Source organism: Pipistrellus kuhlii, unplaced genomic scaffold (assembly GCF_014108245.1).
Source record: "Pipistrellus kuhlii isolate mPipKuh1 unplaced genomic scaffold, mPipKuh1.p scaffold_m20_p_1, whole genome shotgun sequence".
NCBI classification, from domain to species: domain Eukaryota; kingdom Metazoa; phylum Chordata; class Mammalia; order Chiroptera; family Vespertilionidae; genus Pipistrellus; species Pipistrellus kuhlii.
In genome coordinates, this window is record NW_023425404.1 from 103,726,023 (window position 1) to 104,005,165 (window position 279,143).

Below are 279,143 nucleotides of genomic sequence, written 5' to 3' on the forward strand. Positions count from 1 at the left end.
CCAGAGGCTCCACCAAGGAGGGAAATTGCTCCCACTGGTTCATCCATGTTGTTTTTTTTAGAAAGTAACAAGAATTGTAGCAATGGTGTGTGAAGATATGTGAATAATCTTTATGAGAAAGTTGTTAAAATAATGAACAATAAAGAGCAGTGGAAACTTCATCTTCCTGCTTGTAAACATTTTTAAGCAAAAGAGTTTACTAGTATATTTAAAACTGGAGGCATAGAATTGTCCCAAAAGATAAAGAATGTATTTATTAGGAATTTTACTAATTTGGGATTCTTTATTATATATATACTGTTCAGAAGGAGTAAACTCCTTGCCTTTAATAGGTTTTAGTGGTGATTTCTCTTTAAAATGGAAGGCTCTCTCACTGATACGGTTGTGAACTTGGCAGGGATGTGTGTTTGTATTACATTGTGACAAGCCCTCACACTCTGTTCTCTTGGAGTCAGAGAAGTATACTAAATTGGTAAGATGGACCGAAATTTTTATTTCAAAAAGACCAAATCACTCATGTAAGGATTTATAGTATAAAGCCCCATCACCAAACAGAGACCTAGTACCTAACCTATTTGCAGCTTCGGCCTCTCCCGGGAATGTAAAGGTAGCCAGTCAGTCTGGAATCCCTGGTGAGCAGGTGAGGAAGTCACCGGACAGAGCCCTGCTTCCCCCACCCTCTGCTGGAAGCTTCCTTTTCTCACCCCTTCTGATTATAAAAGCCTCCATTTGTACAGCTCAGCAACAGAAATTAAGAGGAGGAAGATTTCAGCCTTGTACGCGATTAAGTTTTGAAACAATTCAGAAATGTACTTGAGTTACTATTCGTGACTAAAAAGCATTTTCCTAGATGATTCCGCAGTCATGGGGGCAGGTCACCAGATGCTAGGAGAGAAAGCTTACTCAGACAGGGAAACAGAATTTAAGAGAAATGGAATGCTTCTGCCTTGTGGTCAACATGGACGAAGGAATCTTGGCCCATGATTGTATTTAAAACTGGAGGCATGGAGTCCTGCAGGAGACAGTTGGCAGCATTGTGGGCTTCCTACATGGAATTACTGAACTGCCATTCAGAGACACTGATAAAGCAAGAATTTGGACTATTTCATTCTCATGTGATAAATTCTAAAACTTGAATAGAACCGAAAATAATTAAGTTTTGCCACCGTGAAGATGCTTTTGGAATATTGATTTTAAGCTGTTTGTTAAGAAACAAAAGGCTCAGATGTTCTGACTCTAATCCCCACTCCCCTCCTACTCAAGAGATTCAGAGAAACCTGTTTCAGGAAGATCTTAGGATGTTGCCTTAGCCTAATTTGAATTCAGTATGGAAGGATGAGAGGGTTTCAGCTAGGTGCCCGTTAGCTAGATACCCTAGGTCCACTGTTTCTGAGTCACCCAGCAGGGCTATTCCTGCCATGTGAGTGCAGCTCTTCCTTAACGGCATGGAAATGGGCTATTCTCACTTCTAAAATCTAATACTCCATTCTCCTTTGTCCAAATGTCTGACATACAGCAATATTTCTTGTCTTTGGAATTTTCATGCCTATGTGAGCTCACCATGCTTATGTATTAAACTTTTATTTTTTCCTGTTAAAAGAAAAAGAATGCTCAGAAAAGCACTACTTTTAATAGCCCCAGAATGGAAGCAACTTAAATATCATTCATCAATTAAGTAGATAAAATTGTTGTTTACTCAAAAAATAAATTATGCTAACAATGATGAAAGAACCGCTACGTGCAAGAACATTCATCAATTCACAGTTATTGAGAAAAAGAAGCCAGGCACAGAAATGTACTTAGAATATTATTCTATCTCTATTATAAAAAGCCAGTGGCCAGAATGCCAGAACGACCAAATGACCGGTCACCAGGAGGTGCACTGACGGGTCCTGCGATGGCGGCGGGCGGAACTCGGGGTCCTGCGGTGCCAGTGGCAGGACCTCTGGGTCCCGCACAATTTCTCACGCTGGGCCTCTAGTTTACATACATTTCAAGAAACAGGCAAAACTCATCTGAGGCAACAGGAGTCAGAGGTGGGTCTAATGGCTGGGAGTGGGCACAGAGCAGGATTCCTAGGTGCTAGGTGTTTTTTTACAGGGGTTTGTTCATTTTGTGAAAATTTGTCAAGCCTGAACATTTATTATTTTGCAGTTTCCTGTATGTATATTCTGCTTCAATAAAACATTTACTTAAAAAATGGTCATGCGGGCCCCACACATAATGGACTGCATCTGGGAACAAAAGCTAATCTAGCCAGATGCTGGACTGGACTGGACTTTAATATGGAACAGAAATTCTGGGCAGTGGCATTAACTCTGGTACTACCGAAGACAAAAGTGAACTTCTTCCACAGTGAGATGGACAGAGCTGGGACTATGGAGGGGAACTCCCTTGATTTTACATCAGGAATAAAGCTTTCCACATAACCTCATCCTCCTGAGGGGCTCAGAAAATTATTTTCCTTGTGGCACCCCAAGAACTCCACTTCCAACGATAACAGAATGATGAATATTGTGACAGAGCCTTGATGGATTTTAGTAATAGAATATCAGTATTTCTAGCAGGTATGTGGGGAAAATAAATTCTATGTTTAAATTATTTTTAAAAAATTAACTTACACTTCTCTTACATTTTACATTATTAATCATTGCTTGTTGGTTTGTAATTTCTACAATCAATAAAAAGCTAAATAGCATGTTACCGCTTTCTAGAATCAATTTCTGAACCAAGATAATTACCCAAGAATATTTGAAAACATTGAAAGAGCCTATTATACTTGAATGTCCCTTTATTTCACCTGCTAATTTCTCAAAGGACAACCTAAAGAGCATGTTTTTACAATGTGTTTATACTCATCAGCTAATATCATGCAAGAACAACTTCAAAGGATTAAACTAAGTCATCCTGCCTATTACTAAGACGTTCGTTCGTTCCACTAGGAAGATTTCAAATAAGAATTTTGATTATTGTTGTTAAAAATTCAAACTACTCCTTATCTTCCTCAGAAAGCTGTTAGGTTACTGTCGTAGGCTGATAATGACTCCCTCCCCCCTCCCAAAGATATCAGATCCAATTCCAGAAACCTGTAAATGTTATCCTGTAGGGTCCAAAAGTTATTTGCACAAGTGATAATGTAAAAGATCTTGAGATAGAGAGATCATTCTGGATTATTCAGGTGGGCCCTAAATGCAATCGCATGTATCCTTATAAGAAAGAGACTTGACTACACACAGAACAGCAGGTGACACAAAGACAGAGAGTAGCCCTGTGTGTGGCTCAGTGGTTGAGCATAGACCTATGTACCAAGAAGTCACAGACTGGATTCCTGTCAGAGCACATGCACGGGTTGCGGGTTCATTCCTAGGTTGCGGGGCGGGGGGGGGGGGGGGGGGGGGGGGGAGCATGCAAGAAGCAGCCCAGTGATGTTTCTCTCTCATCGATGTCTTCATCTCTCCTTTCTCCCTTTCTCTCCCTCTAAAGTCAATAAAAATATATCAATAAAAATATATTTTTTAAAAAGACAGAGCAAAGACCTGGCAGGCATGGTTCAGTCGATAGAATGTTAGCCTGTGAACTGAAGCATCCTGGGTTTGATTCTGGTCAAGGGCACGTACTTGGGTTGCAGATTTCCTATTCCAGTTGGGGCATGTACAGTTCTTTCACGTCGATGTGTCTCTCCTCTCTCCCTTCCCTTCTCCCTTCCACTCTTTCTAAAATCAATAGAAAAAAAGATCCTCCAGTGAGAATTAACAACAAAAAAGTCATGGTTTAATTCCTAATCAGGGCACATGCCTGCGTTGCAGGCTTGATCCCTAGTGTGAGGTATGCAGGCGGTAGCCAATCAATGATTCTCCCTCATCATTGATTTTTTCTATCTCTCTCTTCCTCTCTCTTTCTCTCTAAAATCAATAAAAACATATTTTTTTAAAAAAAAGAAGCAAGAAGAGAGAAAAATCCCCTCAAAACCTGCTACACTATGTGATGTGATAGGGGGGCCTCGTGGTCACCCTGCCTATTTGAATGGTGGAAGGTAATCTGGAGAGACCACAAAAGGAGCCCCTCACTGCAGGAAGCAAAGCCTGGTCAGCTGGAAAAGGAAGGCCTGAATTCGCTCCACTTTTCAAATTCTCAAGTTAGACACCATTTTCTTTTATTAGAACTAATTTGAGGTGTGGGGACATCATTTGCTGCCAAAAGTTTCCCAATATTCATCTGATACTTAGAAGTAAGGTGTTACATCTGACAGCCAGAATGACATTTTGATGTCACTAGGTAGATGTGAATATTCCTTCACTAACAAGCAGGTATTTGGCAATCTTTATTTGATAGTAAAGCAGCTGGTTAAATGATCTCAACCTGGCATTATTTCCACTAAGAGAGCTGAAAAGGGCATTCAGGGTTCCATTGTTAACTGGAAGGGGCCATTGTTAACAGACATGTTAGGTTAACTGTTACTCAATTTCTCTGTTTGATCACTGTGAGACTGATAATTGGATAATAATCTTCCATTGTTATTATGTCTAGACTGACCTATACATCTAAAGCTCTGACCACTTCTTACTCTATACATTGCTACTAACCTGAATCACCACCATTTCTCAGCTAGATCATTATAATAGATAGTGTCCTGGTGCATGAAATTTGTGCATGGGGGTGGAGGGTTGTTCCTCACCCGGGCTGCACCCTCTCCAATCTGGGACCACTTGTAGATGTCCAACTGCCGGTTTATTGGGATCAGACCTAAACCGGCAGTCAGACTTCCCTCTCACAATCTGGGACTGCTGGCTCCAGCCACTCACCTGCCTGCCTGATTGCCCCTAACCACTCTGCCTGCCAGCCTGCTTACCCCCAATTGCCCCCGCTGCTGGCCTGCTCACCCTCCAATGCCCCTCTGCCAACCTGATCACTCCCAAATGCCCCATGCCAGCCTGCTCACCCCCAACTGCCCCCCCTGCTGGCCTGCTTACTCCAAACTCCACCTCCCACACACACTCACTGTCCTGATCACCTCCAACTGATCCCCACTGACAGCCTGCTCACCCCCAACTGGCCCTCTGCTGGTCTGCTTATCCCTAACAGCCTCTGCTGGTCCATTTTGGCCTGGTCACCCCCTGGCGACCCAAGGTCCCAGCCCCTCCTTTTTTTATTTTTATTTATTTTATTTTTTTTCAGCACCTCCTTGAGCAGAGGCCAGGGCCAGCTGAAGCAAGTATCTAGAATTCATTTATCTTCTATAATTGAAACTTTGTAACCTTGAGCGGAGGCCAGAGCCAGCCAGGGCAGGCGGGAAGCTTGGCTTCCTCCATCGCTGGAGGCAACCCAAGCCTCCTGCTCTCTCCAGCTCCATGGCTGGCAGCCATCTTGGTTAGGTTAATTTGAATACTCCCTCCTAATTGACTGGTGAGAGTGGTTTGTGGGCATAGCAGAGTGATGATTAATTTGCATGTTTCTCTTTTGTTAGTGTAGATTCCTAACTGGACTTTCTTTGCATTTCTGATGTCCATTCTCTACTCTAAAACCAGAGTTAGCCTTTAAATTTTTATTTAAATCATCTCATTTTATTTATTTATTTTTTTTTAATCATCATCCAAGGATATTTTTTTTTTCCATTAATTTTTTTTCAAGAAAGGGAAAGACAGAGAGAAATATCAATGTGAGAAAAACACATTGATTGGTTACCTCCTGCACATGCCTGGACCAGGGCCCAGGCCAGGGCAGGTGGGGTGGGGGGGGTGAGATATGTATCCTTAACTGGAATCAAACCGGGGACCGTTTGATCTGCAGGCCAACACTCTATCCACTGAGCCAAACTGGCTAGGGCTAAATCATCTTACTTTATTGTTCAAAGCCATTCAGTGACTCTCCATGTCACTCAAAGCAAAAGGAAGAATTTTCACAGTGGTCTGCATGATCCTCCAATATCTCTAATTCTCAGTAATGGTTTCCTCCTTTAGCAAGATCAAAAGAATTAAGTCAACACAATTCTACAGTCTGATACTTTTCTACTAAGTTATCTAAACTTCCAAACCACTGTAGACATGATATATGCCCTTCCCCAACAGAGAGAGAGAGAGAGAGAGAGAGAGAGAGAGAGAGAGAGAGAGAATAAGAGAGAGAGAGAGAGAGAATCAAAGCAGCATAAAGCTCCTACCACCATTTGAACTCCAAGCCAGCCATCGAGCAGAGGCTTTAGGCCTGGGAAGGGGCCAAGCCTGGGATCGGAGGTAAGGGGAAAAGAATCAATGGAAACATATCCTCAGGTGAGGATAAAAAGAAAAAAATGTCATATCTTATGAAAGACACATCTTGAAAATGCCTAAAGAAAGTTGTCATTTTTTTCATGGTGAAGGGACTGGAGTCCATGTTGATGAAAACACCTTGGTGGCTGTGGTGACTGGCAGTGGCTGCAGCAGCAGGGTGATGGGGCTGGTGCCTTGCCCTGATCAGCCGGTCGCCTCTCACAAAGGGAGGCCAGACTGCGGCTTATGGAGAACGGGCCTAAGCTGTCAGTAGGACATCCCCTGAGGACTCCCAGTATATGAGAAGGGGCAGGCTGGGCTGAGGGGCCCCTCCTCAGTGCACGAATTTTGTGCATCAAGCCCCTAGTGTTAAATAAGAGTGGTAAGAGTAAACATTCTTGTCTTGTTTCTCTTTTTCGCCATTGATTGTGATATTATCTAAGGGTTTATCATATATGGCCTTTATTATGTTGAGGTATTTTCCTTCTTTTCCTATTTTATTATTTTAATTATAAATGAATATGTTATCAACTGCTTACTCTGCATCAATTAAAAAGATCTTATTATTTTTATCTGTGTTTCTTAGTTGTTAATGTGATGTATTAAAAGGCTTGATTTGCATATGTTGTGCCCTTGGAATGAACCCAACTTGATCATTATTATTATTTATTATTTTTTGTATGGTCTGTTGTATTTGATTTGCCAGTATTTTGTTTAGGATTTTTGGATCTGTATTCAGAGATATTGGTCTGTAGTTTTCTTTTTTTGTGTTACTTTTGCCAGGTTTTGGTATCAGGGTTATATTGTCCTCGTAGAATATGTTAGGAAGTATTGCCTCTTCAATTTTTTGGAAGAATTTGAGAAGGATAGGTTTTAAATCTTCTTTTAACATTTGGTAGAATTCACTGGTGGGGATATCTGGTCATGGGCTTTTTTTTTTTTTTTTGCTTTTTTTTTTTGGCAGGTTTTTGATGGTTGTTCAATTTCTTCACTGCTGATTTGTCTTTTTTGATAATCCAATTCTTTATTATTTAGTCTAGGAAGATTATATTTTTCTAGAAACTTATCCATTTCTTCTAGGTTATTGAATTTGGTGGCATGTACTCTTTCATAATATTCTAGTATGATTCTTTGTATATCTGTGATGTCTGTGATGACTTCTCTCTCATTTCTGATTTTTTTTATGTAGGTCTCTTCCCTTTTTTCCTTAGTGAGTCTAGCCAGGGTCTTGTTAGTTTTATTAATCTGTTCAAAGAACCAGCTCCTTGTTTTATTGATTTTTTTAATATTCTTTTTGTTCTTTATTTCATTTAATTCTGCTCTTATTTTATTATTTCCTTTCTTCTGTTGCCTTTGGGTTGCTTTTGTTCTTTTTCTAGTACTTTAATATGTGGTGTTATGTTGTTTACTTGGGATTTCTCTTGTTTCTTGAGATCGGCCTGTAATGATATAGACTTCCCTCTTATTACTATTTCCACTGCATCCCAGAGGTTTTGGTATGTTGTAGTATTATGTTCACTTGTCTCTATTTATCTTTTGATCTCATATTTTATCTCTTCTTTGACCCAAACATTTTTAGTAGTATTTAATCTCCATGTATTTGTGGTTTCCTTTATTTCATTTTCGCAATTGATTTCTAATTTGAAGACATCGTGCTTAGAGAATATGCTTGGTATAATTTCAGTTTTCTTGAATTTGCTGATGCTAGTTTTGTGACCCAACATTTAGACTATCCTTGAGAACGTTCTATGTGCACTGGAGAAGAATGTATAATCAGATGTTCTGGGATGAAAGGTTCTGCAATGTCAATTATGTCCATTTGGTCTAGTGTGTCATTTAAGGCTGATATTTATTTATTGATTTTCTGTTTGGTTGATCTACCAAGAGCTGTCAGTGGGGTATAAAGGTCCCCAACCATGATTGTGTTTTGATCTGTTTCTCCTTTTTGTTCTGTGAGTAGTTGTTTTATATATTTGGTGCTCCATGGCTGGGTGCATATATATTAAGAAGTGTTATATGTCCTTGATATAATGTTCCCTTTATCATTATAAAGTGTCCATATTCATCTCTTGTTATTGTTGCTATCTTGATATCTATTTAGTCAGACATAAGTATAGCTATACCTGCTTTTTTGTGGATTTTATTTCCTTAGAGAATCATTTTCCAACCTTTTACTTTGAATATAACTTTGTCTTTGCAGCTTAGATGTGTCTGTTGTAGGCAGCAGATGATTGGCTTTTGTTTTTTGAACTACTTTGCTACTCTGTGCCTCTTTATTGGTGAATTCAGAACATTTAAATTTAGGGTAATTATTGGTGTATGAGGATTCCCTATAGCCATTTTATCTCTGTACCTCCATTTAGTTCTTTTCCTTTATGTTTCTGTCTGCTATTTTTGTTTGGTGATATTCCATACATCTCTCCTCTGTTTCCTCTTTTTGTTTAAACTAAATGTCCTGGTTTAGAGATTTTTGTGTGTGGTTACTATTAGGTGTATAAAAAATGAAGTTCCATGTACCATTATTTTTTCCCCTTTTTAGTTCATCTTGTCTTCACCTTTTTTTGCCAGTTCAGACCTTTCCGCTTTCCCCTTTTATGTTTTTGTTGTTACAAATTATCCCCATTTGTGTTATAAGTTTTTAGTGATCTTACTCATAATGTTGTGACCTTATATTCTTTGTTAAAGACAGAATAAGTCCCTTGAGTATTTCCTTCAATGGAGGTTTTCTGGCAATAAAATCCCTCAATTTCTTTATGTCTGAGAATGTCTTTATTACAGTTTCATATTTAATAGATAATTTTGCTGGATATATTATTGGGTCGGCAACTAAGTAATTGCGGGTTTCACACATATATGGCTTCAGTTGAATTTTTAGGTTTGCAGACGTAGTACAAATGTAAAACACATTTTGTTATTTGATAGTTGGCTATTCAGCTGTTAATCAGTAAAAGAAGTTTTTTGATCTGTTTTATAGTTTTCGTTTGGCGTTCGTTGAAAAATGGAAAATCAAAAGGAACATTTTCGTCATATTTTGCTTTTTTATTTCCGCAAAGGGAAAAACGCATTGCAAGCTCATAAAAAATTATGTGCTGTTTATGGTGACGAAGCCTTAAAAGAACGGCAGTGTCAAAATTGGTTTGCCAAATTTCGTTCTGGTGATTTTTCACTCAAAGATGAAAAACGCTCTGGTCGTCCAGTTGAAGTTGATGACGCCCTAATCAAAGCAATAATCAATTCGGACTGTCACAGTACAACACGTGAGATTGCAGAGAAGCTTCATGTATCACATACATGCATTGAAAATCACTTAAAACAACTTGGCTATGTTCAAAAACTCGATACATGGGTTCCTCACGAACTGAAAGAATCACAGTTAACGCAACGCATTAGCAGCTGCGATTTGCTAAAGAAACGTAATGAAAATGATCCATTTTTAAAACGACTGATAACTGGCGATGAAAAATGGGTTGTTTACAACAATATCAAGTGGAAAAGATCGTGGAGCAGGCCAGGTGAACCAACTCAAACAACATCAAAACTGATATTCATCAAAAGAAGGTTTTGTTATCAGTTTGGTGGGATTACAAAGGAATTGTCTACTTTGAACTCTTACCACCCAACCGAACGATCAATTCTGATGTCTACATTGAACAACTAACGAAATTAAACAATGCAGTTGAAGAAAAGCGGCCCGAATTGACAAATCGAAAAGGTGTTGTATTCCATCATGACAATGCAAGGCCACACACATCTTTGGTCACTCGGCAAAAATTAATGGAGCTTGGTTGGGATGTTTTGCCACATCCACCATATAGTCCTGACCTTGCACCATCTGATTACTTTTTGTTTCGATCTTTACAAAACTCCTTGAATGGTAAAAATTTCAATAATGATGATGATGTCAAATCGTACCTGATTCAGTTTTTTGCTAATAAAAACCAGAAGTTTTTTGAACGTGGGATTATGATGCTGCCTGAAAGATGGCAAAAGGTCATTGATCAAAATGGGCAATACATTACAGAATAAAGTTATTTAGTTCCATGAAAAAATTGTCTTTGATTTTCTTTAAAAAATCCGCAATTACCTAGTTGCCGACCCAATATTTGTAGCTAGTAATTCCTCTCTTGGATGTTTGAATATTTGTTTCCACTCTCTTCTGGCTTATGGAGTTCCTGCTGAGATGTCGGATGAAATTCTGATGGAATTTCCTTCTTTTCCCTGATTGCTTTGAGAATTTTTTCTTTGTCATTAATTTTTGACAGCTTCAATACAAGTGCCTTGGAGAGGGCCTCTTTATATTGAGGTAACTAGATATTCTGTTTGCTTCTTGGATTCAAGGTACTAGTTCTTTCCATAGATTCAGGAAATTCTCACCCATTATTTGTTTTAATAGATTCTCCATTCCATGTTCCCTCTCTTCCTCTTCCACAATGCTTATAAATTTAATATTACCTTTTCTTATGGAATCAGAGAGATCTCATAGTGCTCTTTCATTTTTCTTTATCCTCATGTCTTTCCCTTCTTCCCTTTATGTCATTTCTTAATTCCTATTTTTGATATCACTAGTTCTTACCTCTAACTGGTTGGCTCTATTTTCTAAGCTCAGTTGCTCACTCTAAATATCCTTAATTGCAAACTTCATTTCCAGGATTTTTATTGATTCTTTCTCAAATTTTCAATTTCCTTGGTAAAATACTTATTTTGTTCAAAGATTTGTTTTCTGGGTGCACTGAATAGACTGTCAGTATTTTCTTGTATCTTGATGAGTATTTTCAGAACTGCAATCTTGCAATCTGCCTTGAAATATTTATTTCACATATTTTCATGTGATCTAGCCTACTTTCTGGGGATTTTCCATTTTCTTTCTGGTTATCATTGTTACTGAGGTTCTTCATGATATTTACCGTCCTTTATTTTCGCATTTCTCTCTGAAGAGGTTTTTCCACTATATTCCAGTAGATGGCACTGAATCACAAGATTTTTACCTCTGTAGTTTCCCAGTCTTGAACCTCTGTGGCTTCCTTAGGACAGTACAGACACATTGCTTGGTGGAGGGGTTTGTTTTGCCCTCGCTATAATGGTAACCTCTGACCTCTGCAGGGTGTCACCCCAAACACCCCTCTTGGGGATCAGTCACAGAAGGAAACAGCAATTCTATTACAACAGCTCTTGGATTACAGATGATATGCTCCTAGACCCAATTCCAAAGGCAACAGGAGGTGAGACTTCAGAGTTCAAACTATGGCAGGGCTCTGTGGCTCTGTTTCTCTGTCTCACACACCTCTGTCCAGCCCAACAGTGGGGAGCTGCATGGCAGAACCCTGAGCTGTGTCAGGAGCCTACAGACTCAGACACTGTTTGTTCTTTCACTGCTCGCAGCTCACTCTGCTCTTTGTACGTCCTCCCTAGCCAAGGGAAGCCCCTGCTACCTCCACCTTTCTCCCCTTTCCTGGCCTGCTGAGCCGTGAGCTCCAGGCTGCAGGGCTGCATGTGCAGGCCTTCTGTGCTTTCCTTCTTTCTGGTTTCCCTGTTTATTCCCAGATTCCCACCTTTATGTATTTCACTGCATGGGTCTCTCAGGCATGCATCTGTGCTGAGCAGAGATTTCTTTGTTGAGTTATAGGTGTTTAACTTGTTGAAATGTTGGGGGGAGAGGAAAAGTTGCGCCCTTACACTGCCACTCTTCTGACTTCACTTCATTCTGTGTTTATCATGTTATGCATAGGGGAATAAATGTAAGTGTAATTTTTGTGATAACAATTAATAGTGTGCGTGTGTTTTTTTTTCTATTGCCCCAACATGTCAGCTGTCTTCATCCAATATTTTACTGTATTACACCATGGTAGTGGCAAATGTAGCTCCAAATAAAGAAGTTCCCAGTTTTTCATGTTCTTTTATATTCTTTACCCCTGAGTAATACTACAGTGGCTGGCCCCCAACTACAAGAAAATGTTCTCCCAAAACTCAATTGCCCCTGTATTTTGATTTTTTCTCCTTTGTCTTTCTTCTATGTGTTTACAAAACTATTATGGTGGATGGTAGAAGGTGGCTCTTTCTCACTCAAAGGCCTTTTAATTTCTAATCAAGTTTTCCAGGATTACTTTAAGCAATATTATGATGCTATTTTAGAAATGAGAATTTCTAGTTGTCCATCATTTAATTAATTCCTTGTATTTATTTCTGGTTATCTTAGGAGATTGTCGCCATTGTTTAGTTTCAGCAGGTATTTAAGTTTCTAAAAGTCAAATATTTTGTCTATTTTGTCAAGTGTCAGCAGGTAAGGGAGGAGGGAAAGGAGTTAGCACTTGGTCACATGCTGCCATTTCTCTAGATTTGGGGTATTCTCTCTTTTGATAAAATTATTCAGAAAAAAACTTTCAAATCTTCCTTTAACGCCTTTCTTAGTATTTAATGTTTAACACTATGAAAAGTTTTTGTAAATATTCTTTGTAAAATGTCCTACTTTCACATGTATTTTTTGACATATAAATATTTTTCTATATACCATATTTCCCCAAAAATAAGACATTCCCTGAAAATAAGACCTATCGCATCTTTGGGAGAAAAAGTTAGTTCAAGACATTATCTTATTTTCAGGGAACAGGGCATTTTACTGTTATTTCTCCAGCCTTAGTCATAATGAAATATTATTTATGTGAATCAATTTTTTTTATAAATCACTTATATTTTTAACAGCGTTTCCCAATACTAACATTAGAAAAAGTTTCAGAAAAGTTATTTAGTAATGTCTTTTAAGTGAATTCATACATTCTAAAGTCATCATATAAAGAAATAATTATTGTATAACAGGTATTATTCTCCAATTACATGGTTCTTAATTTATGTAATATTTAACAAAATTTAATGAGAATATATTATTTACATAACTCACATTTGATTATGGTATTGTTACAGGGTTTTTAGGAATGTGTTGTCTTTGCTTTTTTTCTTTTAATCTTTATTGTTGAAAGTATTATAGATGTCCCTCTTTTTTCCCTCTTAACCCTTTTGTAGCCCATACCCACCCACTCCCATCCCAGGGCTTCATCACACTATTGTCTGTGTCCATGGGTTATCTACATTAATAAAAGAGAAAGATGCAAATTGACCATACCTTCATAAATCCCACCAGCCAATCAGGAGTGGGTATGCAAATTAACTCAACAAAGGTGGTGAGTTAATTTGCATACTCAGGTGCCAAGCAGCCAGGGCAGGATGCAGGCAGTATGTGAAGGCAGAAAGGCAGCTCTGGCCAGAGCAAAGGCAGTGCGGGCAGCCAGGGGAAGGAAGGCCCATTCTTGCACAAATTTTCATGCATCAGGCCTCTAGTGCATATGTAAATACAAGTTCTTTAGTTACTATCTTCCCAACAACCCATCCCCCCTCACCTTCTCTCCAAAGTTCAACAGTCTGTCCCATGTGGTCTTGTCTCTGTATCTATTTTATCCATCAGTTTATTCTGTTCTCTAGATTCCATATATGAGTAAGATCATGTGATATTTGTCTTTCTCTGACTGGCTTATTTTGTTTAGCATAATACTCTCCAGTTCTTTCCATGCTGTCTAAAAGGGTAAGTGATATTTCTTTTTTACTGCTGCATAGTATTCCATGGTATAAATATACCAGAAGACCTTTGCTTATTTATTAAGAATTCACTAGAAAAACGTTTTGAAACATGATCTTCACCTGTAAAATTATTGACATTGAGGATAGACTACATCCTTTTGTTCCTATGCAAAAATGTTATTTTGTTTAAATATTAATAATCTGACTTTCTGTGAAATGCAATGATAACCTAATTAATTTTATGTGATGACCTTAACATATTATTGTGCTATGATAATCATCAGAACAATGCACTCATTACCTAACATATTTTATTAATTAAACGTGGACTCCAAGCTTATCCAAAACATAACATTAAGCAATTCCCAAATATGTTTGAAATGTGACTATTTGAGAAAGCATATCTAAATTACTCAATGGATATTTGTTAGAGCATTAAAATATTATATTGAGCCAAAGGCTACAAGCTTCTTTCTTATGCTGTGCCTGAGACATAGTAGAAACTTAGTAAATATTTGATGTAGTGACCTTATGGTATTCAAGAGCATCAGAATATAAATCTAAAATAGGGCATGTAACACCTGTAGTTTGTATGAACTGGGATGAAAAGTCATGTCTCTTTCATAAACTCTCTGGTTTCTCTTACCTCAGTTTTTTCTGGGTTCAAGTAGCAGTATTCTCTAAGGAAGCCACTGTGCCCATAGGGAGCAGTTTGTCCCACCAACATAACATCTGTACATTGTTATTAGGATGAAAAGAACTAGTTAACTCTTCCAAGAACAAAATATTTTTTTTTAATTGAGTATAGCTGTTAATCTGCTTTTGGCCAAAAGCAAACTGGATGTCTTAGATGAAATGCCATTTCTCTTTTTATATGATTTCCTGGATTGTTTCAGAATTGCCTCTTTCATCTTCCCCAAATTACTTCTCTGTTATAACTTTCTTGTTATTTTAGTAAGAATTTTTTAAATAAAATTTTTTTAAATTCCAATATTAGTAATATGTGAACTGGTATTTCATTGTAGTTGACTTTGGGTGGTGGGCACACTTCTATCATAGAAACATACACTTGAAGCCTAATAATCTTATTAACCAATGTTACCTCACAATAAATATAATAAAAAATTCCAAATGTGATTTTTCTCATCAAAAACTATACTTGTCATATGTACTATCACAAAATAATCTGCCTCACAAAAATATATTCACTATGCTTTTCAATTTTTGAAAGTTTATATTAAGTAACATTCTTAAATTACATAGAAATCTTTTAAGTACTACAGCATTGAAATGTTGAATTGATATTGGAAAATTTATAATTTAGTGTTCATTTTGAGAACTTCATATGATCTATTTAATTTATAATTTGGAAATATTTGCACCAGTTTTGTTTTGCCAGTAAATGTTCTGACATATAAATGATCTATAAAATTTGGGAAGATTAGTGGTGTTTATCTTTAATTTCCTTTATGGTTAACAATAACTTTGAATGTCAATGGTCTAAATGCACCAACTAGAAGACAAATTGCCATCCTGGCTCAAAAGAAACTCAACTAAATGTTGTTTATAAGAAACTCCATTTAATATAGACATATAGGTTAAGGTTAAGAGATAAAAAACATATATTAAGCTAACAACCAATAGAAAGCAGGAGTAGCTATATTAATTTTAGATAGAACAGATCTCAAAGCAAGGAAATATATATGAGATACTAAAGTGCATTACATAACGATAAAGCAGCCAATTGTCCAAGAAAACAATCCTTAACGTGTATACACCCAATAACAGAGTGACAAACTTCATGAGGCAAAATAAATAAACTGCAAGGAAAAATAGACAAATTTACTATCATAACTGGAGACCTCTGTTGAAAGCAAATTCCAGCAGGTCATAATTATGCAAGAACTTGATCAGAAGGCTGGTGAATCTTCTGGCTTCAGCAGGGCTGAAAAATCTGCATGTTATTACCTGCTGCTAGAACAGCCCAAAGCATTTCCCTTAACCTGATAATCCTTGACTGTTTACCAAACCTTACCTTTGATATGTATATCTGCTTTGCTAAAGGAAAAAATGTGTGAATAAAAAGCTGAGGGTCTGGACATTCAGGGAGCCCACTTCACTAAAAAGTGGAGCCTCCCATTGCTCCACCATGCCTCCCAAATTTATATTTCTTGTCTAGTCCAATTTATTTACATCGCAGCTCCTTCTCCAGATTTCTGAACCCTAGCTTCAGAAAGACCCTAGCAGACCTCAGTACCCCTCTATTATAAATGGGCAGATTTAGCAGGCAGAAAATCAATAAAAACAATGAACTGAATATAATTGACATCTAACCACTACAACAGAATACAGTTATCATATTCAACTAATGTATGGGTCCCAAATTTAAATAGTACAGGGGCAGCAAACTGCCACCCATGGGATAAATCTGGCCTAGCATCTATTTTTGACCAGCCTGCAAAACTAGGAATGGTTTTACAACTTCTTAATCGTGAAAAAAAAATCAAACAGATCATATTTTGTGATGTAAAAATAAAAGTTTGATTTCACTGTTCATGAATAAACTTTCATTGAATCACAGTCACATGCATCTGTTATTTTGTTTGGAGCTTCTTCTGTGTGACAAAGGCACAATGGAATAATTTTGACAGAGGCCATATGCTGTGCAGTCTAGCCCTTCACATGAAAACTTAGCCAACTTCTGTTGTAGCACAACACAAACAGGGTCAACACACCAAGCACTCACACTAAAGCTACATGGATTTAAAGGCATTGTTCTGGCTCAATAGCTCGATGTCTGTTATGTCTAGAAATTTCAGCTGCAACAGTTTTTTACCAGTTAATGTACTTTTTTTCAATTCAATCTATGAGAGTTTTAGCATATTTCTTACTAGGTTAGCCAAACATGTATAAAGTTTTATTTAACACGTGACATTTATTTCATATGTTAATTTACATGTGGGACTTCGGGGCAGTATTGGGGAAAATGGAGAGATGTGAAATTGGAAGAAAGATAACTCTTGAAATACTCAATAGTATCCCTCAAGTTAAATGAGGGTATAATTTTCTTCTGGCAGAGAGGAAAGGCTATTCCCAGCTCAACTGGAAAATGTAATTTCCTCTTTGTGGGTATGCATACCAACATACTGGCTGGAGATCGACCAGCCCACAGTAACCATTGCGCACAGCCAGGCATAAGCAACCAGATCCATGTCCCTTATCCATGATAGAGCTGATTTTAGTTCCTGTTCCTAAAACTTGTGTGTGGCAAAGGACTCTCTCAACAGGTGCACTTAATGGGTTTTTGTTAGAGATATAAAATGTGAGAGCCATCTGTCTCCCCACTGAAGCAGATTCCCTCGGTAGTCCCTTCCTTGTCCATTCTCTCCCTGTCCCTCTAGAAGCGGCCTACTTTGTGAAAGATGACATTACTACCGAGAAAGGATTTCATTTCATCCGTGAAAAAGTATTCTTATCCTCTGTCACCTCAATAATATAAATTAGATCATTTATAATCTATTTCTTCAAAAGAGGTGGATTTGAGGTAACCAATATCTAAAATGTCTCCTTGAAACTGTTTTTGCTATTTAATGAGAAAGTGAACAGTTGAAGAGTAAGAAATGCATGTAGTTACTGAAGTGATTTCTGAAGCACGACATTGTGTCATTGTCTCAATGAGCTGATAGATGGACTAGTTCAGTCAGCAAGCACATCATTAGTCTATCTATACTTATATATCTACATTCAGAACCAGGTGCCCTGGGAAACACAAATGTTACAATACTATGGGTGATTAAGACAGTGGGAAGTTGTAGTGTGTCGGTCTGCGGACTGAAAGGTCCCAGGTTCGATTCCAGTCAAGGGCATGTACACTGGTTGCAGGCACATTCCCGGTAGGGGGTGTGCAGGAGGCAGCTGGTCAATGTTTCTCTCTCATCGACCTTTCTAACTCTCTCTCCCTCTCCCTTCCTCTCTGTAAAAAATCAATAAAATATATTTAAAAAAAAAAAAAAAAAAAAAGACAGTGGGAAGTATGTAATTAGTGTATCAAGAATGACCCTGGCCAGTGTGGTTTAGCTGGTTGGAGTGTTATTCCGTACACCAAAAGGAGGCAGGTTTGATTGCTGGTCAGCGCACATACCTAGGTTGTGGGTTCGATCCCCAGTGGGGCACGTACAGGAGGCAACTGATCAATGTTTCTCTCTCATATCAATGTTTCTTTCTTTCTCTCTCTCTTCCTTCCTCTCTTAGGATCAATTCAAAATAAAGAAATAAAACAACAGTGGGCTTTGAATATATAAAAAATGAGGAACAATTACACAAAGTACTATAAGGATTCAAAGGAGAGGGATATTTTAGTTACATTTATTATGAATACTTCATGGAGTGTATTTACAGTGGAGCTTAAATGATTGTAGGATTTGGACAGATGCTCAGTGAGCACATCAGTCCAGGCTGAGAAAATTGGAAGCGAGGCACATAGAAGTATGAAAGGAAATTTGTGTTTTAGAAATGGTCAGTAGTCCCATTTGATTGGACAATGAAATTGAGTGCTTATCATGGGCTAGGACATTTAAATATTTGATAGGAATAATTTAGGAGTATTACCTTTGTCTTCAAATGATGGAACTGTGGCTTAGAGAGGTTATTTGTCCAAGCTATTTACCTGGTTAGAAAATGGTAAAGCAGCACTTGGACTTCAATGTTTTGGGTCAAGAGTCTATGTATATATATCTCCTAGATCATAGCTGCCTTCTTGAAGAAGATATGTGTAATAAATTAAAAAGTTAAATTTGGTGTGGACTCTAGACCATGATGAATGTAATGAATGGTTAGTTGTATAAGAAATCTGAGCCTCATCTAAGAGGTAATGGGGATCTTTACATTCTGGAACCAGGAAAATAAATAATCAAGAGAATTTAAAGTATCATTATGTAGCAGTTTAAAAAATGGGTTTGAAGTAGGTTAAATTAAGAGCCAGTGGAGACTAGTTAGTAATTTACTGGAGTGGCATAGGTAGGTTCTCACCTAGAAACAGGACTAGTGGGACAGATAGGATGGATGGATGCTTTGAGGATGACTGCATGGAAGATGATTATGTTTTCCTGATACCACATAGTCATAGATAATTAAATCAAGTCTATATTTTTTGCATTTTGGCAATAAAATTTTAATTAATATTATTAATTAAATTGATTTTATAAAGATATATATATATATATATATATATATATATATATATATATATTCCCAGCAACTGGAAAGGCAGAACAAACAGTGGCTATGATGTGCACTGCGCCAGCCAACCAGCCTGATCCAGGCCCCTATTACACCCCCTAGTCCAGGCGTCTTCAAACTACGGCCCGCGGGCCACATGCGGCCCGCAGAGGAGTCTGATCCGGCCCGCCAGGTTTTTTGGGCAGTGAGCGCAGCAGAGGTGTTACAGTAGGAATTAGTAGTTCATATAGTCCGGCCCTCCAGCTCTCTGAGGGACCGTGATCTGGCCCCCACTTTAAAAAGTTTGAGGACCCCTGCTAGTCGATCCAGCCCCTGATAGGCCCCACCACCCCAATCAGGGGCAGGGCCAGCCACCAGCCACCATTGGCCCCTCCCCCCGCCAAGGGCCCAGCCAAATGGGCTCCCATCAAGGTGGGACAGCTGGATCCCACCCGTGCACAAATTCATGCACTGGGCCTCTAGTATATTTATAATATTATAAATAAAAGGCAGCTGGTAGAGATCAAGCATAGCAAAGCCAAGGCCTGATGTTCTTCCTTTAAACTTCCTTCATTTCCTTCTTTTTTTCCTTCAATTCTTTCTTACATTCCTTCCTTCTCTAACTCCTCCCTTCTTTCTTCCCTTTGTTTTTCTCTGGTATTGTCTATTCTTTCTGCTGGCAACATAGCAGAAAACTATATTGGTATATAATAGCCATTATCTTACATGCAACTTTTTCAAGTTTCAATAGCAAACACATTATTTTAAGTATAGGGAAATTGGATAGACAAGTTTGACCATGAAACCACTTGGTAAGATTATTTTATTTCTTTTTTATGTATATGTCTACTTTTCACCTTGAACTATAATAGGGAAATGCCTATAACTGTGCCTGGTACAAAGCAAGCAGAGCAAGTGTAAGCAAAGTTTTACAAAATAATTTTAATGTAAATACATGGAAAAGAGCTTTCTACAGAACCACATCACCTTAAATGTTCTCGCATTCACACTGTATTCCATCTTTTCCTTTGTCATCAGATAGATTTTTTCCCATATCCTTTCTTTTGAAGCCATTTTCTTGCTTTTTTGGTAAGTGATAAGCCATTTTTTTCTCTAAAAGGGCTTTTTTCTAAAACATTAAATAAAATATATTGTTTAGCATCAGCTTGTTATTTAAAATGCAAAACAAATCCTAAATAATAAGAGTGTAGCATGCAAATTATCTCCTCAACAGGGAGTTTGACCAGGGGGCGGGCCAACCAGGGGAAGGCAGGGATGCCCTGGAGAAGGAGGGCCTGAGGAGGAGGCCCTGGCTGGCAGCATTGGCAGTGGTGGCAGGTGGCTGGGGGAAGGGAGAAAGTACTGGCCAGCAGCCACTATGGACCCTACCAGAGTGTGAATTTCATGCACTGGGCCACTAGTATTTATATGATAATATAACTAGGGCCCAGTGCATGAAATTCATGCATGGGAGGGGGGGAGGCGTTTCTCCTCAGCCCAGCCTGCACCCTCTCCAATCCAGGAACCCTCGGGGAATATCCTGGGAATCAGGCTTAAACTGGTAGTCAGACAACCCTCTCTCAATCTGGGACCACTGGTTACTAACTCTCACCTGCCTGCTGCCTGATCTCCCCTAACTACCCCCATTTGAGCCTGATCACCCCAAACTGCCTCTGCCTGCTGGCCTGAGTGCTCCCAACTGCCCCCCCACCAGCCTGGTCACCCCTAACTGATTCCCTTTGCCAGCCTGGTTGTCTCCAACTGCCCCCCTCTGCCAACCTGGTCATCCCTAACTGCCCCCCCACTGGCCTGGTCACCCCTAACTGCCCTCCTGCTGACCTGGTTCCCCCTTAATGTCCCTCTGTCAGCCTGGTTGCCCCCACCTGCCTCCCTACCAGCCTGGTTGCCCCCAATTGCCCCCCCACAAGCCTGGTGAACCCTTACTGTCCCCAAGCTGGCCTGGTTGCCCCTTACAGTCCCCCTGCCAGCCCGATTGCCCCACCACCACCACCACCAGCCTGGTGAACCCTTACTGTCCCCATGTTGACCTGGTTGCCCCTGGTTGCCCCTCACTTCCTCCCTACCAGCCTGGTCACCCCAAACTGCCCCTTGCCATCCTAGTCACCCCTAACTGCTCCCTTCTGCTGGCCTGGTTGCCCATAACTGCCTCACCACCAGCCTGGTCAGCTTTTGCTGCCCCATGCTGACCTAGTTGCCCCCAATACTCCCCCTGCTGGCCTGATCACCACCAACTTCCCCCCTCTGCCAGCCTGGTTGCCTCTAACTGTCCCCATTGCCAAACTGGTTGCCCCTTACTAACCCCCCCCCCCCCCCGCCGGCCTGGTTGCTCCCAACTGCCCCTCCTTGCTGGCCTGGTGGCCCCCAACTTCCCCCCATACTGGCCTGGTCACTACTAAGTGTTCCCCCTTCTGGCCTGGTCACCCCACGCAGCCTGCTGTTCAGTCATCTGTCTGGCTGTTTCTGTCATGATGGCCCCTGGCTTTTTATATATTAGGATAGTATAAGATTAAAAATGGCACCAGAGTACATGGCTGCTGCACAGATATAATATGATAGTATATTGGAAATGAATGGTCTTTCAGGACTTGTAAGGTTATGCTGAGTACAAATCTGAGAGGGGTGTATATGAAGGGTTAAATTTCCATTTGTGGTCAAACATGATGAGCATATATTTAATAAGTAGATGCAATTTACTTCACTACACATATTCAGAGAACTAGTCCAGTTTCATATATGAAAAGGTTGCTTAATCCATAGCTGTTCTGGGAAGCTGAGGGAATTTCTAAATCATCTTCAATTGGAGGATGTCTGAGTGACTTAACCACAGTCTGCAAGCTGACCATAGGTAAATATGTCATAATACATGAAATGTGACTTCCCTTTGTGAATCTCGGGCCTAATATTGATCCTGGATATATCAGAAAGGATAGGATTGCACAGAGAAAGAACCCCAAATCTCCTCTGAGAGTTCCCTAACTTATTCAGCAATAGAATGGATCAGTACTTGCATGTGAAAAACTAAGGTCTCAGAAAGGCCCACCCTACAGAATTAGAGAGAAAAGCGCTCCCTAGAGGACTTTAAGGAAGAAATTGACAACAATACAATCGTAATAGGGGGCATTAAAATACTACTGATATCACTGGATAGATCTTCTAGACAAAAACATATCAATAAGGAAACAGTGATCCCAAATGATGCACTAGATCAAATAGAAATAACTTATATTTTCATAACATTTTACTTCAAAGCTACAGAATATACATTTTAAAAGATAGACCACATGTTAGGACAAAAAAATAAATCTCTAAAAGTTCAAGAAGATTGAAATCATATCAAGCATCTTTTAAATGGCAATAAATTAGAAATCAACTACAATAAGAAAATTCAAACACATGGAGGCTAAATATTATGTTATTAAATAATAAACAAGTTACCAATTAAATCAAGGAAGAAATAAAAAACATCCTGGAAACAAATCAAAATTAACCACAAAACCCATAATCTATGGGACATAGTGAAAGCAGTCATGATAGGGACATTCATAGCACTTCAGGCCTACCTCAGAAAAACAAGATAAAGTAATGTTATCTAACTCTACAACTTAAAGAATTAGAGAGAAAACAACAAGAAAATCCCAGAATAAGTAAAAGGAAATAATAAAGATTACAACAGAAATAAATGACATACAGACTACAAAACAACAATACAAAAGATCAATGAAAACAAGACCTAGTTCTTTTGAATTGATAAACCAAATTAATGAAGCATTAGATTCATCAAAAAAACAAAGAGGGAGGATCCAAATAAATAAAATCAGAAATGAAAGTTGTGAAGTAACAACTAACCCCACAGAAATACAAAAAAATTGTAAATAAATAAATAAAATACTAAGAACAACTATATTCCAATGAACTGGACAACCTGGATGAAATATACACATTCCTAGAAAAATAGAATCTTCTAAAACTCAATCAGTAAGAATCAGAAAACCCGAATAGGCCAATAACAACTGGTTAAACAGAAACAGTGATTATAAAATGACCAGCAAACAGTGATTATAAAAAGCCCAGGTCTGGACTGCTTCACAGGGGAGTTTTACCAAACATTCAAAGAAGAACTAACACCTATACTCCTCAAACTATTTCAAGAAACCCAAGAGGAAGGAACACTTTCAAATTCTTTTTATCTGGCCAGCATTATCTTAATTCCCAAACCAGATAAAGATACGACAAATAGCCGGGACCGGTTTGGCTCAGTGGATAGAGCGTCGGCCTGCGGACTGAAAGGTCCCGGGTTCCATTCCGGTCAAGGGCATGTACCTTAGTTGCAGGCACATTCCCAGTGGGGGGTGTGCAAGAGGCAGCTGGTCGATGTTTCTCTCTCATCGACGTTTCTAACTCTCTGTCCCTCTCAATTCCTCTCTGTGTAAAATCAATAAAAATATATTTAAAAAAAAAAAAGATACGACAAAGTAAAAGAATTTCCGGGCCAATATCCCCTATGAGCATACATGCTAAATTTCTCAACAAAATATTACTAAATCAGATTCAGCAATATATTAAAAAGACCATACATCATGACCAAGTGAAGTTTATTACAGGAATGCAAAGCTGTTATGATTATTTACAAATCAATAGACATGATACATCGCATGAGCAAACTGAAAAACAAAAACAAAAAATCACATAATACCAATATATGCAGAAAAAGCATTTGACAAAAATCCAAAACCCTAAAAACTCTCAGCAAAGTGAAAATAGAGGTAGCATATCTTAATGTAATAAAGGCCATAAATGACAAATGTACAGCAAACATCATATTCAAGGTGAAAAAACTAAAACAATTTTCCCTAACAACAGGAAAAAGACAGGGATGACCACTTTCAACACTCTTATATAAAATAATACTGGCAGTCCTAGGCACAGAGATCAACAAAGAAGAAGAAATAAAAGGCATCCAAATTGATAAGGAGGCAGTAAAACTCTCATTATTCACAGATGACATTATATTGTGCATAGAAAAACCTAGACTTCACCAAAGAACTACTAAATTTAATAAATTAATTTGGCAGTGTAGCAGAGTACAAAAGCAACACCCAAAAATCAATGACTTTTTTATACATCAACTAGCGGCCTGGGGCACAAAATTTGCACATGGGGTAGAGAGGAGGGCAGTACAGGGATGTCCCTCAGCCAGGCATGCAACCTCTCCAATCTGGGACCTAAAATGGCAGTCAGACATCCCTCTTATAATCCAGGACTGCTGGCTCCTAACTGCTCACCTGCCTGATTGCCCCTAACTGCTTCTGCCTATCAGCCTGATAGCCCCCTAACCACTCCCCTACTGGCTGATTTACGCCTAACTGCTCCCCTGCCAACCTGATTGTCCCCAACTGCCCTCCCCTGCACGACCCACCTCCTCTGCTGGGCCCTGCCTCCATTGTGCATATGGCCATCTTGTGATGACATTAAGGCATGATGCGTGACAGCATGACCACCACCTAGACTATTATTAGTATGATAATGAAGATAATGAATTCTCAGAAATAGAAACTAAACAACCAATCCCATTTACCATTTCAACAAAAAAAATTAAAGTACTTAGGCAAAAATTTAACCAAGGACGTAAAAGACTTGTACTTGGAAAACTAACGGATGTTGAAAAAAGAGATAGAGGAAGATGTGAACAAGTGAAATAATATTTGATGTTCATGGATTGGTGAATTAACATCATTAAAATGTCCATACTATTCAAAGCAATCTACAGATTCAACTTACTACCTTATTAAAACACCAATAGTATACTTCACAGATCTAGAACAAGTACTCCAAAGATTTATATAGAGCCAAAAAAGATCTTGAATAGCCTCAGCAATTATGAGAAAGAAGACTAAAGTTGGAGGAATTACACTACCAAATATCAAGTTATACTACAAATCCACTGTACTGGCACAAGAACAGGCACATAGAGCAATGGAACAAAACAGAGATTCCAAAAATGAGCCCAAGCCATTACACTCAATTAATATTTGACAAAGGAGGCAAAACCATAAAATGGACTCAAGACAATCTCTTCAATAAATGGTGTCAGGAAAATTGGACACATACATGCAAAAAAAATAAAAGTAGACCACCAACTTACACCATATACAAGAATAAACTGAAAAGGGATAAAACGTTTAATTATAAGACATAAAGCCATAAAAATACTAGAGGAAACCATAGGCAGCAAAATCTCAGACATCTCTCGTAGCCATATGTTTATGGATACATCTCTAAGTGCAAAGGAAACTAAGGAGAAGATAAACAAACGGGACTACATCAAAATAAAAAACTTCTGCACAGCAAAAGAAACCATCAACAAAACAAAAAGGGAGTCCACTTAATGGGAGAACATATTTGGCAATGAGACATTTGATAAAGGGTTAATATCCCAAATATAACTGGCCAGTGTTACTCAGTGGTTAAATATCTACCTATGAATCAGGAGGTCATGGTTCGATTTCCATTCAGGGCACATGCCTGGGTTGCAGGCTCAGTCCCTAGTAGGGGGTATTGCAGGAGGCAGCTGATCAATGATTCTCTCCTATCACTGATATTTCTATCTGTCCCTACTTCTCTGTAATAAATAAAAATATTTTTAAAAAATATATATATAATTTATACAACTTAACAAAAGACAATCCAAATTTTAAAAAATGGGCAAAGGACCTAAATAGACACATCTCCAAATAGACACTTCTTCATGAAAAAAAAATGCTTAAAGTTACTGATCCTCAGAGAGATCCAAATTAAAACAACAATAAGGTATTATCCCATATCTGTCAGAATGGCTGTCATCAACAAATTAATAAATGACAAGTGCTGGCTAGATTTGGAAAAAAGGGAACCCTAGCATACTGCTGGTGAGAATTCAGACTGATGCAGCCATTCTGGAATACAGTATAGAATTTTCTCAAAATATTAAATACAGAATTCCCATTTCACCCATTGATCACACATTTAGGAATATATACTAAGAAACCAAAAACATCCATCAGAAAAAAATATAGGCACCCATATGTTCATCTATACTAATAAAAGGGTAATATGCTAATTAGGCCAGATGTCTTCTGGATGTCCATCAGTACATCCATCTGGACAAAGCCATAGCAGCTCTGAGGCCCGGAGCTCACTGCAGCTGTGGACTCAGGCAGCAATGAGCCCTGGTGGCTGCAAACCCAGGGCTCAGGCTTTGCAGCCACCGAGGCTGGCAGTGGCAGCAGCAGTGGGGTGATGAGGGTGGTGCCTTCCCCTAATCAGCCCAGTCGCCTCCCACAGAGGGAAGCCAGACTGCAGCTTAGGCCTAAGCCATCAGTAGGACATCCCCTAAGGGCTCCCAGAATGTGAGAGGGGGCAGACAGGACTGAGGTACCTCTCCCTCAGTGCACAAATTTTTATGCACTGGGCCTCTAATAGTAGCATAATTTATAATAGCTAAGAATTAGAAACAGCCCAAGTGTCCATCAGATTATAAGTGGATAAAAAGCTGTGGTATACTTACCATGGAATACTATGCAGCTGTAAAAAAAGAACTCTTACCATTTTCTACAGCATAGATGGACCTTGAAAGTATTATACTAAGGAAAATAAGCCAGTCAGAGAAAGATTAGTATCACGTGATCTCACTCATATATTGAATCTAATGAATAAAATAAACTGAACAAAATAGATCCAGAGCATAGAAACATGAAACAAACTTATGGATTTCAGAGGGAATACAGGGTACAGGGTGGGTGGAAAGTAATTAATGGGGGAACTTATATGCATATGTTAATAGCCCATGGACACAAACAATAGTATGGTGTAGGCCTGAAAGGGGTGAGAACAGTGTGGAGAGGATCAACATGGGGTGTGGGGGGTGAGTAGGAGGACACCTGTAATACTTATAAAGATTTTTTTTAAAAAGACAAAAAAGTTGTATACACTGCCAACTCATAACATTGATAAGAAAAGTTAAGGATACCTAAATAAATGGAAACATATTTGTTTCATGAGTTGTAAAACTTATTATCAAGAGATCAATTGACCCAAAATGATCTATTGACTCAACACCATTCCAATAAAAATCTCAGCCAGATTTCTTGATAGAAATTAACAAACTAGATTCTAAAATTTATGTGGATATGTTAAAGAACATAATATATTAAAATAGTCAAAATAACTCTAAAAATGAAGAACAAGCTTGAAAGGCTAGTACATCATATTTAAAGAATTACAATAATCAAGACAATAAATTAGACAAATAAGTCAAAGAGCAAAAAAGAGTTTAAAAGTAGACTGGTCCAACTTATTTTGTACAAAGATGCAAAGGCAAAAATCTTTTAAAGATTTTTTTAAATATGTTTTTATTGTTGACCGTTTTAGAAATATCTCCCACATTCCCTCTTTCCTCCCTTCTTTCCAGCCCTGACCCCCTCTAAGTCTTCATTACCCTATTGCTCATGTCTATGGGCTATGTAATTCCTATATAATAAAGAGGTTATATGCAAATTGACCATCACGCCCTCGCACAAGATGGCTGCCCCCATGTGGTCATAAGATGGCTTCTCTGATGTGGTCACAAGATGGCAGAAGGCAGTTGCGAGCAATCAGGCCTGCAGAGGAGCAGTTAGGTATTGATCAGGCTTGCAGGGAAGTGGTTAGGGGGCTATCAGGCAGGCAGGCAGGCAGGTGAGCAGTTGGGAGCCAGCAGTCCTGGATTGTGATAGGACTGTCCAATTGGAGAGGGTGCAGGTTGGGCTGAGGGACATCCTCTCCCCAGTGCACAAATTTTGTACACCTGGCCTCAAGTATATATATAAGTTCTTTGGTTTATCTCTTTTTGTTCTCCCAACCCCACATTGAGGTATGTCAGTCTATTCCATGCCTCCCTGATTTAGGTCTTCTTATTTGGTCAATTCATTTTGTTCATTAGATCCCACTTTTTTCTTTATCCACTCATCTACTGATGGGCTTTTGGGCTAGTTCCAAAGCTTAGCTATTGTAAATAATGCTGCTATGAACATAAGGATGCATTTCTGATTGGTGTTTTGGGGTTTTTAGTATATATTTCTAGAAGTGGGATTGCTAGGTCAAACAGATGTTCCCTTTTTAATTTTTTGAGGAAACTCCATACTCTTTTTATAGTGGCTGAGCCAACTTATATTCCCACCAGCAGTGAACTAGGGTTCCCTTTTCTCCACATACTCACAAGCACTTGTTGTTTATTGATTTTTTAATGATGGCCATTCTGACAGGTATGAGGTGATATTATAACCAAAACACCTGATACTGGCACAAGAACAGGCATGTAGACCAATGGATCAGAACAGAGACCCCAGAAACTGACCCATAGCATTATGGTGAATAAATATTTGACAAAAGAGGCAAGAGCATACAATGGAGTAAAGACAGTGTCTTCAATAAATGGTACTGGGAAAACTAGACAGACACTTGCGAAAAGATTAAATTAGACCACCAATTTACACCATACATAAGAAGAAACTCAACGTGGATAAAATACTTAAATGTAAGGCATGACCATAAAAATCTGTGAAGAAAACATAGGCAGGAAACTCTCAGACATCTCAGGTAACAATATATTGTATTTGTGGATACATCTACTAGGGCAAAGGATACTAAGGAGAACATAAACAAATGGGACTATGTCCAAATAAAAAGCTTCTGCACAGAAAAATAAACCACCATCAAACTGAAAAGGGAACCTACTGAATGGAGAACATTTTCCAATGATGCATCTGATAAGGGGTTAGTATCCAAAATATATAAAGTACTCGTACAACTCAACAAAAAGAATTAAAACATATACAGGATTTAAAATGGCAGCAGAGTAAGAGAATGCTACATGGACACACTCCCAGGAACAAACTGTAATTACTACTAAAATACAGAAAAACTTCCTGAATAATCAAAGGAAGACTCACTGGAGAGAACCCTGATACCCAAGGATCAAAAGTGGAGCCACATATAGACTGTAGAAGGGGCAGAGGGGCAAAAGGGCTGGCCAGGGACCCACAGACAGCAACTGAAATTCTGGAGAGATATCTCAGCTGGAGGGGGGGTGGGCACTGAGAACTCTGGGATCTAATCCCCAAGCGGGGGGGGCCCCAGAAGAAAGCACCAGAACTGAGAAGGGTGCCCCGTAATACCTTTTTATTAAAAGCAGCAAGGTTGCTGTATACCTGAAAGACACAGTTGGAAATTCAGGCACCCTCTTAAAGGGCCAATGCAAAAATTCCCTGGGTAGCCACCCACCTTGTACTCCAGCAGAGGGGAGGGCAGAATGGACTGGAGTTGTGGGAGCAGAAACCAGGATTGGGGGTTCAGGGTTTAGAGCTCAGAAGGCAGACACCCCCAGTTTTCTGGGATGAGTCATTTCTTCATGAAGCAGAGGACATCTTCCCCCACACAGACATTTGCCTTGCCTGGGGGAATACAGTTAACCCAACCTATTGGAAAACACCTTTCCCAAGGTGCAGTGTTCCTAAAGCCACTTAAGAGACTAAAAATAATAATTAGCCTCCAGGCAAAAGCAATTGCCCCACCTTGTTAAAAAAAAAAAAAAAAAATATATATATATATATATATATATATATATATATATATATATATATATATATATAAATTAATTAATTAATTAATTAAAAAAATTTTTAAACTCTTTTCACATCTGTGGACAATCACCTGAGGGTAATTCAATTTGGTATCCTATCAGTCTGTAGGCAGAAACAGTCTCTGGAGACTTTTAATCTTTTCCTGATCTAATTAGTCAGAAACAGCATTTGACAGTGTCCTACACTAGAGATTGAGAGGTAAAGCAGATCTACCTAATACATAGTCACAAACCCAAACAGGAAGCCAAAATGAAGAAACAAAGAAACATATCTCATGTCCCCCAAATGTAAGAACAAGAGAATTCTACAGAAGAAGAAATAAATGAAATGGAGATAGGAAATTTATCTGAAACAGAGTTCAGAATAATGATGGTAAAGATGCTCAGCAATGTGAGAAAATACGTAGTAACTATGAAAATAAATTTAAAAATTGCATAGCACAAATGAAAAATACATTGATACGAATACACAGAAGATTAGGGGGAAATGAGGATAGAATCAGTGAATTAGAAGGCAAGGTTGAAAATAATCATTCAATCAGAGAACCAAAATTAAAAAAAAAAAAACAATTAAAAAAACAGGAGGACAACTTAAGGGAACTGTGGGACAACATGAAACGTAACTATTAGAATAGCAGGGTGTGCCAGAAAAGGCATAAAGGGAGGAAGGGATAAAGAACATGTTTGAAGAAATAATGGCAGAAAACTTGCTTAACCTGGTATAGGAAAAACTCACATAATTACAGGAGACACAGAGAACCCCAATTAAGAAGAACCTCAACAGGACCAAACCCAGATACAACATAATTAAAGTGGCAAAAATTAAAGACAATGAGAGAATCTTAAAGGCAGCAAAAGAAAAGCAAACTGTTACCTACAAAGAATCTCCCATAAAAATAAAATAAATAAATAAAATAAAAAATAAAAAACGCCCAAGCACAGTAGCAACTGGAAAGAACTTAAAAAGTAGGAGAACTGCCAGGACCGGTTTGGCTCAATGGATAGAGCGTCGGCTTGGGGACTAAAGGGCCCTGGGTTTGATTCTGGTCAAGGGCATGTACCTTGGTTGTGGGCATATCCCCAGTAGGGGGTGTGCAAGAGGCAGCTGATCGATGACACTCTCTCATTGATGTTTCGAACTCTCTATCTCTCTCCCTTCCACTCTGTAAAAAAATCAATAAAATATATTTAAAAAAAAAAAAAGTAGGAGAACCTACGGGAACTTTGGGACAACACAAAATGAAACAACATCCATATAATAGGAGTTCCAGAAGGAGAGTAAGATGAGCAAGGAATATAAAAGCTGTTTGAAGAAATAATGAAAACTTCCCTGATGTTGGGAAGAAAAAAGCCACACAATTACAAGAAGCACAGAGTCCTAAACAAGATGAATGTAAAAAGACCCACACCAAGGCACATCATAATTAAAAGGGGAAACATCAATAGCAAAGTAAGAATCTTAAAGACTGCCGGAGAGAAACAAAGTTACCTACAAGGGATTTCCCATTAGAATAGCAATTTATTTCTCAACAGAAACACATCAAGCAAGAAGAGAATGGAATGAAATATATACAATGATGTAAAGCAAGGGACTGACTCCAAGAATACTATACCCAGCAAGGCTATCATTCAAAATTGAAGGTGAAATCAGGAGCTTCACAGACAAAAGGGGACTAAAGGAGTTTATTACCACCAAGCAAGAAATGCTACCGGGACTGCTGTAAAAAGAAGAAATAGAAAGGGAAGTAGGAACACAGGCATAAAGAATAAAAATGGCGACTAACCTATCAATGATAACCTTAAACATAAATGGATTGAGTGCTCCAATCAAAAGATAGGGATGCTGAAATGGATAAGAAAATATGACCCATATATTTGCTATCTACAAGAGACCCACCTCAGAACAAAGAACTCACACAAACTGATAATGAAGGTGCAGCCGGCCAGGGAGGTACCGTGGGAGGTTCAGGGTGTGCCCAGCCCATCTGGCCCAGTCCCGCCGGCCACTTTCTAATTATTTTCCTCTCAATGTGCACAAATCCCTGCACTGGGGCAGTAGTATCAAATAATAAGGCAGGACTTTTTATATTATAGTCAAATTGTAACATAAATCATTGAGGGCAGTGGACGGCAAACTCATTAGTTAACAGAGCCAAATATCAGCAGTACAACGATTGAAATTTCTTTTGAGAGCCAAATTTTTTAAACTTAAACTTCTTCTAATGCCACTTCCTCAAAATATACTCTCCCAGGCCATGGTGTTTTGTGGAAGAGCCACACTCAAGGGGCCAAAGATCCACATGTGGCTCGTGAGCCGCAGTTTGCCGACCACTAATTTAGGGGACCCAATCCACTGTCATCTTGTATAGTGTACTTTCAAAAATCCAAGCTAACAAAAGCTTCTCCTCTAACAACCCAGATTAGGAAGTTAAATCTACCTTTTTGTAATTTTCTCCTCTATTTCTGCGCCGTTGTTCCTCTATCCCAACTTCTCTCCGAACACTTTCTGCAGACTTTGTCAGAAGCAACATCTGTTTTCTCTTCCATTCCTGGAAAGCAGTGTTACTATGGTTAATGTTTACAGTAACCCTTTGTATTTTTCCAACAACAACAAGCAAATTAGTAGAAGTCAAGAGCCTAACAGAAACCAGGTCAAGTGTAGTGAAAGTCATACAGGGCTTTTGAATGGACTTCTTTCCTTCCTGCACTCCTACTAGGAATGCAGGCATAGTTATTTTTCACTAAATTTTAAAAGGTATCCCCCTCACACTGAGGGTGATCAGGGAGTTAAATGGTGCCTGGGAACTTCCAAAATCCACTCTTTAAGAACAGTTATAACTTATGGTGTCAGCCTCATTATTTTATGTAACAACTTGTATATCATAGTTTGAAGAAAGATTAATGTGGGTAAATTACTTAGACTTGAAATGACTTCAAGAAATATTATAGACAGCTAAAATTATTTTCAGATAAAACACTAGGCACAATTTTTCTCCTAATATTTTAAATGTATCTCTCACCTCTTCAAATTTTTTACGAAGAATATGTTTTCGTCTTGTTTGTTCCTGCTGTTTTCTTTTTTCTCTTTCCAACCAGAGGAGTTGTTGCTCTTCTCTTGTACGTCCATGTTGGTCTAACTTCCTACTTATCATATCCAAATAACTAAATAAAAGTGCAAATGCAAATGAAGGTGAATTGCATGTTTCCCTTATAGTGGCATTAGCTGCTTTGATACACTCAGACAACCTCCTTACTCAGTCTTGTTTCTTACACTATAAGAATGTTCAGTTTTTCTCTCAGTTCTATTCATGGATTTGTAAGCCAGCTCTCACCATGCTTTGTCATACAGATCTCTCTATCACATCAGTATCTGTTCTTATGGCCAAGACAATGGTAAAATGTGGAGCGGGTTCCTTCAAAATATTTTTGTACAGTCTTAGCCATTTTGGCTCTGTGGATAGAGTGTCAACTTGCAGACTGAAGGGTCGTAGGTTCTATTTCAGTCAAGAGCAGGTGCCTTGGTTGCAGGCTCAATCCCTGGCTCTCATATGGGAGTCAACCAATCAATGTCTCTCACATAGATGTTTCTCTCCGTCTTTCCCCCCTTACTTCCACTCTCTGAAAATTAATAAAGAAAATATCCTTGGTTGCGGATTAACAACAACAAAAAAAAAAACATTTTGCACAGTAATTATTCATAACTCAGTGGGCTTGTGCATATAAGTTTGTAAAGAGGACTAGAATAACTGAAAATTTAATTTCAAATCTATAAAAAAAAAAAAAAAGTTGAATTTCTGAAGAAAACGATGTGTCCTGGTCCCCTGTGACTTACAGAGCCTTCAACAAACCTTCCATTTATAATCTGGGTCTCGGGTATGTCAATATGCTATGGAACTACAAAAAAAATGGACCCAAAAAATGTAAAAGTCAGGCTATGTAGCCAAATCCCTCACCTTAATAAAGGCTGAAAGAGGAGGAGGAAAAACCAATGATATCCCTAAGACATGGGCTTGACCATGAAATGTAATGGTTGAGCATGAGCAGGTAATATCTGAAGAGCTTAACATTTTCTTTTGGGGACAATGAAGCTCTATATTGGCATTAGATATAGTTTAGTCAAACCTCTATTTTTGACTTTGCATGAACTTCCTTAAATTTAATGTTGTCAGCCCTTAAAGATGATTCATAAAAAGCTCCTGCTAAAGACTGGTGCTAAAAGATTGTTTTCCTCCATTTGCAACTACAGAAAGACTTTTGGGTCACATTTGTCCTTTAGTTATCAGTCTGGATTACCTCTTGTACTCACAGAAATCCTGCTCTTCCTTCCCTTGACAATCAAGTTCCCAATTTCTATACCTTTTGGTCTCCCTTCCTCTCTATACTTAGATCAATAGTGGAATTAAATGGTGTCTAGTACATTTTTAAAAATTCCTAGCTTCAATTCTTTCTAGCATTTTTCCAACTTATTTGAGCCACAATCTATACATAAACTATGCATTCACTTCCATCTTACCTGGGCACTTCTCCTGGCTCATGATCCTTAAAAGATTCCTCCCATAACAACCAATTTTGGAACAGTGCATCATCAGGAAGTCCCCGTAGTTGATTGTCTTCTTGTAGTTTATTTATTTGTTTTGCAAGCATTCCCTATTTTAAAAACTGTATCATATAAATGCATATATCTGTATGTGTGTGTATTTATAAATATATAATGTTTTTTAAATTTACAGAAATGAATTGTCCTTTGACATACCTTTTTATACTTACTGTTTAGTAAACTTCTTGTACTTTCTAAATAACTAAGTATGTTTACCTGCATTTAAATCTATTTGAATCCATTACAGACATGAGTAACTGAACCAAAGTAAAAATGTCTCTCTCTAAAACTGAAAAGTAAATATCTCATTATACATTTCCATCAATTCTGAAAAAAAATTAAATGAAAGTATGGAAGAAGGACAAGAGAAACTCTAGACACTTAAAGGTAAAGTAAGTTATTCTCATTTCTAAATCACTGTCTCAACTGTAAAACATAAAATTGTAAAAGTATTCTTACACATACCTTTCTTGACCCTAAAATCCAAATTCACTCATGGGCATGTGTTTGCATAAGACACACACACACACACACACACACACACACACACACTAATTTTGAGTCAAATATTGAAAGGAGCCTGGCCAGTGTTGCTCAATTGTTTGACTGTTGTCCCATGCACCGAGAGGTTGTTGATTCCATTCTGGTCGAAGCATTCCGCTCATGTCACATGTCTGGGTTTCAGTCTCAGTTCCCATAGCGGACAGACCAGAGGCAGCCACTCCATGTTGAGCCCTCATATCAATGCTTCTCTCTTCTCTCTCTCTCTAAAAAAATCAATAAAACTATTCTTTTTTTTTTAATAAAAATTTTAAAATTGAAAAGAAATCACTATTCATACCCACCATCTCTACTCCTAATCATTTCACTTTACCTTTAATATAATTTTTTACTGGATGAACACAGCTGCATGTGCATAAGTACATACACACAGTGCACAAGTTCTTGAGTCACCTGAAGGACATTATAATTATTCACACTGTTCCTCTCCTGTTACTCTTGCTACTTTGGTTCCAGTTTAAAAATCTTGCTGCCACAATAGATTATTCCTATTGGCCCCAACTCAGAAGAAACACTTGGATTAGCAAGTTAGTTACTAAATTATACCCAACTACCACTGGCATATTAATAGATGGACTGGTACCTTTCCATTCTTGGCCCAATAAATCAACCTCAAATTCTTCTTTATTCCTGCTCTAAATTTTCATTTGGAAAAAATATTTAATTAGTCAGTCATCATAAAACGTAAAAGTATTATAAGAAAACACTTTTTATACAAGTAAACCTTTTTTCCAAACCTTATGTAAGAAAACAAATTTAACTATTTAACTTACTTGTTCTTTTAAGTAGTGCCTTTCAAAGTCTAATTTCAGACTTGTAAGATATTGCCTATACTTGTTAAACTCAGCCAAGTTACATACAATCTAAAAAACAAAACAATAACAAAAAATATAAGTTTAAACATTTAAAAATTACAGCAATCACTTTCTGAAGGAAAAATGTTAATAATATACAATTTGATAGCATTTTGGTATCAAGAGTAATAAATTGCTAACAATTTTATAAGTAGTATCTCTCTACAATTGTTAAACAACAAGACATTTCTAAGTCTCGTTATTTTTTAAATGATTTATGAATTTAGTACACATAATTGGAGTTAGTAGAATAAAATACCAATCTATGTATATAAAAACCTAATATGCTAAGTGTCTGACCAATTGGTTGACCACTTGATCAGTTGCTATTACACACACTGACCAACAGAGGGAAGACACTCCCACCAGTCAGTTAGCTTGCTGCTGGAGTCTCACCAATCAGGACTTGGCAAGATGGGCCACCATGCCCTGGAGCCAAACTCCCATGGTCCCTCCTCAGCCTCTAAAATATTTCTTCTAATTAATGTCCTTTCAATGTGCATGAATTCCTGCACTGGGCTTCTAGTGTAATAATAATTACATATTCAATACATATCTACACTAATAAAAGAGAAATATGCAAATTGACTGTACCTTTGTGACACCCACCAGCCAATCAGGAGTAAGTATGCAAAACGACCCAACAAATATGGTGGGTTAATTTGCATATACAGGCACATTGTATATGCCTGGAGGTGGGGGTGGGGCGGGATGCGTGTGTCATCGCCATGGCAATGACAAAGGCATTCTGCACTGCCCCAGCAGCTCCAGGCCTCTGGGCAGCATGGAAAGGCAGAAAAGGCAGCTCTGGCCAGAGCAAATGCAGTGCCAGCAGCCAGGGAAAGGTAGGCCCATTCTTGCATAAATCTTTGTGCAACAGGCCTCTACTTAGAATACAAAATTATTCTTATGTTTTATCAAGATTGTATCAGGCTAATATTGCTATGTTCCTAATTTTTTTTTCTTTTTAAAAAATACGGAAGGCATCATGGATTTGCATGTCATCCTTACTCTGTATCATTCCTATCTTAGTATATGTGCTGCCAAAGTAAGCACCCATGTTCCTATTTTGTCTCGAGTTTTTAAAAATTTGATAAGACATAATCCTTGACAAGCATACAAAATCATTGGAGACAGAGAAAGAGAACTATGATACAGTCAGAAAATTAAATTTACAATATATCCTCAAATTATTTAGTTATCATATTTTGATATTATAAATAAAAAAGTTGGAAGAAGTAGTATCATTTAGAAACACAACTGTTGTTTGATTTCCCTTGACCCAAAATACTAAGTAATTTATATAATTCTCATTATCTCCCATGACCAAGTTAAAAGTGAAACCCCTCTCCCACCCCCACTTCAGGGAGGTATAGAAGCCAGTTTATATCAAGTCTTGGAAGTCTTCAATGATTAAAAAGAAGTAATCTTCAACCCACTTCATCATTGCTGGTGATGTAGCCACCTTTCTTTAATTTCCTTCGGACATCTTCACGTGAATGGTATGCTCTTAAATGTGGGTCATGGAGACTATTATATTGGGTGTCCAAAAGTCGACAATAAGGATCAGTCAGATTAAAACCATAAGAAGGTTGAAAAAGCTGCAAACACAGATTTAAAAAGATGACAAATGTAAAGTTTGAAAATGACTGGAATGTTTGTTCAAAATAAAGCATGCAAGAAGAATTTGACACGGGGAAAACCAGCAACAGAAAGATTTGGATTGTGAAATGCTAATTGCTTATTCCTACCCCTCCCCACACCCAAACATACACACACACCTGATCTGAATTATTCTAAAAATCCACCCTCACTCAATTCCTCCACTCACCTCCATCAGTCTCTGCCCCTGAGCCAGAAAAGAAAGGAAGAGAGGAAATGAAAAAGACTAGGATAAAATATGTTTTAATGGATAAAGCTAATGCTAAGTTCTCCATTTCCTCCTTTTCTTTTCCAGGTCAAGGCACAAGGCACTGTATTCAAAGTATAAAGAAATAATATTAAACTATGACTATTATATCTCAATAATCTAAAATGAAGAGATTGGAAAATCTTTTTTCAAGATGCATGGAAACAAGTTTACCAAATAATAATAGAAGTAAAGATGACGGATTAGCCGAAACCGGTTTGGCTCAATGGATAGAGCGTTGGCCTGCAAACTGAAGAGTCCCAGGTTCGATTCCGGTCAAGGGCATGTACCTTGGTTGCAGGCACATCCCCAGTAGGGGGTGTACAAGAGGCAGCTGGTCGATGTTTCTCTCTCATCAGTGTTTCTAACTATCTCTCTCCCTTCCTCTCTGTAAAAAATCAATAAAATATTTTAAAAAGAACACTTAGTTCAAAAATAAAAGATGATGGATTAAAGAGTTATTGTTTCTTGGGATCTTATCTAATAAAAGAAATCAAACAATCTCAAGTGCTACAGTCAGGAAAAAAATCAAGATACAAATTTTAAAATTCAATATGTGAGAGGAGGTATGAAAGACTCCAACCAGAGGAAGCTGAGATTCTGGATGGGAGTAAGACTGGATAGGAAGGTTGGGGGAAATCATGGAGTGTCTTCTGGGAGGCAGAGCCTTCTTCCATTAAAGTGAAGCATAACCAATGGACACAAAACACTGGGGGGTGAGGGCATGTATGGGAGTTGGAGAGGGGGCAATGGTAAGATATTTACACATATAATACCTTAATTTAAAAAATGGAGAAAAAATAAAGTGAAGATAAAGTACTGAAGCAGGTCAACTCATTTCAATTTCATTTTATCCTCACTGCTGTGTATAAGATGGAATTTCTCTCAAAACATAACTATAGTGAAGGTTGTGTAAACAGTTATAATTTGTTAAGATCACAACATAATTAAATGCCAGTCAGCACCAACAACTTTGCACCTTTGAACCAAATATATTTATTTCCAAGTAAATAAAATCTCACTAAGTAAGTATATCTTGTATTGCTACAAATGAAAATTCATATGCTTCTAAAACTTAACAGAGAAATAAGAATAAAACCCACGATTCTGTGCAAGCTGGTATAAATGAAATTGCTTGGCATGAATCCTAAATAATACCTTGGTTTACAGCTGGGTTTGATATTTTTTTTCTGTTAATGTTAATGTGAATTGTCTTAATAGACTTTGTATAATGTAACGCCTCACTCTAAAAGTCTTTGTAGTCCATGCCAAGTAGACATGGGCAAGACAACCAACATGAAGGCGAAAATTACCTTTTCACTTAACTTCGTCGTATGGTATAAATTATTGCTCCTGGGATCATGGACAGCTTGACCAAAAGGGGCAGATCAAACAGTTCAGCCACTCCACTGCCTGGAAAGTGTGCTGTGTGCTCATCCTGTTGGGAACAAAGGAGAGTTTTGTCTTTCCTTTGAGGCTTTATTTCCTTAGTGCAGGCCTATCTAACCCTACTGTAACCAAAGAAGCAAAGGGTCATACAGTCGGGGTTGAAGGGGCCCGGCCTGAAGACCTCCTGGTCTTCACTAGCCAGTTGCTGCTCCCCGCTGCGCTGCACCAGGGCACCCCAAGCACCACAGTTACACCCATGGGACCTGTCTGTGGCTCACCTGCCTGGCCCCATGGAAGACAGGGCCTCCTGCCACTCGCATCTCCATATAGCTGGCTGTCTTCCTGACCTTGGCAAAGCAGCTGGTGGCCTTCTTGGTGGGAGCAAAGGCAGAAGCCTTACAGTAGGTTTTGAGGTATCTCTCCGTGGAAGGCCTGGGCCCCTGCTCTCCTACTCCCTTGCCCAGACCGCACCTGGAATGGCCAGGACCACCTTGTCCCCAAAGCTCCCCTGTCTCGGAGTTCCAGGTTGGAATAGAGGCCGCACAGGGCAGAGCCCTCAGAGGCTAGCTCCTCTTGCTTGTTGGCTTGAGCTTCCAGAATTGGGCAAATCAGTCCATGGGGCCTATTCAAAAAATAATTTCTCTATGAAACTAACATAAAATCAACAGTCAATCCAAACCCCAAATCAGAACTCACAATGCTTTGCTAGCGCATAGCTGGCTAATGTCTTTTGGCCTCCAAGGAGCTATGATTGCAGAAAAAGAAAACTCCAGGATTGACTGTGCCAACCATTCTAGAGTCAGAGGCCTGGCGTTCTACCTGTCTCCTCTTAAACACTATGACTATACCCTGTCCCAGGCTCCTGCAACCACTTCCCACTCCAGGTCTCAATGACCTTACTTTTGACCCTTGTTTCTCATCCAGTTAATCTGATTTCTACCTTTTATCCTTCCTGATCCTCTGCTGTCCACTGTTAGCTCTCTTACTTTAAGCTCTCCAAAAGCTTTAAAATGAAAAGTTAAAGTAATGTAATATTCAAAGGGCTCAACAACATATATTCATTCATGTTATCGAATAAAAACAGGCAACACTTAAGCGTTAAGGACTGTTTCTACCTTGCTTTACTCACAATTACTGCTCTCAGCTCCAGAGCTCAGGCCCTCTCTGCCCTGCACAGATACTTCCTCCAAAGGCTGATCTACCAAGCATGCCCAACTCCTTTCCTGGGTCTCAAATTAAGATTAAATGGTAGGTTGTTAATATTATAATCATGGTTTTAATTTTCTTATCCGCATGCATGCTTTCTAATGTTTTTATGGTACTGGTTTAGCATAAAATCAGTGAATGTTAACTTCTAATCAAAGCTAACTCTGCTATTCTTTTCCAGGATAATGTCCTTATAGGGAAATTCAATTTGATTATTCTACTTCACAGTATTGTCTTCCTAGCCAGTATCCCACATGAGAAATATTTGCATTCATTTATTCAATAAACATATTATAAGATTGCTTCCCTCACTCAATTTTCAGCTCTTCTCCCTCCCCCCTACAAAGGACAATAAAGCATTGAACCTTGGTAAAATGAAGTGAAACAGACAGTGTTTTGAATCCTAACTCTGCTATAGTAGTTCATTTTTCAAGAAAATTTATCCAAAGATATGTATATGGAACAGATCTTACTGATTGACGGGTAAGAGATCTTCAATGAGAGTAACTATTCATCTTAAAAGCCAATACTATTGCCCCAAATTGCTACTAACATCTAGCACCACCATTTCCACCAGTCATATTTTAGAAATTATGCATAAAATAATGTGGACTTATTTTTTTTAACTTTTAATTACATTTTGACAATTATATGTAAAATAATACTAAACGGTCTTAAAACCCAAGTTTGGTCATCTGTCTTCTCTAATTTTTCAACAAGCCCCCATTCCAGCTAATAGAAAATGTAATTCTTATCACCATGGCATTAAAAAGGGCGACAGAATCTGGTTCCTGCCTGTCTACAACCCTACCTCACATCACACTCCCTCTAACTCAGGAAGCTCTGGCCACATTGCTCAGTATGTTGAACATCCATGTTCTTTCCCACATTAAATACTTTGCATTTGCTTTCCCCTCTACCTGCAAATGTACTCCACACCTACTATTCTGTCTCATGGCCAGCTTCATCTCATCCTTCCTGTTTCGACCAGCTGTCGTTTCTACAGAAACCTGCTCTGACAACCATTCCTGTAAAGGTCCTAGTCTCCTAATATGCCTTTTATGTGCTCTTCCCAGGAGTTCACTTTCTGTTTCTTTTTAAATACCTATCTTACTCACTGGAAGGCTAACTACAAAAGAGTATTTAAATGACCCAAGTTTTGTTTTTGTTTTTTGGTTTTTTTTAATTTTTTTTATTAAATTATTATCTGTGTACATATTTTTTTTATTTTTTTATTAAATTATTATCTGTGTACATATCTTAACATTGCCCCCACCTCCCATACATACCCTCCCTCCCGAGTTTTATGTCCATTGGTTGTACTTATATGCATGTATACAAGTCCTTCAGTTGATCTATTATCTCCCCCAGATCTCCCTACCCTACCTGCTGTAATTTGACAGTCTGCTTGTTGCTTTACTGTCTCTATATCTATCTTTTGGTTCGGCAGTTTATAATGTTCTTTATTATCCATAAATGGGTGAGGTCATGTGGTGTTTCTCTTTCATTGATTGGCTTATTTCACTCAGCATGATGTTCTCCAATTCCATCCAGGTTGCTGCAAATGATGAGAATTCCTTCTTTTTTTATGGCAGCAAAGTATTCCATTGTGTAGATCTAATCATCTGCTGATGGGCACCTCTAGACTGTTTCCAAATTCTGGCTATTGTAGATTGTGCTGCTATGAACATAGGGGTGCATATATCCTTTCTGACTGGTGTTTCTCGTTTCTTGGGATATATTCCTAGGAGTGGGATTACTGGGTCAAATGGGAGTTCCATTTTCAGTTTTTTGAGGAAACTCTACACTGTTCTCCACAGTGGTTGCACCAGTCTGCATTCCCAACAGCAGTGCACGAGGGTTCCTTTTTCTCCACAACCTCGCCAACGCTTGTCATTTGTTGATTTGTTGATGTTGGCCGTTCTGACAGGTGTGAGATGGTACCGCATTGTTGTTTTGATTTGCATCTCTCTAAATGACCCAGGTTTAACATCAAAATTACAACTATACTACAGAACAACCATCATTCAGAACCACTTGAAATCGAGCTAAATGTAATTCCCACAAGAACCAATTAGAAATAAAAGCTAATTAACTGAAATAAAGAATAATTTACAGAGAATCAACAGTAGAGTCAATAAAACTGAAAATCAAACCAGTAATTTGGAATATAAGGAAACAAAAAACACCCAATCAGAAGAGCAAAAAGAAAAGGGAATCCAAAACAATAGAGATAATATAAGGAGCCTTTTGGACAACTTCAAGCATACTAATATTTGCATTATGAGGGTGCCAAAAGATGAAGAGAGACAGCAATAAATTGAAAACTTTTTTGAAAAAATAATGACAAAAAACATCCCTAACTTGGTGAGAAAAAAAAAAGAAAAGAAAAACAAACACATAAGCCCAGGAAGCACAGAGAGTCCTAAGCAAGATGAACTCAAAAGGTTCACACTAAGAGAGAGAGAGACAGAGAGAAAGAGAGAGAGGTATTATGCAAATTAGCCGGGATGCCTTAAGGTGTCACAACCAACTCAGGAGGCGGTTGCCTCATGGTCAGCTCATAGAAACTATGTGCACAGATGGGCGAGAGGGGACTGCATGCTACCCCCAGTCCCAGCGACCATTACGAGGCTGAGGCTGCGAGTGGGCCGGAGCAGAGACACAACACACAGGGGTTCCTGCTCCAAGCCTTCACTGCACAGCTGGGAGCACACCCCCACCCCAGCTGACACACACCGGAGCAGGGGGTCCTCTGCGCATGAGTACAAAGAAAACATCTTTTCTGCCCACTCATTGGCTAAGCTCCCTGTACACCACCACTCACGGTGCTCTTGGTCACTTGGGTAATAAGAATCCAAGAAGGTGATCTAGGGTTTTTCCACCTCACTCCCGGAGGAAAAAAAAAAAGGTCAGCTGCTGGAGGGGCTAAGTGTCATATCCTGCCCTAGCCAGTTTGGCTCAGTGGATAGAGCCTTGGCCTGTGGACCACAGAGTCTGAGTTCAATTCTGGTCAAGGGAATGTACCTAGGTTTCAGGCTCCTCCCTGGCTGGGGTCCAGGTCAGGGCTGATGCAGGAGGCAACCAATCAAAGTGTCCTTCTCACACTGATGTTTCTTGCTGTCTTTCCCTCTCTCTAAAAATTAATGGAAACATATCCTCATGTTAAAAGAAAGAAAGAAAGAAAGAAAGAAAGAAAGAAAGAAAGAAAGAAAGAAAGAAAGAAAGAAAGAAAGAAAGAAAGGAAGGAAGGAAGGAAGGAAGGAAGGAAGGAAGGAAGGAAGGAAGGAAGGAAGGAAGGAAGGAAGGACGGAAGGAAGAAAGGAAGAAAGAAAGAAAGAAAGAAAGAAAGAAGGAAAGAAATGTCATATCCTATGAAAGACACATCATGAGAATGCCTAAAGAAAGTTGTCATTTTTTCTTGGTGAAGGGACTGAAGTCTGTGTTGATTAAAACACCTTGACGGCTACAATAGCCAGCAGTGGCAGCAATAGTGTGTGTGTGTGTGTGGGTGGGGGGGGGGGGGGGGGGTGCCTTGCCCTGATCAGCCCAGTCACCTCCAGCAGAGAGAGGCCAGACTGTGGTTTAGGCCTGCTTACAGCCTAAGCTGTAAGTAGGACATCCCCTGAGGGCTCCCAAAATATGAGAGGGGGCAGGCTGGGCTGAGGGACCTCCACCCCCAGTGCATGAATTTAGTGTGCTAGATATATATTAGAGGCCCTGTGCACAAAATTTGTGCACAAGGAGGAGCGGGGTGTTCCTCAGCCCAGCCTGCACCCTCTCCATTCTGGGACCCCTCAGGGGATATCCAACTTTCCATTTAGGCCGAACACAGTAGGATCTGGCCTAAATGAGAAGTCGGACATCCCTCTCACAATCCAGGACTGCTGGCTCCCAACAACTAGTCTGCCTGCCTTCCTGATTGCTCCTAACTGCTTTTGCCTGCTAGCCTGATCATTCCCTAACCACTCCCCTTCCAGCCTGATTGATGCCTAACTGCTCCCCTGCCAGCCTGTTTGCCCATAACTGCCCTTCCCTGCATGCCTGGTACTCCCCCCCTCCCCCAACTGCCTTCCCTGCAGGCCTGGTCTCTCCCAACTTCTCTCCTCTGCCAGTTTGGTCATCCCTAACTGCTCTCCCCTGCAGGCTTGATCGCCCTCTACTGCCCTCCCTTGCAGGCCTGGTCCCTCCCAACTGCCCTCCCCTGCTGGCCTGATTGCCCACAATTGCTCTCCCTTGAAGGCCTGGTTCCTTCCAACTCCCCTCCCTGCTGGCTATGTTGTGGTGGCCATCTTGTGTCCACATGAGGGCAGCCATCTTGTGTGTTGGAGTGGTGGTCAATTTGCATATTATTCTTTTATTAGATAGGATAGAGGTCTGGTGCATGGGTGAGGGCCAGCTGGTTTGCACCCGTATCAGGGTGGGGATTCCTTGGGGCATGGGGTGGCCTGGGTGAGGAGCTAGTGGTGGTTTTCAGGCCAGCCATGCCCCCTGGCAACCCAAGCGGAGGCCCTGGTATCTGGGATTTATTTATCTTCTATAATTGAAACTTTGTAGCCTTCTGCGGAGGCCTGGGCACACCAGGGCAGGCAGAAAACTTGGCTTCCTCCATCTCCAGGGGCAACTCAATCCTCATACTCTCTTCAGCTCTGTGGCTGCCGTCATTTTTGATGGGATTTATTTATCTTCTATCATTGAAACTTTGTAGCACTGAGTGGAAGCCTGGGCCGGCAAGGGCAGATGGAAAGCTTGGCTTCCTCCACTGCCAGGGAAACCCAAGCCTCCCTCCTGCTGCAGCCATCTTGTTTGGCTTTATTTGCATATTTGCTCCTGATTGGCTGGTGGACATGGCTTGTGGATGTAGCAGAGGTACGGTCAATTTGCATATTATTCTTTTTTGTTATATAGAATACATATGTATATACATATACACAATATATATATATCATATTTAATAAATAGGGAATATGCTAATTGACCCCCACACTGTCACAAAGATGGAGGTGCCCACAGCCAATATGGAGGATATATGCTAATTGACTGCCTCACCCTCAAAGATGATGGTGCCCACAACCAATAAGGAGATAATATGCTAATTGACTGTCACACCCTCAAAGATGGCAGTGCCCACAGCTACAAGATGGCAGTGCCCAGGCCCCTCAGCCCTACTGGGGCGGCAGGCACATGGCATGGCTGGTCCAGCCCCCAGGTGGGTCCAGCTGCTCCACATGTCTGCCTCCAGAGTCCCCCAGTTCCCTCAGCTCCCTAGCCACCCAGGGAAAGCCTGAGGTGCAGGCAAGCCTCAGATGGCAGCTGCCCACCCACCCAGGGCTGGCCCAAGGGATGACCAAACGACTGAACAAGCAGGATGCATGGGGCAACCAGGCCGGCAGGAGGATTAGTGAGGGACGAACAAACAACTGAACAGCAGGCTGCTTGGGACAACCAGGTCAGCAGGGGGGGCTGGGGTGGGGGGGAGTTGTGATGAATTACAAGGTTTGCAGGGGTGGCAGTTAGGGGAGACCAGACTGGCAGGGAGGGCAGTTAGGGACGACCAGGCAGGCAGGCAGGTGAGTGATTAGGAGCCAGCAGTCCAGGAATGCGAGAGGGATGTTAGACTGCCGCTCTAGACATCCCCTGAGTGATCCTGGATTGGAGAGGATGCAGGCTGGGCTGAGGGGATTCCCCATGCACAAATTTTGTGCTCCAGGCTTCTAGTGTTATAAATAAAAGGCAAAAAAGTAAATAAAAACAAATAATCATAAAAGCAGCAAGAGAAAAGCAGTTTGTGACCTACAAGGGAGTGTCCATATGACTGTCAGCTTATTTATCAATAGAAACTTTGCAGGCCAAAAGGGAGTGGCAAGAAATATTCAAAGTGATTAAAAGTAAAAACTTACAACCAAGATTACTCTACCTTGCAGAGCTATCATTTAGAATCAAAAGAGAGATAAAGAGCTTCACAGATAAGAAAAAGGTAAAAGAGTTCATCACCACTAAACCAGTATTATATGAAATGTTAAAGGGTCTTATTTAAGAAGAAGAAAAGAAAAAATATGAACAATAAATACATATCTATTAACAATTGAATGTACAAACAAATGAACAAGCAGAACTGTAACAGACTCATAGATACAAAGAGATTTTTGTTGGTTGACAGATGGGAGGGCAAAAAAGGTGAAAGGATTAAGATCAGTGATTGAACATTGACCTATGAACCAGAAGGACATGGCACATGCCTGGGTTGTGGGCTCGGTCCCCAGTGTGTGGGGCAGGAGTCAGTCAATCAATGATTCTCTCTCATCATTGATATTTCTCTCTCACTCCCTCTCCCTTCCTCTCTGAAATCAATAAAAATCTTTTTTTTAAAAAAAAAAAAAAAAGGACAAATTGGTTGTTACAGAAAAGTCATGGTGATGGAAAGTAAAACATAGGGATGTAGTTAATAATCCTATATAATAAAAGGCTAATATGCAGATAGATGGAATGATCATTTGCTATTATGTGCACTGACCACCAGGCACTCAATGCAGGAGCTGCCCCCTGGTGGTCAGTGTGATCCTGCAGGGGAAATGCTGCTCAGCCAGAAGCTCTGAGCTGGGCTCATGGCTGGTGAGCACAGTGGTGTTGGTGGGAGTCTCTCCTGCCTCTGCTGCAGAGCTAAGCTGGCAGTCAGACATCCCCTGAGGGCTCCCAGACTGCAAGAGGGTGCAGGCAGGGCTGAGGGACCCCACCCCCAAGTGCTGAATGGGTACAGGATTTATTGGGATAATCACATAATAAGTTATAATGTCTGAGCCAAAACCAGTTTGGCTCAGTGGTAGAGCGTCGGTCTGCATACTGAAAGTTATAATGTCTGGTCACTGGCATGAACAACAAAACAAATATATACATATACATATACATATACATATACATATCATCCGTAACAACCAAAATGACCTATGACTGGTCGCTATGATGCACACTGTGGCCAGCAAACTGGCCTGATCAGGGGTTGGGGCTGGACAGCCAACCTACTGTGACCCCTCCCCCTGGTCAACCTGCTGCTGAATGGCCTGCCTGACCACAATAGGCTCACAGCCCCTCCCCAGGTTGGCCCCATCCCCTATGTGTCCCCACCACCCTTATTGGCCCACAGCCCCTCCCCCTGGCTGACCCCACTTCTGATTACCCCCCCCCCACCCTGATCAGGTTCAGGGTCAGCTGGCCAACCATCCATGATCCCTCTCCTAGCTGATCAACACCCCCGACCCCATTCAGGGGTGGGGCCAGCTGGCCCACTGCCCACAGCCCTCTCCATGGCCAGCCCCTCCCCTAGACAGCCCCCTAACACCAATTGGGGGTGGGGCCCACTGGCCAATTCCCCATGGTCCCTCCCCCCAGCCAGCCAGGCCCTGATTGGACCCCAATCAGGGCAGGACATCTGGTCAACCTTCTGCCATCTCCTCCTCCCAACAGACCCAGCCCTGACCTGCCCTGATTGGGGCTGGGCCAGCTGAACCCCACCCATGCATGCATTCGGGCAGTGGCCTCTAATATCTATATAATAAAGAAGTAATATACAAACTAACCATCTCTCCAACACAAAAGATGGCCGCCCACATGTGGTCAAAGATGGACACAAGATGGCCACCACAAGATGGCCTGCAGGGGAGGCTTGTTGTGAGCAATCAGTCCAGGAGGGGAGGACAGTTGGGAGGGGATCCAAGCCAACAGGAGAGAGCAGTTGGGGGCAACCAGGCCAGCAAAGGAGGGCAGATGGTGGTGGCCAGGACTGAAGGGGAGAACAGTTAGGGGCAACCAGGCTAGCAGTAGAGGGCATTTAAGGGTAATCGTTTTAACAGGAGAGCAGTTAGATATCGATCAGACTAGCAGGGGAGTGGTTAGGGAGTGATCGGACTGGTAGGCAGAAGCAGGTTTGTCTCAGTGGACAAAAGCATCAGCCTGCAGACTAAAAGGTCCCGGGTTCAATTCTGGTTAAGGGCACACGCCTGAATTGCGGGCTCCATCCCAAATAGGGAAAGCATGCAGGAGGCAGCCAGTCAGTGATTCTCTTTTACCACTGATATTTCTATCTCTCTTTCCTCGTCCCTTACTCTTTGAAATAAATAAAAATGTCCTATATAATAAAGAGGTAATTTACAAATTGACCATCATGCCCTCACAAGATGGCTGCCTATGACCAGGCCATCAAGGGGGTTAATGAGGGACGACCAAATAACTGAACAAGCAGGCTACATGGGGCAACCAGGCTGGCAGGGGGATTAGTGAGGGACGACCAAATGACTGAACAGCAGGCAGTGTGGGGTGACCAGGCCAGCAGGGGGAGAGTGAGGGGCAACCAGACTGGCAGAGGGGGACAGTTGGGGGCTATTAGGCTGGTGCAGGGGGGCAGTAATGGGTAACCAGGCTGGCAGGGATGATCAGGTTGGCACGCAGAGGCCCTGAGGGGCGATCAGGCTAGAAAGGGGGGCAGTTAGGAACAACCAGGCAGGCAGGCAGGTTAGCAATTAGGAGACAGTGGCCCAGGATTGTGAGAAGGATATCCAACTGCCCTTTTAGGTCTGATCCCAGCAGTCAGACATCCCCTGAGGAGTCCCAGATTAGAGAGAATGCAGGCTGGGCTGAGGGGGCCCCCCTCCCTTGCACTAATTTTGTGCACTGGGCCTCTAGTTAAATAAATTAAATAAGTAAATAAATAAATAAAGTAAGTCATTACTTATCTGCATGCTCCTGCAGGCCCTGGAACACTGGAGCACAGGACTGAAACTCCTATCAGGAACATAAGAGAACTCAGAATCAATGTCTCTTTACTGCTAGAACATCAACGCTGTTCTGCCTGAATCCTGCTGCCATTCTTTCTTCACCTCTGTGCCCTTGAGAAGCTCTCAGTATCATATTGTCTACCTTAAAGCCTACTGTAAGTAGTAACTGATGAAGAGCTGAGAAAGATGACTGATGTTCTCCATGGCTTTGAATTCTATGACCCCATCGTTGTTTTCTAGGTGAACAAGCAATGATCATAACATAGAACCAGTAAATTCTAGTGCCAGCCTATCTAGTGACAAGAAATATTTATTGAATGCCAAAGGTATAAAACATTTCAAAGATACATATCAAAAAATAGACCTACTTCCTGCTTTTAATACACACACTGGCCATTTCCCTTCTGAGTGTTTCTGCTTACTTGTCACAGAGATGAAATTGAAGAAAACAAAAAGCACAGATGCAGACCCTAATCTGAAAAGTGTTTCTGCACCTATAAAATAAAACTCTCCTATAATCCCTATACCAGTGGTTGGCAAACTCGTTAGTCAACAGAGTCAAATATCAACAGTACAATGATTGAAATTCCTTTTGAGAGCCAAATTTTTTAAATTTAAACTTCTTCTAACGCCACTTCTTCAAAATAGACTCGCCTAGGCCGTGGTATTTTGTGGAAGAGCCACACTCTAGAGGCCATAGAACCACATGTGGCTCACGAGCCGCAGTTTGTAGACCTCAGCCTTCTACTATAGTAATTTTATTCCATCAGTTTACTCAAGCTTGGAAAAGTCCAGAATTTAAACATTTTCTACTCTCTGTATATAAAAAACAAACCTCCATATATATCCTCTATATCTTGATAGAGGTAGGATATTCATGCTAAAATCTCTAGAAGTATGCCTGCAATTTGCCTTGAAAAAAAAACACCCAGGCTTTTGCATGTGTCAAAACTTATCTAATGATTTAGATTTCACCTAAGATTTAGATTTCACTATTATATAAATTTTACCTTTAAAAAAATGAACTGAGAAATATTAAACCCAATTAATTATAAACATGATAAAATGTCTGGGAATGAAGTACACTTACGTCTGCAACTTATTTTATTTTCAATTAGTAATAATCATGCTTCGGACAAACTTCATTGGCTATGATACTGCCACTGTGCAAAGCTGCCTGCAACTTATTTTGAAATCCATCAAAAAATAAAATGAAAGGATGTAAAGCAAGCACGATGTTAACAAGCATAGAGCCTAGGTAACACACACTTTCAACAACCTTCCAAATTTTTTTATATTAAATTTTTTCATAATAAAAGTTTAAGAAGGAGAATGGTCCCCTATTGGTGGTTAATCGCAATTTGCAAATGGCACTAATCCTGAAACCACACTAAGACACACAGATAAAAAAATACTAAGAAGGGGCAGGGCAGGGAGGAGCATAAGTAGCAAATAAGATAAATCGCGGGAGATTTATTTTTTAGGCACAGGGAAAATGGAGGAAGGAGTAAAGAACATTAAGAACCTCATTAATAACAACCTGGTAAGAAAAATCCTGCAATCAGCAGGTAAAAAAAATGTGATTACAATTTTTTAAATGTCTTCAGGGCACATAATAAAATATTTTTATTACAACGAAAAGCAAAAGATTGTTTTGCTTTCTATTTCAGGTTAATCAGCTGCTATCAATATCTTCTGGGGAGAGGAATCACACTTAATGAAGAGACCCCTACCGTAGAGCAGCTTGGTGGTTTGGGGGAAGTAGGGAGAGACAGAAAATGATGGAGAGGAAGTGGAAAAGAGAAGCAGGGAGCTAGAAGGAGATGGGGGGAGGGGGGGCTCGCCAGCTAGGAGGGTGTATCTGAAGTTACAGGACTAAGGTAAAAGAGGAGCCAACCAGAAAAAGAAAAAGAAAAACTGAAATAAAGTAATTCAGTAAAACTCCATGGTGGTGGGCAGCCAAAGAACATCATGAAACCTGGGAAGCTGACTGACTCACTCTAGGTTATTTATGTAACTACTATGTAAACTTTGCTGCTATCCTTTCTCCAAATCTTCACTAAAGGCTCTTAAACTCATGAGCGTTTTATGGGAATGGGCTTTTAGTGAGCATCATACAGGGAGCTCAGGTGTGGTTGTTTATTCTGGGTCAGTATAGTGCAGAAATCTCAAGAAGCACCTCAGACTCCCACAGGCCTTTGCAATGAGAGGTATCCAAGTCAAGTTTTTTATTGGAGATCTCTGTGGCTCAGGATGAATGAAGCGGGTGGGGATTTCTATGACATTTGGCTTATTCAAAGAAAAGCTGGCCTGCATAGAAAAAAAATAATAATAATCAAACCTACTTTTTCTTATCCATTTTTAACCCAGAACATTATCATTACCAGGTTTGGAAATTCAGGTTAAGACATTTTCAACTTTTATTAATGTCTTTTTTCATGGGGTAACACTGCCACCTATTGGTATGGTATATGTAAAAAAATAACTTTTATAATAGTTTTAAACTTGAAATTGTTTGCCAACCTTAGAGAGTCTTTCATTTACTGACAAATTCTTTCTTTGTGCTGTGACACAAAAGTAGGTGAGATTCTTTGTTCTCAAAGATTTTATATTATCTAACTAGAGGCCTGATGCAAAAATTTGTGTACTCGGGAGTCCCTCAGCCCAGCCTGTGCCCTCTCACAGTCGGGAGCCCTCGAGGGATGTCCGACTGATGGCTTAGGCCCACTCCCACAGACATCCTTAGCGCTGCCATGGAGGCAGAAGAGGCTTCTGCCACCATCGTTGCACTCACAAGCCGTGAGCCTACCTTCTGGCTGAATGGTACTTCCCCTGAGAGAGCACACTGACCACCAGGGAACAGCTCCTGCATTAAGCATCTGCTCCCTGGTGGTCAGTGCACGTCATAGCGACTGGTCATTCCACCATTTGGTTGATTTGCAATTAGCCTTTTAATAAATAGGACTAGAGGCCCAACACACAAAATTCATGCACTGGTATAGTCCCTAGGTCAGGCCTGTGATCAGGGCCATCTTCCCCGGCTACCCACAGCTGGCCCCACCCCCCTCTGCCACCAACCTCCCAGTCCCCGTTCACCATCAGGTAATCAGTGCCTGACAGCCAGGGGAAGGGACCGAGAAGTCTGCTGTTCCCACCCGCTTGCTAGCCCCACCCCCACCATGGGTCACCCTCTGTATGTGGGGTGACTGGTATGGCAGGAGCTTTGGCCTGGCACCACTCACATCCCCTGTCACTCATCCTCAGTTCCCCATTCACCATCAGGCAATCGGAGCCTGCCAGCCGGGAAAAGAGACCAAGAGGTGGTCAGTGTGCCTCATAGTGACTGGTCCAGCAGTCATTCTGGTTGTTCTGCCATTAGAGTCAATTTGCATATTACCCTTTTATTATATAGGATGATAACTTAACAAAATACCATCTTACCTTTTAGGATTTAGGCACCGTTTCATTAGTAAACCATTCTTGACAGCCATTCCCCATCCTTCTGAGGCAGAAACTGACTACTTCCTACCTTGAACTCTACTCCACCCTGTATATATTTCCTTCTTAGCACATACAATATACTACTATATTGTCATACCTCTTATATGACAATATCTGCCTCCCATAACCAGACAATATGCTCCTTAAAATTCAAGAACTATATCATTTCTACATTTATTCTCTCAGGAGCTGGAACAGAATCTGTATATTAAGGCTAATAAGCATATAATAAGTAAGAAAATGACAATAAAAAAGCATAAGCAAGGCAAATATCACTCTATACAAACGTTTATTAATTCAGAACAGTGTTTAAAAATTTTAACTCCAAAAATAGTTTTTTAACTGCAGATATGCAAACTCTGTACCTACTTGTATATATGGTATCTTTTACCTCATTGCAAAAAAACAAAACACTATATTTTACAAAATGTATATACCTGAAAACAGTAGAATAACAAATATAAAGGCAACATAGGCCCTAACTGTTTTTGGCTCAGTAGATAGAGAATTCACTCATGGACTGAAGGGTCCTGGGTTCGATTCCAGTCAAGTTTTAAGTACCTATCAATTTCAAACTCAATTCCCAGCCCTAGTTCAGGCATGTGCAATGGCAACCAATCGATGTGTCTCTCTCACATCAGTGTTTCTCTCTGTCTTTCTCCCTCCCTTCCATTCTCTCTAAAATCAATACAAGGAAAAGAACTTTTTCACTGATACTGCTCCTACGGCAATGGAATATAAAGAGAAAATTAACAAATGGGACTACATCAAAATAAAAAGCTTCTTTACAGCAAAAGAAACCTTCAATAAAACAAGAAAGTCCACTGTATGGGAGAACATATTTGCAAATGTTATCATTGATAAAGGTTTAATCTTTAACATCTACAGGCAACTTAATAAAAGGAAGATAAATGATCCAATTTTAAAAAAATGGGCAACAGACCTAAATAAGATTTTTTCAAAAGACGAGAGAAGGAAGTCCAAGAGATACATGAAAACATGCTCAAAGTCACTACTTATCTGAGAGATGCAAATAAAAACAACAATGGGGTACCATCTCACACCTGTCAGAATGGCCAACATCAACAAATCAACAAACAACAAGTGTTGGCGAGGTTGTGGACAAAAAGGGACGCTCATGCACTGCTGGTGGGAATGCAGACTGGTGCAGCCACTGTGGGGAACAGTATGGAGTTTCCTCAAAAAACTGAAAATGGAACTCCCATTTGACCCAGTAATCCCACTCCTAGGAATATATCCTAAGAAACTGGAAACACCAATCAGAAAGGATTTATGTACCCCTATGTTCATAGCAGGACAATTTATAATAGTTAAGATTAAACAGCCTAGGTGCTCGACAGCAGATGACTGGATCAGAAAACTATGGAACATCTACACAGTGGAATACTATGCTGCCATAAAAAAGAATGAATTCTTACCATTTGCAGCAACCTGGATGAAACTGGAGATTATGCTAAGTGAAATAAGCCAGTCAATGAAAGAAAAATACCACATGATCTCATTCATTTGTGGATAATAAAGAACATTATAAACTGATGAACAAAAAGATAGATACAGAGGCAATAAAGCATTAGACAGACTGTCAAATTACAGTAGGAAGGTTAGGGAGAGGTGGGGGAGATAAGAAATCAACCAAAAGACTTGTATGCATACATGTAATAAGCATAACCAGAGAGAAACCAAGATGGCGGCATAGGGTAGACACCCGAATGCAGCCTACCACAACAAATTTGAATTTAGAACTGAAAAACAGGGGAGGCATTGCCCTAAAGCGCCAGACGGCTGGCTGAGAGGAGGCTCTGCCATCTGGGAAGGAGAGAGAAGGCACACTGAACCTCAGGAACTGTGAAGGTACGGAGAACTGTGTGTGCGAAAAGGCGCTGGCTTAATCCCGGTGCAGAGAGGAGGGGCCGGACCGAGATTGCTGCTGGCTTACTCCCTGCACGCAGAGAGGGCGGGCCGAGCTGAGTTCACTACTGGCTTACTCCTGGCGCGGAGAGGGCGAACAGCTAACGCGGCTGGCTTTCTTGTCCGAGAGGAAAACAGAATCACCCTATTGCTCTGATAAACGGCCCCAGACAGGGAGAGGCCAGACTGTCAGGCAGTGGGCAGAGATCTCTTGGAGGTGTGTGAAGCCAGAGGCCATTACTGCGGGTCTTGGGGAGGAGCCGAAGGGAAAACAAAGTTTGTCTGCACCAACCCGAGACTCCGCCCTACCTGTGGCTGACCACAGAAGCTCTCCCAGAGGCTGGCTTTCTCTAAGAAGGGACTTGCAGGAATCCAAAGCTTATCTGCGCCTTTACCAAAGAGGTGTGCGCGCACCTGCAACCAATCTTCCAAAACAGGACTTTTCTAAGGCGAGACTGACAGGGAACCAAAGATTGTCTGCGCCACCCCGAGACCCCGCCCTATTCAAGCAGAGTACGGAAACCCTCCTAGCTGAGACACTGCTGATCCTCACAGCCAATTGGCTTGGAGATCAACGCTTCCCAGTGATACCAACAATAAGCAAGGCTTAACAACAAGACTGCACACACAGCCCACAAAGGGCTACACCAAGACTGTCCACTGCAGGTAACTGGGAAGGCTGTGCTACTGGGCTCTACCAGAACACCTAGCACACAAAGCTATTCCATCAAATCAGGGAAACAACTAAAATGCAGACAAGAAGAAGGATACAAAGGAAGGAGATGGAGGAAAAGAAAAGATTGGACATTGAGTTCAAAACTACAGTTATAAGGTTATTCAACAAAATCCTAAAAAAGGCCGATAAAATAAATGAGACCTATGAGGATATGAAAAGGGAGCAACTAGAAATAATAAGGGATCAACAAGAAATGAAGAAAACATTGTCTGAAATAAAAAATATTATACAAAGTCCTAAAAACAGACTGGAAGATCGCAAGAATCAAGACAAAGATTTAGAACACAAAGAGCCAGAGGACACTCCTCTGCAGAAGGGAGAAGATAAGAGAATCCAGAAAGTTGAAGATAGTGTAAGAAACCTCTGGGACAATTTCAAGCGAACCAACATCAGAATTATGGGGATTCCAGAAGAGCGAGAGCAAGATACCGAAAGAATACTAGAAGAAATAGTGACAGAAAACTTCCCCCACCTGGGGAAAGAAATAGACTTACAAGTCCAGGAAGCCCGCAGAACCCCAAACAAAAGGAATCCAAGGAGGACCATACCAAGACATATCATAATTAAAATTCCAAGAGCAAAAGACAAAGAGAGAATATTAAAGCAGCAAGAGAAAAGCAGGTAGTGACCTATAAAGGAGCACCCATAAGATTGTCAGCTGATTTCTCAACAGAAACCATGCAGGCCAGAGGGGAATGGCAAGAAATATTCAAGGTGATGAATAACAAGAACCTACAGCCAAAAATAATCTACCCAGCAAAGCTATCACTCAGAATCAAAGGACAGATAAAGAGCTTCACAAATAATAAAAAGCTAAAAGAGTTCATCACCACCAAACCAGAATTATATGAATTGCTGAAGGAGGTTATTTAGGAAGAGGAAGAAGATAAAGATAAAAATTATGATCAACAAATACGTAGCTATCAACAAGTGAATCTAAAAACCAAAGGAATTTTAAAATCTGATGAACAATATTAACTGGTGAATATAATAGAATCAGAGGTATGGAAGGGGAGTGGACTGACGATTCTCAGGGAAAAGGGGAGTGGGGGTGCGGGAAGAGACTGAACAAAAACTGTGCACCTATGGATGAGGACAATGGGGGATGGGGAAAGGACAGAGGGTGGGGTGGAAACCTGGTGAAGGGGAACAATTGAGGGGGGGAAGAGGATCACATTTGTAATAATCTGAACAATAAAGATGTATTTTTTTTAAAAAAAGCATAACCAACGGACACAAAAACTGGGGGGTAAGGGCATGTATAGGAGTGTGGGGGGGAGGGTAATGGTAAGATACACATATAATACCTTAATTTAAAAAATGGTCCTAGCTGGTTTGGCTCAGTGGATAGAGCATTGGCATGTGGACTTAAGAGTCCCAAGTTCGATTCCAGTCAAGGATATATGCCTGGGTTGCAGGCTCAGTCCCCAGTGGGGGGTCATGCAGGTGGCAGCCAATCAATGATTCTCTCTCATCATTGATGTTTCTGTCTCTCTCTCCATCTCCCCTCCTCTCTGAAATCAATTTAAGGAAATGGGAAGGGAAAAATAGTTAACCTACCAAAGTTCACTAAATATTCAGTCTTTTATCATATTTGTGCCATAAAACACTCCAAGGGGAAAAAAATCTTTTATATATAATTATTTTATATTTATAATTCAGATAATATACATTTCTTATTATTGGAGAAAATATGAATTTAAATTTGCTCTGCATAAAAAGGTCAGTATACTATTTTAAATTAAAACTTACCCAAAACATTGAAAAAAAATGATTCTAACATTTTTGCTTCAACACCACCTTCTCTGGGCATTAATGTTCACATTTCAAAACGTAGACGTTGACCCAGAAACCAGTTTCAGACCAGACAGACCATTGTCGGAGGATCGGGTGAGGCCTCCGGCTGCGATCAGACGTGGCGTGAGGACCCTGTCCCTCTCCTTAGCCTCCCGGGGAGAGGCGAGGAAGAGCTGAGCGCCTCCTTGCCAACCAGTCCATCTGAGAGCCCCATGTGGGCGGGCACTGGGCCTCACTCACCACATCCTGAGCATCTGCCGCCTCGCCCCGCTGCTCCTGTCTGCCTCGGTCTGTGTCTGAGCCTGAGGGTCGGTGCCCAGAACCAAACCTTCTCAGAGCCCCTCACGTGGGCCAACCCCCATTTCATGGTTCCAAACGGGCCGTCGGTGTCCGTCCGGTGCCAGGGGACTCGCCGGGCCATGGTGCACCAGCTGCGTTTTGAGGGGCTCCCCTCCGCCTCGGCGAGACCGGAGCCCCCGGACTGTGGAGCCAAGTCAAGTTCTCCCTCCGGCCCAGGACCTCCTGCCCTGCAGGGCGGCACACGTGCTCCTACCGAACCGAACCGGGAGCTGCGGTCAGAGCCTAGTGGCCCCTGAACCTGGTGGTAACAGGGAGGCATGGCACCCGCCCTCTCCGCTCACCCTGGGCCGCGGGGCTCCCGAGAGAACGTGGCCTCCTCCGGCACCTGGAGCCGCGCCCACGTTCTTTCTGCACCAGGAGGGCAGGCCGGCCGAGCGCAGAGTAGCCACGTTCGGGCAGAGTTCTCCCTGGGCCCCAGGACCCCGGCCCACAGGGGGACCAGAGGGGGACCGGCACCCCGGCCCACAGGGGGACGTAAAGGGGTTTCCGTTCTTATAACGAGCACTTATGGTCTGTCCCCAGTGAGCCTGTGATGCTCCTGGCCTTGCACCTACAGGACAGCCCTCTTCCCCAGACGATGGGGAACCCCACTTGTCCACCACAAGGAAGGGACTCCAGAAAGATCTGGCCTCCTGGGATTACACTGCGGAGAACCTCTTTCGGATCGGCCTGGGCGTCCTGGGCCTGGTGGCCCTTGTGTGCCTCCTGGCCCACGACCGGCTTCCAAGGAAGAAGACAAAAAGGGGACCCAAAATGGCCTCGAGTCAGGAACACAGGAGAAGGTTCAGATGGCAAGGAGCTCCAGAGGAACCGGAGAAATGCGTTGGCCATAGGTGAAGCTGAACGCTGACCTTGACTTTGAGCTGGGCGATCTCTGTGTTGGAAGGAAACCAGGGGACAACTGATGAACCAAGGCAGGAGGAGGGATCAAGAGGCTAAATGTCTCCTACAGGAAGACCTCACTGTCTCTTGCACGTTCTATCAATAAGTGTTTTGTTGTTGTTGAATGTATTGGGGTGACATTGGTTAATAAAATTGCACGGGTTTCAGGGGTTAAAATAAAATAAAATCAATCAATGGGAAAATGTCCTCAGGTGAGGATTAACAAAAAAATAAATAAAAGTCAAGTCATCTTAGCAGGTAATTTGTCCATCAGCATCTGATTCATTAATTCTTAATTACAATATTATAGTATAATATAATACAAGATATTGATAAATTGTCATTAGCTCTTCGTAGGCAATGAAGTTAGCAAAAGTTAACTTTATTTGAAAAGTCAGCATTGCTAGAGTACAAAGAAATATGAAACATATTCTTTGAATTCTCCATATTAGTTACATAATCCAAATCACAAAGTTAAATTTGAGATCTATCAAGATCCTTGTATCAATTCTGGTAACTCCTGAGCCCCAGACCTCTCTGTTAAATCTAATGTCCCTTTAGGGAAAAGATACTTGGCCCTTGACCAAGTTTCCATCTGAGTTGAACAGACTGAACTAAGGAGTCTTCTCCCAGATCCAAGATGGTGACCAACTAGGTGGATATTATATTCACCTCCTCCAAGGGCAATCTGGAATTATAACTAAAATATAGAACAATCAACCTGAATAACTAACTAAAGGTTAGCTGAGCTGAAGTTTTATAACCAAGAATTTACAGAAGCCACATTAAGACTGGTAGGAAGGGCAGACACGTGAAGAGGGCTGGCCCCATTCCCATGGGCAGCAGCTGAAATTCCAGAGGGATATATCAGCTCTAAACCCCAAACCAGGCTCCCCAGTCCAGAGCACCAGAACTGGGAAGAGGCACTCACATAACATCTGACTGAAAAACAGCAGGGATTCTATCTACCAGGGAGATAGGAGTCTGCTAGAAAGACAGGGGACCTTTTTTATATTTTTTAATTGATTTTATAGAGAGGAAAGGAGAGGAATAGAGAGTTATAAACATCGATGAGAGAGAACCATCAATCAGCTGCCTCCTGCATGCCCCTAATGGGGATCAAGCCAGCAACCAAAGTACATGTCCTTGGCCAGAATCAAACCCGGGACTCTTTAGTCCAAAGGCCAATATTCTATCCACTGAGCCAAAATGGTCAGGGCGACAGGCGACCTCTTAAAGGGCCAAAGAACAAAATCTTGCTCGCAGCCACTCATCCTAGGCTTTGGTGGGGAAGAGGGTGGAGCTGATTGGAGTTGTGTGAGGAGAGATTGGGGTTGGTGACTCTGGAAAGAGGGCTGAGAACCATGACCCCTGTTCAGAGTCACTCTACATCGCAGACATCACCTTTCTTGGGAAGAGCACTCCCTTCCTTATGGAATCAGCTTGGGGGAATGAAATAGTCCCAAACCCTGGACTACCTGTCCCCCCACCCTGAGGAGTCAGCAGCCTCGACAAGGCATAGAGGTCTGGGCAGACCAGGAAGTATCAGTGACTGAGTGGTGTAACTTAGAAGCAGAGGCCATTACCCCCACTTTCATGTGAACTTGACTGGTGCCTCCTCCTTAAGGGGATAGAAATACACTAACCCCACACTCCCAACTCCAGGAATCCCCGCCCTATTGAGCTCGGGCTCCTGGCAGAATTTTGGACAGTTGTGTGGCTCTAGAATGGGGGCCATTTTTCCCACACACAATAGAACAGTGCAGAGCTGTTCCTTCAGGCAACCAAATCTTGGTCTGTTTGGGTCTCATTAACTCTGCTGGCCTCACCCTAACAACTCTCTGAAATCCCACCTTACCATGAAGGTATGCAGGCACCCAACAGGGGCAGCAAGACTTTTCATACATGGGATATTTTCTGAGTGGCCTAAGGCCCAGCATTTGCACTAACTTTATACCTAGATCAATCTGGTGACAGACCACTAATCATCCCTACCTGATGACTCACTGAGAACCTATCTCATACAACTCGAGTACCACCAGAGCTCTTTCAGTGACTGAGCCTATCAGGCAGCTAAAAGATGGACAGAAGCAAAGGCAGATTTCAGGGTGTCTTGGGACTTTTGCTGATTTGAACCCTGGGCCTGGTGCTGCTAAAAGACAGCCTTGGTGGACATGCAGCTTGATCCTTCCCATGCACACCCAGGTCCAGCAGAGGCAACCACAAACTGTGCACTTCCTGAACTTGTAAGTCTATTTCTTTCACCAGGCGGGGGAAGTTTTCAGTCATTATTTCTTCAAATAGGTTTTCAATATCTTGCTCTCTTTCTTCTTCTGGCACCCCTATAATCCAGATGTTGGTATGCTTGAAGTTGTCCCAGAGGCTTCTTACGCTATCTTCATATTTTTTATTCCTTTTTCTTTTTTTCTGGTTGGATTTTTTTGCTTCTTTGTATTTAAAATATTTGACTTAATTCTTATGTTTTTCTAGTCTGCTGTTGGGTCTCTGTATAAGATTTTTTATTTCAGTCAGTGTATGTTTAATTTCTAGTTGGTCTTTTTTCATATCCTCAAGGGTCTCGTTAAATTTATTGGCCTTTTCTAGGAAATTCTTGAAAAAACTTATAACTGTGGTTTTGAACCCTATATCCAGTCATTTGTTTTCCTCCATTTCTTTCATTTGTGATCTGTTTCTTTGTCTCCACATTTTCACTGCTTCCCTGAGTTGGTAGGGAGGCTTTGTGTGCTAGGTGTCCTATGTAGCCCAATAGGTCAGCCTCCCAGTTACCTGAGGTGGACACTCCTGGTACACCCCTTTGTGGACTATGTGTACAGCCTTGTTGTAATTAAGTCTTGATTGTTGTTGGTGTCACTAGCAGGAATTGGCCTCCAGGCCAATTGGCTGTGAGGACTCGCTGTGTCTATAATGGAAGAACTGCCGCACTGGAAACACACTTATGGGGCAGAACTTGTTTCAGTGGGATTTTGGTGATCACTGAGTCTGCCTCTTGGATGTGTCACTTATGGATGTGAGTAGTTGAAATCTGGTGTCATCTCACACTGACCACTAGATACACTAGCTTCTGGATTTCCAATGGGGTGCAGGTCAGCTACTGTATGAAGCCACCCAGCAGGAGCTATAGCAAGAACTACAGTTTTCTCATCTTTGCTTGGGGTTTGGAAGTTTTGGAGCTGTCTGATCAGAGCTGCAGTTTGTTAGGTTAAGTTTTGATAGGGCAGGCTATTTATATGCAAAAGCCGCTGTGTGAAGCTTGGATGGGTTTGTAGATTGTGCAGGGTGGGGTCTCAGAGTATCACTAAACTAGGGTGTGGCAAACAGTGATGGTGGCCAGTCAGCCATCTCTGCGTCTCCACATTTCCAAGTCCCTGCATCCTGAGCCCCGCACAGTAAACAATGATTGCTGCACACACCTCTGCAAGAAAGTCACCTCACTTTCCAACCTGATGGCAGACAGTCCAGCTTCTCCCTGTAGGAGTTTGGGTCCCTTGAGTCTCCCAAGAAACTGAATTTCAGAGTAATCAGGAGCTTGTCTCCCTTCGGGTTGAAAAAAACAGGGCGCCCAGTCACCTGCCACCAGCCCGATTTGCATGCCTCTGTAACTCAGCTTTTCAGCGCTTGTTCATGTCTCAATGCTCTTTTCTCTTTCCTTGTAGTTGTAGAACTGCCACTCAGCCAGCTTTCCTGTGATTCAGGGTGATAGTTTTGTCTTTTAGTTGTAGTTTTGAAATTGCTGTGCAAGGCAGCAGTTTAGGTGTTTACCTAAGTGGCCATCTTCTTATTGATTTTTTGATGGTGGCCATTCTGACAGATGTGAGATGATACCTCATTATTGTTTTAATTTGCATGTTTTTGATTGTTAGTAACTTTGACATTTTTTCATATGTCTCTTGGCTATGTGTATGTCCACTTTGGTGAGTTATCTATTTAGGTCCTTTGCTCATTTTTTAATTGTATTATTTGTCTTCCTTTTATTAAGTTGTATGAGTTCTTTATATTATATATTTTGAATATTATTGGCAAATATGTTTGTTCATGGTTTCTTTTGCTGTGCAGAAGCTTTTTATTTTAAGATGCAGGTTAATTTACGTACACAGGCACCAAGCTGTGGAGAATGGGGCAGTACACTTGTGTCGTCGCCATGGCAACAATGCAGCCGTTCTGCACCACCCCAGCTGCTCAGGACCTCTGGGCAGTGTGGGAAGGCAGAAAGGTGGCTCCAGCCAGGATGGAGCAGAAAGGCTGCTCTGGCCAGAGCAAAGGCAGTCCAACAGCCAGGGAACGAAGGCCCATTCTTGCATGAATATTCATTTGTGCATCGGGCCACTAGTCAATAATAACCTTAACTATAAATGGATCAATTGCTCCAATTAAAAGACATAGGGTAAATGAATGGATAAGAAAGCATGGTCCATATATATGTTGTCTATAAGAGACCCACCTCAGAACAAAAGATTTGAACAGGCTGAAAGTGAAAGAGTGAAAAAAATATCCCATGCAAATGCAAATGCAAAAGAACTTGGGGTAGCAATACTTATATATGACAAAACAGACTTCCAAACATCTATACTAATAAAAGTCTAGATGGTCCTCGTGCCTTGTGCAATGCCCTCACATCATCACAAGATGATGGTCACAAGATGGCCACCCTCACATTGTCACAAGATGGCCACCGCAAGATGGCCAGCAGGGGAGGGCAGTTGTGAGGAATCAGGCTGGCAGTGCATGGCAGTTGGGGGAAAACAGCCAGCAGAGGGAGGGCAGTTGGGGAAAACTAGGCCTGCAGTTAGGGGGCAACCAGGCCAGCAGGGGAGGCCAGCTGTGGGTGACCAAGCCTGCAGGGGAGGGCAGTTAGGAGCAACCAGGCCTGCAGAGGAGGGAAGTTGGGGTCAGGGGAGGGGAATTTGGGGTCACCAGGCCTGAAGGGGAGGGAAGCTGGCGGCAACCAGGCATGCAAGAGAAGGCATTTTGGGGCAATTAAGCAAGCAGGAGAGCAATTAGGTATCAATCAGGCTGGTAGGAAGAAGCGGTTATTCCTGCAGGATTGGGCCTAAATGAGCAGTTGGACATTCCCCAAGGGGTCCTGGATGAGTAGGCTGGGCGGAGGGACATCTCCCTCTCCCATGCACAAATTTTGTGCACCAGGCTTTTAGTAGTTTTTAAAAGAGACAAAGAAGCTCAGCCAGAGTGGCACAGTGGTTGAGCATCAACCCATGAACGAGGAGGTCACAGTTCAATTCTGAGTTGGAACAAATTCCCAGTATCCCAGCTCAATCTCCAATGATGGGCATGATTTTCTCTCATCCACTGATATTTTTATCTTTCTCTCCCTCTCCCTTTCTCTCTCTGAAATCAATGAAATCATATTTTTTTAAAAAGAGGTTATATCCTCTTGTTGGATTGATCCCTTTGGTATAATGTAGTGACCTTTGTCTCAATAGGCCACCCACCCCAATTGGGGGTGGGGCCCGCTGGCCAATCGTCCTCAGATCCTCCTCCAGACCCAGCCATGATTGGGCCCAATAGGAGTGGGCTACTGGCCAACCTCCCACCATCTCCTTCCAATAGGTCCAGCCCTGATCTGCCCCAATTGGAGCTGGGCCGGCTGGACCTCACCCAAGCACAAATTCGTGCACTGGACCTCTAGTAAAAGTATATTTTTATAACGGTTGTTTGTCAACCTGCCAAACAATGATGATAATGAAGAGAAAGCTACAGTAAAAATATATTTAACAACCTAATTGGAAAAAGCACTAAGTTTAACATGTTAGAAAAGGAAAATTATAAGAGTACTGAATGTTTAATTTCTCTCCAAATACATTAGAATTAAGACATCTCTAAAACAGAATCAATCATAATTTTTAAAAATGAGAAAAACAGAACAAACCTCTTACTATCAATAGACACATATCCAAACCACCAGAGCACAAACCACCATCTTGATGTTATAGTCTTATGCACCATTTGTTGCCTGTGTTTCAAATCCAAATAAGCATGGGCAGTTGCTATAGTGACAATATGCCTCTTTTGGCACTAGGAGCTTAGTACTATTAAGTACTTATGAGCTTCATAATGTCAGTACTTCCTCCCACACTTTGAATTATTGTGACTTCACACAGTGTGATTTGATTCTGTCCTTTAGAAGTCAATTCTGCTACTTTATAAAAAATAGTTTACACTTTATCAAGTGTAGTATACATAAGTGTCATGAAATATAAATTAATTCCACATAACATGCTACAAGAATACAAATTCAAAAATACTTAAATTTTAAAGATGTTTATTTAATAAATAAATTGTATGACATCACTGGAATTTACTGTTTTATTATATGTAACTGGACAAAAGCATATCTTACTCATGTCTTACTTAACTCATTGTGTTCCTACCAATCCTTAATTTGAAAGTGAAAGTTAAAAATTCAAAAAACTAATTTTTATTTTATAGCAGATGAGTACGTTTTTATTTCCTTTGGGAACTATTCCTAATTACTGAAGACTAATCATTAATGATATCCAAAAAGAACTTCATTTTATTGCTAATAAAATGCTAAGAATAAGAAAAAAATATCAGCTGAAACTGGTTTGGCTCAGTGGTAGAGCGTCAGTCTGTGGACTGAAAGGTCCCAGGTTCGATTCCGGTCAAGGGTGTGTGCATTGGTTGGGGGCACATCCCCTGTAGGGAGTGTGCAAGAGGCAGTTGGTCGATGTTTTTCTCTCTCATGGACGTTTCTAGCTCTCTGTCTCTCTCCCTTCCTCTCTGTAAAAAATCAATAAAATATATTTTTAAAAAAAGAAAAAAATATCAATCTAAAATCAACCAAAGAATATTTTCAGATCATCAAAAGTCAGAGACTGGAAACCCTTATTCATTGCTCATAGGAATAGAAAATGGTACAGTGTCTTTGGAAAATAGTTTGGCAGTTTCTCAAAAAGTTGTACATAGAATGACCAACCTATATCTTTTCATTCCTACCTAAGAGAAATATCCATATTTTATACATGAATGTTCATAGACATCCTATAAAATAAAAGACTAACATGCAAATAGACTGAATGGCAGAACAGAACAACTGAACAACCAGTAGCTATGACTATGCTGACCACCAGGAGCGCATATGGAGCATGGCAGGTGTCAGCAGCAGGCAGCAGAGCATGGAACATGGCAGGCTTTGGCCATGACAGGATGGTGGAGCAGGTGATTGGAGGCACCAGACCAGGGCAGGGCACCTGGCTCATCATAGGGGTGAGCCTCTAGTGGTTACTGAAAATTCTTTGCTCCCATGTATCACAGTCCCACCGGGCACTCACTCATACCTGCTGCCAACACCACTCATACCTGCAGCCAGTGCCATAGTGGCCACTTGCACCCACTCTTAGCACCCAGTGCTGGTCTTGATTGCTTGGCACCGCCAGCAGGTACAAGCAGCAGCTTAAGGCCCCAATTGCTCCCGAGGGCTTCTCCACTTCCCCCTACTCCTGAGGAGTTATCGGGGCAGCAGCCGCTGCTCACACCAGGCTGCTGGCCTGGTAGAAATACAATGAGTTCACTCCAGGCCATCAGTGGGAGCGAGCAGGGCCTGTGCAATCAGCACATGGGAGCGGCGGTGGTGGAAGCAGGGGTGCTGACATACAGAGAACCAGGAGCAGCAGTGGGAGGGGTCAGGTGGGGGCATGGAGAATGGGCCGAGATCCATCCCTATGCCCATCACAGCCTCAGGACCACAGTGGTGCACAAATTCCTGCACTGGGCCCCTAGTGTTATTCATAATAACTAAAGACTGGAAAACTAATGAATGAGTTGGCAAACACACACACACACCGAAACATACCATGGAATACTAGTCAAAAATAAAAAGGAATGGAATACTGGCAAATGCTACATCAGGAATGAAGCTCAAAAACAAGAACTCAGCCCCTAGCAGGTTTGGCTCGGTGGGTAGAGTGTCCATCCAAGACTGAAGGGTCCTGGGTTTGATTCTGTTACAAGATCATCCCAACACTGGGCTGGAGGCAACAAAATCAATGTATCCCTTTCACATCAATCATCTCTCTCTCCCCCCCTCCCCTTCTACTTAAAAATCAATGGAAAAATATTCTCAGATGAGAATTAACCAAAAGCTAACAAAAACAAAAAACAAAAAACAAAAACAAACACAAAGTCAGACACAAGAGATCATATATTATACTAGAAGCCTGGTATACACAGATTCATACATAGGTGGGGTCCCTCGGCCTGGCCTACAGGGATTGAGCTGAAACTGGCTCCCTGACATCCCTCAGGTGATTCTCAGGTGACACACCCGGAATCAGGCACTCTCCTCTCTGTTTCCAGGTGCATCACCAGAGAACCACAGCTGCCAAGTTATCAGCTTGTGGATTGAACGTCTGCCCCCTGGTGGTCAGTGCACATCATAACTATCGGTCAGACAGTAAAATGGTCAGCCAGTCACTTAGGATTAGATAGATAGATAGATAGATAGATAGATAGCTAGATTAGAGGCCCAATATGTGAAATTGCACGAGACCCAAACCCAGAGCACCGTGGGACCCAGCATCAAGTCCCACCAGCAACACGGGACCCATCAATCACCTCCTGGTGACCGGTCTTTGGTCGTTACAGTATTACGACCATTGGGTTTTTATTATATAAACTAGTGGCTCAGTGCACAAAATTCGTGCATGAAGGTGGGGGTCCCTTAGCCCAGCCTGCACCCTCTCCAATTGGGGATCTCTTGGGGGCAGTCGGACATCCCTCTTGCAATCTGGGACCACTGGCTCCTGTTTACCTGCCTGCCTGATCGCCCCTATCCACTCTGCCTGCCTGTCTGATCACCCCTAACAACTCAGCTGCCTGCTTGATCGCCCCTAACCACTTGCCTGCTTCCCTGATTGCCCCTGTCTTCCTGGGCCAGCCTGATCTTTCCCCCAATGGCCCTCCCCTGCCGACCTGATCTATCTCCTAACTGCTCTCCCCTACAAGCCTGATCACCCTTAACTGCCCTCCCCTGAAGGCATGATCTAGCCTCCAACTACCCTTCCCTGCCAACCTGATCTCACCCCCAACTGCCATCACCTGCCAGCCTGATTACCCCTAACTGCCTCTGCCATAGCCCCCACTACCATGGCTTTGTCCTGAAGGAAGTCGGACATCTGGAAGATGGCTGGTTGACCTAGTCTAATTAGCATATTACCCTTTTAATAGTATAGATGATTCCCTTTAAATGAACTGTTGAAAAAAGGCAAATTTATAAAGACAGAAAGAGTATAAGTAATTGCCTGGGGAAAAGAATGGGGATTAGCTATCAATGGGCATGTGGAATCTTATTAAAAAGATGAAAATAGCCGAACCAGTTTGGCTCAGTGGATAGAGAGTCGGCCTGTGGACTGAAAAGTCCTGGGTTGGATTCCGGTCAAGGGCATGTACCTTGATTGCAGGCACATCCCCAATAGGGGGTGTGCAAGAGGCAGCTGAATGATGATTCTCTCTCATCGATGTTTCTAACTCTCTATCCCTCTCTCTTCCTCTCTGTAAAAAATCAATAAAATATACTTTTTAAAAAAAGATGAAAATATTCTAAAACTGATTTAAAGTGATGGTTGTACCATTTAGTAAAATTACTAAAAATCACTGACATTTAGTTGAAATGGGTGGATTTTATGATATGCAAAATATCCTGTATAATAAAAGCCTAATATGCAAATTGTCCCCTTGGGCAGTTGTTTGACTGGGAGTTCAACCAGGAGACCAGGAGTTCAACTGCTCACTATGACATGCGCTGACCACCAGGAAGTGGCACGGAACATGGTGGGTATTGGTGATGCAGTGCTGGCAGCGGGCAACAGTGCTCTTGCTGCTGACCCTAATGGGCTCTGACAAGAGTGGGAACATACACGATGGTGGAACAGGTGAGGGGTGGGGGCACCAGGCCAAGGCAGGTGTGAGCAGGGGCCCAATCGCTTGGTTGATCACACCACAGTCAGTGACCAGCAGCAGTAGGGAGGTGGGGGAGGAGGCAGGGCTGCTGGCCAGTTCCCAGGCACTGAGTGGGGGGCCTGGCCCTGACTGACTGTCCCACAGGTGGGATGGTGGCTAATGGGAATCCAAGACTGTCGGCTCAGCCCTGAGACTCTGCCCCATCCAAGCTGAGCACAGAGGCTTTTGCAATTTTGCAAGTCTGATCCTATTAGGCTGTCTCCAGCACAGGACTCCTGGCGTCGACACAGCTGATACACATAGCCAATTGGCCTGGAGATCAATTCCTCCCAGTCATACAAACAAAAATCAAGACTTAACTACAACAAGGCTGTACACACAGTCCACAAAGGGGAGCACCAAGAGTGTCCACCTCAGATAACTGGGGAGGCTGACCCACTGGGGAGGCTGAGCCCCCTAGCACACAAAGCTACCCTACCAACTCAGGGAAGCAGCAAAAATGAAGAGGCAAAAAAAAACCCAGACCACAAATGAAAGAAATGGAGAAAAACAAACAACTGGATGTAGAATTCAAAACCACAGTTATAAGGTTTTTCAAGAATTTCCTAGAAAAGGCCAATAAATTTAGTGAGACCCTCGAGGATATGAAAAAGGACCAACTAGAAAATAAACATTCACTGACTGCAATAAAAAATATTATACAGAGACCCAACAGCAGACCAGAGGAACACAAGAATCAAGTCAAAGATTTGAAATACAAAAAACAACTGGGAAAGAAAAAAGAAAAAAGAATCCAAAAAGTTGGATATAGTATAAGAAACCTATGGGACAACTTCAAGCGTACCAACATCAGAATTATGGGGGTGCCAGAAGAAGAGAGAGAGCAATATATTGAAAACCTATTTGAAGAAATAATGTCAGAAAACTTCCCCACCTGGTGAAAGAAATAGACTTACAAGTCCAGGAAACACACAGAACCCCAAACAAAAGGAATCCAAAGAGGACCACACCAAGATACATCATTATTAAAATGCCAAGAGCAAAAGACAAAGAGAGAATATTAAAAGCAGCAAGAGAAAAGCAGGTAGTGACCTATAAAGGAGCACCCATATGATTGTCAGCTGATTTCTCAACAGAAACCATGCAGGCTAGATGGGAGTGGAAGGAAATATTCAAAGTGATGAATAGCAAGAACCTACAACCAAGATTACTCTACCCAGCAAAGTTATCATTCAGAACTGAAAGTCAGATAAAAAGCTTCACAGGTAAGAAAAAGCTAAAGGAGTTCATCACCACCAAATCAGTATTATATGAATTGCTGAAATGTATTATTTAAGAAGAGGAAGAATAAAAAAGTAGATAAAAATTATGAACAACAAATACATATCTATCAGCAAGTGAATCTAAAAATCAAGTGAATTAAAAATCTGAGTAACAGAATAAACTGGTGAATATAATAGAATCAGGGGCATAGAAAGGGAGTGGACTGATAATTCTCAGGGGGAAAGGGTTATGGGGGATGCAGGAAGAGACCAGACAAAAACCGTACACCTATGAATATGGACAGTGGGGGGAGGTAAGGACAGAGGATGGGGTGGGAACCAGGTGGAGGGAGCTATGGGGAGGGAAAGGAGAAACAATTGTAATAATCTGAACAATAAAGATTTATTAAATTAAAAAAATAAAAATAAAAAAAGTTCAGGGACCAGAGCAGTAAGCTAAACACCAAAAGAAAGTAATCAAACATTTAAAAGTGAGATATTCTACTGGGATAAAAGCCTGGACTCTTTAGCTAATCAGAGAAAGAAAAACAAACAGGGTGGACTATTTTATATTTTAAAAGACTTGATGTACATAAACCAAAAACAAATTTGGCCCTTAACTGGATCCTGGAATAATTAAACAGCTGAACAAAGGACATCTGGGAGATACTTTGATAAATTTAAAATGGAATATTAGATAACATTAAGAAGTTATTTATTTTAAATGTGATTATTTTTGTTTTATAGTAATATGCTTTTTTAGATGTGCATGCTGAAGTAGGCAGAAGTGGCAGATTTAGATGTCTATGATTCACTTCAAAATACATCAATGAGTATAAGATATAAAAAATTAAAATGCAAGTCAACTTCCTAGCTCACAGCTGTTTCCATAAATGCTCATTAATTTATGCAGAATGTATAATAATTACAGAGGAATAACTCTGGCCCAGCGGTGTGCCTCAGTGGTTGAGCACCACCTATGACCAGGAGGTCATGGGTTGGATTCCCCCTCAGCGCACATGCCCCAGTTGCAGGCTGGATCCCCAGAAGGGGCAAGCATGAACAGCTGATCAAAGATTCTCTCCCATCATTGACGTTTCTCTCACCCTCACCCTTCCTCTCTGAAATCAATTAAACAAACAAAAGAACTCTTCCAGTCAGAGGTTCAGAGAAGTGACTTACCATGAATGTTACCTTTTTTGTTTGTAAAACAGGTACTGAACCAAAGAGAACCCAAAGGTTAACACCACAATAGTGTTGGCAACGTGGTGTTGGCTCATGGTACCAAAATGCATCAAAGCAGCATGAACAGAGCTTGGTTCTCCAAGAACTAAAAATGCCTAACGGAAGGAGTTCTTGGTGTGTACCCCGAGAGCACAAGGCCGGTCCAAGATCACAGAGAAGGCTCTGAAGCGGCCGCCTCGCTAAAACAATCCTCAATTGTTACATGAAGTTATAGCCTCTCTGACTTCACCGCCCATTACAACCAGCTAACCACCTCTCCCAAGCTGTGATGACGTTAGGGGCCCTCTCTGGAAAAATCCTTTCCTCAAGCTAAAGAACACCCTTACTTATTATAACCACCAGTTCCATTTCAACCGGGGCCCTCTGAGTCTCAGAAGTGGGACCGCGCAGCCTCCTTCAAACCCCGGGAAACCAACAGCCCAGCGGCCCCTTCCTTCGCGGGCCGCGCCTCCCGCCCTCGGCGCACAGGGCGGCGCCCGGGCCGGCCCTCGCACCAGGTGCGCTGTGCTTAGGGGTTTGCACGCAAGTGCGTCCGGCCCGCCTCGTTAGTGGCTCTCTCTCGGGGAAACTTAAAAGTGAGCCGACCGAAAAAGACCCTGCATGCTGGCCCTGTAGCTTGGACTTTCCGGCCCAGCAACGGAGAAACGAGTGAGAAATACCGCCCGACCCTCCCATTAACAACCCGAGCTCCGCGACTTCCGCCGCCTGAACGCCCCAGTGGACGAGAGCCGCATCCGCCCTCGGACGGCAGGGGGCGCGCTGAGCGCTCGCTTCCCGCCCCGCCTCCACCCCCCGCCGCCAGCGTGCGTCAGGGGTCACGTGCCGCGTCTCCGTCCCTACCGGCTGCGGGCTCTTCCTCCTTCCGGAAGTCGCTCCCACTAGCGTCGGGCTCCTCCCACCACCGACGACGTCAAACTGAGCTCCTACCACTGCTCTGCCTCCGCCTCCAGGCGCGGGGAGGGCCGCGGTTTCCTTACAATAAGCCCTGCCGCTTCCGGGCCCTGAGACCGGCCAGTCGACGGTTTTGGAGTCCCTGAGCCTGCAGGCCTCGGAGGCTGTGAGTAAAGGGTGAGAGGCCAGCGGCGGGTTCTCGGGGGCCGCCCCCGCGAAGGCCTGTCCCCCTCTCCGCCACTCCAGCCGCACTTGGTTCCGCCGAGACCCACGACGGTTCCGCCCCCTTCTTCCTTGTCATTGATGTTGTTGTTCTTGTCAGTGCCGCAGCCCCGACCGCCGGGAGCTCGAACCCGAGCCGGGGCCGCCCGGGCGGCGCGGTGGCGGCGGCGGCAGTGGCTGCGGCTGCAGCAGCTGCGGCGGCTGCGGAGGCTGCTGCGGGGCCTGCGGGGGCGGCCGGGGGCCGGCGGCCGGCGGCGCGGCCGGATGGCTCTGTGCGGGCAGGCGGCGGGGGCCGCGTCGCTGCCCAGCGAGCTCATCGTGCACATCTTCTCCTTCCTGCCCGCGCCCGACCGCCTGCGGGCCTCGGCCTCCTGCTCGCACTGGCGCGAGTGCCTCTTCTACCCGGCGCTCTGGCCGCAGCTCCGCGTCTGCCTCCGGGTCTCCCCGGCGGAGCAGCCTCGGCTCGAGTTCCTCATGCGCAAGTGCGGCTGGTTCGTGCGGGAGCTGCGCGTCGAGTTCGCCGCCGAGAATTACCTGAGCGGAGGCGGCGGGCCGGGCGACGGCGGCGGCGCGGACCCCGGGACCGGCGGGGAGGAGGTCGAGGCCGTGCAGCTGTCCTCCCGCTGGCTGGAGGTGCTGCGCACCTACTTGGAGCTGGTGCTGTGCGTGCTGGTCAGCATCCGGAACAACAGGTAGGCTCGTCCCGGCCCCTCCATCTCCGCCGCCCCCCCCGGGGCTCCGAGCTGCCTCCTTCCTCTCACCCAGACGTAGGTTCCCTGAGGATGTGCTTGGCCCACTTCGGGTTTTATTGAGGCAGGAAGGCAGAGTGGGAGTCATCATTACTACTTTATAAACGGGGATGTACTCGGTGTTTATCGGGCACCACTCCTGGCGCCTTCCAGGCCGTGGGGGTCTCATTCATCTTCTCCTCGGTGGTGCGATGGAGCTGACGGGCGCCGGCATTACTCGTTTTACAGATAGGAAAGTTTGGAGAATGAGACGTGTGAGTTTGGGAAGAAATAAAAACAAAACTCTGGTTTTTTCTGGCTCTGTATCTGTCCATTCAAAGCAGATAGTCTGGGGTGGGGAGGGGGAGGAGGCAATATGCTACTGGTGTCATAATTATAAGACTCTGCCTAAAAGAAATCTCTGACAGCAGCCACTTTCTGGCTGGGAGTAGTTTTGATTAACTGGGCCAGGCACAGAGCGTAGTGGAAGAAGTGCTTGTTAGACCTAGGGATTGGGGAAGAGCCAGGTCATCAGGATTGGAAGTCCTTCCCCTTACACCTCCGCACTCAGCTTGTCCCGAAACGGTTCACCTGCAAGCACAGCCCAGCATGGTGGTCGCCTGGGTTAAGCGAATCGGCCGATGTCTGCAGAGGTTCAGCCCGTATGTAACTGTCCTCGTTTTACAGTAGGATTTTACTGTAATTCTGGGACTAACTTTTTGTGTTCTGTGTTCTAACTGATTTTCCTAATAAGTATTACTATTTCTGTTCTCTATTGCCCTCTCCATAATCCCATTAATTTTTATTTTCTGTATTTGGATATTCTCACCTTACAGTTACTAAACTATGAGTTGGAAAAAAGTTCAAAAATCAAAGGAGCAACATACATAGTAATAATAGTTGAGCAGGTCCCAGCTACTTTCACATTCACTATCTTAGTTGATCCTTTCCGTGAAGCTGTGCATTAGGCAGGAGGGCTACTACTATTAGAAAGAAAACTGACACTTGACTGTGTCAAGCAGTGCCTTTACTGTTGCAATGTAGTATGTTGAACAGGATTGAGAAGGTCCTGGTTTAATGCTAAACCAATATATATATATGCCAATCCCTTCACCTTTTTTATCCAGTCACCCCACTCCCTCACCTCAGGCACCCACCAGTCTGTTCCATGTATCCATGCTTTTATCTGAACCAAAAGTGGGCAAGTTAAGCATATCGCTCCAAGTTGTATCTGAGCATGGCTCCAATATCCCTAGCTTTTCACAAACGATTCCATTTCCTTACTTTCATTTTATGTGGCAAGAAAGGCTTTTAGAGGCCTTGATCAGATTGGGAATTCTGACAGTCAAATGCATGGCTAGAGGAACAACTGACCCTGAAGTTGAAAGGATTCAATCTGTGAGCATTTAACTACTGATGAGATCAACAGTGGGGGTGAATTCAGCCAAAACCAATTAGATTTTCATGTTCGGAGATACGATAGCACTTCTGAGCGACCATCCAAAAAAGTGTGCCTTTGGTCTAAGAACAAGTCTTGCACAGTGCCCAGTTTCTCTTAAGTGTTTTAAGAACTGGTTTGTTAGTTGGATGGGTGGATACCATTACATAGACATTTTCTTCCCTTTGGTGTTTAATTTTTCTCTCTCTCTCTCTCTCCCTCCCCCATCACTTTTTTTTCCAGCCTTATTAAGGTATAATTGACAAGTAAACGTATACTTTCCACTTTTATTAGCATCCCAATCTACCTGTCTGAGACATCCCTATACCTGTCCTTTTGGGTTAGCTATCATTTCTATATATTGTCATTCCTGATTTTTTTTTTAAATATATTTTATTGATTTTTTACAGAGAGGAAGGGAGAGAGAGAGAGAGAGCTAGAAACATCGACCAGCTGCCTCTTGCACACCCCCTACCGGGGATGTGCGGGCAACCAATGTACATGCCCTTGACCAAAATCGAACCTGGGACCTTTCAGTCCGCAGACCGACGCTCTACCACTGAGCCAAACCAGCTTCAGCTCATTCCTGATTTTAAGGCTTTGTCATTTACTTTAGAGGTGGTGCTATGTTGTGTATCCAAACTTAAAAGTGTAGTGTCATTACATGTATTACAACTAATACTATTTCAAAAGTTTTTAAATTTATGTTTGAAGTAAGTTAATCCCATCTTTATTTTTGAAAATTGTCTTGAAGTACTCTAGTAATATTGGCAGTATTAATATGAATGTTAAAAACATAAATGGGACTAGTTTTCTTTAAATACTTATAAATTTGAAAATGTTTTAACCAAGTTTTTTAGTTTTTTAGTTTTTTACTCTGGTGAAGCCTCTTCTTATTTTCTTCCGTAATCACTTAAACCAGCGTTTTTCAATCGCTGTTCCGCGGCACACTGTTGCCTGGTGTGCCGTAGGTGCAGACAAGACAAGAATTTTATAATTTTTCACTATTTTGTTTACTTAATATTTCATAATAAAGTAATTATAAAATACTTTCTTTGTGTTTATATGATTCCTATTCAAGAGAATTACTTTATATATAGTCAATATAGGACAGAGTTAAATTTTTTAACATTTTCTAATGGTGGTGTGCCTCGTGATTTTTTTCATGAAACAAGTGTGCCTTTGCCCAAAAAAGGTTGAAAAACACTGACTTAAACTATATACTGAGGCTCAATGAGACCCAAAACAAATTCATTTATTGTCTTTTGGTTCTCTAAAAACCAAGGATGAACATTTGACATTATTCTTTACATTTCTGAGTTAAATTTACAGTGCTTTTGTTTTAGGATTTCTGCCATTTATTAGTAGAAAAGGGGGATATAAACCTACCAGGTCATACCCTGGCCATTTTGTTAAGTGGTTACAGTGCCAGCCCTCAGCCTTGAGCAGAGGGTTTGATTTCCGTCAAGGTCACATACCTGGATTTTAGGTTTGATCCCTGCCCCCCCCCCCACTCCTTCAGAAGGCAAGCAATCAGTGTTTATCTCTCTCACCTCTCTTTCTCTTTCTCTTTTTCCCTCTCTCTCTCTGTTTTTTCTCTCTCTGTCTCCCTCTCCTTTCTTCTCTATCCCTCTCCCTCCCTTCAACTCTCTCTAAAAATTAATGGGAAAAATATCCTTAGGTGAGAATGAATAAAAGAAAAAACCTACCAGGTCACAAGTTTTATGCTTCTAGGCTGTGCTGAGTTTACCCAAGATCAGTTTACGTATATAGGACCTAAGATAATAGTTATTTTTTTAAAATCTGTTTTTCATCCTCCAAATATTGAGAGCTTACTATATGCCAAGCAGTGAAGAGACCCTTCTTGTTCCCATAGAGTCGATATTTTACAGGAGAAAGGCTGATAGAAACAAGTAAATGAAAGAAAATTTATTTCAGTTGTGGAAATCTGAAAATAAAAGAGTGGCATGCTAATTGACTACCTTTGTGATGCCCACCAGCCAATCAGGAGTGAGTATGCAAATTGACCCAACAAATATGGCGGGATAATTTGCATATGCAGGTGCCTAGCGACCAGGGAGGGTTTTGGGCAGTATGAGAAGGCAGAAAGGCAGCTCTGGGCTGGAGTGGAAAGGCAGCAGAAGGCAATGCCAGCAGCAAGGGAAAGGAAGGCCCATTCTTGTACAAATCTTGCATTGGGCCTCTAGTCTGAAAACAAAAGACTACATATGTAATAGTGACTAGGTAGCAACATTAGATAGAGTGGTGAGGGAAAACTTTTTTGAACTGCAACTCGAGTGATAAAAGTCACCCATCTGAAGACCTAAGCAAAAAGCATTCCAAGCTGGGGGGAAAAATAGCACCAAGGCCTTAGGCCAGACAAATTTTTGGCCTATTGGAAAGTACCATGCAAATGGGGGTAAGACTATATTCTTAGGATAGAAGAATTAATTGATTGAAAAATATTAAGGACAGAAAAATTGTGATCTAATTTGCATTTTAAGACAATCACAGTTTGCTGTGTAATGAATTATTTATAAGAAGAGGGCACAAGAGCCCAGCTGGCGTGGCTCAGTGGTTGAGCATCAACCTATGAACCAGGAGGTCAGAGTTCGATTCCCCGTCAGGGATCATGCCCAGGTTGTGGGCTTGATCCCCAGTGTGAACCATGCAGGGAGCAGCTGATCAGTGATTCTCTTTCATCATTGATGTTTCTATCTATTCTTCTCCCTTCCTCTTTGAATTCAATTTTTAAAAATTGTTTGTTTCTTTTTAATGGCACAAGAGAGGAAATAGGAAGTCTAGTTGGAAAGTTGTTGCAATAATCTACTCAGGAGATGATGGAGACAGTTGAAATGAAGAAAACGTGGATAGATTTGGAATATATTTTGGAAGTAGAGTCAAGAGGACTTGCTGCTTGGATGTAGATTTTTAAAGAAAGGAAGGGCTCTGGACAGGTGGCTCAGTTGGTTGGAGCATTATCCTGTATGCCAGAAGGGAGAGTTCAATTCTGGTCAGGGTATATACATAGGTTGTGGGTTCATTCTCCAACAGGAGGCATATGGGAGGCAACCAATGAATGTTTCTCTTTCACTTTAGTATTTCTCTTCCCCTTCCTCTGTGTCTAAAATCAATTTTTTAAAAAAAACAACATATCCTCAGGTGAGGATTTAAAAAAAGAAAGAATCATATGGTGTGTTTTTTTAATTATTTCTCTGTAAGATTCCTTTTTTTTCTTAGCACCGTTAAAATTATCGTTTAGCCCTAACTGGTTTGGCTCAGTGGATAGAGCATCGGCCTGTGGACTGAAAGGTCTAGTCAAGGGCATGTATCTTGGTTGCGGGCACATCCCCAGTATGGAGTGTGCATGAAGCAGCTGATCAATGTTTCTAACTCTATCCTTCTCTCTTCCTCTCCGTAAAAAGTCAAAATATATATATATATTTTTTTAAATTAACTTTCAATAGCATGTTGTCTAGCAATTTTATATGTCTATCTTATTTTTTAAAATTTTGTATGTCAACTTTATTTTTTTAATCTTTTTTGTATAATCTCTGGGATTTGAGGATGATAGTAATTGAGATGGTAATTAGGTAAATGAATTTGTAAAGCAAATTCTGAGAAATTATGTTTAATGGATCATTAAAAAGCTAGTAAGGTATGCTATTATAGGCTGGTAGCTTATTTCTGGTCTCTATAAAGTTGTGCTATCTAATATGGTAGCCACTTGCAACATATAGATTTTTATTTTTTATTTTATTTTTTATTTTTTTTAGAGAGAAGAAGGGTGAGGGAGAACTAGAAACATGGAGCAGCTGCCTCTAGCACACCCCCTCCTGGGGATCAAGTCTGCAACCCAGGCATGGACCCTGACTGGGAATTGAATCAGTGATCTTTTGGTGCATGGGACGATACTGAGACACACTAGCCGAGCATAGCCACATATAGCTATTTAATTGGTTGAGTAAGTAAAGATTTAGTTAGTCACACTAGCTACATTTCAAGTGCAATAGTCATATGTGGATAGTGGCTTACCATATTCGACAGCATAGAATAGAGCGTTTCCATTATGATAGAAAGGTTTATTGACAACATTTCTGTAAATAGTTTGACTTGGTTGTGGTTATTTATTAGTATCTGAGAGGAGGAAATATGTTTGTTTTTTGTTTTTTAATGTATATTTTTATTTCAGAGAGAGGAAGGGGGAGGGAATGAGAAACATCAGTGATAAGAGGGAATCGTTGATCAGCTGCCTCCTGCTCGCCCCACACTGGGGATGAGACCACACCCCGCATGTGCCCTGATTGGGAATCGAACCATAACCTCCTGATTCATAAGTCGGTGCCCAACCACTGAGCCATGCTGGCCTGGCGAGGAGGAAATATGTTATCAAATTATTATGTGGATATAAACACACTTGATGTTAAATATAAACTAAAAAGAATAGAATTGACCTGAAAAAATTTCATACAGTGATGTAGTCTAGTCTAGCTTTTATCTATTTAAAAAAAGGAAAACATTGCATTTTATGAGCTACTTTATAACATTGTAAAACGTCTCAACTTTTTTTAAAAGCATCACTTTAAAGTATCAAGTTCTTAGGGATTTTCCTTTTCCATAGTTAATTAGTCTTAGCTGTATTAACTCCTATTTAAGGTGGCTGTTTTTGGCATTTTGGCACTGGTACTACATTATTACATGAAATAATTTTGGATCCTCTGAAATGAAAGAAAACATACTGAAGTTGCTGCCACAGATAAAGTTCCCCAATTTTGAACCACACAGATATTTTGATCAAGAATCCTCAGTTGTACAAAACAGTCCAACAGAAATACCATAAAAAGATAAAAGGTTTTTAGCCCTCTGCAATTATAACTTAAGGATTAATTCTTAGGTTCATATGTAGTTAAGATTGGTTTTGAGCCAAGGTCGGTTTGGCTCAGTGGATGGAGCGTCGACCTGCGGACTGAGGGGTCCCAGGTTCGATCCCAGTCAAGGGCATGTGCTTTGGTTGCGGGCACATCCCCCATGGGGGGAAGAGGGCGTGCAAGAGGCAGCTGATCGATGTCTCTCTCTCATCGATGTTTCTAACTCACTCACTCTCTTCCTCTCTGTAAGAAATCAATAAAATATATTTAAAAGAAAAAAAGATTGGTTTTGAGAAATTGCTCAAAGCCACTAAATCTATATATGTAGATTTTTATAAAAGGTTCAAAAATTATGATGGTGGTTTATTTCATAAGGAAATTTTAGATCTCTCTTTTTAGTGGAAATTTAATATACATATTTAAGTTTTACGTTTTTTATATGCATATCAAAACTGATTGAAAGATAAGTACAAATCATAGGTTTTGAGGAAATAATTTTATTTTTCTGGGCAATTGTTATTTTTAGAGGAATTCCAAGTGTATAATGTACCTGAAAACTGGTCTACACCCTAAATTTGTGATATGTGAGATATAGCTAAACAGACCCTAGTTTTTGTCATGCACTAAGGTAAATACAACATTCAACAATTATTTACTGAATGCCAGGCCCTCTTCTAGCAGCTGGGGATACAGCAGTAATCAAAAAGCCTTGTCATCATAGAGCTTGTTCTAATGGGGAAAATGACAAAAATATGTAGTATCACAGTTGGTAAAACATGCATGAAGCAAAAGGAAGCACTGAGGGGAGATAGGAATGGTGGCGGTGCAAAAGAGTGTTGTGTAAAATAGGGAACTTAAGGAAAGTAGTAGTATTTGAAGGAAAGGGAGTATAAGCCAGGTGTCTCTTTGGAGAGTGATTCCTGGAGGGAGGAGCAGTATTGGTATTATAGTGGGACTATGCATACTTAGGTATATCACAGAGAGCAGTGAAATGTACAAGCAAGAGGTCAACTACTAAGAAGGAAAAGTGATGTGGAAATCAGTAAGACCTTACTGAGCTCTTATAAGAATTTGACTTTTACTCTCAATGAGGTGAAGGGGCCATGAAAAGGTTTTGAGTTGAGAAATAACATGATCTAGTATTTCTAAAGGAATGTTCTAACTGCTATGTTGGGACTAGTTTGTAGCAAAACAAGGGTAGGAGCAACAAGCCAAGTTGGAGGCTGTTGGAGTAATCCAGGCAAAGGACTTTGGATGAGAGCAATGAAAGTGATGAATGCATTAATCTGATTCTGTATTTTTATCTGGAGGCCTTTTAGAAGTGGAATCCTATATAATAAAACCCTAATATGCAAATTGACCGAATGGTGGAATGACCCGTTCCTATGGCATGCACTGGCCACCAGGATGCAGATATTCAATGCAGGAGCTGCCCCCAGGCAATCAGTGTGCGGCTCAGCCAGCAGCCTCACGGCTGAAAGCTTCTCCCACCTCCAAGCGGCAGCACTAAGGACCTTTTGGGGGATGTTCGACTGTTGGTTTAGGCCCGCTCCCCTCAGGAGCCTAAGCTGGCAGGCAAATATCCCCGAGGGGTCCTGGACTGCAAAAGGGCTGGGCTGAGGGGCCCCTCCCCAAGTGCACCAATGTTGAGCACCAGGCCTCTAGTGTGAGCATAAAAGAATAGATGTTATTGTTCAGCTAACATTACAGTGCCCTTTTAATGACTACTCCCTAAATATGTCTAAAAATATTTTTCCTTTAGCTGTTTTTATTCACTTGGTTTTCATTTTGTGTTAATGATTCGCCTACTCTTTAAGAAAAATAGATACCTAGGATTTGTATACAGTTTATTTTCTGCAAACATGCCTTGTGTTTGTTATTTAGCTCCTTTACCAGCAAGTACTTTCAAGCAATGCCCTATTCATATAGGCCTTACATAAATTTGAATCAGTCTGTTGAATTGCCCCATAAACTTCCCGGTCTTTGCTGCAGTTACTTGGAATTCCCCTTTCTCTGTTTTCTCCTTTTTCACTTTTCTTCTTCATGTAAATCCATTACTACTTGGAATTTGCCTAAGTCTGGCCCTAACATAAGCTATAGGTTCAAGATGATGAGACTAAGTGAAAGGAAGAAGCAAATGGTAGCCTGCACAAAGATTCTTCCTTCTTTTTGCCCCCATAACACTGGTTTCATCACCTGTACAACTAGGCCTAGATAAATCTGTTTTTTCTGCCCACTCAAAATTTGTACTATTCTATTAGCTCTCTTAAGTGGACAGGGAAAGGAGAGGAAGTGAAGGACAAGATTAAACTGCCTTTTAACTTGATTTGTTATTCATATGTGGCTAGTAATTTCAAAAAAAAAGACTCTCTCAGAAACTTCAAAAGGACACTTTTAGAATCAAGATAAAGAAGAAAGATGGTCACCTGAGGTAAAAGATTTAAATGTTCTGTAGCTTAGACCCACCTTCTTAAGCCATGTACCCTCTCCACGCAAGAATCCTATTAGAGTCATCACCAGGGTCATGGGACTGGGTAAGGTCTGTTCCCATTGCAGTACTGAAGGGATTGGAGTAGGTGTGTAATTGACAGCCCTTAAAATCCTAAGCTAGGCCCTGGTTGGAGTGGCTCAGTAGGTTGAGTAGGTGGAGCATTGTCCCATGTACCAAAAGGTTACTCCAGTTAGGTTCCCGGATCACAAGGCAACTAATTGATGTTTCTCTTTTTGTCTCTTTCCATCTGTCTCTTTCTCCCTCCTCTCCCTCCCCTTCTCTCTCTAAAATCAATAAAAACATCTAAAAAATATCTTTTTTAAATAAATGAAATCCTAAGCTAATTTTTGTGGAGAAACAGCAGCATTCAACAACTGTATAATGTAGGCACTATTATTTTACAGATAGTGAAACTGAGGCACAGAGTAGTTAAATTAACTTACACAATTAGAGAAATAACTGCTTTTTTTCCTACATTTTTTAATGCAATTTTCAAACACACACAAATACTAGATACAATAACCCTATTTCCTAATTTCAATCATTTAAGGATTTTTTCATATTTAGCTTTCTTTTCTCAAGTATTTTAAAACAAATCCAAGATATTTGTTTTTAAATTGCATACTTCAGGGTAAGACTTTGAAAGTTATAGGCATTTTTTTATGTAGCAACAATGCCATTCGTACACTTAACACAGTTATCACTAATTCCTTAGTCTCACCTGATTTTTTTTAAAAATGAGGTTTTTTTAAAAAACTTTATTTCCACTCCAAGAGTATAAACTCATGTGCACTTGAAATATAACCAACATAATTTTTCACATCATTAGCACACAGTGCTTATTTTAATATTCAGATGTATAAAGAATAGGAGAGCAAGCAGCCTGCAGGCTAAGTTATAAGTATTTAATGATCTGATTAGCTCTGTATCTGAAACTAATGATTTTTAAAATAGGGTTAAAGAAGAATGCAATTAAATTGAAGAATTCATTATTTTCTGGCAATACTGTGGCCTTTTGCATGTTTTAGAAGGAATGATTATTAAAAACATTTTAGGATTTGCAAAGGGACTAATAAGTAGGTTGTATCCTGTTAATGTTACCATAGGAACGGGGCTAAATTAATTTGAAGAATTAAAATGAGAGAAAAACGGATTAACCACCTGTAATGTTTCCCAGTATGTGTTTGTTCATGCTTTTTGAACAGTTGCATGGTGGGCATTGTGCAGGAAAGAACCATGTTTGCTTCTTTAGTTCACTTGCTGACTCAACAATAAACAAATGAATGAATAAACTCCCTAAATAACTAAAACTCACATCACAGATATCTTTATTTTTTTTTAATATATTTTATTGATTTTTTTTTTTTTTTTTTTTTACAGAGAAGAAGGGAAGAGGGATAGAGAGTTAGAAACATCAATGAGAGAAACATCGATCAGCTGCCTTCTGCACACCCTCTACTGGGGATGTGCCAGCAACTAAGGTACATGCCCTTGATGGGAATCGAACCTGGGACCTTTCAGTCCAAAGGCCGATGCTCTATCCACTGAGCCAAACCGGTTAGGACGCAGATATCATCTTTAAATAAAAGGATTATGTGGCATAATTCCCTTGTTGTGCATATAGTCTCCTGGCCTCAAAATGAGACATCTATTTATTGCCATGGTTCAGTAGATTCTATTCTAGTGTTGTTGCCTCAGTGTTCTTTTCAGTCCATTTTTATCATCTGAAACAATAATGAGCCCTCTGGGGGCTATATGCAGTCTCCCTAGCTTCACTAAGATCTAAAATCTAATTTCAACATAATATATTTGAAAGTTGCCCTTGAGTTGCCAGGTTTTTTCCCCTACATTTTATAAGAATTACTATTTTTTATATCACTTCAAAAGTAAAATTTAATTTTGAATGGAAAAATAAGTAACTGAAATTTTTCCACAAATGTCTCCCAGATACTACTCTAAAATATTATTGCCACTTTTAATTTTTTTAATAACTTCCAATAAGACCATTGTATTCTATGATACAGTTTAATTACCGTATTTTTCGGACCATAAGACGCTCCGGACCATAAGACGCACCAGTTTTTAAAGAAGGGAAATGAAGAAAAAAAGATTCTGAAACAAATAGTGTCCTAAAATATTTTATGTGCATTAAAACCCAACATCTCAGTCATAAACACATGTAATTAACCCTGTAAAGTAAACAGCAGCATTTAGAATCATTTTAAAGCCGGGCAAGCACACAGAGACCACACAGAGCCGGGCAAGTAAAAAAACTTTTTTTTTAAAGTATATGTGTAGGCTATATTTGGACCATAAGACGCAGGGACTTTTTCCCCCCACTTCTGGGGAGAAAAAAGTGCGTCTTATGGTCCGAAAAAATACGGTATAAGAAACAGCATGAACTGAGTGGGAGTTAGAATCCTCTACATAGTCCTATGCTAATGATATTGCAGTCTTACACAAGTCACTTCAATTTCTTATGTATAAAGAGATAGTTGGGCCGAAACGAGTTTGGCTCAGTGGATGGAGCATTGGCCTGCAGACTGAAGGGTCCCAGGTTCGATTCCAGTCCAAGGGCATGTACGTTGGTTGTGGGCACATCCCCAGTGGAAGGTGTACAGGAGGCATCTGATCAGTGTTTCTCATCGATGTTTCTAGCTCTTTAGCCCTCTCAATTGCTCTCTGTAAAGAATCAATAATACATTTTTTTTAAAAAAAATATGGTTGGATTGAATGATCCCACAAATCATTCTAGCTTCAAAAGTATGTCCATGATTACATCTGTAAAGAAAGTTCCTGCTGTATTACTGGTTATTTTGTAATAAGATTACTATTCTATTGCTTCAAATAAAAAGAATTTTTGTTAAATTGTCCTTGAGTAGCATGTTTCTAACATTGCTAGGACATTAAAGATATTATATAGTTGGAACTAAAACAAATCTCTCAGGGATTCTCCTTATATAAACTTGTTAAATTTTAATAATATGCAGGTGGTTAATTTTTAAATGATTTTCATGTAAATTAAGTTCTTAATAAAGGTGAGAAGTTATGTAAAGGTAACTTAAATTTATTATCTGAATTTCTTAGTATGTATTTGTAAAAATAGAATATTTGAAAATACAGAAGAGAGTAAAAAATTCACCAGAGATAATTGCTGGTAAAATGTGATACATCCTTTTGCAAAATAGGAAAAACAATCTATGTATGATTGTCTATAATATTATATCTTGTGCATTTTTCACATCAAAAATCCATTCACCTACTTAAAAGGACAAAATCCAGAACACTGACAACAACAAATGCTGCCAAAATGTGAAACAACAGGAACCCTCATTAATTGCTGGAAGGAATGCAAAGTAGTGCAGTCACTATGAAAGATAATTTAGCAATTTCCTACAAAACTAAACATAACTCTTACAATACAATGTAGCATTTTTTCTTCTTGGTATTTGAAAACATATGTCCTAACAAAAACCTGATATAGATATTTATAGCAACTTTATTCATAGTTGCCAGAATTGGAAACAACCAAGATGTCCTTCAGTAGGTAAATGGATATATTAACTTTGATACATTCAGACAGTGGAATTATTTATTATTCATAGCTAAAAAGAAGTGAGCTATCAAGAAATAAAAAATACATGAAGGAACCTTAAATGCATATTTCTACTTGAAAGAAGACAATCTGAAAAGGCTAAATACTGAATAATTCCAATTATATGAGATTCTAAAAAGAGCAAAACTGTGGAAACAATAAAAAGATAAGTGGCACCCTAGCCAGTTTGGCTCAGTGGGTAGAACATTGACCTACTGGGGTCCAGGGTTCAGTTCTGGTCAAGGGCTCAATCCCTGGCCCAGTTGAGGCATGTGTAGGAGGCAATCAATTGATGTATCTCTCTCATGTCAATGTTTCTCTTTCCTCTCCCTTCCACTCTCTCTAAAAATCAATGGAAAAATATTGGACTGCCAGTGAGGACTTTTAAAAAAAGAAAGAAAAATGATTGCCAGGGATGGGGAGGGGAGATCTGAGTAGGCGAAGCACAAGAGGATTTTTAGGCCAGTGAAAAACTTTGTATGATATTATAATGATGACTGTATGTATTTTACATTGGTCTAAACCCACAGAATATACAACACCAGGGGTGAATTCTGAGGTAAACTATGTACTTTGGATGATTATGATCTGTCAGTACTTTGGATGATTATGATCTGTCAGTGTAAGTTCATCCTTGATTAAAAAAAAAAAAAGGATCATTCTGCTGAGTGATGTTGATAATAGGGAAAGGTAAGCATGGGGGGAGGGGTAATAGGGTAAATAGTTCTCTCAATTTTGTTGTAAACTTAAAACTACTCTTTTTAAAAAAGAAGCAATTTTGCCCTGGCCAGGTGTCTTGGTTGATATACCAAATGTTTTGTGGGGTCGATTCCCAGTTATGGTACATACCTGGGTTGCAGCTTCAATCCCTTGTCAGGACTCATAGAGGAGGCAATCCATCATTGTTTTTCTCTTTCTCAAAAAAAAAAAAAAAAAAAAAAAAAAAAAAAAGTCATTTTATGGGGGAAATAGGGAACATGTGCAATACTTTCAACAATAATTATATTTTTGAAGTCATTTTAACATTGTATCATGAGGTAAATTATTTTTTTACACTTTTTTAGCCATCCAGTTACATAGAACATTTTAAGCCCCCTACAAATTCAAAGTATATGTGATTTATTCTTTTTTTCTTTTTTTTAAGAAATTTTTTAAAGAAATCTGTTTGGGGGATTTTTTAGTTGTATTTTTGTAAGTTTTTTTTTAATTGAGGTATAATTGACATAATATATTAGTTTCATATATACAAGATAATGATTTCATACAGGTGTATGTTGCAAAATGATCACAATAAGTCTATTTAATCTCCTCTCCCCATTTTAAACCCAGTGTGCATTTAGTGTTTCATTTCTGTGGTCTCTGTAAATCTCAATTGGGAAGCACATCTCCCACACTTCCCCCAATTTATGCTTAAAATCATTTGTAAAGGAAAGTATTAGACAGAAATGGGTTGTACATGTAAACAGTAAAGAAAAAATTTTAAAGGCTATGTGTATATGTGACCACTGATTCTAAGAGAGCCCAGAAATAGACCCACATAAGTATAATCATCTGACACTTGACAACAGAGCAAAGGCAATACAATGAAAAAATAATAGACTTTTCCACCCTGGGGCAGCAGGGCATCCACATAGGAAAGAAAATTAATCTAGACACAGACCTTATACCCTTCAAAAATTAACTCAAACTGGATCACAAACCTAAATGTAAAACACAAAGCTGTAAAACTCCTAGAAGATAACATAGGAAAAAATCTAAATGATCTGTGGATTGACAATGATTTTTTAGATACAACACCAAAGGCAGTCCTTGAGAAGAAGAATTGATAAGCTGGACTTCATTATAATTAAAATTTTCAGCTTCGTGAAGGACACTGTCAAGAAATAAAAAGAAGCCACAGACAGGGAGAAAATATTGCAAAAGACATACATGATTAAAGGACTGTTAACCAAAAGACACAAAAATCTAAAATTCAACAATAAGAAAGCAAACAACCCTATTAAAAAGTGGGTCAAAGACCTTAACAAACATCTTTATATCTTCATCGAAGTAGATATATAGGTGGCAAACATGCATTTGAAAAGATGCTCCACAAGTTATGTCATAGGGAAATGCAAATTAAAACAACAAACATCACTGACATCTAGTAGAATGGCCAAAATACTGGCAAAGATATGGAACAACAGGAACTCGCATTCGTTGCTGGTGTGAATGCAAAATGATAGTCATTTTGTAAGACAGTTTGTCAGCTTCTTACAAAACTAAACCTACTCCATATAATCCAAAAATCATGCTCCTTGATATTTTCCCAAAAGAGTTGAAAAAATTATTTGTCCACACAAAACCCTGCACATGTTTACAGCAGCTTTATTCTTAACTGAGAAAATTGGGAACAACTGAGATGTTTTTCAGTAGGTGAGTGGATAAATAACCAGACAATGGAATAGGCATGGAGGAAACTTAAAAGCATATTTAATGAAAGAAGCTAGTCTGAAAAGGCTACACACTGGTTTCATATTGTCTGTACTAAATAACATTCCCAGCAACATGTATAAGAGTTCTAAGTACTCTATATATTTATAACACGTAGTATTATCAGACTTAAATTTTAGACATTCTAGTATATATGAGTAGTATCTCATTGAGGTTTAAATTTTCATTTCCCTAATAATGAGGGTGTGAACATTTTTTCATGTATAATTTGCCTTTTGTATATCTTCCTTGGTACAGTGTCTATTCATATCTTTAGCCCATATTTTTAATGGTTGTTTTGTCTTATTAAGTTGTAAGAGTTAACTGTATTTTCAATACAGTTTTTAAAACTAGATCTATGTCCTACATATGTGTATTTCCTCTAGTCTTTTGCTTGTCTTATTTTCTCTTGTTGTTGGTATTGTTATACTCACCAGAGGATATTTTTCCATTAATTTTTAGAGAGTGTGGAAGGGAGGGGAAGAGATAGAGAAAGAAAAACATCGAGACATTGATTGGCTGCCTCCCACACAGAACTGAACCCCTGGGCCTTCAGTCTTCAGGCTAGTGTTCTTTCCACTGAGCTAACCAATTTTTCATCTTCGTTTCTTTCAAAAGCATAGGTGTTAAATCAATTTTTTAAATTTATGCTTTTTATGTCTTATCTAAAAAAATATTTGCCTAATCCAAAGTCAAAAGATTTTTCCTGTGTTCTTTTTTTAAAAAACGTATTTTTTTTTTATTGATTTTTTTACAGAGAGGAAAAGAGAGGGACAGAGAGCCAGAAACATCGATGAGAGAGAATCATCAATCAGCTGCCTCTTGCACACTCCCCACTGGGGATGCACCCGCAACCAAGGTACGTGCCCTTGATTGGAATTGAACCCGGGATCCCCCAGTCCGCAAGCCGATGCTCTATCCACTGAGCCAAACCAGTTTCGGCTCCTCTGTGTTCTTAATCAGTATGTATTATAGTTTAGCTGTTAGATTTAGGTGTATAATCAATTTCAAGTAGATTGTGTGAGCTAAGGATTCAGTTGTCCTAGCACCACTATCCTTTTTAACATTGAATTGACTTTCCAAATTTGTCACAGTTGCTGATTTTCATTATATATATCATTGTCTTATATAAAAATAAACATTATGTGAATACAATGACCATATACGCATGTATGTAGTCTCTGTTCCATTGATCCCTGAATCTTTGCTTAAGCCACTACAAAACTGTCTATAATCTGTTTCTTAATTGTTTTGGCTATTCTAACTCTTTTCTTTTTTCTTTTCTTTTTTTCTGTTTTATTCCCCCCCTGCTTTTTCTTATAAATTTTAGAAATAGCCTGCTGGATTTTTATCAGGATTGCGTTGAATCTATTGATAGTTTGGGAAAAACCACCATGTTAACAATGTTCCAGCATGTTAGTAGTCTTCCGATGAACAATTAGCATATTTCTCCATTTATTTAGGTCTTTGATTTCCCTGAGCAGTGTTTAATAGTTTCCAGTGTACTGTTATACAATTTTATATTTTTGATGCTATTATAAATAGTACTGTTTTTTTTCTTTAAATATATTTGTATTGATTTCAGAGATAAATGGAGAGGGAGAGTTAGAAACATCAATAATGAGAGATGATCATTGATTGGCTGCCTCCTGCATGCAACCCAGGAATGTGCCCTGAATGGAAATCGAACCTTGACCTCTTGATTTTTTTTAATAGATGTGGTTGGGTTTTTTTTTGTTTTGTTTTGTTTTTACAGAGAGGAAGGGAAAAGGATAGAGAGCTAGAAACATCGATGAGAGAGAAACACCAATCAGCTGCCTTTTGCACACCTCCTACTGGGGTTGTGCCCGTAACCAAGGTACAAGCCCTTGACCAGAATCGAACCTGGGACCTCTCAGTCCACAGGCTAATGCTCCATCCACTGAGCCAAACCAGTTAGAGCTTGACCTCTTGGTTTATAGGTTAACATTCAACCATAAGTCACATCAGCCAGGCAATAATACTGTTTTTTGAATTTCAGTTTTCCCAGATGTTCATTGCTGGTGTATAGAAGACAATTGGTTTTTTATATATTTATCTTGTATCCTGTGACCTTACTATTAGGTCTAGTAATAATTAATGTCGTTTTCTAATACTTTTTTAAATCGAATTTATTTAAACAATACAACAAAATTTAATCAATATAGTTGCCGTTGTTTTCTACTACTTGTGCCCAACGCTCAAGAAGCATTTTAATCCCTCTGTTGTAAAATTCTTGTGATTTTGATGCAAAAAATTCAGTCAATGCATTTTTGAGGCATTCTTCATTATTAAATTTTTTTCCAAGAAGAAAGTTTTGCAAAGAACGAAACAAATGGTAATCGGAAGGGGCAATATCAGGAGAATATGCAGGTTGAGGGAGAACTTCCCATTCCAACTGGCGCAGTTTTTCAGCAGTGATTCTTGCAGTATGCGGTCGTGCGTTATCGTGGTGAAGAATTACGCCCTTCCGATTAATCAGCGCGGGTTCTTTTTCTCTTAAAGCTTGGGCTAACCTTTCCAATTGGGCACTATACACTGCACTTGTAATGGTTTGGGTAGATGGTAAAAGTTCATAATGAAGAATTCCTTTAAAATTCCACCAAACACACAACATCACTTTTTTTGCATGCAAGTCAGGTTTTGGCGTGGGCTGCGGAGCCTCATTTTTGTCCAACCATTGAGGCCGCCTTTTCAAATTAACATACAGCACCTATTCTTCATCTCCGGTAACAATTTGCTCTAAAAACGGCAAATGGTTTTGACGAGAGAGGAGCGAACTGCAAATTGTGACTCTTTGATTACGGTTGTTGTCGGTCAACTCATGAGGAACCCAGTTTCCAAACTTTTGGACTTTGCCAAGTGCACGCAATTGATTGGAAATTGTTTTTTGTGAACAATTTAAAGTTGTCGCAAGCTCTTGTTGGGTAATTTGAGGATTTTGCACCAAAAGAGCTTGAAGAGCTTCTTGATCAAAATTGGACACACGGCCTCGACCACTCTTGTCATCTAACGAAAAATTTCCCTCGAGAAACTTCTCAAACCAACGCTGGCATTTTCTGGCGCTAACTGCATCTTGACCAAGAGCACTACAGATGTTTTTTGCAGCCTCACTTGCTTTTCTTCCTAATTGGAACTTGTAAAGCATGCAGTGCCGAATATGCTCTTCATCCGCCATCTTCTTAGCCCTAGTTTTGCAACAAAAACCAAACCAAACACAAACTTTTTCAAGCAAAACTTGTTAATTGCACTTCACACGTTCTGTAGATACCACGTGTTTGAAGGTTATGTCAATACAAGTCAACGCCAAGCAAGATTTTAAACGAATGTTAAAAACGACATTATTATTAGACCCGATAATTAATAAACTAACTTACTAATCTGACAGCTTTTTTAAAGATTCCTTAGAATTTTTGGGGTAGATGATCAAATAATTGGCAAAGACCATTTTACTTTTTTCCATTTCAATCCACATATGCATTTTTATTGATGGGTGATATTATGGAGTATCTTATATAATAAAGAGTTAATATGCAAATGACCCTCTCGTGCTGGGCCGGGAGATCTGAGACTGCGTCCCGCCCCTGCCCAGGGGGGCTTGATAGAGGACTTGAGGCTGTGCCCTCCCTCCCCCCCTACCCTGTGAGGCTTGACAAGGGTGGGGCCGACCGGGTCTGGATTTTGCAAGATTTTGAGGCACAGGTGGGCAGGGACTTGTCTCTGGTCTCGTGGCACGCCCCGTACTCTGATAGGAGAGAGATTTTCATATATATTTTGCTGGTTTTCTTTCATCTCTGACACTTCTATTATAGAGAAAGGGCAAATAACAATATTAAAATATTTCCTCTAATTCCCTTTTAATGTGCACGAATTTCATGTACCAGGACACTAGTATTTTTAATAGTTGGTTTAAGTTCCTTACGTGCTATTTCTTCATCTGTGATTTCTAGATACTTAACATTGATGCATTTTTTTTCTAGTTAGTCATTTTTCTTTTTCCTTTGGTAATTTTGGATGCCAGTCATTGTTATTTTTTACATTGTTGAGCCCTCTGTTTTTTAATTGTTTTTATTCCTTTAAAAGAGAGTTGGGCTTTGATCTGCCATATAATTAACTTATGTGAAATTAGTTTAATCCTTTGGAACTTTGCTTTTAAGCTTTATCAGGGCAGACCCAAAATACTTTTATCTACGGCTAACTAATCTCCACTACTAAGACTTGGCTTTTCTGGGAACCCCACCCAATGTCCCTATATTAGGGGTGTCGAACTCAATCAGAGAAGGGGCCAAAATCTAAAATCCAGCCTAAATCGCGGGCCGAATGGTTTACTGAACAGTCATAAACTGTCATTGTGATGGAAATGCAGCGGAGTGCAGTGATGACAGCGCAGTGCGGGCCACATTGCAAGGCCTGGCGGGACGGATTTGGCCCGCGGGCCTTGTGTTTGACACATGTGCCCTATATTATAATACCTGTTAAGTTTGGCGGTGGGAACATAAACTCTTCCCACCACTGTGTGAGCACTATTATTTTCCATGGTACTTTCTCCAGCCTTGTGCAGTTTCACCTCTACATGTGCAGATTGTTACTCCGCCAAAGACTTGGGTAATGTCTTGGCAATTCCCTATGCAAGTTTGTGGCACACACTCTATGTAGCTTCCTTATTTCTGGTATTTTGCCTTGCAAATTCCACCCACTATGGGCTCCCCAAAATATGTTGCTTCAACTCAGGGAACTACTGAACTCTTTTTTTGGTTCCCCCACCCTGTGATGCAGCCTGGAAACTCTCCAGGCCATTTTCTGAGGCAATTATAGTTTTTCCCCTCTTTCAGGGATCACAGAATATGTTGTTTATTGAAGTGTTTGAAAACAGTTGTGTCATAGTTTTTGTGTGGTTTTCTAGTTATGGGAAGGTAATCTCATGGCTGTTTGATCCTCTATGGAAGAGATAAAAGTTTCTCACATATCTGTTTAATACTACAACGACAGTGTTACAGATATACAGTAGTAATCAGTGGAAGCTGGGTTGAAGGGAGAAAAATATTGAGATTGTATGAACTTGGACAGAACTCTCTGAATACTCTTATTAGAAATTGAATGTGATATCTTTTTTCTATATTACATAAAAACTAATATTCTCCCGAAATAGTGATTTTTTTAAGAAGTCTTTAAGTTTATTTTTCTTTCTAGAAGAGGTTATGAGAAGCCAATTAATAACCTATTTGTAATTCATAGATGTAGTGGGAACTTTAGAATAAAGGGTAAAATGGAAAATATTTTAAAGGTAGTCATAATTATATATTATAGTAAAGTATCCTTTAGAGTCTGATATGGTAGCTATCCTCTCAAAAACAATTATATATCCTTTTTTAAAAAATGGGGGGAATGCCGGGACCGGTTTGGCTCAATGGATAGAGTGTTGGCTTGGGGACTGAAGGGTCCTGGGTTCGAATCCGGTCAAGGGCATGTACCTTGGTTGCGGGCATATCCCCAGTAGGGGGTGTGCAAGAGGCAGCTGATCAATGACTCTCTCTCATCGTTGTTTCTAACTCTCTCCCTTCCTCTCTGTACAAAATCAATAAAATATATTTTAAAAAATGGGGGGAAAACTTTTTATGTTAATGTCTCCCTTTGAAATATTTTTAAAAATACAGTTTTTCTGATTACTATATGGAAGATTGATTAGATCTACTGTTGACTAATTAAAAATTTTTAGAAGTCAAGTAAAAACATAAGATTATACCATTAGTAATCCTTCTAATACTTTCCTTGACATCGTTTACTTGGCTGTTTTATAACCTTCCCCCATTTACCAATTGGATTCTTAATGTTTTGGGCTTTTATTTATGTGGAGTTCTTTTATATATATAAAAAAATTATTTGTTACAAATATTTTTCTCACTGTGTTAGTTTTTCCTTTTTAGTGGAATGTGCTATTAAATATCAAGCTTTTCATTTTTATATAGTCAAATTTTTCTCTTTCTAATTTATTCTGTTATTTCTAGGCTTAGAAAGATTTATCGCTCACAAGGTAGATAAATATTTATTGCATTTTCATACCACTTTTACCCTGATTTGATGTTTTAATATGTAATGATACCTTTATTGATTATTTTGGTCTTCTATCCTTTTCAGTGATTTTTTTTAAGATTTATCTTTTTTACTCTCTTTCCTCACATCCAGTGATTCTCACCACACCTCATAAAATGACTTACAATCTGATCACCATGTTGCTAAAACAAATGAAGGGTTAGCCCTTATCTTATACTAGAGGCCCAGTGCACAAAATTTGTGCACTTGTGGGGGGGGGGGGTGTTCCCCCTCAACCCAGCCTGCACCCTCTCCAATCCAGTATGTCAAGACTGCTGGGAATAGGGCCTAAACCGGACATCCCTCACAATCCAGGACCGCTGGTTCCTAACTCTTACCCGCCTGTCTGATTGCCCCTATATGCCACCACCATCCCCTTCCCCCCCCCCCCCCGTCAGCCTGATTACCCCTAACCACCTCTGCCTGCCAGCCTAATCACCCCTAACTGCCCCCCCCCCCACTGGCCTGGTTATCCCCACTGCCCCCCTACTCAGCCTGGTTGCCCCACACAGCCTACTGTTCAGTTGTTCAGTCATCTCTCACCCCCCTGCTGGCCTGGCCGCCTCACACAGCCTGTTGTTCAGTCATTACTGTGACGGCATCCTGGACAATTTGCATATTTCTCTCATTAGTATAGAAGACCTCAGGTCAGTATTTGACACATTGATCACTGTATTTTTTTAAAATCTTTATTCAGATTATTACAGATGTTTCTTCCCCCCCCCCCCCCCCCATAGCTCCCTTCCACCTGATTCCCAGCCCCATGCTCTTATCCCGTCACTTTCCTCGTCTGTAGGTGTAAGATTTTTTGTCCAATCTCTTCCCATACCCCTCACGTCCCCTTCCCCCTGACAATTGTCAGTCCACTCCCTTTCTGTGCCCCTGATTCTATTATATTCATCAGTTTATTCTGTTCATCAGATTTTTATTCACTTGATTTTTAGGTTCCCTTGTTGATTGATATGCATTTGTTGTCGTTTTGTTCATAATTTTCATCTTCACCTTTTTTTTCTTTTTCCTCTTAAAGAATACTCTTCAGCATTTCATATAATACTGGTTTGGTAGTGATGAATTCCTTTAGCTTTTTCTTGTCTGTGAAGCTCTTTATCTGACCTTCAGTTCTGAAAGATAGCTTTGTGGGTAGAGTAATCTTAGTTGTAGGTTTTTGCTATTCATCACTTTGAATATTTCTTGCCACTCCCTTCTGGCCTGCATAGTTTCTGTTGAGAAATCAGCTGATAGTCTCAATGACAATAGTATGGGTGCTCCCTTGTAGGTAACTAACTTTTTCTCTTGCTGCTTTTAAGATTCTCTCATTGTCTTTTGCTCTTGATATTTTCATTATGATGTATCTTGGTGTAGTCCTCTTTGGATTCCTTTTGTTTGGGGTTCTCTGTGCTTTCTGGACTTGTCTTTTTCTTTCACCAGGTGGGGGAGATTTTCTGTCATTATTTCTTCAAATAGGTTTTCAATATCTTGCTCTCTCTTCTTCTGGCACCCCTATAATTCAGATGTTGGTACGCTTGAAGTTGTCCCAGAGGCTCCTTACACTATCCTCATATTTTTTTATTCCTTTTTCTTTTTGTTTTTCTGGTTGGGTGTTTTTTGCTTCCTCATATTTCAAATCTTTGGTTTTATTCTTGGGGTCCTCTAGTCTAGTGTTGAATTTCTTATATTATTTATTTCAGACAGTATATGCTTAATTTCTGACTGGTCTTTTTCCTTTTTTTTTTTTTTTTTTTTTTTACATTCTCATTAAGGTCCTTGAAAGTCTCATTAAGTTCTTCAGAGGTCTCACCAAATTTCTCGGCAGTTTCTAGAAGATTCTTGAGTAACCATATAAATGTGGTTTTGAACTCTATATCCAGTAGTTTGTTTTCCTCCATTTCTTTCATTCGTGACATGTTTCTTTGTCTCCACATTTTGGCTGCCTCCTTGTGTTGAAGGTGACCTATAGGGCCCAGTGCCTCAGCCTCCCCAGTCACCTGGGTTGGACACTCTTGGTGCTTCCCTTTGTGGGCTGAGTGCACAGTCTTGTTGTAGTTAAGCCTTGATTGCTGTTGGTACACTGGGAGGAACTGACCTCCAGGCCAATTGGCTGTGAGGATCAGCTGTGTCTTTAATGGAAGAACTGCTGTGCTGGAGATACCCTTATGGGGCAGGACTTGCTTCAGTGGGGCTTTGGTGCTCACTGAAATCTGCCTCTTGAGTGTATCACTTATGGATGAGAAGAGTTGAAATCTGATGTTTGTCTCACACTGACCACTAGGTACACTGGCTCCTGGATCTTCAAGGAGGTGAGATCAGCTACTGTCGTAGGCCTCTCAGCAGGAACTACAGCAGGATCTGCAAATTTCTCCTCTTTGTTTGGGGTTTGGAAGTTTTGGAGCTGTTTGACCCAGTGTAAATTTCTTAGGTTAAGCTGCAAAAGGGCAAGCCACTCATATTCAAAAGCCACTACACACAATTCCAGTGGGTTTATAAATTGGGCAGGGCAGGGTCTCAGGGAATTACTAGGGCTTGGCAATCAGCTATGACTGCCAGTCAGCCCTCTCTGTCTCTCCCTGTTTCCATGTTCCAGTGTCCCGTGCACCAGTGTAGTAAGCAATGATTGCTGCCGAAACCGGTTTGGTTCAGTGGTAGAGCGTTGGTCTGTGGACTGAAAGGTCCCAGGTTCGATTCCAGTCAGGGGCATGTACGTTGGTTGTGGGCATATCCCCGGTAGGGGGTGTGCAAGAGGCAGCTGGTCGATGCTTCTCTCTCATCGACGTTTCTGGCTCTCTATCTCTCTCCCTACCTCTCTGTAAAAAATCAATAAAATATATTAAACTGTGGGGGGGGGGGGGGGGGGGACCATTGCTGCGTGCACCACTTTGAGAAAGCCACCCTCAGTTTCCAAGCCGATGGCAGACAGTCCCACTTCTCCCTGTAGGAGTCTGGGTCTTGCCAGAAACTAGAGTTCAGAGCAGTCACTACTTATGTCTTCCCTGAAAAAGACAACCACGTCCTCAGTTGCCAGATCTCTCCACACGCGCCTCTGTACCTCTGCTTTTCCATGGCTCTGCACATCCTACACAGTCTCAATGCACTTTTTTCTTTCCTTCTAGTTGTAAAACTTCCACTCAACCAGCTTTGCTGTGGTTCTGTGTGTTGGTCCTTTTGTCTTTTATAGTTTTGGTGTGGTTGTGAGAGGCAGCATGTACAGGTGTATACCTTATGCCGCCATCTTAGTTTCCATCACTGTTCTTTGTAATAGAGCCATCCATTGGCCTCTGTGATTTCCACACTCCTGACTTTTCTCCAACTTCTCACCTCAGCTTTGCAGGCTCATCCTATTCTATTTTAATTATTGAAGTTCCTCACAACAAATTTTTACTTGCTTTTCTTCTCATTTATACTCTTACCCTAATTAAGCCTCACTGTTCCCATTCTTTTCTTTTTTTTAATATATATTTTATTGATTTTTTTACAGAGAGGAAGGGAGAGAGAAAGCTAGAAACGTCGATGAGAGAGAAACATTGACCAGCTGCCTCTTGCACACCCCCTACTGGGGATGTGCCCGCAACCAACATACATGCCCCTGACCAGAATCAAACCTGGGACCTTTCAGTCCGCAGACCGATGCTCTACCACTGAGCCAAACTGGTTTCGGCCCCATTCTTGACTTCAGTTATCATTCAGATAACTGCTTGGCTCCAGACCTAGAATTGCCTACTTGACATCTTAACTTGACCCTGTTAAAGAACCTCAAGCTAAACAAATGCAAAATAGTTATATAATCTAACACTTCACCTCTATCCTCTAGCCCCCCCAAAAAAAAAAACAAAAAAAAAACTAATTTCTGATTGGTTTTCTTCAGAATCCCAGTGTCAGTGAAAAGCTCTATCTATGTAGTTCCATAACCCAGAAAATTTACAAGTTATTCTTGACTACTCTGTCACCTCCAATAGAAAATCCAGCACCACTTTCTATCCAATTTAGCTCCTAAATATAGCTTTGAGACTGTCCATTTTCTTCATCTCTACCACCAAAAAACCCAATTCAAGCTATCGTTATCTATCATCTCTATTACTAAAAATTCTCTTAACTAGTCTCCCCACTTTGACTCTACCTCCTTACAGGTTGTTCTAACACTGCAGTATTATTTTCCAAACACAAATTTAATCATGTTATTCCCTGCTTAAAGTCATTTTGGGGCATCAAACCAGAATGTTTATTTGACATAGAACTTTATCTCTACGGGTTCCTTTCATGTTCACTCTCTATTCTGGATTGCTTTCAGTATCTAAAGCTCACTCTGCTACCCTTAACTTTAGGGATTCCACACATGCTTTTTTCCTGTAACACCTTTTCCTTGCCCTTTTCTTGGTTAACTACCAAGTATCCCTAAGATTCCCTTTTAATCAATTTATTTAGAGAAGACTTCTCTGACTTACACAATATCAGATATATCCAGATATGTGACACCATATGTTTGTCCTTCACAATACTTGGATCACTGTCTTTTCTCCAATGGAATGCACAGTGCCAGGCACTAATAGGCCCTCAGCATTCATTGGTTAAATGAATAAATTCATGATTATATTTCAGCCTAAATTATAGAATCATCAGGCTTTTTAATCAAACTAAGGTTGTTTGATTGGGAAAATGGGACATACTATCAAATTTCTTATTAAAAGTTTTCCTAAGTTTTTTTTTATCTTTTTTAAATTTATTGTGTAAAGTTTTACATATATCTCCTTTTTCCCTGATTGACACTCCCCTTCCCCCACCCACAGCCATCCCCATCCCAGGCAAGCCACCACCGCCCATGTCTGTGTTCATTGGTTATGCTAATATACATGCATATAAGTCTCTAAGTTTTGTGTTATAAGTGGAATCTCTAGTTGCTTATTGTTGGCATTTAAGCTTTTTTATCTAGATCCAGTTATTAGTTTTTTTCCTACTTTAAAATCTTACTACTAGAAATGTATATGTTTTTTAGCTAAAACTACCTAAAACTGATTTTTAAATAGTTTTTATCTCTTTTGATCATAGGCTATACTTTAGATCATAAAATTGGGGAGAGGTTCTCTAGATTTTATTCAAAGAATATTCTTACTGAGAAGATAGCCGTGCCCCACCCCTGAGAATTTAAGACACTGATTAAGTTAACTATTATAGTTTGGGAAATTTTTATAATTAACATCTATATAAAACTTAGAGCTCGTACAGTTCTTTGATATGTTATTTTTATATTTATTCACCTATCCTTAAATCTTTTAAGGTAGGTATTATTATTACTGATAAATAATTGAGTCTCAGGGAAATTAAGAGACTTTTCCATGGTCATTAAAATATTGAGTTCCTGAACTGATGTTATACCCCAGTACTCATTCTTGAGAGCTCATGCTGTTTCTTCTGTATCACATTTCTTTTCATTGTGTGTACAAAACAATCTGAAAGTCCTTAATTGTATTCTAAGTGAGTAATAAGCTAGAAACTTTTCTAGAATAACCCTTCTGAGAATTTTTAATATTTATATTTTTATATATATTAATCATTTAGACTATTATTTTAAATTATTTTCCTTATAGGAACCTCCAGAAGTTTAGCCTTTTTGGAGACATAAGTGTTCTACAACAGCAAGGAAATTTGTCAAATACATACCTCAGCAAGGTGGACCCTGATGGCAAAAAAATCAAGCAGTAAGTTATTTAGTTAGTAGAAAGGGGCTTATTTAATAATAATTTTAGTTTTTCTGAGAAATTGTAAGGTATGATACAATCAAAAGAGTAATGATTATTTCTCTTAAAAGAACATATATCCTGGAAATGTTTTAACTATGAAATACAGTATCCATTATATGCTATTTCATGTCATAAGTTTTAAGACAAATCAAGGGATTTTCTGGGTAATTATTGCTTTGTGAAACTTATTTCTCTGCTTGCTTTTGCTATAACACAAATTGTATGTCATCAGTCTTTCTTGCTGTACTGAAATAAAATGCTGCTTTTCTTGAACATATTTCTATATGTTTAATACATCTTATTCCTTACATTTTTAATGGCATTTGTGATAATACTTGTGAGTCGGATAGAAATTAACTGAGAGAAAATGGATCTCAAAATTGCATGCCATTTCATTGCCTATTTAAAAAAAAAAAAAAAAAAAAAAAAGACGTAAAAGATTAGTGCCAAATGGGATCTTTAGTGCAAACAGGATTGTTATGGCATGTGCTTTTCTTACAGGATTCAGCAGCTGTTTGAAGAAATACTGAGTAATAGTAGGCAACTGAAATGGCTGTCCTGTGGGTTTATGCTGGAAATAGTAACCCCAACATCACTGTCATCTCTCTCAAACTCTATTGCCAACACCATGGAGCACCTGAGTTTACTGGACAACAATATTCCTGGTAACAGCACCCTTATCACTGCAGTGGAACTAGAGCGATTTGTGAATCTGCGCTCACTCGCCCTGGGTTTCTGCGACTTTACAGCTGAGATGGCAAGAGTCTTGAGTGAAAGCAACCATGTGCCTTTGCAGCGACTGTCTCTCCTGGCCCACAATGTTTCTGTGATGCACAAGTCTCTGGACAGCATGCCAAATGATGAGCACTGGAAAGCCTTGTCACGTAGGAGCCCCAGCCTCCGGGTCTACATAATGGCTTTTGATATTAAGAGTGATGATATGTTAAAGATTCTGAAACCCAGTATACCACTAGAGAGGATTCATTTTGACAGCTACATCACTTGTGTTTCGGGAGCTATTGTTGATCTTATATCTAGGCAGTATGACAAGTTCCTCACTCATTTCATATTAATGAATGATGTGATTGATACATCTGGTTTTCCAGATCTTAGTGATAATCGAAACGAAGATCCATTGGTATTATTAGCATGGAGGTGCACAAAGCTCTCTCTTCTGGCAATTCATGGTAGGTGATTTTCGATTCATTTGATACCAATATTACATTTGAAATGTTTTATGCTATGAAACATAACATTGGCATTTAGTGTTAAGAAATTTTATAACAAATTGATATGCAGATTTTCATACTTTAAAGTTTTTAAATTATATCACTTAGAAGTAGGAAGTCACAACTCTACCCTAAGGTTTCTTATCCAAGTTTCCTATTACTTTTTCTTCTATCATGTCATTAATGGCATTTCATCAAAATGGTATCTGAAATCATTTTATCTAAGAAAACATACATATTAACTGACAGTAAAAGTATTTCCTCTAATCATAGATCTCTTAAAAAGATAACATGGAAGGAAGAGAAAGTATGATTTTTTTTTTTCATTCCCATTGCCCCATCTTCTAGATTCTAGGGATTACCATATTAATTTATATCACTTTGTTTTTTATTTGGTAGTTCCACTGATTGGGCATATTTTTATTTTATACTGGAGCCTTTCATCTTAATGTAAACTGTTCTCATTTGGAGAGTTTCATTCTGATAAATTAGAAAAACATTTTGTTTCCTTTTTAATACTTATAAGACATTTACAGGATACGAATTAGGAAGTCTCTGCAAACATCTTACACTACCTTTATTACCTCTGTTTCTTTTCTTTTCAGCAACATTTGTGTCTTGCTTTTCAAGTTTTGTTTTGTAATTTGGTCAGCCAGCAGAAATAGTAGCAAAGAATAGACCAGTGTTGAAGGTAAAAAATAAAATGAGGATTTGTATGGGATAAAGAAATGTTAGGTTATTCAGAGTTAATTTAACCTCTTTTTAAAGCTTTTTTCTCTTCTTTTAATAAGTAAGATGTTGGATATAGCTAAAGCCCCCATCCATTCCCATTTCATTCCTTCCCGGAGGTAATTATTCTGAAGCTAGTGTATATCATTCCCATGACTGTTCTGCACTTTACATATTTGCTACTGACAATTAACAATTTATGTTTAAAGTGTCATTTCATAACTTTGGACTATCATTTTCACTAATGAAAACATTAGTTTATGTATTATTAATGGATACATATATATGAAGTAAAAAAAATTTCTTTATGCTACAGCATTATCTAGTTAAAAATTATATTTTAAACATCTATGATTTTACTAAATGTGGTATCAGAATAGGATTATAACACCTTCCATTTCACCACTCACAGTAAATTCTTGGAGACAATATAAAACGAGTCTCTCAGTCTCTCTCTCTTTCTCTCTCTCTCTCTCTCTTTTTTCTTGCTAAACAATCATACTTCCTTCTCAAATATCTGTAATATTTTTTAAAGGAAAAGGACCAAAGTAGTCATTGTGATACTCATTTGTGGAGAAGATTAACTGATCATATAGACAAAATAAAATGCAAGGAAATTATAGTGCTTGTGTTTTGCTTTTTTTTTTTTTTTTTTTTTTTTAAGGTTACACAGTGTGGGCACACAACCTCATTGCCATTGCTCGTCTTCGTGGCTCTAATCTAAAAGTACTTGAAGTCACTGAAGAAAGCATTGATTTTGACCAAGGAGAACTGGCCGACCAGGATGTGGATCCAGTGCATAACCTTATTGAGCAGGTATCCCTGGGCCTGGGTCAACCTTGGCACGCAGTCATGGACATCGAATCACTCAGTGTCTTCACTGAACCAAATCGTCATTTTTACAGAGAGATGCAAAGCTTTAGTGAAGACATTTAGCTTTTTTTAAAATGTACAATTCCTGTGGTTACATATGCAAGTAGGGTCCTATTATGTGTTGTTTTTTTTCAGTAGTGTGAATTAATCCCTTTGTGCTGTGTTTAATCAGTATTAGCTTCATAGAATTACATATGTATATTCTACTTCTTGATCAAAGAACGTAGTCGGGTATTGGATTAGAAGTTCAAAGTGACAATGTGTAGGGCTTTCACGGTTAATAGACTTGTTACCAAATCTTAAAGATACACAACCGAAGGTTGTCTGAGGTTGCTGGCTAACTTTATTTTTCACTGAGTTACTCAGCCTTTGACTATTTTATTCTTTGTGTGTCAGAGCTGAACTCGGGAGCCAAAATATTTTTATACATATATAGATACCCATAGCCTGGTGGATTTGTATGCAATATTCTGCATTCACGCATTCTAATAGCATTTCATTAGTTCTTATTTGAAATGGAAGGGAGGATAATGTCCCAAATGAGTTATCTTTAACAGAAAAGCCAAGATTTTAACTTTCATTATATATATAAAATTGATTATCACCAATTACCATTCTGAATTTTGTATAATACTAGGTTAGAATCTTGCTTAACCCTTTTTTTAAAAATGCATTTACATAAACAAGTATTCAAATTGTTAGATTTTTAGAAACTATATCTGACATGATTTTATTCATCAATTATATTACACACTCAAGTTAGCTTTTAAGCCCAGATTTCAAGTAATAGAGGAAGAAAGAAACTATATTCCAGGTAACACCTAAAAGAAAATAAAAAAACAGAATTGTAAACACCCATGCTTGCAAGCAAACATTAGTCGTGAAATCCCTATCAACAAGTCACTGGATTTTTCTCTGTCAGCGCGCGTGTCAGCTGCCAAAGAATAGACTTAACTGAAGAAGTGCCCACATGCTGGCAGGGGCCGGCCCACTCTGGCCAGCCAGATTCTGCTAGATTGTAATATTTAAGGTCGAATTTCGACCTATGGTACACAGCTGTGCTGTGGCTCAGTCAGCAACCTCAGAACTCTGAAAAACAAAACACAAAAAAATAAAAAAATAAAAAAACATGCACCTGTTTCACTGTGAATAGTGAATGTAAAGGAAGAGGAAAAACTGAAAACTTGTTCTATCACAGGTATGAGCTGCTATAATACATGAAGAACATTCCATGAAGTATGTTTTAAAACCTTGTTATATCTGAGAGGCTTTAAAAGCCGACTTAACTGTTTCAGGGCAACCGCGGTACAGACGTGGTCTCTGTGAGACTTCCACCTGACCCCAGTTTTAAGTGGTACGAATGTTGTGCATTTAATGTTAAAGGACAGTCTGCAATAATAAAGTAGCCAACATGGGTGCCCAGCAGTGCTGAGACCTGGCTGCTCTATTGTAAGCTTTGGAAACACAATTTATGCAACAGATGTCCAGATATGATTCTATTTATGGAAAAAGTTTATATGTGTTTTACAAATGGTTTTACCATCTTATATTAAAATGACCTTTTGACAGGTGTGCACTGTTTTGTCTCCAGTGGGCACATACCATGCGGATTTTATATGTACATCAGTAGTGTGAATCCACTGGCACAGTGTGTGTAAATGCCAGATGTGGTGAGATTTTATCTTATAAATGTGATCAGATAAAATAACTCCTGACAGAAACTGTAAGGAAACCAGCTGAATGTTTGACCTGATGACTGATGTTATATGGTTTATGTTAAATGTATATTCTTTTAATCAATGAATAAAGCATTAAAAAGTGGTCGTTGATATATATAGCTTGTTTATGAAGCATGAAAACTTTTAGTATTAAAAAACTAATACTTCTTATATTGTGTATAATTATATGTTAGCTCCTATTATAATCTGAGCAATGAAGTTCAAATTTGAGAATATATCATGAATTTTAATCTGAATAGTTGGGAAGAATTTAAAATTTTACCTCACCTTGGCTATATATAAACTTAAAAGCAAACAATAGACTGGTTAGCACACAAAAAAGCAACTTACTTCATTATGCCAGTATTAAATATATAGTTTATAAACCCATATATTGCTTTAATTTGGCTTTGCAGTATTCATTCTTGGATGTTGAGGCAAACAGCTATCATTGATGAAGAAAATGGCTCTTTTCCTTCCATCCTTACTCATTCCAGAGACAGTTTCTTCTAGGCACTGCCTCGCTTTGGAACCGTCATCATCCTTCTGCGTTCTTGTTAGACACATTTAACGCCTCTGAATAAATGGTGGGGGCCTGAGTTGGCGGGGATCTCCCTTCTCTGCAGCCAGCGCCGGAAGAGAGATGAAACAGGTTCTTGTAAGAGGCAGCCGGGGATTGAGAAATATATGAAATAAAGAGAAATAGATTCAAAGGTGGGTCACTGCCCTTTCTGTGGAGAGAGGACAACCTGAGCCATGCAGCACATTTATTTTATTTCCAAAAGAAGAAGGGGGGTTTCCCTGAAAAGCTTAGGATCAAAGGAGTTTTGGGTGTGCCCAGGTCCTATTCAATCCCTCATTCCCAGCACAGGGGTAAAGATAAGAAGTCAGTACTGGTAAGTCTCCACCATTTGGGAGAGGCCTTTTCCGGGGAACGGCCATGCCAGTCACCTCGGACTCAGCTGACATCAATTTAAAGAATATCCATATGCATTCCCAGGGGGTCCTCCACATAAACCACCATGTTTATGTATTTAAAGAACCAAATAGTACTCAAAAATGTATAAAAAGGAAAGCATATTTATATATGAGTAATATATAAGTGTAGGTTGGTATAGTGAGGCACAAAACTAGGAGACTTGCTATCTGTTTTCTACTCTAAGCTCTGACTCTAATGCTACTTGAGCCCAGACTCTAATGCTACTTGAGCTTTAGTTTCCTCATCTGTGAAATGAGGGATTGGACTTGGTTATCTAAAATTCTTGATTCTTCATCCAAAGTTTCAACCCTTGTTAGCCAAAAGCTTAAAGATATCTTTGAACAAATGTATTAAATAAAATACTATCAAAACATAGCTTACTATGAAGTTTACATATTGAAAATTACGTTCACACTTCCACCATCACCCTAGGAATTAAGAAAGGGATTCAGTGGAGCCGGGCTTGGAAAGATAGTGTGCTTATAGTTGAACACACGGTTTCAAAACCAATTGCTTGGGGCCTATAGCATGAATTAGATTGGATTTCTATGAAGCCACCTCCCAAGTATATAAAACGGTTCTAATGGAGTTAACACTGGAAGGTATGAAAACCCAGTAACTCCCCTACATTGCCTATATCAAGGTTTCCCAACCTTTTCATGGCCTGACACAATTAGAAAATACTGTACAGCTAAATTGGAAGGAATTGGAGCAAAAAAATAATTGTTTTTTTAAACCTCACCTGAGGATATGTCTTTTTTGTTTGTTTTTATTTATTTTAGAGAGAGAGAAGGGAGAGATTGGGTGCTTTCACATGCACCCTGACTGGGAATCAGTCCCGCAACCTGGGTTTTTGCCATAACCAGGAATCAAGCATGACCTTTCAGTATACCAGGATAGCACTCCAACCAACTAAGCCATACTAGCCAGGGGTCATTTTCTTTATTCTATAATTGATGAGAAGAATAAAATGAGGATTTGGGAATCATGAATTTGTATAAAATTTTCAAATAAAATCTTGTCATGTTTTAACTGATAACCTCTTAAAAATTTTAATATTGCCGAAACCGGTTTGGCTCAGTGGATAGAGTGTCTGTCTTCGGACTAGGGGGTCCCAGGTTCGATTCCAGTCAGAGGCATGTGCCTTGGTTGCAAGCACATCCCCAGTGGGGGATGTGCAGGAGGCAGCTGGTCGATGTTTCTCATCAATGTTTCTCACTCTATTTCTCTCTCTTCCTCTCTGTAAAAAATCAATAAAATATAATTTAAAAAATTTTTTAATATTGCCACCAATGAGAATCCCCCCACAAATAAGTGATTTTTAAACCTTTTTCTTTTCACAAGCATTCAAAACTTATGAAGCTGAATTAAACTTAAAAAATTTAACCGTTTTTCCCTAGCGAGTTTAGCTCAGTGGATAAAGCCTTGCCCTGCAGACCAAAAGGTCTCAGGTTCAGTTCTAGTCAAGGGCATGTACCTTAGTTGCAGGAGGCAACCAATCGATGTGTTTCTCTCACATTGATGTTTCTCTCAGTCTTCCCTCTCTCTTCCACTCTAAAAAAATGAATGGAAAAATATCCTTTGGTGAGGATAAACAACAACGAAATTTATTCTGATGTAATAGTAAATGTGATATTGAGATACGTTAATTTCAAATTCGTGATTTTTTTCATTATAAGTGTCTTAAAATAACATTTATAGTCTCCTACCTTTACTGTGCCACCACTGAGAACCTCACTGCTCAGCTTCCAGTAGACATACTTGTAAGTCAACTAGAGGCCTGTGGAGCCCCCTCCTCTCATCTCCACCTCCCAGTCCCCTCATACATCTAGGGCTTCACACAGCTGGTCTTCCCTACCTTCTCTTAGGATACCTGGAACATACTTCTCTCAGCCTCACAGCCCCCCTGTCCACAATGAACAGTGGAGCACTCTGCATCTGGCAGGGACACAGCAACTGCTCTTCAAAAAGAGATTGAAAGCATCTCTAAGGAGCCAGTCGGGGCTCCCAGCCACCCAGAACTCGGGTAGCCTGGAGGGACATCACTCTGGTTCAACCTCCAACTTGACTTCCTGGTTTTGGGAAGAATTTGGAAGGTGTATTTGAGTAAGTTTTCAGGACACTTGAATCATCCTTTCTATAAGATTAAGAAATTAGCCTTGGCCAATGTGGCTCGGTTGGTTGGAGCATTGTCCCATGCACCAGAAGGTCACAGGTTCAATTCTGGCCAGGGCACATACCTAGGTTGCAGATCCAATTCAGGTCAGGGTGCTTATGGGGGAGGGAACTGACTGATGTGTCTTTCTCACACTGGTGATCTCTCTCTCTCTCTCTCTCTCTCTCTCTCTCTCTATATATATATATATATATATATATATATATATACACATATATATACATATATACACACACACACACACACATATATATATATATAATCTTCCCCCCCACTCCCTCTCTAAAATCAATTTTTTTCTCCCCCCCCTAAAATCAATTTTTAGAAGAAACTTTAAACATTTAAAAATTATCAATGAGGTCAAGATAATAAATACCAAGTGTTGGCAATGATTGGATAAGCACCAACAGTTGAAATTTGAATTGATATAACCCCTTTGGAGAGCAAAATTATAGTATCTTATAAAGCTGGAGTTACCCAGCAATTTCACTTCTAGATGTATTCTCTTAGCACAAAGTCTTTGATCATTTTTGTTCTCATAGTCCCTAAAAATCCTAAAGGAATTTTGAAAAGCCATGTACTTCTTTGCAGTTTAAGTTAGATATATAACATTGGCCAAAATTTTAACATAATAGTTTTCAGTGTACTTTAGTAAATATCACTTAGCTTAGTGGATAAAGCATTGGCCTGTGGACCAAAATGTATTTAACTGGATCTAAATGTCTTAGTAATTCAGTACCTCCAACCATCATTAATTTTAAAAATATAATAAACTTGCCCTGACCAGTTTGGCTCAGTGGATAGAGCGTCGGCCTGTGGACTGAAGAGTACAAGGTTCAATTCCGGTCGAAGGCATGTACCTTGGTTGCGGGCACATTCCCAGTAGGGAGTGTGCAGGAGGCAGCTGATCAATGTTTCTCTCTCATCGATGTTTCTAACTCTCTATCCCTCTTCCTTCCTCTCTGTAAAAAAAAAATCAATAAAACATGCAATAAACTTGATGATTTGGAAGTTTTACATCATTCATTTTCCTCCTAAACTCATATTTTTGTCAGTTATCAATTTATTGCCTCACCTCTGAAGGCACCCTTCTATAGATGCTCTCCAATAATGGAACTCCTTTAAGTAGTGCACCTTTAAAGTCACCACAACGTTAAGTTTTCTCAGTAAAAGGCATGCAGGTCACAGTAGGAGGAGTAGATAGGCAACCTGGGTGTGAAGACTTGCAGCGGAGCCCTCCCCAGCCGTGGCCCAGACACTGTCCTTCTGTGACCTAGCAGCCTCAGCCTGACCTTAAGCTCTTTTCACCAAGAAACGAGCTGCTGGTTAGACCACATGCTTGCCACTGCCTGGCCTACTCACTGGCTCTGAAGGTCTCCACATCCCCAGCACCAGACTCCCACTGCACACCCAGGCCACTGGTTGCTGGTTGCCTGCTCCCCGTGAAATGAGTCGGGCCAAGAATAAATTCTATTCCTGTTTTTCATTTCTATAAACACAAGTGTTAAAAAAATCTTTTTCACATAAGTAGACAAGAAGAGAGTTTTTGTTATAATGATTGCCTTCATTCTTTGAACTTCTGAGCTTATAAGACCAAATAATAAACTGATCTATCAAAAAATTAATTTTGGTTATTTGGTTGATGCAAATAGTTATTCACTTTCTTGGCACTGACACCAATATTTCAAATTGTCTCTTGGGCTCCTGAGGTTAGGACATCTGAGGATATGATGCATTATAGTACAATCAGAAGTAGGCAAAAGTTATGTGCTCCTTTTATAACATGGGAATAGAGTAACTGCGAAATTAACATAGGAAAGAAAACCTCACCTCCTTAAGTTCATCCTGAGGCAGAACGGCTGTGGAAGATACACACGGAAGGTGAAGGTCTGTGAAGTTCCCTAACAGCACACCTGCAAACTACATGGAAATTCTTTGTGTACTCACAGGGCATGTACCCCAAATTTCAAAACTAGCTCCAGAGATACTGCTTATATGCTAAAAGAAACAAATACTAAAATGCTTATTTCCACATTATAATGAAAAAGCAGCAGCAGCCTAATGTCCATTAATAACAGAACGAATTTGTCACATATCCATACAGTCAAAATTAACTAGACCACATTTATTAAAATGGATGAATCTCAAACAATGTTGTGAAAAAAGCCAACTTCTAAGAGCTATATACTTAATGATGCTATTATTATACATTTTCAAAAGGCAGACAAACTAAACTTACATATACTGTACATAAACATTTAACTGGGAAAACAAAACGAAACAATGGTGTTTACCTCTAGGGCAAGCATGTTATACTCATGGGCAGCGCGCTGCCAATAAATGCATGCTTATGGGCTGACTTGTTAATGATTGTGGCTGAGTCTGAAATTGACCAAGGCAGGATAGAATATTGCCTTCTGCCTCACAAAGGAGTGCAGCGTAGTAAGCTGAGGAGGCTCAAAGGTCTACTGAGGGTTTAAAGACTAGATTCATTGTATGTAGGGAAGTTCTAAATAATTTTTTATTGATTGATTTTTAGAGAGGAATGGAGAGGGAAACATGGATTTGTTGTTCAATTTACTTATGCATTCAATGATTGATTCTTGTGTGTGACCTGACCAGGGATTGAACCCAAGATCATGGCATATCAGGATGACACTCTAACCAAGTAAGAATCCTGCCTAGAGCCTAAATATTTTTTCAGAATTATTTCAGAGAGAGGAAAGGTGAAGGAGAGAGAAATAGAAACATCAATGATTAGAGAGAATCATTGATTGGCTGTCTCCTGCACAATTCCTACTGGGGATCGAACCCACAATCCATGTTTGATTCCTGACCAGGAATCAAGCTGTGACCACCTGGTTCACAGGTCAGCACTCAACCACTGAGCCACACAGGCCAAGCCTAAATGATTTTTTAATAGATATTGCAGTTGACTCTATATAGTTCAATTTAAAGCACTAGTGTCAGTAGAGTATTATTTTATTACTAGAGGCCCAGGGCACGAATTCTGGGCTGATCAGAGGCCATCTCCCCCAGTCCTGATTGGGGCCGGCTGGCAGGGGGCTGGGGGAGAAGTACCACGGAGATTGGCTGGCCATGGAGGCTGGCTGTGGGAGTGCACTGACCACCAGGGGGCAGCCCCTATGTTGAGCATGTCCCCTAGTCGTTAGTCAACTGGTCGTAACAGTTGTTTAGGCTTTTATACAATATATATAATATACTAGTAGCCCAATGCACAAAGATTAATCAAGAATGGGCCTTCCTTTCCCTGGCTGCCAGCACTGCCTTTCTGCTTCGGCTTCTGGAGCTGCCTCTCTCTGCTCTGTCCCCGCCATCCCATGCTGCCCAGAAGCCCTGAGTGGCTGGGGCGGTGCAGAACGCCTGCATCGTAGCCATGGCAAAGATGCATCACGCCCCCAGCCGCTTTGCATCTGCATATGCAAATTAACCCACCATCTTTGGTTAATTTGCATACTCACTCCTGCTTGGCTGGTGGGTGTCGCAAAGGTACTGCCAATTTGCATCTTCCTCTTTTATTAGTGTAGATATTAGTAGCCCTGTGCACAAATCTCTGTGCCAGTAGCTTGCCAATAGCTCACTGCCGCCCTCCAATAGCTCTCCACCCACTGGCCCGCCCTCCTGTAGCTACCCTGGCCCGCCCTGCCACCTTCTGTAGCTCTCTGCTGCCTGCTTATAGCCAGTAGCTTGCTGCCGCCCTCCTGAAGCTCCCTGTGTCCCCCACCCCCCATAGCTTGCTGCTCTTCCCCCTCCTGTAGCTTTTGGCCACCCACTTGTAACTCACTGCCCCACCCTCCTGCTAATCCATGATCCAGTCATTACACTTCATGGTGTAACAACCATTTGCATATTACATCCTTATTATATAGAACTAGAGGCCTAGTGCATGAAAATTCATGCACTGCAGGGGTGTCCCTCAGCCTGGCCTGCCTCCAATCACAGTCCTGGAGCCCTCAGGGGTAGAAGGCAACTGGCGATCAAGGGAAGGCAATGCCCCCATCACACCTCTGCTGCTGCCACTGCCGGCAGCACAAGCCTCAGCTGACCCTGGTTACCTGCACCTCAGGCCATCCCTGGGTTGAGGAGACTGGGGGATTCTGGGGCATGTGTGTGGCAAGGCTGGGCTGAGGGGATTGGGTGCCGCCATCTTTGAGGGCAGAGCAGTCAATTAGCACTTTCCCTCCTAAGTGGCTGTGGGCGTCGCCATCTTTGTAATGGTGTGAAGGTCAATTAGCATATTCTCTCTTTATTAAATAAGATATATATATAAACATTATATTAAAAAACCACAGCTAGCAGTATTTTCAGTGTAGCCAAGGATCCAGAAGTACGTATAAAAGATTTGTGGGCCGAAACCGGTTTGGCTCAATGGATAGAGCGTCAGACTGTGAACTGAAAGGTCCCGGGTTTGATTCCAGTCAAGGGCATGGACCTTGGTTGCAGGCACATCCCCAGTGGGGGGTGTGCAAGAGGCAGCTGATCAATGATTCTCTCTCACCGATGTTTCTAATTCTCTATCCCTCTCTCTTCTCTCTGTAAAAAATCATTAAAAAAAAAAAAAGATTTGTGGGACACAAAAGCCCCTTGAGAAAGAACAACAAAGTTGCAGGTACAAAAAAAATCTATTGTATTTCTAAACACTAACAACCATCTATCCAAAAAGAAAATTTTTTTTAAAAATCCCTTTACAACAACATCAAATTAGAATAAAATATTTAGAAATAAACTTAACCAAGGAGGTGAAAGATCCATACACTGAAAATTATAAGAAATCAATGAAAGAAACTGAAGAAGATAACAGTCCCACAGGGTACTGGTTTGGAAATGGAACTTTATTCCAAACTGGAAGTAAGAGCCATCCCCAGGAATTTTTCTGGACTTTTTGAAATAATGGCTCTTTTCCCTCCTGAGATTGTAAACACTAAATATTATACCAAGTAAGTCTAGAAATGCTACAACTACTTGGAGAGATAATATACCCGGGAGTGAAACTAACAGAGAGGAAAGAGCAAACAGAAGAGAAAGACCATATTTTAATGATATAATTGAAACTATCTATACTAATAAAAGGGTAATATGCTAATTAGACCAGATATCCCTCCAGACTAGGGGTGTTGAACTCAATCAGAGAAGGGGCCAAAATCTAAAATCCAGCCTAAATCGCGGGCCGAATGGTTTACTGAACAGTCATAAACTGTCGTTGTGATGGAAACGCAGCGGAGTGCAGTGATGACAGCGCGGTGCGGGCCACATTGCAAGGCCTGGCGGGACGGATTTGGCCCGCGGGCCTTGTGTTTGACACATGTGCTCCAGACAAAGCCACGGTGGTGGGAGCTGAGGCAGAAGCGGTTAGGGGCAACCAGGCCAGCAGGGGAGGGTGGTTAGAGATAATCAGACTGGCAGGCAGAGGCAGTTTAGGGCAACTAGGCAGGCAGGGGAGCAGTTTGGAGCAACAAGCAGGCAGGCAGGCAGGTGAGTGGTTAGGAGCCAGCAGTCCCAGCAGTCAGACATCCCCCAAGGGGTCCAGGATTGGAGAGGGTGGAGGCCGTGCTAAGAGCCCCCCCCATCACATGCACGAATCTCATGCACCAGGCCCCTAGTCTCTCTCTATAAAACTATAATATGCAAATAGACCAAATGGCAGAACAACCAATCAGTCAGTCACTATGTGTGCTGACCACCAAGGGGCGTATGCGGAACATGGCGGGCACCAGCTGTGGCAGGATGGTGGAGCAGGTGAGCAGGGATTCCAGACGGAGATGTGTGCTGGGAACTGTCATCAGGGTGAGCCTCTAGTGGTTACTGAAAATTCTTTGCTCCCACGTGTCACGGTCCAGCTAGACACTTGTTCCTGTGCCAGCCATGATCGCTCGGCGCCATCAGTGGGTGCAAGCAGCAGCTACCAGCCCCGATCATCCCTCAGGGTTCTCCACCTCCCCATGGTTCCTGAGGGATGATCGGGGTTGGTAGCCACTGCTCACACCTCCTGCTGGTGCCGGCTCCAATCTCTCTCTGCCATCAGAGGGTGCAAGCGGGGCCGGTGCCGTCAAGCGTGTGGGAATGGCAGCGGCAGGAGCAGGTTGCCATCAGAGAGGGGGGCCACAGCAGGAGGGACTGGGTGGGGCATGGAGGATGGGCTGAGACCCACCCCTATTCCTGCCACAGCCTCATGGCCCGCAGTGCCTTTAAAGTGCACGAATTCGTGCACTGGGTCCCTAGTTGAATATAACTGAGAAACCCTGAAAGCCTTAGTTGCACAAACTGATATTACATGTATTTTTTCAAACTGGTTTGAGCTCATTTTTGTCTTGCAAGCAAGAAACCTAATACAATATAATAAACTTAATTACTCTTTATGTACAATTATCAGAAAGCTCTCACATACCACCAAAAAGCCCACCATTTCTTTTGTACCACTCATATAAAATTCTATCAAAGTTAGCTGCTACTCTGAAAGGAAAAGGCTTAGTTTGCAAAGATTATAAGGCTAGATGCTTTTCTAAATAGACACATGGTGAAACCTGAACCACACCTGCAGAAGCAGACTAAATATTACCAACCATACTCACAAAACAGTTTCATAGCATCTAAGCATGTCTGCAAATTGACTGGGTTGTCCAGCAGGTTCCAAAAAATCTGATCTCCTTTCCTCTTAACAACCCTCTCTCCTCTGCTCCAAATTCTAGCCCCAGAATATATTTTAGGTATAGATCCCTAAAAAATTAATCTCAAACCCAATGGGAGAAAAATATATGCAGAGATATTATACTATCATATATAACTAGAGGCCTAGTGCACAAAATTCATGCACAGATAGGTCTCTAGGCCTGGCTGGTAATCAGAGCTGATTGGGATCTTCTGGCTGCCAGCCAGTCCTTCCTTAATTCTGCACCTCCTAATTGTCAGGATATGTCATCTTGAGTGATCAAACTCCTGGTTTCCCAGTCAAACTTGCATATTAGGCTTTTATCAATATATAGATTCTTTAAAATTTCTTAAAAAAGGGAAACAGCTTAAGTGTTCAGCATAAAAACATGCTCAAAGTCACTAATTAGCTGAGAGATGCAAATCAAAATGACAATGTGGCACCATCTCACACCTGTCAGAATGTCTATCATCAACAAATCAACAAACAACAAGTGTTGGCAAGGATGTGGACAAAAAGGAACCCTCGTGCACTGCTGGTGGGAATGCAGACTGGTGAAGCCACTGTGAAGAACAGTATGGAGTTTCCTCAAAAAACTGAAAATGGAACTCCAATTTGACCCAGTAATCCCACTCCTAGGAATATATCCCAAGAAACTAGAAACACCAATAAGAAAGAATATATGCACCCCTATGTTCATACCAGCACAATTTACAATAGCTAAGATTTGGAAACAGCCTAGGTGTCTATCAGCAGATAACTGGATCAGAAAATGACAGTACATCTACACAATGGAATACTATGCTGTCATAAAAAAGAAGGAATTCTTACCATTTGCAGCACCATGGATGGAATCGGAGAACATAATGCTGAGTGAAATAAGCCAGACAATGAAAGAAAAATACCACATGATTTCACTCATTTATGGATAATAAAGAACATTATAAACTGATGAACAAAAACATAGATACAGAGGCAGTAAAGCATCAAACTGTCAAATTACAGTGGGAAGTTTAGGGAGAGGTGGTAGAGATAAGAGATCAACAGGAAGACTTGTATACATGCATGTAAGCATAACCAATGGACGTAAAACACTAGGGGCTGAGGGCATGTATGGTAGTGGGGTGTGGGGGGGGGCAATGGTAAGATATATATATATATATATATATATATATATATATATATACACACACCTTAATAAAAAGTGGAAAATAATAAGTAAAATTTAAAAAAATTTGGTCTGATTATATTAAGTACTTTCACAGTTTTCTATAACCAAAGTAAATATAGTAATTAGCATAAAGATATAGCCTTTGGAGTTTAAAACATCCCCAATTGTGTAGCTGGCCAGTTAGCTCAGTTGGTTAGAGCATGGTTCTAATAAACATCCCCAATTGCAAGATTACATAAAGGGAATAACATTAAAATAATGATAATGATGCAAATGCTATTCAATGGATTTTAAATTTTAGATCAACTATGGATCAAGTATAGAAGAGAGGTTATGCTATAGGCATAATATATTAGCAACCTTGAAGGTATAAATATATAGCTAGGAGAATATATAGCTAGGAGAAACTAGGAATTTTGGTCAAGGTAGGGAAAGAAGAGAGGCGGAATAAAGGGAAGGAGTACTAATTGAGGTTTAAATATATTAAAATTACAAAGTAACAACAGAAAACGTTAATTTGGATAAATATCAAACATGAAGAGGTAAGAAAAATAGGGATGTAAACAGTATAGGTGTAGTAAGTCTCAATTTTTCATCTTAAGGAATTAATACACAAATTAATAAATTTAATAAATCAAGTTGATAAATCAGAGATTAGAGATATAAGCATATCTTCTAAAATCCTAAAATAATCAGAATTAAATAGTGAAAAAGAGTTAATAGAGAAACTAACCAGGAAATATAATGAAGGATAAGGAATAAATGGGGCAAACTTGCTAGTTATCCTAAAATACTATTATTTTATATTTTCCCATTTGGTTACATCCTATCTAATTAAAGAGTAATATGCAAATTGACGATCACTCCAACACACAAGATGGCTGCCTCCAAATGGTCAAAGATGGCTGCCCCTAAGGAACCAAGGTGGCGGCATAGGGTAGACACCCAAATGCAGCCTACCACAACAAATTTGAATTTACGACTGGAAAACAGGGGAGGCATTGCCCTGAAGCACCAGACAGCTAGCTGACAGGAGGCTCTGTCATCTGGGAAGGAGAGAGAAGGCACGCTGACCCTCAGAAACTATGAAGGTACGGAGAACTGTGTGCGCAAAAAGGCACTGGCTTACTCCCGGTGCGGTAGAGGGCTGGCCGGGCCAGGCCGGGATCGCTGCTGGCTTACTCCCGGCGCACAGAGAGGGTGGACAGCTAACGCGCAGCTGGCTTTCTTGTTCTGGAGGAAAACAGAATCAACCTATTGCTCTGATAAATGGCCCCAGACAGGGAGAGGCCAGACTGTCAGGCAGCAGGCAGAGATCTCTCGGAGGTGTGTGAAGCCAGCGGCCATTACTGCGGGACTTGGGGAGGAGCCCACGGGAAAACAAAGCTTGTCTGCACCACCCCAAGACTCCACCCAGGCAAGGGTGCACAGAAGCTCTCCCAGCGGCTGGCTTTCTCTAAGGAGGGACTGGCCGGAATCCAAAGCTTGTCTGCGCCTTTACCAAAGAGGTGAGCGCACGTTGCTAGACTCACCGCAAACAGGACTTTTCTAAGGTGAGACTGACAGGGAACCAAAAATTGTCTGTGCCACCCCGAGACCCCGCCCTATCCAAGCGGAGTACAGAAGCCCTCCTAGCTGAGACACTGCTGATCCTCACAGCCAGTTGGCTTAGAGATCAATGCTTCCCAGTAATACCAACAATAAGCAAGGCTTAACAACAAGACTGCACACACAGCACACAAAGGGCTACACCAAGACTGTCCACTGCAGGTAACTGGGAAGGCTGTGCTACAGGGCTCTACCAGAACACCTAGCACACAAAACTATTCCATCAAATCAGGGAAACAACTAAAATGCAGACAAGAGGCAGGACACAAAGGAAGGAGATGGAGGAAAAGAAAAGAATGGACATTGAGTTCAAAACTAGTTATAAGGCTTTTCAAGAATATCCTTAAAAAAGCCGATAAAATAAATGAGACCTATGAGGATATGAAAAAGGATCATCTGGAAATAATAAAAGATCAACTAGAAATAAAGAATACATTGTTTGAAATAAAAATTATTACACAGAGTCCTAAAAACAGACTGGAAGATCGCAAGAATCAAGACAAAGATTTAGAACACAAAGAGCCAGAAGGCACTCCTCTGCAGAAACAAGAAGACAAAGAGAATCCAGAAAGTTGAAGATAATGTAAGAAACCTCTGGGACAACTTCAAACGAACCAACATCAGAATTATGGGGGTCCCAGAAGAAGAGAGAGAGAGCAAGATACCGAAAGGATACTGGAAGAAATAGTGACAGAAAACTTCCCCCACCTGTGGAAATAGACTTACAAGTCCAGGAAGAACACAAAACCCCAAACAAAAGGAATCCAAAGAGGACCAAGACAGATCATAATTAAAATTCCAAGAGCAAAAGACAAAGAGAGAATATTAAAAGCAGCAGCAAGAGAAAAGCAGGTAGTTACCTATAAAGGAGCAGCCATACGATTGTCAGCTGATTTGTCAACAAACCATGCAGGCCAGACGGGAATGGCAAGAAATATTCAAAGTGATGAATAGGAAGAACCTACAGCCAAAAATACTTTACCCAGCAAAGCTATCACTCAGAATCGAAGGCCAGATAAAGAGCTTCACAAATAAAAAAAAGCTAAAGGAGTTCATCACTGCCAAACCAGAATTACCGTATATGAATTGCTGAAGGGGGTTATTTAGGAAGAGGAAGAAGATATAGATAAATATTATGAACAACAAATATGTAACTATCAACAAGTGAATCTAAAAACCAAGGGAATTAAAAAACCTGATGAACGATTTTTTAAATTTAGATGGAATCCAAGATGGCTGCTCAGGTAGACACCTAGCCGCAGCCGCAAACAATTTCAATAAAATACAACTAAAATATAAAATGGACATTACCCAGAACTACAGGAAAGTCGACTGACTGGAAATTCTACAACGAGAAGCAAGGAAAAAACCAGAAGGAAGTGCAGCGGAGCTGGAAAAGCCTGAGGTATGGAGAAACGTGCGGCACACGGAGAGGACGGAGCCAGAGAGGAGGGAGGACGAGTGCCTGGCTGGCGTTCCCTAGCAGGAAGGAGATAAAACTCCGACTGTGCTGGGCCCCACTTCCGACTGCTCTGAAGCCCAGTTCTAGGCCAGACCCCGGGACCCAGGCTCATCCACAGGGAGCTGGGCTGCAAGGCGGGAACCCTGGGTAAGCGGCGAAAGGAGGTCCCTGAGGCGCACACATTGCACGCAGAAAAGGCATGGTCGGCTGTGCCACTGGATTGCCCCGGTGGGAAGGAGACAGGGGCTCCAGTCTGTTCTGAACGCCACCTCCAACTCCACATCCAACTGAACTGAACCCCAATACCGGGCTCATTGGGGGAGAGCATAGACTGTTTGGCAGCAGGCGAAAATAGAGGGCACCTTTCTCTCAGAGGCGCTTTGCAGCAAGTACTGAAGGACCCTGAGACGCAGGAGCCGCATAGGGCGGGGCTGACGGAAGCCAAGGCTGTAGACTCCACCCTGAAACCCCGCCCCATCTGTAGCTGCGAAATGCAACAATGAAATAGATCACAAACGAAAGAAATGGAGGACAAAAAGCGACTGGATATAGAGTTCAAATCTACGCTTATAAAGTTTTTCAAGAATTTCCTAGAAAAGATGGATAAGACCTATGAGGATATGAAAAGAGATCAACTAGAATTAATAAGGGCTCAACAAGAAATGATAAGGGATCAACAAGAAATGATAAGGGATCAACAAGAAGTAAAGAATACATTGTCTGAAATAAAAAATATTATACAGAGTCCTAAAAACAGAATGGAAGATTGCAAGAATCAAGTCAAAGAGTTGGTACATAAAGAGCCAGAAGACACTCCTCCACAGAAGCTAGAAGGCAAGAGAATCCAGAAAATTGAAGATAATGTAAGAAACCTCTGGGACAACTTCAAGCAAACCAACATCAGAATTATGGGGGTCCCAGAAGATGAGAGAGAGCAAGATATCGAAAACATACTGAAAGAAATAGTGACAGAAAACTTCCCCCACCTGGTGAAAGAATTAGACTTACAAGTCCAGGAAGCACACAGAACTCCAAACAAAAGAAATCCAAAGAGGACCACACCAAGACAAATCAAAATTAAAATTCCAAGAGCAAAAGACAAAGAGAGAATATTGAAAGCAGCAAGAGCAAAGAAGGTAGTTACCTATAAAGGAGCACCTATACGATTGTCAGCTGATTTCTCAACAGAAACCATGCAGGCCAGACGAGAATGGCAAGAAATATTCAAGGTGATGAATAGTAAGAACCTACAGCTAAAGATAATCTATCCAGCAAAGCTATCACTCAGAATCGAAGGTCAGATAAAGAGCTTTACTAATAAAAAAAAAAGCTAAAGGAGTTCATCACCACCAAACCAGAATTATATGAATTGCTGAAGGGGGTTCTTTCAGAAGAGAAAGTAAATAAAGATAAAAATTATGAACAACAAATACGTAACTATCAATATGTGAATCTAAAAACCAAGGAAATTAAAAAAAAATCTGATGAACAATATTAACTGGTGAATATAATAGAATCAGAATATGGAAGGGGAGTGGACTGAAGATTCTCGGGGGGAAAAGGGAGTGGGGGTGCGGGAAGAGACTGAACATAAACTGTACACCTATAATGAGGAAAATGGGGGGTGGGGAAAGGGCAGAGGGTGGAGTGGGAACCTGGTGGAGGGGAGCAATTGAAGGGGAAGGGGGGGAAGAACACATTTGTAATAATCTGAACAATAAAGATTTATTTAAATAAAATAAAAGATGGCTGCTCGTCATGTGGACACAAGATGGCCACCACAAGATGGCCAGCAGGGGAGGGCAGTTGGGAGGGACCAGGCCAGCAGAGGAGGAAGTTGAGGGCGACCAGGCCTGCAGGGGAATGCAGTTGGTGGGGACCAGGACTGCAGGGGAAGGTAGTTAGGGGTGACCAGGCCTGCATGAGAGGGAAGTTAGGGGCAATCAGGCTGGCAGGGAAGCAGTTAGACATCAATCAGGCTGGCAGGGGAGTGGTTAGGGGTGATCAGGCTAGCAGGCAGAAGTGGTTAGGAGCAATCAGGAAGGCAGGCAGGTGAACAGTTGGGAGCCAGCAGTCCTGGATGTCAGATTGGAGAGGGTGCAGGCTGGGCTGAGGAACACCATCACCACCACCTCCTAATGCACAAATTTCATGCACTGAGCCTCTAGTTACTTTAATAAAAATATATTTTAAAGCTAAATATATTCATTCATTCTGGAATTCCAAAGTATTTTAAACTATTCAACCCATGTCAAGTCTTTTTGCCTTCCACCATGCTTTCATCCAATGTTCTCCCTGACTCCTCTATGCTTTGCTTCCTCAGTTTATTACTACTCTCTCTACTATGTTTGATATGCCTTCTCCTTTCCTCTTCTGACATAAGCCAAAACTGGTCTTCCCTATCCTAGAGCAAACAAAAAATGTTCACTTGCCTGCAGTGGTCTGCATTATTCCTCTTCTGTTTCTCTTCTTTTCACTTTACCATTTTAAAAAGTAGTTTCTATTTCCCCCTGAAATCTGGCTTTTAAAGTGCAATAATGCTTTTACAGTCCTCATTCTACTTAATATTTTATTCAAGCATTTCACACAGAGCCTTTCTTTTTACTCTTTTTTTCCCCCCGAAGACAGGATGAGAATGGAGAGAGAGTGAAATATCTCACAAGAACACTGTTCCAAAGAACCCCTGGGCTGGCATCTAGTTCCAATTACAAATGCATCATTGCTTTGCTCAATAATATTTAATCTCTGTCTTTTGGCACCAAAAAAAATCCAAGTAAACAACTAGAAACAACCAGTCTCTCAATATGAGGATTGTAATATTTATTACCATTTCATAATCATAGTAATGTGCAAGAAGACTAACAGAATACAAACCTGAGTTAGGGAAACATTTTCAAGATAATTGAGCCTAAGGCTCAATATGATGACACATTGCCTTAGTATAGTTATCCTATAATAAACTCAACATTCCCCACTGGAAACAGTAAAATATCTTACAAATGAAGAAATAAAATAAGGAAACCAATGAAGTTTACCATTAGACAATATCCTGGTTTTCTTTAAAATATAATAAATTTTGACTGTTAAAAGTATATTAATTTGTTGCATCAAGTCATTCACATCTATTTGTGAGATATAGGGCACACTTTTGGTAAGATTACTGAATGAAAAAGATCCATAATAAAGCATTAATTGTGAGCCTCAAAGCTACTGGGAGAAAGAAAAAAAAAAAAAACCACACTAATGTAACCATATTTATGAAAAAACTAGCTGACTTTATTATCAATGTCAAACAAATCTTTAAATCAATTAAAATTTATTTAATGAAGTATAAGCTACTTTCACATTTGTCTATAACCATAGTAAATGCAGTTCTTGGCATAAAGACACAGCCTTTGGAGTTTAAAACATCCCCAATTGCAAGATTACATAAAAGAAACTCCCATTATTGTTTATGTGATAGTGGATTCGTTAATCAAATTAAAATAATTATACTATGTAGAATAAAATAAAATGGAAATAATTTACTCATAAAATTCATATTTAAATCATCTTTATTTACAAAATACTATCCTGAGAATGTAGTTCCATTAAGCTCCAATTTGAGCGTAAATATAGTCACTTAAGTAACAGCTGTTACTTAAACTGTAAATGAGAGAAGTCAAAATTACTTTTGATACAGATCATGTCTCAGAGAAATGTACACTTGAAACCTATATAATCTTATGTCACCCCAATTGTTTTAATTAAAAAAATAAAATAAAGTAAAAATAATTGCTTTTGAAGAGAGACCAAAAATAGTCAAGTTTCTTGTGGTTCTGGATGTTCACTCAGTAGTAGGCTCATTTGAAGGTGGACTCAACCCTGATGGGACCTCACTTCTACTTTCTGGATGTGAGGGAGGGGGTGGGGGGAAAAATCCAGCTCTTGGGGGAAGATAATGAGGAAAAGCTCTCGGTGAGTAGACATTTCTCACTGTTCAAAGAGATTAATAAAAGACATTTTTAACTTTAAACACCTGTACTGAAGCCCTAATAAATCATTAGTTTATAATTTCCAATCTTTACATTAAAAAATTGACAGCAGAATTATTATTTGATCTAACAAATAAATCTTTACACCATTGAGAAAAATATACTTTCTTCAACTACACATGATTAAAGGGAATACCATAAATTTTAGACCCAAATTTTGTCCTATGAAAATCTAACATCTTAACACTTTTAAAAAAGAATTACTTCAAACTATACAAACTTACTTTTAAAAAGTTTCCATGCAATACAATTTTCATTAGACTGAAAATTCAGATTAGTAATTCCCATTTGATGTTATCATAAAACATTTACAGCTATATCAGAGACTGTCTTAAAATTCACCAAAAGAGCCGAGACCGGTTTGGCTCAATGGATAGAGCGTTGGCTTGGGGACTGAAGGGTCCCGGGTTCGATTCCGGTCAAGTGCATGTACCTTGGTTGCGGGCATATCCCCAGTAGGGGGTGTGCAAGAGGCAGCTGATCGATGATTCTCTCTCATCAATGTTTCTAACTCTCTATTCCTCTCTTCCTCTCTGTGAAAAATTTAAAAAAAAAATTTTTTTTAAAGATACAAATAATTTCAGTCTTAACATAACACTGAAACAAAAGTCAATGATTTTCTTGACAAGTAAAATACAAAAATTCTTCCCCAGTACTGAGATGAATCAATCTGAATCTCATTACAGTCTACCAATGGTTGGCTGCCTTCCCAATACTGAAAAGTAATGGTATATTCACAGAATGTGAGAAAGGTTTTCCTCCACTGTATTACCACATGAACAGGAAGTAGACTTAATATATCTTATTACTCTATAAAACACACATTAGTTTTTTTAAAGCATACTTGCAAATGGAGGAGGTGGTGGGCCGGGAAAGTCCCCTGGAGGAAAGTAATCATGGGAAGCGGCGTACATGCTCCCCGGAGGTGGGGGGAAGGGAGGGCCTCTTCTCAGGTACAGGCCCCTCGCATCCACTGGGAACAATGGGCCTCTGACCGGAGGAACAAAGCCAGGGCCAGCTGCTTCACTTTTGGTGGGGAGAGATGCATCAGGCACATTTAAATTCTATAACAAATTGACATATGGCAATCACTAAAAATAAGAGCAAAATTTGTAATCACTTTCCTAAAAATCTTAGGCTTAGAAAGCCTGAAGCACCTAGGCAGAAAGCACTTCATGATAATCTTAAAAATGCTCCAGAAAAAAGACTGTTTTCTATATGATGAATTTTTGCCATCGCAAATATTTTATTAACTCGATTGAACCAACAAAGTAATATTCTGACTAAAGACATGACAGAATAGACCAAAAGTACAAAAATATACATTTTTATCAAGTACATACTGAAAAAAGATGCCTATGTTTATAATTACAACATAAGATAAGGTGAACAAAACCAAAATTATAAACATAGTAACAAAAATGTATTTTAAAACATTTAGATAAAAGTCCAAGAGGGAAAATCCAAATTCTCATTTAACTATAGTACAATAACTCAAGCCTCTTTTTTGTAGACACATTATAGTCTATAACAGTGTTTTTCAACCTTTTTTGGGCAAAGGCACACTTGTTTCATGAAAAAAATCACGAGGCACACCACCATTAGAAAATGTTAAAAAATTTAACTCTGTGCCTATATTGACTATATATAAAGTAATTCTCTTGAATAGGAATCAAATAAACACAAAGAAAGTATTTTATAATTACTTTATTATGAAATATTAAGTAAACAAAATAGTGAAAAATTATAAAATTCTTGTCTTGTCTGCACCTACGGCACACCAGGCAACATCTCGCGGCACACTAACAGCGGTTGAAAAACGCTGGTCTATAAGTTGTATTTTCTCACCATCAGGTACATTTCAGAAAAGAAACAGCTATAATGCTAAGTAAGAAGTCCATATATTTGTCAAAAATGAATGAAACAGCTTTATATTAAAAAATAGATTGCTAGCTAAATTTCTATTCTAGTAAACCAAGAGATTAGAAGGCTTCTAAATAATGAATAAAATTCCACTTTCAGTACTTACACCACGATCATCTTTGCTATCATTTCCACTGGATTCCATTTCTGAAGACTTTGGCCCATCTAGACATAAAAGTTAAACTATGAAAAATGCATGCCTAGAATAGCTCCAGATCACAAAGGATGTTGACACTTCCCACTCCCCTCATCAGCACATAAACTAGCTTGATACTAGCACCCTGTATTAGGGCCACAAGAGCAGCTTGAGGTCCCTGGGAATTTCGGTAGACTCAGCGTTCTACAAAGGCATATGGCAGCTTGTCCGGAGGCAATCTTGTCACAAGCAGTATCATGAGGAGACTTCTAGGAAGTAGCATTTCTATCCCTCCATTCTTTCTTTCCTTCCTTCATTTATCTCCAGCCTTACTTCCTTTTTTACCTCTCTCTCCCCTTTGCTCCTTCTTTTCTTTCCTCTTACCCTTCCTTCCTTATTCCTCCATCAAGAAGCACAGACTAGTGCCCAGTCCAGTTTGGCTCAGAGCATCAGCCTGTGGACTGAAGGGACCCAGGTTCAATTCCAGTCAAGGGCATGTACCTCGGCTGCAGGCTCAATCCCCCATAACTTTAGCCACTGTTTCTAAATAAATGTTCGAACTTTGTTATCAAGAACTACTTAGTCTCTGAGAACATTCCAGCCTAGATTAATCCAATTCTGATTCCACTCTTCTTATACCTGAGCTACTTAGCACTTCTGGGGGTGAAATAAACCAAAGCCAAGTACACTGGCATCACTCCAGGCTGATAATCTCCAGCCATAAGTCTAGTCACTTAGAAACTTCCTTAACTTTTTGTAATCAAACATATAAATATAACAGCAACTATATTCCTATGATCTTTCCTATTATAATGGAAAAGGATCTCTCTGAACAATCTATAAAAGTGATTCTGTGCTCAGAATCCTCCCCCTCCAGCTTCCTCAGGGATTTTCCTTTCTCTGTTGCTTTGCTCATCCCTTTTTGCAAGTCTGTCCCAATTATTATCTAAAAATGAGACAGCAGTCCAGCCAGCACAGCTCAGTTGTTGAGAATCAAGATTTACTAAATTTGAAAGAAAAAAAATCTTTTTAAGTTCTTAATGTTATATATACTTCTGATGTATATATTGGATATATACTATATTTCCTAACTTCAGTGGGTTGCTTTGAGGTGGTTTAAGGAAAAGAATTCCTGAGAAACAATAGATTCCTCATTAAATGTTAGTTACATCTAAGTACAAAATGTCTAAATAAGATAATTGATCAGACCAGCAATAGAGCATGTACTCAAATTATTTTTCTGGTGAATTTTCACACATCCATTTACATAAGCCTAATTTTCCTGATTGCTAAAACAGATATATGTAAGTGTACTGAAAAAATTAGAGAATTAATCATGATCAGAGTAAAATTTTCTTTCATAAGTTCAAACCTATGGTGCCCAAACCAATAACCAAATATATGCAGATGCCACAGATGTGTATAAATTAACAAGAAACATAAAAACAGGAAAATTTCAGTAAAGAAATTTTGGCCTTAAGGCTACCACAGATAGCAATGATATGATCCTTTATTCAGCTTCTAGTTCTTTAATTTGCCACCATTACTAAAAAGTATTTTTTAAAATATATTTTATTGATTTTTTTACAGAGAGGAAGAGAGAGGAATAGAGAGCTAGAAACATCGATGAGAGAGAAACATCAATCAGCTGCCTCTTGCACACCCTCTACTGGGTATGCGCCTGCAACCAATGTACATGCCCTTGACCGGAATCAAACCTGGGACCCTTCAGTCCACAGACTGACGCTCTATCCACTGAGCCAAACCGGTTTCAGCCTAAAAAGTATTTTTAATACATACACACAAGTATTTCTTACCTGCTGGCATATTAAAACTTCTGAGTTCTGCGGGTCCAGAGAGTCTACCAGTATTAGAATAAAATCTGTCTTGCCTTTGTGAAGGAAGAGCTGGATCAGAATAAGGTTGGCCTACAAAACAAGTTTTGAAACATTTTCTTTAGAAAAAAATAAATCAAGTTTACTTAAGTTTAATATATTGAATGTAGAGACTTCTCTTGCTTCCTAAAAGATAATATGGTAGACAAATAGTAAAGAATTTTAGGAAAATTACATATTACACTAAAAGCAGTAACTATTTGCTTTTGTAGTAAACACAATTATGATATTCTGCACTGAATCTTAAAAGTTCATTTATAATGTTTAAATTAAAATACAGGGTAGGCCAAAAGTATGTTTTTAATTGTGAATACATGAAACAGAGTTTATATATATATATATATATATATATATATATATATATATATATATATATATTTATTTATTTATATATATAACTATTATTATTATTATTATTATTATTATTATTTTAGAAAAGCAGGCAAGAATTTATTGACCACAGCAAAAAACACTTAGGACAGTGAAATAGAAAGGGCTCCTTCAGATTACCCCTTGTTCCAATCAATGGCACACACACTTTCTGAGCAGCACTTCAAAACATATTAAGTGGAAAATTGGGTCTCTGAATGGTTTGCCTCAAAACAAGGAAAGTTCTATTGGGACAGTATCCACAAATTACCTGAAAGGTGGAGAAATGTGTAGCTATCAATAAACATTACTTTGAATAAAGCACTTTTGATGTTTCTCCTGAAATTATTGTGTTTTCTTTTATTATAAAATCTACAATTATTAAACAGTACTCTTAACACAGTTTTTCTTAAGACAGGGCACACATGTACTCTTTTCTTCCATTCCCTTATGTTGCATATACTGGCTGACTTTCAAATATAAATATAACTATACTCTTCCCATACCAGACGAAGGAATCATCATCCTATGATCACGTTCCCATGGAGGTGAAAGGGACCCAGTGTCAGAAGGTTCCCTGTGAGGATCAGTTGACTTATCATAGCTTGATTTTCCCCTTTCATTAGTAATCAGATGGTCCTGAGGATTCCCTGGACCTCTTGAGCCTAATTAAAGAAAAAAATATATATAATTCTGTCTTATCAAAAAAAATATTATGAGAGCTATCATCAAATAAAATCCAGACAGTTTTTAAAAAGTGAAAACAATCCGATTCCAACAAAATTTCCCTAAACTAAATTAAACTAAAACACTATCCTACCAAAGCCATTTCTAGGACAATTTTGCCATGTGCATCAACAAGTACTTACTTATAAAATTTGTTTGTAAATGGTATAAGCATAATAGTTTATATATAAAATCAATTGTTAAATTTTATATTATAAATAATCTCTGAAAGATAAAAGTAGAAAGTTGCAAAGTAAAGATTTCTATATCAGATGCAAAAAGATAATTATAAAATAAAGTTTTTGTTGCTTAACACATTAAGCACCATGTCAGTAACCAATAATTGACACTATACTTTCTATCCAGACTGTCAGTCACTGGCGCCACCAGCTTATCAGTGAAATTGGATATCTTGGACTACACAGAAAGGAAGACAGAATAGGCTTGGCACTTAACGTACTGAACTAATCTACCACGTCAAAGAGCATGATTTATTTAAAATAGTCATCTTAGGGACAATATTCATATTTTAATGATTCTACAAATATTTAAAGTATTTCTTAGAAAAATTCTTTGGAAATATATTTAGATTAACCTAAAATCACTCAAGGAATTGTATGTCAGTGTTATAACATGACATGACTCTACTTCTCCCCCAAAATGATTCCACCCAATCTGATTACAAACTTTGTATCAATGGGTAAATTTGTGTGTAAATGGCTTATAACTATTTCTAAATGTCAAATTCACCTTCAACAAGAGCTCACAGCTCTGAAGGCAAGTCTAAAACAAGAGTTTCAGAAACAACAGCACTGTTGGAACAACAACTTCGAACAAAATATTAATTTGGATGAGAAAATCTATCATGCCTACATTAATTAATAAAGGAGAAAAAGCACTTTATTTTATTTACTTATTTTTAAATATATTTTTTAAAATATATTTTATTGACTTTTTACAGAGAGGAAGAGAGATAGAGAGTTAGAAACATTGATGAGAGAGAATCATCGATCAGCTGCCTCTTGCACACCCCCTACTGGGGATGTGCCTGCAACCAAGGTACATGCCCTTGACCAGAATTGAACCCAGAACTTTTCAGTCTGCAGGCCGACGCTCTATCCAGTGAGCCAAACCAGTTTTGGCGAGAAAAAACACTTTAAATTCCCTTATGACTCTAGAAAGGATAGTATCTAAATTAATAACCCATATGCAATTAAAAAAGAAGACAGCCCCAGGCTGGTGTTGCTAACTGGTTAGAGCATCAGCTAGAAAACTGAAGGTTCTTGGGTTCAATTTCCAATCAAGGGCAGATACTTAGGTTGCAGGTTTGATCACTGGCCCTGGTTGGGGTGAGTACGAAAGTCAACCAATTGGCATATCTCTCACATTATATTTCTTTCTATCTCCCTTTATCCCTCCCTTCTACTCTCTCTAAGAAAATAAATTTAATAGGGGGGGGGGGGAAATCCTCTGGTGTCAATAAGCAAAACAAAAAAATTTGAAAAGACAAATATAAAAAAAATATTTAAATACTAAATAACAAAATATATTAAACACCTCATTTATCCATCATTGAGGGGTAAATGAGATCAAAATTATATTGCCCAACAAATAAAAGATTATTACTTTCAAGAAAGCTTTTTAAGAAAAAAAAAAAACCACATTTTTAAAATAGAAGTCTTTTTTAAAAAAATATATTTTATTGATTTTTAGAGAAGAAGGGAGATGTAGAGATAGAAACAATGATGAAAGAGAATCATTGATTGGCTGCCTCCTGCACGCCCTCTACTGGTGATCAAGCCCACAACCCAGGCATGTGCCCTTGGCCAGAATTGAACCTGGGACCTTCAGTCCCAAGGCTATTGCTCTATCCATTGAGCCAAACCAGCCAGGGCTGTCCACACACTTTTTTTGTGGGCAGAGTCCATTGGCTTCCTTGGGGGCTTTTTCTTCTTCCCCCTTTGTTTCTCCACAAGTGCTGTCTTTTCTGCAGACAGTATATTGGCCCCATAAACAGAAGTCTTTCTAAAATGCTTCCCACATTTCAAAACCTCCTTTAATAAAAGGAAACAAAATTTATTTTGACTTTTTCTTGATTTGTGCAAATCAGCACAAGCCTTCTCTTTTTTAAAATATACAATAATCTTTTTAAAAAATGTTTAGCTACTGCTGAAACTAGTTTGGCTCAGTGGATAGAGTTTCGGCCTGCAGACTGAAGGGTCCCAGATTTGATTCCGGTCAAGGGCATGTACCTTGGTTGCGGGCACATCCCCAGTGGGGGTTGTGCAAGAGGCAGCTGATCGATGATTCTCTCTCATCGATGTTTCTGACTCTCTATCCCTCTCCTCATCTCTGTAAAAAAAAAAAAAATCAATAAAATATTTTTTAAAATGTTTAGCTACTATCTTTTGTAGAATCAAGTGGAAAACTGTCTTTTATGTTAAAAGGTCAATCATCTCTTTTCCTTATAGCTGTACATTCTACCAAATTCCCCAAATCTTTCCTTCTAGTTTGTTCATCCTTCTAATCAGTTCATAAAAAATTTTTAAAAAATTAAAATTAAAAAAAAATAAAAAAAAAAGCTGGAAAAGCAAAAAACTGAATTGGTAAAAATGTGCAAGAGTGATTAGACTAAATTCTTCTACAGTGAAGCATAAATCTTTAAAGAAGACATTCAAATGCTTTCCTCTGTTTACTTCCAGAAGACCAAGTATAGGCCAACTGATTTATTTCTAAGTGAATATTACAAACTTAAGTTGCCAAAGGTTAAAATTTTTCATTCAGACCCAATGTTTTATACAATTTATTCTAAAAATATTATTTCCTTATACTCAGTCTTATTCAAACATATCTCACCCAATTTTAAAAAGGTGAAAAAAAGGAAGGAGACTTGGTCATTCTTCTTTGGTGGGTCATAGGAACTTTCAGTACAAAGCAACTCTCTTATGGCCTGCTGATTACTTATAGCTTCCCTTTTTATTTATTTATTTTTAAAAATGCACTGTTGTTTATTTATGCAGGTAACCAGGATATACATTGTAACATTACACTTTTTTTTTAATTTCTCTGTAAGCATTTCTAACAAATAGCAAAACACCCTTACAAATCATGTAAACATATCATATATTTAAAGTAATTAAAAAGGAGAGGAAAATAATTGAAATAGGAGAGGAGAAATCAAAGATAATTTTTACTCTTATTCCAAATATTAAATTAACTACAAGCAATCCTTGACTTATATCATTCAACTTCCAGTGATTCTCATTTGTGTCTAGCCAATTATACCTTTATTTCTAGAGCACTCTTTTTAAGATTGCTGCCTACAACCCATTTTGGTGCATGATATTAATTTGGTCTTAATTCTTAATCACTATTCTTTTTTAATGAAACGGAATGGAACTGAATAGAAAATATCAAAGCATTGAAAATAGTAATAAGTACTACTTCAATATAATATATTATATTGTAAATGTATTATACATTTACAATATAAATGTAACTGATTTCAATTACACTTATATTGATATATACTATGACATGATATAAAATATATTTCTTACTCTAAGCCAGGTTAAAAAATTGAGGGAAAATTAAAGTAAAGCTCTCTTAAGAGCTCTAAGTGTCAATCTGCAACTCAATCTCCTTCCCTGGGAACTTTCAGTTCAAAGCCAATATCTCTTCTCTCTGAGATATCCCAGGCTGTGCATCCATCTGCTGTGGGACTAGGAAGCAGGAAGGACCAGTGAGTGTATGTGTAGCAAATTGGTAATGGGAAAGGATAAATAAGAAATGGGCAAGTTGAGAATGTCTCATAAACATAAAGTAGAAAACTGATTTTTTCATATCCTTGAAGGAAATTCCAAAGAAAATGATCCCAAAATATTTAATTAAATAATTATGAAGCTTCAACAGAGAAGTACACAGACTTTCTGAGAGGCTATTTTAATGAATTGTATCCATTTGAATATTAGTGCTTTCTTATATTGTATTATGTTTGTTTTTATTTGGTCTCATTATTTTCTGTTCCTACCTCAGATTCAATATGTTAACATCACTGACAAAAGGGGGAATGGGGACATGACACTGGTGAAGAATGCTATCAGTTCTAATAAAACAGACTTGAGGCTAAAAACCTGACTTTTGATTTTGGAATATAGCGTTCTATTATCTTTGAAATTTGCTACAATTCAAGGAAAATTTTAAAGCAACTGATATAGTGAACAAAATATTGTGAGAAATCAAAAGAATACTCCATCTAGGCAGGGGCTGGGTGGAGGGGGGCAGAAGAGGGGGAAAATAGAGACATCTGTAATAGTGACACAATAAAAATAAAGAAAATTAAAAAAGGAATACTCCAGGTACATAGGTAACACCAGAGTAAGTGCTGATGAGCTAAATGCAGAAAGACCAGCAACTAATACTTAGGGACTTGTAGTTCTCAAACTCTCAAATCATAAAACACATAAAGAAGCCCTGGATGGTGTGGCTCAAAGGGTCTCGGGTTAGATTCTCAGTCAAGGGCCTGTAACTAAGTTGCAGCTTTTATCCCAGCCCCAGGGGCAGGAAGCAACCAATCAATGTATTTCTCACATCAATATGTCTCTCACATCAATGTCTCTCTCTCTCTCTTTCTCTCCTCCCCCCCATACTTCCTTTCCACTCTCTCTAAAAATCAAAGGAAAAAATATCCTCAGGTAAGGATTAACAAAAACAAACAAAAAAGAAACACATAGCCGAAACCGGTTTGGCTCAATGAATAGAGCGCTGGCTTGGGGACTGAAGGGACCCGGGTTCGATTCTGGTCAAGGGCATGTACCTTGGTTGCGGGCACATCCCCAGTAGGGGGTGTGCATGAGGGAGCTGATCAATGACTCTCTCTCATCGATGTTTCTAACTCTCTATCTCTCTCCCTTCCTTTCTGTATAAAATTAATAAAATATATTTTAAAAAAAACATATAAAAGGATAACAAAACAGATAATCTTAGGTTGTCAAAATATTGACAAATAATTTAGGTCTCCTTTAAGATTAGTATCAAACTCTGTGAACAAAAGAGCAACCGTGAATTCCTCAATACTAAAAATAAGATTCTTTCACTTTGTTTTTCTACAATAAAAATATCATGATAATGAAGTAAAAAAAAAACTACCTTCTAATATTTCATTAAAGTATAATTTTATGCTGTTATATTATTTTATATACTTTATAAAGGTTTATGTCATGTAGTATAAAGCAGAGTCCTTAAAGTGAAAAATATTATTTAAAAAGATATGCATCAAGTGCTTGCCCAAATGTATTCTATTATAACACACTTTCTAAGTGAAAAATATATTAAAACTAGAGGCCCAGTGCACAAAATTCACGCACTTGTAGGGTCTCTAGTGGCTGCCAGCAACTGGCCAGGGCCTCCCTCCCTTCCCCCGGCCAGCCCCACCCCCTGGTTGAAATCCAGGTCAAGGGGACAACTTGCATACTACACTTTTATTATATAGGATTAGGTGTCAAATTTTGGCCTTTTCCAAATAAAAATAACCCCTAACAAGTGCAAGGAGTGCCTGTATTTTCCAAAGGATTATTTTAGAGATTGTTTTTAAAGAAAAGTTGAGATGAAAATATAAAGTAAGGAAGAATCTAGAGTAATAAACATGTTTAAACAATATACCTCTTCCTCCTCCCCCTGGAAGCAAAGGTGAGAGCCTGAGTGGACCCTCCAACAAAGGTGGAGGGGAGAGAAAAGCTCTCGTTTCAGATGAAGGTCGACCCAATGGTGAGGGACCATATGGGGAATGCTCTGGAATAATTAAAACAGAATGTTTAAATTCATAGTTTCAATTAGCTACACTCAGATTAGAATCCCATTTCAACAATTACCATTAGGTCATCCTCTTGCCTATTTAAGTTTAATCCATGTTCTGACACTAACTATGCCTTGGATTTGTTAACATAGAATTCAATATGGAATTCTATGTTCCATAAGTCATGTACATTTTAGTCAATCAAAACATTATCCTCTTGATAATTAATACACATAAATAAAATAATCATTCAATATTAAACAAACAATACTGGTGATATTTTGGAGTTACAAAAAAATTTGTGGGGATGAAGTTTGTTTTGTTTTTACAGGCAGTATGCTTCTAAATATTTTAGCTGGTGATGGCTGTATATGAAAGGCTCAGATAGACTGTGTTGGGCCATGATTTACTTGAGTAAAGCTTCGAATTTTGAAAAATAGAAATAAAAGCATAAAATACTCTATAGTATCAGAAATTACTTTTGATTCATGCCAGTGAAAAGTACAGTTTCAGTCATGGCCACATGGCTCAGTCACTTGAAGCGTTCACCATACTCTGGGTTCAATTCCCAGTCAGGGCACATACCCAGATTGTGGGTTTGATCCCTAATTTGGGCATGTGCTGGAGGCAGCCCAAGAAAAGTCAATTTGCATACACTAATTCATTTAAAATTGTCACTCCATCTATAAACCAGATAACCAAGAGCCCTCTCATTTTACAAACTTCACCATTCCCAAATAATGGTTATGCTTCAAAAGGTAAAAAATTGCTGGTTTGGCTCAGTGGTTAGAGCGTCAGCCTGTGGACTCAAGGGTCCCAGGTTCAATTCCGGTCAAAGGCATGTACCTTGACTGTAGGCACATCCCCAGAAGGGGGTGTGCAGGAGGCAACTGACTGATGTTTCTCTCTCTCCCTCTCCCTTCCTCCTGTAGAAAAATCAATGAAATACTTTTTTTTTTTAAAGGCAAAAATTTAACAGCAAAACTAAAACAAAAATACCACCAAAATAACACTTTTAAACAAGTTAAAATTTATTATGTAGTTTACATAATATACACATGTAGCTGCAACAAAAGATCAAAGCATTATTTACGCACCCCTGAGATTTTTACATTAACTTCAGATAAAAAATCTTTATGTATAATTCCTTCCACTCCTAATTTCATTACTCATAATCTGCTATCTTCAAAAATGTAGAATCAGACTTCCATTTTAATAAAACTGGACTCTCAAGATGATGTTATAACTTTTCAAAGGTTATAACAGGATTCTGTCTATATAAAGATAGGTTTATCTTCATTGCCTCCCAAGTTTAATTCTAATTCAATAAAAATTATTTTGAAAATTTCAAGCTATTTGGAATAGTATGAGATGCAAACTCATTAATAAATGGACAGAAATATTAAATACATCTTCCAAAGAATTTGTCCTCTCTTGAGGACATTAAAGCAATCAAAACTTAGATTGCTCAGGTTTTCTCATCTTTAATTAATATTTTTAAGTAATTAAAGGCTAACTGTTTTAATTCTCTTTTTTTTATAGTTAAGAATCCTTTTTTATTTAAGAAAAAGAATAGTGTATCATTAAGCATCATAAAAACATAAAGCAAGTGTTATACTGGTGAAAATCTTTTCCAAGTACAAATTCCCTTTTGCATGACAAGTTAACTTTACTAACACATAATATGTAAATTATGAAACTAAAATACATCTAACATTTGTGTTTAAATTGATACAAATACATTATGTTGCTTCTTGCTCATTAAATTCTCATTTTTATAATTCATACAAATACCAAAGAATAGTTAACATATAGTCACAGTACTATTCTACTTAAGCAATCCTTACCCATTCATTCTCCAAAACATAATTAATAAATACCTTAGTATGTACCAAACACTTTGCTTTTCAAGGAGCTCAAAGTATTAAATATATATCATTATGTAAAATCCCACTGAGAAAGAGAGGTTCCAAATATTTATATTATCGCTAGGGAAAGGAAACTCAAAAACTTGGGAAATTGTGAGAGAACTTAGGTTAGGATCCTAGCTCCAAAATATAAAATATTATAAGTAATAGTGCTAAATTTACACTAATATAAATTATATATACAACTTATATATATATATATATATATATATATAAATAAATATGTATGTATTTTTAAATGAGGGGTTTAAAAAAAAGCTACCTCTGCCAAAAGCTGCACTTGGAACATCAACTGCATAAGGATCTTTTTCTAAAAGTTCAAATTTAATCTCTGTTTCAGTTAATCTGCAAATAAAGAACAAACATCTCTAAGTTACTCATTAAAGAAAAGCACCCACATTTCTAGAAAAATGCCACTATCAACTATAAGCTACTCTTCATTTTCTCAATATATGCATAAAAGAAACAGATCCTTTAAAATTATTCTGACCAAAACACCTTTCTATATTCCCCCTACTATTTTGGGGTAACAGGTTTCTTTTTGCTAAGTGACAGTGATGTTTTGCTGAGGTTTGAAATTGTTTTGTGTGTGTTTTTTTTCTTCAAAATTAGACAATAAGGGGTGTGGTATCACCAAACCCAAATTTAAAAATAAAAGGGTCCCTCAAAATCAACCAGTTCAAATCTATCGTTTTTCAACTAAAGAAAGTGAAGCTAGAAGTTTGATTTATTCAAAATGAAAGTGCCAGAATTAAAACAAGACTCCTGGCTTTGAGTCACATATGCTTTCCACTATAATGTTACACATAGGATTCCAACCATAACGTAAAATTGGAATCCAATCAACTCATCCTACTATTTTGTTCCTACATTTTCTTAATCTTAGAAATGTGGCATTTAAAAAGAATACTATTTCTATTTCTTGACCATCAGAACTGAAATAAAACATTTATTCATTTCGTTTTAATTTCTGAATAGAAAAGGCAAGCAAGAAGACTAAAACAAATATTGTATAATGTTGATAGCACCTTCTGGCAAGAAATTATAACACTTTGGGAAAATGTTACAATCCTCATAGAAAAGCATTTATTCTTCTCTTTGTACAATGTACATTTCTTTTCATTTTCTTACTGTAATGTTACCCATTACATTAAAACTTGGAAATAAGAGAAATAATAAATACTTATTCCATTCATTTAACCATTAAAAGATGCTGATATTCTGAGAATTACTATCTCAGAGAGCTCCATTCAAGCTTTCTCTTTCTATCCTATACCTAGCCTGCTGTTCTTTTATGTTTTGTTTCACCTTTTATAAAAGAACCCAGAATAGTTTCCTTCACTGTTAGGGTGACCTTTCTTAAGACAAATGTTTCGCCCAGCAGGCATGGAGCAGCAGTTGAGTGTCGATCTATGAACCAGGAGGTCAGGGTTCCATGCCCGGTCAGGGGACATGCCCAGGTTGCAAGCTTGACCCCCAGTGTGGGGCTGCAGGAGGCAGCTGATCCATGATTCTCATCATTGATGTTTCTCTCTCTTTCTCTCTCTCTCTTTCTCTCTCTCTCTGTCTCTGTCTCTCTGTCTCTCTGTCTCTCTCTTTTCCTCTCTGAAATCAATATAAATCTATACATATTTTTTAAAAAGGCAATGTTTCAAACAAAAAAAAATCTAGTAACTCAGTAAAACTAAAAGATTTCACTATTCCATAAGCTTTCTTGTTTACCCTTATAATGTTAACTAACTAATAAAACAACAACTAAGAATAAAGTTTTCAGTGTTCCCACTAAGATACTTACTTTTGTCTGAGGTAAGAATTTTCTTTCTTCAAATCATTGAGGTTTCTTTCAGCAGTCCGAGCTGCCAACTTAAAGAAAATAATACGTTTTAAAAACACATATATACAAAATTAACATTAAACATACATGTATATAACTATCTCAGAGATGGCAAACAAATATTATAATCAGTTAAGGATTTCAGTAAATTCAATGTTAAATGATTTAATTTAGAGAACATTTTTTTATTTTTTTATTTTTAGAGAACATTTTAAAAGGGAATAAGTTTCATGTAACCAGAAGATCTGAGCCTACTAAGACTGGAGTTCAATCATGTACTTGCCAACAAATTATTCACTGTTAATTAGATGTGAAGTCAAGGATTAGCATTATTTGGCACTAATATCCAAAAACATAACAAAAGCATGTAAGAAGTGAATGGAATGGAGACTCAGAATCATTATGCAGGCAGCACTGACTATGAAACAAGGTAACCATCTCTGGAAAGAAATCACTATAAATCTGAGAAGCCCAGAAAGGTCTAAAAGAGTTTCACAGCATACTGGTACAGGCTATTTTTTTTTTAAATGGCTAAATATAATCAAAGCATGTACATTAAGTACACAGTGCTGTTACATAATATTATAATAGGCTTTCACATTTTAGTTACCCTTTTGTTTAATAAAACAAGAGGTTAGAAAATCAGATTTTATGTTACAGAAAACAAAGCTACACTTATAATAAATAGAAGCACATGCACTATTCCCAAACTGTTGTGGGAAAAGGTTAAACTTGAATGGGTTATGCATGTTCCCAGTGGGTTCTCCAAACAAGCAGCAGCGTGTGTGGAACACTTGCCCTGCCAAACTAATGCAGTCCTAGGGCAGCTGTTTTATCATACAAAAGTAGGTAGATTAACTCAGTCTATAACCATAACTTGTTACAAGTAAAGGAACTACACTATCAATGTGTTCGCTTAAAACTGCGAACTACACATGAGAATTGACTTTAACTGGTCAAAGAATATATTATGTAAATATTCACAAAAAACAGCTTAGACATATTTTAGCACTCACTATGAAAATCATTTCAATAGGTAAATCTTTTTCTAATATATAATTACATAATAAATTTTTACTAACAAAAAAGTATAACATAACAATTTTAGTTAATAAAATACCATTCATTTAACTTTTAACAATGCAGAACCAAAATTACAGCTCAATGCTTTATACATAGTAGAAAATATTTACCTCAAGATAAGGTACAAAAAATACATCATTAGTAAGTTAAAAGTAAGTTCTATGATTATAGTTTAGTATGTATTAACGATATACCTACAACAACAAAATAGAAAAACTGATGGCAAGTGAATAGACTTTTGAAAAGCTTAAACCCCAAGATTACATAAAACTACTAGAGGCATGGTGCGTGAAAATTCATGCACTGGACTGGCGGTTCCCTCAGCCCAGCCTGCCCCCTCTCACAGTGCAGGAGCCCACAGGAGTGGGAGGTGACCCGGAGATGAGGGAAAAGCAATGCCCTATCACACCTCTGCTGCTGCCACTGCCAGCAGTGGAAGCCTCAGCCAGCCCTGGTGACCTGAGCCTTGGGCGGCCCTTGAAGGTTGGGTAGCCGTCATCCAATGCTTGTCTGTGCCTCAGGTAGCAGCTAGGCAGCCGCAGCTGCTGACCCTGCCCCCTGCCCACTGGTGGGTGGGGACAATCTGGGGCCAGGCCGGCTGGGGGAGGGGCTTCGGGAGGTTGAGGCACAGCAAATTGCACCCTGTTCAGCCTCTGTGCAGGCATGGCGCCTGGACCAGGCCCGCACTGCTATCTCAGTGGCTACCTCTGTGGAAGGGGTAGCACTGGGAACCGGCTGTGCTGCGGCCTGTCCCATGCCGCCTCTGCAGAAGGGAGAGCAGTGCCACCTTCTCATGCAGGCACCGCCTTCTCACTGCCTCTCCAAAAGGGGCCATGGCATTGGACTGGCGGTGCTGGACTGGTCCTCAGCACCGTCCACCCCTCCCACAGGGCACCACGCACCTCTCCCATAGTGGCGCCTCTCCCATGTAGCCAGCCCTAAGCCCTCAAAGCTGCTGTGGCTTTGTCCAGATGGATATCCAGATTAGCATATTACCCTTTTATGAGTATAGACTAGAGGTCTGATGCATGAAATTCGTGCATAGGTAGGGTCCATAGGCCTGGCTGGTAATCAGGACGGATCTGTGGGGTGACTGGAGGGGCAATCAGTGGACCCTGCTGGCACCTGCCTTGGCTGGCCTGGGGTCTGCAGGCTGGGGGCAACTCCTGCGTTGAGTGTCTGCCCCCTGGTGGTGGTAAGTGCATATCACAGCATTCTGCCATTTGGTGGATATACATATTAGGCATTTTATATAGGATAGATTTCAGTAACTCTTTGAAATTGGTATACTATATCTTTAAATTACAGGTAAGGACACTGGCAGTAGGTAATACCAACCAAGACAGTGAGTCCAGACCCCATGTATTCACCCACTGTGCAAATTACTCTCCTTGAAGACTCCTAGGGACACATCCTCTAACAACTCTTACAGGGATAATTCTTATAATTACTCAAAATCTGCATCATTATGATTTCCTCACACAGTTCCTCTGGAGGACTGACATCACATTTCTTATGATGATTTTTTTCTTAAGGTGTATCAAATAATTCAACAGATACTGAGAACCAGATACTAAATTTTTTTAGATTTTTAGAACTAAAAAAGGCTTAGTGTACAACTTGGTACTATCCCACTGTTTTATAGAAGAATAAACAGACCCTGAGAATTTTAAATAATTTGTCCATAGTAATTACTGGCAATCCAGTGCCCTGAAACAATGAGGCCATGAAGATTACATCACCTTCCCCAGAGAGAGTATAAACTCCCTGCAAAGAAGCAATGTGCTGAAAATAGAGAATTTAATACTTACCCAATTATCATGTGCTTTTTTCTCATGAGATATAATCTGAAAAAGAAAATCATTAATACTACTGATAACTACTTAGATAAAAAAATTCACATCTACTACTGTGGTTTAGCACATAACTCATAAACTCAAAAATAACTCAAGCATCTCTGAAAAGTCAGTAACATTTTAAAGCAAATTTTCATATACAATGCTCTACTCGTAAAACAAAACTGAATGTACCTATGGATGAAGAAAGGGGCGGGGGTAAGGGCATGGGGTGGAGTTGGAAATCAGGTGGAGGGGACCTATGGGGAAAGAAGGGGAAAGAGGAACACCTGTAATAATCTGAACAATAAAGATTTATTATTAAAAAAATTCAATAAAAATATATTTTAAAAATAAGAAAAATAAAAACTGAATGTAGTGAGAACTGAACTTTGTCTAGTATATTTCTATCTTATGCAGTAATCAAGTACAATATGAGTTGCCAATTAAGAGACACCAGCTGGAATGAATATAAAACCCTAATGCTTATGTACAAGGTAGGGCAAAAGTAGGTTTACAGTTGTAAGTACACAAAATACAGTTAATAAAGCTACTGTACTAATCATAATCTGCATGTATTCCTCCATATGAATACCTTTAAGCCTACTTTTGCCTCACCCTGTATGTTATTTGTTTATACAATTCACATTCCCAAAGCAGCAGAAGAAATGGCAATGTTAACAAGATCTCTTTTCCCACAATCTCTGGCTCCCTAGAAATGTTCCATAACCACGTGTAAAACTTTAAGAAAGGTATAAAACTACTCAAGTAACTATATTCCTCATGAAAATACATATAAATTCAAACAAATCAGAATTGTTTTCAGTTACCACACACACACACACACACACACACACACACACACCCCTACCTACCTGTCCCTGGTAAGAATGAATGGTTCTCTCCAATTCTTCTTCAAGATCTTTGGCTCGTTTTCTGTAGGGAAGAAATAATCATTCTAATATTAATATTTACTAAGAAATTATAGAACACGCACTCTACTGGAAATATTCATTAGAGTACCTAGAATGCTTTTTTTTTATGTAAAAAGAAAAAGTCTAGAACTCCACATATTAACCGCCTTTAAGAGGTTCTAAAGTATGTTTGTTCCTGATATTTTAATATTAAGATTTTAAGAATACCACTACTTGGGTTTACCAAACCAAAGAACTTGAAAAGATTTATAGGGTACATTGATTGGTTCATTTTTATTTTTATTGGTTCATCTAATCTTGGAAGATTTAGATGTCTTTAATTTTAATAGAATTATAGAAAATTAATGCCCACTGTGAAATATAAACCTAACAAGTTAATTCCTTCTTTTGGATAAGACTCAGCTTAAACTCCCTAATGTTAAATGTTAAGTATCTCAACTATCTGGTATACTGATGATAGACTTATCATCTTACAAACACTTTTTCAGAACTTTACTTGTGGCTTACTCTTCTTTTTGTGGCATAATTCTTGAATTCATTAATACTGTAAATATTCTCCACATTTGTTCCAAAGAGGAAGTATTTTTTTTTTAACCTTTTGCACTCCGCTGTCCCCTCTCAGGGGACATCGGAATTCTAGCATATCATTCGGACGTCCCCTCTCAGGGGAGACTGCAGTTTATTAGTGATTACGGGGAATTGAGTTTCCGCCGCAAAGTAGCGTCGAGTAGCTGGTAGCCAATGTCCAGAATGGTTCGGAGTGCAAAGGGTTAATTAATGGCTCTTCATAATTTTCTTGACATTAAAATACAATAGGGTTGCCCATGTTCATATATAATTAATGTGAGAGATTTAAAATCTCACATACTGAAAGAAAAGCATTTTTCCTTTTTAAAATTTCTGTATAATTGTATTATAGCAATACAACTAAATGAAAATCAGTACACAAAAATACATTTTTTAATTTTTTGTTGGTATTGCAGTATTTTTTCTGAATATTTTTTCTGATATTTGGCTTCTGGATACCCTCCCTACCTAAAAAAGAAAGGTGTAAGCCCAGTCTACGGCCATACCACCCTGAACGCGCCCGATCTCGTCTGATCTCGGAAGCTAAGCAGGGTCGGGCCTGGTTAGTACTTGGATGGGAGAAAGGTATAAGCCCAGCCGGGATAGCTCAGTGGCTAAGCATCAAACCATGAACTAAGAGGTCACCGGGCTCGATTCCCAGTCAGACACATGCCCAAAATGCAGGCTCAATCCCCAGTAGGGGATGTGCAGGAGACAGCCGATCACCATTTCTCTCACTGTTTCTCTCTCTCTATTCCTTCCCCTTCCCCCTCTCTAAAATCAATGAAAGGGAAAGGGAGGGGGAGAGAGAGGGAGGAGGGGGAAACGAGGAGGGAGGAGGGTAGAATAAGGGGAGAAAAAAGGAAGGGGAAGGGGATAGGGAAGATACATTTAATACCTATAGGTCTCCAGCTCTTCAGCTGCATGGCTGATCTTTTCATCTGCTTTAGAAAGTTTTTCCTCTTTCTCTAACCGGTAATTTTCTTCTACTGTTAATTTCCTTAAAACAAAAAGTGTTTTATTTATTTTATTATATGTCAAAATAACCAGTCATATCTGTTTAATTGTGTCACAACTGGTGCTTCTCACAAAGCAGTTTGCATAAAACCACTAAGAACATCACAGGCAAGAAAAACAAAGAAACTGTGTATTTCTGGCATGGGTTTAATATTACAAACTCAAAATATAAAATCTCTTATCTAATAACAATACTATTAATATAAAAGTTTCAAGAGTTTTCTAAAGGAATTCATCCTAAAATTAAGATTATAAAAAATAAATATTAATATTAGGTCTAGTAATAATTAATGTCGTTTTCTAATACTTTTTTAAATTGAATTTATTTAAACAATACAACAAAATTTAATCAACAATATAGTTGCCGTTGTTTTCTACTACTTGTGCCCAACGCTCAGGAAGCATTTTAATCCCTCTGTTGTAAAATTCTTGTGATTTTGATGCAAAAAATTCGGTCAATGCATTTTTGAGGCATTCTTCATTATTAAATTTTTTTCCAAGAAGAAAGTTTTGCAAAGAACGAAACAAATGGTAATCGGAAGGGGCAATATCAGGAGAATATGCAGGTTGCGGGAGAACTTCCCCTTCCAACTGGCGCAGTTTTTCAGCAGTGATTCTTGCAGTATGCGGTCGTGCGTTATCGTGGTGAAGAATTACGCCCTTCCCAATAATCAGCGCGGGTTCTTTTTCTCTTAAAGCTTGGGCTAACCTTTCCAATTGGGCACTATACACTGCACTTATAATGGTCTGGGTAGATGGTAAAAGTTCATAATGAAGAATTCCTTTAAAATTCCACCAAACACACAACATCACTTTTTTCACATGCAAGTCAGGTTTTGGCGTGGGCTGCGGAGCCTCATTTTTGTCCAACCATTGAGGCCGCCTTTTCAAATTAACATACAGCACCCATTTTTCATCTCCGATAACAATTTGCTCTAAAAACGGCAAACGGTTTTGACGAGAGAGGAGCGAACTGCAAATTGTGACTCTTTGATTACAGTTGTTGTCGGTCAACTCATGAGGAACCCATTTTCCAAACTTTTGGACTTTGCCAAGTGCACGCAATTGATTGGAAATTGTTTTTTGTGAACAATTTAAAGTTGTCGCAAGCTCTTGTTGGGTAATTTGAGGATTTTGCACCAAAAGAGCTTGAAGAGCTTCTTGATCAAAATTGGACACACGGCCTCGACCACTCTTGTCATCTAACGAAAAATTTCCCTCGCGAAATTTCTCAAACCAACGCTGGCATTTTCTGGCGCTAACTACATCTTGACCAAGAGCACTACAGATGTGTTTTGCAGCCTCACTTGTTTTTCTTCCTAATTGGAACTCGTAAAGCATGCAGTGCCGAATATGCTCTTCATCCGCCATCTTCTTAGCCCTAGTTTTGCAACAAAAACCAAACCAAACACAAACTTTTTCAAGCAAAACTTGTTAATTGCACTTCACACGTTCTGTAGATACCACGTGTTTGAAGGTTATGTCAATACAAGTCAACGCCAAGCAAGATTTTAAACGAATGTTTAAAAACGACATTAATTATTACTAGACCCGATAAAAATTATGACTATGTTATTTATCAAGACTTCTTAAAGAAGCATTATATTAGACAAGAAGTCACAAATAATGAACTGTTTCAATAATTTTTAAGTTGGTTGTTAAGTTGTCAAATATTGATTCGTCTTCCAAGCCAACTCACCAAAAGAAAAAGAAGCACAGAGAAACTAAATGACTGAACCAAGGCAGAGAGCTAGCAAGTAGTAGTTCCATTACACTAAATCACCCAAGTTGTTTCACATGGTAACATTAATAACATTGGTCCCTCAAGAAATAGTGAACATCATAGGAAAACACATTTCGCATCCTAACTATGAATGTCTCCCCTTCTTCATGAACTCTGGGGAGGAACGTGATAAACAAATGAACAAATTCTGTTGAGACACAGCCATAAATGTTTTATTTTCTACACACTATATTACTATTGCTTAGGAAGCACTCCCTACCCAAGTCAATAGTTTCACAGGTGTAAGAAAATAAAAGTCATGGCCTTAGGAAAAGCATAAGTGTAGTAATTGGTTTAAAGATGAAGAGAAATGCTTTTACAAGCCTTGACCAGTTTGTTCAGTGATTAGAACGTAGGCCCACACACCCAATGGTCAAGTTCAATTCCGGTCAAGGGTTCATACATACTTGGGTTGCAGGTTAGACTCCCAGACACGGTCAGAGTGCATATGGGGGGGGGGGGGGGGGCAACCAGTCGATGTGTCTTTGTCATGTCCATGTTTCTCTTTCTCTCCCTCCCTTCCACTCTCTCTAAAAATTGATTAGAAAAATATCCCCCTGTGAGGACTAAAAAAACAATAAAAGAGCCTGGCCACTGTACCTCAACGGCTGACAGTCTACCCATGAACCAGGAGGTCACTACTCGATTCCCAGTCAGGGCTCATGCCCAAGTTGCGGCCTCAATCCCCGGGAGGAAGAGCCAATCAATGATTCTCTCTCATCACTGATATTTCTCTCCCCCCCCATTCCTTCCTCTGTCTGAAATCAATTAAAAAATACATATTTTTAAGTGCTTTTACAGACTGCAGATTAAAAATAGCCAGAAATTCTTTGACACCCCTCCCTCTGAGCCGTAGTCTATGAAACTGCCCTTTGAATTTGGGTGGGCTTATTAATCATGAAAAAATTACAATGTGAAAGGAAACACAACAATATGACTAAAAAACAATCACATTTTCACATATTAAAGCAATACATCAAGCTTCTATACCTTTTCACTTCTCTTCAATACTATATTTTTGAAAAGTGCTAGTAATGCAAAATGTCAGTAGTAAAAAAACATCAATCCAGGATTTAGAAAATGATCCAATCACACTGTTTACAGGTAAAATTTTTAAATTAACATTTATTAGTACTATCAACTCTCCATATTCTGCTCTGAAGAACAACCAGTGTCATAATTCACATAACTTGAGTAGTGAACAGATTAATTTAAATGTAAGAATGGAATATAATATTTTGGAAATTCAAAGCATTTCAAACTAATGAATGAAATCACAATGTGAACAACATGTATACAGCTAGGATTCTATTCAGCTTTCCATTCTTACTTTGAGTATCTACAGAAATATTTCTTTAAAATTTTAAACATTACTCATTAAAATTCCATAATTTATCATATTTTTGTTCAAAAAATACACTGAAAAGTATTTCTTTCACCTCACTCCCTTTTATGTTCAAAAGGCTCTGAGGGTAATGTAGTTGGCATGATAAAGATCATCAAGCCCTGAACGGTTTGGCTCAGTGGATAAAGTGTCAACTTGCAGACTCAAGGGTCCCAGGATCAATTCCAGTCAAGGGCATGTACCTTGGTTGCGGGCACATACCCAGTAGGTAGTGTGCAGGAGATAGCCAAGGGCCAGGTTTTGTAGGATCTTACAGGCCATAATAAAGCTTTTGATTAAATTCTGAGTATAATATGAAGGCACCTGGAGGTTCTAAGCAAGAGAGTAACAATACTCATTATTTTTAGAAGGATCATGCTACTGAAGTCAGAGCAGGAAGTTAAGAATATAAAAAGAGACACTTTTTTTAATACCTATAGATCTCCAGTTATAAATCACATTGTGATTTCATTCATTATTGCTACAGCAATAAGCCAGATACTAATGTATGATGGCTTGGATCAGACTATTGGTATAGGAGGAGGTAAAAAGTAGTAGTCAGATTCAGGATACAGAAAACTTGACAGAATTTGAAGATACAATAGATATGGGATAAAAGAGAGAAGCTGCCCTGGCTGGTATGCTAAGTGGTTAGAACCTTGACCCTTGCACTGAAAGATCACAGCTCGATTCCCAGTCACAGGCACATACCTGAATTACAAGTTTGATCCCTGGCCCTAGTCAGGGCACGTGCAGAAGACAACCAATCAATGTATCCCTCTCACATCAATGTTACTGTTCCTCTGTGTGTGTGTGTGTGTGTGCCTTCCTCATCCCCTCTCTCCTATTCTCTCTAAAAATCAATGGAGCCAACTCAGCATGGCTCAGTGATTGAGTGTCAACCTATGAAGTGGGAGGTCATGGTTCCATTCCTGGGCAGGGCACATGCCTGGGCTGCAGATTCAATACCCACTGTGGAGCATGCAGGAAGCAACCGATCAATGATTCTTTCTCATCATTGATAGTTGTTCTTTTTTTTCTCTCTCTCTCACTCTCTCTCTCACCCCCTTCTTCTCTAAAATCAATAAAAATATTTTTTAAATAAAATATAATAATAATCAATGGAAAAAATAAGCTCAGGTGAAGATTAACAAAACAAAACAAAAAAAGAGAGAGAAGTCAAGGATGGCTTGATCAACTACCATGATCAAGGGCATGATCAACTTAGTAATACTGCCACTTACTGAGACAAAGATCAATTTGGCAGGAGCAATTTACACATGAGAAAAGAATCAGTTTTGCATATATCAGAGATGGAATTAATGGGTAGAGTGTAATTACTAGGACGTCCACCTAGATTCCCTGACTTAGCTTACAGTATCAGGAACTTTAATTAGCAATAATTTGCTGATTACCTAAAAGAAGTTAAAAAGAAGAACTAGTCTGCAAAGTTCAGTATCATTACACATCTTCCTTGAAGAAAAAGTATTTCAAGATCAAATAACTTTCTTTAAAAATTAATTCATGAGCCCTAGCCAGTTTTCTCTGTGGTTAATGTCAGCCTGTAGACTGAAGGGTCACAGGTTAAATTCTAGTCAAGGGCATGTACCTCAGTTGCAAACTCGTGCCCTGGCCCCAGTCAGAATGGATGAGAGTAGCAACCAGTTGATGTCTCTCTCTCACATCAATGTTTCTCTCTGTATCTTTCCCCCTCCCTTCCATTCACCCTAAAAAAATCAATGGAAAAAATAGCCACTAGTGCCTGACCAGTGTGGCTCAGTGGTTGAGCATCAATCCATGAACCAGGAGGTCATGGTTTGATTCCCAGTTAGGACACATGCTTGGGTTGCAGGCTCCATCCCCCAGTAAGGGGCATGCAGCCGATCGATGATCCTCTCTCTCATCATTCATGTTTCTCTCTCTCTCCCTCTCCTTCCTCTCTCTGAAATCAGTAAAAATGTATTAAAAAACACATATACATATATATGTGTACACACACACACACTCTGGTGAGGATTAACAACAAAAATGAATTGAGGAAATATAACTCAATCATTAACAGAATTTTGGCTAATCATATAAACTTTATATGCAATATTTCACTTGCCATTCAGTGACGATATCAACATATATTTTATTACCTATGAAGTATCATTTCATTTTCTTGATATAATTCAGTCATTACTTTAAGTTTGTGCTGAAGCTTTTGATTCTCACTTTCAAGATTTTCATTTTCTGGCTGCAAACATGCTTGTTCAGTCTGGATATTTTTAATACACTCTATGGAAAAATTTTAAAAGTCAAAATTAAAGGAGTAAATATTTTGAGTTGCATATTAACATTTCATACAGATAAAATTACCAAAAATAATTAATTACTAATAAACAAAATTCTTTCCAACAACAACAGAAAATCTGTAAGGTATTTTTAAATTTATACCTGGTGACTTAACCTTTAGACCATTGCCAGGAACAGTCACTTAACAAATAATAATGATGGATATTAACTTTATTAAAATTGGATCATCCCTATTTAAAAAACACACAATAAACCAACACTTAAATCTTCACTACATCTTTGTACTTCTATTGTAACTGTTTTGTTTCAAATCCTCTGTATCTTAAATGATTTCCAAAGAGGGAAAGCAGTTTAGAAGAAAACCTTCATGTTATGAACAGAGAAAAACAATTGTAGGAATTTATCTTTCATGATCCATTACAAAAAGTTAGATTTGGAAGGAGGGTACAAGCAGACAGTTTCCATCCAAATACCAGTTTTAGAAAATAATAAAGATTTGCCAAGCAATTAATTGAATTAAGGCATAGGATAACTGGTGAGTAAATTCCTTGGTATTCTGGCACTTACTGAATAGTTCCACACTGAGAGCCTGTTAATATACTGAAATGCAGCTTCCGTGAAAGCAGGCTCCCTATCTTTTTCTCCACAGACTTTCCCATGGCTTTTAGTCCTATGCATTACATATAGCAAAACTTTAAGTTAATACTACTTTTCAAAACCTAAAAATATTCCAACTATCAATACTATTTGAATGAGTCTTATGATCTTTTGATCATTTTTTAATAATCTATAACTTTTGGATGGTTCAACCTTTTCATCTTTTATTTTCTAAAGCTTATTTCAGTGGGGGATGTAGAGGGGTGAATCCCAATTAGTGGTAGAGTAACCATTAGGTGGTTCAACCTTTTCAAAAAATCTATTATTATAAATATAATTCGATTATTGTAGAAATTTTTGAAAATACAGATAAGTTTAAAAAAAGAGAGCAAGCCTATCTAATAAAAGAGTAATATACAAATTAACCATCATTTCGATACACCATTAGCCATGCCCACCATCCATGCCCACCAGCCAATCAGAGAGAGGGTATGCAAATTAACCCCATCCAAGATGGCTACGGGCACAGAGAGCAGGAGGAGGCTTGGATTTCCCTGGCAATGGAGGAAGCCAAGCTTTCCACATACCCTGGTAGGTCCAGGCCACCACTCAAGGGTACGAAGTTTTAATTATAGAAGATACATAAATTCCAACAGAAATGGCTGCTGCAGGGGGGGTGAACAGAAGGCTTGGCTCCGCTCGAGGCTACAAAGTTTCAATTTGTAGAAGATAAATAAACCCCAGATACCAGAGCCTCCACTTGGGTTGCCAGGGGGCGTGGCCGGCCTGCAAACCACAACAGGACCCTCGCCCAGGCTGCCCCACACCCCAAGGGAACCCCCGCATTGATCTAGGACACCCTTCAGGGCAAACCAGCTGGCCCCCACCGTGCACCAGGCCTCTATCCTATCTAATAAAAGAGTAATATGCAGATTGACCATCACTCCAACACACAAGATGGCTTCCCCCATGTGGTCAAAGATCCTGCCCCCAAGTAGACACAAGATGGCCACCACAAGATGGCCAGCAGGGGAGGGCAGTTGGGAGACACCAGACCTGCAAGGGAGGGCAGTTGAGAGGGACCAGGCAAACAAGAGAAGGCAGTTGGGGGTGATCAACCCTGCAGGGGAGCTCAATTAGGAGTGACCAGGCCAGCAGAGGGGGGAAGATGGGGGCAAACAGACTGGCAGGGGAGCAGTTAGACATCAATCAGGCTAGCATGGCAGAAGCCTGATTAGGGGCTGATCAGGCTGGCAGGCAGAAGCAGGATCGGGTCTAAACAGGCAGTCAGACATCCCTCAAGGGGTCCCAAATTGGAGAAGGTGCTAGCTGGGCTGAGGGACAAACCCCCCCCTCCCCTGCTGTGCACGAATTTCATGCACTGGGCTTCTAGTCTATCTATAATTCCATATTCAAATATAATCATTGTTGACATGAATATGCCCTTCCATTCTTTTTTTATGTAAATGGTTATGATGAAATTATTTTTTTAATTGATTTCAGAGAGGAAGGGAGTGGGAGAAACAGAAACATCATGGTGACAGAGAATTATTGATCAGCTCCCTCTTGCAAACCTCCCACTTGGATCAAGCCCATAACCTGGGCATGTGCCTAACTGGAAATTGAACTGTGACCTCCTGGTTCATAGTTCCACTGAGCCATGCCAGATGGGTGAAATTCTTTTTTTTTTTTTTAATATAATGGTATGTTACTTATATCAACTATTTAAGAAAACTAAAAATGTTTCAACTAAAAAAACCTTCCATTCTACATGTCTAAGAGCACTCTTGCATGTGTTAATATACTATGCGTGTATATTAAAATTTACTATAACCAGATCTGTAAAATATAGCACTGTTGAATGTCAATTTTTCAATTAAAAAATTTTTTAATGTTTTAATTTGCTACTTTTTAATATCTCAAACCATACCAAACACATAACACTAAGATTCAAATATAGGTATGGTTTTTTAAGTAATTTAATTTTATATAAATACCAGTGCATAAAATCTGTGTACTGGGGTGCGGGAGGAGTCCCCCAGCCTGGCCTGTGCCCTGTCACAGTGCAGGAGCCCTGCAATCCATCACCACAAAGAGGTAGGCCCCGCCCACCCATCAGGGATTCCTTGATGGATTGCCCCAAAGAGGCAGGTTGGAGCTAGGGGAGGCCTGCAGACCCCGGGGCAGGCCATGGCGAAGGCCTACAGACTCCCAGCGCCACACAGAGGCCCCCACCATGGCCCTGCCCACCCATGCCTGCTGCGCACACAACCTCCGGCTGATCAGTCGTTACGTGTGAGGGCATCCTGGCCATTGGCATATTACTCTTTTATAGATGGAGGAAACTGACAAGGCTTTACCAACAACAAACAACTCATGTTTAATTTTTCATAAATAAGAAACAAAGTAAAAAAATAAACAACAAATTGCATCTTCACATAATTGGTTCAATTCCTGGTACCATTCTCTATAAAGAGATCTAATTACTTAGAAAAACGTTAAAGTATGTAGATTACCTACCTGTAAGATCTTCCTTTGTTTTATCTACTTCAGTTAATTGAGTGTATATTTGGTTTCTTTCTCCTTCTAGGGTTTTTAAAGAAGCCTTTAACTTCAAAGAATGGGGGAAGAAAAAAAGCAACATTAATCTCAATATACCTTCCCAGACTTTTGAAGCTCTTTTATCACTTTGAGAAATTATTGCCTAGAATATACTAATTAACAATACAGCTTCCATCTTAGAAAGTTAGCAAAGTCATCCATAGTTATAAATTTCAGGACAGGAAATAAGATCAGTGATGGATGCTTAAACTGTGGCTACTCTCATTTTATTTATTTGCAACACATAAGGTTTTTCAATTTTTATTTATTGATTTTAGAGAAAGGAAGGGAGAGGGGAGAGAGAGAAAGAAAAAAATGTCAGTTTGTTATTCCACTTATTTATGCATTCACTGGTTGATTCCTGTATGTGCTCTGACAGGGGATTGAACCCAAAACCTTGGCATATAGGGATGATGTTCTAACCCAGTGTTTCTCAACCTTTCTAATGCCACGATCCTTTAAAACAGTTCCTCATGTTGTGGTGACCCCCAACCATAAAATTGCTTTCGTTGCTACTTCACAACTGTAATTTTGCTACTGTTAATAAATTGTAATGTGAACATCTGTGTTTTCCAATGGTCTGAGATTCTAAAGCAGCAGTTCTCAACCTGTAGCAACCCTCGGGTTGAGAAGTGCTAGCAGGGTCACCCAAGACCATCGGAAAACACAGATATTTACATTATAATTCATAACAGTAGCAAAATTATAGTTGTGAAGTAGCAATGAAAATAATTTCATGTTTGGGGGTCACCACAACATGAGGAACTGTATTAAAGGGTCATGGCAGTAGAAAGGTTGAAGACCACTGCTCTAACCAACCTAGCTACCTGGCCAGGGCTTCAATATATGTTTGATTAAAGTAATCATTGAACATCACCAAAACTCCTCAAATAAGGTAAAGACCAGGATACCACTACCAGTGTGAAAAAAGAAGGGATAAACCAGAAGAAAATGAAACTAAGTGTTTACTTCATAAAATAGAATAACCCTGGCAGGTTTGCTCAGTGATTAGAGCATTAGCCCAAAGACCAAAGAATTGTGAGTTCGATTCCCATTCAAGGGCATGTACCTCAGTTAAAGGTTCCCCAGTCCCAGTATGGACTAGTGTGGGAGGCAACCAGTCAATGTGTCTCTCTCACAGATGTCTCCTTCTCTGTCTCTCCCCTTCCTCCCTCCCTTCCACTCTCTCTGGAAATCAATGAGAAAAGTATCCTTGGGTGAGGATTTAAAAAAAAAAAAAAAAAAAGGCTCTTGGGCAATACAGATAGGAAAATACTGAGACCAGAGGAAGAGAAATGCTCAATGAGAGATGAAAGAAAACAGAGTAAACATTTTTAATATATGCAGACTTTAAAAAATTTTGTTATAATGAAGTCTAAAAATTAACAATATGAATTTCTAAAGTTATTATGAAAAAGAAAAAAGCAACTGATAAAGATAATTGTGACACTACTGAAAATTCTGATCACTTATAACTATAAAATGGACTTTAAAAATAGTTACTAAAGATATATGAGTTTAATTTATGTTCTATTTTCTTTCTTTTTTATATTTATGTAGTAATGCAAACCTTAGCAGCATGAATCAACTTCCTCAAAGCCCCTTTTGGTTCATTATCTATTATAAAAAACAAAAACATAACAATAAATTAGGGGGGTAAAAGCACTGCCACAAGAGAGATCTAAATGATTTTATTAATTCACTCAATTAGAGCCTCATAATTTCTCTTTTTGCTACAATAATGGATTTGGTATAAGGCGGAATAACCTTGAACCTGCTGGTAGAAAGTTAAACAGTAAAAGCACTGATAGTACCATAATATCAATTAACAAGGTTCTTCATCATTAACTCCAAGAAAAAAGTTGCAGTTCTATAGTCTGGACTATTCTTTGGTTCCTTCTCCATATAAAATCTGACTGCAATTTTTCTCCAAATTAAAACAACATTAAACAAGCATAAGTTTTCTCATTAGAAACATTTATTTCTTACAAAATAAAGCAGAACAGAAAAAGTACAAACAAAACTGTATGTATTTACTTTGGAAGTATAATTTTCCTCCAAAACATTGTGATCAAGAAAATTTTTAATCATACCTTCCTTAATAAATTTTTTAATTATGCAGGGGTAAAGAGAGAGAAAAGAGAAAGGATACAAAAGTCAAAAAATTATTAGTGGAAATTAGATTGGTTATACATAAGACCTCTCTGTATTCCTTTGCAACTTCTTATAAATCTATTATTATGTCAAAATACAAAAAAAAAAAAAAAAAAAATTGAAATCAGCGGGATTAGTTGAGAATACAGTGAGTAACTGGTGATCATAACTTTTTCTTGAGTTTAGAGACTGCAAGTAACAATACTAATAATTATTTGGGATGGCCAAGGTTAAAGTACTATAACCATCCTAACTATCTAAAAACATAAAATAAAATAAAAAATAAGAGTGTCCTAAGGTATTTATTTACTAGAGGCCTGATGCACAAAATTCATGCAAAAGTATGCCTTCCTTCCCCTGGCTGCCAACACTGGCTTCCCTCTAGCACCCGGGACCGGGGCTTCCCTCTCAGCTCTGGCTTTGTCTGGAAGGATATCCAGAAGGTCGTTCAGTTGTACTAATTAGCATATTATGCTTTTATTATTATAGAAGATATAACACTCACTTTTCAAACTACTTACCCAACCATTTGATTAGCTTACAGTGCAGGGGAAAACAGGCATTGAAATGATTCTGAAACAATGTGGCTATAATGACAGTATGTACAATATATTTTTAAAAATTTTTTAAAAAGAGTAAGGAGGCTGTCTGAGGAATTGGAGAAAGATTTAGTGAAAAGGCAATATTGTAGCTGTAGGTTAATAATAAGGAATGGTGAGAAAGGGACAGAGTATTAAAGGAAGTTGAAAAGATGGAGCAAAGGACAAGTGAACATGGTGAAAATGGGGAAATACAAGAGCTAGTCATCATTTTTGGCAAGAGGACAGGTGATTTAATACCTGAAAGTGAATCATTTTCTGACTCGCTCTTCATTCCCAACTCCAAGTTATCATCTGTTATGTCTTCTCCAAGTACAGCAGCCCAATCTTGCATTTTTAGCAAGCGTTCAGTCAGAGACTTGACATTTAGCAAAGGGAGGAAAAAAAAGAGAGGGTCATGCTAATAATTTACAATTTCTGAATGTATACTTAACAGTTTAAAAATCAATGCACATAAGTAATAGTACATGAGCTCTTTTTCTCCAGCAGGTATTGGAAAAACCTAATATTTATTGACAATTAAATTCTAAACATTAAAAACCAATTCAATCTTTACAATGGTCCATTTTTGCTAACTATATCACATAACTACAAAGTGAAAAAACAGCACATCATGGCTCAGTGGTTGGAACCAGGAGGTCACAGTTCAATTCAAGCATATGCCCAGGTTGTGGGCTCAATCCCCAGTAGGGGACATGCAGGAGGCAACCAGCCAATGATTCTCTCTCATCGTTGATGTTTCTCTCTCTCCCCCTCACCCTCTCTTAAATCAATAAAGATATATTTTAAAAATAAAGTGACAAGCTGAAACCGGTTTGGCTCAGTGGATAGAGCAGCAGTCTGTGGACTGGAGAGTCCCACGTTTGATTCCGGTCAAGGGCATGTACCTTGGTTGCGGATACATCCCCGGTGGGGGGTGTGCAGGAGGCAGCTGGTCGATATGTCTCTCTCATTGATGTTTCTAGCTCTCTATCCCTCTCCTTTCCTCTCTGTAAAAAATCAATAAAATATATTTTTAAAATAAAAAATAAAAAAATAAAATAAAGTGACAAAACATTTTCTTATATGACATTTCTCAAATGCCACAAATAAGTCTGGCCATTTATGAGAGAGTAAATTTTATGTGAAGTCACACACATCTGCAAAGTGAAGTACGTGATATATGAAAAGATCATATTTCACATATTCAGTTTACTAAAGTAAGCAACTAGCTGGGGAATACAACTGACATTAAGAAAAAGAAATTATGTCCAGGCAGTGCAGTTCAGGGGTTGAGCATCAATCTATGAACCAGGAGGTCATGGTTCAATTCCCGGTCAGGGCATATGCCCGGGTTGTGGACTTGATCCCCAGTGTAGGGCATGCAGGAGGCAGCTAATCAATGATTCTCTCTTATCATTGATTCTTCTATCTCTCTTTCTCTCCTTTCCTCTCTGAAATCAATAAAAAAATATATATAATAAAAAGAAAAAGGAATTACTAGAGAGAATTTGAATTGTAGCATTTCAACAATACTTTTTACATTTTCTTGAAAGAAAGGTTTTCTAGCACTATGAATTAATAAAATGTATTTGTGTGAAAGTTCCCACCTAAAATTCCATCCTGCCCTATAATTTACATCTTTCAATCAAATTCCTGAGAGTTCTAAGCACAAATAACATGGATTATATTTTTTAGTAGAGTGTGAGATTAGCATCTCATTTTTGTTTTGTTCTTTTTTCTTTTTCATTTTGTTTTGTTTAGGAAGAATTCCAAGCCCTTTAGTACATGAAATTTGGGAGGATAAGGGAGGGTAAAACAATATGCAAAATTATGAATACAACTCCTATAGATGGAATCTTAAAAACACTCTTAGTAGCAACATAAACAGTATAAATGTATAGCTTTCAAGATGATATCATGCACTTCACTATTAGATTATAAAATGTTCGTTTTATTTCTTATTACTTAACTAGTGGCTCGGTGCACAAAATTCATGCATGGAGGTGGGATTCCCTCAGCCCAGCCTGCACCCTCTCCACTAGGGGACCCCTTCGGGGATGTCCTATCGGGCCTAAACCGGCAGATAGACATACCTCTCACAATCTGGGACTGCTGGCTCCTAAACACTCACCTGGCTGCCTGCCTGATCATCCCTCACTTCCTCTGCCTGATTGCCCCTAAACCCTCTGCCTGCCTGCCTGCCTGCCTGCCTGACCACCCCTAACTTCTCTGCCTGCCTGATCACCCATAACTGCCCTCCCCTGCTAGCCCAATCTCGCCCCCAACTACCCTCCTCTGTCAGCCTGGTTGCCCCCAACTGCCCTACCCTGCTGGCCTGATATCACCCCAACGGTCCTCCCTTGCTGGCATGATCTTGCCCCAATTGCCCTCCTTGCCCACCTGATCTCACCAACAGCCCTCCCCTACTGGGGTGATCTCGCCCTCAACTGCTCTCCCCTGCCAGCTAATTTGGTTCTGATTGGTCGGTTTCTATGCCAGTCAGCATCTCCGGGCCTATCTCCAGCCTGATCAGAGAGGCAGGGCTGATCAGCAGCCCAGTAGAGGCCCAGAGAGAAACAGAGGTGCAGCTGCTGGCAAAGCCTAGAGAAAGAGAGAGGCAACGGCTGATCAACAGCTGCCACAGAAGCTATGGATCAGATCCTGCTTCTCTCTTTGGGCCTCTCTCTGGGCCTGATCCACAGCCCCCTCGGCTTTCAGTGCTGGGTCACTGTGCCTGCAGGTGGCAATCAGTGCTGGGTCACTGCAGCAACCCAGCACTGACTGAAGGATTGATTTCTGGTGTTCGGGCGAGCCTTCGGTCGTTTTGGATGTTACAGACCCTGGCTCTTTATATATATATATAGATACTCACACCTGAGTATCTCTTTGTAGCTTGAAAGCATAAGATTTAAATGAGTAGGCAGAAAAAGGGGGTAGGAGGAGACAAGTTTCAGTTAGATTTATATTTTTAAAAGTATTCATCTCTGTGATAATCAAAGTATCAAAAATATTCAGTCAATATATACAACTTCATCTGTCAATTTCTAACATTCTTTCTAACCCTATCAACAGAAATAGATGGCATTCTAAAGACAAATTATTTTTCTTTCTTCATTTAATACCTACGCTAAAATAAGGAGAGGGAAAGGGGACAAACAGAATGCTGTCAAAAAAAGCATTTGACAGCAAAGATGACAACACTGATACAAATTGAAATGTATGCCAAAAAAGTAAATATCCTCAAATTGGCCAAATGGTCAAAATAAAAACTGCTACTACTGGGCCAGTGCAGCTCAGTGGTTGAGAGTCAACCTAAGAACCAGAAAATCATGGTTCAATTCCAGTCAGGGCACATGCCTGGATTGCAGGCTTGATCCCCAGTTGGGGGCCTACAGGAAGCAGTCAATCAATTATTCTTTCTCATCATTGGTGTTGCTATGTCTCTCCCTGCCTCTCTAAAATCAATAAAGAACATATATAAAAATAAAAATAAATAAATATATGTGTGTGTGTGTATGTATTTTTTTTTACTGCTAAAAAAGAAAATTTTCAAATTTCGGAATTAGTACAGAATTCTAGCTAATTTAGCCACTAAAACCAGCAGGGCCATTTACCTTGATCTGATTTTCTTTATCACATAGAACTTGTTTTGCATGTACTCTGGAGTCTTCAAATGTTATTTTCTGTTTATTAAGTTCACTCACTTGTTCTTTCCATTCTTCAGCTTCTTGTAAAAGCTAAAAATCAAACCCCACACAAAAAAAGAAAAACTCATATTACATTATCATACTTTTATATATATTTAACTGTATCATTAATAGTTATTATGTAATGCAATGTGCTGCTAAGAAGGAAGGAGAAAGAAAAAAATGGATGGGATGAAGGAGGGAGGGAAGGACAGAAGTAGAAAAGGAAGAGTGGCTCCTGTTTGCAAAAAATTTTCAATAGTAGTAAAATAAGATACATAACCATCTACAAGTAATTAACATAATAAATCTATACCAAATGAAGTTTCTGAGATATACATATGTTAGATTTGGTCACTTCTTACCGCTCCTTATATCTCATACTATATCTTACATGTATTAAAATTTATCCTACACAAGAGACACAAAATATGGGAGACTGTCCTGCTCTTGTGCTCTCCAGCCTTTTCTTGCCCCTCGCATGGGTCAGTCATCAGAATGCCCAGAAGATTTATAAATACAAATTGAAGGGTACCTATACAGTACAAACCTGTTTCTGGCTTTCCTGAAGTTGGGAATTTTCACTCAAAGCATCTTTTATAGCTATCTTAAGTCGATCTTCATTCATTTTAAATATTTTAAAGGTTGTTTTGGCCTATGTAAAATACAACATATAAAGTTACAACAATTAGTTTAATACAATAGTTATTTTTTATCCATATTCCCTAAAACATGGAATTAAAATAAAATAAAAACATGTCAATATTAATAGATGAGGCAGCATAGTGTAGGAGAAAAGAAGTCTGGCCTAGAATCAGGATCTAGTCATGGCTCCCACATAACTAGCTATGTGGCTTTAAACCTTGATTTAACCTCTTAAAATTTTCTATGTACTGTTTTTGTAGTTTAATTAGCTTTTTAAAATGTTTTTATTGATTTAGGGGGAGAGGGAGAGAGAAATATCAATGTGAGAAACATCAATCAGTTGCCTCCTGCAGGCCCCGACTGGGGATGAAGGCTACAATCCAGCATATGCCTGGACCAGGAATGAACACTGGACGATGTCCAACCAATTGAGCCTCACCAGCCAGGGCAGTTTAATTAGCTTTTTATTATCTGTTCTTCTCTTACAAGTTTTATCTGTCTATTTTAACTACTAATGTAAGTGCCTATCATCTACAACAGTGACCAGTACCTAGCAATAGCTCAAAAAACTAAGCTTCCCAGGCCTGACTGGTTTGGCTCAGTGGATAGAACGTAGGCCTATAGACTGAAGGGTCCCAGGTTTGATTCGGGTCAAGAGCATGTACCTTGGTTGCAGGCACATACCCAGTAGGGGGTGTGCAGGAAGAAGCTGATCAATGTTTCTCTCTCATTGATGTTTCTAACTCTCTATCTCTCTCCCTTCCTCCTGTTAAAAAAAAAAAGAAGAAGAAAAAAAAGAAAAAATCAATAAAATATGTTGTTTTTTTAAAAAACTTTCCTGAGGTACCTTGTATAAAACATATATTTCTCAAATTCTAATATTATATCTTATTTTTTAATTATAATAGTAGTAGGAACATTAAAATTATTTCCAAAAGCAACAGACCTATTAGACCAGTGGTTGGCCAAGTCATTAGTCAACAGAGCCAAATATCAACAGTACAACGATTAAAAATTTCTTTTGAGAGTCAAATTTTTTAAACTTAAACTTCTTCTAACACCACTTCTTCAAAATAGACTCGCCCAGGCCATGGTATTTTGTGGAAGAGACACACTCAAGAGGCCATAAAGCCGCATGTAGCTCGAGAGCCACAGTTTGCCGACCACTGTATTAGATTAAAGCAACTTACTTCAGCTACTTGTGATTTGAGTGATTTTGATTCATCTTCTAAGGACTGTATCCTTTTTGAAATATCCTCCATCTGGAAAGACAGTATCAATCAATAAACAAGCATTTACTAAACTCCTCTAGTTTCCAAGATGCGACATACATTAGATATATTGTTAACAAGTTTTCCTCAAATAACTGAAGGCTCAAATTAAGAAATCTTCTCAGCCATTTGCTTAAAGAAATCTTAAATGAAAGTTACATAATAGTCTTTTATCTTTAATGTTTCATGACATTTAAGTTTAAATAGGCTCCAGAAAAGTCCACTAATATTGTATCATAATAATCTCATACACATCAAGATCTTCCTTAAGAAAGATTTAAAAATAGAAAGTTAAAATGAAAGGAAAGTTAAAATGTTCCTAACATACTTTTTGAGTGATAAAATCCACTAAGTATGTGATTATTCAAACTAAACTATTTATGTGAGCTACTTTTTTAGTGCATATAAAAAATTTCCACAAGAGATAAACACCTAAACTGTTGCCTCACACAACAATTTCAAAACTACAACTAAAAGACAAAACATCTATCACCCAGAACCACGGGAAAGTTGGCTGAGTGGAAGTTCTACAAATAGAAGGAAAGAGGAAAGAGCATTGAGACGTGCACCAGGGCTGCAAAGCTGAGGTACAGAGGTGTGCGAATCGGGCTGGCAGCGCATGTCTGGGTGTGCTGCTTTCTTCAGCCCAAAGGGAGATAAGCTCCTGATTACTCTGAACTCCAGTTTCTGGGGAGACACTGGGGACCCAAACTCCTACGGGGAGAAGCTGGACTGTCTGGCATCAGGTTGGAAAATGAGGGTAACTTTCTTGCAAAGGTGTGCCCCCCAATCATTGTTTACTGCGCTGGGGCACGGAAACGCAGAGACAGCTGACTGGCCGCCATCGCTGTTTGCCACGCCCTAGCCTAGTGACTCCGAGACCCTGTCCCACACAATCTACAAACCCACCCAAGCTCCACACATTGGCTTTTGCATATAAATCGTCTGCCCTATCACAGCTTAACCTAACAAACTACAGCTCTGGTCAGACAGCTGCAAAACCTCCAAACCCCAAGCAAAGAGAAGAAAACTGTAGTTCTTACTGTAGCTGCTGTTGGGTGGCCTCAGACAAAGCCGCCCTACCAACTCAGGGAAGCAGCAAAAATGTGAAGACAAAGTAACAGATCACAAATGAAAGAAATGTAAGGGGGGGGGGGGGGAGACAAACAAACAAACAAACAAAAAAATACGATTGGATATAGAATTCAAAGCCAAAGGATTTTCAAGAATTTCCTAGAAAAGGCTGATAGATTTACCCAGACCCTTGAGGATATGAAAAAGGACCACCTAAAAATTAAACTTACACTAACTGAAATAAAAAATATTATACAGAGACCCAACAGCAGACTAGAGGAATGCAAGAATGAAGTCAAAGATTTTAAATATAAAGCAGTAAAAAAACACTCAACCTGGGAAAGAAAAAAGAAAAAAGAATCCAAAAAGTTGTAGATAGTATAAGAAGCCTCTGGGACAACTTCAAGTGTACCAACATCAGAATTCTGGGAGTGTCAGAAGAAGAGAGAGAGCAAGATACTGAAAACCTATTTGAAGAAATAATGACTGAAAACTTCCCCCACCTGGTAAAAGAAATAGACTTACAAGTCCAGGAAGTGCACAGAACCCCAAACAAAAGGAATCCAAAGAGGACCTCACCAAGACACATCATAATTAAAATTCCAAGAGCAAAAGACAATGAGAGAATCTAGAAAGCAGCAAGAGAAAAAAACAGTTAATTACATACAAGGGAGCACCCATACAATTGTCAGCTGATTTCTGAACAGAAACTTTATAGGCCAGAAGGGTGTGGCAAGAAATATTCAAAGTGATGAATAGCAAGAACCTACAACCAAGATTACTCTACACAGCAAAATAATCATTCAGAATTGAAGGTCAGATAAAGAGCGTCACAGATAAGAAAAAGCTAAAGGAGTTCATCACCACCAAACCAGTATTATATGAAATGCTGAAAGGTATTCTTTAAAAAGAGGAAGACGAAGAAAAAAGTAAAGATAAAAATTATGAACAACAAATACTTATCTGTCAACAAGTGAATCTAAAAATCAAGTGAATTAAAAATCTGAGGAACAGAATAAACTGGTGAACATAATAGAATTAGGGACATAGAATGGAAGTGGATTGATAATTCTCAGGGGAAAGAGGTGTGGGGGGTATGGGAAGAGAATGGACAAAAATTATACACCTATGGATGAGGAAAATGGGGGGGTGATGTAAGGGCAGAGTGTGGAATGGGAACTAGGTGGAGGGGGGGAGAAAAAGGAGAAACAATTGTAATAATCTGAACAATAAAGATTAAATTAAAAAAAAAATTCTATAAGAATATGCAAGAGCCCTAGCCAGTTTGGCCCAGTGGATAAAGCATTGACCTGCAGACTAAAAGGTCCCAGGTTCAATTCTGGTCAAGGGCACATGCCTGGGTTGTGGGCTCAATATCCAGTAGGGGGTATGCAGGAAGCAGCTGATCAATGAGTCTCTCTCACTATTGATTTTTCTCTCTCCCCCTCCCTTCCTCTCTGAAATCAATAAAAATATATATATTTTTAAAAATGTCATAATCGTCCTAAAAATATATATCTATATATATATATTACCTTGTTAGGTTTTTTATCATATATATATATATATATATATATATATACATATATATATATATATATATATATATATATATATATATATATATATATGATAAAAAACCTAACAAGGTAATGATAGGCCTAGTGCACAAAACTTGTGCATGAGGGGGAGGGAATGTCCCTCAGACCAGCCTGCACTCTCTCCAATCTGGAACCCCTCGATGGATGTCTGATTTCCCTTTCACAATCCAGGACTGCTGGCTCCACCCACTCACCTATTTGAGAGCCCCTAACCACTTCTGCCTGCCAGCCTAATCACCCTGTAACCACTCCCCTGCCAGACTGATCAATGCCTAACTGCTCCCCTGCCAGCCTGATTGCCCCTAACTGCCCTCCCCTATAGCCTGGTCACCCTTAACTGCCCTCCCCTGCAGGCTGGTCACCCCCAATTGCCCTCCCCTGCTGGCCTTATCGCCCACAATTGCCCTCCCCTGCCGGCCATCTTGTGGCAGCTATCTTTGACCACATGGGAGTGGCCATTTTGTGTGTTGGGGTGATGGTAAATTGGCATATTACCTCTTTATTATATAGGATGGCAACTTCTAGCAAATGAAAAGAATTAGCAGATCTGAAAATTTACACTCTCTACTTTACAACCTTATGTATTCTTTACATTTTTTACAGTGTATACAATTCTTTAAATCAGTGCTTTTCAACCAGTACGCTATAAGGATTTTTAAAACATGCAATACCTGGCTAGTCAGGGACACTGACCTCTTTTCCTTTAGATTGTCAAATTAAAAAATGACAACAGCAAACACAACAATAACCAACCAATGTGAATGAGTCAAAATTATATCTTTTCTTTTTTTTTGTCAGATAGGCAAAAAATATATTTAGAGTGGCCCAGAATTGTAGTAATTAATTTATGTGTGCTATGAAATGAAAAAGGTTGAAAAGAGCTGCTTTAAATGATAGAATTTTTTAATGCAATAACTTTCTTCTATCTACAGTCTCCTCAAAAACAGAAGCCTTACCAATTCATCTTGTTCAGAATGCTTAGATTTCTCGTCCTTTAGCTCCTTTTCTAGAAAGTCTATTTCATCCTCAAATTCAGATTTGGAACTGTTCAGCTTTTCACAGATTGCCTAAAAGAGGAAGTCAACTTTATAAGACAGACCTAGGAATTTCTGGTTAGGGTAAATCAGATCATTATAATAAAACACATATATTGAAAGTTCAATAAAATTAGTTTATATATTTGTTCATTTTCATAAGACTGAAATAATAGCCATTCTAGCAGAGGTTAGCAAATGTTTTGTATAGTGCCAGAGAGTAAGTATTTCAGGCTTGCAGGCCCTGTAGTCTCTGTCCCAACTACTCAACTATGCCTATGTAATGAGAAAGCAAAGGCAACACATAAATGAATAAGCATGGCTATGTTCCAATAAAATTTTATTTACAAAAAAACAGGTGGGAAGCCCAGAGTCTAGTTTGCCAACTTCTGCGCTAAAGCATTATAAAAGCGAAAATGAGGAATAAATCAGATTTAATAAAACTAAAGACATAATAAAATGCAAAATAAATTTAAAAACCAATCAAGATTGTTTCATAATAATAATCTACATTGAATTAAGACATATTTTCTGTGACCTTTAAATTTAAAATGATTAGTTGTTGGATTATTCTAATTGGATATTAAATGCTATAATAAACATACCTCTGATGTTTGTGATTCTTCAACAAACTTGTTAAAAAATAAACAAACCAAAAATTTAAAGAATTTAATGTAGGCCCAAATAAAAGCAGAACAAGTACATACTAAGTTATAGTGGCTTAAGACTTATTTATATATATTTCCCCAAATTTGACTATTTCATTATAAGAATTCTCTTACTTAAATCAAAATTACCATATCATTTTTATTTTATATATCAACCCAACCATCAGATTTTTTAAGTTGCATCATGTTAGTTTATATTCAATTTACCGTAACAATCTTGAAAATAAATATTTTAATTGCTAAAATCAGACATTAACTTATTCATTTTAAACAAGCGATTGTTCATTTTAACACTCACTTGTTCATTTTTAAATGAGTGATTATTCATTTTAAAATAAAACTTCAGCTAATCTTATTGCTAGATTAAGTAAGTTCAATATCTTGAGAATAAATTGGTGTTTTATTTTATCCACAATATCACGAAACTTGAGGCCTTTTCCCTCCAGCTTTTTAAGGTTTTTTTAAGCATGCTAAATGCCGTTTAAATTTCTTTAATCAAACTAGAACAGCTAAAAGGGTCAACAAATAAAATATAACTATTTCAACAAGTTCTTAAGAACATTAATAGGTTACAAGTGAAGAAAGAAAAGTTTTAAAAATGTCTTTCATTTGGAATCCAATTTGTAAGTTACTTTAGACTTCAGTAGGAAATTCTGGATCATTATCCACATACTTTCTGATGATTTACAGACATCAGTGATTGAGAACTGCCCCAGTTGGACTGACTGAACATGTACACCAAAGATAGAAAGTCTATTGTTTCCACTTTAATATTAGTAAGCTTTTATAAAACTTCCACTTCAAAACAGTAGTAAGGCACTCCCATTACCTAAGGTAATCAACCTGTTGGAGTTTAGCCAAGAGACAAATTATGATACCTTCCTTCCTATGTAAGCAAAGTAATATATGGCTTCCAACTATGCATATGTCTTCCAAACTCTACCATTAGTGACATTATGCTGACATCTTGAAATTGGTCACGGTCAGAGTATTTACACAATACTCAGGAAATGCTACAAATAAGGGCTTCTGCATTTTAGATATCCAGTTGCTAAATATTTATCAACGCTCCACTGCTTACAACATAAATCTTTGGTCTAATTCTAGTCACTCCTAATATACTGGGAATGAAGTAAAAGCAAGCACAACCAAAATTTACTAATTTTATTGTTACCAACTATGCCTAAATTTATGAAAATCAATGCTATTTTTTTCCTTTTGGAGCAAAAAAGTAAAAAAAAAAAGAAAGAAAAAAGAAAAAGAAAAAAGAAAGAAAGGAAGAAAAGAAAAAGGTCACTTTTAATACATTTCCTGGGAATGATGAATAAAGACCTCCTATAACACTCTAGGTTTCAGTGAACTGACACCTCACTCAAAACAAGTTTGCAACAATAGTTCAAATATTTTATGCTACTTATTAATATTCTATTTCCTATCTTTATTTTTTTAAAGTTTAATATCTAAGATGCTCTTTTTCAAATAGTTTTGAAATGATACATTTCATTTAAAGTTTATGCTATTCCCCCAGCTTTTATAATTAAACTATTTATTTTTACCTCCAAATTTTGAGCTTCTGTTGACTCCTTCTCAGAACTGAAATCCTTTAATGACTCTAAGCCTTCATACTGAAAGAAATCAACATAGTAAGTAAAAACTACACATTTTATCTGGATAGGCATCTAAGAAACAGACAGAATCTAGTTTCTCGTGTATGTTAAATTTATTTGTATCTACTAAACTTTAAATTTGACTAATATAACAAACAAAGCTAGGGCAGCAAACACATCACAATCCATTAGCTTGGACAACAAAAGACAGAACTTTACACTTAAGGCTATCCAAAGTCTACCTATTCATTAGAGAGAAATTTATACCAAGTGTCTATCAGAACTTTTCACTTGTAATTCAAATCTAACAACAAATAAAGCAAATAGGGAATATAAAATGTTTTAAATATAAAGAAAACAACCAAGAACAATGTAAAATAGGACAATGAAATGTACAATGCTACAGAATTTAGTAAAATGCACTTACTCCAATGCTTTTTTTAAAAGTATATTAAGATGCCTCGTTACTACAGTAGGTAGCATGTCAGTCTCATAAAAAGTAAATTAAATGAAAGATCCAGGTTGTTTTGATCAACCTTCTTGCTAAGAACAAGAAAAAGAGTTGGACGAAAATAACAAAAGACAGGATATGTCTGAAGGCCTTAGAGAGTTATCAAAATAGTGAGAATGTCTGACAGGAAACAAAATAATCAGAAAAACAAGTCCAGATTTGACATTTACACACACACACACACACACACACACACACACGCAGAGATTTTAGTAGAATTGGGAGTTGAGAAGACAAAATTTAGAGTTCAGGACCTGATGAGTAGGATGAACCATGAAGCTCAGACAGACTGCAGGATGGGACCCTATAGTAAGTTAAATAATGTCTCTCCACATTCTACACTAATTCCCAAGATTTCCAGGTGTGATTAAGGATCGTGAGCTGGAGCAAATATCTGAGATTATATTGATGGGCTCAATATAATCCAAAGAGGCCTTATAAAAGGTGGAGAGGGATCAAAGTTGATATGAAGATAAAAGCAGAGAATAGTGATATAGCTATGAGCCAAGAAATGTGGGTAGCCCCCACAGTAGGAAGAGGCAATTAACAGGTTCTCTCCAGGACACAGACTGGCTGACATTTTAACTTTAGCCCTGTAAGACTGGCTTTACACTGCTGACCTCCAGAACTATAGTTTAATAAATTTGTGTTGCCTTAAGCCACTAAATTTGTGGTAATTTGTTAGAGCAGCAAGAAAAACTAATACCAACCCACAATAGCTACCTTATAAACCACAAACTAACCATTTTAAGTGAGACCAAGTTTCCAAACATTTCACTCAATCTGTGATCAAAGTAATCAAAGATTTCAAATGTCCCTAGCTCAGCTGCCTATGAGAAGCAACAGTAAAAACTCACTGAAGAAAGATCAAAATGATCTGTACAGTTTTTGTTTTGCTAGACCTGATACTCAATATAAAATAACCTGGTATTCAAAAAGACAAGATTTTACCTGGCCGGTGTGGCTCAGTTAGTTGGAACATCATCCTGTATACAAAAAGGTTCTGGGTTCTATTCCCAATCAGGCCACATACCTAGGTTGCGGGTTCCATCTTGGTCAGGCATGGGCACTAGTTGGGCACATACAGAAAGCAACCAATGTTCCCTCTCACATCGATTCTCATTCTCTCTCTCTCTCTCTCTCTCTCTCTCTCTCTCTCTCTCTCTCTTCCTCCTTCCTTTCTTCCTCTCTTCCCCCCTCCTACCCTTCCTCCCTCCCTTCTTCCTCCCCCTGCTGTCTTTGGGTATTAAAAAATAATTTTAAAAATTAATAAAAAGACAAGATTTGACTCAGAAGCAAAGGGAAAAGAGAAACAGAGTTCTTAGACACTGGCTGTAATAAAAATGACATCTATATATATAAAAGCCTAAGTGACCGTTACTATCAAAAGACTGGAATGACATGAACAACCTGTCAACTAGTCACTATGACATGCACTGACCACCAGGGGACAGACACTCAATGCAGGAGCTGGCCCCTGGTGGTCAGTTCACTCCCACTGCCTACCTCCCATGGCCCCTCCCCGCAGCTGGCTCCACTGATTGGCCCCAATAGGGGAGGGCAGCCAGCCAGCCAACCTCTCACAGCCCCTCCCCAACCCCCACACTGGCTGGTCAACCTCCCATGGCCCCTCCTCCCACAGCCTTTCCCCTCCACTAGCCAACTGCCTGTGGCCTCTCCCCCTTCCCCTGCACCCTGCTGGCCCCTCATGGCTGGGATCAGCGGGCCAGCTGGTCAACCTCCTGTGGTCCCTCCCCCTGGCCAGCCAGCCCCCGATAGGCCTTGATTACTACCGAGGCTGAGGGACCCCACTGGTGCACAAATTTGTGCACTGGGCCTCTAATCATTTATAAAAGCCAAAAATGAGAATAACCTAAATGTCTATCAACTGACAGATGGATGTGTAAATTGATACAAAAATCATTTGGCAAAAAATATATAAAGAATTAAATACTAGACTATATGATATGCTGAAAGGTATTCTTTAAGAAGAGGAAGAAGAAGAAAAAAGATAAAAATTATGATCAACAAATACATATATATCAACAAGTGAATCTAAAAATAAAGTGAATTAAAAATCTGAGGAACAAAATAAACTGGTGGAAAAAAAATACTAATACATGCTATGACATGGATAAACCTTCAAAACAGCATGTGTTTTTTTTAATGTATAAAATGTTTTATTTTTTTAATTTAATAAATCTTCATTGTTCAGATTATTACAATTGTTTCTCCTTTTTCCCCTCCATCCGGTTCCCACCCCACCCTCTCCCCTTACATCCCCCACACTGTCCTCATCCATAGGTGTACAATTTTTATCCAGTCTCTTCCTGCAACCCTATATCCCTTTCCCCCTGAGAATTATCAGTCCATTCTCTTTCTATGCCCCTGATTCTATTATATTCACCAGTTTATTCTGTTCCTAATTTTTAATTCACTTGATTTTTAGATTCACTTGTTGACAGATATGTATTTGTTGTTCATAATTTTTATCTTTACTTTTTTCTTCATCTTCCTCTTCTTAAATAATATTTTCAGCATTTCATATAATACTGGTTTGGTGATGATGAACTCCTTTTTCTTATCTGTGACGCTCTTTCTCTGACCTTCAATTCTGAATGATTATTTTACTGTGTAGAGTAATCTTGGTTGTAAGTTCTTGCTATTCATCACTTTGAATATTTCTTGCCACACCCTTCTGGCCTATAAAGTTTCTGTTCAGAAATCAGCTGACAATTGTATGGGTGCTCCCTTGTATGTAATTAACTGTTTTTCTCTTGCTGCTTTCAAGATTCTCTCACTGTCTTTTGCTCTTGGAATTTTAATTATGATGTGTCTTGGTGTGGTCCTCTTTGGATTCCTTTTGTTTGGGGTTTTGTGCACTTCCTGGACTTATAAGTCTATTTCACACGTGTCAAACACAAGGCCCGCGGGCCAAATCCGTCCCGCCAGGCCTTGCAATGTGGCCCGCACCGCGCTGTCATCACTGCACTCCGCTGCGTTTCCATCACAATGACAGTTTATGACTGTTCAGTAAACCATTCGGCCCGCGATTTAGGCTGGATTTTAGATTTTGGCCCCTTCTCTGATTGAGTTCGACATCCCTAGTTCTTTTACCAGGTGGGGGAAGTTTTCAGTCATTATTTCTTCAAATAGGTTTTCAGTATCTTGCTCTCTCTCTTCTTCTGACATCCCCAGAATTCTGATGTTGGTACACTTGAAGTTGTCCCAGAGGCTTCTTATACTATCTTCAAGTTTTTGGATTCTTTTTTCTTTTTTCTTTCCCAGGTTGAGTGTTTTTTGCTGCTTTATATTTAAAATCTTTGACTTCATTCTTGCATTCCTCTAGTCTGCTGTTGGGTCTCTGTATAATATTTTTTATTTCAGTCATCAGTGTAAGTTTTATTTTTAGGTGGTCCTTTTTCATATTCTCGAGGTCTGGGTAAATTTATCAGCCTTTTCTAGGAAATTCTTGAAAAACCTTATAACCCGGGGTTTTGAATTCTATATCCAGATGGGGTTTTTTCCTCCATTTGTGATCTGTTACTTTGTCTGGACATTTTTTGCTGCTTCCCTTAGTTGTAGGGTAGCTTTGTGTGCTAGGTTTCCAGCGGGTCAGCCTCCTAAACACCTGAGGTGAACACTATTGCTGCACCCCTTTGTGGTCTGTGTGTACAGTCTTGTTATAGTTACCGTATTTTTCGGACCATAAGACACTCCGGGCCATAAGACGCACCAGTTTTTAGAGAAGGGAAATGAAGAAAAAAAGATTCTGAAACAAATAGTGTCCTAAAATATTTTATGTGCATTAAAACCCAACATCACAGTCATAAACACATGTAATCAACCCTGTAAAGTAAACAGCAGCATTTAGAACCATTTTAGAGCCGGGCAAGCACACAGAGACCACACAGAGCCGGGCAAGTAAAAAAATTTTTTTTTAAAGTATATGTGTAGGCTATATTTGGACCATAAGACGCAGGGACTTTTTCCCCCCACTTCTGGGGGAAAAAAAGTGCGTCTTATGGTCCGAAAAATACGGTAAGTCTTAATTGTTGTTGGTATCACTGGGAGGAATTGACCTCCAGGCCAATTGGGTATATGTATCAGCTGTGTCTACACCAGGAGACCTGTTCAGGAGACAGCCTTATAGGGCCAGACTTGCAATATTTCAAAAGCCTCTGTGCTCGGCTTGAATGTAGTGTAGTCTCAGGGCTGAGCCAACAGTCTTGGCTTCCCGTCAGCCCTGCCCTTGTGCAAGCGCCTCCAGGCCTCTGCCTTTCCGCAGCTCCCTTGAGTTTTTGCCTAACAGTCCAGATTCCCCCAGGCTCGCCCAGAACTGGGGTTCAGGGCAGTCAGGAGCTTCCGACTCCCTTCCACTAGGGACAGCTAGCGGCAACCTCAACAGTCTTCTCTGCACGCAAATGTGGACACACCTCCAGACTCCTGCCCGCCATGGTTTCCCCGAGTCTCCAAGTCTTCATGTGCCTTTCTCTCTACCTGACAGTCCAGACTCTCCCCACACCTTCATATGAACCTGGGTCCATGGAGTTTCACCCAGAACTGGGGTTCAGTGCAGTTGGGGACTTCCTTCACTCTCCCACCAGAGAAAGCCAGCCATGCACTCAGCTGCCCTTTCTCTCTGCACGCATGTCTCCATACCTCAGTCCTTCTCAGCTCTTCTGATTTTCCGTGAGCTTTTTTCTTTCCTTTTAGTTCTAGAATTTCCACGCAGCCAGCTTTCCTGTGGTTCTGGATGATGTCCGTTCTGTCTTATAGTTGTAGTTTTGAAATTGTTGTGCAAGGCAGCAGTTTAGGTGTGTACCCATGCCACAATCTTGGTTTCTGTCATTGTAGTGTTTTTAAAAAGCAAGGCACAAAGGACCACATTTTATATGATTCCACTTATGTGAAATGTCCAAAATAGACAATTTTATTGGAACAAAAAGTACATTTATTGTTTAGGATTTGGGGGGAGAATGGGTGAAGGGTGGTATCTAAGGAGTGGAGCATTTCTATTATATTTGGGGTAATAAAAATGTTTGAAATTTATTGTAATGGATGCACAACTCTGTTAATGTATTAAAAGTCACTCATGCGCTAGCCCATTTGGCTCAGTGGATAGAATGTCAGCTGTGGTCTGAAGGATCACAGGTTTGATTCCGATCAAGGGCACATGCCCAGGTTGCAGGCTCAGATACCAGGGAATAAATTTAAGAAAAGATATGCAAGCCCAGCTGGAGTGGCACAGTGGTTGACATCAACCTATGAGCCAGGAGGTCACTGTATGATTCCCAGTCAGGGCATATGCCTGGGTTGTGGGCTCAATCACCAGTGTAGTTTGTCCAGGAGGCAGCCAATCGATGATTCTCTATCATCTTTGATATTTCTATCTCTCTCTCCTTCTCCCTTCCTCTCTGAAATCAATAAAAATGTACTTTTTTAAAAAGCTATGCAAGATCTCAACTCAACGATGTATAAAACAGTATGGAAAAGATTACAAAAAGACATAAGTGGAAGGATAGACCATAATCCATTCACAAGAACACAACATTGTGAAATCTCCAAATTGATCTATATATTAATGCAATCCTAATCAAATTCCTAGAGCAGGCTATGTGCATGTTTAAACAGATTAAATAATTTCAAATTTATATTAGTATAAAAAGGCAAAAATGCCAAGGCAGCCAAGACAATCTTGAAGAACAAACTTAAAAGTGTACACTGTGGTATCAAGACGTTATATTAGGTCTAGTAATAATTAATGTCGTTTTCTAATATTTTAAATCAAATTTATTTAAACAATACAACAAAATTTAATCAACAATATAGTTGCCGTTGTTTTCTACTACTTGTGCCCAACGCTCAGGAAGCATTTTAATCCCTCTGTTGTAAAATTCTTGTGATTTTGATGCAAAAAATTCGGTCAATGCATTTTTGAGGCATTCTTCATTATTAAATTTTTTTCCAAGAAGAAAGTTTTGCAAAGAACGAAACAAATGATAATCGGAAGGGGCAATATCAGGAGAATATGCAGGTTGAGGGAGAACTTCCCATTCCAACTGGCGCAGTTTTTCAGCAGTGATTCTTGCAGTATGCGGTCGTGCGTTATCGTGGTGAAGAATTACGCCCTTCCGATTAATCAGCGCGGGTTCTTTTTCTCTTAAAGCTTGGGCTAACCTTTCCAATTGGGCACTATACACTGTACTTGTAATGGTTTGGGTAGATGGTAAAAGATCATAATGAAGAATTCCTTTACAATTCCACCAAATACACAACATCACTTTTTTCGCATGCAAGTCAGGTTTTGGCGTGGGCTGCGGAGCCTCATTTTTGTCCAACCATTGAGGCCGCCTTTTCAAATTAACATACAGCACCCATTTCCGGTAACAATTTGCTCTAAAAACGGCAAACGGTTTTGACGAGAGAGGAGCGAACTGCAAATTGTGACTCTTTGATTACGGTTGTTGTCGGTCAACTCATGAGGAACCCATTTTCCAAACTTTTGGACTTTGCCAAGTGCACGCAATTGATTGGAAATTGTTTTTTGTGAACAATTTAAAGTTGTCGCAAGCTCTTGTTGGGTAATTTGAGGATTTTGCACCAAAAGAGCTTCTTGATCAAAATTGGACACACGGCCTCGACCACTCTTGTCATCTAACGAAAAATTTCCCTCGCGAAATTTCTCAAACCAACGCTGGCATTTTCTGGTGCTAACTGCATCTTGACCAAGAGCACTACAGATGTTTTTTTGCAGCCTCACTTGCTTTTCTTCCTAATTGGAACTCGTAAAGCATGCAGTGCCGAATATGCTCTTCATCCGCCATCTTCTTAGCCCTAGTTTTGCAACAAAAACCAAACCAAACACAAGCTTTTTCAAGCAAAACTTGTTAATTGCACTTCACACGTTCTGTAGATACCACGTGTTTGAAGGTTATGTCAATACAAGTCAACGCCAAGCAAGATTTTAAACGAATGTTCAAAAACGACATTAATTATTACTAGACCCAATAAATGCCCTTGCTGGTTTTGCTCAGTTGTTACAGCATCAGCCCATAGACTGAAGGGTCTCGGGTTCAATTCCCAAGCAATGCCACATACTTCAGCTGCCAGTTCAATCCCCGGCCTCCTTAGGGCCATGTGCTCCATAGGTAACCAATCTATGACCTATCTCTCTCTCTCTCTCTCTCTCTCTCTCTCTCTCTCTCTCTCTCTCTCTCTCCAATCTATGACCTATCTCTCTCTCTCTCTCTCTCTCTCTCTCTCTCTCTCTCAATCTCGCTACTTCCCTCCCTCCATCCAACCTCCCTCCCTCCTACATCTCTAAAAAACCATGGGGAAAAAATATCCTCCAGTAAGGATTAAAAAATAAAAAGACTTGTTATAAAAACACAATAGATTTAAAAAGCATGGTTGGCATGAGAATAAAAAAAATATATAATCCAACAAGATAGAAGCTATAGAAACAGACTTAGATATATAGTCACTTAAGAAGATGACAACACAGAACAAAAGGAAATGATGGTATTTTAAATAAATAGTACTGGTTAATGCAATATCCATATGAAAAACATTAAACTTTGACCTCCAAATTACACCATCACAAATTCAATTCCAGATAGATGAAGGACCGAATAAATTTTGGCTAAACTGTTCCCCTCACCCCCAAGTTAATATGTTAAAGCCCCAATCCCCAGTAGGAATTTAACTGTATTTGGAAATAGGTCCTTCAAGGAAGTGATTAAGTTAAAAAAAAAAAGGGGGGGGGGGCTTTAGGGTGGGCCCTAATCCAATGCATCCTTGGGGGTGGGCCCTAATCCACTGTGTCCAAGGGAATAACCAAGGTATGTGCCCTTGACCAGGAATTGAACCCGAGACCCTTCAATCTGTAGACACACAGAGAAATACCAGAAACAGGCACCAGGACAGAGGAAAGACCATGGAGTAGCTGGCAGGAAGGCTGCCATCCGCAAGCCAAGGGGAGAGACCTCAGAAGAACCAACCCTGCCAACACCTTGGTCCTGGACTGCCAGCCTCCAAAACTCTAAGACAAATTTAATTTCTGTTGCATAAGCCACCCAGTCTGTGGTATGTTATGACAGTCCTAGCAACTAACATGAAGTCTAAAGGAGAGAAGTAAAACAACAAAGTTTCTAAAAGATAACACAGAATACCTTCATATCTTTGAGCAGACAAAAATTTCTTAAGTAGAAAACAAAAAGCAGTCATCCACCATAAAAAAGATTGACATGCCCGGCCAGTATGGTTCAGGGGTTAAGCACTGACCTATGAACCAGGAGGTCACGGTTGGATTCCTGGTCAAGACATATGCTGGGTTGTGGGCTCAATCACCAGTTTGGGGAGTGCAGGAAGCAGCCAATCAATGGTTTTCCCTTATCATTGATGTTTCTCTCTCTTACTCTCCCTTCCTCTCTACAGTCAATAAAAATACATTTCTTTAAAAGATTTACAGATCAGATATTAAAATTATAAACTTCTGCTTACCAAGACACCATATGAAATAAAAAGGCAAACACAAGGTGGAAGAAGATATTTGCACCACATATATCTGGCAAAGGACTCATACTCAAAATATAGGAAAGGAAGTCCTACATATCAAAAAGAATAAAGTTATATAACTATACCTTTAAAAATATAAAGAAGAAGAAGGAAGAGGGAGAGAAAGAAGGTCAATAAACATACAAAAAGGTGTTTAACTTCACTAATCAGGAAAAGGCAACTTGAAACCTAGTAATTTGAAGAGCAATTTGAACTCTCATACTTTGCAAACAAAGCATTAATAATTTTAAGCTAATACAGAAGTACCTGTATTGAGAAATACAAAGTCAGACTCTAACATGAATGTTAACATTTTCAAAAATGTCTTACCTCTTTTTGTACAAGGCTAAATTTTTCAAGTAGTTTACATTTTTCTTCGATTAGTGTAGAAAGTTCTACAGCAAGCTTTTTCTCTCTTTCTAAATAAAAAGTTAAAACACAAAAACATTTATCCATAAAGATATATGTACCCCTATGTTCAATTACAATATTATGTACAAAAGCCAAGAAATGAAAACAACCTGACAGAACCTGGTTAAAGAATATGTGATGTGTATGTACAAGTGTAGTATAATTAATTATACAATGGAATACTGCTTAGCAATAAAAAGATGAAATATTCACATTGGTGACAACATGAACAAATCTTTTGAGTTCTATGCTAAGTGAAATAAATCAGACTAAAAAGGACAAAAAACATGATTTCACTAATATGTGTAATATGAAACAAAAAGTAACAAACAAAAACAAATTTACAGATACAGACAACAGAATGGAGATTACCAGTAGGGAAAGGAGGTGGAGAGAAGAAAAAGTTGGTAAAAGGGGTCAAATATATGGTAATGGAAGGAAACTAGACTTCAGGTGGTAAGCACATAAAAGAGTACACATATGTAGAATTATAATCTTATACACCTGAAGATCATCTGTTATTAACCAATGTTACTCCAGTAAATTTTTTTCAGTTAATATTACCATGTGTAAATTTTTTAAGTTTTAAAATTATAAACAATGGTGAGGTCTAAAGTAGAAAAAAGAGCTTACCCACATAAAGCCGGCTTCTAATCTGAAACAAATTTTAAGTAAAATTACATTAAAACAAATACACATTCAAGTAAATCTAATTTATTTCACTTATACTGCCAACTTAAAAATAATACTTTTCTTACTGCCTGAGTATGAATTTGTTAATCAAAATTATTCTATGTCCAATAAGAAAAATGCAACATCTTAAAATCTCTCTATTAAAAGTTCACAATGTATATTAGGATATTGAAAGTGCTGAAATAATATATCATTTAGCCCATTGTTCCTCAAACATATTTGACCCTGAAACAAACAATTTCAGGAAACCCCTGTCATCATCTCCCCTAATGCTAATATCCAAAATAACACAATTTGAAAAATCAAGGGTCGTGGATCTGAACTTACTATAAAGAAACAATAAACACTACCTTTCTATTCTCTAACTTCTCTCTCCCTCTCAAATAATAAAGGAAAAATTCCAGCTTCAGGGAGATCAGATTTGGGGTTAAGGTAATATAAGCAATTATAAAATTTAAAAAACAAAATTTAAGCCCAGATGGTGTGGCTCAATGGTTAAGCAATCACTCATGAATGAAGAGGTCAGGATTCAATTCCTGGTCAGGGCACATTGCACAGGTTTCAGGCTCAATCCCCAGTCAAGGGCTACCCAATAAGGGGCGTGCAGGAGGCAACTGATCAATGATTCTTTCTCATCACTGATGTTTCTATCTCTCCCTCCCTCTCCCAATCTGAAATCAATACAAATATATTTTTTCAAAATGTTTAAAGGAAAGGTACAGTAAGTAGTATGGGTAAAGATGAGGAATAAATTAGCGAACTGAAACATCAGATTGAAGAACTCCCTCAAAAAATAACAGGAAACCACAAAAAAAAAATTTAAGAAATATGGAAATCTTAAGCATAAGGGCTAACATCTAAAACACAGTAAACCCAAAAAAGAGAAATAAAAATGTAAAATGCAAAAGAAATTTTCCTGGATTAAAAAAATGATAAAAGGAAAAAAATGATAAAAGATCTCATTAAAAGAATAGAAATGAGAGTGCAAAAAGGTCCACATGTATTGTGGAACTCTTATATGTGGCATAGCAGATGAGCAGGAAAAGGAGAGACTATTCAATACGAAGCTGGAAAAAGTGGTTAGATTGGGGGGGGGGGGGGGGTGTCAAAAATTATACTGAATCCCTACCCCATATCAAACAAAAAATTGGATTCAAGATGAATCAAGGACTTACATCTTAAAAGCAAAATTTTAAAATTAAGAATATCTGCTCAACAAAGAACACTTTAAGAAAAAAGAAAACAAGTTTCATACTGGGACACAGACTATACACATAATCAATAAGGGTAGCATCAAGAATAAAGAACTCCTACAAATAAGAAAACAACAAACTACTTAATAAAAACTTAAGCAAAAGACATAAAAAACTGTTTCCCAAAATAACAAACACATATGACTGGTAAATTTAGTAAGAAATTACAATTTCACTAGTGATCAAGGAATTCAAATCAAGACCATTATTTTTCCATTCAAATGGCAAAACAGCCAAGTGTTAGGACAGAAATCAAATGTATCTCTGGACCTCTTAGATATTGCTGGTAAGGGTATAAATTGGTACAGACAATTTGGAAAACAATCAGGCATTATGTTTTAAAAGTAAAAGTTCCCATATACTCTATAACCCAGTAATCTCATACTTAAGTATATCCCAAGAGAATATACTTTAAAATACACACCAGGCCATTACTGGTGTTGCTCAATGACTGGAGTATTGGCCCAAAGACTGAAGGGTCTCGGTTCGGTTCTCGGTCAAGGGCACATACCGGTACGTGTTGCAGGTTAGACCCCCTGCAATCATAGGGGTGGCTACCAATCCACGTGCCTCTCACACCAATGTTCCTCTCCCTCTCTCTCTCTCCCTCCCTCTCCTCTCTTCTCTCTCCTCCCTCCTTCCATCCCTCCCTCCCTCCCTTCTGCCTTCTACTCTCTCTAAAAAGCAATGGAAAAAAATATCCTCAGTGAGAATTAAAAGGGAAAAGAAAAAAAGGTAAAATAAACAACAGGAGATATATATAAGAATATGTATGGAAATATCAGGAGAAACACTTTGCAAAATTTGAGTGTCTAACCATTATGCTGTATACCTGAAATTAATGCAAAACAATACTTATGTAAACTGTAATTGAAAAAAAGTATTTAACTAAAAATATACAGAGCAGCACTAATTGTAATAGGAAAAAAAAAAATTGAAAACAACCCAAATGTCCAAGACCATAAAATCTAAAAATTTTAGTATGCTCTTACAATGTAATTTCCACAGCAATCAAAATGGAAAAAAAAAAAAAATTAGTCTCATGCAAAAATATGGATGACTCTTAGGAATATAGACTGGAATAAAAAAGTTCCAAAACATGGCATAGGCATGAAATTGTATAAAATCACATATATACTTTTGATAAATAAATGTAGATAGAACCAAAAAAAAAAAAAAATTTTTTTTTTGGGGGGGGGCGCTTTTAAAAGTTTATTCACTTCAAAACCTTTAGCAGAGACAGGGTTCTGTTCTGGGGTGGCCTTGACCTCCAGAGCAGCTCTGATGTTACCCCTTCCCCAGACAGAAGCCTGGCCGCTTCCTCCCACTGAAGTGATGCAGGCTGGAGGCCAAGGCCAGAATGTGCTCACTCCAGATGGGAAGATTTGGGCCATTCCAACAGAGGATCAAAGTTTGGGGCTCCAGCTTCCCCTGGTAAGGGGGTCTTTGGGGGATGGGGAAGCAAGCAGCCGCTTCTCCATCTGGCTGCAGGGAGCCAAAAAAAAAATTTTAAGGCTTATGAATTACAAGGATCAGGATAAGGTTACCTCTAGTACAGGGAGGTAAGGAAATAAAATAAGGGGGATCATCTAACTATAAATGATCCTCAATGTTTGTTTCCAGTTTGAGTGGTATATTCACATATGTTTGTCATACTTTAAAAACAAAACACAAACCAGCCTATATAATAAAAGCCTAATATGCTAAGTGTCCCTTTGTCTGGTCAGCCATCCACCCAATCAAAACGTAATATGCTAATATATGCTATGGCCTCTCAACTGCTTCTACGTGCACTGACCACCAGGGGGTAGACATTCAACACAGGAGCTGCTCCTTGGTGGTCATTGCACTTCCTCTACAAAGAAATTCTTTAAGTTTTTTTCAAATATATATATTTTTTTATTTCAGAGAAGAAGGGAGAGGGAGAGAGAGATATCAATGATGAGAGAGAATCATTGATCACTGCCATCTGCATGCCCCTACTGGGGATCAAGCCCACAACTCCAGCATGTGCCCTTGGCTGGAATTGAACCGGGGACTCTTTGGTCCACAGGCCAATGCTCTATCTACTGAGCCAAACTGGCTAGGGCTCCTTTAAAATTTTTACACTAAAAATATTCCTCTAAATCCATATTCAGTTTCTAGTAACCACACATTAACATGAGTGATCCATGTAACTACAACCTAACCTGTTATCTTAAAAGATGTTTCTCATATTACTTGTTCAATCTGAAGACAAAATGAACATTCTCTTAGTATGTATATAGCATTGGTTACTTACCGATCGAAAGCTTCTCCACAAAAACAAGAAAACAGCAAAAAATCCAACAGTCACTGCACATACCAGCAATTCCCATGGAAAACCATAAGGATTAGAACCTTTTCTCATATCTTCAGGCAATGCTGCCACAACCTTCAAGACAAGAAAATTAACTACCATTACGACAACTCACAAAATCTGTGACTCCAACTCTGAGTTTTATAACACCAGTTTACTGGACAATAATTTACATGAATATCTTGGAAGGCTCACTGCAGAGGAGAACCATCTGCTAATCTGTATTCTATTGAAATGGGAAACTTCCTGCAAAAGGTTATGGGCTACCACCTCTGATGGAGAGAGGAAGGTGGTCTTTCCCCAGCCAATCAGGTAAGAAGTGGGGAGGGCCTCTACCTACTTCAGACATTCTCTCTACACACACGGACTTTGTTAAATGCAGATATGGGCACTAAAATAGTGCCTAGCACCTAGAAATATGCCAGGTCCTAAAAATGAGGCAGAGTCCAGGAGCCAAGAGAAAGGCATACTGATTGTGTGAGATGAATTATCTAGCTTATTCTCTATGGTTTCTTCTTTTTCTGCATACAAACATTTAGTAAAGGCTTACTTAAATGTTTCTATCTTGCTTCAGCTACATTGTGAGGAATTAGGCTTAGCCTAAAGGGCTAAAAAGCGTAGTGACTCTCCAGCACTCTTACCTGGAACCTAATTAGGTCTCCAGCAAGCATCCTTGCACGTCACTCCCCGAGGCCACCTTACATTTCCGGTAAGACAGCCCCATCCAGTTCCCTGCACACACCATACTGTTTCATGCCTTCTCTGCTTGAACTATCCCCTCAGCCTTTCCTACAGACTCAAAAAGACATAGTCTCGCCCACCCCTCAATTTCCCTGCACTTTCTGTATATCCTTCAGTAAGCACTTCATCAGTTTCTACTTGGTCCTTTTTGTTGTCTTGGCTCCCTTGACAGCTGATGCCAAGTGGCCAAATTATGTCACAGTCCATTTAGAACCCCCATAGAACTACCATGTGTCTGTATATGAATACCATGGCAACTGCACTTTTTATTTACATAACGAGAAGCAAATAATCATAGCTGCCCCGTTATTTCAAAGGGCTTTTTAAATGTCTAGTGCAAATGGGTGTGTTTTTTAAAACACGGTCACACAAATGTCACTAAACACCTCTACAAAGACATATCTCTCTCTCTCTCTCTCTCTCTCTCTCTCTCTCTCTATATATATATATATATATATATATATATATATATATATATACACTCAGAAAAAATATCCCTGCAACCTGATTATAAGCTGAACCTAATCATTTTAAAACACTTGGAGGTTATTATCTCCAGATTTTACAGTAAACACGACCTTTTACAAGAACAAGACAACAGACAGAAGAACAATCTCACTTATGGCAAAGCATCTCAAAAGAGCGTCTTTAACAGAAAATGTAGAATTAGCATCCCAACTCCCTGTCCAGGCTTAGGCATCCTTTCGGGATCACGAGAAGTTTCGTCACTAAAAGGAACTCATCTCAGAGGATCGGCCAAGTTTCTCAGAGTCGGGGGAACTACGTGTCCCTGAGTCCCGTTCAACACAAACAGCACGACAGAAAGCTTCATTCCTTAGGCTCGGGAAACTCCACACACCGCGGTCACGTCCCGCTCAGCCAGCGCTCTCTGGCCGTCCCCGCCTCCGGGTCCCGTCCGCCTCACACCCAGCCCCGCAGCCCGCGGCCCCGGCTCCGGGCGGACACGGGCTCCGGGACCCCCACCGCGGCGCTCAGACCCGGCGCCCAAGTCCGCCGCTTCCTCCCCGGCGGCTTCCGCACCCCGGGCCCGGGAGCCCCGACCTCTCTGGGCTTACCCAGCGCAGCTTCTCCAGGACCGGCCCCCAGGACGGCCGAGCGGCAGCCCCGGGCGGCTCCATGGCCACGGGGCCGCCGCGCACTCCGCCGCCGCCGCTGGGCCCGGCGGAACCCAAGCCAGCCGCGAGCCCGCCGCGCTCCGTCCACAACCCAGACCCGCACCGGGCAACCGGGTCAGACCACTGCGGAGCCGGCTGCGGGGGGGCGCTGGGGCGAGCGGCCCCGCGGGCCCCCAGTGTCCGCGCTGCCCACGGGGAAGCTCAGGCCACCGCGGGACGCTGGGCGTCCAGGTGACTCGCAACTCCACGCCCGTCCGGCGGGAGCCTGCCACTTGCCCTCTCCTCGCCGCCTCCCCCCCCCCCCCGCGGTTTGGTTTGGGCCAGGCCGCCGAGGGGGGCGGGTGGGGGCGGGACGCAGTAAAAGTCCCGCCTTCTTCGCGCGAGGTTGGTAGACGTGTCCTGGGAGCTGGCTCTTAAAGGGGCCGGCTCTCTACCTGGCAGAGCCGCCCACCTTTGGCAGTCCAGGGGGCTGAGGAAATGGCCACCGGCCTCCGGCTCTGCGCGGCGGTGTGAGCCGCTCCGCCCAGAGGCCCGGGGCCTTGGCCCAGGACCTGTCCCCAGCGCCCGGCCCCCTCCATCCCCGGGAGGCCCCTCAGCGCTGCGCGCCCCCCTCGCAGCCCCGCGAGCGCCTCCTGTCGGCGCCCCGCGGGAGCCCTGGCGGCGCCGTACCCCGGGGGGCCCCGCGGATCCCGGAAAGCCGGCCGCCGCCTCCATCGCAGCTGGAAAATGAGCTGCGGACCCGCGCCGGGGCGTCCTGCCAACCTCGTCCGGACTTCCGACTTCGGGCCGAAGACGTCTCGGGCCACCTGTTGTCGGGACAAAGTTTAACCTCTCGCAGGCCCGGGAGCCTCGATCGGGCTCCTGTGCCCGGCGCGGGGCTCGGGGCTCGGGGGGGCGCTCACTGTTACCTGAGTCGCCTGAGGCCTCACGGGGCGGAATTGCCCTGAACTTCATAAACTCCCAGGTGCCTGCCCAAACGCCAAATCACACCCGCAGGCACCTTGCCTGGTCCAGTGCTGTTCTCCCCCAGAAGGGAAGCTAAAAGTAGCACCCTGCCCTCTAAATTTAGGGCCCTATTTTTAGGTCTGTAGGATAAAGTAAGGGGGCTGGACCTGTTCGTGGGAGATGGTTTTAGCTGACAAAGGTGCAGAGAATAACGCATCTATGAGTCGCCCTTGTCAGCATAATAATCCTCACCAAATGCAGCTTTCCAATTCAAGTCCTCAAGTGAAGCAACTCAAAAAGGAAGATACTTCTCAAAGAAATCACCCAAGAGAACTCTATAGTTAAAATGTTAAATCCATAGGGAATTTCCCTAATGTAAACTGGCAGCAACAGAACTACTGTGCCAAAAAAAGAATTAAAAGGGGGCCCAGGTTCACAGCAAATGATTTTCAGGACCAAAATGAGGCCTTGTTTTTTGGAACTCAACGCTCTCTTGTATGCCACATCAGCCTAAGGAATTTCAGGAACTATCAGTATCAGGGAGTAGCAGAAATTACTTAATGCTCCCTTTTAAAAGCAGTACACACCCTTTATAGGTATTGGACAGCGTTGTGTTGAAATTATATGAACAGCTTATTATGTTCAAAAAAGAAACATAACCAAAATTTTACCTTTAATATTTACAAGGATCTTAGAACAATTACTCGGTAAAAATGATTTAAAAGAAAAAACTCAGTTTCACCTTGCCCATAGCAAAATCAAAGTAAAACTCACAAACTCAGTGTCAGATTCAAACCTAGTTTCCATATACTTAATAGCCATATAGAAACTTACCTCTTCCTCCAGGTCTTTCAAGTCCATTTTAAAAACTCATGTTACAATATCCTAACCTGTAAACAAAGCTTTGCTACGCACCCCATATCCTTGAGAAAGATTTCAGGTTCTAATACATCCTGCAACTCTTCTGTTTCAACACTGACTGTGATCTGTTTTGACACTTGTGGGTATAGGGGTGCTAAAGGTGGAGTTGTGACTACCAACCCATAATTCAGTTTCATGGACATCACTGCTGATTAAATATCATACTTACAAATTTTCATGCATATTATTACCCTCTTAAAATCTACAATTGCAAAAAGAATTTGGTAACTGATAAACATTAAATTGCATGATTTATTCTATAGTCTGTTCATATAGAGTTCATAATTTTTGCCAGGTAAAAAATATTCGGAGATAGTTGTTAAGTAGTCATGGGATTTGGATGTCTTTAATAGACCTACTTTGGCCGTGGCCAGGTGGCTCCGTTGATTGGAGCATCTTGGACACCAAAAGGTTATGGGTTCAATCTGGTCAAGGTATACACAGGAGGCAACCAATCGATATCTCAATCTCTCTCTCTCTCTCTCTCTCTCTCTCTCTCTCTCTCTCTCTCTCTCTCTCTCTCTCTCTCTCCTTTCCTCACTCTCTAAGAATCAATAAAAATATATTCTCTTGTGAGGATTAAAAATAATATTAACCAAGAACACTGGAAATGTGCTAGTCAGAAAACCTTGTCCACAATCTAGAAACTGATTTCCCTTTTGAAGGGCCTATTTACAAAGGTTTAAGTTCTAGTTAGTTCCATTTAATTAAACAGGCACTGTCATAGTCTATAAGATCTAGTCCTTTGGAAGATCAAACATTTATTTTCCTTCTCTGAACTGTTATGTAAGAGTTGCTCTCAGAACATATTGAATCAGGAATTACCTGTTTAACAAGAGCCAGGAAATTTCCATTGTTTATTCCACACATAAATTAAATATTCTAGTTAATAATAAATATAAATGTTAGAATTCAAAGAGCTTCCTCAATTATAAAATAAAGTAGATAAAAAGTGGTATTAATTTCTATTAAGCAATTCAAAGGATGATGTGTGTTCAAAATTTGATATCAGCAGCAAATAGAAAAAAATTACCTGAAACATTTATATAAGAAGAAAAGCAGCCGAAACCAGTTTGGCTCAATGGATAGAGCGTCGGCTTGGGGACTGAAGGGACCCGGGTTCAATTCCGGCCAAGGGCATGTACCTTGGTTGTGGGCATATCCCCAGTAGGGGGTGTGCAAGAGGCAGCTGTTCGATGACTATCATCAATGTTTCTGGCTCTCTCTCTCCCTTCCTCTCTGTACAAAATCAATAAAATATATTAAAAAAAAAAAAGAAGAAGAAGAAGAAAAGCAAAGACTCTCACCTACATTTAACTGAAAATTTCTTCAAATTTTCCATTTGCTGTAGCTATTCAAAACTATAATCTGGGTGCTTAATAAATGCACTAAGATTGTTAAAATTTTAGATCTAGCAGGAACTTTTCAGAAATTTAGTCCATACATATGAACTTAAAGCCCTATGGAGGTCAAATAGTTGAAGTAAAGGTAGGGAAATGAAGAATGCATGTCTATTCAATGCAAACACTTTTCAGCTTGAGCTTATTGTCATATGAAAATAGGAGACTATATATTATACTCTTAGGCTTTTTAAGAGAATCCAGAAATCCAAATTTTTATGTCAATTCACCTATTAAATGTTGGCAACTGGTTCATAATTTTTAAACAATGTGCAAGCTAGTTTTGACAGCTTCTGAAATAGTTTTAAGGCCAGTACTCCCCCAGAGAATAAGTGACTTCCCAAGGTCACAAGATAATTAACATTTAAATTCAATATTTTCATGTCTAAAAAATTTCAGCCAACATAGTTCAAGTAAAATGTGACTGACACCAAAACAAGTTTAGCTCAGTGGATAGAGTGTCAGCCTGTGGACTGAAAGGTCCTGGGTTCGATTCCGGTCAAGGGTATGTACCTTGGTTGCGGGCACATCCCCAGTAGAGGGTGTGCAAGAGGCAGCTGATTGATGATTCTCTCTCATTCGTGTTTCTAACTCTCTATCCCTCTCTCTTCCTGTCTGTAAAAAATCAATTTAAAAATATATTTAAAAAAATAAAATGTGGTTGACTATGTTTACTGAATCTACAAAAATAAGCATACTTAGCATAGCCTTTATAAATAAGCACTTTATATGAATATTGTGTACTGATTAATAAATTATTTCATGAATTTAGAAACTTCACTGGTATTATTTGTGAGGGAGGGGGATAACAGGTGAGGGATATGTCAGTTCTCCTATGCTGAAGTAGTTTTCTAAGTAAAGTTTTTAATCGACAACTTCATGACCAAATCATATAGAATAAATTCATCATTTCTCTGCACTTATTCAACTGTCTGAAATCTAGCAAAGAAATTAAGTATGAGAAAGCCTCTGAAAGCAAAACTATATATGACGTTAAGCCCAGTTTTCACAAAGACTCTTATCACAGTCAGTGGTACTACCTACCATCTACTTGGTCATCTTCACTAGAAACCTGGTAAGTTATCTCTTCTCCATTTTCTTCTTGCTACATTCCGTCAATCATTAAAACCAATTAATTATATCTATAAAAGATATAACTGTCCTTCCAATCATTTAAATAACCTCCATCAGCCAAAACCAGGTTAGCTCAATGGATAGAGCATTGGACTGCAGACTGAAAGGTTCCAGGTTCGATTCTGGTCAAGGGCATGTACCTTGGTTGCGGGCACATCCCCAGTAGGGAGTGTGCAAGAGGCAGCTGATTGATGATTCTCTCTCATTGATGTTTCTAACTCTCTATCCCTCTCTCCCTCTCTGTAAAAAATCAATAAAATATATATTTTTTTAATTAATTTTAAAAAAAAAATAACCACTATCAGCTGTTAGGCCAAAGATTTAACAAGGTGGCTAGAGCCCAGCCAGCATGGCTCAGTGGTTGAGCGTCGACCTATGAAGAAGGAGGTCACAGTTTAATTCCTGGTCAGGGCATAAGCCCAGCTGTGTGCTAGTTCCCCAGTGCAGGGAATACAGGAGGCATCTGATCAGTGATTCTCTCTCATCATTGACGTTTCTATCTCTCCTTCTCCCTCTTATGACGTCAATAAAAATAATAATAAATAAACCATGTGGCTAGTGGCCCAAACCCAACTTACAGAAGGTGTCTCACCTTCATGATGTTGTGTTTTTTTTATTCTGAATATTTGGCAGTATTAGAAATTGGGAAATTTCACACCAAAACTCAGGTAGGTAGCAACCACATGCTTAGAAGACAATGACACTCTAACCACTGAGAAACCTAGCCAGGGGAACGCAAAACATTTTTTAATTAATCCCTGTATGTATACATCTTCAAATATGCCATGATCTCTCCAACTTCTGTACTTTTTAAAAATTTCTTGCTAATATTTATTTAGGATTTTTGCATCTCTGACCATATTGTTTCTTTTCTTCTTTTTTATAAACTTTATTTTTATTGTTGACACTATTACAGATGTCCCCTTTTCTCCCTTCTCCCCACCTTTGCCCACCCCCATCCAGCCTCTGACCATCACCACACTATGATCTGTGTCTATGGGTCATGCATATATGTGGCTACCTACTTCACATTCTTTCATCCAGTCCCTCCCCTTTCGGGCTGTTCCATGTATCCATGCCTCTGGTTCTGTTTTACTTGCTAGTTTATTTTGTTCAGTAGATTCCACATATAAGTGAGATCATGTGGTATTTATCTTCCTCTGACTGGCTTATTTCACTTAGCCTAATACTCTCCAGTTCCCTCCAGGCTGTCTCAAAGAGTAAGAGAGCCTTCTTTTTTACAGCTGCAAAGTATCCATTGTGTTTATATACCACATCTTGGTTATCCACTCATCTACTGAGGGGCACTTGGGCTGTTTCCAGACATTGGCTATCCTACCTAATAAAAGGGTAATATGCAAATTAACCATCACTCCATCACAAAGATGGCAGTGCCCATAGCCACAAGATGGCACTTCCCAGTCCTCTGAGCCCCGCTGGAGTTCCCCAGTCCGGGCATTGGGGGGGGGGGGGGGGGGGGGGGAGTGGAGAGGCACCGCTGAGAGCCGACAGCATGAGCAGCATGGCAGAATGCTTGCTCTGTCGCCCCGACAATGAGGCAAGTGTTCTGCACCTGGCCACAGATGGGCCTCTGGGCTGCGGAGAGCCCTGGGCAGCGGGCGTGGAGCGGCCAGGCCCCACAGAGAGCTACTGGAGCACGGATTCATGTGCAGGGCTACTAGTTGTAAATAATGCTGCTATGAACAAATATGCTTTCGGATTGATGTTTTGGATTCTTCTGATATACATTCCCAGAAATAATTTTCTGAGGAAACTTCCACAGTGGCTGCCTCAGTCTGTATTCTCACCAACAGTGCATTAAAGTTCCCTTTTCTCCACATTCATGCCAGCACTTGTTGTTCGTGATACCTCATTGTACTTTTAATTTGCATCTCTCTGATGATTAGTGACCTTGAGCATTTTTTCGTGTCTATTGGCCTTCTGTATGTCCTCTTTGAAGAAGTGTCCAGGACCTTTGCCCGTTTTTTAATTAGTATTGTTTGTTCTATTTTGTTTGTGTATAAGTTCTTTATATATTTTAGAAATATCGGATCTATCATTAGTGAATATGTTCTCCCGTACAGTGGGCTCTCTTCACTTTGTTGCTAATTTCTTTTGCTGGGCAGAAGCTTGATGTAGTCCCATTTGTTTATCGTTTCCTGAGTTCCCTTGCCCTAGGAGACATATCTGTAAAAACATTGCTGCAAGAGATGTCTGAGATCTTACTTCCTTTGTTTTCTTCTAAGATTTTTATGGTTTAATGATTTACATTTAAGTCTTTTATCCATTTTTAGTTTATTCTAGTGTATGGTGAAAATTGGTGGTATGGTTTTATTTTTTACATGTACCTTTCCAATTTTCCCAATACCATTTTTTAAAGACTGTCTTTACTCCACTGTATGCTCTGGCATCCTTTATCAAATAGTAATTGACCATAAATTTAGGGTGTCCCAAAAATGTATACATACATTTTGAATAATTATAAAATCAGTGTTTATTACGATACATTTCATTTTCAAAATTGAGCTATCAGATATTACAGTGTGTACACATCTTGAGGGGACACCCTGTAGGTGAGTTGATTTCTGGGCTCTCTGTTCTGTTCCATTGATCTATATGCCTGTTCTTATTCTACTACCAGGCTGTTTTGATTACAGAGGACTTGGAGTATAGTTTGATATCTGGTATTGTGTTACCTCCAACTTTGTTCTTCTTTCTCAAGAACTTATGGCTATTCAAGGTCATATTTAATTCCATATAAATTTTTAGAATATTTTTTCTAGATCTGTAAAATATGCCATTGGTATTTTAATAGGAATTGCATTGACTCTATAATTGCTTTGGGTAGTAGGGACATTTTAATTATGTTAATTCTTCCAATCCATGAACACGATTAATGCTTCCACTTATTTGTATCTTTCTTGATTTCTTTCTTCAATGTCCTATAGTTTTCCAAGTACATGTCTTTTACTTCCTTGGTTGCATTTATTTCTAGGTACCTTATATTTTGATTGTTGCAGTAGCAAATGGGGTCCTGGCCATTGTAGCTCAGTTGGTCGACCATTGTCCCTTCCATGCTCTGAAAGGTTGCCAGTTTCTTTTCTGGTTATGGGTTCAGTCCCACAGTAGAGAGCCTGCAGGAGGCAGCTGATAGGTGTCTCGCTCTTACATTGATATTTCTCTCCCTCTTCCTTCTTCTCTCTCTAAAAATCAATTTTAAAATACGTTTTTTGAAGATAGTAAATGAGATAATTTTCTCAGTTTCTCTTTCTGGTAGTTCAATGTTAATGTACTATCATTATAATGAAAATGCCACTGATTTCTGAATACGTATGTGGAATCTAATGAACAAAATAAACTAACAAACAAAACGGAAACAGATTAATAGATACAGAGAACAGACTGATAGCTCTCAGAGGAGAGATTGAAGGTTTGGATAAAAAATAATGAAGGGAACAAGCAAAAATTTTAAAACCTCATAGACATAGAGATCAGTATAATGATTATCAGAGGGAGGGGGGTGGGGCAAGGTAATCAAGGGTAACGGGGTAAAGGTAATAGAATGAGATTTGATTTGGGGTGGTGAACACACAATATAACATATAGATGATGTAAAATTGTACACCTGAAACCTATATAATTTCATTAATCAATGTCACCACAATAAATTCAATTAAAAAATAAATAAAACACAACCCCATCAACTTTCCTAAAAAAAAAAAAAAAAAAGGAAAAGGAAAAGAAATCCTGAACAATATCCACGCAACATAACATTCATGTTAGGATAAATCCTACCTGTAACACTTTATGGAAAGAGAAATGTTATATAGTGTTTATATAGGGAAGATTCACTCAAACCTAATTTCAGCTGCTCCTCTATTCAGCAAAATTGGTAAAATTATTGCAAAAGATTTAAAAGGTCAACTTACCTTTTCTGTAAGAATTGCAATTGGTGAAAATGCCAAATTCATGAAATGATAAACATCAATTTGAAATAAAAATTTCAGAATGTGATCCCCGGAAGCATCTTCTGTGGATTTAAAAAATAAGTAAATAAGTAAACACTTTATATGATGTAAAAAAAGTTACTTTTTTTCTATGTGATGTAACTTTTAAATCTAATTTCTACCTTAACTGCTGCATTTAAAAACAACAACAACAGCTTGTCTCTTACCTTTTTGAGCAATGTAAAGTTGGGAAGACAAAGAGTAATCGGTTGGAAACATCTGACTGACTGACAGGGCACTTTCCACAGAGATTTCCTCCCGAGTAGGCCCTCCAGTATCTAGTGATGTTTTTTATTTTTCATCATTATTTTTAGATGATGGAGTTTTGAGGTGTAAATCTTTGTGAATTCTCATAGGTAATTCTATTTTAGAGATCATATCTGCAAATAAATGAGGTTTTTTTTTCTGTTTCAAAACTTGCTTTGTTTGGGGCTTCCCTTTTGTTTTCTAGGACCTTTGTGATCATTGTGATATTTCATTATGGAAAAAATTCACTGAAACATAAACTGTAGCCTGAGGTATTAGTCCCTATCAAACACTTACTGGCTTATACAACACAGATCTCTTAAATATGTAGAGATCTGCCCTAGCTGGTTTGGATAGAGCATTGGCCCAAGGACTGAAGGGTCCCAGGTTCAATTCTGGTCAAGGGCATATACCTCATTTGCAGGTGGGATCCCTGGCCCTGGTTGGGGCATGTGTGGGAGGCAACTAATCTATGTGTCTCTCTCACATCAATGTCTCTCTCTCTCTCTCTCTCTCTCTCTCTCTCTCTCTCTTTCTGCCCCTGCCACTCCCTTCCACTCTCTCTAAAAATCAATGGAAGAAAGGTTGGGGAGGTGAGATGAGATAAATCAAAGGACTTATATACTTACATCCATAACCCATGAACATGGTCAATAGGATAGTGAAGCCCTGGGGCTGGGAGGAGGGGGTAAAGGGTGGAGAAATAAATAAATAAATAATAATAATAATAATAATAATAATAATAATAATAATAAATGCTCGGGTGAGGATTAATAATAAAAAATTATTTTTAGAGATCAGAAGTCCTACAATCAAGGTGTTTCGGGGCTGTGTTCCTTCTGGAAGCTCTAGAGGAGAATCTTTCCCCCCCCCTCCCCTTTTCTACGCAAAGGAGGCTATTCTCATCCCTTTACTACTTTCTAGAAGCTGCTCTAATTGGGTATTTTTTCTATCTTGTCTTCTAGCTCACTGATGCGGTCCTCTGCTTCTTCTAGTCTGCTCTTGATGCTTTCTATTGCGTTCTTCATAGTAGCTATGTCATTTTTCATTTCTTCTTGAGTCATCTTCATTTCCTCTTGGTTCTTCTTCATTTCTTCTTGGGTCTTACTCATATTTTCAAATTTGTCTTCCATTCTTTTTAGCCATCTTATGATCATTACTCTGAATTCATTCTCTGGTAGGTTGCTTGCCCCTAACTCGTTTACTTCCTTTTCTTGTGATGCTGCTTTTCTTTCATTTGTGGGCTGTTTCTTTGTCTCCCCATGGTCTCTCTTTTCAGGATGTCTGGTTATGTAGATCTCTCTCTCCTTTCTGTGGAATCCACATGTCTGCACTGGTCGGGGCCCCCACAGTTGTGGTTTTTTCAGATCTCAGGTAAGATCCCCAGTTGCAGCACTGATGTGGTTGTGAGAGGCAGCATGTACAAGTGTTTACCTGGCTGCCATCTTCCAGGAAGTCCCTATTCCTGTAAAAGCCACTCCTGCATCTCGCTCCAGTCCTCAGTCAGCTGTGGGAGGCCTCTTGCAGAAAGCAGCATGTCCTCAGATGTTATCTCCCTGTGGGTTCCCAGTGCACAGGCCCAGCTGTGTGGCCTGGAGCCTTTGGTCTTTGAACAAAGGGGACATGCGGAAGCGGCAGGATGTTGGCAGCCGCCACACGCCAGGATCGTCCCGCCCCTTGAAAGCCAGCAGTGCAGCATCTTCTAATCTTTCAATCTGATCCCTGCCTTCCTCCTATAAGAAACCTTCTCAAGCAAACAGGAGAAAACTGTAGTTCCCAGAGAGAGGGAAAGACAGAGAGAAACACTGATATGAGACAAACCCTGACGTGCAACAAACACATTGATTGGTTGCCTCCTGCATGAGCCCTGACCAAGGCCTGGGCCAGGGAGGAGCCTGCAACCTATGCAATGTAGCTACAGGCCCTTAGCCAGAGTCAAACGCGGGACCCTTCCGTCCATAGGCTGATGCTCTATCCACTGAGCCAAATTGCCTGGAGCAAGATGAGGACATCTTTAAAGGACCATTATTCAGCCTAACACCATGGTCGGCAAACTGCTGCTCGAGAGCCACATGCGGCTCTTTGGCCCCTTGAGTGTGGGTCTTCCACAAAATACCACGGCCTGAGTGAGTCTATTTGAAGAAGTGGCGTTAGAAGAAGTTTAAGTTTAAAAAATTTGGCTCTCTGCAGGGACCGGTTTGGCTCAGTGGCTAGAGCATCGGCAGGCAGACTGAAAGGCCCCGGGTTCGATTCCGAGCAAGGGCATGTACCTTGGTTTAGGGCACATCCCCAGTAGGGGGTGTGCAGGAGGCAGCTGATCAATGATTCTCTCTCATCAATGTTTCTGGCTCTCTATCCCTCTCTCTTCCTCTTTGTGAAAAGTCAATAAAATATATATTTTTTAAAAATTTGGCTCTCAAAAGAAATTTCAATCGTTGTGCTGTGTGATATTTGGCTCTGTTGACTAATGAGTTTACTGAACACTGGCCTACCACATAGCTTTTCCCTTATTCCTTGACCAATGATGATTTTTTTAAACTTTACATATCTAGCCGAGACTGGTTTGGCTCATTGGATAGAGTGTCGGCTTGGGGACTGAAGGGACCCGGGTTTGATTCCAGTCAAGGGCATGTACTTTGGTTGTGGGCATATCCCCAGTAGGGGGTGTGCAGGAGGCAGCTGATCAATGACTCTCTCTCATCGATGTTTCTAACTCTCTATCTCTTTCCCTTCCTCTCTGTACAAAATCAATAAAATATATTTTTTAAAAATAATAATAAATAAATAAATAAATAAATAAATAAATAAACTTTACATATCTATTCTCCACATTGCCTTTTTGTTCTAAAAACTAATAAAAAAAGAAAAGACAACTAACATAACTATCAACAACTCTATTGTACTATGCAATATAAACTTATAACTCAGAATAAAAATGGATTTTTATAGGATTTTTAGGATTTCATTCTTCTTAGATACCTTTATTATGCAAGAAGATGTAATATTTAGATGCCATTGCAAAAATATATATATATCCCCACCATTCAAGAAAATAGGTGAGAGGAGAATCCAAGATGGCTGCTGGGGTAGGCAACTAGCCGCAGCCGCACACAACAATTTCAACAAAATACAACTAAAATATAAAATGGACATTACCCAGAACTACAGGAAAGTCGACTGACTGGAAATTCTACAACAAGAAGCAAGGAGAAAACCAGAAGGAAGTGTGGAGGAGCTGTAAAAGCCCAAGGTACGGAGACACACGGCGCGTGCGGAGAGGACAGAGCCGGAGAGGAGGGAGGCCGAGTGCCTGGCTGGCGGTCCCAAGCGGGAAGGAGAGAAAAGCTCCGACTGTGCTGGGCCCAGCTCCAACTGCTCTGAACCCCAATTCTAGGCCAGACCCTGGGGACCCAGACTCATCCATAGGGAGCCGGGCTGTAAGGCAGAACCCCGGGGAAGTGGCGAAAGGAAATCCCGGAGGCGCGCATACTGTGCGCAGAGAAGGACCGGCCAGCTGTGCCGTGGGATTGCCCTGACGAGAAGGAGACAGGGGCTCCTGACTGCTCTGAACGCCACCTCCAATCCCACTACCAACTGAACTGAACCCCAATACCGGACTCATTGGGGGAGAGCATAGACAGTTTGGCAGCAGGCGAAAATCGAGGGCACCTTTCTCTCAGAGGCGCTCGCAACAAGTACTAAAGGACCTTGAGTCTCAGGAGTCGCATAGGGCGGGGCTGACGGAAGCCAAGGCTGTAGGCTCCACCCTAAAACCCCGCCCCATCAGGAAAGCTGCCTGCGAAAATGCCTAAACCAAATAGATCACAAACAAAAGAAATGCAGGACAAAAAGCGACTGGATATAGAGTTCAAAACCACACTTACAAGGTTGTTCAAGGATCTCCTAGAAAAGGTCGATAAAATAAACAAGACCTATGAGGATATGAAAAGGGATCAACTAGAAATAATAAGGGATCAACAAGAAATAAAGAATACATTGTCTGAAATAAAAAATATTATACAGAGTCCTAAAAACAGAATGGAAGATCGCAAGAATCAAGTCAAAGATTTGGAACATAAAGAGCCAGAAAACACTCCTCCGCAGACGCAAGAAGGCCAGAGAATCCAGAAAGTTGAAGATAATGTAAGAAACCTCTGGGACAACTTCAAGTGAACCAACATCAGAATTATGGGGGTCCCAGAAGATGAGAGAGAGCAAGATATCGAAAACATACTGAAAGAAATAGTGACAGAAAACTTTCCCCACCTGGTGAAAGAATTAGACTTACAAGTCCAGGAAGCGCACAGAACTCCAAACAAAAGGAATCCAAAGAGGACCACACCAAGACAAATCATAATTAAGATTCCAAGAGCAAAAGACAAAGAGAGAATATTAAAAGAAGCAGGAGCAAAGAAGGTAGTTACCTATAAAGGAGCACCTATACGATTGTCAGCTGATTTCTCAACAGAAACCATGAAGGCCAGACGGGAATGGCAAGAAATATTCAAGGTGATGAATAGCAAGAACCTACAGCCAAAGATAATCTATCCAGCAAAGCTATCACTCAGATTCGAAGGTCAGATAAAGAGCTTCACTAATAAAAAAAAGCTAAAGGAGTTCATCACCACCAAACCAGAATTATATGAATTGCTGAAGGGGGTTATTTCAGAAGAGAAAGTAAATAAAGATAAAAATTATGAACAACAAATACGTAACTATCAACAAGTGAATCTAAAAACCAAGGAAACTAAAAAAAAAAATCTGAGGAATAATATTAACTGTTGAATATAATAGAATCAGAGGTATGGAAGAGGAGTGAACTGTTTATTCTTGGGGAAAAGGGGAGAGGGGGATATGGGAAGAGACTGAACATAAACTGTGCACCTATGGATGAGGACAATGGGGGGTGGGGAAAGGGCAGAGGGTGGGGTGAGAAGGGGGGGAAAGGAACATTTGTAATAATATGAACAATAAAAATTTATTTAAAAAAAAAAGAAAATAGGTGAGATAATTTTTCTTACTTTATTTGTTAGAGAACCAGAGAGTCAAAATGACCAATTATTTACATACCTATAACCTACTTGATATTAATAATTTAAGAAATTCTATTAGCCATTTGCACAGAGAGCTACCCATATCCTTAGGATATTTGTTGGAACAAATTTGAAAATGATAAAATATCAATAAAATGTCAGGTACTGTATTCTCTTGGAACTTCATTATTTTCAAAGTCCAACTTTTTTAAAAATAAATATTTACTGTTCAGATTATTACAAATGTTCCTCTTTTTTCCCCCCTCCATTGTTCCCCTCCAACAGGTACCAATTCCACCCTCTGCCCTTTCCACACCCCCCATTGTCCTCATCCATAGGTGCACAGTTTAGGTTCAGTCTCTTTCCATACCCCCCACTCCCTTTTTCTCTGAGAATCGTCAGTCCACTCCCCTTCCGTACCTCTGATTTTATTATATTCACCAGTTAATATTGTTCATCAGGTTTTTTAATTCCCTTTGTTTTTGGATTCACTTGTTGATAGTTACGTATTTGTTGTTCATAATTTTTATCTTTAAGTTCTTCCTCTTCCTAAAAAACCCCCTTCAGCACTTCATATAAATCTGGTTTGGCAGTGATGAACTCCTTTAGCTTTTTTTTTAATTTGTGAAGCTCTTTATCTGGCCATCGATTCTGAGTGATAGCTTTGCTGGGTAGAGTATTTTTGCCTGTAGGTTCTTGCTATTCTTCACCTTGAATATTTCTTGCCATTCCCCTCTGGCCTGCATGGTTTCTGTTGAGAAATCAGCTGACAATCATATGGGTAACTACATTTATAGGTAACTCTTTTATAGGTAGCTACCTGCTTTTCTCTTGCTGCTGCTTTTAATATTCTCTCATTGTCTTTTGCTCTTGGAATTTTAATTATGATGTGTCTTGGTGTGATTCTCTTTGAATTCCTTTTGTTTGGGGTTGTGTGTGCTTCCTGGACTTATAAGTCTATTTCTTTCACTAGATGGGGGAAGTTTTCTGTCACTATTTTTTCCAATAGATTTTCAGGATCTTGCTCTCTCTCTTCTTCTGGGACCCCCATAATTCTGATGTTGGTTCGCTTGAAGTTGTCCCAGAGATTTCTTACACTATCTTCAACTTTCTGGATTCTCTTATCTTCTTTCTTCTGTGGAGGAGTGTCCTCTGGCTATTTGTGTTCCAAATCTTTGATTTGATTCTTGAGATCTTCCATTCTGTTTTTAGGACTGTATAATATTTTTATTTCATTCAGTGTATGCTTTATTTCTAGTTGATCCCTTTTCATATCCTCAAAGGTCTCATTTATTTTATCAGCCTTTTCTAGGAAATTCTTGAAAAACCTTATAACTGTGGTTTTGAACTCTATGTCCATTCTTTTATTATACTTTCCTCCATTTTCTTCCTTTGTGGCCTGCCTCTTCTCTGCATTTTAGCTGCTTCCTTGATTTGATGGAATAGCTTTGTGTGCTAGGTGTCCTAGCAGGGCCCAGTAGCTCAGCCTTCCCAGTTACCTGAGGTGGACAGGCTTGGTGCAGCCCTTTGTGGGCTGTGTGTGCAGTCTTGTTGTTAAGCCTTGCTTATTTTTGGTATCACTGGGGAGAGATGATCTTCAAACCAATTGGCTGTGAGGATCAGCAGTATCTCAACTAGAAGGGCTTCTGTGCTCAGCTTTGATGGGATGGAGTCTTGGAGGGGCACATACAAGCTTTGGTTCCACATCAGTCCCATCTTAGGAAAGTCCTATATGTGGCAAGTCCCACAAGATTGGCTGCAGGCGCGTGCACCACTTGGGGAAAGGCTGTTCTCGAGTTTTGCCTACTCCCTGACAGCCAGTTTTTTTTCCCAGCTCAGAGTTGTCTCTCAGCGCAGTTGGGAGTTTTTTTGGGTTTGTTTTGTTTTGTTTTGTTTTTGTTTGGTTTGGTTTGGTTTTGGTTTTGGTTTTTTTTTTTTCCTCACGAACAAGAAAGCTAGCCACTGGCAGGGCTTCTGTGCTCCCCTTGCTTGGGGCGGAGTCTCGGTGTGGTGCAGACAAGCTTTGGTTTCCTGTTAGTCCCTCCCTAAGAGGATCCGGTTCCTGAGTCCTGCATTAATGGCTGCTGGCTACATGCACCTCCAAGAGAGCTTTGCTCACTGCCTGACAGTCCGGCCTCTCCCTGACTGGGGCTGTCTATCAGAGCAATAGGGCGGTTCTATTTTCCTCCCGAACAAGGAAGCCAGCCTCGCGTTAGCTGCCCACCCTCTCCAGGCCAGGAGTAAGCCAGCAGCGAACTCGGCGGCCACCTTTTCCGCGCACAGATCTCTGCATCTCCACAGCTTCCTGGATGGTAGAGCTTCCACTCAGCCAGTCATCTGATGTTTCAGGGCGATGTTTCCTCTGTTTTCTTTATGCTCTGGTTTCTCTTCAGACCGCATAAGTCTTTCACCTTTTAAAAATGTTGTAGTAGGCTGCATTTAGGTGTCTATCCTATGCCGCCATCTTGGTTTCCCTCAAAGTCCAACTTTTGTTTCCCACTTCATCCCATGTCCAGTATCCTATATAATAAAAGCCTAATATGCAAATTGTCTCCTCAAGAGTTTGGCCAATCAAGAGTTTAACCACTCACTATGACATGTGCTGTCCACCAGGGGATGGTGCAGAACCAAGGAAGGCCCCGATCAACACTTATCACTGGCTAGGCTTACGGACCATGCACAAATTTTGTGCACCAGGCATCTAGTATTATATATCATATTATTTATTGTATCATGTCATCTAGTAAGTATATTAAAAGAAACAATGAATGGAGGCTCTTTAAATCCCCAAATCAAATACATTCATTATATCCAATGAACATTTTGTAGAAAGATGATTAAGAACAAACCTGACTGATTAGCACTTATAGTATTTTTTTTAAATATATATTTTAAAGTACCTTACTGGAGTGTGTTGTGTAAAAGAAATATAGATAACATGCATTCAAACTATATTCGTAGCACCATTATTTAAGTTATGAATTACTCATTTATTTTGTAATTATCAAGAAAAGATTGACAGCATTAAAACATCATTTTGTATGTTTGTGTTGGCTCAGTAGATGTAAAATACTGATATTAAAAATAAAATATAAAAATAACAACTACAAGATAGTCTCATGTAAAATACATGCTTCCATGAGTATACACAAGTATCTGCTTCTTTTCTCTTTCAGACCCAATAACAGTACAATGCTGAGCTAAAAAATTACGTTAAAATCTATAAACTGAGAGAAACCAAGATGGCGGTGTCAGTAAACAACTGGTCTGCCACCTCCCTCAACCATTTCAAAATTAAAACTAATATACAGGACATCTATCACCCAAAACCATGGGAAGGCTGGCTGACAGAGAAAGGAGCACAAGCGCTGAAAAGCTTAGGAGCCTATGTACAGAGGCAAGTGAATCAGGCTGTTGGCAGACACCTGGGCCTGCGGCTGTTTTTTTTTTTCAACCCGAAGGGAAACAAGCTTCCGATCACTTTGAAATCCACTTTCTGGAGTCACGTGGGGGACCCAGATGCCTACAGGGAGAAGCTGGTCTGTCAGCCATGGGGTCCAAAAGTGAGGGTGACTCTCTTGCAGAGGTGCGCACAGCTATCATTGTTTACTGCGCTGGATCACAGGGACGCAGGGACTTGGAAACACGGAAGGGCAGAGAAGGCTGATGGCAGCCATCACTGTTAGCCACGCCCCAGCCTAGTGACATTCTGAGACCCTGCCCCATTCTGAAACCCTACTTCACCCTGAGACCCCACCCCACCCTGAGGCCCCACCATGAGGCCCTGCCTGCACAACTACAGACCTGCCCAGCCACCACACAGCTGCTTTTGCATATAAATGGCCTGTATTATGGCAGCTTAATGAAATAAATTGCAGCTCCAGCAACAAAACCCCACCAGGTCCCAAGCAAACAGGAGAAAACTGTAGTTCTTATGGTAGCTCCTGCTGGGTGGCCTCAGACAATAGCTGAACTGCTCCCCATTGGAAATCCAGAAACTAATGTATCCAGTGGTCGGTGTGAGACAACACCAGATTTCAACTACTCTAATAAGGGACACATTCAAAAGACAGACCCCTTCCCCCCCCAACCTCGGCTGAAACCCTGTGGACCCAGGCTGATATGGGTGGAGTCCAGACTATAAAGAAAGGCACCTGGAGACTCAGAGACTGGGAGACGGGGGGGGGGGGGGGGGGGGGGGGGGGGGGGGGGCCGGAAGCTGCAGTGGGCAGGGTCTACATTTGCATGCGAGTGCACGCATAGAGGTCTGACCTCAGAGGTTGCCGTAGCCTCTCAATAGCAGAAGGAGTCAGAAGCTCCGACTACAGAGACCCAACCCAATTCAGGGCGAGCCCCTGGGGCACCCACGCTCTTGCAAAAGGAATCTGAGACGCTTAGGCAGAAACTCAGGGGAGCCACGGAAGGCAGAGGTCTGGGACCTGAGCACAAGGGCAGGGCTGACAGGAAGCCAAGACTGTCAGCTCAGCCCTGAGACTCCGCCCCATCCAAGCTGAGCTCAGAGGCTTTTGCAAATTTGCAAGTCTGATCCTATAAGACTGTCTCTAATACAAAAGGAATCCTGGAGTAGACACCCCTGATACTCACATCCAATGGGCTTAGAGGTCAATTCCTCCCGGTGATACCAACAACAATCAAGACTTAACTACAACAAGGCTGTACATGCAGTTCACAAAGGGGAGCACCAAGAGTGTCTATCTCATGTAACTGGGGAGGCTGACCCACTGCGCCATATAGGACACCAAACACACAAAGCCATCCTACCAACTCTGGGAAGCAGCAAAATTGCCGAGACAAGAAAATAGATCTCAAATGAAAGAGAGGAAGAAGAACAAAAGACTGGATATAGAGTTCAAAACCACAGTTATAAGGTTATATTTTATATTTAGCTTAATCTAAATGTAAAAATTTTACACTGAAAAAAAAACCTACTAGATTTAATAAATGAATTTGGCAATGTAGCAGGATACAAAATCAACACCCAAAAATCTATGGCTTTTTTGTAAAGCAATAATGAATTGCCAGAAAGAGAAACTAAACAAATAATTCCACTTACCATTGCAATAGAAAAATAAGATTCTTAGGAATAAACTTAACCAAGAAGGCAAAAGACCTATACTCAGAAAACTATAGGACAAAAAAAAGAGATAGAACAAGATATAGTATAAAGAAGGGGAAGAATATACTATGTTCATGGATTGGCAGAATCAACATCATTAAAATGTCCATACTACCCAAGGCAATCCACACATTCAATGCAATCCCTATTAAAATACCAATGGCATGACCTGGCTTAGTGGATAGAACATCAGCCTGTACTGAAGGGTCCCATGTACAATTATGGTCCAGGGCACATGCCTGGGTTGCAGGCTCGATTCCCAGTAGGGGGCATACAGGAGGCAGCTGATCAATGATTCTCTTATCATTGCTGTTTCTATCCTTCCCTTTATCTTCCTCTCTGAAATAGATTTTAAAATGTATATAAAATACCAGCAGCACATTTTGAAGGCCTAAAACAAAAACTCCAAAAATTTATATGAAATCAAAAAAGACCCAGAATAGCTGCAGGAATCTTGAGAAAGAAAAAACAAAGTTGGAGAAATCACAATAACAGATTTCAAGTTATACTAAAAGCCACCATAATCAAAACAGCCTAATACTAGTATAAGAACAGGCTTCTAGATAAATGGAATACAACAGAGAACCCAGAAATCAACCCAAACCTTTAAGTTCAATTGATATTTGACAAAGGAGGCAAGAGCATACAACAGAGTCAAGAGAGTCTCTTCCATAAGTGGTATTGGGAAAATTGGACAAGTAAAAAAATGAAACAAGACCACCAACCTACACCATCTAAGTCGTGAAATCAAAAATCCTAGAAGACACCATAGGCAGCAAAGTCTCAGACATCTCTCATAGTAATATATTTACAGATAAACTTCCTAAGGCAAAGGAAACTAAGGAGAAAATAAACAAATTGGACTACATCAAAATAAAAAGCTTCTGCACAAAAAAAAAAAACACACAAAAAAAAAAACCCAACAACAAAACTAAAAGAGAGCCCACTGAATGGGAGAACATATTTGGCAATGATATATCTAATAAAGAGTTGATATTCAAAATATATAAGAAACTCATACAATGTTACAAAAGAAAGACAAACAATCCAATTTAAAAATAGACAGAAAGGAGAAACCAAAATGGCAGCATAAGATAAACACCTAAATGCAGCCGACCACAACAATTTTAAAATTACAACTGGAAAACAAAGCAAACATCACTCGTGGTGCGTGCTGAGAGAGCGGGCAGCAAACACGCAGTTAGCTTGCTTGTTCGGGAGGAAAACAAAACCTCCCTGTTGTACTGATAGCGAGCTTTAGTCAGAAAAAAATTAGACTGTCACGCAGTGGGCAAAACTCAGAGGTGCGCGCACCAGCAGCCATTACTGTGGGACTCAGGAACCGGACCCTCTTAGGGCGGAGCAGACAGGAAACCAAAGCTTGTCTGCGCCACCCTGAGACTCCGCCCCATCCAAGCGGAGCACAGAAGCCCTGCCAGTGGCTAGCTTTCTCATCTGGGAGAAAAACAAAGCCTCTCAATGGCACTGAGAGCCATCTCTGGTCTAGGAAGAAATTGAATGTCAGGGAGCAGGCAAAACTAGAGAACAGCCTTACCCCAAGTAGTGCGCGTGCCAGCAGCCACTGTTGCGGAAGTCAGCTAATAGAACCCTTTTAAGGTGGGACTGACGGGAAACCAAAGCTTGTCTGTGCCATTCCAAGACTCCACCCCATCCAAGCTAAGCACAGAAGCCCTCCTAGCTGAGACATTGCTGATCCTCACAGCCAATTGGTTTGAAGATCATCTCTCCCCAGTGATACCAACAATAAGCAAGGCTTAACAACAAGACTGCACACACAGCCCACAAAGGGCTGCACCAAGACAGTCCACCTCAGGTAACTGGGAAGGCTGAGCTACTGGGCCCTGCTAGGACACCTAGCACACAAAGCTATTCCATCAAATCAAGGAAGCAGCTAAAATGCAGAGAAGAGGCAGGCCACAAAGGAAGAAAATGGAGGAAAGTAAAAGAATGGACATAGAGTTCAAAACCACAGTTATAAGGTTTTTCAAGAAGTTTCTAGAAAAGGCTGATAAAATAAATGAGACCTTTGAGGATATGAAAAGGGATCAACTAGAAATAAAGCATACACTGAATGAAATAAAAATATTATACAGAGTCCTAAAAACAGAATACAAGATCTCAAGAATCAAGTCAAAGATTTGGAACACAAAGAGCCAGAGGACACTCTTCCACAGAAGCAAGAAGAGAAGAGAATCCAGAAAGTTGAAGATATGTAAGAAACCTCTGGGACAACTTCAAGCAAACCAACATCAGAATTATGGGGGTCCCAGAAAAAGAGAGAGAGCAAGATACTGAAACCTATTTGAAGAAATAGTGACAGAAAACTTCCCCCACCTAGTGAAAGAAATAGACTTATAAGTCCAGGATGCACACACAACCCCAAACAAAAGGAATTCAAAGAGAATCACACCAAGACACATCATAATTAAAATTCCAAGAGCAAAAGACAATGAGAGAATATTAAAAGCAGCAGCAAGAGAAAAGCAGGTAGTTACCGATAAAGGAGCACCTATACGATTGTCAGCTGATTTCTCAACAGAAACCATGCAGGCCAGAGGGGAATGGCAAGAAATATTCAAGGTGAAGAATAGCAAGAACCTACAGGCAAAAATACTCTACCCAGCAAAGCTATCACTCAGAATCGATGGCCAGATAAAGAGCTTCACTAATAATAATAATAAAAAAAAGTTAAAGGAGTTCATTACTGCCAAACCAGAATTATATGAAATGCTGAAGGGGGTTTTTTAGGAATAGGAAGAAGATATAGATAAAAATTATAGACAACAAATACGTAACTATCAACAAGTGAATCCAAAAACCAAGGGAATTAAAAAACCTGATGAACTATTAACTAGTGAATATAATAGAATCAGAAGCACGGAAGGGGAGTAGACTGACGATTCTCAGGGAAAAGGGGATGGGGTGTGGGAAGAGACTGAACCTAAACTGTGCACCTATGGATGAAGACAATGGGGGGTGGGGAAAGAGCAGAGGGTGGGGTAGGAACCTGGTGGAGGGGAGCAATGGATGGAAAAAAGAGGAACAATTGTAATAATCTGAACAATAAAGTTTTTTTTTAATGGGCAAAGGACCTAAATATGTAGACACTTCTCTAAAGAAAACATACGAATGGCCAACAGACATATGAAAAAATGTTCAAAGTCACGAATCATCAGATAGATACAAATTAAAATGATAATGAAGTATCAGCTCACACCTGTCAGAATGGCTACCATCAGCAAATGACAAGTGCTGGCAAGGATATAGAGGAAAATGAACCCTCCTGCAGTGCTTGTGGGAATGCAGACTGGTGCAGCCACTGTGGAGAACAGTATGAAGTGCCCTCAAAAAATTAAACATGGAATTGCCATTTGGCCCAGAGATCCCACTTCTAGGAATGTTTTCTAAGAAACCCGGAACACCAATCAGAAAAAGTGTATGCACCCCTCTGTTCATAGCAGCACAATTTACAAAAGCTAAGATCTGAAAACATCCCAAGGGCCCATCGGTAGACAAGTGGATAAAAAAGCTGTGGTACATTTATACCATGGAATACTAGACAGCAATAAAAAAATAAGCATCTTGCCCTAACTGGTTTGGCTCAGTGGATAGAGCATTGGCCTGCAGACTGAAGGGTCCCAGGTTGGATTCTGGTCAAGGGCATGTACCCTGGTTGCAGGCACATCCCTGGTAGGAGGTGTGAAGGAGGCAGCTGATTGATGTTTTTAACTTTCTATCCTTCTCACTTCCTCTTTATAAAAAAAAAATCAATAAAATGTGTATATATATATATATATATATATATATATATATATATATAATCACGGGTTAATGGGGGAGAAATGTATCAATGCAGTTCTGAAAAAAACAATTTTAAAGCTTTGTTAGTGAATTACTCAATGTTTAATTTTGCTCTTGAGTTATAACTTAACACTGCACTTTGATGCTGTCACTTAGCTTTGTTTAAAAGATGAAAGTCCCAAGTAAGCAAACATTTCATCAGTAATGTAATTATGCCTCTGTGGACATTAAAGTTAAAAACGAGCAATCAAATTAGGAGTTTGAATACAATGGGACTGTTGTACGTAAGGACTCAGAGATCTACCATGCAGTTTAATGGCACTGGAGGAGGGGGAAGCTTATTAAATGATTAATTACACTCAAATTTATATGTGGCTATATTAATTTTTTAATATTTTTAAACTGCATTTGAAATAAATATGTTGAGAAAAATAACTATATCATATAATATTGTTATATTTTAATTATAGAGAGGTATTATTTTCACTCAACTTACACCTAAGCTTGATGATTTACATTAGTTATAGATATGCCTTTCTTACAATTGTTTATGAATTATATATATTTTTTTATATATATATTTTATTGATTTTTTTACAGAGAGGAAGAGAGAGGGATAGAGAGTTAGAAACATCGATGGGAGAGAATCATCAATCAACTGCCTCTTGCACACCCCCTATTGGGGATGTGCCCGCAACCAAGGTACATGCCCTTGACCAGAATCTAACCTGGGACCTTTCAGTCCACAGGCCAACTGAGCCAAATCGGTTTCGGCTATGAATTATATTTTAATCAAATAAAATAATGAATACTTTTTCACATTGAACTGTACTTGGGAAACTCATTATTTAAATATGGTCAATTGGAATCCTTTTGCAAAATAGTTTCTAAATAACTATTCCTTGATTTATCTGTTTCGTAAATTTTTATTATCAGCATATTAGTTTTTCTGTAAATGTAGTTATCTCAAGTCTCAGCCTTCCACAGATACTAATTAAAGATCAGTGATTCTTTAAAAAAAATTTTTTTAATTGATTTTTTAGGTAGAGAGGAAGGGAGAGAAAGATAGAAACATCAATGAGGAGAGATAGACTCATTGATTGGCTACTTCCTGCATGCCCCACACTGGGAATCGAGCCTGCATCCTAGGCATGTGCCCTGACTGGGAATAAAACTGTGACCACTGGTTCATGTTGATGTTCAACCACTGAGCCATGCCAGCCAGGCGTGATTCATTTTTTAAATGCACTCTTTCTAATGAAGGCAAGTTTTGATTTGTTATTCCCTACAAGATTTGTTAAAATTATCTGAAAATATTGACTGTTTTAGCAATTTCTCTAAAACCCATAAAATAGAGCCTGTGGCTTTATCTGAATCCTTTTTTTTTTTTCAGTATTCCTTTAAAAAAAAGTTTTTTTTGCATAACACCAGGCTGGTTTTTGTTTCATTAATATTGTAATGTTTTGGAATAATGCACTTTATCTGTATAGTTTAATGTATCTTTTTTCTGAAACTTAAAGATTTTCTAAACATTTTTTTTAATTTTTATTGTATGGATTTGTTTTAGAGAGAGGGGAAGAGAGAGCACACATGAGAGAGACTTGTTCCATTTATTTATGCATTCATTGGTTGATTTTTATATGTGCCCTAACCAGGGATGGAGCTCACAACCTTTGTGTATCAGGACAATATTCTAAACAACTAAGTCCCTGGCCAGGACGATTTTCTGAATATTTTAATAAAAGTTCCTCAAAACTAATTATACTTGTATATGTGCCCTATTCTCATTCTCACTAAGTATTTCCTATTTATATGTTCTCTCAGAATCTCTGTATGAAATGATAAGTTCTACTAAAATGATATGTAGGATGCCCTGGAGTATCTATAAATATGCTCTAAATTAATATTTTGAATCTTCTATATTTCTGGACTTGATATTGTTTTGTGTTAGTCTTTTTTCCAATTACCCTTACCTACTTTTTCACAATATTCTCTTAGGATCTAATGAGTTTAGAACAAAATAATTTCATTAGCCTTTAGCAATTTAGTTCTCTAATGCTTCAGTCATGAAACACATCACACCTACACCTTTCTCATTTAGAAAGGGGTTAGAATCTAAAAGGAAAAAGGAACACACATTTTGAAAAATATTTGGAAACTAGAAGCCCCATGCATGAAGATTTGTGCTAGAATGGGCCTTCCTTTTCCTGGCTGCCAGCACCGCTTTCACTCTGGCGGGAGCCACCTTTCCACCTTCCTCGTTGCTCAGAGGCCCAGAGTGGCCAGGGCCTGCGTCCCACCCTGCTCCCCGCTGCTTGGCGGCTGCATATGCAAATTGGCCGCCATATTTGTTGGATTAATTTGCCTATTCACTCCTGATTGTCTGTAGGTGTCGAGAAGGTACGGTCAATTAGCATATTTGTCTATTATTAGAGAAGATGGCATAAGTCTGGAAATTCAAGAAAATCAACTAGTTCTAATGAAAATGTGTTTCTTTCTAAATTTGCAACACTATTGATGACTTCTTGTGAAAGGTTTTCTGCCATTCTAGAGTTCAGTTGTTCTGTATTATTGGGAAATATTTACAGAGTTTCTAACATGTCCATCACAGAGATATCAGACTGGTCATATAAGAAAGTCATGTTATATTTGATTCTTTACTTAAAAAACAATCCCCATGTTTTTATTTATAGGAGTTGCTAGATACCTGGACATCTAGATCTAGAAATATCCTATGATATTCTGCTCTCTTCTGTTGCCCTCTGTTGATCCCAGAATTGTAATACTTGAGTGAGAACTGAGTTTCCTTATTATGTTGTACACTTAAGGAAACCCTTGTAAACATAATTCTTCATGAGGTGAGGAGGATAGGGAGAATACAGACTCAGAATAAAATATCATTTAGAAATCAAGGTGTTTTGAATTATTGAAGTTTCCCTTAGCTTAAGTTTCTAAAAAAACAAAACAAAAAATTCAACTACAGGTATACTGGGGATATGCAAATGAGCTAAAAGTGTAAATGAGAAAAAATCCTCATCTTTCAGAACAGGAATTCAGTGAACATTTAAAATAGATTTGTCAAAGCTGAAAAATATAAAAATTTTAATTAGAAAATAGGGATAAATACTAAAAGAAATTTGCTTTAAAAAAAAAAAAAAAAAAAAAAAAAGCCCTAGCCAGTTTGACTCAGTGGATAGAGCATTGACCTTCAGACAAAGGGTCCTGGGATTGATTCTAGTCAAGGATACATACCTCAGTTGCAGGTTTAATTTCTGGCCCTGGTCAGAGCTCATGTGGGAGGCAACCAATGTGGGAGGTATCTCTCGCATATCGATGTTTCTCTCCTTCTCTCCCCATTTCTTTCACTCTCTCTAGAAATCAATGGAGCCTGGCTGGTATGGCTCAGTATTTGAGCATTGACCTATAAACCAGGAGGTTACGGTTGGATTCTCCTTTAGGGAATATGCCTGGGTTTCCGGCTTGATCCCTAGTATGGGCCATGCAGGAGGCAGCCTATCAATGACCTCTCTCTCCTCATTAATGTTTCTATCTCTCTTCCCCTTTCCTTTCCTCTCCAAAATAAATTAAAAATATTAAAAAATAGTAATAAATAAAAATCAATGGGAAAATATCCTCAGGTGAAAATTAACAAAAAAGAAAGGAAGGGAGGGAAGGAGGAATTATTGTTCCTGAGAAAGAGATGGGAATAGAAATGGACAGAGGGAACAAAATTTCTTTAGATTAAAAAAAAAAAAAGACTTTATCACTATTTATATATTTTTAAACATACTTTTATTGATTTCAGAGAGGGAGAGGAAAAGAGAGATAGAAACATTAATGATGAGAGAGAATCATTGACCGGCTGCCTCTTTCACACCCCCCACTGGAGATGGAGCCCGAAACCCAGGCATGTGCCCTTGGCCAGAATCAAACCTGGGACCCTTCATTACTCAGGCCAACGCTCTATCCACTGAGCCAAACCAGTTAGGGCACTATTTATATTTTTAAACCTGTTTACATATACTGCTTTAATTTTAAAAATTATTGTAAAACTAGAGGCTGGTACATGAGAATTCATGCACTGCAGGGAAGGTCTCTCAGTACAGCCTACCCTCTCTCACAGTCCGGGAGCCCTCAGGGGCAGGAGGTGACCTGGCAATCAGGGGAAGGTGACATCCCATCACACCTCTGCTGCTGCCATTGCCGGCAGCACAAGCCTCGGCCGGTCCTGGTTACCTGAGTCTTGGGTGGCCCTGGGTGGCTGGGCAGCTACCATCTGAGGCTTGCCTGCACGTCAGGCCAGCCCTGGGTAGCTGGGGGGCTGAGGGCAAGTCCAGCCACACCATGCGCCTGCCACCCCTCTGGTGGGGCTGATAGGAGTGGGGAACTCCAGTGGGGCTGAGGTGCGGCACCTCATGAAAATACGTATGAGTCCATTATCTGTGGCTATGGGCATCTCCATCTTTGTGACTCTATGATGGTCAATTTGCATATTCCTTCTTTATTATATAGGATATCTTACGATTTCCCTGGAACATTCATATATTTTCAATGATTATTTTTCCCATAGGATTTTATTTTATAATATTAAGATCTAAATCCCAGCCCCACTGGCATGGCTTAGTGACTGAGTGTCGACCAATGAACCAGGAGACCATGATTCAATTCCAGGTCAAGGCACATGCGCAGGTTGAAGGCTTGATCCCCAGTGTGGGGCATGCAGGAGGCAGCTGATCAAAGATTTTCTCTCATCATTGATGTTTCCATTTGTCTCTCCCTTTCTCTTTCTGAAAGAAACATTAAAAAAAAAAAAAAAAAAAAGATCTAAGTCCCAGAACAAATCAGAAATTGACAAAACCAATGTTGTTGGTTATTAAGTATTTTGAGAATATGGATTCCTGGCATTTGTAATGATAAAAGCACATATCTTATTTGTACTTATTCTATATAATAAAAGCCTATCTGCTCAATGTCCGGTTGTCCGGTGACCAGTCGACTGCTCAACCAATCAAAGCATAATATGCTAATGATATGCTAAGGTCTTTCAACAGCTTGCTATGATGTGCACTCACCACCAGGATGCAGACAGTCAACTGGTCGACCAGTCACTATGACATGCTCTGACCAGTAAGTTAGCTTGCTGCTGGGGTCTGGCTGATAGGAACTCAGCAAGATGGGCCAGACATGCCATAGAGCCCTCCGATGGTCCCTCCCAGCTGGCTGACCATGCACTGGTGAGGTCCCTCGGTCTGGCCTGGGACATCTCACAATCCAGGACCCCTCAAGGGATGTCAGAAAGCCAGTTTCAGCCTGATCACACAGGCCACTCTCCTCGGGAGGGCGCCAGATGCCAGGCTCACAGCTGGTGAGTGCTACTGTGGCAGCAGGAGCCTCTCTTGGTTGGGACCAATTGGGCTTGAGCCTATGGCAGGTGAAGTGGGGACAGGATGAGCGGGAGCAGCAAGCAGGAGCTGCAGGCGGCATTGGGCTGTGGGTTTTGGCCCAATCCTTGCAGGCCACCCAGAGGGACCCCAGCTATGCATGAATTTGTGCACCAGGCCTCATGTAAATAAATATCCATTATGTTTTTAAAATAAATTATAGTAAAGATATTTTTATACCAACCTGACTGGCTATTTCTTCTTTTCAACATTATAGCTTTTGTATTAGCTGTGGGATCATTTTCAAATGAAAATTCTTCAGTTTCATCATTTTCAAATACATTATTTTCATCCAGTATCTTTTCGGGAATTGGAAATTCCATTTCCTTCTGAAAGTTCCAAGGGTTGTCAAAATTATGTGAGAAATGTTTAAAATGTGGTAAGGTATCAGAATCATCTGTTTTGTCTAAAATTCCTTCCTTGCCTAATTGATCTTCAATTTCCATAATTTTTATTATTTGGGTTTCTTGTTTCTTATCAGAGTCAAATTCACTTATTGGAGGATGTTCATGTTTATCTCCTTTCCCCCCTTCTTCTTTCTTTTCACTATATGTTATAATTTTATCTTCTTTGGCATATGCAAAGCCTAGCACATTAAAACCAAAATCAAACCAACGTGGATCTATAATTGAGCTATTGTTAGTGATTGTGTCTTCTTTTTCTGATAATATTTCTGTACATGGAATTGTGGGTTCTTCTTCAGATGATATGGAATTAGGAACATCTTGTAATGGTGGATTGCTTTCTTGGGACAATAATTCAGGCCCTGTTTCTTTGCCTCCAAAACCTAAATAATTTGTAAATCCACCGCCAAACCAACCAGTCGGTTGAGGATTGAGAATGTGCTCTGACTCAGATGCTCTGGTCTGTTTCTTTGACACTGTACTGAGTTCTAATTCAAGTTCTTGTTTATGTTCTGTTTGAGGCCCACCATCACTTAATTCCTCTAGGTTCTTCTCATCTTCTGCTGCTATTTTTCTACTTTGAAATGAGCTTTCATGTTCAAAAAATGATTCAAAAGTGATCTCTTCTGCTTGTTCCCTTCCGAATCCAAACCATCCTTTCACATCAGGCACAGCTGTGGACGGTGGGACATAATCCACTTCTGGAATAGGATCCTGTTTCACACTTCCAGCTTCTACTCCTTTCCAATTTTTTGAGTTACTAGTTTTTCTGATATCATCAGGAGCCTCTAATGATGGAAATTGGTCTTCAGAAATTGAATAAAATCCAGGTTTTCTCTGAAAATCATTTTCATATACACTAGATTTTTGTTCCTCATCATCTTCATATGGGTATATATTTTCACCATCATCACTATTTAACTCACTATCTTCATTTTCAAATGCATAGCTTACTCCAAGAAGACAAAGAAAATCAGATTCCTAAAAGGGAAAAAAATTATTGACATAAATATACTAAAACACCTTATTTCTCCCTAAATTGTTTAAAATGGTTGTCTATGCTTTCCCCAAGACTACGCAACTATCTCAACAGCAGAACAAAACCTAAAATCAGATCTCCTGCCAGGCCAATGTGGCTCAGTGGTCGAACATCGACCTTGAACCAGGAGATCTCTATTCTATTCCCCGTCAGGGCACATGCCAGGTTGTGGGCTCGGACCCCAGTGCGGTATGCAGATGGCAACCAATCAATGATTTTTCCCTCATCACTGATGTTTCTATTTCTCTCTCCCTCTCCCTTCCCCTATGAAATCAATTATATATAAAAATCAGAACTCCTCTCTCAAACACTATCAACTGTATCACAACTGAATTCTCAGGTTACTGATATAAACTAAATGAAGATCATTTTACATTAGGATTTACTTGTTACCAAATAGTTGAAGAATTTGAGAAGTAGAGGCAAGTCTTTGAGTATTCTCAGCAAATAAACTCTGATGAAAAGGCATACGTGCCGGCACCGGTTTGGCTCAGTGGTAGAGCGTCGGTCTGCGGACTGAAAGGTCCCGGGTTCAATTCCGGTCAAGGGCATGTACCTTGTTGCGGGCACGTCCCCAGTAGGGGATGTGCAAGAGGCAGCTGATCAATGATTCTCTCTCATCGATGTTTCTAACTCTCTATCTCTCTCTCTTTCTCTCTGTATAAAATCAATAAAAATATATTATAAAAAAGAAAGAAAGAAAGAAAGAAAAGGCATACATATCAATAAAATCTTGTTCCTCCTAAGAGTGCACTGACTGGACACCTGTGTTGTTTGGTAATTTGAGGGAAGGGAATTTCACACACATGGTCACAGCTCAGACCAGAGACTTTAAAGCGTGAAGGCCTGAATAAAATTGCACTAAGATATTTAGACTTCTTTTATTGAGATATTGCATATAGCCAATAGAGGTACAGACACCCTTTCTCATCTCACAGAACAATAAAATCATCAAGAAGAAAAATAGTAAAGCTATTATTTTTTAATCTGAACTATCTAACTGGTATGAACTGCTCTTTGAATATTGCATGAGAATAATGCCCAAATTTTTAAAAAATAAACTTCAGAATTGTACAATAATTTTACAATATGTTTTTGGCACTGCAATATAGTGATTAAGAACAAACTCCAGCCAAAGCCGGTTTGGCTCAGTGGTAGAGCGTCCGTCTGCAGACTGAAATGTCCCAGGTTTGATTCCGGTCAGGGGCATGTACATTGGTTGCGGGCACATCCCCGGTAGGGGGTGTGCAAGAGGCAGCTGGTTGATGTTTCTCTCTCATCGATGTTTCTAGCTCTCTATCTCTCTCCCTTCCTCTCTGTAAAAAATCAACAAAATATATTAAATTTAAAAAAAAGAACAAACTCCAGAACCAAATCCTTTGAGTTCAAATCCTGACTCTGCCATTTACTAGCTCTGTGACCTTGAGGAAATTATATGAGCTTTCTGTGCCTCAGTATTATCATCTGTAAAGTGAGACTAATGATAGTACTTACTGTAGAGGGATGTTTTGAGGATTAAATGAATCAAGTGCTTAGAACAATAAATATCTCTCGTATAACCTACCAGTGGTCGGCAAACTCATTAGTCAACAGAGCCAAATATCAACAGTACAACAATTGAAATTTTTTTTGAGCCGGGACCGGTTTGGCTCAATGGATAGAGCATCAACTTGGGGACTGAAGGGCCCCGGGTTCGATTCGGTCAAGGGCATGTACCTTGGTTGCGGGCATATCCCCAGTAGGGGGTGTGCAAGAGGCAGCTGATCAATGACTCTCTCTCATTGACGTTTCTAACTCTCTATCTCTCTCCCTTCCTTTTTGTACAAAAATCAATAAAATATATTTTTTTAAAAAGAAAAAAAGAAATTTCTTTTGAGAGCCAATTTTTAAAATATATATTTTATTAATTTTTTACAAAGGGGAAGAGAAAGAGATAGAGTTAGAAACATCAATGAGAGAGAAACATTGATCAGCTGCCTCCTGTGCACTCCCCACTGGGTATATGCTTGCAACCAAGGTACATGCCCTTGACTGGAGTCCAACCTGGGACCTTTGAGTCCTCAGGCCGACACTCTACCCACTGAGCCAAACCGGTTAGGGTGAGAGCCAAAAATTTTAAACTTGAACTATATAGGTAGACATTGTTATTAACTTAATTAGGGTACTTTTAAGCTGGCCTTTGCTAAAAACTCAAGGGGCGAAATAGCGGCATGTGGCTCGCCAGCCGCAGTTCGCTGACCAGGGCACTAGCCTAACCTAGCAAGGTTATACTACCCCGGGTGAGCCAGTAATGCAAGAGTATATGCTAGTGAAGGCCCAGCCTCTTTTTAAAAATATTTTTTATTGATTTTTTACAGAAAGGAAGAGAGAGAGAGGGGGGGACAGAGTTAGAAACATCGATGAGAGAGAAATATCGATTCAGCTGCCTCCTGCACACTCCCTACTGGGGATGTGCCTGCAACCAAGGCACATCCAGAATCAAACCTGGAACCTTTCATTCCGCAGTCCAACGCCCTATCCACTGAGCCAAACCGGTCAGGGCAAGGCCCAACATCTTGCCTCTATTACGGACAACTCTGAAAGAACATCCCAGCTTCAGAGTTCTTTATCAAATCTACTGAGATCTTTGTTGCGACAGCATCACAGTTCAGCTTCTCTGTCTGTCCAATTCTCTCTTTTCTTTTGTTCTCTCACAGGTGATATTATTCCAGGAAGATTCCACAGTAAACTTCTTGAATGCAAAGATCCATCTCGGAGTCTATTTCCCAAGGAACGTGACCTAAGAATTTGAGGCTTCTATATGTTTACTATCTGCTCTGCACTGTGCCAGTTGCTGAAATTCTATAGTAAACAATAGGGAAAAGGTAATTATAAGTTGTGATAAATGCTATGGAGGAAATAAAGGAAAGTGGTGATTAAGAAGCATAAAAATCATTGATGGCCTCGCAGATGTACTGATGTTTAAGCTGTGACCTAAGAGATAAGAAGGAACTAATCAAGTGAAAAGTTTGGGGAAAGCATTTCACCCAGAGGGAATGGCCTGTTGGGGTCCCTGGGGAGGGGGAAAGTTTGGCAGGCTGTAAGAACAGCCAACACACCCATGGAACCAGGAGCATGGTGAGTGAGGAGAGAATGTTGCATAAGACAAGGTCAGCAAGGGGGACAAGTGAGTTCCTGTAGAACCAGAGGAAAGAGTCAGGGCTGGATTCCAGGTTCAATGAAAAGCCACAAAAGGGCTTTAACCCAAAGGAATGGCATGATCTGACTTTTAACTTTTTTGTTTTTGTTTTTTAATATCCTTTGCTGTTTGAAGAATGGGTTGGGAGAGGGCCAAAGTAGAGGACAGGGGGTCGGTTAGAAGGCTATTGTTGTATTCTAATTAAGAGAAGCCTTTGATTAGGGCTAAGGGGGGGAATGAGAATGATGAGCAGACAACATAGTCCAGAAAAATTTTGAAGATAGAACTAATGGGACCAGCAATTATACAATAAATGGACAGTTAATCCCATAATTTGTGTTGGGCAGAGGGCAGATAATAGATAGTCTGCTTAACTAGGCAGAATCACTTCACACTGACTTCATGAAACAAACTGGCTTAACCTGGAATCTAAATTAAATGAGCTAATAAAATCCACATATTGAAATTGAAAAGATTCTCTCTCTTTCTCTCTCTCTCTCTCTCTCTCTCTCTCTCTCTCTCTCTCTCTCTCTCTCCCTCTTTCCCTCCCTCCTACCCCCAAATCAGGTAAAATTTAAAAAGGAGAAGTTATTTTCTGATTCCCTTTCTCATTATCAAGCCCAACATTATCAAGCTTATTAAAAACTCTAACAAAAAAAAGAGGTTATGATACTTACAGAGAGTGCTAACCTAAAAATAAAAGGCCTTTCAAAGTAACAGGCAACGAGCATTTACTTGAGATTTTAAGAAATGAATAGCTATTCAGGAATTACTTATTCGGGCAGAAACCCAAATGGTGTTCTAACTAAAAGACAAAGGCAAGGGCATATATGAGAAAGGGGCATTTACATCGATAGTAGAAAGGCCTTCTGTTGGAGCAGATAAGCTAAGGCAGTGGTGCTAATTCTAAACAATGTTTTTAATTTTAGTCCTGTAGTCATAATATCTGCTCTCTTCTTATCCTTGTTATCTTTGGACACAATGTTGCTTAGGCCCAGTCCAAAGGTTATTTTACCCTGTTCTAATATTCCAAAGTTTTGAGGCATTACAACATGAAAGGCAGTTCCTCTGGGTTTGCAGCTATGGCTGTATTTTATTTTATTTATTTATTTATTTATTTTTATTAAATTATTATCTGTGTACATATTTTACCATTGCCCCCCCCCCCATTCATACCCACTCTCCCCAGAGTTTTGTGTCCATTGGTTGTACTTATATGCATGTATACAAGTCCTTCGGTATGGCTGTATTTTAAAGCGGCTCCAATTATATTATTTTCCTTTTTTAAAAAATATTTTTTTATTGATTTCAAAGAGGAAGAGAGAGAAATAGAAACATCAATGATGAGGAAGAATCATTGATCGGCTGCCTCCTGGCACGCCCCCTACTAGGGACTGAGCCTGCAACCCGGGCATGTGCCCTTGACCAGAATCAAACTCAGTACCTTTCATTTGCAGGGCAACGCTCTATCCACTGAGCTAAACAGGCTAGGGCTATATTATTTTTCTTAACAAGAGTGTTAATGAAAATTAAAATTTTTCCTTGTAGGATAATAACATTAGCAATAATATCTAACACTTACCCTGGGCTTTCTAGTACTAAAGTACTGTTCTATGTAGGTTATATATGCTTACATTCCTCAATAAATTTATGAGGTAGCACTATATTATAATCATCCTCATTTTACAGATGAGACAATTAAGGCTCACAGGATCACAAGGCTACTTAGTGGCTGATTGAGGCTTTGAACTCAGTCCACCTCCAGAATCCATGCTCTTAACCACTACACACTGCAACTTTGTTAATTTTTCAAAAAGCAAAGCTTTGCTGGCCATAACTTTGTCTTACCTAATTTTACTCACACAATCAAGCTATTCCTAAAGTGAGTTCTCAGACCAACTACTTTATTGTATTCACTATATAAAATATATAACCAAGGAGCACTTATATTATACTTCAGAAAACTATTTTAGCCAAGAAATTTTAAATTCAATTAATAACCATAATGAATTTACTCACTTTGGTTGGTATTTGAATTTCCTCGTGTACAAATACCTCTTCAATCTGGACTGCATCTCTGGGGAAATATCCAAAGTCCTTTCCTTTCTTTAAAAAAAAAAAAAAAAAATTTAATTAAAAGGATTAGCAAGGAAGAATGTTCATAGCAGTAATAACAATTAAACCTAATTTTGCCCATATCCTTGGCTTTCATCTATTTTAAATCACAAATATTAATTGGCTTTCATTTGCCATCTAAAAGAAAGTGAGTGAAATAATATCCCTTTGGTATTCAAAAGAAACAGCATTACTAGGAGGGAACAAAGAGCCAGGCTGTAAAATGCCCCCCCCCCCCTTTTTCTCCCCCCAAACTTCAGAGGGAAAATCTTTCATATCCTCCTTTTCTTCCTTTTTGTGCTCCCTGGTGACCTTCCCTGCCCAGGTGGACCACGGATTTACACCAGCAAACGGGATATCTACGGCCAGGGAATGGGCTAGTAGCCACGCTAGACAGAGCAGTGACATACTCCTTATTTTCAGGATGTCAAAATCAGGAAAATGGCTTAAACTCTGAAGGGCCAAGAGAGTTTCATCCAGACGGTAAAGATCTTTGAATCCTCCAGATTTAACTTTTCTGGGGCCAGCCTGGTAACAGAGACCCTCTGAATCCAGCTTCAGTGCACGTAGGATGTCCCTGGAGAGTGACACTCCACACATTCATTCTCAGCCCATTTCTTATCCCTATCAAGGTTTAAAGACCATCTTTCTGTCTCTCTTTCTTTTTGTTTTGTATGTTCTTCCCCCCACCACCTTTCTTTTCTTTATTGATTAAAGTATTACATGTGTCCTTATCCCCTCCTTGCCCGCCCACCCCACCACACCCACCCTGGCTCCTGCCCTCACCGCCCTGGTGTCTGTGTCCATTGGTCAGGTTTATATGCATGCATACAAGTCCTTTGGTTGATTTCTCCCCTTACTCCCACCCTCCCCTACCTTCCCTCTGACATAGGGTCTGATCTGATTGATGCTTCTCTGAAAAACCATCTTCCTTTTGGTCTTTTGATCCAGCACTATTATACCTCCATTGTGATTCTTCCACTTGGCAGACGCTGCAACTGTTCGGAAACTGACAGCCTGTGAGTGAACTCTACAGTGAGGTTCCTTAAACAGTTACTGCCTGAACTAAACACAGCCTGCACAAAGCTGAGTGTGCTTGAAACTTCACCCTGGCTCCACACATTCCACACTGCTCTTGTGCAGAACTATCATTTTCACACATAGTTAAACAAAGACAGAACGCTTACTTTCCCTGTTATGATACCTACTATGTAATTTTTCTTACAGCTGCATTGGGTGCCTCCAATCCTTTCAAAACGTAGACTGGCATGTTTAAGGGACCAGAGTAGTAAGGAAAATAGGCAGTGGCAGAGGCCAGGCAAACAATTGTGGCTATTGACATTCAGAGTTTCAGGCATAAAGCCCCTGATGCTGAAAATCAGGACAGTTCCAAATACAATTTGCTCCTTCAAATAGTGATCATAGAAGTCACACAAGGGAGAGATCTGATGCATATACAATATGGAAATGATGAATGTATCAGGTTAGTCATGCTTGTTCAGCTTGGGAGTAAAATGGCTTATCAAGCATCCTTTCATTATAGAGCATAATGATATAACCAAAGATGCTATTTTCAAGTGAAAACACTAATCATTAATTTTTCTATTATATATGAGAGAGAATGTATTAATTTTTCTGTTATATCTGGCTTCTAGGAATCTCAGAATAATAGGACTTTGGGCCAAATAGAAGGCTCTCCCAGTTCTTTTTTTCCATAAAAAAGTCTTCCCTAGATAGCTATCTGAGGACCTTTTCAATAACAACTCAGTCCTTTATTTGCTCAGAAAGGCATACCTTTTAATCTCATTAACTAAAACTTCCCAGTCTCTCTTAAGCCTAGTCATTCCATGATCTCCATTGTCACTTCTAAAGTCTCTCCAAAAAAATATGTAATCTAGGTTCAAAAATAATGCATGCTATGTAAAAATACAATAATTTCAAGACACTCTTAGACTTCTATCCTAGCCAGACTGCCTTCCCAAAAGCTACTTTATAGAAATTTTGAAACTAACACTAGACATGACCATTTAAAAAATATATATTTTATTGATTTAAAAAAAAAAAAGGGAGAGTGATAGAAACATCGACCAGAGAGAAAAACATTGATCAGCTGCCTCCTACTGGGGATGTGCCCGAAACTAAGGTACATGCCCTTGACCAGAATCGAACTCAGGACCCCTCAGTGTGCAGGCCGACGCTCTATCCACTGAGCCAAATCAGCCAGGGCAACATGACCATTTTTGGTTTGCCTAAATATGTTATAGGTTGGCCCTCGCTGGGTAGTTCAGTTGATTGGAGCATCATCCCAATATGCCAAGGTTGCAGGTTGGACTCCAAGAAACTTATCTTATATTTAATTTTATTCCTCTTAGATACACCCCCCCCCCACCCAGACCCAGCACATACAAGGTTCCCAGACAGAGCAAATACAAGAGGCAACCAGTGAATGCATAAATAAGAGAAACAGCAAGTCAATGTTTCTCTCTCTCTCTCTCTCTCTCTCTCTCTCTCTCTCTCTCTCTCTCTCCTTTCTCTCAAATCAATAAATAAAAAAAATGTTTTTAAATGTTAAATCTGATAAGGGATATACATAGTTCCTTTAGAGATGATAAGCAGGCATCCTTATGTAAGCTGGCCATTTATTCATCATTCAATTTTTACAATTAGATACTTACGCTTCCTGCCCACAAATCTTCCCTTTCTCCTGCAAGTTTAACATAAACAGATATTTCTTCTCCCTTTGTGAAGTTCAGGTATAGGCAGTCAGGTCCTCTGTAATCTCTCATGGCTAAAACTCTGCTTATTAAAGCTATATAGAGAGGTAAAGAAAAACACAATTTAATTAAAATGCTATTTCTTTCCCTCCCATCTTGCGCTCCTCCAGTCCATCCTGTGTATTTCCAAATGCTAATTTCTTCTTACCATTTATGGTCTCAAAAATAGACTTCCTGCTGCACAAAGAATCAACTTAAAACTTGTTGGCTCAGTATCAAGTCTGTCCACAACCTGGTCTTCCCTCCTTATGTAACACTAGAGGCCTGGTGCATGAAAATTCATGCACTGGAAAGGGGTTCTCTCAGCCTGGCCTGCCCCCTCTCACAGTCCGGGAGCTCTCAAGGGTGAAAGGCAACCTGACAATCAGGGGAAGGCGATGCCCCCTCACACCTCTGCTGCTGCCACTGCCGGCAGCGCAAGCCTCACTGGGCTGGCCCTGGTTATCTGAGCCTCTGGTGGCGCTGGGCAGCTGAGCAGCTACCATCTGAGGCTTGCCTAAGCCTCAGGTCAGCCTTGGGTGGCTGGAGGGCGGAGAGGACTGGGGGACTCCAGAGGCAGGTGCATGACAAGACTGAGGGGACTGGGCACGGCCATCTTGTGGCTGTGGACGCCACTATCTTTGAGGGTGGGGCAGTCAATTAGCATATTCCCTCTTTATTGGTTGTGGGTACCACCATATTTGAGACCAGGGCAGTCAATTAGCATATTCCCTCTTTATTAGATAGAATGATTTTCTCTTACTCCTTTAAGAGTAAGGTGTCCATTGTCCCTGGAATGTGTCATCATCATTCTCCAGAGAACAGGGAAAGGAAAGGAAAGGAAAGATAGTGTTTTCCTTGGTACCTATATATTCAAGGCATTTTGATAAGTTCTTTAAAATATTTATCTTGTTAAATCCCCAAAACAGACCTATGAGGTATAATATAAGTTTCAGTATTAATAAGTTTCAGTTAATAAGTTTCAGTATTGTATTGTATAATACCTCTGAGGTACAATATATGAAACTTGGCTTAAGAATCAGAGAACTGGCCTCACAGGTAATAAATGGTGGAACAAGATTTGCATCGAGGTTCTTTCACTGTAACGACCACCTCCCATATCCTGAGCTTCTCTTTCCTCTATTTCCTAAGCCTAGAAACCCTTCAGTTTCTCTTTACGATAAACTCATATCTACTTCCTCTATGACACATCCCTAACCTATCTAGCTTACTCTGCCCTTCTCTGACGTTCAATATTACTTATTATCCTTATATTGTATTAGTATTTACTTTCTTGTCACTATTCACTAGAATGAAAATTCCTGGACTTCAAGAAACTTATCTTATATTTAATTTTATTCCTCTTAGATACAACCCCCCCTACCCAGACCCAGTACATAGTATGCCCTCAATAACTGAATGATCATAATTATATATACTAGATTTTACATGTAAAGTAATGAATATTACCAAATTAACTATTATAAGTATACTAACATGTAAAACATTTTAATTAAGCTATGCAATTAAAGTTAAAATAACATTATAAATTACTATAAATTTGAATGTTCCCATTCCAGGCTCTGTGTCTGTCCCCAAAGAAAAATGAGGTTGTAAAAAGGGAAAGGAAGATTAATACTATTACAAAATATCATCTAGTAAACCTTCTCCATATATTAAAGTGCATATCCAAATGGTTAAAGAAAATGTTTATTCATAAACAAATTTATTTATAAAATATCTGTTTACACCAATAATATTTCCCATTTTTAATATATATAAAGTTCAGGTATAGGCAGTCAGGTTACAAATCAGAAATAATTCTCACATACTGGAGAGACAGAACTTATTAAAAGCAATTATGATATTGGGATGGAATTCCTTTTTTTTTTTTTAACTACATCACCATTTTATTGTCTGGAATTTATTTTGCACCAGAAGGCTAATAACAAAGAACAAAATAGGCTCTTAAGCAATAAACTAAAATTAATTTATCTTTGTAGAAGATAAAGATGTTTAATATTCAAGGATATAAGTTAAATTATATACTCAAATACTGATTTCAGTATCTTTACCTAGGCGAACACAAATTATTGTTTGATAAAGTTTAGACAATTAATCCTAATGATCTGAAATAACATTTTCATAAAATTCGTGAAAATTAGAAAGAAACTAAAAACCATAAGAACTTCATAAATCAAGAATTATCCATCATGGGGGAGAAAGGAGTCATCTGTAATATCAATACTTTCAATAATAAAGATAAAGTTTTAAAAAACATGAGGAGAAAAAAAGAACTATCCAGCAAATGGCTTGATATTTTTCTAAATGTAAATAAATTATATTTATCTTAAAAAAAATAGTAAAAGTGCTCATTAGTTTGATTTTTGAGATCTGGATTAATATCTTCAAATTTTCTGATATATCTATATATCAGGTTGATATTTGCCCATTTGTATATTTACAATATAAGCTATCATAAAATGCTTTGCTCCAGCATTTTCTTTTTATACTGAACTCTGCTTTATAATTAAAAATATTTTTCAATGATATTAATGCTTTCTTTTATGTCTAAAATGACATTTTATGTCATTTCAGAGCCTTGGTTTAAGAGGAAGGGAAGAAAAAAAAAAGGAAAGAAACTTACTTTCGCATTCCACGTCAGCACATTTCTTAAAGTTGGCCAGCAGTTTTGTGCCTTCCAGACACTTCATCAGAGAAATAACCAAAACGAGGATTCTGTGAACTCCAATCTCCGCCATGCTCAAACAAGCAGGAATCCCAAACGAGGTTTAAGCCGATTGTTTGGACTGTAGATGTGCCAGCCAAAACAGGAGTTACCCCACTCTCTTGACTAAATATCAGAGGGAAAGTTTAATCCCTGGATAACTACATTTTTTTTGGCCCGTGTTTAGGCTTAACTAGAGAGACAAACACTCTCTGTTCTCAATCTGCAATGTCAGGTATCTAGATAATACATAGGGGTTAATAATTAATAGGGATTTCTAGTTGGACTTGTGTCTTACAAAGATAGCCCACGTAAACCACCCTCACTTAAAGGCACCTTGCATTCAATATTTTTGAAACAGGCCTCCACAAAAAGGTAGTTTGCCTCTTTCGGTTCAAATCTCAGGTAAATCAATCAACAAGTACAAACAGTATTTGCTGCATGCAAATATCAGCACCAATGGAGATGGTATGTATTAGATGTAGAAGCAGTAAAAATTTAGTTAAGAATGGTTTTGCCCTGACCAGGTAGCTCAGTTGTTTAGAGCATCCTCCTGATCGATAGGCCAAGGTTGTGGGTTTGATCCCCTGTCGAGTACATAGAAGAATCAATGAATGCATAAATAAGTGGAACAACAAATCGATCTTTTTCTCTCTTTCTCTCAAAATCAATAAATTAAAAAATGTTTTTGAAAAATAATGATGAGTTGGTCAGAAGGTTGTGGGTTATTGTTAAGCTGAAAAATAATGATGAGACTTATTTGACAAAATGTTTCATTTTCATATTTGTTTAAAAAAACCTTTAGCCCTGCCCAGGAGGTCACAGTTCAATTCCAGGTTAGGGCACATGTCGGCTTCTGGGGCTCGGGCGTGCAGGAGGCAGCTGATCAATGATTGTCTCATATTGATGTTTCTCTCGCTCCTCTCCCTTCCTCCCTGAAATTAATAAAAATATATTTTAAAAAATTAAAATAAAAAAACTGTTAGTGTTACCATGAAGTTGAAACTTGTATTTAGTTAAAAATAATAGTTAAAATGTAGTAAGTACTTACTATGTTCCAGGTACTGCCTTAGACATTTAAAAATATTATCTGATTTAACCCTCACACCAACTCTCTAAGTAATATTATCATCCCCATTTTTGTATATGAAGAAAGGTACATAGATAAGGGTTAAATGACTTGCCCAGTATCACAGTGAGTAGAGAGGAAACCTAAACCCAGGAACTGTTATGACTTTCACTACTCATCACCACTAGGATTTCCTAACAAGAATAAAGTCATCTGCCACAGAAAGACGTCTACTTCATCTGCAGCAGTACTATTCCAGAACCAGCAGGTAGGATATTATTCCATTTGTTGAAAATTCTATGCATATTTCTTTCTTTTTTTTTTTCTTTATTGATTAAGATATCACATATTTGTCCTAATCCCCCCCCCCCCCATTCCCATCCCTAAACCCTTCCCAACCATTCTCCTACCCCCTGTTGTTTGTGACCACTGGTTAGGCTCATATGCATGCACACAAATCCTTTGGTTGATCTCTCCGCCTTATCCCCAACCTCCCATGTATGTTTTACATGGGTGTCTTGCTGTTAGCATTACAAATGAAAGTTAATTTTCTAAAGTAAACATTTTCTAGATGTAATTTCCTTACAGGATATTTGTCCTTACATGATATTCTTCTACTATCCCCCCCCCTTTTTTGACTTAAATAGTAGGAGGATTTTGGAAATTTTATATGTAGTCTTGATGCTTTTGAATTTTAATTTTTTTGCACTAAAATATGACTGCTTTAGGTTCATTACATGTTACGCAATTTTACCATGAGATGAACTACCAATGAAATTTTTAGTTAACACTTTAGGAACAGCTTTTTGTCCAGTACAATTAATTTTTCTATAATATTCACTTATTTCAATTAGCCAATTTCAATTAGACTGAAAACTTGACTACTATTTTACTGTCAAATTTAATACTCTAGCAACAATCTTATTTTACTCTGTAAATATTAGTGGAAAGGATTATTTGCCTTCTTCAGTAGGCCCTGAGCATTCCTGCTGGTAGGCTGGGTTTAGATATCAAAAACCCACTTCCCCACACCATAGGTACAAGACAACTCAAACAAGTCTTGTTGCATGAGAGGGCAGCTGCTGTCAGCCAAGTATCTGTCTGTTACCTGGATCCCGATTTGAGATGGGCCTGGAAAGCGAAGCAGCCATGGGGGCAGGGGACCTCCCTCAGAAGAGGTGAGGGTTTAGGCCCCTGCGAAGTTTGGAGGGAGGGTGAGGGTGAGGTGAGGGTCTGTGCCCTACCTCTGTTGACCCCTAAGTTCTCTCCTGATGGCCCTTCTGCTACTGTGCCTGTCTTAGGTTGTTCCTTGTCTGAGGAATCTTACCCGTCTCTGGCTAAACAGCCATCCTCTGGGGCAAAGCAGGGTGATATGAGGTTTAGTTCTGTCTCCTTGGAAGCCTATGCCCCTGTGGCCTCCATGTCCAGCACCTGCCTTGGGATCCTCTTGCCTGCTGGCGGGGCCCCAGCACTGATCAATATCTTGGGGAACCCGGGTTTCTTCTCCAGGGAGGGCCCAGCTCGCCCCACTGGGCGAGAGACAGATCCATGGTACCAGCCATCACGAAGCTTCAAACTCGGCATAAACAGAAAGCTCAGGCAACAGCTGTGGGCAATTGGATTGTGAGAAGAGGGTCTCTCTTGGCCCAAAGGGCAAGAGGGGCCAATATAGAATAGAATGCTTATGTGCCTTCCCAGGGGGCCCTCTACACAATGGAAGCGTTTAAATCTTTTCATAGCCTTTTTAAATTGCTGCCAGACATTCAAAGAATGAGTTTGTAAGTTTGTTTGGGATAATTGTATATTATGCTATTGTAATTCTAAAATATCAAGAGATGTGTTACCTTTGTCTCCAAGCACCAAAAAGATGATTTTTTTATTGATTCCAAAGGGTGCGAGGTACTATTATAAGTAATGTGGATAATTAAACCCTTATTGTTGATATCATTGGCGAGTATGGTCTCCCATGCAATGAGCTTTCTTGTTTTATTGACTGTTTCTTTTGCTGTGCAAAAGCTTTTTATTTTGATGTAGTCTCATTTGTTTATTTTCTCTTTAGTTTCCATTGCCCTAGGAGCAGTATCAGTGAAGAAATTGCTTTGGCATATGTCAGACATTTTTCTGCCTATAGATTTCTCTAGTATTTTTATGGTTTCCCGTCGTATGTTTAAGTCCTTGATCCATTGTGAGTTTATTTTGTGTTTGGTGTGAGTTGGTGGTCTAGTTTAATTTTTATGCATATATCTGTCCAATTTTCCCAACACCATTTATTGAAGAAACTGTCTTGACTCCATTGTATGTTCATGCCTCCTTTGTCAAATATTAATTGAGCATAGTGATTTGGGTCGATTTCTAGGTTCTCTCTTCTATTCCATTGATCTATATGTCTGTTTTTGTGCCAATACCAGGCAGTTTTGAGAACAGTGGCTTTGTAATACAGCTTGATATCTAGTAGTGAGATCCCACTTACTTTGTTCTTCTTTCTCAGGATCTCTGTAGGTATTCAGGCTCTTTTTAAAAAAATATATTTTATTGATTTTTCACAGAGAGGTAGGGAGAGGAGAAAGATAGAGAGCTAGAAACACCGATGAGAGAGATATTGACCAGCTGCCTCCTGCACACCCCACACCAGGGATGTGCCCACAACCAATGTACATGCCCTTGACCGGAATCGAACCTGGGACCTTTCAGTCCGCAGACCGACGCTCTATCCACTGAGTCAAATTGGTTTCGGCTCTTTTTTTATTCCAGATGAATTTTTGGAAAGTTCTTTCTAGGTCTGTGAAATATGCCATTGGTATTTTAATGGAAAGTGCATTGAAACTATAGATTGCTTTGGGTAGTGTGGACATTTTGATTATGTTGATTCTATCAATCCATGAACATGGTATGTTCTTCCTCTATCTCTTTTTTCAGTGTCCTACAGTTTTGTGAGTATAGGTCTTTTACCTCCTTAGTTAAGTTTATTCCTAGATATCTTAATTTTTTTGGTGCAATGATAAATGCAATTGCTTTTTTTAGTCTCTCTTTCTATGAGATCATATTGGTGTATAGAAATGCCATAGATTTCTTGGCATTAATTTTGTATCCTGCTATATTGCCAAATTCATTTATTAAGTCTAGTAATTTTTTGATGGAGTCTTTAGGGTTTTCTATGTACAGTATCATGTCATCTGCGAATAAGGACAGTTTTACTTCTTTTTTTCCAATTTGGATGGCTTTATTTCTTCTTCTTATCTAATTGCAATGGCTAGTACTTCCAGCACTATGTTGAACAGGAGTGGCGAGAGTGGGCATCCCTGTCTTTTCCTGTTTTTAGGGGAAATAGTTTGTATGCATATTTTCATGTGTGGAAAAAGAATGAAATGTCTGAAAGAATCCTCCCTCATACAATGGAAGTATATAATGTAATTCAGGTTGTATTCACTTTCTTCTTTGTACTTTTTTATATATATATATTTTTTACTTTCTTTAAAAAAAATTAGTAAACATATCCTTTTATAATACCAAGAAGGCTATGAAAATCAAGTTATTTGAATGATATTGTCACTTGTAAGAGACCAAAACCTTATAAAACACTAGATTTCAGTAGGTTTCTGGAAACCACAGTTGTCCTATTTCAATTTTGAAAAAAATATTTTTTAAGCCTCTCTTTGCTGTACCTCTTTCAGTGTTTGGGCATTCCATAGTGGGTGTGGCTTGCAGAATGCAGCACTTGTATGACACCACACTCCCCTCTAGTGCCTGACATAAGACAAATATCCAGCACATGAGCAAACTAAAGTGAAGTCCTGAAAACAGGAGATGTGATTCCTGTTTGTTTGTTTGTTTCTTTGTTTGTTTTTCAAAACCAGTAATTACAAGAAAGCCTGATCTCTCAGAGAGAAGATTTTACATCATTAGAAAGAATCTAAGAGAGGATTATTTAGCTTGCAATCAGAGAACTGCATAGCTGTACACATGGTCACTCACAAAAAAAGGTGTAGGATGTTTTCTTGAATGCTTTTAAAAAATCTATACACTATGTTGTCTTAGACATTTAAAAAAAGATGAACTCTTGGCACAGCCGTGGCTGGTTTGGCTCAGTGGATAGAGCATCAGCCTGCAGATTGCAGGGTCCCAAGTTCAATTCTGGCCAAGGACACATGCCCAGGTTGCAGGCTCTATCCCTAGTTTGGGGTGTGAAGAAGGTAGCCAATCAATGATTCTCTCTCATCATTGATGTTTCTATTTCTCTCTTCCACAAAAAGAGAGAAATAGAAATCAATAAAAATATATTTTTTTAAACTTGGCACAGAATTATTGGCATGATTTATAAATACCAAATTGAGGATATCTAAAAATGTATTCTAGGAAGATCCAAGATGGCTGCACAGGTAAACACCTAGCCACAGCCGCACACAACAATTTCAATAACATACAACTAAAATATAAAATGGACATTACCCAGAAATACAAAAAAGTCGACTGACTGGAAATTCTACAACGAGAAGCAAGGAGAAAACCAGAAGGAAGCGCGGAGGAGCTGTAAAAGCCTAAGGTACGGAGACACACGGCGCGCAGAGAGGACGGAGCTGGAGAGGAGGGAGGCCGAGTGCCTGGCTGGCGTTCCCTAACAGGAAGGAGATAAAACTCCAACTGTGTCAGGCCCCAGTTCTGACTGCTCTGAACCCCAGTTCTAGGCCAGACCCCGGGGACCCAGGCTCATCCAGAGGGAGCTGGGATGTAAGGCGGAACCCCAGGGAAGTGGCGAAAGGAGGTCCCAGGCGGCCCGCACATTGCGCGCAGAGAAGGGACAGTCGGCTGTGCCGCGAGATTGCCCTGGCCGGAAGGAGACTGGGTCTCCGGTCTGCTCTGAACACCACCTCCAACTCCACTTCCAACTGAACCCCAATACCGGGCTCATTGGGGGAGAGCATAGACTGTTTGGCAGCAGGCGAAAATCGAGGGCACCTATCTCTCAGAGGCGCTTTGCAGCGAGTACTGAAGGACCCTGAGACGCAGGAGCCGCATAGGGCAGGGCTGACAGAAGCCAAGGCTGTAGGCTCCACCCTGAAATCCCGTCTCATCTGTAACTGCGAAATTCGACAACGAAATAGATCACAAAAGAAAGAAATGGAGGACAAAAAGCGACTGGATATAGAGTTCAAATCTACTCTTATAAGGTTTTTCAAGAATTTCCTAGAAAAGATGGATAAGACCTATGAGGATATGAAAAGAGATCAACTAGAATTAATAAGGAGTCAACAAGAAATGATAAGAGATCAACAAGAAATAAAGAATACATTGTCTGAAATAAAAAATATTATACAGAGTCCTAAAAACAGAATGGAAGATGGCAAGAATCAAGTCAAAGATTTGGAACATAAAGAGCCAGAAGACACTCCTCCACAGAAGCTAGAAGGCGAGAGAATCCAGAAAATTGAAGATAATGTAAGAAACCTCTGGGACAACTTCAAGCGAACCAACATCAGAATTATGGGGGTCCCAGAAGATGAGAGAGAGCAAGATATCGAAAACATACTGAAAGAAATAGTGACAGAAAACTTCCCCCACCTGGTGAAAGAATTAGACTTACAAGTCCAGGAAGCGCACAGAACTCCAAACAAAAGGAATCCAAAGAGGACCACACCAAGACACATCATAATTAAAATTCCTAGAGCAAAAGACAAAGAGAGAATATTAAAAGCAGCAAGAGCAAAGAAGGTAGTTACCTATAAAGGAGCACCTATACGATTGTCAGCTGCAACAGAAACCATGCAGGCCAGATGGGAATGGCAAGAAATATTCAAGGTGATGAATAGTAAGAACCTACAGCCAAAGATAATCTATCCAGCAAAGCTATCACTCAGAATCGAAGGTCAGATAAAGAGCTTCACTAATAAAAACAAGCTAAAGGAGTTCATCACCACCAAACCAGAATTATATGAATTGCTGAAGGGGGTTCTTTCAGAAGAGAAAGTAAATAAAGATAAAAATTATGAACAACAAATACGTAACTATCAACAAGTGAATCTAAAAACAAAGAAAATTAAAAAAAAAAATCTGATGAACAATAGTAACTGTTGAATATAATAGAATCAGAGGTATGGAAGGGGAATGAACTGATGATTCTTGGGGAAAAGGGGAGAGGGGTGTGTGGGAAGAGACTGAACATAAACTGTGCACCTATGGATGAGGACAATGGGGAGTGGGGAAAGGGCAGAGGGTGGGGTGGGAATCTGGTGGAGGAGAGCAATGGTGGGGGGGGGAAGGAACATTTGTAATAATATGAACAATAAAAACTTATTAATAAATTAAATAAATAAATAAATAAATAAATAAATAAATAAAAATGTATTCTACCTTTTTTGGTATTCAACATTAAAGCCATTTCAGCTAAATTTTGAACTAATTAATTGAATTATGTTCTAAGTAAAGGGAGAAAAGAACCCAAATTTAAATTTGTCTATTGACTGGCCTGAAGATTTGAGCCCAGAAAAAGAAGAGAAAATTCCTTGCCTGAGACACCAGCCTGGAGAGATTTGCTCTACTAGAAATGCCATGCAGGAGAGACTATTTACTACATTTACTACATAAAGCTAAAGGAGGAATCATCAAAGCCACACACAGGGTCAGTATTAGAGACTCAATATTGCAGAGTAACTCTTTCCATGAGAATATCCTACCTAATAATAGACAAATATGTAAATTGACCATACCTTCGCTATGCCTATAGTGACTACACAAATTAATAAAAAAAAGATGGCGGTTAATTTGCATTCATAGGTGCCCAGGGCCTGTGTCCAGGAACATCCTGGTACCCAGGTCACTGTGAGGTAAAGCCTGGGCAGGAGCAGAACCCCTGTGATCGATCACCTGAGCAGGGAGCTGGGCGTCCGCTTTTGGCCTAGGCAGGAGCGGAAGCCCTGCGATTGATCGCAGGGAGCCGGGGGTCCTCTCCTGCCCAAGAGGCTTTAGGCCTGAGCAGGGCCAAGCCCTCTATTGGTGTGAACTATAGAGGAAACACCTTCTCCGACCGCACATTGGCTAAGCTTCCTGTATGCCACTGGTAATATTCTTAGTAATTTGGGTAATAAGAATCCAAAAAGGTGTTCTAAGGTTTTTCCACCACACTTCTGGAGGAAAAAAAAATGAAGGTCTGCTGCTGGAGGGCTAAGGAATGTCATTTCCTGCCTTAGCCGGTTTGACTCAGTGGTTAATTCCTCGGCTTGCAGACAGCAGGATCTGGGTTCAATTTGATCAAGAGCATGTACCTAGGTTGCTGGCTCCTCCCTGGGGCCCAGATCAGGGCTCATGCAGGAGATAATCAATCAAAGTGTTCCTCTCACTTTAATGTTTCTCTCTGTCTTTCCCTTTCTCTTCCACATTCTCTAAAAGTCAATGGAAACATATCCTCAGGTGAGGATTAAAGAAAGAAAGAAAGAAAGAAAGAAAGAAAGGAAGGAAGGAAGGAAGGAAGGAAGGAAGGAAGGAAGGAAGGAAGGAAGGAAGGAAGGAAGAAAGAAAGAAAGAAAGAAAGAAAGAAAGAAAGAAAGAAAGAAAGGAAGGAAGGCATATCCTATGAAAGGCACATCTTGAAAATGCCTAAAGTAAGCTGTCATTTTTTCTTGGTGAAGGGATTGGAGTCAGTGTTGATGAAAACACCTTGGTGGCTGCAGTGATTGGCAGTGGCTGCAGCAGTGGGGTGATGGGGCTGGTGCCTTCCCCTGATCAGCCCGATTGCCTCCCACAAAGGGAGACCAGACTGCGGCTTAGGCCCACTCCCCATGGGGCATGGGCCTAAGCCATCAGTCGGATATCCCCTGAGGGCCCCCACTATGTGAGCGGGGGCAGGTTGAGCTGAGGGATCCTCCACCCCCAGTGCATGAATTTCGTGCACTGGGCCCCTAGTGAAGACGTAATCATGAATACTGCTCTTCTATTGCTTAGTGATGTTACTTATGACACTACTAGTGTCCTGGTGCACAAAATTTGTGCAGGGGGCATGGGGGTTTCCTCAGCCCAGCCTGTACCATGTCCAAACAGGGACATCCCTCTCACAATTTGGGACCGCTAGCTCCTAAGCACTGAACTGCATGCCTGTCTAATCTCCCCTAACTGCCTGTGCCTACCTGATCACCCCTAATTTGTGCATGGGTGGGGTCTGGCTGGAAGCCTCCACTGGCAGGGGAGGGGCTACAGGTGGTTGGCCACCAGCTGCCTCCAGATTAGGGTGATGAATTCCTTTAGCTTTTTCTTGTCAGTGAAGCTCTTTATCTGGCCTTCAATTGAGCTTTGCTGGGTAAAGAAGGGTGTGGGAAGAAATATTCAAAGTGAAGAAGAGCAAGGCTCTGCAGCCAGGATGACCTTCCTTTTGAAAGGACACGTCTGCTCTAGGCCAAGGGTTCGGTCTCCGTGAAGCCCGGGTCAGTCTTTGCATCAGGCGAGTGGAATCGCTGAGGCCTATTTGAGAGTCTCCAAGGCTGGGAGTGTGATCTCAGAACAGTTAAAAACACGTTCGTGAAGGGATGTTATGGGTGCTCTCTCGTCAAAAAGCTCGAGCGTGTCTGTGCTGCACCAACAGGGCTGCTTTAACACGGAAGCCTCCATCCCAAGCCCACCGCCTCCAGGAGCTGGCGGGAGGTTGAAAGTGGCCTCATCAAGGAGGCTGGTGCCAGGCCACATGGCAGGTGTCAGCTGCTCAGCCGTCTGAGCCCCAGGCACAGGGAGACAGGCTCTGACATCACCTCCGCGGGGAGGATTTGATGGCCTAGACAGCCGCTTCAGAGCTTGTTGCTATTTTGTTTTATTTCTACCTCCTTCTCCCTTTAATCCTCTCCAGGCTCTGTGTGTTGGGGAGAGGAGCAGCCTTCGCAGCCTCCTGGGTGGAAAGCAGGCCTTCCATCTGGGTTCACACGCAGCCACACAGAGTCCTGTTTAGAACACGTGTGGGTCTTGCATTATTTCCGCTTTTACCGATAAAGAGGGTTTTAGATTCTGGCTTGTAAGTATGTCTCCTGCTTATCCACCAGGGCAGGAGGCCGAGCTCAGGCACAGGCGCAGCCGCAGCTCTTCACTCCTGCACAGGCCTCTGTCCAAGGGCGGCGATGCGGGCGCTGCACACACGGAGGGGCCGGGGAGCAGGGTGGGGCAGCCCTGCTTTTCCCAGACCTCCTGTTTCCGTCCCTCTTCCCGCTCCGGGCCTGCAGCGCTTCCTTTGGAGGCGGATCCAGGCGTCTGGGGGACATGATGTTTGTCACACACTGTTTTCCTTGTGGGTGCTCAGGTTCCTTCAGCATTGCGGTGGGGAGTGGGAAGGAGACAGCATGAAGGTGCAAACACAACCCGTGGGGACTCCTCCCTGAGCGCCTTCTGTATATCTTCTGTATACCAGCAGGTGGTGGGGGTGGAGGTGGGGGCCAGATCAGGCTGGTTGACTGCTGCAGTACCCTCATAGCCACAGTGTCAGCAGGCAGGCAGAGTGTTGGGACCCCGATTCCCTCTGGGGTTTGCAGAACCGCCCCCTCCCTTTGTTCTCCCATTCTCCGGGGAGGGGCTGTTGGCAGACGGCAGGACAGATTGATCCCCTCTGCGTCCCCCGCTCACCTGAAGCCCCTAAAGTAGTCCGGGTGCCCAGTGCTCAGAGGCTCCTGTGAGCTCCTGGAGGCGGGCCTTTGGTCATCGGTTTTTACTTTTTTACACATTTCTTCCGTGTGCAGTGATCACACAGTCTGGAGGGGACGGCTTCCAGTGACCATGTGGAGAGTCTAGGGAAGGAAAGCGACCACAGTGCCTGAGGCCAAGTTCCAGGAGACTCGCAGTGCTGCCGGGATCATGTTGGCAGCACTGGTCCCTTGGTGGGTGGCCTGTCCTCTTGAGACTGAACCTGGAGGATTACTAAGGGAGCCAGTCCCCTCTTCTGCCCGCCACCACCATCAATTGATTGTAGTCTGTCTGAGGGCCTGGAGGAGGGACCAAGAGGTCTGCCTTTCAGCCTCCAGTCACCGATCAGTTCCCGCTCCCTAAAATTTGGTGGAGCCTTCAGTCGTTTTGGATGTTACAGACCCTGGGTTTTTATATATTAGGACTAGAGGCCCGGTGCACAATTCGTGCATGGGTGGGGTCTGGCCAGCCCTGATGGGAGCTGATTGGGGCCAGGCTGGTGGGGAGAGGGGATGCAGGAGGTTGGCCAGCTGGCTCCACCCGGATTGGAGAGAGGGGCCATGGATGGTTGACTGGCCAAACCCATCCCGATTGGAAGGGGGGATGATCAGGGGTGGGGCCAGCCAGGGTGAGAGGTTGTGGGAGGTTGAGGGTGGGAAAGGGAACCAATAGTGCCAGTTGGCCGCTGCAGTGCATGTCATAGCGACCGGTCGTTCTGGTTGCTTGGCTTATATATATATCTTCTCTCTTAATACCTGAGGTTTCCTAAAGTGGAAACATAGTTCCTCCAACCAGATAAGTTTTACTAGAAGGTAAGTGGGATAAGCTGAACTGATTAAGCAGGGATTTTTTTTTTTGTTTTAACTAGGAAGAGGGCGCTAGAACAGTTCCCATAGTAGACATGTGCACAGTAAGAAATCAAAGCCCAAACTGTTGTGAAAAACATGAACAATGGCCCTCAACATCCCCTCTTCAAGGCAAGACTTTCTGCTCAGCTTCAGGGATTGCAGTTACTGTATTTTCCAGCGTATAAGATGACCCCCTAATTTTACAGTTAAAACATAGGTTTAGGCCTATATTCTCTGTATAAAACTACCCCCCACTTCTGAGGCAACACCAGTTTTTTTTAATTAAATTTTTAATGAATGACATTTTTCGAACATACCGTAATATACCGTACATTGATACGATAAATGGAAGGTCTCTTCACAAATGGCAATGCCATGAACTTGACCGAGAAACAAGAAATCCAAAAGAGAACATTAACAATGATGGAATCATCTGGAAAGGAAATTACATGAAGAACTTGCAGAAAACGCTTGTTTGTGACTGACTGGGATGATAAGAGGTTTTTCTAGGCAGAGGAGCATTGTGAGCTTAAAATCCTTCAAAATCCTAATCATGTTCTTCTTCTGACATCATAAGTTCATAAATGACCTCTTGTGGTATATTTGTAAGACAGTCATCATATGGATCAAATTCCGAATCAGATGGTGTGGCTTCAGCTTCGGCTTCCCCTTCATTTTGCCACAAGAAGTCATCCTCCATACCGTCCAAAGAATTTGATATGCCACACTTCTTGAAAGACCTGATTACTGTTTCTTCAGTAATATCATTCCAGGCTTTTATGACAAAGTTACAATTTGCATGCATAAAAAGCCTGCTTGGATTGGCTGAGTTAGAGAGGCGGTCCGAGCAGCCTTGCAGTGATTGGTGCGGGATCGAGTTGGAAAATTCATTTAGCAGTACATCGAGACGTTTTTTCGGGATATACTTGGCGTATAAGACGACTCCCAATTGTTGGTTGACTTTTTTTCGTTTCAAAAGTCGTCTTATACGCCGGAAAATGCGGTAGCAGACTGCCTCTGGCTGCCAACTACTTCAAGGTCTACCTTAGAGCCTCTCTACCAAGATTGTCCCTGCCTGGGAGATTTAGTGAATCTAGTGAGTAAATGACAAGGGTTTACAAAGGCAGGGTCATTTCAGCCTAATGTGGGACACTCTGACAGGCACTCCTCGCTCCAGAGTCCCCTGTTGGGTTGACTGGAGCTTTATAGAACCTACACTGAAGTTCAATTTTCCCTCTGACCAATCCTGGTTTCTCCCCATTCCTTTCATTAGGGTCACTTGAACCTTAAACTCTGTCTCAGCATCTACTTGCAGGAGACCCAACCTCAGAAGCTAGTGACCCACCGGTGCAAAAAAAGGACATGACAAAAAGTCGGCCCATCCTTTGTGCTAAGTCACGGCATGGCTCTTCTTTCCTGTTGCTTTTGTGTTGCTGAAGGCCATGCTTTCATTCTGCCCACTTTTTCTTATTCTGTTGGTATCAGTCAGAGGTGTACCAGGAAACAGATGGGTATTCCATTTTGAAGGATGGCATTCCTCAATGACTGAGATTTTAATAAAGGACTATTTACAAAGGTGGGGGCAGGGTTACGGGAAACCAACAGGAAATGTAAGATTCCCAGGCATGAAGGAATGGTGACCACTGTCTGCAGAGAATATAGGAGAGGACTGTCTAAGAGGAACATAAAGGCTTCAAAACGGAACTCAGTCAAGAGAACCTCAGGCTTCTACTTGCTCATCTCCTGATGGCACCTCCTGATCAAGCCCAGCCAGATGCCACTTTGAAGTCCTAAAGGCCTGTGTTCTGGGAACATACCAGCACGGCAACAAGTGGAGAGTGGATTGGGAGGAACAAAGAGAATACTCCACATACTGTCATTACTCCTTTACTATACAGAATTTAAAAATATATATTTTTATTGATTTCAGAGAGGAGGGGAAAGGGAAAGATAAAAACATTAATGATGAGAGAGAATCATCAGTTGGCCACCTCATACATATCCTCTCCTGGAGAGCTAGCCTGAAACCCCAGGCATGTCCCCTGACCCAGAATTGAACTGTGACCTCCTGGTTCATGGGTCAATGCTCAACTATTGAGCCACACCAGCTGGGCATTTAGTATATGTTTTTGAATAATAGTAGGTAACATCCTCTACATGCAAGATGATATGTATGTGATATTTGCTGATCAAGGTACTGAATTAATTTAATCAATGAGAAAGAAAGGAACTTAATGTTTTCTAAGCACCAGCTTTGAACCAGTGAGCTTAATATTTCAAATGCAAATGTCATTTTCTAAGATAGGTATAATTTATAGACTGCCCATGCATGATGTGTCAGACACTATTCTAGGGACTGGAGCTGTAAGAGTGAACAGGACAAAGTCCTTGCTCTCATGGACCTTGCATGCTACTGAAGGGAGACAGATAAGAACAAGCAGACAAATAAATGAACAAGATAACTGCAGGTGGTAATAAGTTATTACAGTGATGTCTGTATTCAGATAAACTTGTCAGTGAAGGCATCTCTGGAAAGTGACATCAGATTTAATATCAGGGAGTAGGAAGACAGAACATTCTGTACAGAAGGAAGAATTAATGAGGTCATACTTCATTGTCTGAAGTTTGATTTTCAAAGATTTAAAGAAAAAACAAAGTATATTGGATGCATTCCAAGATGTCAGAAACAAGGATTTAAGATGGAAACTAACTTAGCAGATATAATTAAGAAACCTAAAGGCAGATGGAGAGTGGCAGGACATAAAGTAGATGAAGACAGAGGTCCAATTATGCAGGGACTTTTGGCTGTGGAAATGAAATGTACATTTTATTCTAAGTGCAATGGGAAGGCATAGAAAGTTTTAAAGGAATGACATTATTTGTGTTTTTATCATATAATTTCACTTTTCTTTGCTAAATCCTTATTATTCAGTTCTCTTATATTAAATATTTAGTAAGTGTATCTCAATAGTTTTTTATTGAATGAAAAAGAATATATGAATGGTTGAATAAATGAATTGATTTCAAGAGCAAGACTTCATGTCTCATAACTAAATGAAAGTCTATCTTCAGCTGTGTTAGCTCAACTGCTCTCTCATTTCAAAAAGAAAGTCAGGAACTGGTTTTAATTCAATATTCTCTTCTGTGAAAAGAATTGTGACAAAAAGATTTGGATTCCATATAAATCTTTGTTATTGGGTTGATATTAGCAGCAGCAGTAAAACTCTAAATATCCAGTGAGCAAAGCTATAGAAATCCTTTGAATTTCCAAATACCATAGAGGATGCTTGATAAATTTCCATATATGAGCAAATTAATGACCAACAGTATAGAAATACTAATAATCATCAATAGCCTGAATGTCTTTTAAGAACCCATATTAGTCAATTTTATATACTCTTACATAATCCCATCCAAAATCCTCTCCCCATTTCTATATCTTTAAATTGAATTAAAACCAGTTCCTGACTTCTTTTTGAAATGAGAGAGCAGTTGAGCTAACACAGCTGAAGATAGACTTTCATTTAGTTATGAGACATGAAGTCTTGCTCTTGAAATCAATGAATTTATTCAACCATTCATACATTCTTTTTCATTCAACGTATGTCCTTTTTCTGATACACTGACACATCTTCTCAATTTTCTATGACAACCTTCTGGAACAGTCTCTTATCTCTTCCTTGACTTTCATGATCTTGATGCTTCTGACTGTCCCTCAGTTTGGGTTTGTCTGATGCTTTCTCATGATTAGACCAAGGTTGTAGATTAGGGGGAAAGAATATTGTCAGAGTGGTGTGTCCTTCTCATCAGAGCCTATCAGTGGATACATATGATATCCATATGTCTAATTACTGGTATTGTTAATATTGATTACTTGGTTAAGTTGATGTCTACCAAATGTCTCTAATGTAAAGTACCTATTTGCTATTCATTTGAAGAAAGATACTAAGTTCCACCCATTTTCAAAAGAGGGGAATTTAACTCCATGTCCTGGAGGAAGGAGTATAAATAACTCAACAGTAAGTTACCCAATAGTAAGAAACCCTGATTAAAAAAAAAACATATATATTTTTATTGATTTCAGAGAGGAAGGGAGAGAGGATAAACATCACTGATGAGAAAGAATCATTGGCTGTCTCCTGCACACATCCCCACCAGCACAACCTGAGGATATGCCCTGACCAGGAATTTAACTGTGACCTTCTGGTTCACAAGTGGACACTCAACCACTGAGCACACCGGTCGGGCGAAACCTACAATAGCTTTTTATCTATAGTATATTTACTTGTTTGTTCAACCCTGGGATACATGTAATGATGTTTCAAAATTGATAACCCAGCCATGGCCAATATGGTTGTTGATTGAGCATTGTCCCATTCACCAAAAGGTTGCAGTTTGATTAACAGTCAGAGCACATGCCAGGGTTGTGGGCCTGATCCCCATTAGGGTGCGTGCAGGAGGCAGATGATTAACACACACACACACACACACACACACACACACACACACACACCAAGATTGATAACATATACCTTGTGATAAATAAATTGGAGTTAAATGTTTAACAGTTCTTTTTGTCTATTGCCTTATATCTAATCAAAACTCTTGTTTACAAAGTTATTTAGGTCAGTTCCTTTCTTCCCCATCCCCTTCAGTGTCATAGCCTATTCCAACTTGGGCTCCCCTGCCATCCAAGTTGATATTTACAATTTTGCAGCCAGGCCCTGGCAAGTGTTACTCAGCTGGTTAGAGCGTTGACCCAAGAACTGAAGGGTCATGGGTTCAGTTCCTGGTCAAGGGAATGTATTTGGGTTTCAGTTCACTCCCTGCCCAGAGTCAGGGCATGTGGGGGAGGCAACCAGTGGATGTTATCTTTCTCATGCAGATGTCTCTTGCCCCCTTTCCTCCTCTCCTTCTACTCTCTCTGAAAAGCAATGGAAAAAAAATATCCTCATGTGAGGATTAACAACAAAAAATTGCAGTCAAGGCCCTGGCTTGTTTTGCTCAGTGGATAGAGCATTAGCCTGCGAGTGAAGATTCCAGGTTCAATTCCAGTCAAGGCCACATGCCCGAGTTGCAGGCTTGATCCCCGGTAGGGGCATGCAGGAGGCAGCCCATGGATGATTCATCATTGATGTTTCTCTCTCTTTCTCCTCTCATCTCTGAAATAAAAATATATTTAAAAATAGATATTAACAATGTACTTACTGCTACTGGTGAAAACAAGAAATCATTTGAGGAGATGCTTTCCAAGGCTTTGCTGAGAATTAATCCATTAAATTCACTAAAATTATATTATTAAATACATCCATTTCATCTTCAGGTGTAACCATGACTTGGACTCATCGTAACTTCATAGGAGGCAATCACACAACAAATGCCCTAAGCATTTTGTATTTCTATTACTTCAGGAGTTTGTTTTACATTTTCTCAAAAAAGTATCTTCATTATGAACAACAAATAGGTAACTATCAACAAGTGAACCAAGGGAATTAAAAAACCTGATGAACAATATTAACTGGTGAATATAATAGAATCAGAGGTATGGAAGGGGAGTGGACTGACGATTCTCAGGGAAAAGAGGAGTGGGGGGTGCGAGAAGAGACTGAACATAAACTGTGCACCTATGGATGAGGACAATGGGGGGTGGGGAAAGGGCAGAGGGTGGGGTGGGAACCTGGTGGAGAGGAGCAATGGAGGGGGGGAAAATGAGGAACATTTGTAATAATATGAACAATAAAGATTTATTTTAAAAAATAAAGTATCTTCAACATTATTTACCATTTATGACGTATAGGAATCTACATTTTCCATTATAACAAGATTTCAAAGAACCATCTTCTTAAATGTTATTTCCTACACTAAGTAATGTTTTAATTTTCAAATCATTGTATCCAGGGCAATTTTTACTGATATAAGCTTTTGTAGACCAAAGTTTCTAATTGAGATCCCAGAAGAATGTGGCAGGTTGTCATCCTGGCTAGTCTGTCTGAGAAGTTGACAGGTTATGATTTTTTTCCTGGGTCGTGTAGAATTATGTTTTGTTTATTTCTTTATCTCCTACAATGTGAAGAAGATACTGGGTATTCATCTTCACAGCCATACTATTTTGGGAGTTTCTGTATTTGAGAATGTTGTGATTATTATGGTTGATTTAGGGATAACAAATTCCTTTGCTAGTTATATACTTAAAACGCATGTTAATGATGTCCCTATTCACTTCAACACTGAAGATCGTAATACTTCTGATGAAGACACCAAAGGGTATCCACTATTATATCAACTAAACTGTTCTTAATTACTTTCATTCCACATTGTCTCTGGATTAAGCAGTCTTTTCTAAATGGAGGAACATGACTCTGTTAACTTCATTAACAATAAATAGTATTTCTACTTGGAACATATTATGAGATCCTGGGATATAATCATCACTTTTCTTTCTTGCTCTCTTTCTTTCATGCCCCAGGCATGAAACAGCTCTGACCAGCAATACAGGCAACAAGCTAGGATAAACTACATAAGGAGTGTCTGCTTCACCCCTGACTACTGTAAGGGCAACCACTAATCAGGTGTCTCCTTGCCCATTGCCAGGGGGTGGGCCACGGCTTTTCATGGCCTGATACTTTGACACAAAGCTGAGTAATCAGCAGCCGCTCAATGACTCCTCCATAGGTAGCCACCGACCCACTAGCTCCCAAGCACAATCTGTGACTGCATTTGTTTGCAGTGGAAAAACGACACCAGGTGTCTAACTGGGTTCAGCAATCTCAGTTCACTTCTCTTTTGCCGATTCCTCTTCAGCACCCCGTCCGAGGTGTCTATGGCTGTCATTTGATCTCTTCCCTAGCTACACTCCCTCTTCAGTGATCTTACCATTGACATGCTTGGAACTCTCAAAATTCACTCTTCCCAATACAAAACTACCTCCCAAACCCAAAATGTTATGTCTAGCTTCTTTGACTTCACATCTCCTCTTGGATGTCTAATAGGAAATCTCAAACTAAGCTCCTGAGCCACTGATGACCTCCACTATCCCAAACTCTGTTAATTCTAGTTTTCCCCCATCTCAGGTAATGGCAAGTCATTTCTAATTGCTCAGGTAAAATCTCTCATCCTTGACTTCTCATTCATGTACACTCCACCAACAAAACAATTGGTGACTCTCTTCAAAGTATATCCGGAATCCAATCACCACTTCCATTGCTACCACCCTGGCCTAAGTTACTGTATTTTGCCTAATTATCACTACCTACTTCTGTTCCTGCCCTTGGTCCCACTTAGTCTTTCTCAGCACAGCAGACAGATTGATTCTGAGTACATAAATCCTGTTACTTCACCCCTCTGTTCAAACCCTCTAATAATTTCCCATAGATAAAAGATAAAGGACTTAAATGGCCTAGAAAGGCCTATATAAGCTGGAGTACCTTTTTTTAAACTTTTATTTTTTTTTTTTAACTTTTCTCCCTTGCTTACTCTTTGATATATCTTGAGTCATTGTTTCAAACAATGGAGAGGCAACTATAGTTGTAAAGGCAAGCAGAATGGAACCACATAAACCACACTGACCTGTCATAACTCATTTGTGATAGTATTGCCTTTGGAGCTTGCATTCTAATGGGAAGTAGACAATAAACCAAAGCATGATAAAACTACAAAATAATGCTAAATGTTATGGAAGGAAATAAAGCAAGAAAAGGGGACAGCGAAGGCAAGTAGTGATTAAAAAAAAAAAAAAAGTTCATTGAAGGGAGCGGGAGATGGAAACTTGGATGAGAGAGATTTGACCTGTTGCATTCTGCACACACCCTACTGGGAATCGAGCCCCCACCCTGGGCATGTGCCCTTGGCTGGAATCAAACTCGGGACCCTTCAGTCCACAGGCAACATTCTATCCACTGAGCAACCCAGCTAGGGCCAAGTAGTGATTATTACAAATTTAAACTGTGTATTCAAATGGCCATGGCAAGTGCAGAGTTGTAATTATTTCAGTATAATTTATTTTTTTTTAAAGATCACGCTAGGTGAGAAAACGTGTAAAAAATGTTTAGACTTTTGTTGTTATTCCTCACCAGAGAATATCTTTCCATTGATTTTGAGTGCTGGGGAGGGGGAGACAGGAACATCGACATGTCTTTATTGGTTGCCCCCAACTGGGGCTAGGGATTGAGCCTGCAACCAAGGTACAAGCTTTTGACCAGAATCAAACCTGTGGATGCTATCCACTAAGACAAAACTGGCTAAGGTAGGATTTTCACTTTTATTAACCTTCCCCATTTGTTTATTAGGGTAAGAAGGTCCAACCATGTAAAAGCTGATTTTTCCCTGGGCTAAGCACTTTAATGGCATTATCTCAAGGGAAACTGAATAAGGCTTTTTCCAATTTCAGTATGGTTTTTTAAGTGACTGAACTCAGACTTCTTCTTAATTCTCACCCGAGGATATTTTTCCCATTGATTTCTAGGAATAGGAGGGAGGAGTGGAAGATGAGGGGCAGGGTAGTGAAACATTGACATGAGACATATCCATTGTTTGCCTCCCTAACCAATGCTCTGAACCAAACCAGCCAAAGCTAAAAACTTTTAATGACTTATCCTGACAGCATTGACTCATTATTACTATACTGTGTTATCACTAATAGCTTTCCTTTTAAATTTGTCTATTTATTTAACTATAAGCTTGTTCAACTTTTTACTTGCTTAGTCCAAATTACTAGAGTAAATGTGTGGTTACCAGTTCTAGCAACAGTACATAGATGAGCCCTGGATTGCATACAGTCCACTGAAGACCAAAGAAACTTCTGATTTCTGTGGCAGTACAAACCTTGCATTTTAAGGGTGAATAAGATATTTTCAAACACCAAATTATATTCCTTTGCTAATTTACAGAATTCCAAACTAAGTTGTCTTTCTTCACTAATCTTGTTCCTCTTCAGCTTCTAAACTTACATAAACACTAATTTTTAACCTCTAATAGGACCCTAGACTGTTCCTGCCTCCCCACAACAGTAAACTATTCCTACTTTTACATTCTAACATTCCTTATATCTGATCTTTCTTTGTAAGTAACCAATTACAGTTCTCTGAATTCCATAAAATTTCACTTCTGAGAAAGCATTGGAAATAAAAATAAATGAACTCAATGTTAAAAATGAAACTTTCTAATTCACAAATGCATACCAAGTAAAATTAGTATTATTTCTATAAACATCAGCAAACTTGAATTGAAAATTGCTCCATATACCAAACCTTTTCTCCCCCCATGCCTTAAAGCACACCACTACTTCCAATTGCCCTTAAAGCCAAAACTAGTTTTTTCTGTAAGTATCATGAAAATTGTTCAACTTTTGCAGAAAAATGCATGAACAAATTTAACTTGTACAAAGAGTATTACATAAAATTATTTTTTATTCATAAAACAAGGACTTTAAAACATGTAACCTTTCTTTTAAAAGATTTTGAGAAGGAACAGGGAGAAACATCTATGTGAAAATGCCAGGCTGCCCTGGCTAGGAATTGAACAGGCAACTTTTTGGTGTATGGGATGGATGCCTAGCAAACTGAGCCACACTGGCCAATGAAGTCTGTCATCCCTTTTAAGTGTTTCTCTCTTCCTCATCCTGGCACAGGAAAAAATGTGTACAGTAGCCCCCCCACCTGCAATTGAGATAAATATTAAATAGCAAACGATACCCTGAAACTTGTCATCACATTCATATAACCTTTATTATATTCTTTTGTTCCGTTTTTCTTTTTTGTATTACTGGTAATTTCTTAACATGTCTAACAAACTTTTTGTTTCCCTAGGATAAAAACATAGTATACACAGGGTTTGATACCATCCATGTTTCAGGCATCCCTTGCAGATAAAGGAACATATCCCTCGCAAATAAGGGGAAACTACTTACTGCTGGAGATTATTAAAATCCCTGATGAAGCTCCTCTTAAGGGATAAAACTGGCCCAGGGATGCAGGTAGCTAACTAGCTCCACATTTGGAGTTCTGTTCATTTACTGCTTATTTAGTACTCCAAGAAAGGATATTTTAGAGTTCTTTCCTTTAACATGTTCAGTTACACTTATACAATGCTAGAAATGCCTGTGGACATTTTCATTATTATCATTTACTTGTCAAAAGGAAGGAATGATATTTAAAGTCAAACCTAAAGTTATATAGTCAATGTTAAATTATGAACCCAAAAGACCATTTGCAACTTAAGTGCTCTCTTGTATAAAGCATCAAAAAGTTAAATACAAGTACTAGTCTTAAGCAGTCACACAAATCTAAGCCACATTTATTTGCACATGTAATGGGCAACAGATACTTCAAACTCATACAAATTTATAAAAAACAAAGTTAATAATCACTTGGTACACTTGTGTTATCTTGTTTACAGATTCAAGTGTAGATGAACCTTCTTTATTTTGTAAACTTTCATACAATACTTCAACAAAAATTCTTGAAAAACACTTATTGGCATATTTCAGTTAGAGCCAACACAAAAGTTAAGACAAGACCACAAACTAAAAAACCAAGTTTAGAATATACTTTTCTACCTCCCTCCCCTGGAAAGAAGTGATTATTTTAACAGATGTATATGCTGCATCACAAAAGAAACAATGAAGACAAAAAATGTTCCCATAATTGTGAAGAAAATCAGTTTTAATTTATATACCAAATTTATGATGTAAATGAGATGGGGATAATAATAACAAGGGAAATTTAAAAAAATAGTGAAACATCCTAAGAACTATGTCCTCCCCCCCAAAGCCGCAAAGATCTGACTTTGACAAGAAATATTGTCTAAGGCAAATAAAATTGGAAACTTTCAAAGACATTCTAATCATGTTCAATCTAATGATAAAAGCTGAAAATGATACCAAGAGGGTATTTATTATACAAGTGTTGAGAACATCCCAAAACTAATGAAAGAAATGAGCATTTATTTCTACAAAAGCAAAGTATGATCTAGAATTAGAAAGGGACAGACTTAAAGATTTACCTATTAAAATATACAGATTCTTACTGAAGAGAATAGGATATTTAAAAAAGATGACAAGGGATGTTAATCTTTTTTTATTATTATTATTTTTACATATTTTGGAACCTCACATAATTTTGATAAATAACTCTTACAAAATTATGCAAAAAGTACAAGAATGTCTGGTAAACAAACAGTCTGTATTTTCCAAAAAGATATTTTTACAACATGCAATTCTTAAGGCAGCATCCTCCTTACAAGGAAAGGTAATCCTTTTACTCATCAAGAAATCTTCTGCTGCAAAGAATAGGCTAAGAAAGCCTGGCTTCTTCCATTAACGCCTCTTGTCTTTCCTGTCTGATTTTCGGTCTCTTTCACTTCTTGAAGATCTTTTGCCTGATCGACTACTCTCTGATATAGACCTCTTTCTGTCAGACCGGGAATTCTTATCCTTTGATCCTTTTGTATCTCTACTACTGCCTCCTTTTGAAGATTTGTGACTCCTTTCTACTCCTGATGTATCCCTTCGCTTCCGCTCCACGCTCCTTCTGTGCTTTCTATCTCTATTATGTCCCCGGCCCCTACTCCGACTTCTACTCTCACTACTACTACTAGTGCTGCTGCTACTGTCTCTGCTGCTGCTGCCACTTGTACTGGAGCTGCTACTGGAACTACTTCGACTACTACTACTGCCACTGCTGGAACTGCTTCCACTGCTGCTACTGGTTGAACTGCTACTAGAACTGCTACTGCTACTGCTCCGACTTCTACTCTTGCTTGTTTTATTTCTGGCTCGACCTCTACTTCTGCTCCTAGTTTTGGTTTTGGATTTGCTCTCCGGATGTACTGTCACGACTGGCTCTGTCACCTCAGTGAGTTTTACCGCTCCTACAGGTAACTCCTTCCTTTCAGGTAGTAAATGCCCTTGCTCTTGAATAACCTGAGGTGATGACTGTACAACAGCTAACGGCAAAGTCTCAGGCTGAGAGAGAGGCTGGGGCTGGAGTACTGATTGGGACTGAGATTGAGATTGAGGCTGAGGCTCAGGCTGAGGCTGAGGCTGAAGCTGAGGCTGAGGCTGAGGCTGAGCCAGGGGCAGGGGCTGGGGCTGGGGCTGGGGTTGAGCCTGAGCCATAGACTCGGGTTGGGGCTCAGATTCTTTCTCTTCTTTGTCCTCAGGCTCATTTTCCATTTCTAGAGCATTAGCATTCTCTTTCGAAGGAGAAAGAGACTTACATTCTTTCTCTGGCTCAACTTCAAACTCCATTTCTGGCTCCAATTCCTTGTTAGTTTCATTTTCTGAAGGTTCTAAAATTTCAACTTGATTGGTTTCCATTACCTCCTGCTCAGCAATTACATTTTTTACACTCTCCACCATTTCTAGCACATCCATAACTTCCTCAGGTTGACTATCTGGCTGCTTTTCACTTTCCCTTACCTCAGTTTCCTCTTCCATCTTAACCTCCATTTCCTGTTTTTGTTCCTCCTCCTCCTGTTCTTTCTCTGCATCACTATGAACTATACTTATTTCCTTTTCCTCTTCCTCTCCTGCTTCCTCTATTTCTACATCATTGTGCTGATTACCTGTCTCCTCCAACTCTTCCTCTCGCTGAGCCACCTTACCCTCTTCTTGTTCCGCCTTCTTTTCTTCATTACGCACCACCTGATGCTCTTTTTCCTTCATTGATTGTCTTCTAGGCCTAGCCTCCATTTTATTTATTTGTTCTGCAAATTCGATGCGTCTACTTTCAAATAAAGCTATAAAGAACAAAAATTTACATGTGTAAAACTTACTATGATTAAGAATATTCAGCCACAACTTGACACCTGGCCACAAACTGTCATTGAGCTTTATCTAAATTTCTTTTGTAAAAAAATAATATGTCCTAGCTGGTTTGGCTCAGTGGATAGAATGTTGGCCTGTAGACCAAAGGGTCCTGGGTTCAATTCCAGACAAGGGCACGCACATATCTCCTCTCTGGCCCGGATGCCGGTCAGGGCTTGTGCAGGAGGTAACCAATCAATGTGTTACTCTCACATTGATATTTCTGTCTTTCCTTACCTCTAAAAGTCAATAGAAAAGTATCCTCAGGCGAGGATTAAAAAAAAAAAAAGGGGGGGGGGGGGCGCGCCTGGCCAGCTTGGCTCAGTGGATGGAGCGTCAGCTTGCTGACTCAAGGATCCCAAGTTCGATTCCGGCCAAAGTCCCAGTGGGAGTTGTGCGGGAGGCGGCCGATCAATGATTCTCTCCCATCATTGAAGTTTCTGTCTCTCTCTATCCCCCACCCCCCTAAAAATCCAATGGAAAAAAAAAGCCTCAGATAAGGGTTAAAATAAACAAAGTAGCCCTAGCTGATTTGGCTCAGTGGATAGAGCGTTGGCCTAAGGTCTCAAGGGTCCTGGGTTTGATTCCAGTCAAGGGCACATGCCCGGGTTGTGTGCTTGATCTACAGTAGGGGGCATGCAGGAGGCAGCCAATCAATGACCCTCATCATTGATATTTCTCTCTCTCTTTCTCTCCATTCCTCTCAGAAATCAATAAAAATGTATTTAAAAAATAAACAAATTAGTTGAATATTACATATGTGACCATCTTTTGCTATTTGATTTATGCTAGTAGAAAAAACAAAAACTTCCCTCAAATAATCAGTTTTATGGTACATCATGCATTAATTTTTCTGATTCCGAGAACTCATCTCATCACCTCAGCAGTATCTCTACCCTTCTGTGTGCGCCCTCCATGGACTACAGTGACGTTCTATGTTCACTTTTATGTCTACCTACTAAAGAGTATTGAGCAAAAAAGGTCCCATCTCTCAAATGCATAAAGTATACACATGAATTGAGCACCACCTACAAAATATGAAAGTTTCAGGTTAAACTCCATCATGAAACAAATGATCCTCCTGTACTTCAAAAACATTAGTATATTATTTTTTTTAAATTAACTATTGTAGGAAACAAACAAGCATGTGTGTGTATTGCCTTACCAAAGAGGAATATTTCAATCGATCTCTTCACATACACTTACCATTCATTTTTCTCTGTGACTCTTCTATTAGTTTTTGGGTAGCTGGACACATTCTTCCAGGAATATAGAATAAATGGGGCTTTGTCTTAGTTCTTATATATTTAATTATCTTGGCATTATGCTCATTCCATTCTTCTTGCTAAAGAAAAGGTAAAAAGCTCAGTGCTTTTGACACATGAAGGATAATCAATATTAGAACTTGAAAATACTACCCACTCACCAGCTGCGCAAGCTCAACCTTCTGCTCCAAAAGCCGCAGTTCTGTCTGTTTTGCACGCCTCTCTTCAAATAGTTCTCTCCTCTCATTTTCAACCTGCTTTCTCTCCTCTTCTGCCTGCACTTCAAGTTTTTGTTCTATTTCCTGGCGTCTCTTTTGCTAAAGATAAATAATGAATTTTAAAATCTCATTACATACCCTGATTATGTGAAATGACAATTTGATGAAATTATCTACATATTTGACTCACATTTGCAATTCAAAGTACCAACTAATTCAAACTTAGCACTACTTAACATTTAAGGCTGAAATTTCTCTTTCAGGAAATGGAGGCCAAAGTTTTTACATGTAAAAATCTAAATTTTAAAGCTATTACCCAATAATATCAGTAACTGTTTTATTCCAACGTGACTTTTAGGCAAGATTAAAAAATTAACCACAAAAAAAGTCTTTATAGGTAGGCTGTCTTCAATTATTCTTTCTGAATAAAAAAAAAAAAATCCGAGAGATGTGATATCCTAATAAATTGGTTAGTCACACTTTTTCTCCATCTATTAAAAAATACATTTACTATTCACACATTAAAATGCTTTTAAGCCTTTTATATTCTGTATTTAAATACATAAAAACTGTAATAAGTTTATTAATCTCCTAAAACTGAATTGTTTTCTCCCTTCCCACTATAAATGCTTCCCTAAGAAGCAATAACTTGGGTGTTCAACTCTATAGACACAATTTTGTACCTTCAGCAAAATAAAAGCTTCTAGAAAGATAACACATTTAAATAAACTGTGGAGGGCAGTAAACTCTTTTGCTTTTGCTTCTAGAGTGCTAAGTACTGCCCAAGTGTGAAAATAAGTCTAAAAAAAAAAATCAGAATTATTGAACTAGTACCAATGATGAGTTCAACTTCCTTGTTGAAGAAAATGAACTTGTTATAGAACTTAGGTACTTCTGACTCACAGCCCACAGTTCTTTACACCACAAGGAAGTTCACTCAATTACTTCACTGCACCTTAAGAAAGATTGGTTGATGGTTGTTGATAAATTAACTCCAGAAAAGTTTTATGTTTTTCCTTGGCTCCATTTCAGGCTTGCAATTAAATCTTTGGAGAGCTTTTTGGCTCTTTTTGAAAACATAAGCATATTCTTTTATAATATAAGTAAAGGATGTAAATAAAAATTGCATTAATACCCTTTCAGTAGCGACAGTGGACTCTTGTTTAAATTTCTGAAGGGTGCCCATCAACAAGCCAAATATTCGCCGGTTCCTAAAGAACAAAAAGAAAATTTAATTTCAATAAAATCCATTTCATTTATACCTGGCAATTCCTAAAAAGGAACATACTATAGGCACCTGGACAAATGCTTAAATTTTCATAAAGATTTGAAAAGCCCCCACTCCCCCCCAAGTCATAAAAGTTACCTTTGCTTTCCTTTTTCATCCATATTTTGATCCTGGATAAGGTCTCTCCGTGTACGCTCTTTGGAGGTAGCTACAACTGAAGACTGCAAAGCTGGCTACAGTAGAAAAGAAAATCTCAGTGGCTTAACATATGGGTGGTAATCTAAAGTGTTTTAAGATGAAAATACTACATTCATCCGCTAAGAAGTTCTTTTAATCTCAATTACCTTTTTAACATCATCATCCTCTGGGTCGCTTTCTTGGCGTGATTCTCTCCTTGTCCGACGCTCCCCTCCCAGCCTGTCATAGGAAAGATAATTTAAATGACCACTACAGAATTTGACTTAAGTGCATACCTAGAGTAAATGTTTACTTTTTCTAGGACTTTTTCAGAAACCTCATTCTCTTAGTTCCCATCCAATTTTACTTTTTCCTCTAACAGTGAAAGAATAAAATATAATACCACTGTCCAATCCAGACTTTGGTCTCCTTTCCTTCTCAAACTGGCTGCTTTCGCATTATGAGGCAGAAAAGTAGCACAAATTCACTATGCTCTCAACCTTATTTATCTCATAACCTTTATTTTGGGAATATTTATTATCAGTGAAAAACCGAGTTTTGAAGGAAACTGTGTGTCTCAGTGACCAAGAGTAACCAACCACACAGGATGGTCTGATTAAAAATTCATATCTATGCAAGCCACGGCTGTCCCAGGCCTACAGCTTCCTTAGCAAAGGTCAAGCTTTATCTCAAGCAATCTCTATCCATTGCTGGTAAGCATGCAGGATAACTTGCCTTTGAAATGACAGGGTAATTCTTTTCTAGACCTCTCCAAAGCACAACTGCAGGCTCCACAGCCCAATACCCCATTGTTACTGTTGTCTTGTTCCCACATAACATCTCTACATACCATAAATATTAACCATCCTGTACCCACCAATATAAAAGTAATAATGTGTCTCTCCATTTTGCTTCTTACCCAATCCTAGAGATTTCCCTGCTTTGCTTTCTCCAGCCTCCTTTATCACCAATGGGTTTTGCATCCCTCCTTATATCTCCTCCTTTTATTGTAATGTATAAAATTAGTAGCAAAATTGCCCTTCTCCAAAGCATTTTTTCAACCTGTTGAGATTTTGCTTTCTGGGCATATACTCAAAATTGTGGCTCAAATAAACTCTTATAAAACTTTTCTATAGGCTGTATTTACATCTGTATCCTACCTCAGAAAAGGGAACTTAATTATGCCTTCAGAATCTTTTCTTCAATTTTTAACATACCTACTGACTGCCCCTTCAAGGTCTCTCTGTTTGGCTGGGGGTCCTCCTCCACTATCTGAGAATCCACGCCTGCAATTAAAAATGTCCAACAGAAAGCACATGAGATTTAAGACAAATGATACCTCCATTTAGCAAGAGAACTGAAATTTTTAAGTATCTTTCCAATCAAAGCAACCTTAAATGGGCACTCACTTCAAGATATTTTTACAGCATTAAAAACAAACCCAAGAACAAATAAGTTCACACAAAACTGGTACAGTTAATAGATACTTCAATCTCGTTTTGCCTATACATGAAGTTACAAGGTAACTACAGTTGATTACAGCTTTAAACACAGACGTTTCTAACATTGGTTCTACCATGACTTTTGTTTAAAAAGACATGTTAGTTTAGTATAAAGAGCACCCGTTAGGCTTGACATATGAATTAAGTCCCAAAGAAATCTTACCTCAGCAATAAACTACCACGTCCTCTACCTCCACCAGGACCAGAAAGGGCCAGCAATCTGGCTTGGATGGGCCTAAGAGATAGTTACAAGTCAGTGCAAAAGTCACATGTGGACACTCCTAACGTATTTCATTCACGGGCGAGGTTTATCATGAGAAGAAAAAAAAAAAAAAGACTCGAAAACTCTAAAAAGACCTATCAAATTCGCGCGTTTGAAACCGGGCAGGGAGCACTATTTCACTTCCTTATATTTTCATGCCCAACACCACACACAGCACAGTGACCGCGCTAGCACGCTTGCATCACTTCCTACCTTCGCCGACCCCAAGGCGGCTGCACGTGGACCAGCCTGGGAGCGCGGCGGCGTCCCGGTCCCGGTCCCGGTCCCGGTCCGGCCTCCGGCGGGGGGTCGGCGGGAGGGGCTTGTGCGGCCGCCCCGGGCCCGCGGAGCCAGGGCGGGAAGCGGGGCCCCGGCCTTCCCCCGCAAAGGCCTGGAGGCCCCGGCACGCCCGGGCCGCGCTTTCCTGCCTCACGCACCTGAGCCCGGGGACCCATGGCGGGAGCCTAGGAGACTCCCCACTCCCCGACGCCCGGGTTCCATCGCCGCCCCGGGACCAGGCCTCGATGTAACAGCCTTCTCCTAGCGGGCCGCCCTCCCCGCCCCCAATTCACCTCGGCTGGATGGTGGCTGCCTCTCGGAGCCCGCGTTTCGCACCCGGCCCTTACCTCACGTCGTTCGGATCCCGCCCGGTGAGCTTGCGAATATTCTCATCCACGTTCTTGAGGCTCTCTTTGGCCTTTTCTAGCTGCTCCTGCAAAGTTCTCACTGCGACCGCCATCTTCTCCCTGCAGCAGGCTGCGAGACTGCTCCTCGGGCCGCGCCAGGCTGTGTCGCGCCGCCAGACGCAAAAGGACTGACAGCGGGGCTCAGCCAATCACGGCGGCCGTAGTTTCCGGCTTCAACCAACAGCAACCGGAAGGGGGGGAATCTGCCGGCGTCTGTGACTCTGGGCCAATGGAAAGCCTGCCAGCCGGCTCCCCCCCCCCCCCACGGCCAGTAGCCGCGGGCGGCCGGGCTCGCTTTTGGCGCAGTCGCGGGGCGGGATTGTGAGTCCTTGGGTCCTCGGAGGCGCGCTCGTGGGCTCGCTCTCTCCAGAAGAGGAGCGCGGAGGTTTGCAGCCCTTTTAATCTGTCATATGACGAGTTTTACGTTGTTTAGCCTCCTAATCCCATCAAAGTGAGTGGGAGGGGAGTCTCTTCACCCACTCATCCCCCCCCATCAGTGATTAGGAAAGGGCGCGGCTGTGCTGTTGGTGCGCATGCCCAGAGAGTGTTTGGGGGGGAAGCAGTCTTCCCCCCAGTAGGTTAAACCGAAATTAGCGGAGGGAAACAAAGAATGAAGAAACAGGGAAGAAGCCGAAGCCGGTTTGGCTCAGAGCGTCGGCCTGCGGACTGAAAGGTCCCGGGGTAGATCCTGGTCAGGGGCATGTGCCTTGGTTGCGGGTGCAACTCCCGTGGGGGGTGTGCAGGAGGCAGCTGATGGGTGTCTCTCTCTCTTTGATGTTTCTAACTCTCTGTCCCTATCCCTCTCTGTAAAAAATCAATTAAAATATTAAAATAAGAAACAGGAAAATTCACTAAGTGTAATAGCTAACAGTTGCTTTTAAGACACTGTGCGAAACGCTTTACATGCCTTATGCCTCTCAATCCTATAAAACCCTACATAATAAAAGGCTAATATACAAATCGATTAAATGGTGGAACGACAGGTCACTATGATGTACGTTGACCACCAAGGGGCAGACACTCAATGCAGGAGCTGCCCCCTTGTGGTCAGTGTGCTCCCACATGGGGAAAGGCCGCTCAGCCAGAAGCGCAGTGGTGGTGGCGGAAGCCTTTCCTGCCTCTGCAGCAGCGCTAAGGTTGTCTAACTGTCCATGATCCCTCAGGGATGTCTGACTGCCAACTTAGGCCCGAGGGCTCCCACCCAGACTGTGAGAAGGCACAGGCCAGGCTGAGGGACACACACACACACACACACACCCCCCGCCCAAGTGCATGAATTTCATGCACTGAGCCTCTAGTAGCTTTAATAAAATGCCTGTTTTTCCTGGTAAGGAAACTGAGTCTGGGGATACTGTATCTGTCCCTAGTCTGGCCAGCCCTTGAATCAGTTGGATCAGACCCTGTGTACTAGGAGAAAAAGGCACCAGTAGTCTTAGCATATTAGACATACTAATTTAGTATAAGAAGCACCAGTAGTCTTAACATATGAATTAAGTCCTAAGGCCATCTAACCTCAGCAATAAACTATCACCTCCTCCACCTCCACTAGGACCAAAATGGGCCAGCAACCTGACTTGGATGGGCCTTTAAGATATTTGTAAGAAAAAGGCGACCACGAGACATAAAATAGTCATTAGCCTCTTTACCTGCCCCAGAGCTGGTTAGCTTAAAATGGGATCCAGGGAGTCGGTGCTGTTATTGGTTGTGTGTGTGAGAGAGAGATTGTTGTTCAACTTCTGGTCTGCTCTACCTGTGTTGCAAAAAAAAAAAAAAAAAAAATTATATATATATATATATATATATATATATATATATATATATATATATATATATATTTTCACACACACACTGAGTGGCCAGATTATTATCTCTGAACACAATAATCTGACCACTCAATGTATGTGTGTGTGTGTGTGTGTGTGTGTGTATACACACATGAATATATATATGTATATGTATGTTAGAGGCCCAGTGAATGAACTCGTGCATTGGTGGGGTCCAGCCAGCCTGGCCAGGGGGAGGGGACATGGGCAGTTGGCCGGCCTGCCTGGTGGTCGAACTCCTGGTCAAGGGGACAATTTGCATATTAACCTTTTATTATATAGAATATACACTGAGTGGCCAGATTATTATGTGTTCAGAGGTCATAATAATCTGGCCACTCAGTGTATCGCCTATATAATAAAAGGCTAATATGCAAATTGACTGAACTGTGGAATGACCAGTCGCTGTGATACACGCTGATCACCAGAGGACAGATGCTCAATTCAGGAGTTGTCCCCTGGTGGTTGGGCAGTGCACTCGCACAGAGGGAGCGCTGCTCAGCCAGAAGCCAGGCTCATAGATGGTGAGTGCAGTAGTAGTGGTGGGAGCTCTTCTGCCTCTGAGGCAGTGTTCAGGATGTCCAACTGCTAGCATAGGCGGTGCAGGCCTATGTCATCAGTCAGACATCTCCCGAGGACTCCTGGACTGCGAGAATGCACAGGCCAGGCTGAGGGACCACCCGAGTGCAGGAATTTTGTGCACTGGGCCTCTAAAGAGAGAGAGAGAAAGTATATATATATGGCATTTTCTTATACAATGTTAGGAATAACCTTTGGGTTCTCATTTTCATCTGTTAGCCAGGCAACTCCTAGCACCAAGCATTAGCAAGTCAACTGTATTTAACTCCAGCTACCATTTTAATTCACCCAACCTTTAAATGCTCCTCCTATGTAGAAGCAGCAATCCAGGCTCTGAGTATAAATCCTAGAGTAAGATAGGTGTGGTTCCTGCTTTTTGGGAGTTTACAAACTCCTCGGGGAGCAAAGATCATTCATATACTGATTCATTCAACAAATATCCAGTGAGCACCTATTATGTGCCAGGCATTATTCCAAGAAGTTGGATACATTAGTGTACAATAAAGATCTGTTCCCTCAAAGAGCTTGGGAGCGGAAAGAGTGTGGAGACAGAAGACAAACATCAGTAAATTCTGTGTCATGTTAGTGAAAGAAAGGAGACTATGCCAAGCCAACATGTGCCGGTTGGGCACATGAATTATTTTGAGCTGAATGCAGTTAAGACCCAGCAGACTTAAACAAAACTTTTACCACTCCCTAACTACCTAAAGTAATTTAGTTAGGGGGCCTGGACAGAAAGAGAGATTACCAGAATTAATTTTTCTTTTTTAAAAATTAAATTTATTTGGTGTCATTGGTAATAAGATTATATGTTTCAAGAGTACAATATTATAGTACATAATCTGAGAGGTAACATTTTATCAGAAAGGCTTACCTGCATAGCTTGGCAAACATCTGATTACCAAACATCTGCTCTTCTTCCTTTGAGTTGTCCTCTTCCCATTTGAAGCCCCAGATTCCTATTCCATTTCTTAGCTCAGGACAGCATATAAACCTAAATTGCCTAACTGCCTTTGGGGGGGTCTCATATTTTTATGGAGCTTCCAAATTCATGAAATTACATTTATTTTCCTCCTGTTAATCCATTTAAGTCAACTTAATTGTTAAACTAGCCAACAAACCTAGAAGATCTAGAAGGAAAATTTTCCCACCCCAACATTAGAAATGGAGAAGTGCTATTGAAAAAAAGCAAAAGTAAAGCTAAGTAAGAAGGATGAAGATTAATGAATAATTATTTCTTTCTGGTTATGAGCATACTTGTTCTCTGACCCATATTGCAATCCCATGTCACAGGCAGTACATGAACCAGGAGAATGTTCCAGAAGTAGATCCTAACACCAAATAGAACAGTGTTTCCATAAGAAAATGCTTTTATTTATTTATTTTTAAAATATATTTTTATTGATCTTTTACAGAAAGGAAGGGAGAGGGATAGAGAGTTACAATAGATACATCAATGAGAGAGAAACACCGATCAGCTGCCTCCTGCACACCCCCTACTGGGAATATGCCCGCAACCAAGGTACATGCCCTTGACTGGAATTGAACCTGAGACCTTTCAGTCCACAGGCCGAGGTTCCATCCACTGAGCCAAACCAGTTTTGGCAGAAAATGCTTTTAGAGTTAACCAAAACCAGGATCTACTCCTGTTTCCAAAGGATCTATTACTTGGATCCTGGACGATTTAACATAGTCTGCTTTGTGGGGAGAGAATCAGTGAAATGCTGTGTTCAACATTTACCGTATTTTTCGGACCATAAGACGCACTTTTTCCCCCCCAGAAGTGAGGGGGAAAAGTCCCTGCGTCTTATGGTCCAAATATAGCCTACACATATACTGTAAAGAAAAAGTTTTTTTATTTGCCCGGCTCTGTGTGGTCTCTGTGTGCTTGCCCGGCTCTAAAATGGTTCTAAATGCTGCTGTTTACTTTACAGGGTTGATTACATGTGTTTATGACTGTGATGTTGGGTTTTAATGCACATAAAATATTTTAGGACACTATTTGTTTCAGAATCTTTTTTTCTTCATTTCCCTTCTCTAAAAACTGGTGCGTCTTATGGTCCGGAGCGTCTTATGGTCCGAAAAATACGGTATGTAGTAGATAATAAATGTTTCCCCTTCATTCTCCAAAATATTCTAAGAATCCCATTATTTTAGTTTGAGAAATCAACCTTAATAAGTTGGTCAATTGCTTACTGTTCGACCTCAATAGTGAGCCTGGATTCCTCCTGTTTCTTAGTGGTGATAATGAAAGAACAATGCAATTGGGCCCTAACTGGTTTTGCTCTGAGGCTAGAGTGTTGGCTTGTGGACTGAAGGGTCCTAGGTTCGATTCTGGTCAAGGTTTCGGTACATGCCCAGTAGCGGATGTGCAGGAGGCAGCTGATGTTTTTCTCATCGGTGTTTCTAACTCTCTATCCCCCCCCCACCGTAAAAAAAATCAATTTTATATATATAAATATATGTTTGGTTTTTTTTTAAAGAATGCAATTGGGACATAAAGACCTGACTTCACATGGGAAATTTTAAGTGCTGGAAAAATTAAGATTATGGCTTCAAAATTACACTATTTAGTGTTTTCAAAAACTTAGGTGGAACTTTTATGCTTATTTTTATGTGATGATCAAATAAAGTGATCTAAGCATTAGAAGAGATATGTAAAGAAAAAGCTACCTTAATTTCAGTTATGGAACATAATCTTTTTTAAAATATATATTTTTTATTGACTTTTTTCAGAGAGGGAGAGGGAGAAGGATAGATAATTAAAAAGACTGATCAGCTGTCTCCTGCACACACCCCCTACTGGGGATATGCCTACAACCAAGGTACAACATGCCCTTGTCTGGAATCAAACCTGGGACCCTTGAATCTCCCTAACATTCTATCCACTGAGCCAAACCATTTAGGACTGGGACATTATCTTAAATTCCTGTGAAGGTATATGAAGAGTTGAGAGGTTAATAATTTGAGAAAACTCAATATTTAACTTTGGGGAAGCAATTAATTAATTGGAAAAAATCTGCTTTGTCAGTTATTAAGAAATGAACTAATCACATGCCAAGCAACACATGTAAGCCAGATTTGCTAAATTTAAGAGATATATTTAACATGCGTATTTCCATTGCTTAGTTGTTTCACATCTGTCATGGATTATTGTGAACTCTATCCCACAACAAATGTTGCTTTTCTGAAGTCTTTAGCGCTTTTTCTATTCACTGAATTCTCTGATTAATTTGTGCCTTCTGGTTCAAGAATCTAGTTCTTTGTTTATTCCCTTGCCTCTTCCTGGTGTCCAAAATGGCTTTAAATCTTCTTTTTACCTAGGCTTAAACTTATATGGATTGGGATAATTTCTCAGTATATCTAAAATGTATAGCCTTGCCCTAACTGGTTCAGCTCAGTGGATAGAGCATCAGCCTAAGGACTGAAGGATCCCAGGTTCAATTCCAGTCAAGGGCATGTACCTTGGTTGCAGGCACATCTCCACTGGGAGGTGTGCAAGGGACAGGTGATGGATGTTTCTCTCTCATCGATGTTTCTAGTTCTCTATCCCTCTCCCTTCCTCTCTTTAAAAAAATCAATAAAATATATTAAAAATATTTAAAAAATAAAATGTATAGCCTGAAAAATTATGACTTATTCACTGTTTTTACAACTTTTCCTATTAAATACAGGGCAGGAAGTGGAAGCTTTTGATGAAGCCTATAGACATTCTGGTCGGTTCATCTAACTCGCAGGAAATTACCACAGAGGTGGGGGGGAGTTGCTTTGATCTTAACACCGTCTCTCCCCAGCGCCACCCCGGTAGTGTCACAGGGACCCCGGCAGTGTCAGAGGGGCGCCCAGGGGAGGAACAGTGACCGCCGGGCTGACTGGGGCCTGGCACAGGGGACCGGAAGTTGTTTCTTCACCCCCAGCCCCGGGCGGGCGGTCCCCGTGGGCTGGGTCTGCTTCCCGCTGTCAGAGTCCCTCGCCGGCGGCCAGTGCGGCGGCGGGGTGGGCTCGCCCGGCGCCGCCTCCGGAAGGCGGGACCACCCCGTCTCCTGGCAACGAGGCGGGGGGGGGGGGGGCGGCCGAGGGAGCGGCGGCCGGAGCGCGGCGCAGCCGGAACCCAGGAGCCGAGCGGAGAACCAGCGCTTCGGAATAAGCAGGAAATGGCGGACGAGGCGTTGTTCTTGCTGCTCCACAACGAGCTGGTATCGGGCGTGTACAAGTCCGCGGAGCAGGGGGAGGTGGTGAGTTCCCCTCCGCTCCTTCCTTCCGCCGCGTCCCCGAGCTGGGCGACCCGCGGGCTTCCCGTAACTGGGAGCTGTCTGCGGTCTTTTATCTCATTTTTGTTCGCATCTTCTATTTGATGCCTTTTTGTCTATTTCCACGCCTGTGACCCGTAGGCCGCACATGTTCTTCCTGAAGTGCCAGGCTTAGGGCAGGGCTCACCGCGCCGCTGCCTTCCGCAGCCGCCTCAATGGATCTGCCGTGTCCAGCTTCCCGGGCGGCGGCCCCTGCGGTCCCGCCTGAGAACCAGCCCCCTACCCCCCCCCCCCCCCATCAACCCCCTCCTCCATCCCCTCGGCCCTGACCTGCCCTCCCATCCCCCCTCCCGCCGCGTCCCCCCCTTCCCGCCTCCTGCCCCGACCCCCCTCCTCCCGCCCCGCCCCAGCCCTCAGTGCCCACCCTCCACGCCACCCCAAGAAGGAACCTAATGAGGTGTGAGATTAATGCAAAGTTTGCAGGCATTACTATAATTGGGAAACACATTAATTAAAAGTACTTAATGTCCGTTATGTTAGAGCTGGTTTTCTAGGTGCCAGGGATATAATAATGAAGAAAACCAGACCCCATCACTTCCAGTGTGTGGGAGTCCTCAGTTCACTCATTGGTTTATTCAGAAAACTTTTAGTACAGAATCTGGGCCTGACACTGTGCTAGATGAATAAGATAAAGTCCCTGCCTCACACTGGTTGGGGAGTAGGGGGGTTCAACGAATAATTAAGGTTTTGGGTAGTAATTAGGTATAGAATTATGGAGTTGTAACAGGCTGTATAAATGAGATACTCCAAAGTCATACTCAAGTCAGAAGCCCTTTCTATAATGCTATTGCTAAAGAGGGGTAGAAAGTGGGAGTAGGAAGAACATCCTAAACTAGGGGTGTCGAACTCAATCAGAGAAGGGGCCAAAATCTAAAATCCAGCCTAAATCGTGGGCCAAATGGTTTACTGAACAGTCATAAACTGTCATTGTGATGGAAACGCAGCGGAGTGCAGTGATGACAGCGCGGTGCGGGCCACATTGCAAGGCCTGGCGGGACGGATTTGGCCCGCGGGACGGATTTGGCCCGCGGGCCTTGTGTTTGACACGTGTCCTAAACAAAGGGAAAGGCATAGAGATATGAATGAGTTTGAAGTATTTAAATACGCTTTGTATTTCATTGTGACTAGATTGGAGAGGGAGAGTTAAATATGTTGAGAGCTAAAACTATTGTAGAAAGACCCTTGTATGATTTAAGAATTTGAACCTCCCTAGTGGAAGATTTAAAAGGTTTTTAAGAAGGGGAGTGACATAGCCCCATTCGTGTGTTAGAAAGGGGCTGGTTGGAGCGGGAAGATCCTTGTAGTGAGAAGATCATGTATTGCAGACCCTCAGGCAGGAGATGACAAAAATGATTTTTGTGGATATGTGGCTGTTAGTGATTCTGGATAATTAGCCAGGGATCAGTGTGGGTGTGTGTTTTTTGTTTTTTGTTAATCCTCACCAAAGGATATTTTCCCATTGATTTTTAGGAAAAGTAGAAGAGAGAAGGAAAGACAGAGAGAGACATCAGTGCAAGAGAAACACATAGATAGGTTGCCTCTTGCATGAGCCCCGACCAGGGAGGAGCCTGCAACCAAGGTACATGCCCTTGACTGGAATCAAACCTGGGACCCTTTGGTCTACAGGTTGATGCTCTCTAATCACTGAGCCAAATTGGTGATCAGTTTTTAAAAAATTTGTATTGATTGATTTTTTAGGGAGAGAAAGTCGGGTGGCGAGCGTCAGCCTGTGGACTGAAGGGTCTCAGGTTCGATTCCAGTCAAGGGCATGTACATTGGTTGCGGGCACATCCCCGGTAGGGGGTGTGCAAGAGGCAGCTGGTTGATGTTTCTCTCTCATTGACTTTCTAGCTCTCTATCCCTCTCTCTTCCTCTCTGTAAAAAATCAATAAAAAATATAAAAAATAAAAAATAAAATAAAACCTTAACACAATGAAATTGTCAAAGGAAGAACAAAGCAAATGCATTATTCCAGGCATTGGTTGGGGTCATCAACATAGACACACTGAGAATTAGAAAGCCTAATGTCTCTAAGAGACATTTTGAAACGAATAGCAATAGAATTTAGTGACTGTACAAAGTGAATGACAGAAAAAAATCAAAGGTGATACCAATTTTTATTATTTATTTATTTATTTTTACAATATTTATATATTTTTTTGCCCTTAGTCTTTTTTGATTTTTTTAATAAATATTAATTGTTCAGATTATTACAGGTGTTCCTCTTTTTTTCCCCCCATAGTTCCCCTCCACCTGATTCCCCACCCTACCCCATGCCCTTACACCCCACCACAGTCTTCATCCATAGGTGTAAGATTTGTGTCCAATCTCTTCCTGCACCCCTCAGATCCTCTTCCCCTTGAAAATTGTCAGTCCACTCCCTTCCTTTGGCCCTGATTCTGTTATATTCACCAATCCATTCTGTTCTTCAGATTTTCTATTCACCTGATTTTTATTTATTTATTTTTAAATATATTTTATTGATTTTTTACAGAGAGAAAGGGAGAGGGATAGAAAGTTAGAAACATTGATGAGAGAAACATCGATCAGCTGCCTCCTACATAACCCCTTCTGGGGATGTGCCTGCAACAAAGGTACATGCCCTTGACCAGAATTGAACCTGGGACCTTTCAGTCTGCAGGCTGACGCTCTATCCACTGAGCTGAACCAGTTTCGGCTATTCAGCTGATTTTTAGATTCACTTGTTGGTAGGTATGTATTTGATGTCTTTTTGTTGTTCATAATTTTTAACTTTACCTTTTTCTTCTTCTTCCTCTTCTTTTTATTTTTATTGTATTTTATTTATTTTTTTAAATAAATCTTTATTTTTCAGATTATTACAAATGTGATCCTCTTCCCCCCCTCAATTGCTCCCCTTCACCAGGTTTCCACCCCACCCTCTGTCCTTTCCCCATCCCCCATTGTCCTCATCCATAGGTGCACAGTTTTTGTTCAGTCTCTTCCCCCACCCCCACCCCCCTTTTCCGAGAATCGTCAGTCCACTCCCCTTCCATACCTCTGATTCCATTATATTCACCAGTTAATATTGTTCATCAGATTTTTAAATTCCCTTGGTTTTTAGATTCACTTGTTGATAGCTACGTATTTGTTGATCATAATTTTTATCTTTATCTTCTTCCTCTTCCTAAATAACCCCCTTCAGCAATTCATATAATTCTGGTTTGGTGGCGATGAACTCTTTTAGCTTTTTTTTATTTGTGAAGCTCTTTATCTATCCTTTGATTCTGAGTGATAGCTTTGCTGGATAGATTATTTTTGGCTGTAGGTTCTTGCTATTCATCACCTTGAATATTTCTTGCCATTCCCGTCTGGCCTGCATGGTTTCTGTTGAGAAATCAGCTGACAATCTTATGGGTGCTCCTTTATAGGTAACTACCTGCTTTTCTCTTGCTGCTTTTAATATTCTCTCTTTGTCTTTTGCTCTTGGAATTTTAATTATGATATGTCTTGGTGTGGTCCTCTTTGGATTCCTTTTGTTTGGGGTTCTGCGGGCTTCCTGGACTTGTAAGTCTATTTCTTTCCCCAGGTGGGGGAAGTTTTCTGTCACTATTTCTTCTAGTATTCTTTCGGTATCTTGCTCTCGCTCTTCTGGAATCCCCATAATTCTGATGTTGGTTCGCTTGAAATTGTCCCAGAGGTTTCTTACACTATCTTCAACTTTCTGGATTCTCTTATCTTCTCCCTTCTGCAGAGGAGTGTCCTCTGGCTCTTTGTGTTCTAAATCTTTGTCTTGATTCTTGCGATCTTCCAGTCTGTTTTTAGGACTTTGTATAATATTTTTTATTTCAGACAATGTTTTCTTCATTTCTTGTTGATCCCTTATTATTTCTAGTTGCTCCCTTTTCATATCCTCATAGGTCTCATTTATTTTATCGGCCTTTTTTAGGATATTGTTGAATAACCTTATAACTGTAGTTTTGAACTCAATGTCCAATCTTTTCTTTTCCTCCTTCTCCTTCCTTTGTGTCCTTCTTCTTGTCTGCATTTTAGTTGTTTCCCTGATTTGATGGAATAGCTTTGTGTGCTAGGTGTTCTGGTAGAGCCCAGTAGCACAGCCTTCCCAGTTACCTGCGGTGGACAGTCTTGGTGTAGCCCTTTGTGGGCTGTGTGTGCAGTCTTGTTGTTAAGCCTTGCTTATTGTTGGTATCACTGGGAAGCGTTGATCTCCAAGCCAATTGGCTGTGAGGATCAGCAGTGTCTCAGCTAGGAGGGTTTCCGTACTCTGCTTGAATAGGGTGGGGTCTCGGGATGGCACAGACAATCTTTGGTTCCCTGTCAGTCTCGCCTTAGAAAAGTCCTGTTCATGGAGAGTTTTGGAAGATTGGTTGCAGGCGCGCGCACCTCTTTGGTAAAGGCGCAGACAAGCTTTGGATTCCAGCCAGTCCCTCCTTAGAGAAAGCCAGCCTCTGGGAGAGCTTCTGTGCTCAGCCACAGATAGGGCGGAGTCTCGGGTTGGTGTAGACAAACTTTGTTTTCCCTTCGGCTCCTCCCCAAGTCCCGCAGTAATGGCCTCTGGCTTCACACACCTCCAAGAGATCTCTGCCCGCTGCCTGACAGTCTCTCCTCTCCCTGTCTGGGGCCGTCTATCAGAGCAATAGGGTGATTCTGTTTTCCTCTCGAACAAGAAAGCCAGTTGCGCGTTAGCTGTCTGCCCTCTCCGCGCCAGGAGTAAGCCAGTAGTGAACTCAGCCCGGCCCGCCCTCTCTGCGTGTAGGGAGTAAGCCAGCAGCAATCTCGGTCCAGCCCTTCTTCTCCGTGCCGGGGGTAAGCCAGCGCCTTTCCGCTCGCACAGTTCTCCGTACCTTCACAGTTCCTGAGGTTCCGCGTGCCTTTTCTCTCCTTCCCAGATGGCAGAGCCTCCTCTCAGCCAGCCGTCTGGCGCTTCAGGGCAATGCCTTCCCTGTTTTTCAGTTCTAAATTCAAATTTGTTGTGGTAGGCTGCATTCGGATGTCTACCCTATGCCGCCATCTTGGTTTCTCCTCTTCTTCTTCCTCTTCTTAAAGAATACCCTTCAAGCCGAAACCTCTCTCTTCCTCTCTTTAAAAAATCAATAAAATATATATTTTTTTAAAAAAAGAATACCCTTCAACATTTCATGTAATACTGGTTTGGTGTTGATGATCTCCTTTAGCTTTTTCTTGTCTGTGAAGCTCTTTATCTGACCTTCCATTCTGAATGATAGCTTTGCTGGGTAGAGTAATCTTGGTAATAGGTTCTTGCTGTTCATCACTTCAAATATTTCTTGCCACTCCCTTCTGGCCTGCATAGTTTCTGTTGAGAAATCAGCTGACAGTTGTATGGGTACTCCCTTGTACGTAACTGTTTTTCTTTTGCTGCTTTCAAGATTTTCTCTTTGTCTTTTGCCTTTGGCATTTTAATTATGATGTGTCTTGGTGTGGTCCTCTTTGGATTCCTTTTGTTTGGGGTCCTGTCCACTTCCTGAACTTGTAAGTCTATTTCTTTCACCAGGTAGGGAAAGTTTTCTATCATCATTTCTTCTAATAGTTTTCAATATTTTGCTCTCTCTCTTCTTCTGGCACCCCAAAAATTCAAATGTTGGTACACTTGAAGTTGTCCCAGAGGCTCCTTATATTATCTTTATATTTTTGGATTCTTTTTTCTTGTTATTTTTCTTGTTGGGTGTTTTTTCTTTCCTTATATTTCAGATTTTTGGTTTGATTCTTGGGGTATGTTGATCTACAGTTCAGTTTCTATATATTCTTTATTTCAGACAGTGTATGCTTAATTTCTGACTGGTCCTTTTCCATTTTTTTGGCATTATCATTTAGGTCCTTGAAGATCTCATCAAGTTTCTCAGCGGTTTTTAGAAGATTCTTGAGTAACCTTATAAATGTGGTTTTGAACTCTATGTCGTCCAGTAGTTTGCTTTCCTCCATTTTTTTCATTCATGACATGTTTCTGTGTCTGCATTTTGGCTGCTTCCCTGTGTTGATGGAGTGGCTTTGTGTGGTATGTGACGTATAGGGGCCAGTAGCTCAGCCTCCCCAATCACCTGAGGTGGACGCTCTTGGTACACCCCTTTGTGGGCTAAGTGCAAATTCTTGATGTAGTTAAGCCTTGATTGCTATTGGTACACTGGGAGGAATTGACCTCCAGGCCAATTGGCTATGAGGACCTGCTGTGTTTATAATGGAAGAACTGCTGTGCTGGAGACACGATTATGGGACAGGACTTGTTTCAGTGGGGCTTTAGTGCTCACTGAGTCTGCCTCTTGAATGTGTCACTTATGGATGTGAGGAGTTGAAATCTGGTGTCTTACACTGACCACTAGGTACACTGGCTTCTGGATCTCCAATGGGGTGCAGGTCAGCTACTGTCTGATGCCACCCTGCAGGAGCTATGGCAAGAACCAGTTTTATTCTCTTTGTTTGGGCTTTGGAGGTTTTGGAGCTGTCTGAACCAGGTTGCAAGTTTGCTAGGTTAAGCTGTGATAGGGAAAAAGCTGCTGCAAAAGCCGCTACTTGAAGCTCGGGTGGGTTTGTAGATTGTGTGGGGCGGGGCCTCAGGGCATCACCAGGCTAGGGTGTGGCATACAGCAATGGCTGCCAGCCAGCCATCCCCGCTCTTCCGACCACATCCACATGTCCTGCGCCCCAGCACAGCAAGCAATTATTCTTGCACAGAGCTCTGCAAGCAAGCCACCCTCACTTTCCGACCAACAGTCCAGCTTCTCCCCAGACATAGGCTCCCCAGAAACTGGATTTCAGAGAAATCAGTAGTTTGTCTCCCTTCAGTATTAATAAAGCAACACCGCTGCCAACTCGGATTGCACACTCCTCCATACCTCAGCTTTTCAGCACTTGTGCACTAAATTCTCTTTTCGCTTTCCTTCTAGTTGTAAAACTTCCACTCAGCCAGCTTTCCTGTGGTTCTGGATGATAGATGTTTTGTCTTTTTTTAGTTGCAGTTTTGAAATTGTTGTGCAAGGCAGCCGTTTAGGTATTTACCTACTCCACCATCTTGAATCTATCTTATTTTTTTATTTTTTTAAATATATTTTTATTGATTTCAGAGAGAAAGGGAGAGGAAGAGAGAGATAGGAACATCAATGATGAGAGAGAATCATTGATTGTCTGTCTCCTGCACGCCCCCCCCGGCGATCAAGCCAGCAATCCCGGCATGTGCCCTTGACCAGAATCAAACTTAGGACCACTCAGTCTGCAGGCTGATGCTCTATCCACTGAGCCAAACTGGGTGGGGCTATTTTTGTTTTTAGAGAATTTTATACAAATTTATTTGAGCCAAAACTGAGGACTGTTCCTGGGAAGCAAGATCTCAAGTGCTCCTGATACTAAGTTTTATAACTAATGAGGAGAGAAGAATTATTGAATGGGGGAAAACGAGTGGGAGAGTAATTATGAAGAGGCTTCAACATTTCTGAAAAGTAATAATAAGCAGCAGTTCCCTATTTATCTTGTTGCCTTATGAAAATGATTAGTTCTAAGAAAATTCACTTTTTCTTGTAATGTTTCAATCAAGAAAGTATAAATTTTTATATTAATTTTTAAACAATTCTGAATACCAACATTCTGACATTCTAAAAGTATTCTAAGGTATTATTTTTTTTCAAATAGGAAAATGGACGCTGTATTACTAAGCTGGAAAACATGGGGTTTCGAGTGGGACAAGGATTGATAGAAAGGTGAGCAGTCTGGATTTGAAAATTTTCTTCCAGGTAGGTTATGAACAAAGATGATCCATTTCAAAAGATTGCATAAAACTTGAGATACTTTAATTTTAATTCTCCTCTGTTCTTTAATTCACAAATTGAAATTTCTTTTTAGGACTTATATTATTTTAACTCAGTTATTCAACTTTCATGTCTTAATATTGAAGAAAATATGTATTTCATATATTTGAGCCTTTTTTTCCTTTGAAAACTTTGATGTACTGAAGTAGCTATCTAAAATTTTGTTCCATAGGTTTTTAAAAAATATGTATTATTTTTATTGATTCTAGAGAAGAGAGAGGAAGAGAGCATTAGAAACATCAATGATAAGAGAGAATCATTGATCAGCTGCCTCTTGTATATCCCCTACTGGGGATTGAGCCTGTAAACCAGGCATGTGTCTTTGACCAGAATTGAACCTGGGACTCTTCAGTCCACAGGCCGATGCTTAATTCACTGAGCCAAACCAGCTAGGGCTCCATAGGTTTGGTTTTTTTTTAACCTAAATATATTTTGTTTAAATGCATAGGGTGGAAATGCTTTAGAGTCTATATTTATATATGCAGTCATCTTCTAATTTATAGAATAATTTTCACTATTCCTTTCTCTCTATCTGAATAGTTGAGCTTTGTTTTATGTAACAATACTGTGATCATCTTCAACTTTTTTTGATGTGCTAAGATGAATTGTACCTAAAACTACAACTTACTGTTAGACTCTACTGTTAGACCAATTTTAGCCACATAATTGTATTAAAGGATGTGAATCTATTGAGATGGAATCTACTTTGCTTGATGCTTATCACTTTATGACTGTTAATATTCAGTGCTGTTCTGACATTTGGAAATTAGTTAACCATTTGCCTCTCCTACTTTCTTTGGAGGAAAAATACTATATTACTTCTAGTTGATCTTTTAGGTTTACAAAAGATACCGCGAGGTTCAAGGATGAATTAGATATTATGAAGTTCATTTGTAAAGATTTCTGGACTACAGTATTCAAGAAACAAATCGACAATCTGAGGACAAATCATCAGGTATTTTGATAAATTAAAGCCTATTTTTTAAGTTCTTTAATTTAATATATATTACCTATTTTAGTGATTTATTTATTTAAAACATAAAATAATTTCTATTCAAGTTTGGAATGTTTCTCTTATATATTATTAATAAGTTTTATTCTCTAATAGGTTATAGCGAATAAAGACAAAGGGACAACGATCAGTTATGGTAGCTGTTTCTTTCCCCCAATTAAATAAGTTATTTTAAGTTTTAAAAAGTAGTCATGTCAGCCGAAGCTGGTTTGGCTCAGTGGTAGAGCGTCAGCCTGAGGACTGAAAGGTCCCAGGTTCGATTCCGGTCAAGGGCATGTACATTGGTTGCGGGCACATCCCCGGTAGGGGGTGTGCAAGAGGCAGCTGGTCGATGTTTCTCCCTCATCGACGTTTCTAGCTCTCTATCTCTCTCCCTTCCTCCTCTCTGTGAAATATCAATAAAATATATTTAAAAAAAAAAAAAGTAGTCATGTCAGAATGATAAAGTTTTAGGATTTAGTTTCTTAGTTATTATTACTTAGGAATAAGAAGCAGAACCACAAATATATCACTTTTATGTCTTTAGAGTAATTTTTACAGTCCAATTTATAAAGCATATTTAGCTCTTAAATTAGTCTTGTATTGTTTAGTTGCTGTCATAGTTTCTATTAAAATATTTTAATATAAAAGTCAATAGACTAGAGAAACCAAGATGGCGGCATAGGTAAACAATTTCAAACTACAACTAAAAGACAAAACGGACATCATCCAGAACCACAGGAAGGCTGGCTGAGTGGAAATTCTACAACTAGAAGGAAAGAGAAAAGCACACTGAGATTCACAGTAGGTACTGAGGTACTGAGACACGTGAGGGGAGATGGCTGGCAACTGAGTACGCAGCTGGCTTTCTCAAGCGGGAGGAAGACAAAAGCTTCTGAAGCCTCTGAACTCTAGTTCCGGGCCAGACTCTGGGGACCCAGACTCATTCGGGGAGAAACTGGCCTGTCTGGCAGTGGGCAAAACTTGAGGGCGGCTTTCTCTCAGAGGTGCTTGCAGCGATTACAGTGGGACACTGAGACCCAGGGGCCTCTTAGGGCAGGGCTGACAGGAAGCCATTGCTGTCTGCTCTGCCCTGAGATTCTGCCCAACGAAGCCATTGATGTGTGCTCCACCCTGAGACTCCACCCCATCCCAGCTGAGCACAGAGGCTTTTGCAAGTATTGTTTCATAAGGGTGTCTCCAGCATAGAAGTTCTCCCAGCATAGACACATCTGATCCTCACAGCCAATTGGCCTATATCTAAATTCCTCTCAGTGATACCAACACTAGTTTCTCAAGAACCTTTTAGAAACCTCTGAGAAATTTAGCAAGACCCTCTAGGATATGAAAAAGGATCAACTAGAAATTAAGGATACACTGACAGAAAAAAAAATAATATACAGAGATCCAACAACAGACTAGAGAATTGCAAGAATCAAGTCAAAGATTTGAAATGCAAAGAAGTAAAAAACACCCAACTAGAAAAGCAAAAAGAATCCAAAAATATGAAGATAGTGTAAGGAGACTCTGGGACAACTTCAAGCATATCAACATCAGAATTATGGGGGTGCCAGAAGAAGAGAGAAAGCAAGATACTGAAAACCTATTTGAAGAAATAATGACAGAAAACTTCCCCCATGTGGTGAAAGAAATAGACTTATAAGTCCAGGACGTGCACAGAACCCCAAACAAAAGAGGACCACAGCAAGACACATCATAATTAAAATGCCAAGGGCAAAAGACAAAGAGAATTTTGAAAGCAGCAACAGAAAAACAGTTACATACAAGGGAGTACCCATACAACTGTCAGCTGATTTCTCAACAGAAACTATGAAGGCCCGATTGGAGTGGCAAGAAATATTTGAAATGATGAATAGTAAGAACCTACAACAAAGGTTAGTCTACTAGCAAAGCTATAATTCAGAATGGAAGGTCAAATAAAGAGATAAGAAAAAGCTAAAGGAGTTCATAAACACCAAACCAGTATTATATGAAATGCTGAAAAGTATTCAAGAAGAGGAAGAAGAAGAAAAAGGTAAAGATAAAAATTATGAAGAACAAATACATATATTAATATATCAACAAGTGAATCTAAAAATCAAGTCAATAAAAAAATCTGATGAACAGAATGGAGAATAAAGTGGAATCAGGCATAGAAAGGAGTGGACTGACAGTTCTCTGGGGGAGAGGTATGTGGAGGGTGCAGGAAGAGACTCAACAAAAATTGTACATTTATGAATGAGGACTGGGGGTGGGTAAGGGCATGGGGTGGTGTGAGAACAAGGTGTAGGGGAGGTATGAGAGTGGGGGAAAGAGGATCAATTGTAATAATCTGAATAATAAAGATTTATTTAAAAAAAAAACAGTGGACTACATGGAAAATGTGTATTTGAAATCCACTTAAGGAAGTATTTAGGGTGGATTTGGCCCTTTGATTAATTATAAAAAAGGAAAAGAATTTAGTAACCATCTATAGAATTTTTTAAATTGTCGATGCTAGTTTTTATTTTTTTAATAAATCTTTATTCAGATTATTACAGTTCCTCTTTTTTCCCCCATAGCTCCCCTCCACTAGGTTCCCACCCCACCCCATGCCCTTACCCCCCATTGTCCTCATCCATAGGTGTACGATTTTAGTCCAGTCTCTTCCTGCACTCCCCACACCCTTTACCCATGATTCTTATCAACCCACTCCCTTTCTTTGCCCCTGATTCTATTATATTCACCAGTTTATTCTGTTCCTCAGGTTTTTAATTCACCTGATTTTTAGATTCATTTGTTAATAGATAGGTATTTGTTGATCATAATTTTATCTTTACTTTTTTCTTTTTCTTACTCTTCTTAAAGAATACCTTTCAGCATTTCATATAATACTGGTTTGGTGGTGATGAACTTCTTTAGCTTTTTCTTATCTCTGAAGCTCTTTATCTGCCCTTCAATTCTGAATGATAACTTTGCTGGGTAGAGTAATCTTGGTTGTAAGATCTTACTGTTCATCACTTTGAATATTTCTTGCCACTCCCTTCAGGCCTGCATAGTTTCTGTTGAGAAATTAACTGATAATCATATGGGTGCTCCCTTATAAGTAACTGTTTTTCTTTTGCTGCTTTCAAGATTCTCTCTTCATCTTTTGCCTTTGGCATTTTAATTATGATGTGTCTTGATGAGGTCCTCTTTGGATTCCTCTTGTTTGGGGTTCTGTGCACTTCCTGGATTTGTAAGTTTATTTCTTTCACCAGATGGGGGAAATTTTCTGTCATTATTTCTTCAAATAGGTTTTCAGTATCTTGCTCTCTCTCTTCTTCTGGCACCCCCATAATTCTGATGTTGTTACGCTTGAAGTTGTCCCAGAGGCTTCTTACACTATCTTCAACTTTCTGGATTTTCTTCTCTCCTCGCCTCTCCAGAGGAGTGTTCTTTGCCTCTTTGTATTCCAAATCTTTGACTTGATTCTTGCATTCCTCTAGTCTGCTGTTGGGTCTCCGTATAATATTTTTTATTTCAGTTCAGTATATGTTTAATTTCTAGTTGGTCCTTTTTCATATCCTCAAGGGTCTCATTAAACTTACTAGCCTTTTCTAGAAAATTCTTTTTCTTTTTTTTTTAATATATTTTGTTGATTTTTTACAGAAAGGAAGAGAGAGTTATAGAGAGCTAGAAATATCGATGAGAGAGAGTCACTGATCAGCTGCCTCTTGCAGCTGGGGATGTGCCCCCAACCAAGGTACATTCCCTTGACTGGAATTGAAACTGGGACCTTTCAGTCCGCAGGCCAACGCTCTATTCACTGAGACAAACGAGTCTCAGATAGAAAATTCTTGAAAAACCTTATAACCATGGTTTTGAACTTTGTCATCTTTGGTTCTCCATTTCTTTTGTTTGAGATCTATTTCCTTGTCTTGGCATTTTTGCTGCTTCCCTGAGCTGGTAGGGTAGCTTTGTGTGCTTGCTGTCTTATATGGCCTGGTGGATCAACCTCCCTAGTTACCTGAGATGGACACTCTTGGTGCTCCCCTTTGTGGACTGCGTGTACAGCCTTGTTGTAGTTAATTCTTGATTGTTGTTGTTATCACTGGGAGGAATTGACCTCCAGGCCAATTGGATGTATCAGCTGTGTCTACACTGGGATACCTTCTGTATTGGAGACAGTCTTATAGGATCAGACTTGCAAAATTGCAAAAGCCTCTGAGCACAGCTTGGATGGGGTGGAGTCTCAGGGCTGAGCTGACAGTCTTGCCTTCCCGTCAGCCCTGCCCTTGTGCATGTACCTCAGACCTCTGCCTTCTGTGGCTCCCCTGAGTTTCCACCTGACAGTCCAGATTCCCCCCGCAAGAGCGTGGGTGCCCCAGGGGCTCACCCGGAATAGGGTTGGGTCTCTGTAGTCTGGAGCTTCCAACTCTTTCTGCTATAGAGAGGCCGCAGCAACCTCTGCGGTCAGACCTCTCTGCATGCAATCACTGGTGCGCAATTCTAGACCCTGCCCGCTGCGGCTCCCGGCTCCCCCAATCTCTGAGTCTCCAGGTGCCTTTCTTTAGAGTCCAGACTCCACCCGTATGAGCCTGGGTCCACGGGGTTTCGGCCAGGGCTGGGGTTCAGTGCAGTCGGGAAGGGTTCAGTGTTGTTGGGGCTTCTTCCCCTTGGTTCTCTATGTCCTGCGTCCCATTGCAGCAACAATGATTGCTGCGAGGATCTCTAAGAGCAAGCTGCCCTCGCATTCCTGTCCTGATGCCAGACAGTCCAGTTTCTCCCTATATGTGACTGGGTCCCCCAGAGTCTCATCTGGAACTGGAGTTCAGAGCAAGCGAGAGCTTGTATCACCCTTCGGGTTAAAGAGCAGCACCTCCACTTTCTGCGCTTCCACACCTCTTACCGGTCTTAACGAGCTTTCTTCACCTCTAGTTACGGAACTAACTCTTACTCAGCTTTCCTGTGGTTCTGGCTGGTAGTTTTCCTGCCATTTAGTTGTGGTTTTGATGTGTTTGTAGGAAGCAGCAAGTACTGGCGATTACCTATGCTGCCATCTTGGTTTCTTGCAGAATTTATTTTTTCATATAACAGTATCAACCTGACTTTAGAAGTAATTGAAATACTAATTGGAAAAAGTAAGTGATGATTTGTTTCATAGTTATGAGTTAATAATATATAACTGCTGATTTCACCTGGATAAGTATTAGTGATTCTTTTGCATTAGACTCTAAGTTAAGGATAGAGATTATGTCTTCTGCAACTTTGTATCTTCAGTATCTAAAAGCATTTAATAAATATAGAGTTACATAATACTGAATAACTCTTGAGCTTGAACATTACAGAATTCCTTCACTTAAAGAGAATTTGAGGCCCTGGATGGGTAGTCAGTTCATTAGAGCGTTATCCCTGTACAACCAAGGTTGGAGGTTTGATCCCCAATCAGGGCACATACAAAAATCAACCAGTGAGTGCATAAATAAGTGGAATAACAAATTGATATGCTTTTTTTTTTCCTCTTCCACTCTCTCTCTCAAATTAATCAGTAAATAAAAATGTTGGCTAATAGAAAGGAGTTTTAATAACTTAGAAAGCTCTCATTTTTCTGAAGAAAAGGTGATTTTTAAGGACTGCAGACTACATTGACTTTGGATGTATTTTCTGTTTTTGTAACAGGGCATCTATGTACTTCAGGACAACAAATTCCGTCTGCTTACTCAGATGTCTGCAGGGAAACAGTACTTAGAACATGCATCTAAGGTATTTAATGGAATAAAAAAAATTGAGATTGTGTTTTTTTTATTTTTACTATGAAAAGGGTAGAACCATAGGGAAAAGTACATTGCCAAATACAACAGACTTTTGAATTTAAAATAGGTTTTACCATGTTTCTTTTTTGTTTAAACACTTTTCTATGAAATAGGAGTCAGATGTTCATCATAGTAAAATAACTTAAATTGTAGCTAAGTAGGCTTATGATGACTAGGTAAAGAATACTATAACTGAATGCCAATAAAATGTGAGTTAATGATAAATTTTTGAATATAGCATAGATATGTCAGAAAAGGTACTCAAGCTTATAAAATTCTATTAGCTGTGCAAAATTATTGATCTCAGAGTTTATATTTACAATCTCCTTTAGTAGGTTAAAAATATTGTTTTAAACATAATTAATGTTTTTAAAAATACATGCTTTGTGTTAAGCATATCTGTTTCCAGATTTTGTGTAGTTTTTGTTTTTCAATCTCATGTAGGAATCAATAAATAAGTAGACATATGTATTTAAAAAAAGATGACAAGTTTTAATGTAAGGGTTCCTTTGAAGTGATAAAATATCTGCAGCTATCTTAGTTGCTACTTATTTGTAAAAAATTGTCCATACCTAAATCATCTAATACAAAGGCAATATAGGAATAGAGAAAAGAATATGGACTTGGGACCAACAAAATCTAGATTTGGGACCAAATCTAATCTAGATTTAAGCTAAGCTCCACAATTTACGAGTTTGTGACATTGGGTAATTTACATAACCCTATGGACCTTAGTTCCTCATTAAGAAAACTGATTATAATAATTTCTGTAACAGTCTCAAAGCTTTTTTGCAGTTCAAAATTTTATGTCTCTAGTTCTAAATGCTTATCAGTACCCATTTATGTATATTGTAAAATAATAGTCTACATTGTTTATATATAAATAGTATTGTTGAATATTATACAATACAGAAATGTAGATAATAAAAAATTCCTTAGATTATTAATTTTTTAGTTCCCATTTTGTCCTTCCTTTCTCTGCTGTAGCTCAGTCCCTTTCCTTGTTTCTATATGACAGGATTTCTCAATTTTAGCACTAATAGTATTTTGAACTAGATAAGTTTTTTATTGTAAACAAATCACAATTTTTGGTTGTATAAAGCAGAAACCAATTCTGATTGAATGGAATTATATCAACTCACAGAACTGATGAGAAGGCTAAGAAAACAGGCAAGAATCCTGGGAAGTTAAAGCAGCTAGGAAGATAGCCCCTAATCCTTCCACTGGGAGGATCTGTTTAGAATTCTTAAGTCAGAACTGACAATAGTCACAGCCACCCTTGTTGCCTCTAGAACTAATTCTAACCCGCTTCCAGCTTGAGTTCGGCACTCACTCTAGGTTCAGAGTCCTGGACTGGTGCACACAATTGGCAGAACTTGTCATGTGTCCTACTTTGGTTGCAAGGAGCTGGGAAATCTTCTAACAATCCAAATTTTCAGTAATTCGAACATTTTTCCATAACCCTTTTTTAAAAACAGGAATCACTTAATAATAGTAAGACTTAAATGTCATACTTATCTATAGACTTTTCTGCCTTAGTAAATCCTTAATATGTTCTTCACATTTTGTTCCTTTTAGTATTTAGCATTTACATGTGGCTTAATCAGAGGTGGCTTATCAAACTTGGGAATTAAAAGTATTGTAACAGCTGAGGTATCTTCAATGCCTGCCTGTAAGTTGAATTCACATTTTTTTCAAGTATTTTTAGTTACTATTTTTTAAGTCTAGTGTTTTTTTGTTTTTGTTAATTTAGAGGAAATTTAAAATGCTAAAACCATTAATTTTACTTTGACTAATTTTAACATTTAATGAAGTAATATGTAGCATACTTACATTCATATTTAGTGACTTTTTAATTCAGAATGGACATTGATTTAAGAAAATGTGCTAAAGAAATCCAAATTTACCAGACAACTTAAGGAATGATTCTTAACTTTTTAAAGAAAAAAAAAGTTTTTATTGATTTGAGGGAGAAAGGAGAAAGGAAAGGAGAGGGAAAGAGAAACATCGATTGTTTCATGCTTGCCCCCTACTGATGATCAAGCTGCCACCCTGTGTGTGCCCTGACTGGGAACAGAACTGGGAACCCCTTGTTCCCTGGGAAGAGGATGCTCAACCAACTGAGCCACACAGGCCAGGGTGATTCTTAACTTTTAAGGGAAATTTTTTGTTGTATTCTTTCAGATAGCAGATTTCCCCATAGCTTGAAAAACACTTTTAAAGTTTTCTAGACTATATTTATTACGTAAAGCTATATAAAGCCAACTGGTCTTTTATAACTAAACTCATTTAGAAAGATCTTTTCACCCAGATATACCAACCAAGAATAAAATTGACTTGAGCTTCAATGTGTTTCCTTTAACAAAAAATGTGAAGTTTGTCATTACAAGTTTTTTGTTTTTTTTTTTAATTAAAAACTACTTTCTAAATAGAGCAGAAAACTGATGGTTAGACTTGTTTTCCTTGTTGCTAAAATCAAAATGATTTTTCATGTTTTCTTTTTTAGGTAAATTTCAGGTGATGATACAGAAGTCATAGAACATACTGAAATGCAATGCTTCAACAGTGTAAAGAATTAAATTATTTATGTATAAAGTACTTCAAGTAGCAATGATTTAATTAAAATTGTTGGACATTTGTGTTGAAATAAGCTATTTGCTAACTTATATAATGAAAGATGTACTTTTAAGCACAACTGAGGTTGTATTTTATTTAACAAAGGTCAAGTTAAAGTTAAAGCAAAAAAAAAAAAAAAAGACATTCTACTGAAACTATTCAGGATGAAAATAATACTAATTTCAAATAAATAAACACCAAGATATAGGATCCTTATTTTAACATTTCTACTTTCTTAGGGAATGTATGTTTAACAAAGAGAGAGAGAGAGCCAGAATGATTTGTATAAGAATGAACAAATTTTGATTGCTTTATGAATTTTAGTTATTAAAAAAAGCAAACAACACACTAAATAAGACTTTATTTTATTGCTTATAATTTATTTCTATTAAGGATTTTATGCCTGTATAAATATTTTATTATATACTAGAAGCCCATATAAGGATTTCATTATATACTAGAGGCAGGATGCATGAAAATTCGTATAAGAGTAGGCCTTCCCTTCCTTCTCCCGCTGCTGGCACCAGCTTCCTTCTGGCACCCGGAACTCAGGCTGCTTACCTTCTCCGGCCACTGGCAGGTACCCAAGACCTGGACTGCTTCCTTCGGCACCCCCAGGCACCCGGGACTGGGGCTGGCTTCCCTCTGGCCCTGGCTTTGTCAAGAAGGATGTCCAGAATGACATACAGTCTAGTTAGCATATTACCCTTTTATTATTATAGTGTAGATGTGTGTGAGCTATATCATATCAGGCTGCCTAAATTTACTCAAAACATAATTTTACTTTAATAGAATTCAGTCCTGGAGAGATCCATTAATGTAATAAAAGTGATATGTAAATTAATTTAAATGTGAATTCAGTGATTCCAGGGCCAAAGAATATTAGGCATTTTAGGTAAAAATTTTTATATTTATTCCTGTGAATTTCAACTTTCAATTTTTCTCCCCCCATATATATGAGAGGCCCGGTGCATGAAATTCGTGCACTGGGGTGTGTGTCCCTCAGTTCAGCCTGCACCCTTTCCAATCTGGGACCCTCTCACAATCCAGGACTGATGGCTCCCAACTGCTCACCTGCCTCCCTTTCTGATTGGCCCTAACCGCTTCTGCCTGCCAGCCTGATCACCCCGTAACCACTCCCCTGCCAGCCTGATTGATGCCTAACTGCCCTCTCCTGCAAGCCTGTTTGCCCCTAACTGTCCTCCCCTGCAGGCCTGCCCCCCCCCCCCCCCAACTGCTCTCCCCTCTTGGCCTGAGTCCCTCCCAATTAATTGCCTTTCCCTGCAGGCCTGGTCACCTCCAACTTCTCTGCTGGCCTGGTCCTCCCTAACTACCCTCACCTGCAGGCTTGATCACCCCCAACTGCTCTCCCTTGCAGGCCTGGATGACCCCAACTACCCTCCTCTGCTGGCCTGGTCCCTCCTAACTGCCCTCCCCAGCAGGCTTGATTGCCCCCTACTACCCTCCCTTGCAGGCCTTGTCCCTCCCAACTGCCCTCCTCCGCTGGCCATTTGTGTCCACATGAGGGCAGCCATGTTGTGTTGGAGTGAAGGTCAATTTGCATATTACTCTTTTATTATAGGCCTTGTGCATAGGTTGGGGCCAGCTGGTTTGCCCTGAAGGGTGTCCCGGATCAGGGTTGAGGTTGCCTTGGGGCTTGGGGTGGCCTGAGCAAGGGGCCTGTGGTGGTTTGCAGGCCAGACACACCCCACGGAGACCCAAGAAGAGGCCCTGGCATCTAGGAATTATTTATCTTCTATAATTGAAACTTTGTAGCCTTCAGCAGAGGCCAGGAACTTGGCTTCCTCCATCGCTGGTGAAACCCAAGCCTCCTGTTTCCTCAGTGGCTGCAGCCATTTTTGTTGGGAGTTACTTATCTTCTATAATTAAAATGTTGTAGCCTTCAGAGAATCCAAGATGGCTGCACAGGTAAACACCTAGCCGCAGCCGCACACAACAATTTCAATAAAATACAACTAAAATATAAAATGGACATTACCCAGAACTACAGGAAAGTCGACTGACTGGAAATCCTACAACGAGAAGCAAGGAAAAAACCAGAAGGAAGCGCGGAGGAGCTGTAAAAGCCTAAGATACGGAGACACACAGCTCGAGTGGAGAGGACGGAGCCAGAGAGAAGGGGTGGCTGATTGCCCGGCTGGTGTTCCCTAGCGGGAAGGAGATAAAAGCTCCAACTGTGCTGGGTCCCAATTCCGACTGCTCTCAACCCCAGTTCTAGGCCAGACCCCGGGGACCCAAGCTCATCATAGGGAGCTGGGCTGTAAGGCAGAACCCCAGGGGAGCTGCGAAAGGAGGTCCCGGAGGCGCGCACATTGCGTGCAGAGAAGGGACGGTTGGCTGAGCCGAGGGATTGCCCTGGTGGGAAGGAGACAAAAGCTCTGGACTGCTCTGAACGCCACCTCCAACTCCACTTCCAACTGAACTGAACCCCAGTTCCGGGCTCATTGGGGGAGAGCATAGACTGGTAGCAGGCGAAAATCGAGGGCACCTTTCTCTCAGAGGCGTTTGCAGCGAGTACGGAAGAAGGACCCTGAGACCCAGGAGCTGCATAGGGCGGGACTGATGGAAGCCAAAGCTGTAGGCTCCACCCTGAAACTCTGCCCCATCTGGGAAGCTGCAAAAATGCGACAATGAAATAGATCACAAACGAAAGAAATGGAGGACAAAAAGCGACTGGATATAGAATTCAAATCTATGCTTATAAGGTTTCTCAAGAATTTCGTAGAAAAGGTCGATAAGACCTATGAGGATATGAAAAGGGATGAACTAGAATTAATAAGGAATCAACGAGAAATGATAAGGGATCAACAAGAAATAAAGAATACATTGTCTGAAATAAAAAAATATTATACAGTGTCCTAAAAACAGAATGGAAGATCACAAGAATCAAGTCAAAGATTTGGAACATAAAGAGCCAGAAGATACTTCTCTGCAGAAGCAAGAAGATAAGAGAATCCAGAAAGTTGAAGATAATGTAAGAAACCTCTGGGACAACTTCAAGTGAACCAACATCAGAATTATGGGGGTCCCAGAAGATGAGAGAGGCAAGATATCGAAAACATACTGAAAGAAATAGTGACAGAAAACTTCCCCCACCTGGTGAAAGAATTAGACTTACAAGTCCAGGAAGCACACAGAACTCCAAACAAAAGGAATCCAAAGAGGACCACACCAAGACAAATAATTAAAATTCCAAGAGCAAAAGACAGAGAATATTAAAAGCAAGAGCAAAGCAGGTAGTTACCTATAAAGGAGCACCTATACGATTGTCAGCTGATTTCTCAACAGAAACCATGCAGGCCAGATGGGAATGGCAAGAAATATTCAAGGTAATGAATAGTAAGAACCTACAGCCAAAGATAATCTATCCAGCAAAGCTATCACTCAGAATTGAAGGCCAGATAAAGGCTTCACTAATAAAAAAAAAAAAAGCTAAAGGAGTTCATCACCACCAAAGCAGAATTATGTGAATTGCTGAAGGGGGTTCTTTCGGAAGAGAAAGTAAATAAAGATAAAAACTATGAACAACAAATACGTAACTATCAACAAGTGAATCTAAAACCAAGGAAATTAAAAAAAAATCTGATGAACAATATTAACTGGTGAATATAATAGAATCAGAGGTATGGAAGGGGAGTGAACTGACGATTCTTGGGGAAAAGGGGAGTGGGGGTGCAGGAAGAGACTGAACATAAACTGTGCACCTATGGATGAGGACAATGGGGGGTGGGGAAAGGGCAGAGGGTGGGGTGGGAACCTGGTGGAGGAGAGCAATGGAGGCGGGGGAGGAACATTTATAATAATATGAATAAAAATTTATTAAAAATAAAAAATAAAAACCAATAAAAAAAATAAAACTTTGTAGCCTCCAGCGGAGGTCTAGGCCGGCCAGGATGTGCAGGTTGGCTTTTTTCATTGCTGGGGAAACCCAAGCCTCCTGCTCACTCCATGGCCGCAGACATCTTAGTTGGGTTAATTTGCATACTTGCCCCTGATTGGCTGGTGGGTGCGGCCTATGGGTGTAGCACAGGTTCAGCCTATTTGCATATCACTTTTATTTGTATACTAGATGCCTAATGCACAAAATTTATGCAAGGGGCTCTGAGGGTAGAGGTGGCAGCCCCAGTCACCATCCCGGCCTTTGCAGCAGTAGCCCCAGAAGGAGATCTGGTCTGATTAGCATAATACACTTTTATTATAGATTTTTTTAAGGCAGACCACTCCAGATTGGTATGTGGCAGGTTTTTTTTGTGTGTGTTTTTTTTATATTTAGAGAGAGAAACATCTATTTGCTTTTCTACTTGTTTATGCACTCTGGTTGATTCTTATATGTACCCTGCCCCAGGATTGAACCCACAACCATGGCATTTCAGGACAACACTCTAACCAAATGAGTTACCCAACCAAGGTCTTTATCTTTTATTTCCTATTTACTCAAGAGTGTGATGAGGGTCTGCTTCCTAGATCACAGAAGGGTATCTTTTAACTGTGTTCTCACTTGGTGTGAAGGGGACTAGCTTATTACTCCTTGGATTCTTTTTTACAAGGGCACTGATTCCATTCAAGAAAGCTTTGCTCTGATGGTCTAATAATCACTTCTCAAAGGCCCTGTCTTATACTGTTACCTTCGGGTTAGGATTTGAACATGTGTATTTTGGGGGACACAAATATACAATATACTCCATAGTAGAGCCTGACATGTCATGAGTAAGAGAAAGCCGAGAC

General features: G+C 39.9%; 5 protein-coding genes and 1 non-coding gene across 10 annotated transcripts; 2 read left to right on the plus strand and 4 right to left on the minus strand.

The window, feature by feature from the left end:
- Positions 1–19,948: 19,948 nt before the first annotated feature.
- On the minus strand, positions 19,949–52,475 carry LOC118730516 (fibrous sheath-interacting protein 2-like). The gene is given in 9 exon segments (XM_036458550.2): positions 19,949–20,154; positions 32,139–32,249; positions 32,721–32,862; positions 34,214–34,347; positions 35,632–35,721; positions 37,152–37,313; positions 38,935–38,972; positions 38,975–39,090; positions 52,426–52,475. Coding segments are annotated over 9 exon segments (984 nt in total). The 3' UTR covers positions 19,949–20,013.
- LOC118709728 lies at positions 50,021–50,159 on the minus strand. Its single transcript, XR_004985120.1, has one exon. It is a non-coding gene; the product is annotated as a U4 spliceosomal RNA (small nuclear RNA).
- A 19,036-nt stretch (positions 52,476–71,511) lies between the features above and the next one.
- Positions 71,512–105,457, plus strand: FBXO33 (F-box protein 33). 3 transcript variants are annotated; one of them, XM_045587689.1, is made up of 5 exons: positions 71,582–72,455; positions 99,040–99,150; positions 99,694–100,379; positions 104,239–104,327; positions 104,760–105,457. In XM_045587689.1, the coding sequence occupies exons 1-4, from the start codon at positions 71,845–71,847 to the stop codon at positions 104,310–104,312; spliced, it is 1,482 nt and encodes a 493-aa protein (XP_045443645.1). In that variant the 5' UTR covers positions 71,582–71,844; the 3' UTR covers positions 104,313–104,327; positions 104,760–105,457. The 3 variants fall into 3 exon arrangements, with proteins under 3 accessions (XP_036314430.1, XP_045443645.1, XP_045443643.1); XM_036458537.1 differs by lacking the exons at positions 104,239–104,327; positions 104,760–105,457 and adding an exon at positions 101,815–103,844 and having other exon boundaries at positions 71,512–72,455; XM_045587687.1 differs by lacking the exons at positions 99,040–99,150; positions 104,239–104,327; positions 104,760–105,457 and adding an exon at positions 101,815–103,844 and having other exon boundaries at positions 71,587–72,455.
- Positions 105,458–121,056: 15,599 nt separating this feature from the next.
- Positions 121,057–221,039, minus strand: MIA2 (MIA SH3 domain ER export factor 2). The gene is given in 31 exon segments (XM_045587696.1): positions 121,057–121,632; positions 121,634–121,779; positions 122,683–122,902; positions 123,868–123,926; positions 125,715–125,825; positions 126,668–126,826; positions 132,549–132,677; positions 134,872–134,954; positions 136,405–136,472; positions 139,338–139,373; positions 140,237–140,297; positions 141,762–141,863; positions 147,189–147,327; positions 150,463–150,553; positions 152,114–152,160; positions 153,537–153,654; positions 156,893–157,015; positions 157,515–157,619; positions 158,800–158,871; positions 162,512–162,622; positions 163,195–163,221; positions 164,814–164,882; positions 174,265–174,353; positions 174,979–175,000; positions 178,573–178,704; positions 188,836–188,936; positions 189,081–189,293; positions 208,777–209,977; positions 215,233–215,319; positions 218,004–218,137; positions 220,729–221,039. Coding segments are annotated over 31 exon segments (4,197 nt in total). The 5' UTR covers positions 220,844–221,039; the 3' UTR covers positions 121,057–121,605.
- Positions 221,040–242,632: 21,593 nt separating this feature from the next.
- PNN (pinin, desmosome associated protein) lies at positions 242,633–250,642 on the minus strand. Of its 3 annotated transcripts, XM_036458586.1 has the most exons (10): positions 250,452–250,642; positions 249,727–249,798; positions 249,279–249,347; positions 248,229–248,301; positions 248,023–248,117; positions 247,792–247,867; positions 246,600–246,755; positions 246,380–246,518; positions 244,420–245,106; positions 242,633–244,377 (listed from the first exon to the last, which is right to left on the minus strand). In XM_036458586.1, exons 1-10 carry the CDS (start codon positions 250,562–250,564, stop codon positions 243,683–243,685), a joined length of 2,175 nt encoding a protein of 724 aa, XP_036314479.1. In that variant the 5' UTR covers positions 250,565–250,642; the 3' UTR covers positions 242,633–243,682. The 3 variants fall into 3 exon arrangements, with proteins under 3 accessions (XP_036314479.1, XP_036314470.1, XP_036314481.1); XM_036458577.1 differs by having other exon boundaries at positions 242,633–245,106; XM_036458588.2 differs by lacking the exon at positions 249,727–249,798 and having other exon boundaries at positions 242,633–245,106; positions 250,452–250,631.
- A 6,292-nt stretch (positions 250,643–256,934) lies between these two features.
- On the plus strand, positions 256,935–274,428 carry TRAPPC6B (trafficking protein particle complex subunit 6B). The gene is made up of 6 exons (XM_036458628.2): positions 256,935–257,148; positions 264,841–264,908; positions 265,854–265,971; positions 271,648–271,731; positions 273,360–273,453; positions 274,288–274,428. Exons 1-6 carry the CDS (start codon positions 257,068–257,070, stop codon positions 274,317–274,319), a joined length of 477 nt encoding a protein of 158 aa, XP_036314521.1. The 5' UTR covers positions 256,935–257,067; the 3' UTR covers positions 274,320–274,428.
- The last annotated feature ends 4,715 nt before the right edge of the window (positions 274,429–279,143 follow it).

Coding starts and splice junctions, on each gene's coding strand:
- TRAPPC6B (XM_036458628.2), top strand. CDS start 257,068: ATGGCGGACGAGGCGTTGTTCTTGCTGCTCCACAACGAGCTGGTATCG. Junction 265,972..271,647: donor ATCTGAGGACAAATCATCAG/GTATTTTGATAA, acceptor TTTTTGTAACAG/GGCATCTATGTACTTCAGGA. Junction 271,732..273,359: donor ACTTAGAACATGCATCTAAG/GTATTTAATGGA, acceptor TGTTCCTTTTAG/TATTTAGCATTTACATGTGG.
- FBXO33 (XM_036458537.1), top strand. CDS start 71,845: ATGTTGTTGTTCTTGTCAGTGCCGCAGCCCCGACCGCCGGGAGCTCGA. Junction 72,456..99,039: donor GTCAGCATCCGGAACAACAG/GTAGGCTCGTCC, acceptor TTTTCCTTATAG/GAACCTCCAGAAGTTTAGCC. Junction 100,380..101,814: donor CTCTCTTCTGGCAATTCATG/GTAGGTGATTTT, acceptor TTTTTTTTTAAG/GTTACACAGTGTGGGCACAC.
- PNN (XM_036458577.1), bottom strand. CDS start 250,564: ATGGCGGTCGCAGTGAGAACTTTGCAGGAGCAGCTAGAAAAGGCCAAA. Junction 248,302..249,278: donor CTTGAAGGGGCAGTCAGTAG/GTATGTTAAAAA, acceptor TTCCTATGACAG/GCTGGGAGGGGAGCGTCGGA. Junction 245,107..246,379: donor GTCACAGAGAAAAATGAATG/GTAAGTGTATGT, acceptor TGTTCTTTATAG/CTTTATTTGAAAGTAGACGC.